Below are 288358 nucleotides of genomic sequence, written 5' to 3' on the forward strand. Positions count from 1 at the left end.
CTCATCCTGTTCCTAATATCCCAGTGAGATGTCTCTTTTTCTTAAAACTAGAGGGAATATGGTTTTGAAGCCAAGTAGTCCATTTCATAAAAAAGAGTTTCGAGAAATGGGGCACATTCTGGCCGAATGGCAAAAGCATTTACTTGCATTCCCATTTCTACTTGCTTCAGAGACTATTCTGGGTTAGTTAGCAGTCTCTGAATTTTTGGTGTTTTGATAGCATATGGTCTAATTTTCGTAATTTTGGGAATTATAGCTTGTTTTTTTTCCTCTGAAATAATCAGAGTTTGGATTGTTACAGCCCTCTCTGACACTGGTGGGGTTGTTTTGGCTTTCATTTTGTGAAACTCGATACAATATTGAGTAATGTTAAGATTAAACTCTTTTGATGCGCACCTTTTAATTTTAAGTCTATATTCAGGACACGTGGTCAAATATTTGTCGCAGGATTTAGGACCAACTTGGATGAGTTCCATGGGTGGATGGTAAGCCTCATGGAACCCATCTTGTACGAATGCATATTCGTATCCTCAAATATTCCTTTCTTCTCTCACATACTTGCATTCGTGACCCTTAACATTTTGCTTAAAGCCCTACAAGAGTAGGGATCGTAAGCTTTCCCTTGGCATTGATAAATCCCGGTTACATTGTACTGGTGTGGTGCTGCTTTGACTCTTATTATAGTCGTGGCAATGACCACAAGGGTCACAACCGTTCACATTATGTCCATGATAGCTATAAGTCCATTACTCACTGTTCTTGGTGAATTTCAGCTTCAGGTCTCCATCACCTGGTGCAATTTTCCTAATTTCTTCAGGAGCCTTTTTTACTCTGGACTGATGGATCCACGCCTTCTGTTCTTTGATTTTGACTGCTGTGAAGGTGGTGAGGAGTACCTGGAATGGTCCTTCCCACTGTGGCTCCAAAGTCTTCTCTGCAATAGACTTAACATATACATAATCCCCAGGTTGTGCATCATGTACTAGCCCATGTAATTTTCTGCTTTGGGCCCCAGCCACATATTTTCCAATTTCTCTAAGTTGTTTATTCAGGGCCACCATGTATTTGTGTAGAGTTTCTTCCTCTGCTTGAATGGGTGTTATTTTTTCTTGGACTGCATATAGTCTTCCATACAATATTTCCAAAGGGCTTAATTACCCTTTTGTTCTTGGTTTTGTTCTAATCCATACTAATGGCAGTGGAAGAGCCTGGGACCAAGGCAAATTTGCCTCTTGCCTCAGCCTAACAATTTGTTGTTCGATCAAATGGTTCATTTTCTCTACTTGGCCACTGGATTGAGGGTGATATGGAGTATGCAATTCCCAATCTATCCCGAGGAGGCGACTAATTTGCTGTACAATTTTTTAGATAAAATGTGGCCCTCTATCAGAAGATAGAGTGGCTAGGACTCCAAAACGTAGTATTATTTCTTGTAACAATGACTTGGTCACCTCTTGTGCCTTAGCTGTCCGGGTAGGGAAGGCTTCTGGCCATCCTGAAAAGGTATCTGTTAACACTAATAGATAACGTTACCCTCCTTTCCTGGGCAATTCTGTAAAATCAATTTGCCATTGCTGACTAGGTCCACAACTTTTCCTAATTTGTCCAACATTAGGCTTTGAAAAGTTTTTTGGATTAGTTCAGAGGCAATGACCACAGTGACGAGTTACTTGTATTACTGTGCCTTGTAGTTTTCTAGCCAGAATTCTACATTTGAAATAATTATACAGGGCATCTATTCCCCAATGTGGTTTTTCATGTTCTTTTTGAACTAATGACTACAACATGTAAGAATGTGCTACAATTTCTTTTTCTTACAGGTCACTGTTCTTGGTTATAAGTTGCTTTTTCTTCCTTAATAATTTTTTAAATCTTTTTTTGTAATATACTGGCTTACCTTCAATAGAGATCTTTTCATCTGGAATTAATGCTGCCTCGACAAGTTCATTGGGTAACTCACCTTTGGCTACGTCTTTTGCCTCTTTGTCCACCAGCATATTTCTTTCTTCCAATTCTATACTCACTTTTTGGTGTGCCTTGATGTTCATAATAGCTACCTTTTCAAGTAACTGAACTGCATCTAATAGTTTTATTATTTCTTGTGCGTGTTTAATATTTTTCCCTTGTGAGTTCAGCAGTCTTTTTTCTTTCTAAATAGCTCTGTGTGCATGAACCACCCACAATACATACCTTGAGTTTGTATAAATGTTGATTTCTCTTCCTTTTGCCAGCTCTAAGGCCCAGGGTAAGGCGATTATTTCAGCTTTTTGTGCAGAGGTGTTTGTTGGCAATGGTTTAGACTCTATTACCTCTCTGCTTGTGGTAACTGCATACTCAGCATGTCTTTTTCCACTGATGATATAGCTGCTCCCATTAGAGAACCAGCTCTCAGCGTCCTCGAGAGGGGTGTCCTTCAGATCCAGGTGACTGGAGTAGGTGGCTTCAATGGTCTCCAGGCAGTCATGGATCACTGGTTCTCCCATATTCCCACTGAGGAAAGAAGCTGGGTTCACAATGTTTGTTGCCACAATTTCAACATTATCTTGTTTTACCAGTATGGCCTGGTACTTTAGAAATCTTTGTGGGGAAAGCCAATGTCCCCCTTTTGCCTCCAGGACTGCAGACACTGTGTGGGACAGTAGCACGGTCATCTTCTGGCCTAGGGTGAATTTGTGTGCTTCTTAGATGTTCACTGCTACTGAGACACTCTGGCCACCCCTTGGCTGCCGTGTCCAGCTGTTTGGAGAGGTAGGCAACTGCCCTCTGGTACAGCCCCAGGTTGTGCGCTAGTACTCCCAGGGCAATCCCCTGCTTTTTGTGAGAAAATAGAAAAAATGGTTTACTCACATCTGGAAGTCCCAGGGCTGGAGCTGACATAAGAGCCTTCTTTAGTTGGTTGAAGGGTCGTGTTGCTTCTGTTGTCCACTGAAGATCCCTGCTCCCTTCCATGATTAAGGCATACAGGGGTTTAATGAACAATCCATAGTTATAAATCCAGAGTCTGCACCACCCCATCATGCCTAGAAAGGTTCTCAGTTCTTTTACTGTCTGGAGTTTCGGGGTTTGGTGTATTGCTTCCTTACAGTCTTGCCCCAAGGTCTTTTGCCCAGCACTTGCTTCATAGCCCAGCTAAATAACTGTTTGTTTCACCATCTGGGCTTTCTTTTGGGATAGCCGATACCGTTGCAGGCCCAAAAAGTTTGAGAGGCTTACTGTCCATTCCACACATGCCTCTAGGGTCTGGGTGGCTATTAAGAGGTCATCCACGTACTGAAGCAGTTGTCCTTCTCCTGGTGGGGGTTCCCAAGACTCCACATCCTTTGCCAACTGTTCTCAAAATATGATAGGGAAGTTCTTCAACCCCTGGGGTAGTACATACCACGTGAATTGATTTTTACATTCAGTTTTGTGATTCTCCCATTCAAATGTAAAAATTTTCTGGCTGGCTTCATGAAGAGGGAGGCAAAAGAAAGCATCCTTCAAATTTAAAACAGTAAACCAGGCTAGTTCAGGCATTAAACAAATTAACAAGGTGTAGGGGTTGGCAACCACTGGGTATAAATCTTCAGTTATCTTATTAACAGCTCTTAAATCTTGTACTAACCTGTATGATCCATAGGGTTTTTTTACAGGCAAAATGGGAGCATTAAAATCAGATTGACACTCTTTTAATAGTCCTATTTGCAAAAGTTTTCGATGATTTGGCTAATTCTATCTCTGTCTTCTTTTTTCAAGAGATATTGTTTGAACTTTACTGATTGTTTTCCTTTTTTAAGCCGGATTTGTACTGCTAAAGCATTCTTTGCTCTCCCTGGTATATTAGAGGCCCACACCCCAGGAAACACCTGTTCAGTTATTTTTTAAATAATTTTTTTTTTATTTTCAGCTTCAATTTCTTTGGTTATTAGCATTAAGCTTAACAGTTCCACATATTGTTGATATTTTACCTCCAAACTAATTTCCTCATTTTTAAATATTATTTTGCTTCCAGCTTCTCTAGCAGATCCCTGTCTAAAAGTGCAGATGGAGCTTTAGGCATATACAAAAATCGATGAATTCCCCACTGTTTTTCCAATTTATACTTTAATGTTTTGCAAAAATATGCTTTTTCTGGTGGGCCAGTCGTCCCCTTTACTGCAACATACTAATTTGTTATGGGTATCAGGGCCTTGTTTAACACTGAATATGTTGCCTTTGTGTCTACTAAAAATTTCACCTTTTTTTCATTGTTCCCTAGTTTGACTATAACCTGAGGGTCCTCTAGGGTAGGGCCCTCTGGTCCCCTTCAGTCCTCCTTTACGTGAGCCACCACTCCCTCCCCTTGTTGGTCACCTTTTCTCTGTTCGTCACCCCTTCTTAGTTCTGGACACTGGTTTTTCCAGTGTCCAAATTTCTTGCAAAATGCACATCGTTTTTTTTTCCAGTTGGGGTGGCCCTTGTTTTGTGGGACCTTGCTTACATTTTCCTTTTACATTTTCCTGTATCATTGCTACTACTTTCTTTGTCCCTGGTTTATACCCTTCTTCCTGGTTGCTGAAAACTCTCCATTCCTAATCCAGCAAAGTCTCCAAGTTCCGACTTGCTGGGCCCCGCATCTTCTGGAGCTTCCTCCTGATGTCACCTGTAGATTGCCCTAAAAACAAGTTTACCAATTGTATTTCCTCATCAAATTCAGGATCCATGGTGGTGTGTCGACGCATTGCCTCTTGCAACTGGTCTAGAAATTCAGAAGGAGTTTGAGAGGAATTCTGTTTAATAGCATAAAGGGCTGACCAGTTCATAGTTCTAGGAATTGCTGTTTCTAGTCCCTTTACTATCAGTTCCTGATATTTTGTTAGCCGTGCTCTTCCCTTTGGCCTATTAGCATTCCAACCCGTGTCCTGAAGGGGAAATGCATCCTTAACATTATCCTGTGCTATTCTACAATCATCCTCAACCAGATCTTTAGCTACCTTTGAAATCATCTGCCTCTCTGATTCTGTTAAAGAATCAAGTAGTATCTGAATGACAGTCCAATCAGGCCTATGTTGTTTAACCACAAATTTCATCCTTTTAGTAACACTTAATGGGTCAACCCAAGAATTTTTAGCAATCTTTTCCCAGGAATTTGAATCCGAGGGCTGTCTTCCCCTCAGAGGCGGCTGTTTCTCTTAAAGGGGCTTGTACGGCCTCTCATTTTTCTTCGGGTCCTTGGTGCTATAGGACCCTGTGGGGAGAGTTCTTCCTCCTCACTATCACTGGAGGGTAAGGGTGGATACAGTCAGTTGGATCCTGTGGTTTGGGTCCGGTTTTCCTTCTAACTTCTAACTTTTATTTATTTTCAGCAAGGTCTATGTATCCATTTTCTTTTTAATTAGTTCTAATAAATAACTTTTAACCAAAATCCTAATCTTTCTACAATTAGTGTTTCTTAAGGAACTACTGGAGACAGTCCAGTGGAGGCCACAAATATGATTAGGGGTCTGGAGCATCTCTGTTATTAGAAGAGACTGCAGGACCTGGGCCTGGTTAGTCTAGAGAAGAGAAGACTGAGGAGATCTTATTAATGCATATAAATATCTCAAAGGCAGGTTCCAAGAGGATGGTCCCAGACTCTTTTCATTGGTGCCCAGTGACAGGACAAGGAGTAATGGCCACAAACTCAAACACAATAAGTTCCACCTCGACATGAGGAATAACTTCTTTCTATTGAGGGTGACAGAGCCCTGGAGTAGCTGCCAAGGGAGGTGATGGAGTCTCCCTCTCCGGAGACATTCAAAACACACCTGGATGTGTTCCTGTAACACCTGCTCTAAGTGACTCTGCCATGGCAGGAGAGTTGGACTGGATAATCTCCAGAGGTCCCTTCTAACCATAAATATTCTGTGAATCTGGGAAGAGGATGTAAATCTAGTATAACACTAGGAAATGGGATGAAGAATGTGGGTAAGATAGCCTTTTCTTTTCCTAAAGTGGAAAAGCACCTATCAGGCATTAAAACTATTTTTTTGATGAAGAAGAGTGGCTTTGCTCTGGAAAAAAACCCCATATATTATATATTTGCTTAAATTTAAAATTCTAATTTATATGCACATACTTTAGGAGCAGACTACTTTAGGTAAAAATGAAAAATTCAGAAGAAATAATTTATTTTTTAAAATTCTTTATTGCAGTTATGAGGGGAATAATTTTTCAACATCTAAATTATTCTCTGCTAAAAGGAATTTTTTATTTGCACGCTGACAATATAACTATGGCTTTCAGGAAAGTTTGATAGGGTGCTTCAAATGAAGAAAAATGTCCTTAAGGAAAAACTAAGATTCCCTTCTGTGTGTAGTGGCAGTGGTTTCACAGATGTTTTCAAATGACACAGCAATTGCCATTTTTGGAACATTGAATTGGTGAAGGAGGAAACATACACAAGTAAAATGTAGCAAAAGTAAAGCGAAAAAGTGAGAAGCATAATTAAATGCCATTCAACATCTTGTCCAATTTTTCTTACTCCTATTTTTCCTCAAATATGATTTTCCACTCATGTATCATTCCTGTTTTAACATGCATTCTTTAGCATGAGGTAGCAAGCTTATAATAATTTAAAATTAATTTCACTGACCTTATGATTTATGTCATGCAGTACAGAAGGATTCAAAGAGTAAAATTAAAAACAAATGTCTAATCTATTTTAGAAGGTGTATCCATGCAACAAATGTTACACAAAACTAATCTTCCTATTCATCATAGACTATGACAGTAGCATTCAGAAATAATTGTATCATTCAACTGGACATACAAACTTCTTATTAAAATTGGAACTTAATGAAAAATAATTTTAACATACAAACTAGTAATGAACTTATATTGGTCATTTATCTAAATATCAACATTAGAGCATGAGTTGCTTTCCAAAAGTATTACAGACTAATTAATTTATTAGGATGGGGTTTTTTTTCTGAGAACAGAAATCTTTGTATATAGAGTTCTGATTTTTTTTTGAAATTTAAATGGGGTTTATAAATCCTTACATATTTTACCCTTGTATTATTCTTTTAAACTTATTAGTACTTTTAATGCAAACACTTGTATCTAAAATCAAAATTCTGTGCAATTTTATCTTGCTTAATAATAAGAGATGTATTTTTTGAATTTGGGAAATTATAGTTCAGGAACACTGATAAGGGATGGCAGGCCAATGCCAATTTATGTAAAAGTTAACATATGAAATCAGCAACCTGTTGAATTTTCCATTTTATCCTCAAAAAGAGTAGATATCATTACTACTGACTGACAGAAACTCTGGTTTTCTGTCACACTTGAAGAGTCTTTTTCAAAATAATGTACTTTTTTTTCAAAATTAAGATTTTCATATAAATTTTTCCTTAAGTGTCATGATTTAACCCCAGATGGCAGCTAAGTGCAACAACCATTGGCTCACTCACTCCTCCTCTCCCCCCAGTGAGAGAGAATTGGAAGGGTAAAAATGAGAAAGCTCATGGGCTGAGATAAAAACAGTTTAATAATTAAAAATTAATTATCATTAATTGTAAGGAAAAGAAGGGGAAAAAGACCCAAAGAGAGAGAAAAATAAAATCCAAGAAAGATGAGTGTTGCAAATAAAAACAATTGCTCACCACCAACCGACCAATACTCAGCAGTCTCCTGGCTAACCTTCTCCCTAGTTTTATTGCTGAGCATGACATCATATAGTATGGAATATCCCTTTCATCACTTGGGGTCAGGTGTCCCAGCTGTGTTCCCTCTCAATTTCTTGAGCACCTCCAGACTACTCCCCGTAGTTAACAAGGAAGTTTATAATCTTGTTTTGAAGTATATAAGTTAATGGTGGCAAAGGAGGGATAGGAATTTTAGAGAATATAGTGAGAATTATGAATGTGTTCTAAAATGCTATTAAAGAGCTCTTGTAGATCATAGAATCATAGAATCAAAGAATCAAAGAATAATTTAGGTTGCAAAGGACCTTTAAGATCATTGAATCTAACACTGCCAAGTCCATCACTAAACCATGTATCTGAGCTCTATATCTACACATCTTTTAAATACCTCCAGGGATGATGATTCAATAATTTACCTGGGTAGCCTGTTCCAGTGCTTGACAATGCTTTCAGTGAAGAATTTTTTTCTAATATCAAATTTCAACTTGCCCTGGCGCAACTTGAGGCCTTTTCCTCTTGTCCTGTCTCTTGTTACCTGAGAGAAGGGACCGACTCCCACCTTATCACAACCCCCTTTCAGGTAGTTGTAGATTGATAAGGTGTCCCCTGAGCCTTCTTTCTCCAGATTAAACAATCACAGCTCTCACAGCTGTTCTTCATAAAGACTTGTGCTTCAGACCCTTCACCAGCTTTTTTACCCTTCTTTGGACATGCTCCAGCACCTCAATGTCTTTCTTGTAGTGAGGGGCCCAAAACTGGACACATTATTTGAGGTGTGGCCTTGCCAGTGCCGAGTACAGAGAGACAATCACATCCCTGGTCCTGTTGGCCACACTATTCCTGATAAAGGCCAGGATGCCATTGGCCTTCTTGGCCATCTGGGCACACTGATGGCTTATGTTCAGCTGGCAGTTGACCAACACCTCCAGGTCCTTTTCTGACAGGCAGCTTTCCATTCCCTCTTCCTCAAGCCTGTAGTGTTGCATGGGGTTGTTGTGATCCAAGTGTATGACCTGGCGCTTGGCCTTATTAAACTTCATACAGTTGGCCTGAGGTCTTTGATCCTGCCTGTTCAGGTCCCTCTTCAGAGCCTTCCTACCCTCCAACAGATTGACACACTCACCCAATTTAGTGTCATCCAGGAATTTGGTAATGGTAGGCTCAATCCCCTTGTTTAGACCATCCGTAACGATATTAAACAGGACTCGGCCCTGCACTGATCCCTGGGGAACACCATTAGTGTCTGGTCACCAACTGGATGCAGAACCATTCACCACCACTCTCTGGGCCTGGCCATCCAGTCAGTTTTTAACCCAGCAAAGACTGCAGCTGTCTAAGCTGTGGGCTGCCAGCTTTTTCAGGAGAATATTGTGTGAGGCAGTGTCAAAGGCTTTACTGAATTCCAGGTAGACACATCCACAACCTTTCCCTCATCCACTAGGCTGGTCACCTGGTCATAAGATATCACATTGGTCAGGCAGGACCTGCCTTTCCTAAACATACTAATGATCACTAATTTGGCTTGCCTCTTGAGTTGGTAGGAGGGCTGTGTCCTCCCTGAATGCCCTTCTTGCCTGAACTGCTGTGTAAACTGCCACACCTGCCTTGGCTGATGCACCCTGCCTTGGCTGATGTGCTACTGTTCTGGGTTCATCCAGGACAGGGTTAATTTTTTGCAGTAGTCAGGAGGGGGGTGTGGACAGGACCATAATTTTATTCAATACCACTTCACATCACTGTCAGGGGTGGGAAAGGGACTCTCTCTTGCTTTGGGGATGAGGAAAAGGGTCTCTTTCATTTCTGAGGAGAAGGGTGTTTCTTCCAGTTGAGAAAATGTGGAAGGAGAACCTGTCCAGTATTTGTTTATTCTTGCAGGCTTTCTGTGTAAATAATTTCTTTCTTATACCTTTTGTTATTAATATTGTTGCTGTTACTGTTTGTTTTAATCTTATTGATGTTTCCAATAAATTGTTCTTATCTCAAAATGTGATCTTTGCCTTTTGTGCTTCCAATTGGGGGGGGTGGGGAAGCAGAAATGTGTGTTCAGCAGGAGTACTAAATTGGGGAATACCATTTCTAAGCCCCAACAGCCTTATTTGGAACCCAATGTGAGGTATGAAGGATTGAGATAGCAACAGGTCTGCCCAGAGCGGGTTGGAAGCAGATTTGATCTAAGCATTTGTTGTATTAGGTATGGAGCCACTGGTCACAATGTTGCTTGGTCTGTTCAAGTGGATGTCGTACCCAACCCTGTATATATTCCTGTTTGTGCGCTTAATGATGATCTTTTCAGAGCAGGGAGATATCAACATAGCTTTGTTGCTGTACTGTGGGATATCAGCTGATGACATAACATCAAGAGCAGTGAGGGTCATTTGGGATGTGTATTCAGTGTTGCTCTCCTACCCTTACCTCAGACGCTGCTTTTGGGAGTGCATTCATAATCATACCCAGCCTGTGGGGAGAACAGAAGAGGATGATTTTCCACACCTTTTCACCCCCTTTTCCTCCTTCAGGCCTGTTACAATAGCTTTTGAGAATTTAGAATTTTCCTTGGATGTTAAGGAAAGCATGTTCTTATTGCTAAGTCTGTCAGGTCTCCTCAGTGCGGCCCACACCATGTTTAGAGTCATGAGATTTTTAGGAAGGTCATTCAGATATCTGCCCCAAGGGGAAATAGTCATGCGTGGCATGGCATGTGGGATAAGGTGGGCCTGTTATTGGAGAAAATTTGCCATCCACGTTTTGGGAGTGGGAGTTGACCCCTGAACAACTACAGGACCCTGACAATATGACAGAATATTTGCAAGGAGAAAGCTGTGGCAAGTCCAGAGAAAAACAACTTATTGCAATGTGCTGGGCCCTGACTGCTATTTATCAGACACTGCTCATCACTAGACAGCACCCTCTGAGGGAGTAGGAGGAAAACAGAACAACAGGCACCATTGCCTATCAAACTGCAGTTGAGCCAGGGGAACATTCTGTGCTGGTAGCAGTCGCCTCTATACAGAAGAAAAATCTTAGACCAAATCAGTTTGCCTCATGAGGGTTGAAGAGGAAGCAGGGCCATCTCAAAAGAAGGAAGAGGTAGGGCCAGAGAGGATCACCTGATCCCTATCCCATGTGAGCTGCAAGATATGTGAAAAGATTTCAGCCGCCAATCGGGTGAGACCCTGGTGACCTGGCTGTTCCAGTGCTGGGATATCACAGCCCAAGATATGAAACTAGATGGTAGTGAAGCCAAGCAACTGGGATTCCTGTCCCGGGATGTGGGCATTGACAAGGGCATTGAGAAGAAGACAGAAACTCTCAGCCTCTGGAAGTAACTCCTGTCAAACATGAGGGAAAGGTATTTTCTCAAGGATGATTTAGTAGTGAGCCCAAGCAGGTGGAATGCCATGGAGAAGGGTATCCAGTACCTGAGAGAATTAGCTGTGCTGGAGGTACTTTGTAGGGATTCAAATAATGAACAGTCTCCTGCAGATCCAGATGAGGTCCAGTGTAACAGTGGTATACACAATCCATGTGGCGGAAGTTTGTACAGAGCACTTCATTGTCATACACCAACTCACTGACCTTGATGCCAATGACAAAAGAACAAACAGTGCTTCAGGTGACTACAGGACTCTGGCAATATGAAGATCATCATTTTTCCTCCCTACCACCCTGTGCCTTGGCTGTGGAAAAACTGTCCAAGACTATGGACAGATTTGAAAGACACAAGCAAGTTAGAGAGAAAATGCCCTATGCCCCACCAGTATGGACCAGAGTCTCTGCTGTTGGAAGCAAGCATCCTCCCACTTGAGAGAGGGTACAAACCATGAGGTAACCTGTGGTTTTACCTGCATGACCACGGAGAGGACGTGAGGAAGGGGGATGGAAAACCTACCTCTGCCCTGGGAGCCATGGCTATGTGATTTGAGTGGAAGAACAACCACCGCAGGGAATTCTTCAAGGATAAATGCTGCTCCAGTTTCCAGTGGGCAAGTCCTCAGGCAGAATAGAAGGGCTGATGTTACTTCTCATCATCTCAAAGGGACCTCCAGGTCATATTTACAAGAAGTGAACAATGAGTACTGACCAGGACTAGAGGGGTAATGCTCCCAGCCAGGTGAAGGAAAGGGACAGTAGAATCTATTGGACTGTGGGGATCCCATGGCCTGTTACATCAGACCCACAAGACTATAAGGCTTTAGTTAACACTGGTGCACAATGTACCCTGATGCCATCAAGATATGTAGGGGCAGAATCCATCTCTTTCTGAGGTGACAATGGGATCCCAACAGCTGACTGTACTGTAAGCTGAAGTTAGCCTGACTAGAAAAGAATGGTGAAAATACCCCATTGTGACTGGTCCAGAGCCCCTGTGCACCTTGGCATAGATTACCTCAGGAGAGGGTATTTCAAGGACCCAAAAGGGCATTGTTGGGCTTTTGCGATAACTGCTGTGGAGACAGAGGGAATTAGCTGAATACCTTGTCCGGTCTCTCAGAGGAACCTTCTATGGAACTGCTGTGGGTCAAAGAACAACAGATACCAATTGCTACCACAACTATGCACTGTCAGCAACACTGCACCAACCAGGACTCTGGGACTCCCATACATAGATGATTTATGGAGAACCTGGGAGTGGCCAGCAAGACTTGTTCACCTTTTAGTATCCCCATATGGCCAGTGTGTAAGTCCAATGGAGAGTGGAGGCTGACAGTGGACTATTATGACCTGAACAAATTCACACCACCACTGAATGCTGCTGAGTTGGACACACTGGAGCTTCAGTACTAACTGGAGTACCAGACAGCAAAATGGTGCTGCCATCCATATTGCTAATGCATTTTTCTCAATTCCTTTAGCTGCAGAATGCAGGCCACAGTTTTCTTTCACCTGAAGAGGCATCCAGTACACCTGGAGCCAACTGCCCTAGGGGTGGAAACACAGCCCTGCTATTTGCCATGGACTGATCCAGACTGCACTGCAAAAGGGTGAGGCTTCAGAACACAGTACATTGATGGCATCATCCTATGAGGCAACACAGCAGAGGAGGTTTTTGAGAAAGGGAAGAAGATAATCCAAATCCTCCTGAAAACTGGTTTTGCCATAAAGCAAAGGGAGCCCTAAATTGGGGAATATCATTTCTAAATCATGATAGTCACACCCTGTTTGCCTGCCCTATTTGCCCCATGCCTGGTTGCTTCTTGGACGCATCTTTTGTACCTGTGGGAGTTGGTCACCTTCAGTCCTGGCGCTGCCTACACTGAATTAGAGCTGCCACTTGTCTAGCTTTTAACAGCTCCTGCTCTGGCTGAGGGTGGTGCGCCTTCTCTCTCTCTGTGCTAGGTTCACAGTTTTGCTGGTTTTTGTAAAGCTCTCAGTACAATCCTCCACTCCAGAGCATGTCTGCCAGAGCAGTGCACCTTGGAGACATGATGATGCATCACGTGCATGAGAACCAGACTCTTCTAGGATTACACTGAATTTTTTAGGACCTACTCTCACAGGTCAAAATTTGCCTTTTAACATCACAGGTAAGTTGTGATTTAGAGGCTTGTATTGTATAGAGTTAAACTGTAGTAAAAAAATTACAAAAAATCAGCATACAGATGACCAAATAAAATTTACTACCTTCCAAAATATAGTTCCTAAGCTTGTTATAAATCATATAGTTCTTGATCTTTCTAGACAGTTCTTTCCTTGGTATTGAAAATATCCATACTCACAAGGGCCTCCATCTCCAGTATTAGTACTTGTTGTGGTTAGACACTGGCCAAACACCAGCTACCCATGAAAGTCATTTGCTTACCTTTTTCTGCTAAAGTTGAGCAGAGGAGAGGGGAAAAAAATTAATGAAGGGCTCATGAGTTAAGGACTGGGAAAAATCATTCTAAGGACAAAATATGTTCAAATTTAAAATAAAAAGTAAATTTATTATTAGCAGAGTCAGAGGAGGATAATGAGACATAAAATAAGCCTTTAAAACACCTTTTCCTCCTCTATCCCCTCCCTCTTTTCCATCAACAGTGCAGGGAGACAGGGCATGGGGGTCTTGGTCAGTTTTTCATTTGAGATCTTTTTCTGTTTGCTGGGGGAGAGGAGTCTTTTCTCTTCTATGCTGTGGTGTCCCTCCCACGGGCAGTTTTTCCAAAACTGTTATGGCATGGGTCATTTGTCCACGGGGTGCAGTCTTTTAAGGCTAGGCTGCTCTAGTTTGAAAGCAAGGGCCCTCTCTCTCTATTCGGGTCTCCCACTAGATTGCAGCTTTTTCTAGCATCCACCCGCTCCAGCGTGAACACTTTTCTCACAGGCTGTGAGTGAATCTCTGCATCCCCCATAGACTTCATACATTACAGGGGGACTGTTTGTTTCACTATAGTCCTCACTAAGGCTTGCAGAGGAATCTTGGTTCTTACACTTGGAGTACCTCCTCCTACTTTTTCTTTTCCACTGACCTTAGTGTGCCATGTTGTTTTCCCTCACATATTCTCACTTCCTCCTCTTCTCTGACTAGAAGAAAAACTGCTGCTTGTAGGTACCATTGTCAACAAGTTCCACTAATTCAAAGATTCTTTCAGGATCCTGCAGTGCCGGGAAGTTGCTTTCATCCAGGTTCCACATCAGGGAGTGGCCTGCCACATTTTCACTGTTAGCCATGCAGCAGCACCACCACCATGTGGGCAGTGATGACCGCTACAGCGCTGGCACTATTTAGCACCTCTCTTCATGCAGGGCTCTTCTGCCTGCAGCATGATTGGCTTGGGGCAGCCAGGCAGGCAAAGCTAGCTGCAATCTGTGCTGAGATGGTGGCAAGCCACAGTGGCAGCCACGGCGTCTCTCCACCTCTGGGGAAAAAACTGCTGTTTAGATTTTCTTCTTAAATATGTAATCACAGAAGCATTACCAACATCTCTAATTGGGCAAGCAGCATGTCCATCTTCAGAGCCATCAGAGATTGGCACTGTTGGACATGGTAGGAGCTTCTAGCAGCTTCTCGCAGAAGCTACCCCTGTGCCGCCCCCCCCCCCCCCCCCCACTACAAAAAATAAATAAATCAGGCTATGCCAAATCAACACCGCACTCCACTTAGCATGCTACAGATTTGCAACACAATATTGCATTTTGTGCCATTTAGTAATTGTGAGAAAAGGGACGTCCCAAAATTGAGAGTATTGTTTAGAAATCATTAGATGCACTGAAGCATTAATTCTTTTTATAAGGTAAACTATCCTATATTTCTGGTGTTCTTGTTTGCAGGTGCAACAAGTACAGACTGTGCAACAGGTACAACATGTCTATCCAGCCCAGGTTCAGTATGTGGAGGGAAGTGACACAGTCTACACAAATGGAACAATGTAAGTTGGTTATTCATCTAAATTAGAATGTTTACTAAAATATGAAGTTAAATGTGCATTCTATTTATGACATCATATGAGCTGCTATGTTTTAATTAGCAAAGAAATTGAACAAAAACTTTCTTTTTTGTCATATTAAATCATTATTTGAGTGAAAACAACTTGGATTCATACCACTTGAATTAATCTAAAATGAATTCAGGTAATTGTTATAGTTGGACAGTGTGAATCTGTATATGCAGAATTTTGTTGTTTGGGGAAAAAACTTGGGTTTATGGACAAGTTTGAAGTTATGCTGATAGGAAGTATGGTCTAAATTTGTCATGATATGATCATCTGTGTAATAAAGTAGTCTTCATGTGGGCCTCTATCCTTCTAGTTGAAATTATACTGGCAAGTTCCTAAATTGCTGAGGCAGTTGTAGTCATTACTTACAGAAAACAATTATATAATTTTGTTATTGTTTTAAGTGCAATGATATATGTATTTATTACTTTTTCCAAAGGAAAGAAGGTAGAGGAAGGAGAATATGTCCTTTTGCTTCTCTCTCATATTCTTCTATTTACTGTGCTTTTCTTGCTTCAATGAACAAGTTTTCTACCAACAAATTCCTTTCTCCCATGTTCAAACTTAAAATCATATAATAATTTAGGTCAAAAGAGACCTCTAGAGGTTATATGGTAAACCCCCCCCCCACACACAGTCAGAGTAGGGCTAACTTCAAAATTGCTCAGGGAGAACTTTCAACACTCATATAACATCATCATAGACAAGCTGACAAAGTGCAGCTTAGATAAGTGGACAGTGAGGTGGACTGAAAACTGGCTGAGCTGCTGGGCTCAGACAGTTGTGATCAGAAGCCTAAAGTCTATCTGGAGATCAATGTCTAGTGGTGTTTCCCTGGGCTGATCCTTGGGTCAATACTGTTTAGCAACTTCATTAATGACCTGAACAGTGTGACAGAGAGCACCCTCAGCAAGTTTTCAGATGGTACAAAGTTGGAAGGAGTGTTTGATAGACCAGATGGCTGCTGTGCCTTCAGAAGGATCTCAACAGACTAGAAAAATGGGCAGAAAGGAATGAAAACAAGGAATTAAGTCACCACTTCCCATGGGCAGGCATGTGTTCAGCCATTTCCAGGAGAGCAGGGCCCTATCATGCATAACAGTGACTTGGGAAGACAAACGCCATCACTCCAAACATTCCCCTCCTTTCTCCTTCTTCCCCTCACTTTATATACTGAGCATGATGCCATGTGGTCTGGAATATCCCTTTGGTCAGTTTGGGTCTCCTGTCCTGGCTGTGTCTCCTCCCAACTTCCCATGCACCCTCAGCCTCGTTGACAACTTGGCAGTATGAAAAGCAGAGAAGGCCTTGGCTTTGTGTAGCCCTGATCAGCAATAACAAAAATATCTCTGTATTATCAACCCTGTGTTCAGCACAAAAATAAAACATAGCCCTGTACCAGCCACTGGGAAGAAAATTAACTCTACCCTAGCTGAAACCAGCACAAAGAGGGAGGCATGCTAAATACTGTAACTTCTTCCTATGTATCCATAAGAAGGAGCTAGGCTTAGCATGGAGATAAACACAAGGCTCAAAAGAGGCTCCTTGCCTTTCTTTATTTCATGGTGGTCCCAGGGTAAAAGAGGAAGAGGATCTCAGATCTTGGCTTTTTCTAGGAAAGGGTCAGGGAGGGGATATTTGGCTCTCTGCCAATAGGATAGGGACAGGAGGGAAGAGGTAAGACCTTCCTTATACCTCTGGTATCGGATTACAACATCTCACCATTTTCTGTTTATTAAGTGAGGGCAAGATATTAAATTTATTTTGATTTGGATTATGATTTTGCCCACCATTTGTAATTGGTGGGAGAATTAGATTGTTCTATGCTTTTCATTTCTATGTGATTGAATACAGAGGTAGAAGGAATGATACCATTAATAGCTTTGAAAACTAAGTGACGTGGGATCCTGAATGCCATTATTACAAGGAAAATAATAACAAAGAATAACAAAATTGTTTTAACTAAAGAAGTCCACCACCCTGAGAACCCCCAGCCTTTGAACAGTTCATTGAACCAATCTTCAGATTCTTGCTTTACTTGTCCCATCAATCTGTCCATGTTTCGGAGGGCAGAGTGGACATTAGGAGCTTTTGAGGTCAGATTCATACAGCAAAGTCCTTCAAATTCCTGGCATTCATGTCCATGCAGTAGCAGAAGAAAATCTATAGCAGCACGATTTTGGAGTGTGGCCTGCCTGGTAATTTCCTCATCTTCTAGGAGGGAACTGATGGCAGTTGATGTTAAGTTTGCCTGTTTAACAAACCAACACTCTAGGTGGCCTAATTCACCTAGAGCTTTGGCTGCTGCGACCCACGGAAGAAACACGGACACAGCAATTCTTTATGATTTGGCCCAATGGAAAATATCAGCATTACAGTTTGGATCCAAATTGTCAGCATTTCTTTTTTGTATTTTTCCAGCCAATTTGTTCTTGTGAGTTCAATCACTAATTAGGGTTTTGTTGGGTGCTAACAGGGACAACCGCCCGAAGGTACATGGCCCTCCTAGAAGCCGAGAAGGAATCCCTGCCCATGCCCGGTCTCCACAAATCAAAAACAATCCCTTAGGGAGACTTTTGGGACTTGAATACATTGGAGTGCCCATTGCAATATGGTTTAAAATATTACACCAATGTTTGGCCATAAATTCTTTATGAAATTGTCGTATGAGATGGAACTCATTAGTGTTAGTAGGTTTTGGGATGATATTAAAATGAATGCAGTATTGTGCTGGATAGGAACTCAATAACTCTAATTCTTGGGGTTTCTGAGCTGCTTTGGGCAGCTTTGGCAGCAACTCCTCTATGGGGTTTTTACTCATTGCAGCTTGCTGCCTAGGATTTTTATCATTGGGCTTTTGTATTTCAAAGCTGGCTGAATATTCTCCAGCCTTCAATGGGGCTCCTACCAGGCAGGTGGACATAGGATCCTTTGCTGCTGCAGTGGACAGACATATGTTTTCCTGTTGGAGTGTCTGTGCCAGGGTCACCCAAATGTTTTGACGTGGCTGAGGGACGATCCATCCTGCTGCCAAACTGTTCAGTGTTAACAAGAAGACAACTTGGAAGGGGTTCTTCACGGGGTTGAGTGGAGGGTAGGTTTTCTCTAAAAGGAAAAACAAACATTTTAAAACACATTAAAAGTCTCTGTCTGCCAGAAGGTCCTTCTTTATGAAGATTTTTCCTCTTCTTTCCGGCGGCGTCTTCTTTTTGAAGCAATGACAACTTGCTTTTCATCTCCTTCTGCTAGAGTTGGATTTTTTGGAACAAAAGGTTTCACCCACTTTTGGGGAATCCACCGAGGGCCTGAGGGAGTGGATACACATGCATAACCACGTCCCCAGGTAACAAGTTCATAGGGACCTTTGGTTTCCCATGTTTCTGGGTCCCTAATCAAAACTGGTGGATGCTGAGACAACTTGAACTGTTTACTGCTGTTAAAGTGACGTACCACAGGAGGACTCATGTTTTCAAATGAACAATTCTAGAAACTGACAGTGAACAGGGCTTTACAGAGCTTTTGCTGTGGAGACATCCACACAGTGGAACTCCTCTGTCTAGCCAGGACCTGTTTGAGCGTCTGGTGGGCACGCTCGATCACAGCTTGACCTGTGGGGAAATGGGGGATGCCAGTTTTATGTTCCACTCCCTACTGCTGGATAAACTCCAGGAAATCCTTGGATATGTATGCTGGGCCATTATCTGTTTTGATTTCCCTAGGGATCCCCAACACTGAAAAGGCTTGCACTAGGTGTTGTTTAGCATGAACAGCCCTTTCTCCTGCATGAGCAGACGCATAAATTGCACCTGAATATGTGTCAATACTCACATGGACATATTTGAGGCAACCAAAACTGGGAATGTGTGTAATGTCTGTTTGCCACACTTCACAGCTGCCAAGGCCTCAGGGATTAACCCCCATACCCAGTGATGGCATGGCCTGGAGCTGGCAGCTGAGACAGGTGGCCACAATAGCTCAAGCCTGACTCCATGTTAGCTGGAACTGATGAACCACACCTGGAGCATTTTGGTGGTATTGCTGGTGGCTCAGCTTTGCCTGTTGGAAGATGTCAGGGAGGCGTGCTTTCTCAGCTGGGGCTGCAAGGGAGTCTGCCACTCTATTCCCTTCTGCGATTTCTCCTGGCAGCTCTGTATGTGACCTTACATGCATCACATAGAAGGAATGCTCTCTGTGTGAAACCAAATAGATTAGTTTTGAGAGCAGCCTGAAGAGATGCTTGTTATCAATATCTTTGAGAACTGCCTGCTCCGCTCTAGACACTACTCCAGCAACATAAGCTGAGTCAGTTACCAAGTTAAATGGTTCTGAAAACTTCTCAAAGGCTCTCACAACTGCAGCCAGCTCGGCTATTTGGGGTGAACCCTCCACAAACTCAAGATCAGCTTCCCAATGCTGAGTCTGTGGGTTTCTCCAAGTCATCACCGACTTGTGCGATGTCCCTGATGCATCTGTGAACACTGTGAGAGATCTGAGTGGTCTCCGACTCCTCTTTTCATGATGGATGAGGTGGAAATCCTCATTGAACAACTTATGAGCTTGGCTGTGGACCGATATTTGTTCACTGTAGCTGTCCAGAGATATTTGGAGGCTGGCATTGCTCTGGAGCAAGTGCTCAAACATCTCTTTGGTCAACCTTTCAGGAGAGTTCCTTCCTTCCTTCCTCAGAAAGTTTGACCGGGAGGGGAATGCATGCAAAGTCACAACCAGCCAGCTCACGCAGCCTCATTCTTGCCTTCTGAATCAGCTGAGCTATCAACTCCTGTGGCTGAGTTATGGTTTTGGATCTTTGATGGGAGAGGAAGACCCATTTTATGATTAAAAGTGAATCTTTCTGCCCCTCAATCCACTGGAATATTAGACCATGCAGGTGTTGCAGTTTCCCCAAAACAATGAATTTGAAAGGCAACTCAGGCTGATAGCGGTGAGCCTGCCTCTCTGCCAATGCTTTCTGTACCTTTACAATTGCAGATTTTGCCTCTGGGGTCAGTTCCCTGGGAGAAACCAACTCCCTCTCCCCCTTTAATAAATTAAAAAGGGATTGTAAGTCCTCATTTGTGAGACTTAGCCAGGGCTTTACCCAATTCAAAGACCCACACAGGGAGTGGACATCTGCTAGGGTTTTGGGATTACAATTGATTTCCAATTTCTGTGGAACAATGGTCGGTGCAGTAATTTCCAAGCCCAGATACTTCCAAGGTGGCATCCTTTGAACTTTGTCTTCCTGCAATTGAAATCCAGCAGAGGTTAAAACTTTAACCTCTGGGTCAAGTGTGTGTTGGAGTATTAAGTTATTGGGAGCACACACTAAGACATCATCTATATATTGTAATATGATAGCTTCCCTTCTCTGTGCACGCACCAGGGATAGCAATGAGGCTACATACCACTGGCAGATGGAAGGGCTGCACTTCATACCTTGTGGAATCATTTTCTAGTGGTACCGCTTCATTGGGGCTTCTCGATTCATCGAGGGAACTGAGAATGCAAACCTTGGGGCATCTTCAGGGTGTAGGGGGATTTGGAAAAAACAATCTTTGATGTCTTTTACAGCCAATTGCCAATCTTGGGGAAGCATTGTTGGAGATGGCATCCCAGGTTGAGGTTACCCCATGTCCTGAATCACTTTGTTTATTTCTTTGAGGTCATGTAACAATCTCCACTTGTCCTTCCCCGGTTTTTTTTATTACAAAGACCGGGGAATTCCAAGGGCTTGTTGTTTCTTCAATGTGGTTTTTTGCCAATTGCTCCTTTACGAGTTCTTCAAGCGCCTTAAGCTTTTCTTTTTTCATTGACCACTGTGCTACCCAGATTGGGGTGTCACTTAACCATGTTAATTTCTGGGCAGGGCGCTCCACAGTGGCCAGTTCTAAAAATCCTGAGGAGTTTTAGGGATAATCATTCTAATTCCCACTGGGACATGGTGTCTCTCCCCCATAAGGGACACTTGTAATCTATAACAAACGGACGGACACTTGCTAGTTTTCCATCCGGTCTCTCAATTTGCACGATGCTTTTTGGTATTTTTGCCAATTTAATTCCTCCTATACCTTGAATTTTTCCAGCCACAGGTTGCAGTTCCCAGTGTGAAGGCCATATCCTTTCCAGAATGATCGTCACATCTGCACCTGTGTTAAGCACTCCTTCCACATGGAGATGATCTGATCCATGTGTTAGGTTGCATGCCAAAGAAGGTTTTTCCTCACCCACCGTTTCTACCCAGTAGGCCTCAGGTGATTTTCCATCTGCTGTGACCTCTGCTGGAATGGGAAGGGCCAGGGCTAAGATTTGCCCTTCACCCAGGTAGAATGGTGGCTGAGAACAGCGTGCTAATATTATGAGGCAGGATATTTTTCCTTTCATAATCATAGGAGCTACTTCAATTTCTAAGGATGTTTGTGCTGTGTCTCCAGCAACAAAATAGTCACTCTCCATTTCCATGTGAAATATGGTCACGTCTAATAAGCTGCTTGACAGGTCCACTGTAATAATTGTCCAATCAGTAGACCTGAAATGAAAACCTTTGGTAGTCTCCAGCCTGACACGGCCACAAGGGTGCTGGACCTGGTTAATAGAACATTTGACATTTAATTTGTTTTGCATACCCACACTTTTTATCCCATTCTCCCCCTTTGTTTTTAAGAGAGAGGCTTTTCTCAGAGTAGTGCCTGCAGTATTTATATCTTTGCGTGTTATGTTAATAACGGGCTCGTGCTGCACACTCAGTTTTTTTGTTTGTTGGAATTCTTTTGTTTCTGGTTAAGAGGGCATTCCCTAGCAAAATGTCCTTGCTTTTTACCATGGAAGCAGGTGGTATGCTGCAGCTGTTCAGGTGGCACTGGTTACTTCTTTGCTTGTGGTGTTTCAGCTGCTGCAGGCTTGGATGGTGCTGGCCTTGGATTCCTTTCTGGTGCACTGAACAGTTCTGCTTTGCTGGTGCATGCCTCTATGATTTGTGCTAAAGTTGGTTCTGGATACATAGAAAGACTTAGAATAACTCTTGGACACGCTTCATTGGCATTTCTTTGTGCCAATTCTTTTATCAATTCTGTCTGGGTTGCTGAATCGTGCACTTGTCCTTCCACCTCTGTGCGCAGACGATCTACAAATCTTAAAAAATTCTCAGAATCATATTGTTTTGCATTAATATAACTACCAGTTACTTCAAATGTTGGTAATTGATTAAAAGCTTTTTCGGCTATATTGCAAATTTTATCTAAAACAAATTTAGATAACACTCGAGTTTGTTTTTCAGGGCAATGGAAATTCCCTTCACCACATAAATGATCCAGTGTAATATTATTATCCTCATAGTCTTTGGAATTGTCAGGGCTTTGGTTAAGCTCTGTTAAAAGAACCATTAAAGAATGTTTCCAAATATTAACCCATAAATCATATTCTAAAGGGAGTTAGCAAATACCTGAAAAGATCCTTCAAATCATGGGGTACCATCTCATTTGAAGTAAAAGTTGCTTTCATCATGCCTTTAAACATTTCACTGGTTCTCCCAAATTCTTTTTGTATTTTACAAATTTCTTTTTTATCTTGGCATGTTAAAGGTTGGTAATCTCTCTTGCCATTTCTCCTACCAACATAGACTACCGGAGCAGCTGATGGTATATAGTCTTCTAGGTTTTGAGCTTTAGGGCTAGGTGTCTCTTTATATATTAGCCTGGGAGATAGTGCAGTCTCCCCTGCTGCAGGGACAGCGTGTGTTCCTCAGCTGCTGTTAGCTGAACGTTTTCCTCCCCCATTGCCTGCAGTTCCTGGGTTATCACTGTCTCTCTGGCATTTGCTGTAATTAGGAGGATTGGGATCTGTAACCTGAGCCGGGAAGAGGTGACTAGGGGAGCCTGTGGGTGTAGGGTTACACGGGAGCAGAAACAGGTTATGACAGGGGAAAGGGAAGGGGGCAGGGAAGGGGACTGACGAGAAGAAAGGTTTGTGGGAAGAAGAAGCTGAGGCATGGTTGCTGTTATAGATCATGCAGTCTCCATTGTGAGAAAAAGGAAAGTTTCCTGTTGAACTATTATTACAGTGTCCCTAAGGTAAACTGGGTGAAAGAGACGGGTATATAGAGGATTCTCTAGCAGGCTGTTCAAAATTTTCAGAACTTGGGTATATGGGGGGGGGGAAGCTTAGTAGCTTCCTGAGGTATTTCTCGTTTTTCATTATTTTCCGGGACAGGGGAGTTTGGAGGAGATGGGGGGCGGGGGGGGGGGGGGGGGGGTTAAAGGATCTATCTGTGGCTGTTTTTTGTTCTCTGTTTCTAATAAGCATTTGCATACTTGTAAAAATATTGGAAGAAACAGAGCAGCTTGAGAGTCAAATTTCTCTACCTTAGATGTTAATAAATTTCCCACATTATTCCAAAATAAAACTGAATTTATATTTTGTAATTCGCAGTCTGGAATTTCAAAAAACAGCCAAGAGACAAAATGCTTTAACAGATTTTTAGAAACTGTAATTTTTTCAGCATGTAAAATTTTTTGAATTTGAGAAAACACTCTTTTGATGTGCAGATAACTCTGCACCCATTCTGATTTTTTAAAAGTGATCTGCACAATACCTTGTACTTCCACGCAACACCCACACAAACAAAAATGACTCTTTTCTGACCCGAAATTAAAAAACTCCGGGAGAAAAGGGAATGCGGGGGTTTCTGTGATCAGGAGGATCCAACCCGAACACGTGTCCTGCGTCCCGCCATCCGTGTCAAACCCGGGGAAGCCCTGCAGCCTTGCACTGCTTTTGGGGGGCTTCCCGGGCACTGCACAATGCCGGAGGAGTGAGCTGCGCCGCTGCAAGTGGGTTTAATGTTGCGGTTTCTGCGAGAACAGCGGGGAGCCGCTCTGCCCAAATCGCGGCTGCTGCTGCAGCATCGAAGGGTCCTAAAGCCTGCCCCTCCCCCTCACTAGGGGCAAATTTTGGGGTTCCCACCTCCCATGAGGGATTTTTTACCTGTCCTGCAGACCTGGGCTGTCGTGTGGTTGGTGGAAGCTGTTTATCTTCGAGCCGACTCACTCTGGCGCTAGAGAAGAGCTACTGGCTCAATCCTGCCTGCCTGAGGCTGTATAAAACAGCTGCCAAGCATGGAGGTACTTGATCGACCTAACGAGAGTAAAAATGCTCAAAATGGGATTTTAGCTGCCTGTGGGCTCTTAATTTCAAGCCCTACATCGGCCACCAACTGCAGTATGCTGTAACTCCTTCCTATCTATCTGTAATAAGGAGCTAGGCATTGCATGAGATAAACAAATGTTCAAAAGAGGCTCCTTGCCTTTCTCAAAGTTTGTAGTTTATTTCATGGTGGTCCCAGGGCAAAAGAGGAGGAGGATCTCAGATAACGGTCTTTTCTAGTGAAGGGTCAGGGAGGGGAATTTGGCTCTCTGCCAATAGGATAGGGACAGGAGGGAAGGGTTAAAGCATTCCTTATACCTCTGGTATTGGATTACAACACTAGCTGATCCTACTTTGAGCATGGGCTGGGAAGGCGTTTGGACTAGATAAGCTCCAGAGGTGACTTTCAACCTCAACTACTCTACTATTCTATGTTTCTGTGATTACACTTGAAGTCACCACAGAGAAAGTGCCATTGATATAGGATTGAAAAAAGCTACAATTGTATCTAAGGCTCTACATCTTAAAATATTAATCCAACTTCATAAAGATATTATTATTGGTTCCACAGAAAGGAATATAAAACTTGGTATTTACAAGAATTATACTGGACTGTAAACAGGAAATTTCTTTTTAATATTTAATACTGTCCAAGTTTAGGACAAATTTGGGGAAAAAGAGCTCCAAAGGGCCCCCCCCTCCTTTTCCTTTTTCACAATTCCTTCCTTCACTAAGCTCAGAAAGAATTGTTCTTCAGGTGAAAATGGAAAAAACTTTTTTATTAACAAAAATACAAAAGAAACACTCCCCAACCCAAACCCAGATGAGACGAACCCAGCCGGTCCTCGCCGGGGAGGGCGGCAGAGCCTCCCGAGCCGACCTCCAGCAGCGGCCCCCGAAGTCCAGATCCTTGTCCTCCGGAGTCGGTGCAAAACCCTGGAGCAGGAAGAAGGGAGAGAGGGGGAGGGGCAGCTGGGAGCAGGCCAAAGCAAGCCCAAGACAAGCAAAAGCAAACCCAAGACAAGCCAAAAGAGGAGCACAGGCAAAACAGCTGGGGGGGGGAAAGGGGAAAAAACGGCCAAAGCAGCCGGGGGAGGGGGTGCAGCTGAGCAGACGGCAGAGAGCAAGACACAGCCCAAGACCGAAGCGCAGCAAGAGCCAGCCGGAAAACACCAGACTAGATAAAACAGCCCGAGGGAGGGGCTGGCAGCTGCACGGGGGAAGCAAGGAGAGGAGCCAGTCCAAACATCAGCCCATAACAAATACAACACAGAAAACATAGAACAAATTATTTAGGAAGGAATCTAAACTACAGGTAGCACTTTCAGGAAGATCAACTTGGACTTTGCAATTGATAAGATGTTAAACCAGGGGGGATCCCAGACATCAAACTGTGATGGATGCAGGAATTGATAGAACTATACAAACTGATTAAGGGAATTACAAAGGAAAGAGGAAGCAGAGAGAGACAAAGAGGGGGGATAGACAGAAAGGAGGATAAATGTTTCCAGTCACAGGTAAAATGGAGCCAGTCAGTATGCTTGTTTGGCTGAGCCCTGTGCCTGATCACTGCAGCCTGTCCTATTTTCTTATATTTTCTTTTAAAATATTTTCTTAACTATCGCCCTGCCTAATCTCACTCTTTGTCCTCTGTGCATGTGTTGTGGCTTAACCCCAATTGGCAACTAAATACCACACACAGCTGCTTGCTCACTTCCCTTTGCCCCCATCCCCACTGTGCTGGGAAGGAGAATCAGAAAAGAAAATTAAACTCGTGGGTTGAGATAAGAACAGTATAATAATTGAAACAAAGTAAAATATAATAGTAATGATGGTAATATTGTAATACTAATACTACTGCTAATAGTTGTAATAAAAATGAGATGGAGAGAGGAAGGTAAAATCCAAGAAAAAGAAGTGATGCACAATACAAATGCTCACCACCCACTGACCGAGCAGCAATCGGCGCCTTCTGGCTAACTCCTCCCAGTTTATTCACTGAATATTATGTTCTATGGTACAGAATATCCCTTTGGGCAGTTCAGGTCAGCTGTCTGGAATATGCTTCTCCCAGCTTCTTGTGCAGCTCCTCCCTGGCAGAGCATGAGACACTGAAAAGCTCTTGACTCAGGGTAAGCACTGCTCAGCAACAACCAAAACATCCATGTGTTATCAGCATTATTCTCATACTGAATCCAAAACACAGCACTGTACCAGCTACTGAGAAGAAAATTAATTCTATCCCATCTGAGACTAGGACAATATGTGTGCTGCAAGGAACAGGTGTCATCTGCTGGTGAGACCCTTATGTGTGTGTGTGTGTGTGTGTGTGTGTGAAATTTGGTGCCCAGCTACTGGAGTCAGACTGGGGGTTGTAGGCACCCTGGGGCCTGTGGCTGTGGTGTCAACTGCAGGAGTGAGTGAGGATTCTGCCATCAGTAGTTAGACAGGTCATAGCTCTCTGAATCATCATCATATGGTTTGGGTTGGAAGGGACCTTTAAAGGTCCAACCCCGCTGTCACGAGCAAGGAATCCCTTTACAGTCAGGTTGTTCCTAATGCCCCCCAAGATGAGGTTTGTCTTCTTGGTTTCCAGGGCTCACTGCTGACACATATTGAGCTCCCTGTCAACCAGCACCCCCAGATCCCTTTCTGCAAGGCTGCTCTTCAGCCACTACTCTCCCAATCTATAATTGTGCCTGGCATTACTCTGTCACAGGTGTAGAACCTGGCATTTGGACTTGTTATTTTTCATGCCATTGATGATTGCTTCAGTTTATCCAGATCCCTCTACAAGGCCTCTTGTCCATCGAGAGATTCAGCAGCTCCCCCCAGTTTGGTATCATCAGCAAACTTGCTAATGGTGCATTCAACTACTGCATCCTTATCATTGATAAAGTTATTGAACAGAACTGGCCCTTAAATTAAACCCTGAGGAATACTGCTAGTGACCAGTTGGCAGCCAGATCTAGCCCCATTCACTACAACCATTTGAGCTCTGCTATCCAGGCACTTCTTTACCCGGCGCACCATGAACCTGCTCATTTCACAGTTGGACAACTAGTCCAGAAGGATACTGTGAAGGAGAGTATCAAAGTCCTTACTAAAATCCAGAAAAACTACACCCAGCTTATTATAGAATACCAAATTAAACAGGACTTTCCCTTGGCAAACTCTTGTTGATTGTCCCTGATGATTGCATTGTTTTTTAAATCTTTCAGTAGCACACAGTATTATCTTCTCCAGATTTTTTCCAGGTATTGAGGTTAGACTAACAGGTCTGTATTTCCCTGGGTCTTCCCTCACACCCTTCTTGTAACTAGGAATACCATTGGCCATTTTCCAGTTAGCAGGGACTTCCTCAGACTCCTAAAACATTTGGCAGATGATCAAGACGGATCCTACCATAACATCCTCTAGCTCCTTCGGAACTCTGCGATGAATCCCATCAGGCCCCATCATCTTGTGAACATTCAGCTGATACAACTGGTCCCTTACAATTTCAGTGCCCATAAATGGAAAACCACTGTTCCCTCAGTCATGATCCTCCATCTCAGAGGACTGGGCAGCCCAAGGTCTATCAGTATTGCTAATGATTGAGGCAAAACATGAATGTAATGCCTCTGTTCTTTCTTCATCCCTATTAGTCAGGTGACCATCTTCAACAAGTATCAGTTCAATGTTTTCTTTAGACATGCTCTTGCTATTAATGTATTTTATAAAGTCTTTCTTGTTATCTGACACAACCCTGGCCAGTTTCAACTCTAGTTGAACTTTGCTTTTTGTGTCTGCTCCCTGCAAATATGAGCCACATCTCTGTAATCTTCCTGCAAAGCCTAACCTTGCTTCCAGAGATTCTACAATTTATTTTTTCCTCTTGAGCTCCACGAGGACTTCCTTCTTCACCCAATTTGGTTTTCTGCCTCGCTTGACTTTTGACACAGTGAAATTGCCTGCTCTCCTGCTTCTGAAAGCTGGTTCTGAAAGACTGACCAGTACTCGTGGGCTCCGAAGTCCACAAAAGGAGATTCCCAGGGTAATCTTCTAATTAGCTCCATGAATACCTTAAAGATTGCTCTCTTGTAATCCAGGGCAGCAACTCTGCTGATTTTTTTTCTCATTACACTGAAAATTTTAAACTCAACCATTTTGTGGTCACTGTGGGCAAGACAGCCACCAACCATCACATCGCCCAAGAGTCCTTCGCTAGTCACAAACAAGTCTAGGAGGGCATCTTTCCTAGTTGGCTCACAGAGTACTTGTTACCTCCCACAAACTTCAGGGCTTCCCAAGGCCTGCTCATCACAGCAGGATGATATTCCCAGTCGATGTCTGGGAAGTTGGAATCCCTCATAAGGACGTGGGCTACTGATCCAGAGATTTCTCCTAATTGCTTACAGAATAACTCATTGCTGCTTGCATCCTGGCTGGGCGATCAGTAATAAACACCCACTATAATATCTCCTTTGTTTTCCATCCCCTTAAGCTTCACTCAGAGGCTCTCCACCACATCACTGGCAACTGTAAGGGCTGTACAATCAAACCTCTTCCTTACGTATAGTGCCGCATCTCCATCTCACCTGCCCTGCCTATCCCTCCTAAACAGCCTGTAGTCCTCCATCCCAACACTCCAGTTGTGGGACTCATTCCACCTAGCAAATATAACACTACCTGCTACATCAGTTAGACATATACAAGTCTATGGGACTTGATGGGATCCACCCAAGGTGGAATGCTTTGGAGCAGATCACCCCTACAAAGAGGGGCCTGGACAGGCTGAATTGATGGACTGAGGTGAATTTTATCAGGTTCATGAAGGCCAAGTGCCAGGTCCTGCACCTGGGTCGCAACAACTCCATGCAATGCTACAGGCTTGAGGAAGAGTGAATGGAAAGCTGCCTGTCAGAAAAGGACCTGGAGGTGTTGGTCAACTGCCAGCTGAACATAAGCCATCAGCGTGCCCAGATGGCCAAGAAGGCCAATGGCATCCTGGCCTGTATCAGGAATAGTGTGGCCAACCGGACCAGGGAAGTGATTGTCCCTCTGTACTCAGCACTGGCAAGGCCGCACCTCAAGTACTGTGTTCAGTTTTGGGTCCCTCACTACAGGAAGGACATGGAAGGACATCGAGATGTTGGAACATGTCCAAAGGAGGGCAACAAAGCTGGCGAAGAGTCTAAGGCATGAGTCTTATGAGGACCAGCTGAGGGAACTGGGGTTGTTTAGTCTGGAGAAAGGAGACTCAGGGTGCACCTTATTGATCTGTACCTGAAAGGAGCTTGTGGTGAGGTGAAAGTTGGCTCTTTCGCCCAGCCAACTAGTGACAATACAAAGGGAAATGGCCTCAGGTTGAACCAGGGGAGGTTCAGGTTCAATATTAGAAAAAATTCTTCACTGGAAGGGTGGCTGAGCATTGGAAAAGGCTCCCCAGGGGAAATGGTGGATTCACCATCCTTGGAAGTGTTCAAAAAATGAGCGGACATGCACTTTACAATATGGTTTTCTTGACATGGTGGTATTAGGTCAAAGGTTGGACTTGATGATCTTGGAGGTCTTTTTCAACTTTAATGATTCTATGATTCTGTGACTATGATTACCAGGTCATGTTCATCTTATCAGCTAACACCCCAAAGTCCTTGTCCTCATGGCTGCTCTTGATCCATTCTCTACCCGCTCTGTATATTTGCATGGTATTTGCTCACACAGGTGCAGGACCTTGCATGTGGCCTCATAGAAATTCAGGAGTTTCACACAGGCCCATCTCTCTAGCCTGTCAAGATTGTCTTTGATGGCATCCCTTCCCTCCAGCTTGTCAACTGCACCACTCAGCTTGGTATTATCTGCAAACTTGATGAGACTGAGCTCAGTCCCATTGTCTATGTCATTAATGAAGATATTAAATAACACTGGTCACAAAATGGACCCCTGAGGGACACCACTCGTTACTGACCTTCATGTGAATATTGAGCTGTTAACCACTACCCTCTGGATGAGACCATCCAACCAATTCCTCATCTACCTTACAGTCCATCCATTGAATCCATCTCTCTTCAATTTAGAGAGAAGGATGTTGTAGGGGATCATGTCAAAGGCTTTACGGAAGTCCAGATAAATGACATCTGTAGTCCTTCTCTTGTTCACTGGTGGCATCACTGCATCATAGAAGGCCACTAGGTTGGTCAGGCAGGACTTGCCCTTGGTGAAGCCATACTGGCTGTCCTGAATCACCTCCCTGTCCTCCATGTGCCTTAGTACAGCTTCTAGGAGCATCTATTTCATGATATTCCCTGGCACTGAAGTGAGGCTGATAGGCTAGTAGTTCCCAGGGTCTTCCTTTCTACCCTTTTTTAAATGGGTGCAATATTTTCCTGTTTCCAGTCACCTGGGACTTCACTTGACCTCCATGTCTTTTCAAATATCATGGAGAATGGCTTTGGAAATACATCAGCCAATTCCCTCTGTACTGTGATTCATCTCATCAAGTCCCGTAGACTCATGTCTGTTCAGTTTCTTCAAGTGTTCACAAACATGACCAGTGGGATGGACTTGGCTCCCCCAGTCCCCTGTCTGGCAGTCCATCTACTTAAGATGTGTGGGAGAGGTTGCCATCAAAGACTGTGGCAAAAAATTTGTTGAGTACCTCGTCTGTTCTTATCCATCTGCCAGCCTTGCTTATGGGGGATGGGGGGGGGCAGGGGGGAAGGTTCATCTTCGACCTTCCTTTTCTGTCTGACATACCTGAAGAATCCTTTCTTCTTGTTCTCTGGTCATTTTCAATTCTAGCTGAGCTTTAGCCTTCCTGACTGCATCTCTGCATGTCCTAGCAAGGTTCTTATAGTCCTCAATGGCTATTTGGATATCTTTCCATACCTGTCATGTTTCTTTTTTGCTTTTAAGCACACCTATAATCTCATTGTTAAGCCAGGGTGGCATCTTGTTCTGTCTTCCTTTCCCTTTTTAGGGGATGGACTGTTCTTGTGCTTCCAAGAGACTGCTCTTCAATAACTCCCAGCACTCATAAACTCCTTTTCCCTTCATGGATGATTTCCATTGAGTGCCTCACACCTGGGCTCTGAGCATCTTCTAGTTGGCTCTTCTAAAATCCAGAGTCTTTGTCCTACTACTGATCTTCAGTGTGCTTGGCAGGATATTAAATTGCACAATGTTGTGATTGTTGTATCCAAGGCTATCACTGGCAGTTATCTTGTCAATTAAGTCTCAGTTTGCAAGCAGCAAATCCAGCAATGAACTGCTCCTAGTCAGCATGTCTAGTATCTGTGGCAGGAAGCAGTCCTCAGTGCATTCTAAGAACCTAATGATTGACTTGTGCCCTGCTGTGTTGTGCCTCCCCAGGCTGCACTGTGATCTGAAAAATGCACATTAGACCTTGGCCTCGACTAACTGCACTTGGACTAAGCCCCTCTTGAGTTTATGAGAAGCACTGTCTGTTCCCAGGAATGAACAACTCAGCTTATTCTGTGATTTCTATTTTTTAACAAACTACTTATTTTTCTTGCCTGAATAACAACCCAAGTGGAATATTTTTATTGGACCTTCACAGAAAGTTACTGACTCTAATTGATGCCAGGATGGAAAATTACTATGACTAAAGCTCATTCTCCAGCAGCACTATAAACAGCTGTCCAACATGAGACCCTTTGAGCTCTTGATTCCCAGAAGACAAGGGGATAATGTGTATGCCTGGAACACTGATAGCAGATGGCTATGGAGTCAACCAAGGACTGTGCACCATGAGAAAAAACAAGGTTTGGCTTGAGAAGGAGTGCCATGCAGAGGTAGGGCGGCATTTTTCTGGGATAAACATCCTTGTAGTTCCTGGAGATAAGCACAACACAGTACAGTTCAACCATAGGAATGAGGCCAAAAAGTGGGCATGGATTATAGGGGGATATTAAGACCGCCAAAGACCCCTGAAGCTCTCCGGCGCATTTCCAGAAAGGTCTGAAAGAACAGACTGCACATGAGAATTAATTTGCATAGAAACCGAGAAACCTGTCTTCTGGGTAGAGAAACCTATCCATAAAAATGTACCCACCCCCCAAGCCCGGGCAGCACTCCCAGGACCCTGGACATCTCATCAGTTGGACCAACGCTGCTGGACTGATGCTGAAACCAGGACTGATGATCTATTTTTTCTTTTTCTCTCCCCCTCTTTAATCTCTTTCTTTTTGTCTTTCACCCTACCCCTTTATCCAAAACCTACTGCCATGTGCTTATATAATAGGACAGGGAATAACATACCAATTTCCATGCCAAGTGTGTAATTTACTAATAAAACTTTCTCATTGTTTGCAGACCCTCTGACTTTGGTCATTCCTTTTGAACATGAGCATTTATGAATCTTAGGTGCTCCCTTCCCCTTAAGGGTGGGTCTTCACGCCGCTCCCTAATACAGCATAAGCTGGTGACTTCTTCCTGCATCTCCTCCACCCAGGAGCATGAGGTGCAGTCTTTACAGCTCTCCACATGGATAACAGATTCCCTGATAGGAAGCTCTGTCGGGGTGACTGCCTCCATTCATTCCAGGCTAGCCTGGCTAGACAGCCAATTCCTGCCTGCTGCAGAGTGCAGCCCTCATCTGGTCTCTACCACCATGGTTTCAACAACCTCAAAACACTGCCTAATAAGGTCCTATAATTCCCTGGAGATCTCAAGCTACTGGATAGGCTTGCACAGCCAACAGCTATTTGGGGTGACCATTGGGTCTGCAGTGTAAGATTGTGTTAGAAGAGCAGGCAGCAGTCCAACAACTAGTAGGATGTGCTGCCTTCCTCATGCACCCTTCTGCTTGAACTGCTGCGCAATCTCTTGCACCATTCCTCTCAAGCACTGTTTCCTATAGCACCATACTGTGGTCACTGGCACTTCCTAGGGGCCAGTTATATGTGGATTCCTGTGGTTTGAACTGGCTGCACCAACAGTGGGGACCACCCAACTGTCTCATGCCCCTCTTATGAGACCTGTTGACTGTTGGCCAGTCCCTATACAGACACACAGCCCAAGGGTATTGGGGGCCCAGAAAGCTTCTCAAACACCCTCCAGGACTTCATAAGCATCACACTCTTCTCAGCACACAACAAATACTACTGCTGCCGCCACTGTACATTTTTTCTGCTGTCATTGGCTTCCCGTGGTTCAAACTAGATGGGGAATAGCCACCACCACCCAAGCAAATGGAGCTCCAAACTGAAATCAAACACAAAAAGGAAATGCACAGAATGTGGAAGCAGGGACAGACTACTTGGGACAAACACAAAGGTATTGCCCATACATATATCAAGAAAGCTCTGAATATTGTCTGGTGCACACCCCTGCACTCCCCCTGTCCAACTCAAAGGGGGTAGAAGAATATCTGCACTAGTTTTATACCTTTTTGGGCAATAGTGGATGCTCTGTGAATCTTAACGATTCCTTACTGAAAAGCACTGAAGGATCCATTTGCCATCCAGACCAAAAAAAAAAAACCAAAACAAAACAAAAAAACAAATAAACCAGAGGCCGATGATGTGTTAGAAATCAACAGAGACACCCCTGTGAAATGCCACAAAGGAATCAGGTTGTTTTCCTCTAAAAAGCTGATAAGGTCAATAGGCCCACTGAAGTGCCTCTGTAGCAATGCATGCAGCATGGGTAACAGACAGGAAAAGATGAAAGCCTCTGCACCTGGAAAGCTATGATTTAATTGCTACCACTGAGATTTGGTAGGACAAATCACATGACTGGAGCACTGCAATTGATGGCTATAAACTCTTCAGAAAGCACAAACAAGGAAGAAGGGGTGGAGGGGTTGTCTTCTATGTAAAAAAATTGATTAAGAAAGCTGTCTTTGAAAACAAGTGTTGAATGGGTTGAGACCATTTGGGTAAAAATAAGGGAAAAGACAACAAAGGAAACCTCATGGTTGGTGTTTGCTACAGGCTGCCTGATCAAGGTGAGGATGTCAATTAAGCATTTTTACTTAAACTGCAGGAAAAATCATGCTCACAGGCTCTGATCCTCCTTGAGGACTTCAACCACCCTGACACCAGCAATGTCTCTTCTCACAACCTGAACCTCAGGGTCTGTATCCAAAACGGGGGGAAGCAGTACCTCCCATCATAGGAGAACATCAGATTTGTGAGCACCTAAGAAACCTGACCATACATAAATCCATGGGACCACACAAGATGAATGCCAGGGTCCTTAGGGAATTTGCTGATGTGGTTGCTAAGTCATACTCCATTGTATTTGAGAAGTTATGGCAGTCAGACCACATCCCCGATGACTGGAACAAAGGAAACGTGTCCATTTTTAAAAATTTTTAAAAGGACCACCCTGAGAACTACCAACCAGTAGACCTCACCTCTGTGTCCAGTAAGATCATGGGACAGATCCTTCTGGAAGATATATTGAGGCATACAGATAAGAGGGAGGAGATTAGCACAGCTAGCATGGCTTCACTAAAGACAAATTGTGCATGATCATTTTAGTGGTCTTCTACAATGGAGTGACTGCATCAGTGAAAAAGAAAAGAGCTACAGATGTAATCTACCTGGACTTCTGTAAGGCCTTGTGTGTTTAGACACTTCCCAGAAAGCAGGTCTTCAGCAGATTAAGTGTTTCTCTGGAAGGCAAACATAAATAATGAATGCCCGCCATTCTTCTGCCCTCCTTTAGCTTTTATATTTAAGCTGACATTATATGGTTTGGAATATCCTTTTGGTTAATTTGGGTCAAGTGGCCTGGTTGTGTCTCCTCCCAGGATCTTGCTCACTCCCAGCCCCTTGATGGAGGGGCAAGGATGTTGGGGAGACAGCGCTGATGCTGTGCCAGCACTGGTCAGCAGCAGCCAAAACATTGGTGTGTTCTCAACACCTTTCTAGCTCCCAATACAAAGCTCAGCACTGTGAGCTCAGCCAGACCCAATACATGTTTGACCACCCTTAGAGTAAAAAAAAATAAATTATTTCTTAGAAGCTATGCTAAGGCACATGGAGGACAGGAAGGTGTTTCGGAACAGTCAGTATGGCTTCCCCAAGAGCAAGTACTGCCTGACCAACCTAGTGGCCTTCTACAATGGAGTGACTCTACCAGTGGACAAGGGAAGGGCTACAGATGTCATTTATTTGGACTTCTGTAATGATGCCTTTTCCCTGGCCCCAAAATCATGAGCCAGACACAGGGTGATAAAAAGGGGTTACCTTTAGAAGGATCCTTTGGTGCACAATTCACCAGGTGGAAAACAATGAAGATGCACACACAGCATAACGCGTACACAATTTTTATAGGTTTTGCATATTAGCATATCTGACAAGAATCCCCAATTAGAAGCATAATTGGTGAGACAATTCCCCCCCAGTTCAACCCTATTTCGAATACCCCCTCCTCTAGATAAGGACTAAACTCTGTTTATGAAAATGTGTCTTGAAGAGCTGGTTTCAACCTTGGTTCCCAGGAATTACCAAGATAGGAAAGGAACCTTGGACCCTATCTTGGGGTGAGTTTATGATGCTTGTATCCTCAAATTGTCTGTTGGTGCTGAATATTGAATTCTGCAGCTTTAAGACTGATTCCAGGAGTGAAGCAGGGAAAGAGAGAGGTGCAGGGTTTGTTATCAGAGACTGCACTTGCTTCCCCGCATTCTTCACACAGACTATGTTGTCTGCGGTGTACGGCGGAAGAGACATTCTTTTTGCATTTATTTAGTTTTTCTGGCTAGCTGAGGCAAAGGAGTCCCCTGGACTGTTTTTTTTCTTTTTTTCTTGGAATTGTTCGAACCTGCTCTGGACTGAAAACTCAGAAAAGCACCGAGAGTTCACACCTGTGGCCCACCAGGCCTGGCCTGGGCCGTAACATTTCCCAGCACTGGCGGGACTGAGAACACACTGAGTGAGCCGAGCTACAATCCACAGAAGGGACTCTTCTGAGTTTGTCAACTCCTTCATGTGGATAATATAACTATCCCTGAAAAGGGCCCCTGGGATTTCATACCCTGAGATAAGAAAACCTTTCCTTAGGATGACTCATGTTAGAGAAATGTTTATCCCCTACAGAAACCCCTGTTAACTTGTAGGATTGGTCTTTAACTTTACTAAATGATTGGTCTTTTCTCACCTAGAATCTTAAAGTAATTGGATAGTTTTCAACTTATAATTTTACTGGTTAGATTTCAATCCTCCTAAACCCTATAAAAACCCCTTGTTATGCTATGTATTCGAATTTTGCTAGTAGAACCCTTTGAAGAAATAAAGCTATCTTTGGAACCTCTAGTATAATCCCACGATCTCATTCCTATCTAGCTGAGAAGCTGAATTCTGCCGTGAGGCCCCCAGAGCTATCCGGACCCTGTAGCAGTCAGAAGCTAGAACCATCCTAGCCCTGGCATCTACACCTTCAGAGTGGCCAGACGTTTTGCTGTTTGGTATTTTTCAATTCTGTGCTGGGAAGTGCTTTGTCAGTTAAATAAACAGGTTTTTTCCCACTTCTCTCTGATGGTTTATTTTTTCCCCGAACCAGTTGAGGGCCCTCTTTCTGAGGTTTCCTCCCAAATTTGCCCTAAAGCAGGACAGATACCCAGCTTGGAGCCTTTGGAATGTTTTGTATTTCTGCCTATCAGGCTGGAGAAAAAATACTGGTGCTAACTACTAATACAATAATAGGCTACAGAGATACAAATATATGTGTAAAGAATGCAGAGAATATATTTAAAAAAAAGGCAAAGAATCAATTTGGCATTAGTAAAGCCTTTGACATGGTCCCCCATATCCTTCTCTCTAAATTGGAGAGATGGATTCAGTGAGTGGACTGTTAGGTGGATAAGGAATTGGTTGGACAGTTGCATCCAAAGGCTAGTGATCAATGGCTCAGAGTCCTGATGGACATCAGTGATAAGTGGTATCCCTCAGGGGTCCATATTGGGACCAGTGTTATTTTAGTATCTTCATCAAAAACACAGACAAAGGGATCAAGTATACCCTCAGCAGAATTGCAGACGACACCAAGATGAGTGGTGCAGTTGACACACCTGAAGAATGGGATGCCATCCAGAGGAACCTGGACAAGCTTGAGAACCAGGCCCATGAGAACCTCATAATATTTAACAAGACCAAGTGCTGATGCTGCACCTGAGTCCAGGCGAACCCTGGTGTTAATATAGACTGGGAGATGAACTGATCCAGAGAAGCCCTGCTGAGAAGGAGTTGAGGGTGCTGGTGGATGAGGGACTGGACATGAGCTAGCAATGTGTGTTTTGCAGCCCAGAAAGCCAACTCTGTCCTTGGGCTGCATCAAAAGCAGTGTGGCCAGAAAGTTGAGGGAGGTGATTCTGCCCCTTTACTCAGCTCTGGTGAGATTGTTTTGGATCGAGTGAGAGCTTTATACAAGCCCTGCCTTAGGTTCAGATTTTTGGCATCAGCTCTACTTAAGTGACCCTCACCTAAATCACTCTGGCTTGAAAGTTTTTAAGAATGGTCAATTAGGTCTATTGTAAAATGAGTTATTTATTGAATATATATGAAGCAATAGACAAAAGGCCTTAAACAGAGTGACTTACTACACAGCATAAACTAAAAGAACTACTAGTAGATTACATAAAACAGTGCGTGACATAAAGATACCTCTATTATATCTAGCAAAGAAATAGTATAGATTAGGAGTCAATGTAACTTACTACCGAATTGACAATGGCGTACACAGAGTCCGTTCACTCAGCTGCCAGAAGACTAACCCAAAACTCACGGTAGGAGAAAATAGTAGGAGATGGGACTGCAGTGGTGGCAAATTCTTCCCACAGCGGCAGCAGCCTGTGTCCCCTCTGATCCTGAGAGACAGAGAGATCCGAGCTGAACCCAGCCCCTCACCCTCAGCCAAAATCTCACGGTATCTCTGCCCTTCCCAAGAGAAAATCCCCTGGCTAAGGGGCTTCAGTCAGCTGCACCCCTACCCCCCACCTTGGACACTTATTTTGTCTCTCTTAAGTACCAATCATTAATATCTCTTAGCAACAAATGGGAGAAAATTCCCTGAGAGAAAAAAAAAAGCAAAAGTCCTAACCTCCCACAAAGATTAACTGTTTCATGAGGCACAAATGTTTAATAGTTGGAAAGAATTGTGTAAAATTGCTGTTATTCCTTTGACTTTTCTACTCCCTTCTGAAATCCTTTCACAAATTGTAGTTATAGTTTAGTTTTTCCTCCTTTTTCATAATAACACTGCACATATTGCTGTCCAATTTAAAATTACACTCAGCTGAAAAAACTGAATGTCTTAAAATACAGATGAGCTCAGAATTTCAAGCTTCACCCAGAGAATTTCAGTGAATTTGAAATCAAAGCAAAGCAATTATAGGACTCTTGTATATAAGACCCTTTTGGCTGACATTTTTTTGTCATGTTTACAGTTTTGCAATGTACACAGTTGTTGTGTTTTAACCCCAGCCAGCAACTAGGCACCACACAGCTGTTCATTCACTCCTCCCTCACTGCAGTGGGATGGGGAAAAGAATTGGGAAAAATGGTTTGACAGTTGGACTTGACAATTGTTGAGGTTGTCGGTTGGACTTGATGATCTTAAAGGTCTTTTTCAACCTTGATGGTTCTATAATTCAGTGATTTTATGAATAGCAAACCTCATGGGTTGAGATCAAGAAAGTTTACTAAGATAAAAAAAGAAGAGAAAAAAATAGAACATACAAAACAAATTATGCAAAATGCAATGCCTCACCACTTGCTGACTGATGCCCAGCCCATCCTTGAGCTGTGATTCCAGTCTCCTGGTGAACTTCTCCCAGTTTATATGCTGGGCATGACATCATAGAATGTTAAGAGTTGAGAGAGGTCTTAAAGATCATCTAGTCCCAAGTCCCCTGCCATTGGCAGGGACACCACCCACTAGATCAGGTTGCTCAAGGCCTTATCCAACCTGGTCTTGAACACTGCTGGGGTTGGGGCATCTACAACCTCTCTGAGCAACCTCTTCCAGTGCCTCACCACCTTCATAGTGAAGAATTTCTTTCTTATGCCTAACCTAAATTTTCCGTCATTCCATTTGTACCCATTTCTCCTTGTCCTATCACTACAGTTCCTGATGAAGAGTCCCTCTCCAGATTCCCTGTATGCCCCTTCAGATACTGGAAGGTTACTATGAGGTCTTCATGCAACTTTCTCTTCTCCAGGCCGAATAGCCCCAACTTTCTCAGCTGTGTTTGTAGGGGAGGTGCTCCAGTCCTCTTATCAACTTCATGACCTTCATCTGGACTTGCTCCAACAGTTGCATGTCTTTCTTATGTTGGGGGCACCAGAACTGTACTCAGTACTCCAGATGGGGTCTCACAAGAGATGAGTAGAGGGGGAGAATCACCTCCTTCAACCTGCTGCCAATTCTCCTTTTGATGCAGCCCAGGATGTGGTTGTCTTCCTGGGCTGTGAGCTCACATATGGAATATCCTTTTTGTTAGTTTGGGTCAGCTGTCCTGCCTGTGCCCCCTCCTAGCTTCTTGTGCACCCCCAGCCTTCTTGCTGGCTGGATATGAGAAGCTGAAAAGTCCTAGACTTAGTATAAGCACTACATAGAAACAACTAAATCATCAGTGTGTTATCAACATTATTCTCATCCTAAATGCAAAACACAGCACTGTACCAACTTCTAGGAAAAAAATTGCTTCTATTTCAGCTGAAAACAGCATACAAAATAAATGTCATATAAATAAAAATCCAACTTTGACTGGAGGATTTTAAAAATTGCAACAGCTTTTAAAATTACTGTATAATATATTAATACTTGAATGAGATCTTCCTCTCTTATCTTCAATTTTTGTAATACTTTTCTCTACCCATCTTCAGATGGGGCAAAACCCATTTTCTGTTAAGTTTAATGAATACTTATTTTAACAGTGAGTCTAAGTTAATTACTCAGTACTTTGACATATGAAATGTTATTTTCTGTAGATGCGGGGGTTTTTTGCCAATCCTGTTAAGTTTGGTTATAGCAACTGTACAATCTTTTCTACAATGATGTTTCCCTCACTTAAACAATTCAAATAAATAACTACTACTTATTTTATTTTCTTTTCCTGAAGTCGAGCGACTTATCCTTACACGGAAACCCAGATGTATAGCCAAAACACTGGGGGAAATTACTTCGAAGGAAGTTCTGCACAGGCAACTACACTGGTCTCCTCTCATAGTATGGTGGGCACCGGAGGGATTCAGATGGGTGTTGCAGGAGGACAGCTCATTAGCAACTCAGGAGGGACCTATCTGATTGGCAATTCAATGGAAAATTCTGGTCATTCAGTGACTCATACAACACGGGCCTCCCCAGCCACAGTAAGTACTTCAAAATTACGTCAAATCTTTGGGGATATTTCTTAATCACTATGATGTTCTGGCATGCTGACATGTTTCTATAGAAAAAAGCATATTATGTTGACAGAATCAATAATACATGGGTTTGTCTTGCAAATATTTGCATTTAGTTTAACTATGTACATGTAAATAGTATAGTGCTGTCATGGTTCAATCCCAGCTGGCAACTAAGCACCATACAGACACTCACTCTCACCCGGTGGGATCGGGGAGACAATGAGAAGAATAAAAAGGAGAAAACTTGTGGGTTGGCATAAAAACAGTTTACTAATTTTAAAATGGAAAAAATAGTGATAATACTGATAAGAATAAAAAATTATAAGGAAAAGAAAACCAAATAAAATCCAGCAAAGACAAGTGAAGCAAATGAAAACAATTGCTCACCAACTGACTGAGCCAGTCCAGCTGCCTAGTCAGTCCCCAAACAGTGGCCCCTCTGCTAATGTCTCCCCTAGTTTTATTGATGAGTGTGACATCATATGGTATGGAAATATCCCTTTGGTCAGTTAGGGTTAGCTGTCCCAGCTGTGTTCTCTCCTGACTCCTTGTCTAGCCCCAGCCTACTCACTGGTGGGGCAGCATGAGAAGGAGAAAAGGCCTTGACTGTGTAAGCCCTGCTCAGTAATAACTAAAACATCCCTGTGTTACTGTCATGATCCGCCCAACCCGAGCAGGAGTCGTGACTGGTTCTTTTATAGATCTCAGAGCGCAAAAGACACAGCAGGGGACAAAACCAGTTTGCTTCTACAGAAATGCACTTTATTTAGTGCCAACCAAAATGTGATAGTGGGACAGAGAGAGAGAGAAAAAGAGAGAGAAAGGGGGGTCGGGATTATAGCTACCAAGACGGGCAGACGAATCTTTGTGGAACCAGCCAATACATGTCTGTTGCTGTCTGGGGAGATCTCAGGGGGTCTTCTCTGAGAAAGTCACTTTTATAGTCCTTTCCCAAAGCGAGTGGCTTCTGGCCAAAAGGTGGAAATATTTATGGACTATTGTATGTGGAGCTTGCTACCCTGAGAAACAGGTGGAAACAGGATGTTTCAAGGAACACCAAACCATCTTTGTTGTTATGAACACACGCAGGGTAGCCCATACTGACCAGTCCATTGTTCTTCCACCTGTGGGAGCTTTGTTGAGTCAGCGCCCCGTGACTAGTTGTCATGAGAAACCAGTCCTGGTAGGCATCACCTGCGGAACAGTCACTTGGCGTTCCTCCCATCCCTGGCCAGCGCAGGCCTCAGGCGAGGGTCGTTGGGCAGAAACAGACGAGAGGCTCAGACGGACTCTCACATCACCCCGTGACCAACGAGCGTCACTGAGAAACTCCATCAGCATGATGTTGTGACGTTGCAGCATCTTCAGGACCCGTCATTGGTAGCATATCCCGAAAACAGGGACAGGGAAAACAAAAAATCAGGGATAAGGAGGAAAAGGAAAAAGGGAAAGAAAAAGGAAGGAAATAAACACAAAAACAATAAAGCAAAATAATCACAACAAAATTGATTAAAACAATTTTTCAAACAAATCACAATCATATTAGCTAAAATACCTTTCAAACAATCAAAATTGAAACAAATCAATAAAATAACATCCAAACAATTAAAATTAAGACAAATCAGTATCCATTATAATATGTTTTTATGATTAAAGTAATTATTTTCCAAAACCATTTTCAATCAAAAGCTTAACATTACTAAAACTAATCATACCAATTATAACAAGCAACAAACAATTCTAATCAGTTTGCTATTAAAGGCCTGACTTTTACTGCTCATGTAATTTGTCTGGTGTCAATACCTTTAGGGGTATCTTTAGCAGATGGAGTAGTGATCAAATTATGTGCTTCAATTGTTGATGCCAATTGTGTCAGCCGTTTTACCATTCTCCAATTCAGGATGTATAAAAAGACTGACAAAACAAAACTGATTAAAACCAAAATCAAAAGCACAACGATGGGATGACACAATTTGTTTAGGATGCCGGGAGCAGTAGGTGACCATCCAAAAAGAGTATCCCACCACCTGGGTTCAGCATCCCCTTTTAGCCTTTCTAAAACCCGATGTATTTCTTTCACATCGTGATGAACTGTCACCAGGGTCTTCTGTCCATTTTTCTTGATTTTTCCCAAGATCCCAATTAAGTCCTGGTGAAGCAACAATTGTTTAATCAAAGTGAGGTTCATCCCGATGGGAGCAGGCACTAACTGATGAATCAGTGTAAAATTGGATTGCAAAAGGTGATAAGACATAACCGGAGCAGTATAGGAAAAGTCACAGCCCATGATTGTGGTAAAATTACAAACACAAAAATTTAAATGAATTTTTAGATCCACTGTTACATTTTCTACAAACACTAAGTTGTAAGCAGTTCTTACACACACACATCCATTACCTATGTACAGCAGCACTGTTGCAGGACTCTCATCAAGGTGTATTTCAAAATGACAGATATTTTGCTCTGTGTCTAAACAGATGTCTTGGGCCACAATGGCATTGCTTTCACAAATGAAACCTTGTTGCTCCCGAACAACACAAGATTCCAAATTAACAGTTTGCCATTTCTTACCAATTTGACGGGCCCATTCTCTATGCTCGAAAGGATAGAGAATAGTTCCATCGTGATTCAATCCTAATGCAATGATGGGGTATATCAAATGCACTGAAGCATTGCGTGTTGTCAACACAAAGGCTGTGGCTGTGTTTGTGCTGGGGTTGCAGGTAAAGTTTGCCAAATTCCACCACGACTGAAACTTCCTTTCAAAATCATTAGCATTGTCCCAAATTATTGTCCGGATTTCAGTAGGGAAGATGCCTTCTTCCCCTTCCCTTATAATTGAGGCAACAACTGTTTGCATCCAAAGCTGTGCCTGGATACAGCTGAGGGCTAAGGAGATGCTGTTTTGAGCAGTACCAAGAGCATCAATTATCAATTTGTGATCATTTGCATTTGCCTTTTCCCAATCTGGTAAAATGTTTGATAATAACCACTGTTGCGTCCCCAAGGCTGTTAAAGAGGACTGCAGAGGTTGTTTCAATTTGGTCAGGTCTCTGGTGGTGGCAACCAATTTGTTCATTAATACCTCTGAATCAATGCTATTTAAAATTCCCAATCCTGTTCCCACAACACCGGTTATGTCTCTTGTTTGTTTCTTGAAAGATCCTGCTTTTTTTTTGCAATCTGTTTGTCCACCACTAGAAAAGGTGAACAAGCTGGCTGAATTACTGAGACATTGTTTTGCATTGGCAATTGACTTGTTTAAAAGACCATGCCAAATTAAACAATATTTGCTGTTGTCAGTTTTCCGAATTACCCAAGGTCCAATTTCAAAAATTTTCAGGCTCAGTATAACCGGTGGTTGGGTATTAGGTGTTGCAACATTAACATTGAGTTCCCCTTTATATTTTTTATTGTTTTTTCCACACATAATTTTTTTGGGAAAATTGTACAACAGTTCAATTTTGATTTTGAATTTTCACAAAATAAAACACAGCTGTGAGGTCCTGTGCCATAAATGTATACAGGTTTCATGAGGGATTCAGCAATTAATCTTCACGTTCCATGGCATTATTCTGTGAAAAGTAAACACAACAGAATCTGCCACAAAGAGGCAGGAGGTTAAAATGATGGAACTATGCAGACAGAAATTCTGTTAACTTCCCAATCATTTTGCTGCCAAGAAGGAAGCCACTCTGTACCTCCTTTAAACACAGCATAAGAGTCAATGTAGTTGCAAGCAAGAGAGGCACTCCGCACTTCAAGCTGGAAAACATCCCAAATAACCATCAGCACTCCAAGCCAAGAGTCACCCCGTCCCCCAGCAATAATTTGTTCATTAGAAGCATTTGTGAACGAAGAATTAGTGAACAAAGATTGTTTGGGGGAGAAAGCAGAGGTTGCTTTAATTACTGAGGCAGGTTTGTCATCGCTGTTGCCCAAGTTCTCAGTTTCTGTTATTGCCAAATTTTTTACAGTTCCTTCTGTTACTGAGGATTTCTGGGCCACCCCGAGAGAGGGGGGGGGGGCAGTCCCAGTAGTGGCTGTCTTCACAAACTTCCCTTCCTGAGAAGGTTTTTGAATTTTCTCTGAGGCAATTTGCAAGTTAGGGCTTTCTAGGTGGGAAATTATTTTCTGTTGCACATCCCTCACTTCTTCTTTTTCTTCTCCTCTTATCAATACATCATCTATGTATTGGTACACAGCTACAGTGTCAGGTTTGGGTTTTTGGATTGGCCATACAGGGGAGTTTTGCAAGTCCTGTATAACCAGTTTGATGTCTACTTTGGCACCATAGGGAAGAGGGTACTGTTTTACATTTACAGGTAATTGCATAGGTGATTTATGGCCAGCAGTGAATTTTATTTCATGTATAATTTGCAAGCAGGCAGCTTTTTGAATGTTTTCTAGAAGTTGGTCGAGGGTACCAACTAAAGCTACAAGGTCTCCCCTTTTTTCAAAGGGTTAAAAGCCTCCCTCCCCAAAAAAGAGCATGCTGAGTTAGGGACTATAAGTTAAATTTGTCACCCATTGTTAGGAGAGCTCCAAGGCTCCAGTACTCACTAGCTTCTTGTTCTGATAATTCAGTAGCAGTGTATGGTATTTCTTTGGAGGTTATGTGGGGGTCAAAATCCTCATCGTTCAAGTATCTATATTCCAATTTAACAAGAGGTCTCATTTTAGAGCAGCAATTTTCCCCACAATTTTGTATGTGTACTAATTCTCTCTGTGGGTGTATCTGCTTTATGTGATTTGTTTCCTTTTCTTCTGTTTCATTAGGTGTATCTGCATGTTGTGCGGCATGTGATAGTTGTAGCAAATAGTTGTGTTTTCTTTCCTGCTCTAGTTGGTTTTGCAGAGTTTTTACCTGATTTCTTTCCTCCTGTAATAGTTTTTGCAAAGCTTCCACCAAGTTTTGCAAGGAGTCTATCACTGCATTTTCCTTACTCACTCGTTTAAAATGAGATTCTACAGCAGCTGAAAGACAAGCGCCTAGAACTGTGCAAAGTATGGTTTTATTTTTCTTGAATTTTGTTTCATGTTGCAAAGAATGTATCCAATCAATCACATTTTCTAAATTAAGCCAATTACTGTGCGCCCAGTCTTCCCCCCCTTGGGAGGGTCTGGCATTATACTTAGCTAGTAAAGTGTAAAATGCAGCTTTATAATTTTCAGACATTTTTACGAAGGGACTAAAACCACTCTCAGGGAGACACACTTCAAGTTACACAAAAAGAACAGCTGAAACTGTGAATCCCTTCTCGTCCCTGGAGCGGGTGAAGAGACACACTACTTGGGAGGTACTAACTTAACTACAAAAATCACTTGTCTCTTCGCGATCCCAAGTAGTCAAATACAACAACTAAACAACAGCAATAACAATATTCTGCAAGTTACGATTATGTGCGAGGGGGGAAAATCCACTTCAGGGAGGTCAAGACTTAATACCCAGACTTTTGCTGGGGACAACCCCCTCTCTTCCCAGGGTGGCTGAGGGGACCAAAAACTGCCTGGGAGGTTCTCCTTAGTTACACAATGGGTGTCTCCTCGACTACACCAAGCAGCAAACAACAAAAAACACAAGTCCCATCTTTTGCTCAGTTGAGGTCCTTTCAAAAAATTCTCCGATAACTGAAATGGAGTTGATTATCCACCTGGGTCTGTGTGCAGATTGCGGGAAGAACCCAATACCACCTCCCTTGCTTGCTAACACTGTTCAGTCCTTACAGCACTGACAGGCCAGGTGCGGCTGAAATGGCACAGGTCTTCCCCTGGTACAAAGTGCACAGAAAACCCCAACTCCTCCAGTATTGGGAATCCAATTGCCGACTACGTCAAATAATGTCACGATCTTCCCAACCCGAGTGGGAGTCGTGACTGGTTCTTTTATGGATCTCATAGCGCAAAAGACACAGAAGGGGACAAAACCAGTTTGCTTCTACAGAAATGCACTTTATTTAGTGCCAACCAAAATGCGTTAGGGGGACAGAGAGAGAGAGAGAGAAAGAGAGAGAAAGGGGGGTCGGGATTATAGCTACCAAGACAGGCAGACGAATCCTCGTGGAGCCAGCCAATAGATGTCTGTTGCCGTCTGGGGAGATCTCAAGCGATCTCCTCTGAGAAAGTCACTTTTATAGTCCTTTCCCAAAGCGAGTGGCTTCTGGCCAAAAGGTGGGAAGATTTATGGACTATTGTATGTGGAGCTCATTACCCTGAGGAACAGGTGGAAACAGGACGTTTCAAGGAACACCAAACCATCTTTGTTGTCATGAACACACACAGGGCAGCCCATACCGGAGTAGTCCATTGTTCTTCCACCTGTGGGAGCTTTGTTGAGTAAGCGCCCCGTGACTAGTTGTCATGAGAAACCAGTCCTGGTAGGCATCACCTGCGGAACAGTCACTTGGCGTTCCTCCCATCCCTGGCCAGCGCAGGCCTCAGGAGAGGGTCGTTGGGCAGAAACAGACAAGAGGCTCAGACGGACTCTCACAGAAGGTTTTAGCAGATTCTCACAGAAGACAGTTCTGTGGTTCCCCCCACCCTCACTACAAAAAAAACAGGTTGTGATAAACCAGCACATCAGCACAGATCCAAAACACAGCCCCATATCAGCCCCTGGGAAGAAAATTACCATACCTCAGGCAAAACCAGCACAATGCCTAATTAAATAGACAGTTTGTTCTAAAAGTGCCAATTATTCTATTTCAAATTCTGTATTGCCATATTTTTTTATGAATTTTAAAAAATAATTATATAAAGTTTCTGCTTTGTTTATCAATCATGATTTCCTGATGGAACTAACTCTTGTGAAGGCATACAGCTCTTGCTATACGCTTTTCAGTTCATGGAATGCGCCTCTTTTAGAAATTGTATGTAAGCTTGTCAAGGTTTTGGGGAGATTTTTGAGTCTGTACCATAACTGGCAGATCAACTATAGGGCAGCTTAGGGGTTGTCTTGGCTTGCAAAGCAGGATGTAATGAAAAGTATGTATTCTATCACCATCTATTGAAATCAGGTGGGGCAGTGATCTTTATCTCCTGGGAAGATATATTCTGTTAATGGACTATCCGTTAAAACCAGGTGGGGCAGTGTTCTTTATCTTTTCCACTACCCATCCTTCCACTACAGAGATATTTTCTGTTAATAGGCCATTGAGTCCCACTGCATGACTGATAAAATTACATCATCCCATTGTGAGATGCTCCACCCAGGGGGAGGAGCCAAGCATTTCCTACCTAGATAAAAAATGAGATTTGAAGCATCAGGGCAGCCCTTTCCACTAGATCCCAGAGGAAAACCAAACCTTTCTACATCATCACTGGACCTTCAGAAGAAAACTGCACCCTTCTACTGAACCACTGCTTCAAGTGAACCACATCTGTTACTCCAGAAGGACTGCAGTCACCATTTAATTGGACTGCTACCAACACCCTGACTGATGGGATGTCAGGTTGTATTCTGACTCTGTCAGTGTTTTGGTTATTTTTCTTCTTTTGGATTTCTGTACTTTTAATTTTTCCTGATAAAGAACTGCTATTCCTATTCCCATATCTGTGTCTGAAAGCCCCTTAATTTCAAAATTATAATAATTTGGAGGGAGGGGGGTTTACATTTTCCATTTCAAGAGAGGCTCCTGCCTTTCTTAGAAGATACCTGTCTTTCAAACCAAGACAGATTTTGGTGCCCAGCGTGAGGCCCAAGGGCATCGAGAGAAAAAAGGAATTACACTTCTTGAGTAACCTAATTTTTGTGTGCTGAATATAGAAACCTCATTAGATGGCACCATGTGGTCAGGCTTATCCTGGTTTGGGTGGCACGTGGTTGTGGCTGTATTTGCAGGCCCTTATCTAAACATGGGCCCTATAACTAAAGCTAATGTGGCTGTTATCCAGTTTGCTTTATGGGTTAATAAGGTGAGGAATTAATGGATTTTTAACTTCCTTTGGAAGACGGATACATGGATTCAGGGCTATCACATACTAACTGTATGTATTTGGGGTTACATTAATAATGGTACCTACTGTGAGGAAATAACACCAGGGGAAATTTTCTCCCAACCTATCACCCAGTTTTTTGGGTCTACCCCACCAGTTTTCAAAGGGTTCCAGTCTTCTCTAAATGCTAATGTATCATACAGTGGCTGGTGTTGCTGATAGGCCTGTTCTATCTAGCATTCAGAGATAAGGGGAGATTGGCTAGGATAACTACTCTGATACCTACCCCAGGGAATAGGGGTACTACTTCAGAGCCTGACCCTGCCCCACAGCCCACCTCAGAAAAAAAACATCCGAATTAGGTAGGGGTTTTGGTGAAGAAGATCTGCAAGATGGGCCGGATGTTGAAGGAGTACATTTCCCTACCTGGTGAGAAACCCTCCCCCATCCTTAAAGAGGGAGAGTCTGATGGGGCTGCAGTGGAACTCACAGACATTACAACTGTCTTGGTTCCAGCTGAACCACAAGGGCAGTCACAGCCAGCATCAGTTGCCCCTGTGGAAACTAAGAAGTCCAAGATTAAATCAGAGCACCCAGTTAATAAGGATAAGAAAAGAGGGCCCAGATAACCAGCAAGGGAGCCAGAGGTTGAGATCATCACCAATTCCCAGTTGTATGAAAGTCTCCATAAACTGCAAAAAGACATTGTGCAACAGGGCCATGAGGCTTATACAACCTGGTTACTTCAGGTCTGGGACCTTATGGGTACAGGTGTGCAACTGAATGATACTGAGGCAAGGAATTTGGGATCCTTGACCCAGGACTCAGGTGTGGATCAGGTATCCGTAAGGTACCAGGGCCCCTTTCCCTCCCGGAGCAGCTTTTAATGAGTATAAGAGAGAGGTTTGTCCACAGAGAGAGAATGTAGGAGTACCATCATAAAATGCACAGGAAGACCCTTGAGGAAGGGATCCAATAGCTGAGAGAAGTGGCGGTAGTGGAGGTACTCTTTGAGGGGCAGACAGAATGATAATGACCCCAACAAGGTCAGGTGCAAAGGGCAGATGTTATGGAATCTGGCAAATCTAGGGCGATTTCAACACACAACCTTCATTGCAACAATTAATGCTGATAACAACCAAGAGACAATGGGTTCTGTTGCTAACAAGCTTAGAAATTATGAAAGTATGATCAATGGCCCGATGCAGACTCATGTCTCTGCTGAGATTAAGGAACCCAAAGAGGAAAGGAGGGAGATAAGAGAGGAGATGAGGAGGAGCAGTTCCCATATGGCACCTTTGCAAGTCACAGGCCCCAAAGTCAAAGCCCAACATCCTCCAGCTAGGGAGAGAGGGTACAGCCCATGAGCTAATCTGTGGTTCTTTCTGCGTGACCATGGGGAAGACATGGGAAAGTGAGATGGTGTTATGGGTTATGTTTTGACTAGCTCCTCTCCCTACCCCCCACCATGGAGCTGCCGGCCCCTCCCCCGGGCTGTTTTATCTAGGCGGGTGTTTTTCTGCTTTTGGGGCTTTTCGCTGCTGCTCCTAGCTGCTTTCGCTGCTGCTTGCTGCTTTAGCTGCGCTCCCCCCCCTCCGCTGCTTTAGCTGCTTTCCCCCCGGCTGCCTAAATTGCCCCTCTCCCTCTCCCCCCCCCCCCCCCCCCATCCCTAAGATTTGCACCCACTCCAGAGGAAATGGATCTGAACTTCGGAGACCACCTCTGGAAGTCTGCCAAAGAAGCTCTGGTGCCCTTCCCGGCGAAGATCTGCCGAGTTCATCTCATCTGGGTCTGTGCTGGGAAGTGTTTCTTTTGTATTTTGTTAATAAAAAGTTTTTTCCACTTTTTCTGGTTTCCCCGTACGGGCCACCAAAATAATTTGTCCAAGTTTGGGACAAATTTTGGGAAAAAAGACCTCCAAAGGGCCCCCTCCCCCCCCTTACAATTCCTTCCTTCACCAAGCTCGGAAAGAATTTTCTTCAGGGGAAAGTGGAAAAAACTTTTTATTAACAAAATACAAAAGAAACACTTCCCAGCACAGACCCAGATGAGATGAACTCGGCAGATCTTCGCCGGGAAGGGCAGCAGAGCTTCTTTGGCAGACTTCCAGAGGTGGTCTCCGAAGTTCAGATCCGTTTCCTCTGGAGCCGGTGCAAATCTTAGGGATGGGGGGGGGGGGGAGAGAGGGAGAGGGGCAGTTTAGGCAGCCGGGGGGAAAGCAGCTGAAGCAGCGGAGGGGGGGGGGGGGGGGGGCGCAGCTAAAGCAGCAAGTAGCAGCAAAAGCAGCTAGGAGCAGCAGCGAAAAGCCCCAAAAGCAGAAAAACACCCACCTAGATAAAACAGCCCGGGGGAGGGGCCGGCAGCTCCATGGTGGGGGGTAGGGAGAGGAGCTAGTCAAAACATAACCCATAACAGATGGGAAAGCATGGGTGCACCAACTCAAGGAGGGAAACACTCACCAAGGGAGCTCCATTAAAGTGAGAGTAGTTTCAACCTTTCAGGACAAGGATGCAGGGTATTACAGATGGGAGGATGATCTCCCCGATCCTCTGGAAGGAATCTCTGGCATGTATGACCAGGAAAGAAATGATAACCAGGGCTAGAGGGGCCCTGCCTCTAGCCAGAGAGAGGCATGGGAAAACTGAGTCTTTTGGACGATGTTGATCCAATGGCCTGGCACATCAGAGCCACAAAAATACGGGGCATTAGTTGGTACTGGTGCACAATGTACCCTAATGCCATCAGGACATGTGGGGGCAGAACCTTTTTCCATTGCCAGGGTGACACGGGGATTGCAGGAATTAACTCTGTTGGAAGCTGAGGTGAGCCTGACTGGGAAGGAGCAGCAGAAACATTCAGTTGTGACCAGCCCAGAGGCTCCAAATATTTTGGGCATAGACATCCTCCGAAAAAGTTATTTCAAAGACCCAGAGGGCCTCAGGTGGGCTTTTGGTATAGCTGCGGTAGAGGCAGAGGGCATTAAGCAATTGAATGTCTTTCCAGGAGTGTCAGAGAACCCATCTGCAGTAGGACTCCTGAAGGTGACAGAAAAACAGGTACCAAATGCCACCTCGACAGTGCACTGCAGGCAGTATTGGACAAATCAAGATGCTGTGATCCCCATCCACAAGATGATCCGTGAGCTGAAGAGCCAAGGGGTGGTCAGTAAGGCCCACTCACCCTTCAAAAGTCCCATCTGGCCTGTGCACAAGTCTGATGGATAATAGAGATTAACTGTAGGCTATCGTGCATTGAATGAAGTGACTCTACCACTGAGTGCTGCTGTGCCAGACATGCTGGAACTCTAGTACGAGCTGGAGTCCAAGGCAGCAAGGTGGTATGCCACCATTGACATTGCAAATGCATTTTTCATCATCCCTCTGGCAACAGAGTGCAGGCCTCAGTTTACTTACACCTGGGGGGGCGTGCAGTACACCTGGAACCGACTGCCCCAGGGATGAAAACACAACCCCACCATCTGCCATGGACTGATCCAGGCCGCACTGGAAGACGGTGAAGCTCCATAACATCTCTAATACATCGATGACATCATTGTGTTGGGGAACACAGCAATGGAGGTATTTGAGAAAGGAGAGAGGATTATCCAAATTCTGCTGGAAGCTGGCTTTGCCATCAAGAAGAGCAAAGTCAAAGGACCTGCCCGAGAGATCCAGTTCCTGAGAGTAAAGTGGCAAGACAGACGGTGTCAGATCCCCACTGAAGTCATCAGCAAGATCACTGCAATGTCTCCACTGACCAGCAAGAAGAAAACACAAGTTTTCCTAGGTGCCATATACTTTTGGAGAATTCACATTCCTAAGTACAGCCAGATTGTGGGCTCTCTCTACCTGGTTACCCACAAGAAGAACAATTTCCACTGGGGCCCTGAACAGCAGCAAGCCTTTGCCCAGATCAAACAGGAGATCACTCATGTGGTAACCCTTGGCCAAGTCAGGACGGGACCAGAGGTGAAGAATGTGCTTTACTCTGCAGCCAGGAACAAGGGCTTGTCTTGGAGTCTTTGGCAGAAGGTGTCTGGTGAGACTCGAGGCCAACCCCTGGGATTTCGAAGCAGAAGTTTGCAAAGATGATCTGAGCTTCCCTCTGGCTAGCTCAATACTAGAAGGAAACCCAGAGCCCTTCAGGAATGAGATAAAAGAACAAAAGAGGGTCCTTCTCCCGAAGGGGTTTCTCAGCTTTATTCCGGATGGCTTTCAGGGAGAAAGAGGAAGTAGGAATGCCTGGCTGTGATCTTTAAACCTCCCGCCAGGGGCGGAGTTAAACCAGACCTTAGCCAGTCAGCCTAGGGCAGAGGGGAAAGGGGAGGGGAAAGGACTGAACCACAAGACATGGTATGGGGGAAGTCAGGGAGATACCATTCTCAGTGCTACACAGACCAAGTATATGAAATATAACAGAAGTTACAGGTTGGAAGACAACTACACTCCCACAGAGAAGGAAATCTTGGCCGCCTATGAAGGAGTTCAAGCTGCCTCAGAAATGATTGGCACAGAAGCACAACTCATCTTGGCATCCTGAATACCAGTGCTGGGGTGGATGTTTAATTGAAAGGTTTCCTCTACCCACCACATGGAGCAAATGGATTTTTCTTAGTAAAGACCTGTTATTCATATTCCTATATCTTTTCCTTAATTTCAAAATTGTAGCAATTTGGAGGGAGGAGGTTTACATTTTCCATTTCAAGAGAAGCTCCTGCCTTTCTTAGCAGACACCTGTCTTTACAACCAAGACAGGGGTTTAGTATCTCAAGTGCATGAGAAAGGTGAGGTATACAGACTACTTTTTGATTTGTATAAGGGGATTTTATTGAAGAGAGAGTGGAAGTGATAATTTCTCCAGGCATTTGAAAAATCCAGTAAGGAACTAGATATGGACACTGAATTGTCTTTTGAGAACTTAGGGAGAAGAGAGTCATCTGGTATAAACACCAAAGATTTTGAATTTTTATCCAGTCATAGATGTTATATATGCTTCTGCTCAATATGTTGGCTCCATATGTTGATTTCTGATCATAAGAAATATTTATATTCCTCCGTCAATATGCATGCTCTGTGCACATACAGAGTACTGAAGATAACTGCATCTGAAATACCCTCACATCAACATCAGAAAAAACCAAAAATATTAATGCCCCTATTCATTTCTCCCAGCATTCCTATCTGATTAGGGACAGAAAAGAAATCCTCAGACTAATTAAACATTTAATCTGGGAAAGGTGTGAATTTTGGAGGCCATTATTTTCTTGAACTTGTCCGTCTTCCACTTATTTATCATAAATATATTAGTTACAGTATTCTGTTTTGGAAGGCAAACAGAAATAAAAAAAGGTGATACAGTAGTAGAGACCACAACTATATCTAAGTCTGTGTCCTGGTTTGAAAGACAGGTATTTGCCAAGAAATGCAGGAGCTCCTCCCTGAGATGGAGAATGCAGACTCTTCTCCCTCCTGATTATTATAATTTTGGAATCAGGGGCTCTCAGGCAGAGATATGGGAGTAGGAATAACAGTTCTTTATACACACACACACATATATATATATATATATATATATATATATATATATATATATATCAAGGCAAACAAAACACAACAGCTAGGAAATTAACAATAAAACAGAAAACAGAACAGGAACCCAGCAACAGTTCCAACAACACCTTTCCTCTGTGGTGCAGTTACCATCCTAGCTGGCAGGCAGCGCCGGCCAGCTCTTGGTAGCAGGGGGAGGTGCGGTGATCCCACGTGGCTGCAGGGGCGCTGGGGGTTATGACGGCTGTGTCCTGAATAGGAAGGGTGGAGGAGAGACGCTGCTCATGGATTTTGGGGACAGTGTCGGTCCCGGTGCTCCAACAGGATGAATGGAGGTAGAGGTGGGAGAGCGTCCAGACAGGGGGTTGCAGCCTCCCCTAGCCGAGGAAAGCAGCTCCCGCCATCGGTGTGGCACAGCAGGGTTTTTCCAGTGATCGTTCTCCTCCGAGCCAAACGAGCAGGAGCCCGAGAGAGAGCAGCTACCCTCACCTCCTTTACCCATCCATGCTAGGGTGTAACCAACAAGTTCTTAGCATCAGAATGGGAAAAATGCCACAAAGAGAAAAGGGAAACAAAACCCAACCCCCAACAGTCTGTCTGTGGATTACCATAAATTTCAATATTTTCATTATTTGACTGCTGTTCTTATTGAAGTGGACAACATTGTTCCAGTAATTCATTATTTTCTCTCATTCTCCTTTGAATATGAGCTTCCTCCTGCTGTTTGTGCATCTAGTCCAATATAAACACTTCTAAAGCTTTTTTGAGTTATTTTAAAGTTGGCATATATAAAATATCAGATGTATTTCATGATCTTTTTGTGTATATGTACAAAACTTTTTTTCACAAAAACCTAAAACAATTGCATTTTTTTCTTCTGTCTTTCAATTACTTTTTCATTTTCTTGAGCGAAATCCAATATAACCTTATAAAAGCTCTACTACAGTTGCTTAGTCTGTGAGAACTTTCAAGAGAATCTTTCACATTTATTGGGTGTTGGATCTGTGAGCTCTCTTTAGATGGTCACTGATGCTTAATTTTCAAGTCTTTGCATCTAGGCAAGTTTGTCTGCCCAATTCAAGGCTCTGGCATGAATACCTCTTCCGAGGACATTAGCATTTGTATGAATGCACTGTTTTGAAATATAAGTGGAAAGGATGTTGGAGTTCTCATCCATTTATCATATAACACTTCAATATAGTGATGTGCATGGACTCTGTTTTAGGATTGTCAATTAGAAAGTAAGAATTATTACCAAGAAAAGTTATAACAGCAAATACAGTTATTACTAGCATCCAATACTTAATTAGCTGTGCTGAATTTATTTTTATTAATGCACATTTGATGAATTAGTAATTTATTAACAACTTAATTTGCATTTCACTTAGCTTAAAGCTTACCATGGCAACATTTTTGAAACAGATAAAGTTAAAATTTGCTAAATATATAGCAGATAAAAATTAAAGGGAGCAGATAAAGTTAAAAATAGGTGCCTGTGTAGAGACATGGACTTCTTTTGGAAATGCAGCAGCAGATGTCTTAAACTTTAATATATCATCAAAAGTAGTCTGTTTTACTGTCAGTGAAGAGGGGTTTAGAAAGGCAAACCAATACAGATAATGAATTAGAGGATGTCCATGTTAATTTCAGTAACTTAGAGCTTAAATTTCTGAGAATTTTTTTTCCTTATGTCCTGACCTCCTCAGAACAACTTAAGTATTTTGTGTCAAATATTTGAATCATGAAGAAAATTAGTTTTCCTTGATATTGACTTTTAGGAAGGAAGTTTTTCAATGTGAATTGGGGATTTTTGAGTGTTTTTCTATGCATATACTATAGAAACATGAGATGTTAATGTATATGTTCATCTGATAAAATGTTAATGGACAAAAATACTTTAAAAATAACATTTAATAAGATTACATAAAGGCTGAACATTGTAGGATTTAGTTGACATATAATAATCACAGTTTTGAATTTATTATCCGCAGAAATGTTCTACCCTTCTTAACCATTAATGACTATGGAAAATAATAAACTAGCATTTTAGAAGGCAAACTGAGTGAACTGACATAGAAGTCTAAAATCACAATTCCCATTATTATCATGCTGTAATTTCCCCACCCATGTTTATATTGATATGTACACTCATGGTAATATGTATTAGTAATGCAGATATGTTTAACATGCTTTGATTGGGGCTGCTGTTGGAATAACTTTTTTCAGTTATCAGTTAAAACATTTTATTAAATGAATTTTCATATAGAAATGGCTCTTCAGTAAGAAGAATTGTATGACTGATCGCACATTCAAACTGATGGGTGTGTGATATTTTTGTCGATTAGCATTCCAGTTGTAAATAGGCCTTTAACTTGATTGATTATCATTATAAATGTAAGGAATGTAATTAATTAACCTCTATATTTGCATAATTTCTAATGTTCAACTTATTTTTGTAATTTTTCTAAAATGTCAAGGCTACAACCAAATAAAAAACACTATTTGGGATAACCATTATTTAAATTGAGATATATGATTAAAATTTATTGCTACTAAAGTTTCTGTTACTTCCCAACATGCAGGGGACTGTTTCATATAGAACATTTTGAAAGCCTGAGGACTCAAGCCTATCAGAAGCCTGGGATTTTTAAAAATAAAAAAAAAATTTGGATGAGAGAGAAGCCAGAATCAGCTGAAATTTTTCAAAATGAGCCAGACAAATGATTCATTGTCTAGAAAATCTGCCTTCAAGTTAAGCCATTAAATACATGTTAGAGAAGGTTAAGAGCTGCATTGTCTATGGTTAGGTCCCTGCATGGGAAAAAGTTTACCTGATGGTAAAGAGACATTTCAGTAGCAGGTTGTCCTGGTTTAAAAGACAGATGTCTGCCAATGAAGGCAGGAACCCACCTGGAATGGAAAGATGACCCTCTCCCTCCAAATTATTATGACTTTGAAATTACAGGACTTCCATACAAAGATATGGGAAAAGGAATAACAGTTCTTTGCAAGACTATACATATACAAAACAAGACAAAACAAACAACAGCATCAACAAAAAAACAAAGAAAACCCAATTACAGCCTTTTCCCACCTGTTAACCAGTTTCCCTTTGGTGTAGTTATGACCACAACCAGCAGGGGGCGATGTTGGCTCATGTCAAGGCAGAGAGGCTACAACAACTCCCCTGCGGCTTCAGAGAGCAGTGTTGGCTCAGGCGGCTTCAGAGGGTGGCCAATGCAATCCCTGAGCTCCCCCCAGGGTGTAATGGCAGCCTCGGAGAGAAAGAGAAGGGGGGGGGGGGGGGGGGAAGAGTTCAGTTTTCCCCATGTTCTCACCTGCACGATATGGTATCCTGGCAATGGCAGAAACCGAGGTTCCAGTTAAACCAGCAGCTCCAGAGAGAGAGAGGAGTTGTGTGTGGGGGGGTCGAGTTTCCCCTGAAGCTCCCACGCACATAGGCATGGGTCTTCCCGGCAATGGGGAGTGTGGAAAAGTCCCCATCGACTGGCAGCTCCTGCAAGCAGAGTGCTCACTCACGCGGGGGTGGGGGGGGGGGGGGGGGGGGGGGCGGCACCAAAAACCACCCGCACTGCCTGGAATGCAAGGGTCGTTGGCCAGTCTTTTGTACCTTAATTGCCCATCATTCATTCATTCTCCCTGGGTTTCAACTGCCCTTTCCTCTCAGTGTCCCCCTTTTCAGGAAACAAATGGCAGAAAATTCACTGAAAAAAAACAAATCCACAATACAGGTAAAGCTCAAAAGGCAATTCATCAAAATTTAGACAAGGAATACTGCACAAAATATTTAATGATGAAAATAATTTATATTGGAACAAGTTACGCTAGAATATCATGAATACTTATAATTTATAATATAGATCAAAAGTCTTTCTGGAAGACTTGCTGTAGTTCAGTAATATTTCATGAGATTAAAGAAAGGTGAATTAAAGGTAAATTTTAGAGGCAATGAACTCTTCTTGACCTACATTATGATGGCAATCAACAAAGAGATGGGACCCCCCACATGCATAAAAAAGAGATGAGACCCCCCCTTTGATGCAAGCACAAAGCTGATTTATTGATTTCACACATCAATTTATATACCTTTTCAACTGCAGCTAAAAATAGCACAACCACATGATTGGTGTTTCTAAGTAGCATTATTTAATCAGAGCTCTGCACAGACCCTCTGCATAGACCTGTACAGACCAGCATAGGCATGTACAGTCTTGCATGATTTATCTTAAACAAAGAACACCAAGCACATCTTCTGCTTCCCCATTCAGGGTTTTGCCTCAGCTTGCCAGGGCTTGTGGCATACCAAACCTAGTACATCCACTTCAGCCATGAGTTGAGCAGTGCTCTGAGTCCTGTTCTCTAGCTGTATTTCTACGCATTATTAAAAAAAAAAAAATAAGACAAGCTGATCATAGTAATCATTAAGATCTCTGGCTTTAAAATCTATGGAATGCCATCCTAGAGGGACCTGGACAAGCTCATATTCTGGGCCCATAAGAACCTTGTATGTTTTAAGATGGCCCAGTTCAAGGTGCTGCACCTGGGTAGGGGAAAACCACTGGGGGATGATCAAGAACAGCCCTGCTGAGAAGGACTTGGGGGTGCTCGTGGATGAGAGACTGGACATGAGCTGGCAATGTGTGCTTGCTGCCCAGAAAGCTGATGGTATCCTGGGCTTCAACAAAAGCAGCATGGTCAGCAGGGTAAGGGAGGTGATTCTGCCCTTTACTTTACTCTGGTGAGACCCACCCTGGAGGCCATCAAGATGATCAGAGGGCTGAAGCATCTCTCCTCTGAAGAAAGGCTGAGATAGTTGAGAGTTGTTCATCCTGGAGAAGAGAAGGCTTTGGGGAGACCTTACTGTGGCCTTTCAGTACCTCAAGGGAGCCAAGAAGAAAAACTGAGAGGGACTTTTTACAAGAGCATGTAGTGGCAGGACAAGGGGGAATGGCTTCAGACTGAAAGAGAATAGGTTTAGATTAGATATTAGGAAGAATTCTTTACTGTGAGAGTGGTGAGGCCCTGGCACAGGTTTCCCAGAGAAGTTGTGGATACCCCATCCCCAGAAGCATTCACGGCCAGGTTGAATGGGGGTCTCAGGCACTTTGTCTAATGAAATGTGTCCCTGCCCATGGTGGAGGGGTTGGAACTGGATGATTCTTAAGGTCCCTTCCAACCTAAACCATTCAATGATTATATATATATATATATTCATAATTTATTATTTTTAAAAGACTGTTTTTTTGAACAGGTCACAAAAATATCTCAATGAAGTGAGAGGGTAATGTAATAGCTTGAACGAGCAGCAGGAGGCAGGACTTCAGCCCTGTAGTATTGCTGTAGAGAAGATATTGTCAAAGAGTGGAGTGAGATTCAAAATTATGATTTAAATTATGCATCATGTTATACTACCATGTTAAAATGGGACAGTCTATGGTTGTACTATATAGTGAGTTGATCTTAGTATGATGAAATCTTAACCTCTTAATTTTTAATATACAGTATCCTTTTAAATTTGACCTTTTCTGTCTGATTGAATAATTTCACTTAATAGTATTTTCTACTGAAGCAAGAAAAAAAATGTCTTCAAACATTATTTTTGCAAAATTTCTTGCATACTCATCAGATCCTAGTATGTTTATATCAAAAGGCTTATATTCCTAATAGTAAACAGTTGTAAGAAAGACTTCCTTTTTCATTGAGAATTCCTACAATAAGAATACTATTTGCTTAGCTTATAAAAGGGGAAAGCACATTTTATTTATGCACTAAGTGAAATATAATCTGAAATATTTTTCAGTTTTGTGCTGTATATTGAGTGAACTCATTTTAATAATGCAATTTGCAAGTATAAACTTTGGATAATAGTGTAGTAGTTAAAGAAGTGTAGGGAAGATTTATTTTAAAACTGTCAACAGTGGACATAAATGGTTTTAAATGTACAGATGCTTTTCCATTGCTTTTCTGTTTTTTCCATTTAATGTGGATCATTATGTAGCTTCTTTTACTGTACATCCCATTGTCTCGATGACTTTCAATGTTTTTGCTATTCTAACTCTGCATCTAAACTACAGTTAGATTGTAATTTTATTTTTGTCATTATTGAATTAATAAGATGTATTCATATGGAAGGGAAGAATAGGAATGGATATGGTTGTCTTTACTCATTTGTATTAGGAGTAATGCTACTGTATAATTAGGGGTTTATAATACTTTTTCCTTTAAAAGTATTATTTTGAACCCATCTGATTTTTTATTTTCTTTTAAGGATGGATCTTGCTGTCTGTGTAAGCCTCCAATTTTCATTTACTTTGAGAGCTCTGGATAGTCAAAGAATGCTCTAACAGGCTGTAGGGGGTTATATCCTGTACAATGAAGCTAATGGCAGAAAACCTACTGAATGACTGAGATTTTACTCCATGGCTGTAGACAGCAGATATTTTGCTTCTTATTCACACTCAGTGTGCACAGTTATTTCTCAAATACTTAGAGGAAGAAACACTGAGGCATTTCTTAGGCTTTTATTCTGTTTTTTTTTTCTTTTATTCAAAACACTAATTGTTTAGTAATGTTTACTGTTTGTGATATAGTTTACTAGTAAATCCACTTCTCTTATTTCATGAGTAGGGAGGAAGGTAAATTGAACTTTGAAAGTGGAATCCTGCAGTATATATGCAAGCAAAATGCCACTCAGACTTCCCTCGGAGGTTTGCCTTCTTGAGGACTTCAGGATGAGGCCTTAAAGTAGAAAATATCCCTTAGCTGTGACCAAACTAGATATTTCTGTTGAACTTAAGGGAATCTACCAGAATTTTTCTGATTAGCCTTTTATACTGTCTTGAGTCATTTTCTAATGACATCTATTATCAGATTGAAATGGCGATTGAGACACTTCAAAAGTCTGATGGTCTTTCTACTCACAGAAGCTCTCTTCTCAACAGCCATGTAAGTTCTCTTCTTTCATGAAAGCTAATCTCTATCTTGTTCTGCATGCTTAGCCTGCCTCTAAATGTTTGTTTTAATTTAGTACTATTTTTTGCTTGCAATCTTTTCATTTTAGTTGCTTGTAATCTACATCTTATGTCACTATATTTTGTCAGGCTAAGTGTCATGACACTGTAAAGTGCATTTCTTTTCTAAGTCTGTACTGTGTTAATGCAGCTTAACATATTTGTCTATTTTGTGGGTCCCAATATAAATGTAAAAGCAATAAACAAATAACCCTTAGGTAGTCTGTGTTGACATTAAAAAATAATTTTCTATAATTTGTGTACCTGATATAATAATTTAAGAGCAGGTAAAGGGGGAAAGAAGCAGTGAACACAGTTTGAATAAAAATATACTTTGGATTTATTTTCAAATGTTTCTATTATTCTGAATGTTTATTATAACAATTCTGAAGATCCATCTCATTAGTTTAAAAATTAAAACAGTCTGTTAGTGTCTAATATGTTTTCTTCTTCTGCCTTTTGTTCTGTCTTTGCAAATCCTGTAGTTCAGAATTTTCCATAATAAAAGGCTGAAGATGTTTGCATAAAAAGATGGTTGCAAATATAGTGGTAAAGCCAGTAAATATAACTTTTATGTAAAGGAGTAAGGATCAAAATCGAATTCTCAGTTTGTTTTTAAATAGTGCTAGTCTTTCTTGAAATGTTGTGCAAAGTGTTTTTTCTTCAGCTGGTATAAATAGTTTTTTATTTTTTATTGCTGCTAAATTTCTATACATACTGCATCCTTTTTGCTTCTCAGCCTTGCTAACAAACATAAACTTATATATTTTTTCAGATTCTTGTATTTCTTTATCACAGAAAAGCAAATATTGATTGTAATATGAATGTATGAGTATATTGGGTAGAGTCTCTACACTTATTTTGATTTGTTGACATCCCCTCCCCCCACCAAGAATGTGGTAATATGGAGGTGAAAACCAAAATTGTTTTGTACAAGATTATCATCATGGTAGAAAAAGACATCAGGAGCCAGTACAATTTATTGGAAGATAATTTAGTTTTCTTTGAAAATGCTAAAAATTAGGTGAAGGAAATTGAATTCTGTAAAATGTGAAGAAAGATATTTAGATCATGTTAAGACAACCTAGAAACATGCTAAAATTATTTTAGCATCATAATTAAATAAGTGATAACTTTTTTTGCAAAATGCCAAAAATATGTATTAAAACTTAGATATACAAAGAATTGCTAAATCTGCCTTGAATCTGACAAGGAAATCCAGAATCTTCATAATGAAAACAATAACAATTAAATTACAAGCTTTTCTACATCAGAAAACTGCATTTCTCTATTTGCTGTGTAAAGTATTAGTTAAAAGATCACATAACAGATCCTCCTGGAAGAGGAGGAAACATGGAACACAGGAAGGTTATTAGAGACAGCCAACATGGCTTCAGCAAGGACAAATCATGCCTAACTAATCTAGTGGCCTTGCATGACTGATTTGGTGGGCAAAGAGAGAGGTATGGATGTCATTTATCTAGACATCTGTAAGGCCTTCAATACAGCCCCCTACACCATTCCTGCTGCTAAATTTGAGAGATATGGGTTTGATGGGTAGACTCTTAGATGGATAAGAAACTGGCTGGATGGATGCATCCAAAGCATTACAGCAAACAGCTCAATGTCCAAACAAGGATCAGTAATGAGTTGTGTCCCTCAAGGGCCTGTACTAGGACCACTGCCATTTAATATCTTCATCAATGGCTTAGATGGTGGGATAGAGTGGGTCTAAGTAGGGCCACTAAAATGATCAGAGGACTGGAATACCTCTCCTATGAAAAAAAGCAGAGAGAGTTCAGGTTTTTCAGCCTGGAGAAGGCTCCATGGAGACCTTATTGCAGCATTTCAGTACTTAAAGGGGGCATATGAGAAAGATGAAAAGAGACTTTTTACCAGGGCCTGTAGTGACAGCAAAAGGAGCAATAGTTTTAAACTGGAAGACGATAGATTAAAATTGAACATAAGGAAGGAAGTTCTTTACAATGAGGGTAATGAGACATTGGAACAATCAGGTTGCACAAAGAAGTTGTGGCTGCCCCGTCCCTGGAAGTCTTCACTGTCAGATTAATGGGGCTCTGTGTAACCTGTTCCAGTTAAAAATGTCTGTAATCACTGAAGGGGACTCAGACTAGATGGCCTGTAAAGGTCTCTTTCAACTCAAACTATTCTATGATTTTATGAAAATATCTTTCTAATAAGGAGATTTGCATCTGTCTGTTATGGTAGTCTTATTCTGATGTTTCTTAACTGTTTTGAGGTATTTTCAAAACTACTGAAAGACAAATAGAGGGATCTATTGAGGATTCTGAAGTCTGTAACCTACCAAATAATCATGTCAACCTTTTTTTTTATTGAAATATTTTCACCCTGGAACAAATATCCCTACGTTGGACTTATCTTGGGTTTTGCTTTCCCATTGTTGACTAATGCTGAGCTGTGTTTGAAAGAATATCTGTCAAATACAGATCATTAGTAAAATGCACTGAAATGAATCCTAATAAATTATAATTAATCTGGAGAAAATCTAATACTATATTTAGAAATTAAATTGTAAATAATTTGGAGATTTTGTCAATATTTTTTTTCTTTGTGAGGTAAAACAAATTGCTCATATTCCATAAACTAATTAGCATAGTTTAAATGGTAAGTTTGAAGGCTAAATGAAGATAAAGTGAAATGGTTTTGATAATGCACTCATGTAAAGGTAAAAGTTTATAATATTTTCCCAGGCTTTGTTTCAGAATGGTAAATGCTCAAGTTCATAAAAAATTGTAAATGTTGAGACTGCATTTATACCCAAAAGCTGATATAAGGATGATGAGCTGCACTTTTTAATGTTTATTTAAAGTGCAACGTTATCTACATCCATCTTGCAAACAGCTAGATCATGCTTCTCCTACATCTTTACACAGAGCTCTTATTAAGAAATATAAGCATGATAGTTCTGGTGATGATTTCTGTAAGAAAGTAAACATGAAGATGTTCTTTGAAAGGTCTTGAGCAAATGTTTTACTTTTTTTTTTGAATTTTCTTATATTGTGTTCAGTAAATTGCTCACAACTGACAAACAGAACTGTATGTCAAATATATTCATTATAATCTAATTTTTACTAATAGTTCTGCAATAAAGAAGGGTCAGAGTGGAAACTTATTTCAAGAGCAATGGTCACTAAAATGTTGATATTCTTGTTCTGCAAATTACATGTTATATGGAACATTACTAGAACAGAATTTGTTCAGTGATCTATTAGTAAGTAGCTCTGCAGAGTAGCATATTCAGAATCACATAATTTTACTCTAGTTTAAACACATATTTTGGTGATATTAATTACGTTGATGAACTAAAGTGAAATGGATTAAACAATTGTGTGAGGGTCCAGCATACTGGAATAAAACTTTGTTCCAAATGCCAAAACCAAATTCATGGTTTGGGGATTTATTGGATGCTCAAAGTAAGTCTAGACTTTATGTAAGATTTGTGAAACTGGAAAATTTGGATGTTCATTCTAATTCATTTTGGCATAATTACTTTCTTAAGTAATTAGTAAATACAAGATGAAAACAAAATTTGTAAATTCTTCAAGTGGAAATTAAAGGGAAATTCTGTGGAGGGAGCAGGGCCCCTTGCAAGGCCTCCCTGGAGAGCTATTCCCTAGATAAGAATTGCTTAGTCATGGTGACTAGGCTAAGAGACCCTTCTCCCCACTTTGGAACCCTGCTTTATCTCCTTGTAAAACTATTGGTCATGTTTCCTCAGCCTCAAATCATTGGTCCTTCTGCCAAGCCATGCCTTCCCTATAAAAAACCCTACTTCTACCCAGTTCAGTGGATTGCTGCTGTCACTGGACTCCCTTTGCAGAAGCAGACAATAAAGAACTCTGTGGAACCTCTACACAGTGCTTCCTGTCTCTCATCCCAGCATCGGCCGAGGTACCTTGCAAGCTAAGCTGAAATCACTCAGAGCTGAAATCACTAAAAGAGCGGATCACCTGAAATCCAGGCCTTGCTTGCATTTGGTACCTTGTGGCTGAGACTGCCTAAGACTCCGGGACCGGCTGTTCCTTGTGGGACTTTATCCGGGATGTTGGTGGCAGCCAGGGTCCAACTGACCCCCGGCACCAGCCTGAACAAAATTCCAAGGATAGGAAACCATGGGGGAGAAAGGGGCAAGCTAAGTAAAATGATAGTATCCTCAAAAATCTGAAACCCCATAAGTTAAATATAGAATCATAGGATTATTTAGGTTGGAAAATACCTCTAAGATCATTAAATCCAACTAGTAACACTGTCAAGTCCACCACTAAACCATGTCCCTAAGTGCCGCAGCTACATGTCTTTTAAATGCCTCCAGGGTTGGTGACTCAACCACTTCACTGGGCAGTCTGTTTCAATGCTTGACAACCCTTTAATTGAAGAAAATTTTCCTATATTTACATTTACTCTTGTCCTATTGCTTGTTACTTATGAGAAGAGACTGACACCTCCATCACTACCAGCTCCTTTCAGGTAGTTGTAGAAAGAGCGATAAGGTCCCCCTCTGAGCCTCCTTTTCTCTGGGCTAAACAACCCATTTCCTCAGCTGCTTCTCATCGGACTTGTGCTCCAGACCCTTCACCAGTTTCATTGCTCTTCTTTGGACTCACTCTAGCACCTCAGTGTCTTTTTTGTAATAAGTGGCCCAAAACTGAACATGGGATTTGAGGTTCAGCCTCAAAGATGCTGAGTGCAGGAGGGAAATCACTCCCCTAGCCCTGCTGGCCACACTATTGCTGATGCAAGCCATGATGCCATCAGCCTTTTTGGCTTCCTGAGCACACACTGACTCGTTCAGTCAGCTGTCAACCAGCACACGCAGATCCTTTTCTGACCATCAGTTTTCCAGCCACTCATACCCAAGCCTGTAGTGCTTCATGGGGTTGTTGTGACCAAAGGGCAGGACCGTGCACTTAACCTTGTTGAACCTCATACAAGCTCTGCAGAGCCTTCCTACCCTCCAGCAGATTAACACTCCCACACAACTTGGTGTCATCTGCAAACTAACTGAGGGTGCACTCAATCCCCTTGTCCAGATCATTGATAAAGATATTAGTTAGAACTGGCCCCAGTACTGAACCCTGGGAAGCATCACTTGTGACCAGCCACCAAATGGATGTAATTCCATTCACCACCACTCTTTTGGCTCATCCATCCATCCATCCATCCATCCATCCATCCATCCATCCATCCATCCATCCATCCATCCATCTTTTTACCCAGCAAACAGTATGCCTGTCCAAGCCATAAGCAGACAGCTTCTTCAGGAGAATGCACTGGGAAGCACTGTCAAAGGCCTTACTAAGTTTCAAGTAGACAACATCCGCAGCCTTTCCTTTATCCACTAAGTGTGTCACCTTGTCGTAGAAGGAGACCAAGTTAGTCAAGCAGGACCTGCCTTTCCTAAACCAATGCTGACAGGGCCTGATCCCCTGGGTGTCCTGTACATACCATGGGATCGCACTCAAGATGATCTGCTCTATAATGTGCCCTGGCACTGAAGTCATACTGACAGGCCTGTAGTTTCCTGGATCCCCCTTCTGGCCCTCCTTATAGGTTTGCTGACTTCTAGTCAAGTGAGACCTCCCCCATTAGTCAGGATTGCTGATAAATAAAAATATATGAATATTTCCATTTTATTTTTTTGTTCTCTTATACTGGTAAATGTTATTAAAATGACCATTTTACTTGAGTTTTGTGTGCATGAGCCTGAAATTAGCTCTGTTGGTTAGAGCATGGTGCCAATAACACCGAGGTTGTGGGTTCAATCCCTATATGGGTCATTTACTTAAGAGTTGGACTTGATCCTCGTGGGTCCCTTCCAATTCAGAATATTCTGTGAATCTATGTTAGTTACTATTTGTTCTATACAAAGGTACAGTCGTATTAGAAACTGTTTGCCTAAATGCTTCCAAAATTACTCACCAAAATTCTGCAATTACTTACACAGGAAAAAAAAGTTAATTCTGTTCCACTTAGAAGTCAAAAGCAAACAGGCTATAACAGAAAGGGATTGGGGTAATGATGCTTTATAGCTATTCAAGTTATTTTTCATGTAATCTAGATTGCTTTTTTACCTTATATTTGATAGTTTCTTCTTTGTAATTGGAAGACAATAAACCCTATTCAGTTAAATGTAGTACTGGGTTTTTAATTTGCATTTTTAAAATTCCATGTGAAGAGAAATAGTATATCATTCCAGAATTAAAAATGTATTAACTTAGTTCTACTGGAGTTTTTTCATGCAATTAATATAAATTACATTGATTATTTTATTTCTTTGGAGTTCCAGCAATTTTTCTTCAAAGCACAAATAACTTCATAGAATGTTAATGTATGGTACTGAATCTGAAATATTTTTAGAAGTGGAGCTATCTGAGCTCACAGGTGCCATAAGTCTTGTTATTTCCTTGTAAACCTAAAAAAAAAATAATTCCAAAACTAAGGCATCATGGCATATCTAGCATTGAAAGAGATTTAAAGAGATTATATTTGCTTCAAGAACAAAGTCACTGTATTAAACAGGCCTTGAGTGGTCTAAAAAATATCAGAGTTTTGTGTTGTACAATTAAGTGGGGGTTTTCAGTAGAGTAATACTGAATTTACATATGTTCACTCTTTCATATTTGACATAGCTCCAATGGCTTTTAGACAACTATGAAACGGCAGAAGGAGTGAGTCTCCCTAGAAGTACCCTTTACAACCATTACTTACGTCATTGTCAGGAGCACAAGTTAGATCCAGTCAACGCTGCCTCTTTTGGAAAACTCATACGGTCAATCTTCATGGGATTACGGACCAGAAGACTGGGAACCAGGTTTGTGTTAATAAAATCTTAAAGTTTAACAGAAAAATATCAATAAGAATTGTGAACATGAAGTTCATATGTTAAAAACAAGCAAGGAAATAAGCAAATAAAAATATTTAAAACCTTTCTGTTAAGGGAGTTGCCAAGTCCAGCAGTCTTCAGAACTCGGGACTCTTGGTCTGCTATAGCCAGATTCTGTGTACTCTTATGACCCAGATATCTTCCATCTCAGTCCAATGGATGCAGCTACTGCTGTTTCCATTTGCAGGTCCAGATAGTAGTGAGAATGAACATATGTTCCAAAGATAAAGACAAACACACACATGACACTAACAGAACTAACCACAAAAGTTAATACAGGGCAATGCCTTTACCGCCACCCATATAGACACTCTCATAAACATGAACACAGATAGCCCAATTCTTTTCTTTACAGTTGACCTGGACTGAAGCTGACTAGTGAAACATTCACAAACCCTCATTCACAAGCATACCCCATTTATGGAATTATTTTATTCACCATGACTGTATAAGTCATTTAGTTGGGTTTTTATTTACCTTATTCTATTTAAATTAAGCCCAACAGTAAAGTGGTGAAAAATATAGTTTAAGTGAACTGATTTTCAGAAGCTGGTGGAGTTACATCAGTTTTATACCAGAGTGAGAGGAAAGACAAGCCTAACTTTTATGTACTGGTTTCCAGTCAAGGCAAATATTAACGTGCAATGTATATACAAATAAACAATGTTATTTTTGTTCTTTCATGAAGGGGGAACTCTAAATACCATTATTATGGGATTCGCATCAAACCAGATTCTCCCCTTAATCAGCTGCAAGAGGACATGCAATATATGGCTATGAGACAGCAACCCACACAGCAGAAACAGAGGTATAGTGTTATATGAAACTACTTTTTCATATTTCTAGTTCTTGGAACCTTACCTGTCTGCATTTATGTGGCAAAGTTGAATCTCTAATGGAAATTGTTTGACTTCTCTTGGGAAAAATAAAGGTTTGTCAGTTCAGCAGTTGATATCACTGGAATCTGATATCAGTAGACATATCTAGAAACTCATAAATTTGAAAAATTTATTTAAAAAGTAAAATATTATTCAGTTCTTCAGAACAGACACTTCTTGGTGGGCTCGGGCTATTTTCTCACGAGATGGAAAAAAAATTAAAAAACAAAAAATTCAAATTCTGCTGTTCATTTTCATCTCTTTATTTAGCCCATATAAAAATGATAGAACTTGTGATTAGGTTCAGCTTTGTATTGATGTCCTCCTCCTGGCAAGAACTGATGCATGAAACCCCTGGACTTGAGCAGAGAAGACTTGGGCCTCTTTTGGGCTCTGCTTGGAATAATCCCATGGGAGACAGTCCTACAGGGCAAAGGGGTCCATAAGTGCTGGTTTATTTTTCAAGGATCACCTTCTGGAAGTTTAAGAATGGTCCATCCCAACATACAGGAAGTCAAGCAAAGGTGGAAGGAGGCCTGCGTGGATGAACAAGGAGCTCCTGACAAAGCTCAGACATACAAAGAAAGTATGCAAGAGGTGGAAGCAGGGTCAGGGAACCCAGGAGGAATAGTCTGTCTATAGACTCTCTCTATATATATAGACTGTCTGAGTGTGCAGGGAAAGGGTTAGGAAAGCCAAAGTCCACTTATGAAGGACAAGACAGTTATTGAGACCTGTCACCATGTATTTGCAAAAGGGAAATCATGTTTGACCAACCCAATAGTCTTCTAAAATGAGGTGAATGGCTCCATGGATGAAGAGAGAGCAGTGAATTATGTCTATATTAACTTTAGTAAGGCTTTCAAAACTGTATTCCTATCAGGGAGCAGCAAGGGCTGGCGTCTCCCTAAGGAATGGGGAGTTAGGAGTTGAGTACCATGGTATACACAGCAGAGACCTCACCAGTCTGGGCCTAATCTTGCAGTATCCAAACGAAGTGGGCAGGGCAGACCTGGAGACAGTAGTCAGATTCAACTGAGAGTCCAGATCATCAGACAAATTTGTGGTGATGACACAAGTGCAAGGTCTGTTGAGATTGTTATGGGTTTATATCTTCAAAGAGGCAGAGCAGTTGTTGGTTGCTGTAAAGTTGTTTATTACGGGAGCACATCAGTCTCAAAAGACAAAGAGTCCAAAGTGCTAAAGTGTGGCATTGACTGGTGCTGGGTCCGAGACAGAAACATAGCACTCTTGATTCATGTAACAAAGACTAAACCCTTTATTCTTGTGAACTCTCCTTATACAGAGTTTGAGTTTCCCGGGCACACACATGTGATTGGTTAAAATCTCAATCACTCATTTCCTTGGCCAATAGGCCACTTAGAGTCCAATTGCACTTAGGGTCCAATAGATTGGCTGGGATTCTCTGTATTTGTTCAAATCCATCCTACTATCCCTCACCCAGGTACCTGCTTGCTTACAGACTGGCTGGGTTTCAGACTACAGCTTTAAACCAGCTGCAGTATGCAATGCAACATTAAAGTCCATGCTAGAAGCTTTCTGGTATAGAGTCCTGATTAGAAGCAGAAGCTACGGCCTGGTACAGAGTCTTGAGAGGCAGATACTGCAGTCTGGTACAGAGTCCTGAACAAAGGCAGATGCCCCCTGGTCTTTCTTCTGTTCTTTACTTCTTGTTCTTCCTCTTCTTCTTTCATGTGGTAATGATGATGATGATGATGGAGGAAGAGAGAGCTCTCATTCCAGTACATGGATTCTTATTTACAAATTATCCAATGAGACAAAAACACAAATCTCAAGCATTTCTTCTAAACCTATTAGAATTCTAGTTTATAATAAAAAAGTTTATGCAAAACTTGTGCATATAGCCTATCTGTTCTACCTGAAGAATGAAAGCAATATTCTTACTATATTTTTATTATGTCTCGAACTATGTTTTTGAGCTCTCACTGAAACTTGCTTTTGGACCTTGTTTTTAAAGCTTGTTTTTGAAGTTTGTTTTTGTTTTTGAGCTCTCACTGAAGCCTATTTTTTACACTAAATTCTAAGACTTTTGCTCTTTAAGGCACTTAAAACATATTTGTACTTATTTAGAACTAAGATTTATACTTCTATTTAATATCTATACAACTTAATATTTCTACTTACTTAAAACTAAAGCTTACACCTCTATTTCATGTCTGTGTCACTTAATGTACTTTAAGTTCTCTAAATGTTTTTATTTTAACTCCTGCATTCTGTTCTCTCTCTGAGGGACTCAGAAAGGCCTCTGTTTTCACACTTCAACAAAGGTCCAGCCAGGAAGGCAGTCCAAAAATCAGACTCAGGTCTGGTGAGGACAACCAGGGTCAGACAGTCCATTAATTATTGGGTAGGTCCCTAGGGGCAAGACAGGTCCAAGGTCAAGACAGAAAGCAAATCCATAATTTGGGGTCTAGGTCAATGCTATTCTTACCAGTCACAGGTGTGGGTGTGGCTGAGCTAGAAATCAGTACTCCTGCAACACAGCTGTCTTATCAATGTGTATAAATACTTGATGGGGGGAAGTAAAGACAAAGTCAGACTCTTCTCAGCAGTGCCCAGTAACAGGAAAATGAGCAATGGGCACAAACTGAAAAAGAGAAAATGTCATTTAGTTGACAGGCACTTCTGGCAATTGTCTAGTCCACACACACACACCTGCAGCACAAAGCAGTGTCAGCTAGAGCAGGTTGCCCAAGCCCATGTACATTTGGGTGTTAAATTTCTCTAAAGTTGGAGACTCCATAAACTTACTGGGCATACTATTTCAGTGTTCAATCAGCCCAAAAGTAAAAAAAAAATAATTTTCTTATGTTTAAGGGGAATTCCTTTCAATTCAATTTCTGCCCATTACCTTTTGTCCTTTCACTGGCTACTAATGAAAATAGTGTGGATCTGCTTTATTTATTCCATCCCAACAGTATCTCTTTCAAGTAGTTTTGAAGATTTTTTTCATCCCCTAAATCAATTCAGGTGTGCAAAGATTTCAGTAAAACAAATTTTCGAATTCCAGGCATTCCGAATAGAAGAAATGCAGAGAGTAGGGAGCTAGAATGACTGTGTGATATTTACAAGGTGAAAAACTTAGAACCGTCTGTTTTCTGTGCAAAATCAGATATATTAATATATTTTTCAGAAAAGAGGTGTTTATCCAACAGAAAAATAAGAAATTTTCATTGTAAAAAATTGGGAATCCATGAACCAACTGTTTCCCACATGACATTTTGTGCAAAAACTGCCAACGTTAAAAGTTGTGATGTAAATTTTTTGATGGAAAAATAGACATTTAAAAAGCAAGATCAGATGTCTTCCTAATATTTTTATCACAATGGACTGTGGTTAACATAATAGTAACTAAAAAAAAAAGGTTCAATATATATAAAAAACACCAGCATTTCTTATTCTAATATATTTAATATAATTTTGCTGTTCTCTAGAATGCAGAAATCTTTAATTTTACTTTTTATTTCTGTTTATATCCTTATTTTGCAGGGTTTAGGATACAGTTTGGTCAGATTTTCTTCTGAAATGTGTATGGGGGGAAAGCTTGACCCATATAGTTGCTTGTTAATTTTAATGGATATAAAGATTCTCATGTATGTACTAGACCTCAGAGGTTAATGCTTGGGGGGTGGGGGAGAGCATAAAAGAGCTACATGTAAGAAAAACAAACAAACAAACAAACAAAAGCATGCATTAAGCTGCATTATATTTTTTAAACACTATTTCGGAACTAAAACTTTTGCCATAGTTATGAATCGTGCTTATATTTGAGAAGTTTGGTATATAACGGTATATTTGTATAAATTTTGCCTTATAGTATTAATAAATCTATCACATTTTAACATGAGATAAAGGGCTTAATACTATTGCTTGAGTCATTAGGAGCAATCTTTATTATTAACAGTTTTATTAATATTTCTAATTTTATTAAAAACTAAAAAAAATGTTTTAACTTGCATGCAATAATTTTCTTTTAAGAAGACAGAGCAATGAGAATCTAAGAATTAAGAATGTTTCATTCTTTCTGATCACTCAAGCTGGGAAATGTTATTTGTCTCCTTTAGAATCGTCTGACAAGTGTGTTTGCTTTTTCTGTTCAAATGTATCAATTTTACCCCCTCTTCATCAATCACATCTCATCAGATAGACACTTTGAGTTCTTGACTTCTTGACAAAGTATAGGCTGAATTTATGCTGCAGATCACTTTTTCCTCATTCTTTCTAAATTTGAAAGGTCATGCAACTTTCCTACTTGTGTGACATTGCATTCCCAGAATCACAGGATAGGATGAGTTGAACAGGACCGACAAGGATCATCGAGTCCAACTCCTGGCCCTGCACAGGACCATCCCCAAGAGTCATACCATGTGCCTGAGAGCATTGTCCAAATACTACTTGAACTCTGTAAGGCTTGGTGCTATGACCACTTCCTTGGGGAACCTGTTCCAATGCCCAACCGCTCTCTGGGTGAAGAACCTTTTTCTCATATCCAGCCTAAATCTCCCCTGACACAGATTCAGGCCATTCCCTTGAGTCCTGTCACTGGTCACATGCAGAAGAGTAGGGGGAAAAAAAGAGTGAAAACCAGCAGTGTGAACAGAGGTCAGAGAAGAAGGTGAGGGAGGAGGTGCTCCATGGTGTCAGAATCAGTATTCACATAGCAGCTTATTTAAGAGGCCATGATGGAGCACTTGGATATTTTGTGAAGGAACTGCAGCCTATGGAGAATCCATGCCAGAGAATTGAGAAGGAAAGAGTGGCAGAGAGATTTTCTTATGTGCTGACTATAACACCCTTACACCCTTGAGCTGTTCATTGCCTCACTGAAGGGGCTGCATGTAACCTGTGTCAATATCAAGGGGGGGTGAAAGATGAGTCTGGAATGAAGGCACGAGCCTGGAAAAGGAAGAAGTGTATTTTAATATTTGTCTTTTTGCTTTCTGTTACCTGAATTAATAATTACATTTTTATTTTAATTGGTATTAAGTTTACTTAATTTTACCTAAATTGAGTCTATTTTGCTGCAATGATGATTTGTAAGCAATCTCCTGTCATTATCTTGACCTACAATCTTTCTTGCTCCTGTTCTTCCTATTTTCTCCATCTGACCCACTGGGGCAGGGAGGCTGTGAGTGACTGAGTGGGAATTTCACTGTTAGCCAAGGCTAAACCACCACAAATGTGAATATATCCAAAGACCTGCTAGAGGCATGCTTCTGTGCAGTGTTTGACATGGCCCTGAATTCAGGGTCTGAGATTTCAGAAATGAATTTCAGTTGAGTGGCAACAACCATTGAGCTAATTCAAAGGTTTCTGAGTCACAGTTGTGGTCAACATGAGCTATGGGAGTACTACTACTGTAATCCAATAAGAAATTTAAAAAGAGTAAATGTAAGCTACAGATGATTGTTGCTAAAAGTCCCATCTCCCAGTTGAGACAGTAGCTTGGACACAACAGACGTATATCAAGCCATTGAAAGCACTTTTCTACTGGAATTGAAGAAATGCACAGGTAAGGACTTTCCTCACCTATATAGGTAATAGCCCTGACTTTCAACTGGAGCTGCTGTATGGCTCAGACTTCCAAAGGGAAGTCTGGTTTGTGTTTGACATACTGGTGCTAAATGGTTTATGGAAAGTGTCTTGATTTGAAAGACAGATGTCTGCTTAGGAAGGCAGGAGCCTCCCTTGGAATGGAAAATATGACCCCTGAGTTTCAGCCTTCTCCCTCTCACGTGGATGGGAGTGGAGTGGGGACAGCTGCCACCCTTGGGCACAAAACAAAACAGATCAAAAACCCCCAAAATGGGATGGGATAATAAACCATCCCCAAGATAGGAAGGAAATGCCAGGATATTTAAATAATTGAATCACAGAATGGTTGAGGTTGGAAGGGACCTCTGGAGGTCCTCTTGTCCAACCCCCCTGCTCAGGAAGGATCACCTAGACCAGTTGACCAGGACTGTGTTCAGATGGCTTTTAAATATCTCCATAAAGGGAGGCTCTACCACATCCCTTGGAAACTTATTCCAGTGCTCAATCACTGGATATTTCTTGATGTTTAGAGGGAATCTCCTATGTTTCGGCTTGTGCCCATGGACATTTTTGTTTTCACTGTGCACCACTGAAAAAACCTTGGCTCTATCTTCTTTGTATCTTTCCTTCTGGGATTCATATATATGACTAAGAGCCCTCTGAGCCTTCTCTTCTCCAGGCTAGAGTCACAGCTCTCTCAGTCTTTTCTCATAAAGGAGATGCTCCAGTTCCTTAATCATCTTGATGGCTCTTTGTTTGAGTATCTCCAGGATGTCCATGTCTGTCTTGTACTGGGGAGCTCAGAACTGGACACAGTACACCATGTGTGGCCTCACCAGTGCTGAGTAAAGGGAAAGGATCATGCCTTTCCACCTGTTAACAATGCTTTGCCAAATGCAGACAAGGGTACCATTTGCCTTCTTTGCAGCAAGCATTTACTTGCATTCCCATTTTAACTTGCTTCAGAGACCATTCTTGGTTAGTTAGCAATTTTAAAATTCTTGTTTTTTTCATAGCATATAGCCCAATTTTAGTAATTGTGGGAATTATAGGTCATTATTTTTCTTCTGAAATAACCAGTGTTTGGATTGTTACAGCCCTCTCTGACACTGGTGGGGTTGATTTGGCTTTGATTTTGTGAAACGCGATGCAATATTGAGTAACGTTAAAATCAAGATTAAACCCTTTTGCTGGGCACCCTTTAATCTTAAGTGTAAATTCAGGACACCTGGTGAAGCATTTGTCGCAGCATTTAGGACCAACTTGGACGAGTTCCATGGGTGGATGGTGAACCTCATGGAACTCATCTTGTACGAATGCTTATTCACATTCTCAAACATTTCTCCTTTCCCACATACTTGCATTGGAGACCCTTAACATTCTGCTCAAAGCCCTACGAGAGTAGGGATCATAAGCTTTCCCTTGGCATTGGTAAATCTTGGTTACATTGTACTGGTGTGGTGTTGCTTTGACTCTTATGACAGTCGTGGCAATGACCACAAGGGTCACAACCATTCGCATTATATCCATGATAAGTTCATTATTTGCTGTTCCTGGTGAATTTTAGCTCCAGGTCTCTGTTGCCTGGTGCAATTTTTAAAATTTCTTTAGGAGCTTTCTTTACTTGGGAGTGATGTGTTGCTTCTCTTTGTTGCTTGGGGTGACAGCAACTAAAGAAGCAGGAAAAGCCCTTGCTGGGGTTTCATAGAGATGTTTATTTCAGCCACGCATGTGCACCATTCATGATTCAGAGAACAAAGGCCAGGTAGTTTGTGAGGGTCCAGGTTTAAGTACATGGGATGAGCAGGGTGGGGAGAGCACCAGAGACCAATTACCAGGGGACATGGGGGTGTCACATTAATAGATAACGTTACCCCCCTTTCCTGGTAAAGTCCATAAAATCAATTTGCTATTGTTGCCTAGGTCCACAACTTTTTTTAATTTGTCCAGTTTTAGGCTTTGGAAAGTTTTTAGGATTAGTTCTGAGGCAAAGACCACACTGATGAGTTACTTGTGTTACTGTCCCTTGTAATTTTTTAGCCAGGATTCTATCTTTTAAATAACTGCATAGGGCATCTATTCCCCAATATGATTTTTCATGTTCTTTTATCACTAATGACCACAACAAGTAAGAAGGTACTACAACTTTTACTTCTTTGGTTACAGCCCATCCTTCCTGGTTATAAGTTGCTTTTTCTTTCTTAATAAGTTATTTTTTTATTTTTTTTGGTAATATACTGGCTTACCTTCAATAAAGATCTTTCTAAATGCTGCCTCGACTATTTCATTGGGTACCTCACTTTTGGCTGCATCTTTTGCCTCCCTGTCCACCAGCATATTTCCTTATTCCAATTCTGAGTGCACATTTTGGTGTGCCTTGATGTGCATAATAGCTACTTTTGTAGGTAACTGAACTGCATGTAATAGTTTTAGTATTACTTGTGCATGTTTAATATTTTTCCCTTGTGAGTTCAGCAGTCTTTTTTCTTTCTAAATAGCTCTGTGTGCATGAACCACCCCAAATGCATACCTTGAGTTTGTATAAATGTTGATTTCTTTTCTTTTTGCCAGCTCTAAGGCCACGGTTAAGGTGATTATTTCAGCTTTTTGTGCAGAGGTATTTGTTGGCAATGGTCCAGAGTCTATTACCTCTCTGCTTGTGGTAACTGCATACCCAGCATGTCTTTTTCCACTGATGATATAGCTGCTCCCATTAGTGAACCAGATCTCAGTGTCTTTGGGAGGGGTGTCCTTCAGATCCAGGTGACTGGAGTAGGTGGCTTCAATGGTCTCCAGGCAGTCATGGATCACTGGTTCTCCTATACTCCAGCTGAGGAAAGAAGCTGGGTTCACAATGCTAGTTACCACAATTTCAACATCATCTTGTTTTACCAGTATGGCCTGGTACTTTAGAAATTTTTGTGGGGAAAGCCAATGTCCCCCTTTTGCCTCCAGGACTGCAGACAGTGTGTGGGATACTAGCACGGTCATCTTCTGGCCTAGGGTGAATTTGCGTGCCTCTTGGATGTTCACTGCTACTGCTGCAACAGCTCTGAGACACCCTGGCCACCCCTTGGCTGCCGTGTCCAGCTGTTTGGAGAGGTAGGTAACTGCCCTCTGATATGGCCCCAGGTCTTGCACTAGTCTTCCCAGAGCAATCCCTTGTTTTCCATGAGAAAACAGAAAATGCAGTTTACTCACATCTGGAAGTCCCAGGGCTGGAGCTGACATAAGAGCCTTCTTTAGTTGGTTGAAGGGTCGTGTTGCTTCTGTTGTCCACTGAAGATCCCTGCTCCCTTCCATGATTAAGGCATACAGGGGTTTAATGAACAATCCATAGTTATAAATCCAGAGTCTGCACCACCCCATCATGCCTAGAAAGGTTCTCAGTTCTTTTACTGTCTGGAGTTTCGGGGTTTGGTGTATTGCTTCCTTACAGTCTTGCCCCAAGGTCTTTTGCCCAGCACTTGCTTCATAGCCCAGCTAAATAACTGTTTGTTTCACCATCTGGGCTTTCTTTTGGGATAGCCGATACCGTTGCAGGCCCAAAAAGTTTGAGAGGCTTACTGTCCATTCCACACATGCCTCTAGGGTCTGGGTGGCTATTAAGAGGTCATCCACGTACTGAAGCAGTTGTCCTTCTCCTGGTGGGGGTTCCCAAGACTCCACATCCTTTGCCAACTGTTCTCAAAATATGATAGGGAAGTTCTTCAACCCCTGGGGTAGTACACACTATGTGAGTTGAGTTTTGCCTCCAGTTTTGTGATTCTCCCATTCAAATGCAAAAATTTTACAGCTGGCTTCATGGAGACAAAGGCAAAAGAAAGCATCCTTCAAATTTAAAACAGTAAACCAGTCTACTTCAGGCATTAAATGAATTAACAAGGTGTAGGGGTTGGCAACCACTGGGTATAAATCTTCAGTTATTTTATTAACAGCTCTTAAATCTTGTACTAACCTGTGTGATCCATTCGGCTTTTTCATGGGCAAAATAGGAGTATTAAAATTAGATTGACACTTTTTTAATAATCCTATTTGCAAAAAGTCTTCAATGATTGGGCTAATTCCTTCTCAGTCTTCCCTTTTCAAGGGGTATTGTTTGACCCTTACCAATTGTTTTCCTTCTTTAAGCCAGATTTGTATTGGTAGAGCATTCATTGCTTTCCCTGGTATATTAGAGGCCCACACCTCAGGGAACACCCGATCTTTTATTTTTTTTCAATAATTTTTTTTTTATTTTTAACTTAACAATTCCACATATTGTTGATCTTTTACCTTCAAACTAATTTCCCCATTTTTAAATATTATTTTTGCTTCCAGCTGCTCTAGCAGATCCCTGTCTAAAAGTGCAGATGGAGCTTTAGGCATATACAAAAATCGATGAATTCCCCACTGTTTTCCCAATTTATACTTTTATGGTTTACAAAAATATGCTTTTTCAGGTCGGCCAGTAGCCCTTTTACATTTTCCTGTATTATTGCTACTAATTTCTTTGTCCCTGGTTTATACCTCTCTTTTCGATTGCTGAAAACTCTCCATGCCTCATCTAGCAAAGTCTCCAAGTTCCGACTTGCTGGGCCCTGCGTCTTCTGGAGCTTTCACTTGATATCACTTGTAGATTGCCCTAAAAACAAGTTTACCAATTGTTGTATTTTCTTATCAAATTCAGGATCCAGAGTGGTGTGTTGACGCATTGCTCCTTGCAACTGGTCTAGAAATTCAGAAGGAGTTTGAGCGAAATTTTGTTTAATAGCATAAACATAAAATAGCATAACATAAAATAGGGTGGATACTGTTGGGTTGGCTCCTGTGGCTCGGGAATTGTGAGTGGACTCACATATTAATTACTGTTCTCTCAAGTGAGGATGAAGCAGGGGATGAATCAGGGGTAAAACCTGAAGTTGATGGCAATTTCAAATCTACTTCCCCTACCACTTTCCCTCCCCCTTGTCTTTTAGGGGGTGGTTTGAGCAATTCCTCTGTCTTCTCTTCCTGAGTTTCCATACAATATACTTTGTCAGGATGTGTACACCTTTGATTTATTGAGCATGTGCTGCAACACCCCTTTGGTTTTTCCTTATTATCTTTATTATCTTTTTCAAGAGCCAGCACTAAAGGGTCAGAGGGTGATCTAATTCCACAAGCCTTTTGCCACTCAGGGTGATTCCTAACAGTGAAAACCATGTCAGCATAAATAACTTCATGCCACTTCTGCTCACGCTTAAGGAAAAGCATCAGCTGTACCAAAGTGTTATAGTCCAACGCCCCTGATGGGGGCCACTTTGCCCCCTCCTCGAGTTTATAAAGTGGCCACCACTGTGTGCACAATTTAATAAGCTCTCTTTTAGTTTCTGTATCCCTACGATCCACCAACTCTTTCCAATATGCCAAAACACATCCTAAAGCACTGTCTTTAGGAACCTCTTTGCTTTCACTTGCCCCCATACTGAAAATTCTTTTTCTTTCAATGCCTTGTAACCTTATCCCAGCTCGCTGCCTGAGCTCCGCTGATGCACTGCCGCATGTGCTCTACTCTTGGCGGCCACAACTGGCCTGCCACTACTCCCCCACTATGGGGCAAGAGTTCGTGGTGCTGTAACCAGTCTCATCTGGAACACAAACCACTACCAAATTCCGTGGAAACTTACAGACAAATCCACTTTAGGCCTTTTCACTGTGCACTCGAAATACAGTATTACAAAGAACAATCCCAAAACACTGACAGAGTCAGAATACCACTTGACACCCCATCAGTCAGGGTGTTGGTGGCAATCCGATTAAATGGTGGCCACAGTCCTCCTGCAGTGGCAGATGTGGTTCAGTTGAAGCAGTGGTCCTGTAGAAGGGTGCAGTTTTCCTCTGAAGGTCCAGGAACGATGTGGAAAGGTCCAGTATTCCTCTGGAATCCAGTGGAAAAAAGGCATCTTGTTGTTCAAAATCTCAGGTTTTATCTAGGTAGGAAAGGCTTGGCTCCTCCCCCTGGCTCAAGCATCTCCCAATGGGATGATGTAATTTTATCAGTCATACAGTGGGACTTAATGGCCCACCAGCAGATGATATCTTCCTGGAGAGAGGATGGGTTGTGGAAAAGATAAAGATGATTGCTCCACCTGGTTTTTAAGATGGCCCATTAGCAGATAATATGTGCAACGGAGATAAGGATCACTGCCCTACCCAGCTTCAACAGATGGTGATAGAATACACATTTCTGGTCACATCCTGTATTGCAACCCAAGACACCTCTTATACCAGCAATTCTAAAACCTCCCAAACAAATTACTATATTTTTCCACAGTTAAAACAAACAGACACAATTAAAACTTTTCAAGGTTGAGCAGAAACTGAGATGTTGTCTATGCAAAAACCTGGATCACTCTACTAATGCCCGTTGCCAGGACTACACTGGACTATGCCATACATAATTTTTAAACCGTCTCATACTGCTCACTTCTTTTAAACACAAAACAAACAGCCTAATCACACACAACTGCTGCTCTCACTCAGTAATACGCTGTTCACAATTCTGCTGCTTACACACACACAGTCAAAATACACACACACAGCCTAGCTCATGCAATTCACATAATGTAAGCGCTCCAAATTCCTCCGACTTCTCATGCGTAAACATCCTTTCTACTACTCAGGCGTAAATCTTAAAATTCTTTGTCAACTTACACAAATAAAATTTTTGCTAACACACTCCCAAAAGCACACAAACCAAAACACATACAGCGCGCCACTGACCCACAATTTAAGCACACAAAGCTCACAAAAACAAGCTGCACCTTCAAACACACACACACATTTGGAGCGCACAAACTGTGATCACTCTATTCTGCAAGCCAAAAATGCAGTCACCACACACCAACACCCACGGCTGGTGCCCTAAGCTGGAAATCACCACCACACTGCCTTTAAACTACAGATGAAACCACCACTGCTCCCATACTACAACAATACTGGCAACACTATTATTACCGCTGCCCGACCTCTGCTGACTTGCTGCCGCACAAGCTCTACTCCTGGCAGCCGCTACTGGCCTGTTGCTACTTCCCTACTACAGGGCAAGAGTTCCTGGTGCTGTTACCAGCCTCACCTGGAACACAATCCACTACCAAATTCCACGGAAACTTACAAACAACTCCACTTTATGCTTTTTCACTTTGTTCTCGATGTCTCACAGTGTCTTATCAGTTTGTCTTTCTTAAAATTACCTATCTTTAATTTTTAACCATACCTTTTTGTCCATATCTCTGGCAGTTGTAGTTCTGCTCTCGGAGAGCAAGGGAAGAAAAGGAGCCCTCTTCCTAGGAAGATCCCAGGTGGGGCCCTAGAGGGGTCCCTCGGCCAGCGAGAAGAGTCCCACCATAGTTGCCAACTGATTTACCAAAATATGAGTATTGGTCTAATACCGATACTCAACTGTGACAAAGAAAACACCCTCTGATAATTTAAAGTTAGAAAGTGTATGTTTATTCAGCGCTGGGTAGCAGCGTGAGGTAATCTTCTAATACGCACTGCAAAATTACAGGTGATCACAAAATTTATTGACAAAAGCCTCAAAAAAATACATATTCATAATAACAGCCCCTCCCAGTCCTCGCTTTCTATGGTAATTAGTTTGAATGACTATTAAGTATCCGTGGTTGGCTTTTTGAATTAAGTCTGGGGTCGTTTCTGTGGGGAGGGGTCTTAAAAAGAGGAAGTAAGGCGAGTCTTCCTTACTTTGAACTCTTGACCTTTTTTATCAATGACAATACAAATGGCTTTTGGGGAAACTCTAATTTTCAAAGAATAAGTTTCTGGTGGCAATTGCTTGTGTTTCTTTGGATTTACTAGTTTCATCTTTTTCCATTGCAAGCACAGCTGAGTAAACATAAAATGACAGGCAATTAATTATTTAAGTTTCAAATAACTATTTTAAGCTCAGTTTCTTTTAACTTTTAACTAAAATCTTAATTTCTCCAAGATTAGTGTTTCACATATTCAACTTGATGTCCACAAGGACTCCCAGGTGCTTTCCTGGAAGCAGCACAACCCTTTGTAATATTAGCTACTCTTCCTAGTTTGAGCTGTCTGCAAAGTTGCTGAGGGTGCCCTCTGTCTGATCATACAGATCATTAATGAAAATGTTAAACTGGACTGGACCCAGTATTGACCCTTGAGGTACACTGTTAGTCACTACACTTTTTCCTACTGATCATCATCCTCTGGGCCTGGCCATTGTGTTAGGTTGACTTTGACTGACTGCCAATTGCTCACCAAGTTGCTCAGTATGACAAGAAAGAAAAATACCACAGAATGCTCATGGGTCAAGATAAAGACAGGGACATCATTCTGCAATTGCCATCACAAGCAGAAGACACTAGATTTCGGGAAATTAATTCAATTTATTGTCAATTGTCTCTGTTTGAAAGATAAGTGACTACTAGGGAAGGCAGGATGCTCCCGCGGAATGGAGAATGTAAACCATTTCCCTCTGAATTAAAATAATTTTGAAATTAAGGGGCTCTTAGGCAAAGATATAAGGGTAGGAATAACAGTTTTTTACTAGTATGTATAATAACGCAAACAAAACAACAACAACTATGGAATTAATAACAAGCAGAACCGGGGACTCTGTGACAGCTTTCTCCGTTGAGATGGGAAGGATGGAGGAAAGGCTTTGCTTTACAAAGCCCTGGAGCAGTCGTTCCCAGTGCCGCTGCAGGACTCTGAAGAGCAATAAGCTGGAATGGCAGGAATGAGCAAAAGGTCCTGGGCTGGTAGGCAAGATGTATCAGAAATTTTGTGGCAGTAGTTGTAGTTATCCAAGCAGGGACTACAATGTAAAGAAATCTAGAGCAGTGTTGAAGAAAGTGGCGGGCAGCAACGGCTGAGCTCCCAGCAAGGCAGATGGTGGTAGGTCCCTCTTTTAGTGAGGTAGGGTGTTAATGAGGTCTCGGGTCAGTAGGTGCTCTCACGAGCAGAGGCTCATCCCACAGAAGAAGAAAAAGAAGAAGAAGAAGAAGAAGAAGAAGAAGAAGAAGAAGAAGAAGAAGAAGAAGAAGAAGAAGAAGAAGAAGAAGAAGAAGAAGAAGAAGAAGAAGAAGAAGAAGAAGAAGAAGAAGAAGAAGAAGAAGAAGAAGAAGAAGAAGAAGAAGAAGAAGAAGAAGAAGAAGAAGAAGAAGAAGAAGAAGAAGAAGAAGAAGAAGAAGAAGAAGAAGAAGAAGAAGAAGAAGAAGAAACTCCCGGCTGGGTTATTGCAAATTCTTTTTATCTAGCAACAATTGCTCTGAGTGTCATCCTCCTCTGAAGCTGCAGTGCAAGAGCTAGCAGCTGTCCCCCCCGCCCCCCGCCTTCCTTTTTCCTGGGCCCAGCCAATCTTTTGTTTTCTCGAGTACCCATAATTACTAGCAGTCAGCATTTCCCAGCAACTCATAGGAAAATTTCTATAGGTAAGAAGGAACAAAAGAAAAGAAACCTAACCCGCAATACAATCAAAATTGGATAATGAAAAATAAGTCTAAAAAATCATTCCTCTCCATTCTTGCTTCTTTGCAGGCTCAACTTCACTCCCAACTCTTCTAACTCCTCCCCCCCAGTAGCACAGAGGGATGGGGAATGAGGGTTGCAGTCAGTTCCTAATGCATTGCCTCAGGCTGAAGATGGGTCTCTGCATCCCCATGGATTTCCATGGGCTGCAAGGGGATAGCTGCTTCATCATGGTCTTCACTATGGGCTGCAGAGGAATCTCTGTTCTGGCACCAGGAGCACCTCATCCCCCTCCTTCTTTTCTGATTCTTGGTGTCTGCAGAATTTTGTCTCACATATTCTCATTCCTTTCTCCCAGCTACTGTTGTGCAGCATTTTTTACTCTTTTTAAAATATATTATCACAGATGTGTTGGTTTCACGTGCTTGGGGGGAGGAGTGGCGTCCCCTCACGGAAAGCTCCATGTGGCCCGGGAATGGAGGGGGCTGTCCCGTCTCCCGGGGCTTCTCAGGTGAGCTGCTGGAACCAATCAAAGAGCTGGTTTGGTGATGGACAGCTCGGGAAACCAATGAAAAGTTATTTTGCTTTCACAAATCACAGTGGATCAAGTGCTGGCAGGTCTTTTGGCTTCCGGCCTCCGGAGGAGCGGGGACTCCAGCCAGGGCCCCGCCCCGGCTCTAGGCTCGGTTTGTGGCCCGGCCTGGCACCCCAGCCCGGCTCTGGGATCGGTCTGGGGACCGGCCCAGCATCCTGGCCTGGCACCGGTTCTGCGGGGAACCCTTAGTCCGGCCCCGGCCGCACGGCCCCCAGCACCGGTCGCATGTTTTCTTCTTAACCATCTGGATACAATTTCAACTTCTTAATGCCTGGATAAGATTCTCGATCTCCTGAGCTCCCCTTAATGAGAAGGAATAAAGCATGGAGTCCAAAGAAGTCGGCGGAACGAAGATAAAGTTCCTGATGGGAAGAGATTGAAAAGATGCAACTGATAAGTAGCTGAAAACCTTTTTTTGTGGGGCTATGAGGGGATTGTGACTTCACTAAAATTCTTTTAAACTGTGAAATATACTTGGGGGGGATGGGTACTTGAGTTGAAGACTTTCCTTGCCTTGGGAAATTGAACTCTCTCTTTTGGGACTGGAATATGAATAGAGACATTTGATAGAGAAGGAGATGAACAGGATTTTGTTTTTCAGCAGCCTGCCTTTAAAAGTAGTACCCCATGTGTGCATTGTAACCCATAACACGGCTCTGGAAGGACTGTGTAAATGGGAGGAAAATTCATGGTTCTGTGAGTCCCCGGCGGATGCAGACTGTGAAGGTGAAGACACCTCCTAAGTCTAAATCCAAAATGGGACTTTTCTCTCTTAAGTGAACTGAAATGATTATTTGGGTGGATAACTGACTGAAGTGTTCTCTGTATGTGGTTGGTAAGAAATGTGGAATGAAGGGAGGAGGGAATAATCTAGGAATCTTATTCTGAATTCAATTATTTTTTGTGTTATTAATTAATTTCTTCTTGTACCTTTTTAAGTTTTAAGCCTGCCTTGTCTTTACTCCTAAATCCTATCTCTAAAGGAAATTAAATATTTAAAATTGGCAAACCCTCTAGTCACACCGTGACAACAGAGGTGTTACTAATGTCTCTGATTAGCTCAGGCTTTGACCAGTGGTGGGTCCATATTGGAGCTGGCTGAAACTGGCTCCTTCTGACATGGGCACAGCTTCTGCTGGCTCCTCTCAGAAGCTACCCATGCGGATCCCTACTACCAAAACTTTGCCACACAAACCCAATATAACCATTCAGCCAATTCTAAATCTATCTCCGTGTATGCTCATCTAGCCCATATTTCATCAACGTTTCCCCTCATCTCCTAGTACAGTCATTTCATTGTAGAAGTTTATCAATTTGGTCAAGTGCAAACTCCTTTTGGTGGGTCCATGCTGACTACTGCCAATTGTCATCTTCTCCTTCATGTGTTTTTAAATGGTTCCTAGGTTTAGCTGCTTCATCAACTTCTCAGGAACAAGGCGAGGCTAACCAGCCTATAAAAGCTGTTGAAACTGTTTGACTCCTATGTCACCTCTAATAATGCCAGAATTAAGACTTATCCTCAACATAAAGCACATTGGAGCAGGTGGTATGATAATCCTGGCTCCTAGCATCTAGATCTTTTTTTGGTGTGTGAAAGTTCTTTTTAAACCCTAGAAACTCAAAGGAGTGTTACTTTTATGCATTCAAGGCACTTTGGATTCTACTCGAAGAGCTGAAAAAATTGTGAAATAATAAATTTTGTAGAAACTAGTGGAACTATGTGAACATACTGTTTTTGATTTAAAAATAGAAATTGATCTTCTGCCAGACATTTTTAAAGTATAATGAGAATAAAGTAAAAAAATTCTTTAAAATTTAGGTTTTTGGATTGCAAATAGGTCTATCAAGTGATGAGAAGTTTATGTATGAGCTCAATGTTACTGTTGATGAGGGTAGGGAAAAGTACTGGAGCTAACTAAAAACACAATAATAGGCTACAGAGCTACAAATATATATGCAAAGAATACAGAGAATATATAAAAGAACAAAAGGCAAAAGTGAATTCAGCATCACAGTGATACTAGAGATTAAGCTTTAGTCTTCCTAAAGTTGATTACAGTTGTAAAATTTATTTCTGCAGGCCTGAGATTTTATCCTGGGCCTTTACAAGAACTAAACTTCATATAAAAGTCATAGAGATTTAGATGATGACAAAAGTTTTTGTTTTCAAGCACTCTCATTTGTAAAGTTATCATACTCTATGCTAATCAGGCCAAGAGGTGTCTTTTGGAAAAGTATACTTCTTGTCATTGTGGTTTGACACTGGCCAAATTCCAGGCACTCACAGAAGTTGTTTGCTTACTTTCTCATGCTACAGTTGGGTAGAGAGAGGGAAAAATATTAACAAACAGATCATGAGTTAAGGACTGGGAGAAAATAAGTCTTTAACGGCAAAACAGGTTCAAATTTAAAGGTGTAAAATAAATTTATTTTTAACAGAGTCAGAGGAGGATAATGAGAAGTAAAATAAGCCTTTAAAACACCTCTTTCCACTCCCCAAGCCCCTCTGTCCTTCCCACCAACAACACAGGAAGACAGGGCATGGGGGGCTTTGGTTAGTTCATAACTCGAAATCTTTTTCCATTCACTCAGGGAGAAGAGTCTTTTTTCTGCTATGCCATGGGATGCTCCCCACGGCCAAAACAGTTATCCCAAAACTGTTGTGGCATGGGTCATTTGTCCACAGGGTGCAGTCTTTTAAGTCTAGGCTGCTCGAGTTTGGAAGCAAGGGCTCTCTATCTGGAAACAGAGGCCCTCTCTCTCTATTTGGGTCTCCCACAAGACCACAGCTTTCTCTAACATCCACCCATTCTGGTGTGAGCACTTTTTCCACAGGCTGCAAGTGGATCTCTGCATCCCCCATGGACTTCATACATTACAAGGGGGACAGTTTGTTTTACTGTAATCCTCACCACGGCCTGCAGAGGAATCTTGGTTCTGAGGCTTGAAGCACCTCCTGCCCCTCTTTCTTTTCCACTGACCTTGGTGCCACCATGTTGTTTTTCCTGACATGTCCTCAATTCCTCCTCTTCTCTGACTGGAAGAAAAACTGATGCTTGTAGGTACCATTGTCAACAAGTTCCACCAATTCAAACTTTTTGCAAGATCCTGCAACACCGAGAAGTTTATCTTATCTAGGTTATGCATCAGGGAATCGCTCGTAATGCTTCTGCTGCCAGCCTGGCAGCCTTCCTGCCATCGTGCGGGCAGTGGAGCCTGCCACTATTTAATGCCTCTCTTCATGTGGAGTGCCGAGAAGGGGAAACCATCACCATTGCCCCTGCTCTTTTCGCCCACAGTGTGGTTGGTTAGGGCCAGGCAGGCAAGATTTCCCGTGGGCCGCACTAGGGATGGCAGCAGCCTCAGCAGCAGCCACGGTGCCTCCCCACTCCTGGGGGAAAACTGCACATGTGCTCTTTAGATTTTTTTCTTAAATATGCCATCACAGATTTCCTGAGAAAACAAGTCCTTTGAAAAAGGCAACATCATGTTTCTGTTTAGTGTAAATGAGCTTTAGATGTTAGTGGTATTGTTTTTTAACCAAATTTCACAAGAAATTGGTAGTTGTGCTATAATATCTCCTTTATGAATTTTATGTGCTGCCAATGTTCTACATTTCCTTGATACAATTATTCTGATGTTACTTTTTTATTTTGTGTGAACTAGCAAAACTGTATCTTGAGACTCAGAAATCAGGCAGTTAGAAAAAAGTGATCTTAAAGAATGATTTCGTATCTGATAATTTTGTAGGTACAAGCCTGTGCAGAAAGTGGATGGAGTTCCAGATGGTTTCACAGGAAGTGGTCAACAGACAGGCACATCTGCTGAACAAACTGTAATTGCCCAAAGTCAACATCATCAACAGTTTTTAGGTATGAAAAGATGTTACACTATCATCTCACTGATAATAGAACAAAAAGGTAATCGTAGGAGCTATGTGTTCTGTATTGCAAGACTTCTGTAGTATTTAATATTCATCATGTAGATATAAAACAAAAAAAATGCATAAAATCTATTTGCACTGTAGATTCAAAATATCTTGCAATGCAAGTGCGGTGAAGACTGAGGCAAACTGCTCTGGCAGACGTGCTCTGGAGTCAAGGATCAGCAAGGACTGTGGAGAGAGTTCCTGAAGTGGCAAGACCTCAAAATTAGCACCGAGAGTTGCCTCAGCACCCCATCTTCCCCTCCCATCAGGAAGCGCTGAAGCTCTGACCCAGAGGCAGCTCTGACTCAGCGTGGGTGAGGTCAGGAGTGATGAGGTCCATTCTCCACCCTGTAACACCCCGGACACTTAATTTACGAGGCTAAACTGAAGTTCCTTTGCTCTGGGTAGACGCAAGGGAGAAATACTGACCAGATATTCTCAAGAGGCAAAAATCCCAAAAAGGTTTACTGGCAAAAAATAGAAAATCAAGGAACTTTGGCAAAAGATTTAGTATAACATAAAATACTTATCACAGCATCGACTTAGCCTATTCAACTTAGAAATCTTTAAACCCATTTGATGCTACATTCCATGAAAAGAAAGTTAGAAGAAGAAGAAAGGGAGAAAGATATAGCAAAAAGTTATATAGTTTCCAACTCCTGGCTTCCAGCGATGTAACAGATAGAAAACTCCAAGATGAAGGTTGGGTTAAAGAACAACATGCTTGCCTTGTGGTCAGCCTTCTTAAACCCTTGACCCTTCGTGGGTCTTCCTCCCAGACGGGACTTCCAGTTGCTTGGTCAGTCAGGGACTGGGTTAGGCAAAATTGGAGGGCTGCCTCCAGTGTGCTATGATTGACAGAGACTGCAGGGCTGGGGGGTATGGGGGAGCAAGGCACCACCTCACCAGAGCAAGGCCGGACCCACCCCCAACTGCACACATTCCAAGCATCCCAAAATGTCTCCAGACACTGATCTTTCCAGTGTTTGACACACCCCTACAAAAGCAGCTCCTAGGGCACAGAGTAGGTAAACAGGGCAGGGTGTGGCAGTTCAGGAAGGTAGAATGCAGTCGCCCACCATCTCAAGAGGAGAGCTCAATTGGTGGTCATTGCCTTCTCGGAAGGAACTCAGCTATGGTATCCACTTGGTGGGGAGCTATGTCCTCTGGACTTGCCAGAAAGAATGTGGTGACACAGACAGAGTTGCCATAAAAACACGCAGCCATCTTGGTCTTGGGCTACAGGGAATCCCAGAGCCTGGCACTGGTCTTGGATGGCAGTAGAAACAACAGCTGTGTGAGGTGTAATGAAGTGGATGATCTGCTCAGCCCAGGGGCAAATCTAAGAGAGGAGGTAGAAAAGTTAAAAAGTATCAGGGATTCTGAATGGTTGAGCCACTCTCTACCATTCCTGAGGCAAATGCACCAGCTGGACACACCACAAGAAGAAAAGGATCCCTTACACTCTCACTGCCAGACAGAAGGAGAGGACCTAAGAGATGGGAGGGAATGGAAACAGGTCTCTACTCAAGGCAGCAGGCAAATCGCCTTCTGGACTACCTCACCTTCCCAGATGCAATACAATAAGTATGAGGCTCTAGAACTTGAAGACCAAGCACAGAATCATCAATGTTAGAAGATACCTCCAAGATCATCTAGTGCAACCATCAACCCAGCACCCCCATAATCACCTTTAAACCATATCCCCAAGTGCCACATCCAGATGCCTCTTGAACACAAATACAACATGGGCACACTACAATATGGACAAAGGTCCATCCAGGTTGGAGTAGTTGCCTAAGGTGAATAAGTCTACCCCCTGCATCACAACTGCCTCAGTCAAGAAAAAAAGAGCAATTGTCTTTGGTGACTCACTTTTGAGAGGAACAGAGGCCTGATATGCTGACTGGACCCAACCCATAGGGAAGTCTGCTGCCTCCCTGGGGCCTGGGTAAGAGACATTACCAAAAAACTCTGCATCCTGGAAGAGCCCTCCAATTATTATCCATTACCATTTTTTCAAGTGGTCAACAATGAAGTCCAAAAAAAGTCTGAGGACAATAGAGAGGGGCCCCAGGGCTTTGGGATGATTGGTTGAAGGATCTGGAGCACAAATAGTTTTCTCTATTCTGCCAGTTGCAGGGAATGATGGAGGTAGAAACAGGAAAATCATGCAGATGAATACCTGGTGCTGAGCCAGGTGTCACCAGTAGAATTTGGGGGTTTTTTGATCATGGCTTTTTTAATGTGACACTGAGCCTGCTGGCAACAGCTGGGGTACACCTGTCTTAAAGGGGGTGAAGGATCCTTATTAGTTAGCAGGGCTCACTGAGACATCGTTAAACTAGATTTGAAGGGAATAAAATCAGGAACACTGGAGATAAGCCTGGGGGTGGCATGCCACTGGCAGATGGTGTTCTAATGAGGTCCTTGAGTCTGTAGCCTCAATAGAGGTAAGAGATGGAGATCCATGCAGTAGCAAGGATGCATGGGTTACTGATATGCTAGAAACCACAGAAACAGCTGAGAATGGTCAAGCAGAAATTAGAGCTTCTCCCCCTGAAAAGACAGTGGATTAATAATACGACTTAAGTGTATTACATCAATGCACTCGTCATGGACAACAATCAGGAGGAATTGGAAGCCATAGTGCAGCAGGAAAACTATGACATAGTTGCCATCACAGAGACATGATGGAACAAGTCACAACTGATGCAGATGGTCTTTCAGGTCCCTTCCAACCCAAATCATTTTATGATTCTATAACCTGTTATCCTTCTATGACAAGGTGACCTGCCTAGTGGATGAAGGAAAGGCTGTGGATATTGTCTACCTAAACCTCAGCAAAACATTTGACACTGTGCTCCACAGCATTCCTGGAGGAACGGGCTGCTCATGGCTTGGATGGGTACACTGTTTGCTGGGTAAAACACTGGTTGAATGGCCAGGCCCCAAGAGTGGTGATGAATGAAGTTAAATCCAGTTGATAGCTGGTCACAAGTGGTGTTTCCCCAGGCTCAGTACTGGGACCAGTCCTGTTTAATATCTTTCTCAGTGATCTGGATGAGGGGATTGAATCTGCCTCTGTAAGTGTGCAGATGACCCCAAATTGGGCAGAAGTGTTGATCTGATGGAGAGTAAGAAGGGTCTGCAAAGGGATCTGGACAGGATGGATCGACTGGCTGAGGCCAATGGTATGAGATTCAACAAGATGAAGTGTTGGGTCCTGCATTTGGGTCACAACAACCCCACGCAATGCTACAGTCTGGGGGAAGAGTAGCTGGAAACTGTTGGAAAAGGATCTGGGAGTGCTGGTCAACAACCAGCTGAACTTTAGATGGCAGTGTGTCTGGGTGGCCAAGAAGGCCAATGGCATCCTGGCTTTTCCATTTGCTAATGTAACAATGCCTATTAAATGTGTTATTGCAGTAATTGTACGCTTTGTTTTGAATTCATATATTGGGATTTTGAAGCATCACATCTTTTGGCATAACCTTGCTGTTACGAAAGCACGTTTTTGAATTTTCCTTTCCACTGTCCCCCTAGCTGACAGTGCATTCCCCCCCCCCCCATACCAGTATATCTGTTGGAAACACTTATGAGACATAGTAAAAGCACGTTGGCTACAGTTGAAAGGCTCTTACATTTCAAGTAAATATATGCTGCTGAGTCTACTAAACCCTAACATGCATGTCAATGCAAAAACTCTTTGGTTATGAGTCATCTTTTTTTTTTTTTTATATATATAGATACAATATGTATGTGTAATCATTTTTATCTGCTACCTGTCAAGAATAATTTAACATCTCCTTTTGTTTTAAAAATAGCTAGCTGGTTTGTTCGCAATTTTATTGCAACATAATTCATAATAGCTTTCTTCTGTTACGTTGTCATGGAAACAGATGCATCTCGAGTACTTCCAGAGTTTGGAGAAGTTGAAATATCTTCTCTGCCAGATGGTACTACCCTTGAGGACATAAAATCACTGCAAAGTCTTTATCGAGAACACTGTGAGGTAAGAAAAGCATCTTTTCACAGAAATCATTCTTTGAAAATTCATGTCTTCTAGTGAGAATAAGTGACATGATGGACACAGGTGACTGACACAAAACAGATTACAGCCAGCCTACTTGTATCTTGTTATCCTCAAATATTTTGCTTATTCAGAAAGGACATTTGCAAAAAGACCCCTGAAATTTCTCTCTTAACAGGAAAATAAAAAAAACCATATATTAGAATACCAACACTAGAATATAATCATGTGTAGTTTTTGAGAATTTTAGTTAAAACAAACTTTAGATAATATATATACAGAATTTTGCTTTTTTTGATATGAGTTTAAATCAGATTAAACTATTATTTCTAATGTTTATGTTTAAAACAATCAATTTTTTTCTTCTAGTTTTAAAGAAGCAGGTTGCTTAAGAACTTAAGGCTGCATTTTATATTGAATAACATGTTTTAAAATTATTGTTGAAGGTGCTTTAAATCATGCAATGAAGTAACAAAATTAATTAAATAGGTTTTCTTTGTGCTTGCAGCAGTGTTAAAAGTTCTGTTTAAGTGAATTCACCTGATATATGTGCTTAGGCTCTTTTCTGGAGGGTTGATTTTAGTCACTTGGCCTGATCTTAGTCTCTGGTTACACTAGTCCAGACAGCTGGAAAAATTTTTGCTACAAAGTTATTAAAAAGGATATTATGTGTTTCTTTATAAACATAAATTTTAATATTTTTTTCTGCAACATAACCAGGGGCAGCTATACCCCTGGAAAGAATTGTGGGGGAGAATCACTTAGAAGACTACCTGCACTGATTTTATATTTCTTTAGGCAATAGTGGATGTTATTGTGAATCTTCAGTTTAGCCTAATAGAAAAATTGTGGCAAACTTTCTGGCGCTATTCTCCCTCTGCTCCAGCTGACGATGTGGCTATTATTGAACTGAGGTCAGTAAATGTATCTTTACTTACTGTGCACCATCATGATATAACAGCAGGAGTAAAAATCAATGAAATACTTAGTTTTACATATAGGCTAAGAATCTTTTCTGATATCAATAGTTTTTCAGATTAAATTTGTGTTGTTTGCTATTTAATATATAGGGTGTTAGTATATGTCAAGCTGCAGACTTGAAATGATTGTATACATCCTCTCTTTTTTCGTTTGGATTACTAAATTCAAAGTATCTTTTAACAATATATTGCTCTGTCTGTTTAAATTGCAAGGACCATTTTTATCATTCCTCTGTATTATTTATGGTCTGGAGCAGAACTTTAGGGGCCATTTTTTCCCCCAGTTTCATATGATGAAGTTTCAATTGGATGTAATAGAGACATCTATAAAGTTTTCATTAAATAATCTATTTCAAAATCCATTGTACTTATCTGTATGTAAATGCATTTCCATTTGTTACATTTATTCACAACAGCAATCTGAGTGAAATAGAAAGTCGACTTCCAAAAGGAAAACTAATTACTCTTTGCAAAAATGAGTCTGTCCTGAAATGGATGGGTAACTGTGACCATGTGATGTACCAGGCCTTGGTGGAGATTCTCATTCCTGACGTCCTTCGACCTATTCCTAGTAAGTAAAACACAGACAAAATTTCATAAGATTGTCTTTTGTTGTGTTTTATGTGATGAGATTTTTGTGTCTCGTGAAACTTGTGGGAATGATTTCAAAGGATCTAAATGTAGTGCGTGTGATCTTTCCTTAACTCTGTTGAGTAGAAAGGTGTTCTGGAGCTAATGCAAGCATTGTATTTAAAGAAAAGCAGAGCAGATGTTCCATTGTATTTAGGAAAGCCTATAGAATTTTAAAGAATTTTTTTTCTTATGAATTAGGCCTTTTTTAACTGCAAATTCTAAGTTTTTATTAAAGATAAAAATGGCTTTCTTTATATACTAGCTCTAGTCTGACAGGTGTGAATGCACTATGGCCCTGAGCTTGAGTCCAATAATGTCAAGACAATCTTTCTATTGACTTAAGTAGGCTTTAGTTTAAGTTTTTTATATAGAAGTTCTATTTGCTAAAAAAAGTAAAATGTATATGCTTTCTAATTTTATTTTTGGGTAATTAATGCATTATAAGTGGCTGCTAAACCCTTAGCATTTTTGATACCTATTAAACCAACATAACACTATCAAACATCTTAAGACTTGGTTATTGTTCTAGTCTATTACAGTTTATTTTCTATTTCCAGTATGAAGGACTCATCAATTGATTTAATATTATGGCAAACTGACCATTATTAGGAATAGAGCATTCTTTTAAAGCTGATTTTGTAGCATTCATAATTGCTCAAGCATGGTATTTTTTATGGCTGTTTTTGGTAGTAAATGATTTTTAAATTGTTTTCCAGGAAGCATAAATTCTTTTAAAAAACATTTTTTGCATGTTTTGCATGTTGTGTTAAATCTTGAAAAATAATTGTAATTGCATATATATATATAATATAATATTAAAAGAAATTATAAAAGAAATATTAGGAACCAACAGGGACACACCTGTAAAATGCCACAAAGCAATTAGGTTTTGTTCCTCTAAAAAGGTGACAAGATTGATAGGTCCACTGAAGTGCCTCTACAGCAATGCTTGCAGGATGGATAACAGACAGGAAAAGATGGAAGACTCTGTGCACCTGGAAAGCTATGATTTAATACCATCACTGAAACTTAATGGGACAAATCGCACAACTGAAATGCTGCAATCAATGGCTATAAACTGTTCAGAAAGCACAGACAAGGAAGAAGGGGTGGAGGGATTGCCTTCTATGGAAAAAAAAATTGATTGACTGGAGAGAGCTCTTGTTGAAAACAAGTGCTGAATGGGTTGAGACCTTTTGGGTAAAAATAAGGGAAAAGCCAACAAAGGAAACTTCATGGTTGGTGTTTGCTACAGACTGCTCAATCAAGGGGAGCCTGTTGATGAAGTGTTCTTACTTCAGCTACAGGAAACATCTCACTTGCAGGCTCTGATCCTCCTGAGGGACCACCCTGACACCGGCAATCTCTCTTCTCACATCTTTCAAAACCCTGAATTTCAAGGTAGGGACTGGGAGAAAGAAGTCCCTCCCATCATGGGAGAAGATCGGGTTTGGGACCACCTGAGAAACCTGAGCATACACCAGTCCATGGGATGACAGGAGGAGCTGGAAGCCATTTTGCAGCAGGAAAACTATAACATAGTTGCCATCACAGAAACATGGTGGGATGACTCACATGACTGGAGTGATGCAATGGATGGCTATAAACTCTTCAAAAGGGACAGGTGAGGAGGGAGAGATGGTAGGATAGCCCTGTCTGTTAGGAACTGTCTCAGTTGTCTGGAGCTTAATGATGGTGTCTACAGGGTTGAGTGTTTACTCAAGAATCAGGGGCAAGGCCAACAAGACAGATATGGTGGGAGTCTGTTATAGACCACTCAACCAGGATGAAGAGGTGGATGAAATATTTTATAAACAGCTGGGAGAATTCTTAATAATCACCAGCCCTTGTTCTCGTGGGAGACCAACTTATCAGATCTCTGCTGAAAATACAACAGAGCAGAGAGGAAACAGTCTAGCAGATTCCTGGAGTGTGTGCAAGACAACTTCCTGACACAGCTGGTGAACCAACTCAGGAAGGTGCCCTGCTGGACCTATGTGAACATTTATGGACTGCTGGGTGATGTCTTAGGCAAAGTGATCATGTAATGACAGTTTTTGATTCTCAGACAAGTAACAAGGGGTGACAACAGAACTGCTACCTTGGACTTTCAGAGAGCAGGCTGGCCTGTTTAGGAGACTGATTGAGACAGTCCTTTGGGAGGCAGTCTTGAAGGGCTAAGGAGTCCAGGAAGGCTGGACATTTGTCAAGAAGGAAATTCTAAAGGTGCAGCAGCAGGCTGTCCCCATGTGTTAAAAGATGAGCTGGCGGGGAAGATGACTGGCCTGGCTGAACAGAGAACTTTGGCTGGAACTCGGGGAACAAAAGGGAGAGTTTATGACCTTTGGAAGGAGGGACAGGAAAATCAGGAGGACTACAAAGATGTCATGAGTTTATACAGGAAGAATATGAGCCAGCAGTGTGCCCAGGTGACCAAGAAGGACAAAGATATCCTAGCTTGTGTCAGAAATAGTGGGGCCAGCAAGACCAGGGAAGTGATTGTTCCCCTGTATTTGGCACTGGTGATGCTGCACCTCATATTGTGTTCACTTCTGGGCCCCTCACTTCAAGGAAGATATTGAGATGCTGGAGCATGTTCAAAAATGGGCAACAAAGCTGGCGAAGGGTCTGGAGTACAAGTCTTATGAGGAGCAGCTGAGGGAACTGGAGTATGGGGAAAAGGAGGCTCAGGGGAGACCTTATATCTCTTTACAACTACCTGGAAAGGAGCTTGCAGCAACGTGGGGGTCTCTGTTCCCCAGTAACAAGTGATAGGACAAGAGAAAATGGCCTTGTGATGCACCAGGAGAGGTTTAGAGTGGATATTAGGAAAAATTTCTTCACTGAAAGGGTTGCCAAGCATTAGAGTGACCATATGTGTTTAAAAAAAGACTGGATGTGGCACTTGGTGCCATGGTCTAGTTGAGGTGTTAGGGCATGGGTTGGACTTGATGATCTTGAAGGTCTCTTACAACCTAGTCATTCTGTGAATTCTGTGAATCCCTGGAGTTATTTAAAAGACGTAGCTGTGGTACTTAGGAACATGGTTTGGTGGTAGACTTGGCAGTGTTAGGTTAATGGTTGGACTCAATGATCTTAGAGGTCTTTTGCAACCTAAATAGTTCTATGATTCTGTGACCCAACAAGATGCATGGAAGGGTCCTGAAGGAACTGATGTAGTTCAGAAGCCGTTCTCCATTACATTTAAGAAGTCATGGCAGTCAGACTGCATCACCACTGACTGGGAAAAGGGAAACATTACACACTTTTTAAAAAGTGTAAAAACAAGGACTCTGGGAACTACCAACCAGTTGGCCTCACCTGTTACCTGTAAGATCATGGAGCATGTGAAGGAAACTTCCCAGTCTTACCATTCAGGAGAATCTCTAGCAATCACACTTCAAACACCAGAGACTTTAACTGCTGGGACCAAAGCCTCTTCTCAGTGGCGGCTCCAGTGAGCCAAAGGGATCTCCTGCATACCCCACTCATATGCAGTCAGACCAGGTTTCCTTACCGGTTCGACCCCAGGTTTCCCATAGCAGAGTCTCAGATGTCTCATTCCTTAAAGGAATTTATTAACTGCGCAGCAACACAGAAACAGCCTGAGCTGGTGTCTCTGAAGAGTCTTGTGAACAGTCAGACTGGGTAGTTTCCTTAACAGAGCTGATCCTCCTGGAAGCTACATCGATGATAGGAGGGACATTAGACACAGCTAACATGGCTTCACCAAGGACAAATTGTGTCTGACTAATCTAGTGGCCTTGTACGACGGAGTGACTGCATCGGTGGAAAAGGGGAGAGCTACAGATGTCATCTACCTGGACTTGTGCAAGGCCATTGATACATTCCCTGAAATATTCTGGCCACTGTTAGATGGTGTTGTGGTTTAACCCCAGCTGGCAAGTAAGTACCACACAGATGCTCCCTCCCCCACTAGCTGCATGGGAAATCAGAAAAAAAAAGTAAAACTTGTGGGTTGAGATAAGAACAGTTTAAAAATTGAAACTAATTAAAATATAATAATACTAATATTGCTAATGATGATAATAACTGTAATGAAAAGGGGAGAGAGAGAGAAATAAAACCCAATAAATACAAGTGATGCACAATACAATTGCTCTCCACCTGCTGACGGATGCCCAGCCTGTCCCTGAGCAGTGATTGATCACTTCCAGCTAACTCCCCCCAGTTTATATCTTGGGCATGACATTCTATGGTGTGGAATATCCATTTGGCCAGTTCAGGTCTCCTGTACCAGTCATGCTTCCTGTCACAGTGTGACTTGGGTTTGCCAATTTTAATATATTTAATTTCTTTTAGAGATAGGATTTAGTAGTAAAGACAATGCAGGCTTAAAACTTAAAAAGGTACAAGAAGAAATTTATTAATAGCACAGAATCAGAGAATGATTTAGGTTGGAAAATACCTCTAAGATTGAGTCCAACCTTTAATCACCACCTTGTCAACTACACCTTGGCACTAAGTGTCATGTCCAGCTGTTCTTTGAAAACCTCCAGAGGCGGTGACTCCATCACATCCCTGGGCAGCCCATTCCACTGTTTAACAACCCTTTCTGTGAAGAAATTCCTCCTGATGTCCAGCCTGAACCTCCCCTGGTGCGGCTTGAAGCTATGTTCTTTCATCCTGTCACTAGTTGCCTGGGAGAAGACACCAAGCTCCACCTCAACACAACCTCCTTTCAGGTAGTTGTAGAGCATTACAACTTCACCCCTGAGCCTCCTTTTCTCCAGGCTAAACAACCCCTGCTCCCTCAGCTGGTCCTCATATGACTTACTGTCTAGACCCTTCACCAGCTTCCTTGTCCTTCTATGGACTTGCTCCAGCATGTCAATGTCCTTCCTGTAGTGAGGGATACAGAACTGGATATGGTACTCAGGGTGTGGCCTCACCAGTGCCGAGTACAGAGGGACAATCACTTTCCTGGTCTGGTTGGCCACACTATTCCTGATAAAGGCCAGGATGCCATTGGCCTTCTTGGCCATCTGGGCACGCTGATGGCTTATGTTCAGCTGGCAGTTGACCAACACCTCCAGGTCCTTTTCTGACAGGCAGCTTTCCATTCACTCTTCCTCAAGCCTGTAGCATTGCATGGAGTTGTTGTGACCCAGGTGCAGGACCTGGCACTTGGCCTTCATGAACCTCATAAAATTCACCTCAGTCCATCAATTCAGCCTGTCCAGGCCCCTCTTTGTAGGGGTGATCTGCTCCAAAGCATTCCACCTTGGGTGGATCCCATCAAGTCCCATAGACTTGTATATGTCTAACTGATGTAGCAGGTAGTGTTATATTTGCTAGGTGGAATGAGTCCCACAACTGGAGTGTTGGGATGGAGGACTACAGGCTGTTTAGGAGGGATAGGCAGGGCAGGTGAGATGGAGATGTGGCACTATATGTAAGGAAGAGGTTTGATTGTACAGCCCTTACAGTTGCCAGTGATGTGGTGGAGAGCCTCTGAGTGAAGCTTAAGGGGATGGAAAACAAAGGAGATATTATAGTGGGTGTTTATTACTGATCGCCCAGCCAGGATGCAAGCAGCAATGAGTTATTCTGTAAGCAATTAGGAGAAATCTCTGGATCAGTAGCCCACGTCCTTATGAGGGATTCCAACTTCCCAGACATCGACTGGGAATATCATCCTGCTGTGATGAGCAGGCCTTGGGAAGCCCTGAAATTTGTGGGAGGTAACTTCTCATCACAAGTACTCTGTGAGCCAACTAGGAAAGATGCCCTCCTAGACTTGTTTGTGACTAGAGAAGGACTCTTGGGCGATGTGATGGTTGGTGGCTGTCTTGCCCACAGTGATCGACAGTTAGACTTGATGATCTTAATGATGCTATGATCATGGAATATTTAAAATTTTCAGTGTAGTAAGAAAAAAATGTCAGCAGAGTTGCTACACTGGACTTTAAGAAAGCAAACTAAGCTATTAAGGGAGATATGTAGCAGAGTACCCTCAGAATGTGCTTTGAGGGCTTAGGGACTCACAAGTTCTGGTCAGTTTTAAAAGGTATTTAAAAGACATAGATGTAGTGCTTAGGGACATGGTTATTTGCTTTCTTCTAGTCCTCATGAACTTTCCCTCATCACCATGACTATTCAAAGATAATTGAGAGTGGCCTTGCAGTGAAATCATCCAGCTCCCTCAGTACTCATGGGTGCATCCGATCAGGTCCATGGACTTACGACTCTCCAGTTTTTTAAATGTTTCCCTAACTGGGTTGTCCTCTATTGAGGAGAATTCTTCCTTGCTGCAGAATTTTCCTCTGGTCTCAGAGGCTGCAGATTCCTGAAGGTAGACCTTACCGGTGTACAGTTGTCCTGGTTTGGGACAAAATTAGGGGAAAAAATCTCCCAAAGGAGCCCCCCAGGAAACAAATCCCCAGAACTCCTCCCCCCTCCCACTACTGGGTTTGGGAAGAACTTCCTCCGAGGGAAAAAGAGGAAAAAACTTGTTTATTTAGCAAACACACACAAAAAAAGAAACACTCCCCAACACAAGGAAAAAACAGCCACGGATGCCAAAGGAATTTGTTACCCGTCTGAGTGGGTGTACAGCCTCAGAGCGTCTCCGATGTCAGGGAGAGCAGAAACGCGTATTTCTTGTCATAAACAGAGTCCAGAATCTTCTTGATGTTTCAGATCAGGTGGAGTCCAAATCAGGTTTGGGTGGTATTCCTAGCTAATAAGGGAAAAAGATGCAAAAAAACTGCAGCAAAAAGTAGCTAAGCCAAGCAAAGGGTGGTGGGGGTAGCAGCCAAGCAGCAGCAGCTACCAAGCCAGCAAGCAGCTAGAGCGAGCGGGTCGGGGGGAGGGGAGGGGGGGACGGAGGGGGGGAGGGCGAGCGGGGAGAAGCGCAGCAGCCCCCAGCTATCGCTGGCGGCCAGCCGATGGAGGAGGCCGCCGGCAAGTTACTAGTGAAAACAAGCCTTCCAAGCATGAACAGCACACGATTTGGGGATACAAAGCGTTATAACATCAACCCAGGACAACAGTGTACACTCAAGTGTAGAAGGCATCCTGTACCTCAGCCTTTGTCATTAGGTTCCCTGCCCCTATTCACCACCAGGCTTACGTTTTCTCTGGTCTTCATTTCTTCTGCTGATGTGCCTGTAGAAATCCTTAATGTTGCTCTTCAGTTTCAACTCCAGGTATGCTTTGGTTTTCCTAACCCCATTTCTGCATGATTGGACAGCGTCTCTTCATTCCTCCTGGGTCACTTACCCCTTTTTGCAGCTCCTGTGTGCTGTGTTTGAGTTTAGTCGTGAGGTCGTTGTTCATCCACATAGACCTGTCACCTTTGCTTGATTTCCTGGTCATTGTGATGGACCATTCTTGAACTTGGAGCAGGTGAACCTTGAATATCAAACAGGTCTCCTAGATCCAGAGTGCTCTCAAGGACTGTCTCCCATGGGATTCTTCCAAGCAGATCTCTGCACAGGCCAAAGTCTGCTCTCCTGAAATTTGGACTTGTTATCCTGCCATTTTCCTTTTTCCATCCTCTCAGTATACTCAACTCCACCATCTCATGGTCAGTGCAGCTCAGACTCCCCCCAAACTCCACATCACCAACAGTTTGTAAGAACTCTAAGATAAGTTTCCTTGTTTGTAAGAATTTGGTCCAGCAGTGTCTGCTTTTCAGCCCTATTTTGCCAGTTACAAGCTCTCTCTTTTCCATAACACCGTGCTTATCAACTCATTCCAGTACTCCTTCACTTGACTGTGGGTCATTATGTCCCTCCCCCATTATTTCTAGTTTAAAGTTCTCCTCACCAGGTTGGCAAGTCTGTTGGTAAAGATGGTTTTGCCATACTTGGTCAGGTGGATCCCATCTCTAACAGTCTTCAGTCTTTAAAGAAGGGTCCCCATAGTCATAAAATACAAATGTCAATTGTCATTACCAGCTGGGCCACCAACTGTTAACCCACAGGATACTTCCATTCCCCCTTAAGCTCTTGCTTTTCACTGGAAAGACCAATGAGAAAACTATCTGGGCCCCCATACCCTTGACCATTGCACCTAGATGCATGTAGTCACACTTGATATGCTCCAGGTCTCCTCTGGCAGTATTGGTGTGCGGGAAAAAACTGGATTTCTGAACTTCAAATCAATATGATTTTGCAGAAGACGATTTATTGTTTATAATTCACTCTAATTATACATTTCTAGAACCATCACCCCTGTGGGGCCATACTCTACAATTGGTAATTTTAGGATATTGATCCACCCACTCAAACTCCTAAAAGTCCATAATTGGTGGTCTTCAGGATCTTCACCGCCTCCCATTATCTTGAATCTTCTTATCTTGGTATTTTGTTTTCAACTTCTTCTCTCCTGATTTAGTATAGTTTATGTTCCAGAAGCCTTGGGGGGTTTCAAACCAGTTATCGAAAAACTCCTAAAATTTTCTCATGCTGTGCACCTGTTATAAACACTGATCTAAACTAAGAAATACACAAAAACAGCTAGCCTGTGAAAGAGGCATGAGAAGGAACAGCAAAATATGCAGCAATAACTGAACAGCAAAACATAGCAACTAAATATAGTTTTTGGCTGGTACACACACACAAGACCCATATTAGTACAGACATGGCCACCGGGGTCTAAACCTTGTTCAGCATTACAGCATTGGTGCTCGCATGAAGATTTGCAAGGAGTAATAATCCAGGGGTTGGACAAACCTTGTCAGTATCACAGCAGCATCCCAGATCAAACCCCCCGCAAGCAGTAAATCTTCCAAAACAGCAGGTCAGGTTGGCAGATGTGGGCCCCAATCCCCATAGCATGGAGTCTCCCATTATTATCAGTTATCACTTCCTTCTGGTGCTGCTGCATGGCTCAGGCTTAACTAGCTCTTGGACAGAGTTCCCAGACCCTCACGTGCTGTGAGATTAATGCATCTGTTCTTTGTTGGAGATATGCAGGTGAAACAGAAACCTTCTTTCTGTTTCCAGAAGTCACAGGCTTCCAGCCTTTGCCATTTTCTAATCCGATCAGCACAGACCACGTGATCCTCCTTCAATACAGCTGAGACTTCAGGGTCTTGAAAAAGATCCAGTAGATCTCTTTCTCACCTTCTCTGATACTGCACAGTCTGCTGACCTCTTCCTGCACTTCCTTGGCAACACAGGTCCTGTTTCACTGCACACCTGCAGGCAAGGAAACTGTTCCACTCTGCCTCAGCAAGAGACTCCAAGCACTTGCTGTACTCTGAGCTGCATCTTCCCTCAGAAGTTTGGTCTGGATTGAGGCCTCTGACGTTATAGGGATAGTTTCTCCGATGACTGGAAGTGGTACTCTGTGATACATTAACACCATTGCTGAGGACACGAATGCTGTTGTCTCTTTTATCACAAGTACCACATCGGTTGTCTGCCTCTGTTAGCTATGCTGTAACAAGCAACTCAGGAAAATATTTGCAAGTACTGCTTTGTAGAAATATCCCATCATAGGCAGGTTTCTTTTCTTTTTTTTTTTTTCTTGATAATCAGAAAGGTACCAACAGCAGCTGGCTGGCAAAAAAAAAAAAAAAAAAAGGAAAAAAGGAAAAAAAAAGGAAAATGTTTAATTTTGTAAGGATGCACACTGATAAGTCTATTTTTGAGTTTCATCTTTTTTTTCTTTTCCTGATTTTCAGTATTTGGGGAAACCTACTCTTTCACATAACTTCCTAATAAATATTACCATAAAATAAATTAATATAGAAGAAAACTTTTTGAAAAACAAGCTCTAAGTAAAATTCGGTTAGTTTAAATTTTTGTGAAAACATTTCAGTGCCCACAAAATAAATTAAAAACTACTGTGTGGGAAAAAGGCATGTTTCTTTGTTTAAAAAGAAGCCAAACACTTTATACTTCAGTCAGGAATAAAATTTATTATCTCATGATTCTAACAAAAGACCAGAGCCACTGTGTATTAATGGCAATAGATCTTTTCCCCTGAGAATGGCCTTTTTATGTCTTCACAAGTGAAAGGATTGATAGCGCTAAACTTGTTTGGGGATTCCTTTTCCAGGCAGAGAAATTATGTTAAAGATATTTTTCATGTTGTATCTGTCAATTTCAGCAATTACAAATACCAGAAAGACTGCAAAATCTTGTTATTTATGTGGAAGAAATATTTGAGATGAGAAGCCCAGGCTTTCTGAAGGCTTATAGAAAATTACATGTTTTCCTTTTAAGTTTTTTTTTGCTGTATCATTTAATGTGTGTTTAGTAACAATTTGCAAACTATCTGAATGAGAGGGGTTTTTTTTATTCTGCAGGTAATAAATTAACATGAGCAAATGCTTTGTTAATTAGCAAGTGCATACAAAAATGCTAATGTAGAAATATGTGGGTTAAATGATTGACAGTGAAAAAATGTTTGTTCTTTGCCTGGAAACCTCAAGAAAGAAAAAAAAAACGCCCATTCCATAGAGCTAATTCAGAAGTTTTATAAGTCCAAATTAAATTTCAGATGAGCATTTACATTTGGGGACAGTTACATAAGCCACTTGTCACTACAAATTTGAAGAAAAAAATGCTTTAAAATATAAAATATTTCTTTCTTTTTAAGCAAATTGGCTAACTTTGCTAGCAGAAGTTCTTATTTACAGGATTCATCAATTACTCAAGCTGAAAAAGGGCATTTCTCATATTAGGTGACTTACATGAGCAATTAATTCTTACTCTACCAAACGTGCTGTTTTGCCTCATAAACAAAATGCATTGTTTACTTGCACTATTTCTTCTTAGATTTAGTAAAAAAAATCACTCATAGATCATAATATTTCCCTTTTCTGTTTTTTTATTCTTTATTACTGTAGCAACATTCATTCTCTACCACCAAATTTTCACACCAGTATGAGCAATCTTACCTTGTTTGTTTAATACATTCTTATATATTCCTTATTGATACTGTCATTGAACATTGCACATTGTATTATGTTCTTCGGAACTAAAAGAAAAACATCTTGGCAATGGTTCAGGGTACTTCAAGGTTACTTGAGGTAACTGAAGTATTGCAATAATTGCCATTTCCTGTGGGATTTTGCTCTTTAAAAGCAAAAGCACTTAGGTAAAAATTGATGGCAGAAAATTCATGATGGAAGGTTTCAGGAGATAGGAAACTATTGTTACAATTACTGATGCACCTCTAGGAATGCCAAAAAGAATTTTCACTGCTGATCATAAATTTTTTGAAGGGGTCTTAGGTGAAGTGATCAGTTCTGTTTTTTAAATCAGAAACTAAATAATTGTTACATAATATAGAATCAAAGAATAATTCTGGTTGGAAGGGACCTCAGGAGGTCTCTAGTCCAACCTCCTGCTCCAAGCATGGTCAATGCTGAATTCAGACTTGTTTGTTCAGGGTTTTACCCTGTCAGGTCTTGAAAGCATCTAAGGATGGAAACTAGACAAAGCTCTCTGAGTGACCAGTTGCACTGTTCAACTGTCTTCTTGGGTTGCTTTTGCTCTGCTTTGTTGTTCCTCTAGCAGATAGGGACAGCTCTGCTGTTCAAGTCCCTCAAAAACCGGAGCCTGTAAACCTGAAGCTTATTCCAGTTACCTGAAGGAGACCTGTATTGGCTTTACATGGGGAGTCTTTGGTAGAGGTGAGGGGTGCACAGCTGTCATCTATGAGAAGATACCAGAAGCGTTCCCCATGTCAGGAAGGGACACTTTCAGCTGTCTCCAAGATGGACCTGCCGCTGGCCAAAGTCTGAACCAATCAGAGACATTAGTAGCATCTCTGTGGTAACATATTTTTAAAAAGAGTAAAAAATGCTTCACAACAGCAGCCAGGAGAGAGGAGTGAGAATATGTGAGCGAAACAGCTTTGCAGACACTAAGGTCAGTGAAGGAGGGCAGAATGTGCTCCCATTGCTAGAGCAGAGATTTCTCTGAAGCCCATGGGGAAGACATTGTCACCCTGCAGCCCATGGAAGATCCCACACAAGAGCAGGTGGATATACACCAAAGGAAGCTGCAGCCCATGGAGAGTCCATGCTAAAGCAGGATCCTGTCAGGAACAGTGGTCCCGTAGAGAGGAGCCCGTGCTAGAGCAGATTTTCTGCTGAAACCTGTGACCTTGTGAGGAGACAAATGCTGGAACAGTCTGTTTTTGTAGGACTTCACCCCATGGAAAAGACCTATGCTGGAGCAGTTTGTTAAGAACTGCAGCCTATGGGAAGGATCCATGTTCGAGAAGGTCGGGAAGGACTGCCTCCCATGGGTGAGACCCCACGCTGGAGCAGGAGAAGAGCGTGAGGAGGAAGGAGGGGCAGAGACAAAGTGTTATGAACTGACTGCAACCTCTCTTGTTGCCCTGGGCCACCTGGGGGGAGAAGAGTTGGGAGTTAAATTGTTCCTGAAAAGAAGTAAGGGTTGGAGGAAGTTTTTTTAGATTTGTTCTTATCTCATTCTCCAACTCTGATTGGCAATAAATTCAATTAATTTCCCCAAGTTCAGTCTATTTTGCCTGTGACAGCAATCGCTGAGTTATCTCCCTTCCTTATCTTGACCTACGAGCATTTCTTCATAATTTTCTCTGCTGCTCTGTTGAAAAGGGAGAGTAATAGAACAGCTTGGTGAGCACCTGACAGTCACCCAAGGTCAAGCCACCACAAGATTTCATCTACTTTTTCCTTATGCGGTAGGCTGTATCAGATACCCACAACATCACCCATGTTGTGATGTCATCTAATCTGGACCCTTAAGCTCTCAAGTGGCTTATCATCCATCCCTAGGCAAAGCTTTATGCATATATAATATTTATATAGAGCACCTTCTTGTTTCCCCTAAAGATTCTGTATCTATCCATTTGTTGGGGGTTGAGTGTTTTTCTATTACTGTGTCAATTTAAAGAATTTTTTCCATTATCATGCCAATGGAGCTGGCCGGGTTACACCCAGGACCTTTGATAACTTTAGACAAAGGGGTAGGTGGGAGCAGTTTCCGGAGGGGCGGCTTGGGCTTCCGGCGAGCTCGGAGGAGGATGCCCCATCTGCATCCACGCGGCCGAACGCAGGAGAGCCAGACCCCTCTGCGATCACCTGCCCTGCATCTGCCCCGTTCCAGCCTCCTACCTTTGAGGACACAGCTGATCACCCGGACACAAACGGTGAGCGAGGAGCTTCCCGCTCCAGCCCGCTCTCCCCCTGAGACCGGTGTGGCCGCTGCCGCCCCCTCCCGCCTCTACTCCTGCCGCTTCTCTGCAGCTGCCGGGATTTGTTCCGCCTGGAGCACCGGCACCGAGCGCAGAGAGAGTGTGCCTGCAGCTAGAGAAAGGACTGGAATCAAGTTATCTGTTCTGTTTTCTTGGTAATTTTAACAAGTGCTGTTGTTTCTGCTTGTACGGTTAGATATATTAATAAAAGAACTGTTATTCCTACCTCCTTATCTCTGCCTCAGAGTCCTTGATTCAAACAATTATAATACTTGGGGGGAGTGGAATTAAAGTCTCTATTTCAAAGGAAAACTTCTGCCTTTATCAGCAGACATCTGTCTTTCAAACCAGGACACCATTGCAGCACTCCAGAGAATCCCATAGTTATAGTTGCACAAAGTCTAGTTGGAGGTCAGTAAATACCAGTGTAGCCCAGAGGTCAATACTGGGTCCAACACTGTTCAATGTCTTTATTGGTGATCTGGATGATGGGGCAGAGAATACCCTCAGCAAGTTTGCTGATGGTGCAAGAGTGGTTGATGCATCACAAAGTTGTGCTGCTATCCAGAGCCACCTCGACAGGATGGAGAAATGGGCTGACAGGAACCTCATACAGTTCAACAAGGGGAAGTGCCAAGTCCTGCCCCTGGGGAGGAACAATCCCATGTGCCACTACATGCCAAGGGGGCCAACCAACTGAAAAGCAGCTTTGCAGAAAAGGACCAGTGGTTCCTGGTGGACACCAAGTTGAACATGATCCAGGAGAGTGCCCTTGCTGCAAAGAGGGCTAATGGTAGCCTGAGCTGTATTAGATAAAGTGTTGCCAGTAGGTCCAGGTAGGTGATCCTTCCCCTTTGTTCAGCACCATTTGAGTGCTGTATACCTGGAGTCCTGTATCTAGTTCTGGTCTCCCCAGTATGAGTGACATGGAAAGAGTCCAATGAAGGGCCATGAATTGGCACTGTTTAACTGTCCTCAAGGTTAAATAATTTCTCCTATGAAGTCAGGATCTCTCTTTTTTCAGTTTATGCCGTGTTTATCACCCTCCTGCCATGCATCATTGTGAAGAGGCTGAGTCTGTTCTTGATACCTTGTAGGTATTGAAAGGCTTCTATTAGGTCCCCGCTAAACTTTCTCTTTTTCAGGCTGAAAAACCTAGTTCCCTCAGCCTCTCCTCATAAGGTATGTGCTCCAACTCCCTGACCATGTCAGTGGCCCTCTACTGAACTTGCTACAGTTTATCAACATCCTTGTTGTAATGATAGGGATGCAAACCTAAACTGGATAAGTCTCTGAGCCAATAAATGCAGTAGTTCTCAATGTGGAATATTTAAATGCTGAAGATGCAAAAAGTTTCAAGAGAGGCACCCTGCCATCCTTTTCATTTTATTTTTATTCTTTTATGTTTAGGTGCCTTGACTCAAGCCATTCGCAATTTTGCAAAAAGCCTTGAAGGTTGGCTTTCCAGTGCCATGAACGATATTCCACAGAGAATGATACAAAGCAAGGTAAACAAAGTTGAGTGCAGTTTTCTTCTCTTTCTGCAATTGTACACTAGATGTCATTCAAGATCTAAAAATGGCAGCATTTTAACTTTTATGCTAAATGTTATATTTAGGTTGAACTTCAAACATGAACCACGGTGTTGGAAATAACTTTGTTTTGCCAAAAAAAATTATAGGAAAAACTCTATTTGTTCCATTATATGTGAATTGCAATATCTGAGGGCTCATAAATTAATACAGTAATTTTAGAATTAAAATAGGTAAAACAGAAGATTGGTTGATAATATAATGTGTTATGATAAATGGATTTCTTCATAGGTTGCCACTGTAAGTGCCTTTGCCCAGACTTTGAGAAGATACACATCTCTCAATCACCTGGCTCAGGCAGCTCGGGCTGTGCTTCAGAACACTTCTCAGATCAACCAGATGCTCAATGATCTCAACCGTGTGGATTTTGCCAATGTACAGGTACCTTTAGCTTTAAAACCCAGATGTTACATCTATGATGTTGCTTGGGGTGAGGATAAATAAAGGAGCAAGGAGAGGCCTTTGCAGGGATTTTACAAAGATGTTTATTTCAGCCACGCTTGCACCGTCCAGCGTTAGGGGAACAAAGGCGAAGGGGCTTGAGGGTCCAGGCTGAAGTACTTGGGCTGAGCAGGGCGGGGAGAGCATTACAAACCAATTATCAAGGGACATGGGGGTGCCACAAGGGAAGAGCCAGGGCAGAGGACCAACAGGGAATTAGGGTAGGAGTGACCGAGAGGTTGACCGACAGGGAGAGAGCATGGGGTTGACTTAGGGAACAGAACAAGGGTTGCATTCCCTAGTTGGGAATTCCTTTGGTCTCCACACCCAGACTTTAAAAAAAATTATTTCCACACATTTTTAAAATTTTTATTGCTAGTTCTTATTCTATCAAGAAAGCAAAGTGGGAACATTTTTCTGATCTATAAATATACAGTAATTCAGTCAAAACTTTCCAGCTTCTGTTTTGGCCATAAGAAAAATAGAACCTCAGAAAGATTATCTATTTCCATGTTATCTGAAGGCTTCTTATCCTTCAGACCATGCATTCTGCCAGTTTTTATTTAATGCAGATGAAAGTGCAGGCTACATGTGTTCTTAGAATGAACAGCATGAACAGTACCTGAAGATGAAACTTGGATAGCATAGCTTCTGATCTTTCATTAAAAATATTGATCATAGAGCACTATTTCTAGTATAGTTGGTTTATTTATTTGTTTCATATTTTTATTTAAGATACAATATCATTAGTATACTTTCTTTAATTTTGTGTTTAAAATTCCAACCTTTCCTAAGCAAATGGTTAGAACTAGTTTCCAGTTATATGTAAAACATCGATTTATTATTTCTCATTTGGTTTAGAAAAAGGTTTCCCTTTTATCTCTTTCTTCTCCTTAGAAGAAACAAGTTTTTTTCTCCTGTTGCTCAACTAAGTTACATGGCCCAGATTACTGGTAGTCATACATTTGTCTTCTTTCACGAACAAACATTTTAAAACATTTTAACTTAAAAGAAGTTCAAAAGTTCACTAGCACAGTTGAATTCTTTTTGTTTGTTGCAAAGATCTTTTAATAAATAACATTTAACACAATATAGTTATATGTTGCAGTCCGGTTTGCTGTGACCCCGAGCCTGGTCCAGCTGGGGGGAGCATGGCAAAAATAGAGGGATGGGAATTATGGAATTGCCTGAAGAATAAAGAACTTTAATGGATAAAATAACAAACATAGAAACTGCACGATCTGAGGGGCGAGATCCAAAGATGAGGGGGTGTGGTGGACGTAACAATATGTAGGGATATTCTGAAGGCAGGGGTCCAATCATAAACGCAAACTAGGAACATGACCTTATATGTGACAGGTATCGAATGAACTGAGAACAAGAACCAGAAACATGACCTATCATAGAATAACTCCATTAACATACCATTAACATACCAACTCCCATGGCTACTCTCTTCTCACCATAACCTGACCAGATATCTTCCTCTCAGTATCCCGCTTCCCACAGTTCCAGGTTGATACCTCTTGCATAAGCTATTGAGTCTAAACCACTGTTTATCCCAGCCAGTTCTGTTCCCACAGTTATACTGCATAATAGTGTGTAAACTACCTAAGATTTAGTATGTAACCAAATATATGGTATATTAAAAATTGTTCTGTGGTAAGATATAGTGTCTATGAAAGTTGAGATGCTAACCTGATGTGATAGCTAGAGTTTATGCTCTTTGTTAAATCAATATTGTTTTTCTCAAATTCCATTCAACAGAAGTATCCATATTGGTCTTATTAAAACTTGAAAATTTAATATAATCATATTCCATGATAATACTGTGAATTGCTCTTTATTGTATATAGACTGTGTTTGTCCAATTGTGTGCTATTTATATTACTCATTAGGCAATGTGTAATATATCACAGACTGTGGATAAACACAACAATCCTTTTTTGCCTATAAAAGAAAGCTCTTTTAAAGTGAGGTGATTAAAAAATGTAACAGAAATTTTATTTGGTCTTAAGTCTTTTGTCATAGTTTAGGAATGGTATTCCCCAATTTAGTGTTCCCACTGAAAACACCCCAGACCATGTGCCACTCACTCACTCCTCCCCTCCCCATGTCAGGATGGAGAGAAGAACTAGAAGTACAAAAGGTAAAAAACATGGGTTGAGATAAGAAAAAATTACTAGAAACAGCAATGAGATAAGAAAACAAAAAGCAACAGCAACAATGTTATTACCAAAAGTGTATAAGAGAGGTGAGCATTTCACATTGAAATGTTCACCACTACACCAAATGGAGCCCAACAATACTCAAACTCTGACACACTATCCTGACCTGGAAGGGACCCCTTTCCCCATTCCTGGAAAATTACATGAGATAGTATAGAATAACCTCCTGGTCCTAGACATGCATTCTCTTGGCAACAGAAAAAAATTAACCCTGTCCTGGCCAGAACCAGGACATCATCCACCCCTACACCTTCCAACTATAGACATATATATATATATGCACGCATATATACAAAATCATAGGCATCATTGCCATACTCAATGGCCATCCCTCCAAGATGTCTGTTGAGTTCATTTAGTCCATGACTGTGGTTTCTATCCATCCTAGATGTCTTCCAGGGCTGGTGTGCTGATGGCTGGTTGCAAGCTGCATCAGGAGCTCATGACTGGTGTATCTGGACCACTTCATCCTCATTGTCCATGATAGTTATGACATACGGTGTCAATGTCATTCAGCAACCAGTATTATACAATTCAACATTGCAGACTGTTCTCACTCAAAAATCAAATCTCCTTGAGGTACAACTTGCCTTCAATAACATCTGCAAGTCGCCATGTAGGACTCCATTTGGCAGCTTTCTATTTTCAATGGATCCTTACAATACAGCAGGAACTGTCAGTGAATAGAGCGTATCGCTTTTCATTTTCTGCCAGCTGATTATATCATGGGGCCTCCTCAGCATGTCACCTCCTCCTCCAATACTCCAAAATTTTCACCTTCAGGCCAGTTCATGATGACTTTCAAGATCCCTGGGTGACTGGGGTTTCCTATTCAAGCTCGCTGTGTGATCAGTGCAACCCACTTACTCCATGTAGCATCAGTGGCCTGATGTGTAGAAGGGACTTTCCCTTTAAATATCCAGCCCAGCACTGGCAGTCAGGGTGCCAGGAGGAGCTGTGCTTCAGTGCCAATCACTTCTGAAGCAGCTCAAAGCCCCTCATAAGCTGCTACTATCTCTTTTTTAGTTGGGGTGTAACAGGCTGTAGATCATTTGTATCCCTGACTCCAAAAACCTAGAGGTCAACCTTGAGTCTGCCCTGGTGCTTTCTGACAGAGGCTCCAGGAAGGATCATTCTCCCTGGCTGCAGTGTAGAGCACATTTTTACATCCTGTCCTGTTCTGATTGGCCCAAGGGCTACTGCATGAACCATGTCCTGTTCAAAAGCTTGTTGTTCAAGACCCCACTTAAAATTGTTCCTCTTCCATGTCATTTGATAGAGAGGATTTACAATCTGACTATAATCTGGAATATGCATCCTCCAAAACCTCACAGCACATAGGAAAGCCTGTGTTTCCTTCTAGCTGGTCAGTGGGAACACAGCTGCTATTTTGTTGACCACATCCCTTGGAATCTGATGATATTCATCTTGCCATTTTATTCCTAAAAACTGAATTTCTTGGGCATGTCCCTTGACCTTACTTCGTTTTATGGCAAAACTGGCCTTCAGGAGGATTTGGATTATCTTCTCTCCTTTCTCAAAAACTTCCTCTGCTGTATTGCTCCACAGGATGATGTCATCAATGTACTGTTAGTGTTTTGGAGCCTCACTCTTTTCCAGTGCAGCCTAGATCAGTCCATGGCAAAGAGCGGAGCTGTGTTTCCACCCCTGGGGCAATGTTGTGAATTAGTGTTTTAAGTTCACTTAAAGAATCACCAGTAAAGGTTAATATAAAAAGCCACATCATGACAAAATTCATTGGCAAGGTTCACTTAGTTATTTACTACATGGTTAAAACACACAGAGAAAAACCAAACAAAAATCTAAAATCAGTCAATCAAAATAAACACAAAACTGTCTATGTGGAGGCTGGGACAGGAGGAGGGGAAGACAAGAGGCTAGGAAAGGGTAAGGATAAAAAAGGAATATGGTAGACACTCCTGTTGAGTCACAAGCTTCAGAGTAGATTCCCATGATAAACTGAGCCCTGGACTTGACCAACAGCACTTCACTTAAACTTAACAGCATTTAAACATAATAGTAGTTAACTTAAACTTGATCGATAAGTTAAGCAGTTTAGTAAAGGATTCATATAGAATTTGCTATACTACAACAGTAACTTACTTGCAGTCCTTAGTTACAAATCTAAAGTACTTGAGAGTCTAGGAGAACAACATTCCTGGTATATTTGCTACAGCATATGCACACTCGCATGTACAAAGATAGTACTTGTGAAAAAATCCCCTCGAATTCAGTGAGATACTTCAGATGCCATTGCATCTTCTCAGCAGGTAAAGTGTTGACTCCGGAGGAGTGAGGGTATCAGCCCAGAATCCATCATTGTCGTTTGATGATCCTCCAAGTATAGCAAATTTGACAGTTCGCTGGCTCTGAGAGGCCTTACTCAGAGGGACAGTTGCTGGTCGTAGCCTGCTGAAGTCCAGGAGAGCTCAAAGGATCTTACTTAGGACCACTGTTGGTATGGTCACAAGAGAGTGGACTTTAATCATAATAATTTTCTATCCTGGCTGCAACTCAGGTCAGTAACTTTCTTCAAAAGTTTGATTAAAAAAATATATTATACCACTTGGGTTGTTATTCAGGCAAGAAAAATAAGTTTCCAAGGCTGTTCATTAACAATCAGGAGCTCATTAGACAGCACAGATTAGTGGGAACAGACAGTGTTTTTGATAAGCTCAAGAGGAAGTGTTTCTGAAGGCTCCTTGCAAACATTTCTCAGATCATAATGCATCCTGGCAAGGGGTGTCCTGGTTTAGGACAAATTAGGACAAATTTGGGAGGAAACCTTCGAGTGGGGGCCCTCAACTGGTTCGGGGAAATAAAAACATTCCCTCAGAGAGAAGTGGGAAAAAAACTGTTTATTTAACTGACAAAGCACTTCCCAGCACAAAATTGAACGATGCTAAACAGCAAAACCTCTTGCCACTCTGAAGAGATGACAAACTCAGAGGAGTTGCAGCCTGGCTCCCTCAGGCTGTTCTCAGTCCCTCCAGGACTGGGAAATGTCACGGCCCAGGCCAGGACTGGTGGGCCACAGGCGTGAGCTTCCGGCGCTCTTCTGGGTTTTCAGTCCAGAGCAGGTTCAAACGATGCAAAGAAAAAGGGAAAAAAAAACAGTCCAGGGGACTCCTGTACCTCAGCTAACCAGAAAAACTAATTAAAAGCAAAAAGAAGCTCTCTCCTGCTGTCCACTGCAGACAACACAGTCTGTGTGAAGAATGCGGGGAAGCAAGTGCAGTCTCTGATAACAAACTCTGCACCTCTTTCTTTTCCCGCTTCACTCCTGGAACCAGTCTTAAAGCTGCAGAATTCAATATTCATCACCAACAGATGATTTGGGGATACAAACATCATAAAGTCACCCCAAGACAGGGGGGTTTGTACCACCACAGGCAGTTGGTTCCAGGTGTACTGGACGCCCCTCCAGGTGAAAGCAAACTCTGGCCTGCACTCTGCCACTTAAAGAATGGAGAAAAACGCATTAGCAATATCGATGGTGGCACCACTTTGCTGCCTTGGGACTCCAGTTTATACTGAAGTTCCAGCATGTCCAACACAGCAGCACTCGGTGGTGTGACTTTTTTCTGGTCATGATAGTCCACTGTCAGTCTCCAGTCTCCATTGGACTTACACACTGGCTGGATAGGACTATTATAGGATGAGCAAGTCTTGCTGAGCACTCCCTGGCTTTCCAGTTCACAAATCATCTAATGAATTTGGATCACAAAGTCCCAGTTGGTGCAGTGTTTTTGACAGTGCACTTTTGTGGTAGCAATGGGTGCCTGTTGTTCTTCAACCTGCTGGAGTCCCACAGAAGTGGCAGATGTGGTTTAGTTAAAGCAGTGGTCCTGTAGAAAGGTGCAGTTTTCCTCTGAAGGTCCAGAGATAATGTGGAAAGGTCCAGTGTTCCTCTGGAATCCAGTGGAAAGACGGATCACTTGCTCTTCAAAAGGTCAGTTTTTATTCTAGGTAGGAAAGTCTTGGCTCCTCCCTCTGGCTCGAGCATCTCCCAATGGGATGATGTAATTTTATCAGTCATACAGTGGGACTTAATGGCTCAGCAGAAGATGATATCTTCCTGGAGGGAGGATGGGTTGTGGAAAAGATAAAGATGATTGCCCCACCTGGTTTTTAAGATGGCCTATTAACAGATGGTATGTGCCATAGAGATAAGGAAATCACTACCCTACCTGGCTTCAACAATTGGTGATAGAATACACATTTCTGGCCACAGTAACCCCACACGTACAGCCAAGATGCAGGCCTGAATGGGGGAAGACAGAATTTCTTCATATTGCCAGAGTTGGGCTACCAAATTATTCACTTTTTGTTCATTACATCACTGCCAAGGAGTTGGCATATGACGATGGTGTGGTCTGTAGAAACTTCCACCACATGGAATGCGTACAGTGGACCTCATCTGGATCTAGACGGGATTGCTTGTTATTTAAATCCCTATAGAGTACCTCCAGCACAGCAAATTCTCTCAGGCACTGGATACCTTTCTCCGTGGTGTTCTACTTGACTTGGCGCACTGATAGATCATCCTTGAAAAGATACCTTTCCCTCATGCTTGACAGGAGTCACCTCCAGAGGCTGAGAGTTTCTGTCCTGTTCCCAATGCCCTTGTCAATGCCCACATTCCCTGACAGGGATCCAAGCTGCTTGGCTTCACTACCCTCTAGTTTCCAACTGTGGGCTGCTCTAGCCCAGCATTAGAACAGCCAGGTTACCAGGGGCTCACCTGATTGGTGGCTGAAATATTTTCGCATATCTTGCAGCTCACCCAGGGTCGGGTGATTATCTTCACTTCCGCCTCTTCCTCTTGTTATGAAGGCCCTGCTTGCTCGTCTTCCTCCCTTACTAAGTGAACTGATTTTGTATTGGATTTTTCTTCTGTTTAGGGGTGATGCAACCAGCGCGGGTTATTCCTCTGGCTCAGCTGCAGTTTGAGTGCCCATGATGCCTGTTGGTCTGCTTTCCTCCTCCTCCCCCTGAGAGTGCTGCCTAGTGATAAGCTGTGTCCAATAAATAGCAGCCAGGGCCCAGCACACTGGGCCCAGCACACCTCACTCCTCTCTGTGTCTGCCACAGTATTTTACTTTCAAATATTCTACGACTTTATCAGGGTCCTGTAGTTGTTCAAGAATTAACTTCCAAAACACTGGAGGAGAAAATTTCTCAAAAAACAGGCCCATTTTCTCCTACATTCCATGCCACTCATGACTATTCGCCCTTGGGGCAGATCTCTGAATGACCTTGCTAAAAATCTCTTTCTTGACTGTTGGGGGTTGAGTGTTTTTCTATTACTGTGTCCATTGAAAGAATTTTTCCCATTATCATGCCAATGGAGCTGGCCAGGTTACACCCAGGATCTCTAATGACTCTAGACAAAAGGAGTGGCAGCGGCTCCTGGAGAGGCGGAGGGGCCTCTCGGGCTTCCAGAGGGGGGGACTCATGTTTCCGGCGAGCTGAGAGGAGGACGCGCCATCTTCAGCCCACGCTGTGGAACACAGGAGAGCCAGACCCTCTGTGATCACCTGCCCTGCATCTGCCCCGTTCCAGCCTCCTGCCTCTGCGGACACAGCTGATCACCTGGACACAAACGGTGAGCGAGGATCTGCCCGCTCCAGCCCATTCCCACCCGAGACCGGCGTGGCTGTTGCTGCCGCCCCCTCTCGCCTGCGCTCCCGCCTGCCCTCTGCAGCACCAGGATTTTGTTCCAGCAGCAGGATTGGGACTAAGCACCAAGACAGCGTGCTTGCATCTAAAGGGACTGACACCGAGTTATCTATTCTGTTCTGTTAGCAATTTTAACAACTGCTATTGTTTTCTGCTTGTACAGTTAGATATATTAGTAAAAGAGCTGTTATTCCTACCCCCTTATCTCTGCCTCAGAGTCCTTGATTCAAACAATTATAATACTTGGGGGGAGTGGAACTAAAGTCTCTATTTCAAAGGGAAACTTCTTCCCTTACTGGCAGACACCTGTTTTTTCAAACCAGGACATTGACTCTAAACATGGTGTGGACCGCACTGAGGAGACTTGGCAGACTTAGCAACAAAAACATGCTTTCCTTAAGATCCAAGGGACATTCTAAATTCTCAAAAGCTCTCGTAACAGTCCTGAAGGAGGAAAAGGGTGTGAATAGGTACGGAATATCATTCTTTGTTGTTCCCCCAGAGACTGGGTACAATTATTAATGAATTCCCAGAGGCAGTGTCTGAGGTAAGGACAGGAGAGCAGCATTTAATACACATGCCAAATTACCCTCATTGCTCTTGATGTTATCCTGTCATAAAGTGATATCACACAGTACACCAATAAAGCTATGCTGATCCCTCTCCCTGCTCTGAAAAAGATCATCGTGAGGGGAACATACTGGAATATATACATGGTTAGTTACAACACCCACATTTACAGACAAAGCAATATTATGACAAGTGACTCTGTACCAGTACAGCAAATGATTAGATCAAATTTGTTTCCAACCTGCTCTGAGCAGGTTTGTTTTTATCTGAAGCTTTCGTGTTGTTGGCACCAAATAAGGCTGTTGTGGTTTAGGAATTGTATCCCCCAGTTTAGTGCTCCCACTGAAAGACCTCAGACCATGGTCCCACTCACACACACACCCCTTCCTCCTGCCCCACCCCTCAGGTTCATCGTAAAGCTACAGCACTCATTTTCTGGGCATAAAGCAGACAGTTAGGGATTAAAGCATCATCATAAAATCACCCCAAGACAGGTACATATGTTTGAATGTTCACACAGTGGTCAATTTTGGTTCAGGCTCCTCATAGGGCCTGCCACATCATTTGGTCCTTTGACCTCTGTGTGAACTTCAAGTTAATGAATAGGTTATCACATATAGATGCTATCAATCCATTTTAATTTATACTAAATGAAGCAATTAAGCATTGTCATTAGTACAATTATAATAAACATAATTAAGATAGGGTGTGCCAATACATCTAATGCCTTGGTGGCAGTGGCTGAATATCCAAGAAAAAAATGATGGGCAGTTTCACATTCCCACTCATTCCCAACAAGTTTAATAAACTTATAGTAAATTGTGTGCAGTCATCTCTAATTCTAGCTGCAATCCGGATGTAATCCACATATTGAAGAATAACTCCTTCTGGCTCCTGTCTTTTCCAGTGTCTCGGTTTAAAAGACAGGTGTCTGCTAAGAAAGGTAGGAGACTCTTTAAATGGAGAATGTAAACCCCCTCCCTTCAAATTATTATAATTTTGAAATTAAGGAGCTTTCAGGCAACTATATGGGAATAAGAATACCAGTTCTTTACTAGGAAAATTAAAATTAAAAAAAAATGCAGCAATGCAAAAAACAAAATACTGACAGAGTCAGAATACAACCTGACACCCTGTCAGTCAGGGTGTTGGTAGCAGTCCAATTAAATGGTGGTTGCAGTCCTCCTGGAGTGACAGATGTGGTTCATTTGAAGCAGTGGTCCTGTGGAAGGGTGCAGTTTTCCTCCAAAGGTCCAGTCATGATGAATGGTCTGGTTTTCCTCTGGGATCTAGTGGAAAAAGGCTGTTCTAATATCCCACATCTCAGATTTTATCTAGGTAGGAAATGCTTGGCTCCTCCCCCTGGGTGAAGCATCTCCCAATGGGGTGATGTAATTTCATCAGTCGTGCAGTGGGACTCAATGGCCCATTAACAGAAGATATCTCCCTGGAAGAAGGATGGGTTGTGGAAAAGATAAAGAACACTGCCTCACCTGGTTTCAACAGATGGTGATAGAATACATACTTTTGGTTGCATCCTACTTTGCAACCCAAGACATCCAGTCCTCCAATTAGCTGGTTTTTGAATATTGTTGGGCTATTCTTGAAACCTTGGAGTAAAACTGTTCAAGTAAGTTGACTTTTAGTCCCTGTCTTGGGATTTTCCCACTCAAAAGCAAAAAGCTCTTGTCTGTTTTTGCATACAGGAATTCAGAAAAAGGTATCCTTCAGGTCTACAACAGTAAACCACCCTAATTCATCTTTCAGTGTGGTCAAAAGGGTTTAGGGATTGGCTACCACTGGGTGTATGTCCTCTAGTTTTGTTAATTGCTTTTAAATCAGTAGACATGATGCAATGTCTTGCAGTTCCAGGCCCTGCCTGTGTTGGCTGGGTCTTCCAGCCTTTTGGGTGCTGGCTGCTGTGGCGTAGCACTCCGCTATCTTGAGCAAGTAGATCTTGTGCCACGTGGCGAAGACCATCTTGGGTGAGTGACTCTCTTGACATTTGCTGTCTCCTTTCTTGGGTGACCTGCATCCAAAGCACATGGCATTCACCATCTTGGGGTTTTTCAGCAGTCTGCATCCACAGTGTGCTACTGGCAGTATGGGGCATGGAGCCCAAAGATGGCTTTGTCAGCCGTGGCATGGGGGACCTCAGGCATTCTGAGGATGATCGCAGTATGGGTGAACTTGCATGCTATACAGACACTGCTGGTGCAGGCAGCTGCAGGGGAGCTCTGGTGAATAGCAGCCCCTCCCCACTTGGTTTTTCGCCCGTCCTCTCCACTTGCGTGCCTGAGATAGCATCTACTCTCTCTGGCACTTTGTCTGTGCTGGGAGATCTGGTGGCCTCTCTACTGCTATCTCTGTGTCCCATTCAGCTTCCAACCACACCAGCCAGTTTGAAATAAACATCAAGAGTTTTATAATATCTATAGTGGCTTTCAGATCTTGTTGCTCATACTTTGCTCCTGTTTGAAGTAAAGTTCATACCTTAATGACTGCTTGTTCCTCTACTGAGATAAATCCACCTATATCTGTGGTAGGGTTTCTCTTCTATTTATCAGTTTCTTCTGTTTCTCCAGCTCCTACACCGTTCTCTTTTTTAGCCTTTTTGGCTTCCTCGGCTCCTACGCAGCTTGGTGTTTTAGCCTTTCTGTCTTCTCTGGCTCCTATGCCATTTCATCTCCCCTGCTCTATGCAGAAAACGGCTGAGTCAGGCCACGTCAGGGTCACCACATATTATGATGGCGTTGTTGATCGGAGACAGAGACATTACTCTCAGAGATCCTTGTGACAAAAAGCCTTGTTTATTGTTCCGCGCCTCCTTTTACACGGGCTTCAAATTTCCCATGCTTACACATATGATTGGTTGAGGTCTTAACACCGTCCAGCTCTCTCGCCAATGATACATCTGTATTTCTGGCTGAATGAGATTGACTGAGAGTCCCTGTGTAGGTTTGAATCCAACCAATCATTCTTCACCCAGGGACATGTTTCTTGAACCAGGTTAACCAAACTGGGTTTCTTATTTAAGGCCAAATTATTTTCCCAGCTACAGACTAGCTGTGCTGTGACACTTTTGCAGCTTTCTTATATCATTTGTAGCTCGATCCATAAGCATAATAACTAGATGTGTTTTCCCATCAGATGATTCAGGATCTAGATCTGTATATTTGATGGCAGTTTCTCTTAACCTATTTAAAATACAGTGGGTGATTAATCATAATTTTGCTTTACTTTGTAAATTTACTTTGTAAATCAATTTAGAGTTTTAGGGACACCATGTTTTAACCCATATACCACAGAACTTTTGATATTGTTTTAACCTTGCCATATGTTCTGGCATGTTCATGTCCCATCCAGGATTTTCTAATGGAAATATCTTTGTAACTGTGCCTTGGATCAACCCATTTTCTATACTTGCCTCTACTGATGTTGTAATAGATTTATTAACAATTTGTCTGTCAGTGGGATCACATAATGTGTTTAACAGAGTTCAAATCTGCCCAGTCAGGGTTTTTTGTGTTAATCACCTTTTCTACTAATTTTGCCACATTATCTGGATTCTCTTTTCATTTCCCCACAGCAGTTTTCCACTGTTTCAACTCAATAAGGAAGTATGAAGCCTTTATATATATTGGCCCCTGGTTGCTGACTGCTTGCCATAATGGGACTTGCAGAACAGGTTCTTTTATTTTTTATGTTTTTGACCTAGTACATTTGGCTATGGCGCTGCATTCTTTTAAGGCCCTTCTAGCTATTTTTCCCTTCTTTTGCCTGCTCAAGGCAGCTGCGATCTCATCATCCTCTTCAGAAGAGCTACTTGAGCAAGAGCTATCTGACTCTGTTGAGTCTGCTGTGGTAGATCTGCTTCAACTAGTCCTGATATTAGAAATTGCCAGGCCTGACCTTCACCTCCGTGGGAGCCTGGCTGAGTGCCTGCTCACTTTAATGATGTCATCTCCTGAGGCAGCTCTGTGGCATGCAGTGTTGCTATGGAAATTCACGGGCCTGAGAGCGGGAGAGGCACCATTCCCTCCATGGAAGGGCCCCTCTCCGCCCTCTCAGTCGAAGGCTCTGCCCCCTGGCTCCTCCTCTAGGGGCGGTGCCTTTGGCTGTACACGCTAGCTGTCCCCTCGCCCCGTCCTCCCAGGACTGAGCGGAGGGGGGCCTAACTGGAGTGGATGTCCATGGTTGCAGCGGCAGTAGCTGCAGCAGTGTCCATGGCTGTCAAACACTGCCTCCCTCCTCCTACAGTGGCCAGGACCCTGCCAGAGCTGCGACCCCCCTGCCGCTGCCGCTTTCCCCCATTACTTTGATGGCAGCAGCTGCAGCAGCAGCTGCAGCAGCAGCGGTGGAGCGACCAGCGGCTGAGGTGGACAGGCTGGCATGACTGGTGGGTGTGGCAGGCCAATTCTCAAGGCAGGAGACATGAGATCTAACTCCACTTCCTCCTTGTTTTCACACCCACTGTTCAATAGTGGCTGTTCCTTTATATTTTTCCTCTCTTTTTTCCTTAAAATCAATATATGTTCTTTTTTTAAGTGCTGATGGGCTTTGTTGACATGATAAAACCATAAGAAGTCTAGCATACTCTAATTCTTCAAAATACTTGTCTTCGCGTACATGAGATATCAAGCTTGATATTAATTTCTTATCTATGCTCCCAAATTCAGTCCATGTCTCATAATTATCTAATTCATAAGTTGGCCGCATTTTTTACTGAGAGTCTGATAAGTGGATTTTAAAAGAGATTACTCTCCACCGGTTAGCTTGTGCCAGTTTTTCCAATACTAACCCTAAGGGAGTATTTCTTGGAATATTATTATTATTCTCACAGGAGAATACGCACCCCATTTCTTAACACTTATGAGTAAAAGTCTGCAGAAATCAGAATAACCGGGGAGAGAGAGCAAGAATGAGTAAGATACAGGTTTAGAACTCACGACCTTGGGGCAGCAGCGCAGAAGCTAACCCACTGAGCCACTGTTGGCCTCAGAGTAACACTGAGCACTGCAATGCTAAAACTCCACTTTTTCAGACAGCGTCCCCTCCTACACTAGTGGATGAGACAGACAAGATGGAGAGCAACAATCGTAAAATCAGCTCTGTCTGGATCCCCCGGAGTCCTTCCACTTCCACATTAAACAAAACTTTAAGAGATCTCTTAACACCTAACTCAGGTGCTAAAACAAACAAAATACCGCCTTTATTCAATTACTCAAGTGCCTCTGTGCCAGATCGGAGGATTCTTCAGCTCTGATACCTTCTGGACCGCAGCTGTGGCCCCCCTGGGAGTGTCAGCAGGAGTGGAAGGGGCAGGAGCTGAGTGTTCCTCTGGTCCAGGGGTTTTCCAGATGACTTGCCATCACGGTGGAGTCCACCAAAAACTGCTGCCTTGATAGGCTACCTGGAATAGAGGCTAGACAGTGTTAAAAGAATAAAGTAGGTATTTATTAAAATGCCTTCAAAGGATATACCTTGGGCAGAACAAGAGCCCAGCTGTCACGGTGTGACTAAAGGGTTTGCCAATTTTGAATATTCAATTTTCTTTAGAGATAGGATTTAGGAGTAAAGACAAGGCAGGCTCAAAACTTAAAAAGAAAGTACAAGAAGAAATTTATTAATAACACAAGAAAAAATTATTCAGAATAAGATTCCTAGATTATTCCCTCCTCCCTTCATTCCACATTTTTTACCAACCACATACAGAGAACACTTCAGTCAGTTATCCACTCAAAAAATCATTTCAGTTCACTTAATTGAGAAAAGTTCCTTTTTCTGCTTTAGACTTAGGAGGTGTCTTCACCTTCACAGTCTGCATCCGCCGGGGACTTACAGAACCATGAATTTTCCTCCCATTCCCACAGTCCTTCCAGAGCTGTGTTATGGGTTACAATGCACACATGGGGTACTACTTTTAAAGGCAGGCTGCTGGAAAACAAAATTCTCTTCATCTCCTTCTCTATCAAATGTCTCTGTTCATATTCCAGTCCCAAAAGAGAGAGCTCAATTTCCCAAGGCAAGGAAAGTCTTCAACTCAAGCACCCATCCTCCCCAAGTATATTTCACAGTTTAAAGGAATTTTAGTGAAGTCACAATCCCCTCATAGCCCCACAAAAAAAGGTTTTCAGCTACTTATCAGTTGCATCTTTTCAATCTCTTCCCATCAGGAACTTTATCTTCATTCCCCTGACTTCTGTGGACTCCATGCTTTATTCCTTCTCATTAAGGGGAGCTCAGGAGATCGAGAATCTTATCCAGGCATTAAGAAGTTGAAATTGTATCCAGACTGAGAAGAAGAAATTATGTGGCCGGTGCCAGGGGGCGCCATGCGGCCCCACCGAGCCAAGCCAGGGCCGGACTAAGGGCTCCCCGCAGAACTGGTGCCAGGCTGGGATGCCGGGCCGGTCCCCAGACCAAGCCTGGAGCTGGGCCAGGGCCCCAGCCGGGGACCCCACTCCTCCGGAGGCCGTAAGCCGAAAGACCCACCAGAACTTCAGCCACCGTGATTTGTGAAAGAGAAATAACTTTTCATTGTTTTTCCAAGCTGTCCATCACCAAATCAGCTCTCTGATTGGTGCCAGCAGCTCACAGGGGAAGCTCCCAGAGATGGGAGAGTCCCTCCCACTCCTCAGCCTCATGGTGCTTTCCCTGAGGGGAAATCCACCCTTCCCCCTGAGCACGTGAAACCAACACACTGGCCCACCCAAGATGGACCTCGAGTCACAAGTTTTCACATTTTTATAAATTTTAGTCCATTTACATATTGGCGCTAATTGTCCAATGACAGCTTCAGGTTATGAAGTCCCATCGTCCCAGACTGCTCTCTTCAATTCGCTGGTTTTTATACTTTTTGGACCTGAAGCTGCAAAAGTGACCTTGATTCTCAGGCTGGAAAAGGATTGTTTTGTCTAACTGAACTGTGAAGGAAACTTGTTAACATTTTAGATGAAGTTCAGAGTTAGATACTAATGCAGTACAGAATCTGGAAAACATGAAAGCTAAAACTTAAGGCATCAATACCAGTGCCAGCAATCTTAGTTTCCCCTTGATTAATTCATGTTAAAGATAATGCGTGTAAGTCTAGTCCTGCTGCCTCAGGAATAGCCCAGTAAGGTGCTAATACTCCTGGGGTAATTTCCCAGTTCATAATTGTTTCAGTAACTGTCAAGGGTTTAACTTGCAAATTAGGAGTAGTCAGTTGCATCAATGGTGTTTCAACTTCACCAATTGACCTATTATTTAATATATGCAATGCTTCAGTTAGATTTACTTTCCAATTTTTCAATTGTCCCTTTCCCAATTTCTGCAATTTTTCTTTCAAAAGCCCATTCATTTGTTCTACTAGTTCAGCTCCTTGCAGATAATAGGGAATATGGAAAATCCATTGTATATTTTGTTCTTCAGCAAATTGCTGCACTTGTTTATTTCTGAAATAGACCCATTATCAGTTCGAATATGTAAAGGAATCCTATAATATAGAATAAATAAGCCTAAAGTTTGAATAGTACTATGCTGGGTAGCTCTCTTACATGGGTAAGCTATTAAATACCCAGTGTGGGGCCCAAGGGCATCGTGAGACAAGAGGGATAAAAATTCTTGAATGACCTAATTTTTGTGTGCTGGATATAAAAATCTCATTAGGTGGCATCATGTGGTCTAGCCTACCCTGGTTTGGGGGGCACATAGTCGTGACTAGATTTCTCCCATTTGCAGGCCCTTATCTAAACATGGGCCTTGTAACTAAGGCTACTGTGCCTGTTATCCAGTTTGCTTCATGGGTTAATAAGGTGAGGAATTCGTGGATTTTTAACTTCCTTTGGAAGGCAGGTACATGGATTCAGGGCTATCACACACTAACTGTATGTTTTTGGGGTTACTTTAACAATGGCACGTACTGTGAGGAAATGACACCAGGGCAAATTTTCTCCCAACCCTTCACCCAGTTTTTTGGGTCTACTCCACCAGATTTTAGAAGGTTCAGATCTCCTCTGAATGCTAATGATATCATAGAGTACCTGGTGTTGCTGATAGGCCTTTTCTGTTTAGCAATCAGGGACAAGGGAATATTGGCTTGGATAACAACCCTGATACCTACCCCAGGAAATAGAGGTGCTGCCCCAGAGCCTGACTTTAACCTAGAGACCAGAGATGTTGCCCCAGAGCCTGATCTTGGCCCAAAGCACACTGCAGAAATGTACCATCCGGAGTGGGTGTGGGTTCTAGTGAAGGAGGTAAGTGAGATGGGCTAGATGTTGAAGGAGCACTTTTCCCCAGCTGGTTAGAAACCCTCCCTCTGCCCTACAGAGGGTGAGTCGGATGGTGCTGCTGTGGAATCCATAGATGTTACATCTGTCCGGGTTCCAGCTGAACCACAGGGGCAGTCACAGCCAGCAGCAGTCGACCCTGTGGAAACTAGAAAATCTAAGATGAAAACAAAGCACCTAGATAAGGATCAGCAAGGAGGGACCTCGCAAGCAGCAGGGGAGCCAGAGGTTGAGATCCTCACTGAGTCCCTCTTGTACTAATGTTTCTGTAAAATGCGAAAAGGGATTGTACCACGGGGCTTTGCGGATTTTACAACTTGGCTATTCCAGGTCTGGGACCTTATGGGAACAGGTGTACAACTGGATGGTACTGAGGCAAGAAATTTGGGACCCTGGAAACAGGACTCAGTTGCGGATCAGGTATTTGTAAGGAAGCCAGGCCCCCTTATGCACTGGGAACGGCTTTTGATGAGTGTGAGAGAGAGGTTTGTCAATAAAGAGAGATTGCAGAAGCAGCACCACAGAATGCGCTGGAAGACCCTTGAGGAAGTGATCCAGCAGCTGAGAGAAGTGGCGATATTAGAGGTACTGTTTGGGAGGGGCGGAGAGCATGACAATGACCCTGACAAGGTCAGGTGCACAGGGCAGATATTGTGGAATCTGGCAACCCTGAGGCCATCTCAATATGCCACTTTTATTGCAATGATTAATGCTGATAACAACCAAGAGACAGTGGGTTCTATTGCTAACAAGCTCAGAAATTTTGAAAGTATGATGAATGGCCCAATGCAGGTTCATGTCTCTGCTGTGGGCAAGAGCCTCCAAGAGGACATGAGGAAGGTGAGGGAGGAGGTGAGGAAGATCAGTGCAGCACCAGTACGAGTCACAGGCCCCAAAGTTAGAGTCCAATGCCCCCCAGCTAGGGAGAGAGTGTACATCCCACAAGCTGATCTGTGGTTCTTTCTGCGTGACCATGGGGAAGACATGGGAAAATGAAATGGGAAACCCACTTCTTTCCTGGCAGCACGGGTGCGTCAGCTCAGGGAGGGAAATGCTAACTGAGGGAGCCACACTAAAATGAAGGTAGCCTCAACCTCACATGATCAAGGTGCAGGGTATTACACAAGGGTAGATGATCTGTCGGATCCCCTGGAAGAAACCTTCACTATGTAAGCCCAGGAAAAGAATAATAACCAGGGCTAGAGGGGCCCTGCTTCTAGCCAGGGAGAGGCATGGGATGTCAGAGAGTTTTGGACGGTGTGGGTGTGATGGCTGGCACATCACAGCCATAGAACATTTAAGAGTGTTAGTTGATACTGGTTCACAATGCACCGTAATACCATTAGAACATGTGGGGGAAGAACCTGTCTCCATTGTTGGGGCAACTGGACGATCACAGGAAATGACTCGACTGGAAGCAGAGGTTAGCCTGACAGGGAAGGGGTGGCAGAAACATCCAATTGTAACTGGCCCAGGGGCACCGTGCATTCTAGGCATAGACTTCTTCAGGAACGGCTACTACAAAGACCCAAAGGGGTTCAGGTGGGCTTTTGGAATAGCTGCTGTAGCAACAGAGAGCATTAAGCAGTTGGAAAACTTGCCTGGATTGTCAGAAAACCCCTCTGCAGCAGGACTCCTGAAAGTGACAGAGCAACAGGTGCCAATTGCCACCTTGACAGTGCACCACCAGCATTACCGGACAAATTGAGATGCTGTGATCCCCAGCCACAAGAAGATCCGTGAGGTGGAGAGCCAGGGGGTGGCCAGCAAAACCCACTCACCCTTCAACAATCCCATCTGGCCTGTGCTCAAATCTGATGGAGAATGGAGACTGACTGTGGACTACCGTGCACTGAATGAAGTGACTCTACCACTGAGTGCTGCCGTGCCAGACATGCTGGAACTTCAGTACGAGCTGGAGTCCAAGGCAGCAAGGTGGTATGCCACCATTGACATTGCCAATGCATTCTTCTCCATTCCTTTGGCAGCAGAGTGCAGGCCTCAGTTTGCTTTTACCTGGAGGGGCGTGCAGTACACCTGGAACTGACTGCCCCAGGGGTGGAAGCACAGCCCCACCATCTGCCACAGACTGATCCTGGCTGTACTGGAAAAGGGTGAGGCTCCAGAACATTTGCAGTACATCAATGACATTATTGTGTGGGGCAAAACGGAAGTGGAGGTAGTTGAGAAAGGAAAGATCATCCATATTTTGCTAGGAGGCAGTTTTGCCATTAAAAAGAGCAAAGTCAAAGGGCCTGCCCGAGAGATCCAGTTCCTGGGAGTGAAGTGGCAGGATGGACAGCGCCAGGTCCCCACTGAGGTCATCAATAAGATCACTGTAATGTCTCCACCAAGAAGCAAGAAGGAAACACAAGCTTTCCTAGATGCCATAGGCTTTTGGAGGATGCACATCCCTGAGTACTGCCAGATTGTGAGCCCTCTCTACCAGGTCACTCGCAAGAAGAACGATTTCCACTGGGGCCCTGAACAACAGCAAGCCTTTGCCCAGATAAAACAAAAGATCACTCATGCGGTAGCCCTTGGCCCAATCAGGATGGGACTAGAGGTAAAGAATGCGCTTTACTCTGCAGCCAGGAACCATGTTCTGTCCTGGATCATTTGGCAGAAGGTGCCTGGTGAGACTTGAGGCCCACCTCTGGGATTCAAGAGCAGAAGTTAAAAAGGGTCTGAAGCCAATTACACTCCCACAGAGAAGGAAATCTTGGCTGCCTATGCAAGAGTTCAAGCTGCCTCAGAGGTGACTGGCATGAAAGCACAGTTTCCCCTGGCACCCCGACTGCCAGTGCTGGGGTGGATGTTCAAAGGAAAGGTTCCCTCTACCTACCATGCAACTGATACCACATGGAGCAAGTGGATTGCCCTCATCAAGCAGCGTTCCCGTATGAGCAACCTGAATCACCCTGGGATTTTGGAGATAATTACAAACTGGCCAGAAGGTGAAGATTTTCAACTCGCCGTCGAAGAGTAGCAGGACCATGTGACCCAGGCCGAAGAAGCTCCACCATACAACCAACTGCCAGCAGATGAAACATGCTACGCTCTTTTCGACAGTTCCTGCTGCATCGTGGGGATGAACCGAAAGTGGAAAGCTGCCGTATGGAGCCCCACATGACAGGCTGTACAAGCTACCGAAGGAGAAGGTGGATCCAGTCAACTGGCTGAACTCAAAGCTGCTCAGCTGGCCTTGGACATTGCTGAAAGAGAGAAGTAACCATAGCTCTACCTTTACACTGATTCTTGGATGGCAGCCAATGCTCTGTGGCGTTGGCTGGAAAGGTGGAAAAAGGCTGACTGGCAATGTAGAGGTGTTATGGGCTGATGTTTGGACTGGCTCCTCTCCTTGCTTCCCCCGTGCAGCTGCCGGTCCCTCCCTCGGATGGTTTTATCTAGGCTGGTGTTTTCCGGCTCTCTCTCTCTTGCTGCGCTTCGGTTGTGGGCTGTGTCTTGCTCTCTGCCGTCTGCTCAGCTGTGACCCCCTTCCCTGGCTGCTTTGGCCGTTTTTTCCCTTTTCCCCAGCTGTTTTGTCTGTGCCCCCGTGTTGGCTTGTCTTGGGTTTGTTTTTGCTTGTCTTGGGCTCGCTTTAGCTTGTCTTGGGCTTGCTTTGGGCCTGCTCCCGGCTGCCCCTTTCCCTCTCTCCCTTCTCCCTGCTCCAGGGATTTGCACCGACTCCGGAGGACAAGGATCTGGACTTCGGGGGCCGCTGCTGGAGGTCGGCTTGGGAGGCTCTGCCGCTCTCCCCGGCGAGGACCGGCTGGGTAAAGGGGCAGCCGGGAGCAGGCCCAAAGCAAGCCCAAGACAAGCTAAAGCGAGCCCAAGACAAGCAAAAACAAACCCAAGACAAGCCAACACGGGGGCACAGACAAAACAGCTGGGGAAAAGGGAAAAAACGGCCAAAGCAGCCAGGGGAGGGGGTCACAGCTGAGCAGACGGCAGAGAGCAAGACACAGCCCACAACCGAAGCGCAGCAAGAGAGAGAGAGCCGGAAAACACCAGCCTAGATAAAACCATCCGAGGGAGGGACCGGCAGCTGCACGGGGGAAGCAAGGAGAGGAGCCAGTCCAAACATCAGCCCATAACAAGAGGAAAATCAATCTGGGCTGCTGATGAGTGGAAAGACATTGCCACTCGGGTAGAGAAGCTACCTGTGAAAGTCCGTCATGTGGATGCCCATGTTCCCAAGAGTCGGGCTAATGAAGAACACCAGCAAAACAAGCAGGTAGATCAGGTCGCACAGATAGAGGTGTCAAAGACAGACTTAGACTGGCAACACAAGGGAGAATTTTTCCTGGGTCGATGAGCCCACGATTCCTTAGGTCATCAGGGCAGAGACACCACCTATAAGTTGGCACAAGAGTGAGGGCTGGATCTAACCATGGACAATATTTCTCAGGTTATTCATGACTGTGAGACATGTGCTGCCATTAAGCAAGCCAAGCGGGTAAAATCCTTCTGGTATGGGGGCGGGGGTTTAAATATAAGTATGGAGAGGCCTGGCAGATTGACTATATCACACTGCCTCAAACTCGCCAAGGCAAGCGCTACGTGCTGACCATGGTGGAAGCCACCACCGGATGGTTTGAGACCAACCAGGTGCCCTACGCTACTGCTCGGAACAGCCTCCTGGGCCTGGAAATACAAGTCCTCTGGAGGCATGGTACCCCGGAGAAAATCGAATCGGACAATGGCAACCATTTCAAGAACAGCCTTATCAACGCCTGGGACAGAGAACATGGCATTGAATGGATATATCATATTCTTTACCGTTCTCCAGCTTCTGGGAAAGTTGAACGGTTCAGAGTAGTCTGCTCAAGACTACTCTGAAGGCACATGGTGGGAGAACCTTCATGAATTGGGAGACAAAATTCACAAAGGTCACCTGGATGGTCATCACCCAAGGGTCTATCAATTAAGCTGGTCCTGCCCACTCTGAACCCTTGCACACAGTGGATGGAAATAAAGTCCCTGTAGTACACATGAAAGGTAATTTAGGAAAGACTGTTTGGATTAGCTTCACCTCGGGCAATGACAAACCCATCCATGGGACTGTCTTTGCTCCAGAACCTGGTTACTCTTGGTGGGTAATGCAGAAAGATGGGGAAACCCATTATGTACCTCAGGGAAACCTAATCTTAAGTGAGAACAGTGTGTAAAGTTTTCGTGATGCAGATGGTAATAGATGAAGGGGTGGATAATATGTTGGGTTGATGTGGCCAGAAATGTGTATTCTATCACCAGCTGTTGAAGCTGGGTAGGGTAGTGATTTCCTTATCTCCGTAGCAGACACTATCTGCTAATGGGCCATCTTTAAGGCAAGCTGAAGCAATCATCTTTATCTTTTCCACAACCCATCCTCCCTCCAGGAAGATATCATCTGCTGCTGAGCCATTAAGTCCCACTGTATGACTGATAAAATTACATCATCTCATTGGGAGATGCTCAAGCCAGAGGGAGGAGCCAAGAGTTTCCTACTTAGATAAAAAACTGACATTTTGAAGAGCAAGTGATCTGTCTTTCCACTGGATTCCAGAGGAACACTGGACCTTTCCACATTATCTCTGGACCTTCAGAGGAAAACTGCACCTTTCTACAGGACCACTGCTTTAACTAAACCACATCTGCCACTGCAGGAGGACTGTAGCCACCATTTAATTGGACGGCTTTCAATACCCATACTGACAGGGTGTCAGGTTGTATTCTGACTCTGTCAGGGTTGGGATTGTTCTTTGTAATACTGTATTTCTATTTTTATTTTCGTAGTAAAGAATTGTTATTCCTAATTCTTTTATCTTTGCCTGAGACCCCCTTAATTTCAAAATTATAATAATAATTTGGAGGAGGGGGTTTTATATTCTCCATTTCAAAAAGAAGCTTCTGCCTTTATTGGCAGACACCTGTCCTTCAAACCAGGACAACATGAAACACAGTGACTTGAGTTTATTAAACTAGCTCATCCATAATTCTTTTCCTCAAACTTCTTTTGCATAAATTTTCCAATCCTTGGATACCCAAGTGGGTACTCAGGTAGCTAATCCTTGAGCTACTGACCAATAGTCCGTATATATGTGACATGTCCCAAAGGCATTCTGTTGAATTGCCATATATGCTGCATATAATTCAGCATATTGGCTGCTTTTCCCTTCTCTAGGTGTTTCTAAAAATTTCTTGGGTACTGGATTGTATGCAACTGGTTTACAATACCTTTTTCTACCTATATACTTTGCTGCTCCATCTATAAGCCATGCACCTTTATTTTCCTCCTCAGATAATTGCCCAAAATGTTGTCCCCACCTATCAGGGGATTCATGTTCTGCTTTAAAACTTATGGGGTTATGATTTGTCCCTTCAATAGAGGCATTGGCTGTTGGTGATGAAACCAAATGCAAAGAAAAAATCTTAATTTAAAGAAAAAAATCCAAATGTTGGCAATGAAAACATACTGATACAGTATTGTAGTTTTTGATCTCTTCAGGTGGTGTTTTTTTCTTCTCTCCCCTTTTTTCTTGTATGAGTTCCCTTTTATTATTGTCTGTTACAGATAAACAACTGCCCTCTAATCGGACCCCAGAATCTCTGCTAATTTTGTAAAACAACACATGCCTCGAGCATTTCATTCCTGTGGCTGTCTTCAGCCACAGTAAATCATACACACATACAGTGGTTTTCCACTGAAGTGATTTCTCACAGCACCCTCAGCAAACACACAGATTAGCAGAGACCTTAGGGTTAACATTCTCTTGTTCTAATCCTGCTTAAGATGCCAGGTGTTAGGTGCCATTCCCACAATTGGCTACCTTTTAATGTAGAGTAGCTACTCCACTTGCTCCTACTTTAGCACCATCCTGTATATACCATTTCCATTTTATGATGATAGATTCATGTGCATGTCCAATTCAATGTGTTTTAGGAGAGCTCTTTACCCAATGCATAATTGAGATTTCTGAGGTAAAAATACTTCATGCCCTATTGTCATTTGTTCTGTTTCAATTAATGCCCAATAACATGCTAACAACTCTTTTTCAGAGTATAATTTTTCCCAGCCTCTGGGAGTTTTTGGTTCCAGAATCCTAAAGGAAACTTCCTTTTTCCTTGTTTCTGCCATAAGCTCCAATTAGCATATAGCTCATTTATTGATACATGCAGTTTTACTTCTCCCTCCTCCAGAGGCCACAAATCGAGTGCCTTTTGGATTGTTTCTTTAGCTAACTCAAATGCTTGTTGGTGTTTATTGCCCCACTCAAACTATTTTTTTTCCTGGTAACTTGATACAAAGGATATAGAATTTGTCCTATATGAGGAATATGTTGTCTCCAAAATCCAAGTAATCCAATAAATCTTTGTGCTTCATTCTTATTTTGACATATGGCAAAATCTATCTCTCAGGCCTTAGGAGGCATTTACCAATTGCCACAATGCCAATGAATTTATAAAAATGTGATAGTTTGTGTTGGTCCCTGAATTTTATTATGATTAATCTCCCATTCATTATTTCTCATATTTTCTACAAGTTTCTCCAAATTATCTTGTATATCTCTCCCACTTTTCCCTTGAATTAAAATATCATCAATATAACTAATTAATTGCATTTCTTCTGAAAGGGTAAACTCATCCAAATGTTTGGCTACTGGTCTGTGACATATAGTAGGGCTGTGTAACCACCCCTGTTGTAGCCCTGAGGAAGTATACTGCGTGCCAAGTAAATACAAATTTATCCCAATGCTCTTTAACTATGGGGATGGTGAAAAAAGCATTAGCTAAATCAATGCCAGCACACCAGGTGCCTTCATGTTTCTGAATTTTTCAATCAATATTATTGTATTGGGCACAGCTTCAGTCAAAGGTGGTGTATGCTTATTTAGTTCTCTCTAACCCTGTTGTGGTTTGACACTGGCCAAGCGCCAGGCACCCATGAAAGCCGCTCACTTACCCTCCCATTGCATCTGGGCAGAGGAGAGAAAATTTAATGAAGGTTTCATGAGTTAAGGACCAGGAGAAAACACTCCAAGGGCAAAACAGGCTCAACTTAGAGATACAAAGTTAATTTATTGCCAACAAAATCAGAGGAGGATAATGAGAAGTAAAAGAAGCCCTTAAAAACACCTTTGCCTCCCCCAACCCCTCCCTCCTTCCCACCAACAATGCAGGGAGACCTGGGAGGGGGTGGCATGGGGGTTTTGGCCAGTTCGCCACCCAAGGTTTTCTTCTGCCGTGAAGTGAGAAAAGTTGTTTCCCTGTGAGACCATGGAATCCCTTCCCACAGGAGACAGTTCTCCACTAACCTCTCGGACGTGGGTTTACTCTCATGAGCAGCAGTCCTCTCAAAACTGCTGTGGCATGGGTCACTCTTCCACAGGTTGCAGTCCTCCAAGAACAGACTACTCCAAGCCTGGGAGCAGGGGCCCCCCTCTCTTCACTAGGTCTCCCACTGAATCACAGCCTCTTCTATGTATCCACCCGCTCTGGATTGGGCACCTCCTGCACGGGCTGTGAGTGGATCTCTGCATTCTGTGGATGTGCAGGGGGACAGCCTGCTTCACCATGGTCTTCACCACGACCTGCAGAGGAATCTCGGCTCCAGTGCCTGGAGCATCTCTTCTGCCTCCTTCTTCACTGACCTTGGTGTCTCCATGTTGTTTTCCTCACATGTTCTCGCCTCCATCTCTTATCTAGCTGGAAATAAAACTGTGCAGTACTTTTGTTTTGATTTCTTCTTAAATATGTTATCACAGATGCATTACCATCATCTCTAATTGGCCCAGCCTTGGCCAGATGCATGTCCATCTTCAGAGCCATCAGGGATTGGCTTTGCCAGACATGGTAGAAGCTTCTAGCAGCTTCAAACAGAAGCAACCTCTGTGACCCCCACTACTAAAAAACAGGCCTTGCAAACCCACAGTCATTCACCATGACCTGTCATTTTTCTTAACAGGCCATACAGGATTATTCCAAGATGTGGTGATGGTTTTTAACACACCTGCCTCAAGCAAATCTTTAATTGTTAACATTATTTCTTTCTGCCCTCCAGGAATGCAATACTGCTTCAAAGAGACTAATTTTGTGTCTGGGGAATTTTTACTGGAGGCATTTTTGCCTCTCCTACCAGAATAGTTCTCATACTAGTATATGACTTGGTGCTAAATTGATACTGCCCATCTGGTAATTCTAGAGTTAAGTCCTTTAAGATATCAATTCCAATTATATACTTGGGGACTGGAACGGTCATCACTGATTATATTTGATGTTGTAAATTTCCTATTTTCATTTCAATTTGTATTTGCACATCTTCAATTTGTTTACCTCCAAATTCAGTTATTAGAACCATTTGGCCCTTAAATCTTTTTGGATTCCCATAAATTAGCGAGGCCTCTGCTCAAGTATACACAAGGATTTTAACTGTTTGAGTGGATTGGTTTTTCAAAAAAATGTGAAGGTCCACATGGGGATGCCAATCCTTTCTTGCCCATCCCCTTACTGGATCTTGACCTATTTCCTAATCTTGGTTATATGCTTCTATTTCCCACATTTCCTGTAAGGGGGTACAGCAAGTTAGTGTACAGATGCCAATCCTCCTTCCCCCTGGACCTTCTAACCCACCCATGGGGGACATTCCATGGGCAGGTGGCAGGTCCTGTCAAGGTTCCAAAGGTGGAGCCAATGGATGACTTGCATCTTTTGGGGCCCTAATTTTCAGTTGGGAGCTCTGTACTTTGTCATTTGGTTTATTCATCCCACGCTGTTTGTAAATCCTCCACATTTCATTAGTGGGAATTCCATGCATATTTTCATGCACCATTTTGTCTTTCAGAAGTGCATCAAACATTTCTTTTTTTGAAACTTTATTATCCCCTCCAGACAGGGAGTCTGATTTATTCCATCAAGATCCAAGTGGCTCTCATTCTTCCAAATCCCCTAACAGCTGTATTTTTTCTATCACATCTCCAGTCGGATTTCTTGTTTCATTAATTTACAGGGTCATGATGACATTTTTATATGCAGGAGGAGCAGCCTTAATTTAACAATTTCTCATGTGTACTGATAAAACATTTTGTATCATTGTGTCTGTGTCTCCAATAAAAACAGCTGTTTTCATTTCTCCTTAAGATGCTTCATGTAATCTCTTACTGTGTAGCAAGGCCTATCCCCCCCCCTCCCCAGCCAGTCACTTTCTACTTGGTACTTATTATTATACCCTTCTCAGCTACACCTAACATCAGTTTAGTATCTAGCTGTGTTCCCCCAAATACCTCTTGAATAAAAGAATTTGAGCTCAAAGTCATAAATTTCCTATTGTCTCCACAGTCTATACCTACACCAGTGGCTCCCAAGTTGTGGAGTTGCACCATCCATGTTAATAACAATTCTCCGGATTTTTGTTTGAATCTATCAAGCATATCAACAATCTTATGCTGTGTATAGTTGTCTATATAATGTTTTACAACCTGTTGTCCATTTGCATCATATTCAATTTTCCTATGCAATACAGGGACAATGTCAATGGTCTTATCTGACCCAGAATCATCTGGATCAGTAGAGTCCCAAATGTCTCTGTCTCATTGGTTGGGATCCCATTGTAATCCAGCTTCTGCAAATACTGTATGTACTTTGTTTTTATTCACTTACCCCCTGTATTTATGGTACTTATATTCAGCTACTCTAACAGCTGCTTTTTCAGTCAAGGTTTGGTAAGTATCCTGTTTATGGGCAAGCAGCTTATTGACTTTGTAGCCTCACAATTTTATTTTGTAAGTCACAAATTTGTTTCTCTAAAATATTTTGTTCACACAATAGAATTCGTTTGGTCTGATGTATATGATAAGCAGTCAAAAGAATTCATCTTCTTCCACCTAAGCTCATAACTTTTCCCTTTTGCAACAGGTAATTTTTGTAAATATTTAACCACATCAAGAGGTTCAGCCTCTTCCAATTTTGCCTTCCAAGGCTCGCATAGTCCTGCAGTAACAGTCCATTTCCTTGCTATTGAACTATAAGGACTATCTTCCTCTCCTGTAATGTCAAGTAGGGGTTTCTGGTCTTTCTTCTTTTTTGATTTAAACATTCTGTTCAGATCCTGTCTGTGACGTCGAATGATGCTGAGCTGAGACAGACACAAGCACTCTGTGACCATGTGACAAAAAAGCCTTTTATTGTTCAGAACTGCTGTTTAAATAACCTCTTTAATATCCCTCGGCAAGCACTTGTGATTGGCCCAAAGTTGAGGCTGTCCTAGCCCTCTGACCAATAGCCTCTGCAGCACAGGCAATAACCCATAGGTCTGAATCCCTGTCTGTTTCCAAATTTGTTCTATCAATGTTCTCTGGAGGACTGTCTGTCCCACCAGGCTGCTTTTCCTTATATGGAGAACCGATTTGCCCAATAACAAGGCCCGTTTGTACTGTGGAAATTCCCTGTTTCTTTTTATTAATTTGAAGAAAAATTTCAAAATGCAAATATGCAGCTTGTTCTCTGTTATCTTACCTGCAAGGATCCTTTTGCATGCAAGATGACATTGACAGCATAAATTTAATTTGAATGAGGCTTTACCAAGCTTAATAAATTTTTCTTTCTTAGATGGTGATGGGTTCCATGTACTTGAAGCTCCAGTGTTTATGTTCAGGAGTGGTTGGGTATTTAGTTACCTTCTGGTTTAACATATAACAATTTAACTGCTCAACAATAGAATTATAACTTAATAAAACATTTAGCTTCAGAACTGTGCAAAATTCCAGTTTAACAAAGCAATTTGTAAACAGAAAAAATATTTTGTAAACAAGCAACTCTTATTCCAATATCCTATACCCTGTGAGGTAGGTACAATTTCTGTTATTCATGTTACAGACTCAATTGCTTAGTAACTATAATGTTACAATTAACCATGAAGCATGAATTATACAGTTCAAAACCATTAACATTTTAAAAACAAAAGACCATTTAACTTAAAACCATTTAAAAAAAGAACATACATTTTTCTTTTATGCCTTACTACCCTTTCTTTGTTTTATTTTAAAACAAAAAAAAATTTAACTTAAGACTGTTTCAATTAAGAACACAAATGTTTCCATTTCTCCTTTCTCCCTCTTTGTTTTTAGAAATTAGAACAGGAACAATACATGCACTTTTGAATTAATCTTAATTAGGTGAGAATTGTAGTTGCTGATGTGTTACAATCCAATTTTAGTGTTTAATACTGTTATGGAGTTTTCCTTTAAATGATAACTTAGGAGAATCTTCTCTGGGTAAGATTCCTCATGCTTATCCTGAAGGAAAATTTTTTAGCTTTTGCAAGGCTCAATCAATTAGTCAAAATTACTTGTTTTCATTTTTAACTCAGAAATATCTGGATTTTGTAATTTTCTCTCCCTGTCAGTTAAATTTCAATCTGGCCACAATTGAAACAGACTGAGAAGGCTTTGAGGTAAGCATTTCCTTTTGCTTAGTCAAAATCTCAACCTGGCCAGGGTTGAGACTTTAAACTAGGCAAACTTTTCTACTGTATTTTAAAACAAGCCTTTACTAAATTTCTAACGCTGTAAACAAAAGTGATACGAGGTAGGTATTTTAGAAAACTGTGCAATTGTAATTAGTCAATGAAATATCTTTTGCTGATTGAGTGTGATGCTAGTGCAATGTATATGAGTAACATTAGCAAGCATTCTACTGTGAACTTCAACACACTTTTAAGAAATTTTTGACCATATCTGCAGCATTGATAAGACACCTTTTCAGCAACTGTAAGGACATGTTAAAAAAACTGCAACCCTTATTTGCAGTACCGCTGTGGTATCTTCACTGTAAGTGCATGTTATGAGTTGATGTTTTGACTGGCTTTTTTTTTTTGCTTCTTCAAAACATCAACCCATAACATTATAAACCAAGAGTCGCAAGTTCAATCCTCGCTAGGGCCTCCAAAATAATATGTTTAAGTTTAGGATAAATTTGGGGGAAAAAGAGCTTTAAAGGGTTTGTTTTGTTTTGGTTTTTTTTACAATTTTTTTTATTTACTGAGCTTGGAAAGAATTTTTTTTTAGGGGCAAGTGGAAAAAACTTTATTAACAAAAATACAAAAGAAACACTTTTTAGCACAGATTTAGAAGAGACGAACTTGGTTGGTTTTTGCTGGGAAGGGCGGCAGAGCTTTTTGGACTGACTTTTAGAGGTGGTTTTTGAAGTTTTAATACCTTTGTAGTCATTAAGTTTGTTTACTCATCCAAAAATAGCTCCAGCGTTGTCTTTAATACGCAGTTTTTGTATAAAAGGAATATTAACAAAAATACTCATTAGGCTAAGCTTAGTAGCAATAGCATGCAAAAAATTTATAAAAATGTTAAAATCTGCTTCAAAAATGTATAAATCATAGTTTGTGTTATTTATTAGAAGAAAAGCAAGCAAAAAAATTTCCTGCCTTTACTTCCTTTCCTCTCCTCTAAATCAATTACATCTTTATTAAAAAACATTCAAATCTCCCTAAATATTAAAGAAATCATCTTTCTAGCAGTTAATTTAGTAAGTCTTTGTTACACCATCTGCAGTTTATATAAAATAAAGGCCGAAATTTCTAAAAAAGCCAAAAAAACCCCTCCTAATTTAAAAGTCAAGCTAAGCAAAAAACATCTTAAGTAGAATGGCACATAAAAAAAAATGAGCCAAATTTTAAAAAAATTTTCTAACCCCATTATCTAAAAATTCCCGCCTAAAAAAAATTCAAAATCCAATCAAAGTTGCAAAATAGTTAAAAGGAAAGTGACAAAATAGTTACAAAAAAAAAAAAAATAAGCCAGTCAAAACATCAACCCATAACATTCCACTCCTTCTTCCAATTTTCAAGGAGAGGAGTCAGTCAAAACATCAACCCATAACATTCCACCCCTTATCTTATATTGTGATTATTGACACACGATTGGGATACACACTTACTAAACACAATATGAGATAAGGGGTGGAATGTTACGGGTTGATGTTTTGACTGGCTCCTCTCCTTGCCCATAACACTGCAAAAAAACAGGTTAACAAGGCAAATGTTAACTTAGTAAAGTTTGCAATACCTTGTAATGTAGCACTAGATCTTCCTAAAAGAAGGGCACTGAGTCCTTTCCCTATGGGCCCTCAGGCCTCAAGGGGGACCCTATACACCTTTGATGAGTCTATGGTCACTGTGGGTAAGGTGTAAACATCCAGACCAACTGATCCCCTTGTCCTTGCTTTGAGCTGGTCACAAAGGTTTGTGCTGGGGATTGAGGAAGTGCTTCTATCTTTGCACGTTCCTCCATCGCTCTCAGCTTCTGGTTTCCCTGATCCTTAAGAAGTTGGCCATTAATATGATAATTGGATTTGTATACCTTTGTCTCATGTCCAGGTTTCCCACATCAATCACAGGGTGAATTGACATTACCCTGCCCTTGAGCCTTCTTCTGTGAGGCAGATTTCTTGGGACAATTCACTTTCACATGGCCTGACTGTCCACAATTGAAGCACTGCACTCTCAGCCTTACTGCAGCTGCAAATGAATTGGCTAACATATCCATGTTATAAGATGCAGTCCCAACCTTAGCACATGCATTAATCATTTCCTCCAAGGATGGATTTTCTTTGGGCAGTGCATTTATAATTTTTCTACAGTCCTCATTGGCACTATCTCATGCTAGTTGTAGCAAAACATGATTCCTTGCATCCTTATTGGCTGTTTCTCCATGGCATACTGCAATCTCTCTATGAACTGCATGTATAGTTCACTAGGGCTTTGTCTTATGTTTGTATATCTCTGGGTTGGCACAGACATGTTTGTGACCTTATTTAGGGCTCACATCCCTAATTCTTTTGCTTGTTTTAATATTGCTGAATTTAAACGTTCCTGGGTTTTTTGGTCTTCTATGGGACACAGCCCCATGAGCTGCAGGACCCCTGCCCCAAAGCACGGATCATGCTGTGAAAGTCATGAGTTTTTTAGCTCTTGTTCCTCTGCATATGTTCTCCAGGCTGATTCAAACATAATATATTGCCCTGGAGCAAAGATTAATTCTGCAATCTGTTTTATATCATAGGGTGTAAGCTCATTAGCAGTCACGAATCTAAGCATATTTGTTACTGCAGGAGATCCTAACCCATCTTTAGCAGCTAGCTGGCATAATTCTGGGAGTATTTGCCAATTAAATGGCACATATTTATCCAGGGTAGTTCCATTTCCTCTTATTACTGGGAATGCCATTACAGTTTCCGGCCTGTTTTGCCAGTATTCTTCTGCTGGTGAAGACATAGGCACAGTTATTAGTTCAACCCCCTCCAAGTCACCTCTTTCCAGAGCCTTGTGCTTTACCTTTATCTGGAAGACAGCTGGGTCCCAGGAAGAGATGACCTCTGTTCGGAACATCGATGGGGCTGGAGCTTCAGTTTGAAGTGTAGTGTTCCTTTCCTGGGTTTCTTGAGTGTCCTTCAGTGCTGTGGGTGCAGCAGGTTCGGAGCTGAGGCTCGGAACAGGGGTGGTTTTTGGAGCATTGGTGCTGGCATTTCTTGGTACCAGGGCACTTCTGGGTTTGTGTCTTGTTGCTCCCAGTGTGACGTCATCATGGGGTGCTCCCTCTTGCCAGTTGTTGGCATTGGTTTCCATGGCGATTCGGGGCAGAGGCAGGCTTGCTTTCTCTGCCTACGACACGCCCTCCAGAGGCAGGGCCGGGGTTGGGACCCCTTCCCCTGGAGGCAGAGCTTCCTGGGGCGAAGGCACCCCCCCCCCCCCACCCGCCCAGGGGCTGGCCCGGAGCCGGGACCCCGCCTGCGTAAGGCAGGAGCATGACCGAGGGTACCGCCCACCAAGTCTGGGTCAGAGTAGGAGGCTGCGCCCCCCAAGGCTGAACCAGGGCTGGAACCATGCCCCATAAGGGAGGCAGGGTTTCCTTTTCCCTGCCTGCAACCACAGAGCTGGTGCCATCTTGGGGTTTTCCCTGGAGTCTACCTTCTCTCACCACACAGCCGCCACCATCTTTTGGGCTTTGTCATCTTCTCTCCCCAGGATGGTGTGGGGCACTCCCCTGGCTCTTTATTTCCAGCTGCTGAGGTTTTTCTGGTTTGTGGTCTCTCCAAAAACATCAGGCTGTTTACCAGTCGCCGGGATTGTCTCCAATGTTCTGCAGCCCTGGTATCTGGAACAATAAGGAAGGCATTTGGGGGTCCAACAATCTAAACCCAAAGATAAAGTCCAGTCACAAATACTTTTTCCCAAATATATTCTTCCTGTTCTATTTAGACAATAAGTGCCTCTTTCAGAAGAAAGAGGCCACCATGGACTTCCTTCACATCCCAAAATCCTGTTCCATTATGAACCTCACTCAGGGTGCTAACTCACCATTTAGGTTTGCCTGGGCTGGCCACTCATGGCCAGTTTTCAGATCCCTCTGGCCCCCCACAGACCCAGCAATTGCTAAGTTTAAAGTTTTTTGCTACTTCTTCTCCTAAGGTTAAAAACTTATTTTCCATTCTTGGCCTCACCCTAACTGACAGTATAAAGCTAAGATCATTAAGAGAAACATTCTAATGGTGTTATGTAATTCCCTAACCTAATTTTTACTTTCACGTTGTCTTCTGCACCTGTGGTGAGTGAAGGCACAGAAACAGCTTAATATTAAGAAAACAGTGACAGCAAAGGGCTGGCCCCCCAGGCAGACTGGAGATGTGAGAGAAGGGATGCCCAGACAAACTATTTCAGCAGGCAGTCCGTGGGTGGGCACACGAGGCTTCCCCCGATGTCGACGCACTGGCGACTGCTCCAGTCCACTCCAGCTGAGTGTCACTCATGGCTTCCCGTCCTTCTCCTTAGAGACCTTGACCCAAGTGTGATGGGTCCACCCGTGTTCAGCTGTCTTGACGGCTGTTTCTGTGGCCAAGAACACCTGGAAATGTCCACACCACTTCACCACCAGCAGTGCTTCTTTCCACTCCTTAACTAGGATCCAATTTCCTGGCTGGATGTTGTGAACAGCAAAGTCCAAAGGCAGGGTCTGTGCCAGCTGAGCCTCCTGCCAAAGAGATTTCACAACAGACAGTACCTGAGACACATAATGTTTCAAATACACATCACTTATCTCTATCCTCCCATTAGGCTGAGAGTTGCAAGGGTAAGGAATTCCAAACATCAATTCAAAGGGAGATAACTGAATATCTTCCCTTGGTCTGGCCCTTATTCTCGCCAAAGCCAGGGGCAGGAGCCATACCCACGGCATCTTGGTTTGTATCACCAACTTCAGAAGGTGTTTCTTTATTTCTCCATTCATTCTTTCAACCCCACCCGAACTCTGGGGGTGCCAGGGGGTATGGAGGTTCCATTGTATCCCTAAAGCAGCCATAACTCCTTGAAGAATTTTTCCTGTAAAATGAGTTCCCCTATCTGAGTCTATTGCTTCCACAATTCCATATCTTGGAATTATTTGTTCCGGAAATACTTTAACAACTGATCCTGTAGTTGCTGAAACAGTAGGGAATGCTTCTGGCCAGCCTGTTAATTGACATACTATTACCAGAAGATATTTAAACCTTGCCACTCAGGGCATTTCAGTAAAATCCACCTGACATCTCTGGAAGGGACGTACAGCCCAAGGCCTCCCTCCCCTGGCAAGTTTCTTTGTGACCTTGTTATTGGTTTTAGCACAAGTCAAACAACCCTCAATAGTTCGTTTTGCCAAGCTAAAAAGACCCACAGCAGCATACATTTTTAGGAAGGCTTCTGCCAGCCCTCGAGAGCCTCAGTGACTCCCTTCATGAAATTCTTTTAACAATTGTAAGGCCAGAGCTTTTGGGATCCACTGCCTCCCATTCCTTGTAAACCAATTATTTCTTCTGCCCCATTTTTTTTAATTATCTCAAGTTCCTCTGGTGGGAAAGGCAGTTTTTCTGGCAGTAGTGCAGTTACTGGGAGTAAGGGGAGGATCTTAGAGATTTCTGACAACAGTGCAGCTTTTCGATCTTCATCAGCCAGTTGGTTTCTTATTGCCTCCTCTGAGTACCCTGCCTGATGCCTCTTAATGTGGATTATTGCCACCCTTTTTGGTAAATTCACCACCTCCAATAGGTGAGAGACTAAGTTCTCATGGGCTAACGCCTTTCCCTACAATTTAATAAACCTCATCCTTTCCCAGTTTCCCAAATGCACGTATCACCCCATATGCATATTTAGAATCAGTAAAAACACTCACTGTCTTATCCCGGTATAACTCACAGGCTCTGATAAGTGCATACAGCTCAGCAGTCTGGGCTGACCAGGTGGGCGGTAACCTCCCCCTTTCTTTTAATTGTTCCCCATTCACGATAGAGTATCCTGTAAACAGCTTCCCTCTATTACCCTTGAAGGCCCATTAATGAACACATTCCCTCCCTCAGGCCAGGGAGTACCTCTCAAATCTTCCCCTGCTTTAGTCTGCAGATCTATAACCTGGATACAATCATGGCTTTGCTCCTGTCTCCCCCTTTCTTCGGGGCCATTTAAACAGGAGGCTGGATTAAAATTTTCCCCATTTTTAAATTCTAAATCCTTCTGTTCCATTAAACAAGATTCATATTGTAATAATTGAGCACTCATCATCTACATAGAGGCTCTCTCAGTTAACAAAGCTTTAATCTGATGCTAAACTTTTTACAATTAGATACCCTCCCCTTGTCAGCCCCTATCAGAGCTGTGGCCACAGTTTCTGCAGACAATGGGGCCAGCCTCTGGCCTCAAGGTTAACAACTCAGAAAAATAGGCGACAGGCTTCTGTGTTCCTCATTCTCTTACACCAAAATTCCTTTAGCATGACCCAGCTCAACACTCACATGTACTTGAAATTCCTTTTCTGTGTTCAGAAGAGCCAAGACCGAGGCACCAACCAATCCATCCCTTAATTTTCCAAAGCACTGCTCCACCTCTGGTGTCCACATCACAACACCAGGACCGCTCTAGGTTAAAAAGTTACACAAAGTCTAGCCACAACAGAAAAATCCGCGATCCAAGCTCCGCAGTACCCCACCAACCCCAAAAATTGCCACAACCCCTTGTCAGTCTGGGGCAAAAATCCCCTGCACTCCTTCTGGACCAACACACCGCAACCCCTAGTCAGAAGGTGTCCCAAATATCTGACTCTCTCCTCAACCACCTCTTTCTGCTCCCCCGATAACAGCAAATCATCTACATATTGCAACAGCTTAACTCCTGAGGGTGGAGTAAACTCTTAATATTTTCTGCAAAGCTTGCCTAAACAAACTTCGTATATCTCTGCAGCTGCATTTCAGCATAAACCCTACCAGACATTTTACACAAAGATATTACAGACAGTAACACAGACTCTGTTACTTTTTTTTTCTTTTTTTCTCGTTACTTTTCACAAAACTAATTCGCTTTCCCATTCTAGTCATAAAATCTCTTCCCGGTAAATTACAATCACAATTAGGAGCAATCAGAAACTCATGCTTTTCAAACCCCTGTCACACATTTAGCAAATTCCCATGGCTTTCCCTGTATTACTTGCATTTTCCAGCAAAACTCACAAAATCCTTAAAACAGAATCCTAATCTTTTCACGTACAATCTGCATTTCCCATATTTTCCTTTATTCTCGTTCTCCCTCTCTTTATCACACACCGTATACCAGAGTCAGTTTGTGTCCTGTCACAGTGCAAACACAGCTCCTCCCACACCAGTGCTCCCAGCGAGCATGGCCCGCAGCATCGCAGGCGGCTGGGCACCCCAAACCTTACGGGGCCGGGGCATCCTGCAGCCTCACGGGGCCAGCGGCCACTGCCGCTCCTGCCCGGGGGCGGCGGGGTCAGGCACAGGCCCGCGCTGAGCCCCAGCAGCCCCACAGCCCCCAGCCCGTGTTCCCAGTTCCGCAGCTTCGTGCCCGGACCTGCCACTCATTGCCTCACCCATATTTATTACACACTTCTTTTCAATTCTGTTCCAACGCACAAACACTCTCCATCCACCCGCCGCTGTCAAGACCCCTTCTCAACCCCCCCCTTTTTGCCTTTCAGGTCATGAACTATCAGACCCCTCTCAATTTCCCTTATTGCCCCCCCCCCCCCCCTTCCCAGGGCATGGATTATCAAGACCCCTTCTCGACTCCCCTTTTTGCCCCTCCAGGGCATCTATATAACATGGCCTTATAAACCCCTTTGACAACTTATACTCTGGCCACACAAAATAACAATATTTTATCATAAATTCCATAGTCACTTCTGGGTGAATATACAATCTGTCCCAACACCTCAGCATTCTCCCCAAGGGACTCTCTGGGGGCCCGACCCCAGCTTCACCCTTCCAACCCTCCATGTGTGTCCTGTTTCACCTGTGCAACCAACCCTCCATGTGTGCCCTCCCAGGTGTACCTGTGCTGCCCTCCATGGGCGCCCTCCCAGGTTTGCTCCCCGAGGATCCCACTTTACTCACCGGTGAGATTTTCACTGATCCTTCCCTGCGGACTCTTCACTGACCCCCCTGGTCCGCCACTCGTCTGTCTCCTGGACAGTCTCGGGAACCCAATTGATCGCCCGGTGCCAGCTGGCACCCAGGGGAGCTGATCACCAAACTGGGTGAGGCGCGCCTTCAGCTCCACCCGCTGCCTGCTGCCTCGGACAGTGGAAATATCCCAGAGGAGCCCCCAATTGTAAGGAAAATTAATCTACAAGGGCCAGAGGTTTATGTCCAAAAGGAGACAGAGGAGTCCTTTTTGCTTTATTCGAATAAAGGGAGAGGCCCTGGCCATTCCCCTGGGATCTCTCAGATTTTTGGAGGATGCAGCCTCCCTTTTTGTCCTATTTTCCCGGCTGCTTTTCCCTCTCTCTTTCCCCATTGGCTGAGGTACTTGAGAGGCACAGACTTCCCAGAACGTCTGACACCTGACATTCCCCTCTAATGTATAACCTTTCCTTTTAATTTTTAATTCTTGTAGAATTCATAGATTCCCCCCCTGTTGCTTCTTTCATCTTCTGTTACCCAATTTCATTTACCAGCAAACCTACTGTTTGTTTGCAAAAGCAAATCTCTTTTTCCATTTATCAATCAGTGTAATCCCTCCCATTGTTTCTTTTATCTCTAGGTGCTAACTTTTTCTACCAGCAGACCTACAACTTATTTGTAAAGACACATGTAACATTCCTCTCAGCTTTTTGTCCATGATATTAAATAAAAAAGTGGTTTTTTCTCATAATCTATCTCCCATTTTTAAAAAAAATCAGTCCATACCTGGATTATTGGGTGTTTTTCTGTGCAGATTTTTTCTTTCTGTTTTAAATTACTCCCTAAAATCGAGTAGGTCAATCAATAAGGCAATTTATTAGTTCGTTGATAAGGAACAGGCAACGCAGCACTGGGGACGTGGGGAGTCTGTGCTGTGCCAACACGTCCATCTTACTCCGGGTTACTGCCCCTTTTATAGGCAGTTTCTTGATGGGCTGTGACATGCCTACTGTGCTGGGATACAAGTCTGAGCAAGCTCGAACATGTTTAGCTAGGGCCCAAGCAGCAATGGCTAGAAGCCCCCACCAGGTCTGGACAAAGCTTTAACATGTTCTCAGGTTACACTCCTAGCAGTCAGGTAACAGCAAGGGACAAGCCTGCTCATGTCCAAACAAACTCACATTTTCCTTATACATAATAGTTGATACAATTCATGATTATAGTGAAAATAATAATGAAAACAAAAGAATTGACAATTTACAAAGTGATTAAATATTTTGATGTCTCATGTCCATGCTTTGGATTCAATATTCTTGTTTATATTGATCCCATGGTGTATTTTCATAATGACAGGAAACACTATGTAATATCTCACACTCCCATGTTTTTCCTACCTCTCGGCTAACATTTTCTTCCCATCTCTTTTCTGAATGTACATTCCTGGCACTGCGCCAATTGTTCCCCGCCTCTCTTTCTGGACTTTTTTCTGGCTTGTGGTCAATTTTTCCCTTCCCATTTCTCTTTCTGGACGAATTTTGTATCTCCTGCTTTTTGCAGGTGGCTAAGTCAAATCTCGTCAGCCAGATCACCATTTGTTATAGTTGTTACATCGGTTGGGCCACTGGGGGGGTGCTTGGTCCAAGACAGAGACACGGCACTCCTGATCCATGTCACAAGACTTAAGCACTTCATTGTTTGAGAGCATGCCTTAAATAGGGTGATTGAGTTTTCCCAGGAACACACAGGTGATTGGTTACTATTTCAGTCACCCATTTCCTCAACCAGTGATACATCAGCACTTAGGGTCCAATAGATAAGCTGTGATTCTCACCCAGGTAACTGCCTGCTTAACAGGCATGCTGGGTTTCAAATTTCATCTTTTAGAAAAGCTGCAATATACACTGCCACAATGTGTTTATGGATTTTCATTGTAATTTTGTGTGTGTGCTTTATTTGCTGTCCATTTTTATACTTTGGATTCCTCCTCTCATTTTCTTCCAACAAAACTGAGAGAGACATGAAGATAAAAATACATATTAGTTTGACTAATAAGCATATTTCAGCCTTTTAATTTAATTGTTCAGTCTTTAGGAATAATTTACATTTTGTGTTTTACTTTCATGTTTGCCATGTTTTATAACAGGAACAGGCTTCCTGGGTGTGTCAGTGTGATGATAATATGGTTCAAAGACTAGAAACAGATTTCAAGATGACTCTTCAGCAGCAGAGCACTCTGGAGCAGTGGGCGGCCTGGCTTGACAATGTAATGGTGCAAGCATTGAAACCATATGAAGGAAGACCCAGCTTTCCTAAAGCAGCACGGCAATTTCTTTTAAAATGGTCTTTCTACAGGTAGTCTTCAGATTTTTTTGGCTATTTTATTATTTGCTCAATAGTATGCCGTAATAATGTTGAAAAAAGTTATATGAAACAATAGTTCCCAAGAAATGTAGAGCTTTCTCCCCACCCCCCAAAAGATCAGTGTTCTTAACAGTAACCACATCACTATGTGCAACTCAGTAGCAGATGAAATTATTCTTGTATATTGTTTTAAAGGCCTTGTGCAAGGGTAATGTGGTTAGAATTTTATCCTGATTTGGAAACATGCTATGAATTATTTTGGGTTGAATAGCTATACAATTTTAAAGCCTATGTTTTAATATTAGCTATTAAAATACCATGGGTTCTATTTTTGTTATGTAGGGACAACAAAAAGTTATTGTGTAAAAAGAACAAGACAAATGTTCCATGTCATCTGCTACTGTATTAATTATCATAGTAAAGCTAATTTTTTCAAAATGGTACATGATAGCATTTATTTGTGAGAGAATCATATGGATGTTTTCACTCACAAACTGCATTTTTCTATTCTAAGGTATACACAAACTTATCTAAATTGTACAAGTTTAAAAATCATACCAATTAAAACCTTTGAACTAGGAATGGGAGCACAACAGAATATTTTGAAAGACCACTTTGTTTAAAATTAAATAATTTTAATACAATTTTGTTATTTAACATTTTAATAAAGAACTTCCTTTTGCTAAGTTCAGTTTTTACATGTGCTCACATATTGGTAATTGTGCATACACAAAAAAAACCCCTTCCTGCCTTTTTGAAAATTTAGCTTCTAGTTGTGTAACGTGGTCTCTAACCATGCTTTCAAACAAGAGGAGAGACAAAGACTTGTCTTTCCCAGACATTTCTTTCTGGAGACATCATAAATCAGATGGTTTTGAATTGCATTACTTTATTTTTCTTGAAGTGTATATTCCATATTAAAAAAATGAAATAATTGTGATATTTATTTCATATTTTCCCCCCATATTTAAATAGCTCAATGGTGATTCGAGATTTAACCTTACGCAGTGCTGCTAGCTTTGGCTCTTTTCATCTGATCCGCCTGCTTTATGATGAGTACATGTTTTACTTAGTCGAACATCGTGTTGCTCAGGCAACAGGAGAAACACCGATCGCAGTTATGGGAGAGGTAAGATAATACACAAGACAATGGATTGGTGAATTTAGCATTAATTTCAGATATGCATCTTCAGGGGTTTTTTAACCTATGGGATATTTTTTAATAATGTTTGTAATCTGTTGTAGATTGAGTTGCAAATACACTGGCATCTTCAAATTTGCGTTATATACCTTCATTCATGTTTCACACTAATGTAATGAAAGTAGCACTGAAGAACTTGCAGGATTGGGACATGGCATAATTACAGAATCACAGAATAATGAGGTTGGAAGAGACCTCTAAGATCATCAAGTCCAACCTATGTCCTAACACCTCAACTCAGAGTCTAGACTATAGCACCAAGTGCCATGTCCAGCCTTTTCTTAAACACATCCAGAGATGGTGATTCCACCATCTCTCTGGGAAGAGCGTTCCAGTACTTTATTATTGTTTCAGTGAAAATTTTTTTCCTAACATCCAACCTATACTTTCCCTGACGTAGATTGAGACTGTGTCCTCTGGTTCTGTCAGTTGCTACCCAGTGGAAGAGACTGACCCCCACCTGTCTAGAACCTCCCTTCAGGAAGCTGTAGAGAACAATAAGGTCACCTCTAAGCCTCCTCCAGGCTAAACAACCCCAGCTCCTTCAAACGTTCCTCATAAGGCTTGTGTTCCAAGCCCTTCACCAGCCTTGTTGCCCTCCTCTGGAAACATTCAAGCATCTCAACCTCCTTCCTAAACTGAGGGCCCCAGAACTGGACACGGTACTCAAGATGTGATCTCAGCAGTGCCGAGTACAGGGGAAGAATGACCTCCCTGCTCCTGCTGGCCACACAATTCCTAATGCAGGCCAGGATGCCGTTGGCCTTCTTGGCCACCAAGGCACATTGCTGTCTCATATTCAGCCGGTTGTCAACCAGCACCCCCAGGTCCCTTTCCGCCTGTACACTATCCAACCACAATGTCCCCAGCTTGTAACGTTGTAGGGGATTTTTATGGCCAAAATGTAGAACTCGGCACTTAGACTTATTAAACTTCATGCTGTTGGACTCTGCCCATCTATCTAACCGATCTAAGTCTCTCTGCAGAGCGCTTCTTCCTTCCAATAGATCAATACAAGCTCCCAGCTTAGTGTCGTCTGCAAATTTGCTAATGAAGGACTCGATGCCCTCATCCATATTGTTTATAAAAATATTAAACAGAACAGGCCCCAGCACAGAGCCCTGAGGAACACCACTGGTGACTGGCTGACAGCTGGATGCAGCACCGTTTACCACCACTCTCTGGGCACGGCCATCCAGCCAGTTCCTAACCCATCAAAGAGTGCTCTTTTCCAAGCCGTGCCCTGCCAGCTTCTCCAGGAGTATGCTGTGGGAGAAAGTATCAAAGGCCTTGCTGAAGTCTAAATAGACAACATCCACAGCCTTTCCTGCATCCACCAGGCGTGTCACCTGGTCATAGAAGGAGACCAGATTGGTCAGACATGACCTATTTTTTGTAAACCCATGCTGACTGGGTCTGATACCCTGGCCATCCTGTAAGTGCTGTGTGATAGCACGTATTATGAACTGCTCCATTATCTTACCTGGTACTGAGGTCTTGAGGACAAGCTGTCTTACCACTAAAGACTGAGGCGAAGAAGGCATTAAGCATTTCCGCCTTTTCCTCGTCTTTAGTTACTAGGTTGCCTGCCTCATCCAATAAGGAACAGAGGTTGGTTATACCCTTCCTTTTACCATTAATATATTTGTAAAAACTCTTTATTATTTTTAACAGAAGTTGCCAAGTTAAGTTCAAACTGAGCTTTGGCCTCCCTAATTTTTTTCTACATGCCCTTGCAGCTCCCTTAAATATTTCCTGAGAAATCAGTCCCTCCTTTAAAATATGATACATTTTTTTTTTATTTCTAAGTTCATTCAAAACCTCCTTGCTCATCCAGACTGGACGCTTGCCTCATTGACACGTCTTTTGGCACACAGGGACAGTCTGTTCCTGTGCCCTCAGGAACTCTGCTTTGAAGCACATCCATTTCTCTTGGACTCCTTTGTTTCCAAGGGCTGTTTCCCAAGGAACTCTTTGAATAAGTGTCTTAAATAAGCCAAAGTCTGCCCTGCGGAAGTCCAACATAGAGATCTTATTGATATTCCTCCTTATTTTACCAATTATTGAGAATTCTATAATTTCATGGTCACTATGCCCCAAGTGTCCTCCAAACTCCACATCACCCACCAGTCCATCTCTATTTGTGAACAACAGGTCTAACATAATCCCTGCCCTGGTGGGCTCTCCCACTAGTTGTGACAAAAAGTTATCTTACACACACTCCAAAAACTTTCTAGACTGCTGTTTTTCTGCTATATTAAGTTCCCAGCAGATGTCTGGTAGGTTGAAGTTGCCTACAACAAGGGTTGATGATCCTGAAACATTGTTCAGTTGCTTGTAGAATAAGTTGTCCACCTCTTCATCCTGGTTGGGTGGACGATAGCAGACTCCCAGTAGGATGTCAGCCTTGTTGGCCTTCCCCTTAATTCTTACCCATGGGGATTCAACTTCATCATCATTAGTTTCAATTCCTATGACATCCAAAACCTCCCTAAAATAAAGGGCCACCCCTGCACCTCTTCTCCCTTTTCTGTCTCTTCTGAAGAGTTTGTAGCCATCCAGTGCAGAACTCCAGCTATGTGAGTCATCTGACCATGTTTCTGTGATGGCAACCACATCATAGCTCTGCTGTTGCACCATGACCTCCAGCTCTCCTTGTTTGTTACCCATACTGCATGCATTGGTATACATGCACCTCAGCTGGGCCACTGATTTCTCCCCTAACACAGTCTTACCGCCCTTGGGCCTACTTCCAGACAGGCCAGATGCATCCCCTTCCCCCTTCAGACCTAGTTTAAAGCCCTCTCATCAAGGTCTGCCAGTTCATGAGCTAAAAACCTTCTGCCCTTAACAGAGAGATGTATCCCATCCGGTTCCAGCAGAGCAGGTGCCGTAAAAGTTGTCCCATGATCATAGAATCCAAAATTTTGCTGATGACACCAACCCTTGAGCCACTTGTTAATGATGTGAGTTATCCTATTTCTTTCATCATTTTTCTCTGCCACCAAAGGGACTGAGCAGAATACTACCTGTGCACCTGTCCTATCAACTACTTGACCCAGTGCCCTAAACTCCCTTTTAATTGCTTTGACACTCCTCTTTTCAGTCTCAACACTGCCAGCCTGGAGTATCAGCAGTGGGTAATAATCAGAGGGCTGAATCAGCCCAGGAAGTCTTTCAGTGATATTTCGTACCCAAGCCCCAGGGAGGTAGCAGACTTCCCTGTGGGATGGGTCCGGTCGACATATGGGGCCCTCAGTTCCTCTCAGAAGAGAGTCACCTACTACGATTACCTTTCTTTTCTTCTTGGTGTTAGAGGTGGTGATCCTTCCTACAGATGAATCATAATTGGGAGGCTCACTGGGCAGACAATTTTCTTCTAAATCATCTAAATCATCTGGCTGGCTCTCTAGATCCAGGGTCTCATTCTGAAGCCGCACCTGGCTGGGGGATGGGGAGGTGTTTTTATTATTACTTCCCTGAGTGGGGACCAATTTCCACTCCCCTTCATTTACTGGGTGCTCTTCTATTGCCTGAGAATGGGAGGCATATGAGTCCTCAGACTCTCAGTCAGAAGCCTCCCTTAAAGATGGAAGGGCTGAACTCCACCAGTCTATTTCCCTTTCACTTTCCCTGATACTTCTTAATCTTTCAACTTCCTCCCTAAGCTCAGCCACCAGCGAAAGGAGGTCATTCACCTGTTCACACCGCAGGTAAGCCTCCTCCACTACACCCCCTGATGCCACCGATAATCTCAAACACTCTGGGCAGGAATGGGTCTGTACAGATGCATCCTTTTTGGAGGGCTCCATTTGGTCATATACACCAACCACAGTTTTCGACCGTGTAGAAACCATTACTAACAGAAACCTCAAATACAAGCAGCCAGGAAAAAACACCATAAAACAATACAGAGGACACCTTACTAGCAAGAAAACTCGCAACCCTGCCTGCGCGAACTGCTGCACAAACTGCGGTGTCCACGCCCCAGCCCCTGTTTGCCCGCTCCTGTTTGCCGCACTTTGCAGATGCCTCTTATAATCAGCCACTCGGCAACAAAGGAAGTTCCACCCTTCGTTCCGGAATGGCTCACAAATGCAAGCAAACCACCTGCTCAGCAATCTTATAATCAGCCACTCAGCAACGAAGGAAGCTTCACCCCTCATTCCTCAATGACTCACAAAAGCAAATCACTCACCTGCTCAATGATCTAATAACCAGCCACTCAGCAGCAAGCAAAGGAAGTTCCACCCCTCGTTCCAGAATGGCTCACGAATTTCATGCCTGTATTTCAATGTATTTTGTTTGAAATAAACAGAGCAAAGTATAAATTCAGAAACACTGTGTCTTATATGTGTTCATGGTATTTGCAACCTTAAGTTTTCCCCAGACCTCTTTTTTTTTCAGTAGCTTCCCTAACCATTCATTTTGTGTAAGTTGCTTAAGAATTCACATTATCTTAGGAGTTATCATCAACAAATTGTACTTTTAAAGTTCTAGAAAATGGATGTGGACATAACAATAGATAGTTCACCAGACTGAAGCTTGATGTTTATACTTGATGATCATTATATCATGTTTAATCTTACTGATGAGTTGTAAGTCTCCTTCCATGACTTGATATATTATTTTTTCCTCAGGATATATTTAAAGTATAATTAAATATTATAAAAATATGTACATTTTCATAGAGATTGGAAGTCTTGGCTTAATTTGTAGTTTGATTGATCTGACGTAAAAAAAAAATACTTTCTGATTAGATACTTGAACTCTGCCATTACATTTATAACAAAGTATTGCATAAGTATAATATTGCTACATTCTTGTTTTCTTTTCAAAGTATATGTCAAATGTAATGCTTGTGGTGTACTGTGGGACTTCCTAGAATGTTTTGGTAAACTTAAGACATATTATCTTAGAGAGAAAATATGTAATATGAAGTTTTGAGAGGGGAACAGGGAAGTTGTAAACATTCATTAAATGCATGGCTTCTTGTTTCTCTGCATTTACTGACTAGTTGAAATAAAATGGGAAAGACTAAGGCTAGTTTGACAAACACTTGAAGCCATTATGAACTGTCTTTGCAGCTGAGAAAAAGTTTCCTCCTCTCCCATCCCCTTAGATTTGTAGATTGATGCTGGCACAAATACTCAGACAGTCCTATGGTTAACTGGATCAGAGAATTAATCCTGTCCAAAATAATCCCTTGGGCTATTTTTCTTGGGTTAGTTGTGTCATGTGGTTCTTTGCATGGCCATGTGGAAGACTTAAGGTGAAAGGATGGGTACGAGAAGGTGAGGAGGGAGTATATGTGAGGGAACCTGGAAGGATAGGGCTGCTGCTGCTTATGCTGGTTAAGTGTTCACTGAAGTTTTATCTTTCTGTATTTCTGAAAAGGACTGAATCAGATATGGTTAGAAGTATATTTATTTAAATATCATACTCCTTTTATTTGACATTAACTCTTTAAATTATACTCTACTGCTTTTCATTTAAGAGAAGGGTAAAGGACTCAGACAAGGAAAGGGAGGAAAGAAGTTTGATTTTTCACTTTCGAGCAACTTTTCACTTTATTTTTTGTAAGTAAACTAGTCAGTATAATATGCTGTAATAACCATTGACCCTAGTTTCAGTGGTTCCATTTATTCACCCTATGTATAGTTTTGCTACTCTATAACTGCCTTTAGTGATGCACCATTTCAGGAAAAAATTTAAGCAAGCTCTTGGTTAAAAAGGACACCGGTCATATTTTCCATCATTCTACATCAGAAATATCTCACTCAAAGCAACAAAGTCCTTGACATAAGTCACCCTAAAAAATACAAAAACATATGCTTAAGTTTATATTCTATTGTTTTAATTGTAGAGAATATTTTATTTTAATTTCCTTAATATGAACACAAATATAATGGAATGGAAAATGAACTGGTATACTATGGATGTGACTGCAGTCAAATGCATGCACTTTCATATTAGCCACAAGCCATTAGAGCATACTACTGGCTTTACCATAGATTATCTAAGGTCATGTTTGTATAGGACTATGTCCACACTTTTTATTGCTTATTTTGCAGTTTGGTGATTTAAATGCTATATCCCCTGGAAATATGGATAAAGGTAAGCACTCCAAAATGTGTAATTTTATATAGAACTAATGTGTCTCTTGGAGCAAAACAAGTTCTTTTTTTTTTTTTTTTTTTTTTGAAAATATAGTTAAGCAGAGTCAAAAGCTACATCATAATTTAAATTATGTGAATATTACTATTATATGGGTACAATATGCTATTCATGATATATCGTATATAATAACAACTAGAATACTCTAGGGCCTTAACAGTTCTTTTTTTTTTTTTTTTTAAATGCCTATTATTTACACACGAGATTTTCAAAATTTAATTGTATATTCTGGTGAGAGACCTGAAGGGGATGGACAGTTGGAAAAAGGAAGATATGATTGGTTGCTATACTTTCATGTGTTTTCATATTTCATGTTATTTGCAAAATAAAGGCCTTTGTATTCAGATTTTTTCCCTTTGTGCTATTTTTTCTTTTTTCTTTTTTTTTTTTTTTTTTTGTGTGTTTACAGATGAGGGCAGTGAAGTTGAAAGTGAAATAGAAGATGAAATGGATGAAAATGGAGAGCCACAAGCCAAGAGAGAGAAAACAGACTTAAACCAAGCATTTCAGGTAGGCTGCTTGCAGCAGCCAGTGCTTGAGAGTGGAATAGAGCAGAGTCTCCTGAACCCAATTCATAATGAGCACATTGTTACAAATACTCAGACTATCAGGCAATGCAGTGCTACTGGAAATACATATACTGCAGTCTAATACTGTAGTGCCCCCCAACTGCATTGGCCTTGTTCATGCTGGACTTAATGGGGGAGGTAGGACAATAGGTCTGAAAGTTGTCTTTTCATATTTTAGCTGTGCTGAACATTTCCTTTTATTGGAGTTGTGAAATAAAATGGGTGTATGCATTTTGCCAGATGTTTAGAAAAATTGTAAGCAAAATCATTTTACATTAGTTATTCAATATTGAGTTTTTGTAGTTTCAAGTGTCAATGAAGATTTTTGTCAAGCTTTTAATGTTATTTTTTTCATAGTTTAAATATATTTTAAGGTTAATTATTTGTCAATGATTTCATATACATAATTTTTAATTATATGCAAAATATCAAAAGAAATACTCTATTTGACATACTGGATGCATACTCATTTGGCAGTAGATGTATCAAATTTGTTATAAAAGGTGCTTTCCTTTATACAGAACTAGTAGACACTATTTTCATTAAATTCTGAGCATTCAGGGGGTATTTTTATCATAATGTTGGAGGGTTGGGAAGAGTTACTGTTTTCTTTCTGTAAGGAAGAAGTGTTTTCACTGCATTTACAAATGCAGAATAAGTGATAGAATTGTAACAATGTGGTAATGTGTACATTGTAGGCACACCTAATTATCTGATCACATGTAAACAATACAAGCTTCCTTTAAAATTAACAACTCTGGATTATATTTGCATGCCAATTCCTCTGGTTTTGGAGACTACTGATTCTATTTTGAGACCACTGCACAGATACATCTGGTTGTCAAATGGTACTGTAGTTAATAGAAACTAAACCCCAAACTAAGCAACTTGTTTTTTTTTATATTGAACTGGACATACAGGAAAACATTCCTTTTGGATGACTTTCTTCTCTTCCAGGCCTTTTCCTACTAGTTTAATTTGCTGCTTTCTTGAATGATAATTTATAGAATGTAAGAAATGTAGCAACCTGCATCATTTCTTTTACAGAATGTATTTCCTGATTAATAAAGTTAATTTAATTTTTTACAAAAACTTTTTAAGGTAGTGTAACTGGCACACCTCCCTTGTTCCCAATTGCATTAAATTTGAATAGGTGGCTAGATGGATCATTGCTATTTAAGAATGTGCATCAGGGATCATTGTACCTCGGCTATTACATGGTGCCTTAAACAGAACTGAAGCTAAGATTTAGTATTTTTTTGTTATTTTTAATAACTCTTAAAATTTATTCAACAAGGTGTGCCTGTCACTTTCAAATTTCCTAAGTATTAGGGACAGGTTAAATAGTCTTCAAAGAAATAAAGAGGGTTTTATTATTAAGTGATATTTATATCCCTCCTAAAATTGATACTAAAAATATTTTTTCTTGTTTCTAGCTGAATTTTACTTTATTACAAATAAAATTTGCTTGGTAATTTGAAAAGCAAAACTAGCTTTAATACCAACTTCAAATGTTGTTAAAGTAAATGGACTATAGTCATGAGCATGGTTATATATTTTAAACTCTTTTCAGGTTTTAATTTTAAAACGTCAGAATAAATAAATAAGCAGATACATAATGCAGAACATATTTTCAATTTGCATATGTGGTAGGGTGTCAGTCATGCTAGGTTTTAATGATTATATTTTATAGTGATAGTTTATACAGTCCATATTAAATTACATTAAACATCTCTGATTTTTTTTCTGATTATTTTAAGCATTTTTATTATTTTTAAAGCAGACATAAATTTGCTAGGCTAAAATATTGAAAATAAATAAAAGCAAAAAAGTGAAGGAAAATTGCGAAAGTAATTTTATAGACAGGACTGCATTAAAATGGAGTCTCTTGTTTTATCTAGTATGACTGTGAATTGATTTTTTTTTTTTTAAAGTTATATATACCAAATGGGTGAACAGCATGTGACATGAACAGTGTATTCTTAGCAAAGTAATTTGTTGCTAGAGTTTTCAGATGCTACAAGAATGGTTGTAGATCAACTAAGATGGCTAAACACTTTTTGGGGCACAAAATTATTTGTAAATTTCTTAACAGAATTTGGAGGCCAACCCATCCAGCTCCATTCTATGTTGGTGCAATTCCTACTTATGTCTGTAGATGTTTTTGTCTCAGCAAGAAGTGCAAATGGCATTTGTATTAATTTCTGTCTGACTTCACCTGTGCAATGAATCCTCATAGGTTGTGTTCTCCCAAATATCACTGCATCCTGGGTTTTTTCCATTAGAAATCTGCACTCTTCACCAAAAATCCTAAAAACTAACCTATGAAAAATATTTGCTTCCTTTTATTTTGCATTATAATATTTTTAAAAATAAAATATAGTTGAATACTCAGCATTTTTCATTCTTAACATAGGGTACCCGATGCTGTACTGATGGTCTGTATTGCCTGGTTTCAAATTTTAGGTTGACAAACTTTAAATATTTTTTATTGTTAGAATGTTGGATTCATTGTTGCTGAAAGAAAAGCGTGGTTGTAACATGTAAATTTAGATTACTAAGAAGAGGTGGGACCTGAACATCTTTTGAACAGTTAATCACTGTTCATGTAGTGCAAAAAGAAAACAAAATATATGCATACAAAGATAGAATGCATATAATGGATTCTAATAGCAGTTATCAAAACAAATTTGGATTATTCCTGATTCGGATAACTAAATTAAATTTGTATTTCTATGCTTATCAACTGATTATTCTCTCAAATTTTTAAGTCGTATTTTTCCCTCTAACAATTATTCCAAAGAATTAAGCTTCTGTGCTTTGCTTTTAAATTTACTGCAATTTAGATCAAACATACACACATGAAACTATTTAAACATTTTTGATATTTGTTTATAGATGGGTATTGTTAATGATTTGAGCACAAAAATATGGATACCTCAGTCCAAATTATGTAGTGTGTAGCATGTGGCTGAATTGGCACTCTGAAGCCTACTTAACTCTTTTAGAGCTCTAAAGAGATGTAGCAAACATCTACTGACTAGACACTACAAGATAAGGGCTCATATAATTAGTGGATTTAAAAAACTAAGAGTCGCTTCCCCCATTGACAAAAATTACTTAGCAAATACTGTGGCAGAATAAATATTGTTGAATTACTTTTTGAAAACATGGGGCCCAATTTTCACAAGTATTATATCTATGGAAAGCTTTTATTACATTTTCATATTTCTCATTGTAAATCAGTTTTTTTAAAAGCCCCCTCTTTTCAGTTATCTGCTTCTGTGTTTTATTATACTATAGCATGCTTTATGCATTTTTTTAAATCGTATTCTTTAAATTGTTTACTTGCAAGATTATGGTCTTCAACATTTCTGCCTTTAGTTCAGAAATGTATAAAATGTTATACTGGTGTACTGTCAATGCGGAATGTATAGCTTTATAAAACATTTCAGTTTAAACTGAAGCATTTTTAAATGTCTGAAGTACTGTTTCTGTTCAAAATGTTTTCCACAGGGGAAGACCTGACCTGATATATTTGTGGTTCTCACCAAATGATATCAGCATTGTTTAGAAAAACATTTATATTAGTTAGCACTACATTGCAATCTAGCTTACTTTATAAAGTGGTTTTAGAAAATAAAATAACCTTTTATAGTAATGAAAAAATGGTGGGAAAGTAACTTTTAAAATAATCTAAGTATTTTTGGTACTTTGTGACAGTTATTTCAAAGTTTAAAACATTCATTTGACAGATCAATATAGATTTCTGAAAATTAAATCCTTGTCTCTAAAAAGGAAAGCTATAATGTCTGTGGTTTAAAAATAGGACAAGGAATGGTATTCTAGTATCTTTGGTACTTTGGTGATAAAATAAAAAAAAAGGAATAAATACAAAGTACTTAGTTTTAACCTTAGAAAATTAATGTAATGCCTTGCATTAACCCTTTGAGCATTGTGAGGATTCACTTTAGGTAATTTAATTAGACCACTGAAAATATTCTATATATTTAAGTAACTGATTGTCCTGCAGAATTTTTTTTTTAATATCTAAATTTAATATTTGCATGCTATACAGAAATGTGGTTTTTTTTGAAAAGGCTTAATAGATTTAGGTGAAATTCTTCACTACCACCAATATGTGTTGTATGGTACAAAACTATTTCTGCTATTTTTTTTTCATAATTGCATAAATATCTGAAGAAATAAAATATTTGACTCTACAGTCATGGGTTGTTTACTTTAAGATGCCTTTACAGTATAGAGGTTTAAAAAAAATATTTGTACTTTTTTGGAAATATATTTAGGGTAATATTAAAATACTTTAATACTGTAAATTAAAATCTTCACAAATAAAACCAAAACTACTTAGTTAACAAGGCAATGAATTTTAAAGAATCCATGGTATGTTTGCAATCAAATTTTCTGCAGTCTATCTGATAAATAGACAAAAAGGACATATTCATATTACTTTTAACATTCAGTCACTGTGATATGAGCTAATGGAAAGATAGTGGTTTTAGGTTCAGCTTCCTCTACAGGGATGCAGTTTAGATGACTTATTGAATGTCAGAATTTAGAAAGAAATAAAAACCAAACTCTAGAAATTGCACCTGCCTTCTGCTGTGTTGAAAAGTTCTTTGTTCTTACAAGTAGTACTCACCCGAACAAGGGGACAAGTTCAGAAGTGAGTAGAGTTGTTAAAAATTAGATAGAAATGCCACCTTAAATAGCTTTTCTACTGGTTGATTGCAGAAGCAATCAACAACAGTAGGTGCAAATGTATTTTATTCAAATCTAAATGAGTGAAAAAAAGTCTCATTAGATTTAGAGGAATTACATCACTAATATAGTGCAAGTTGTAAAGATTTCTAGTAAGTTAATGCCAATTCATGCATAATTAGAATGCAATACTCAAAGGGGTTTAATTTAACAATATTTTATTCACAATTTATTGTAAATGCTCCCCAGTTTGCCTGCCTTGAACATTGCTGCTAGTGATTTTAAATGAGAGCCGACCTAACTTTAATTTACCCATTTTACTTAAATAGTAAAAGCCACTTACAATGTGACTGTCTAGTTTTTGTTTGAGGAAAATATGCCTCCGTTTGATAATTTAAACTTTCATGGTTTATTCTGATTTATTTTCTTTTAAAAAATAAACCAATCAATTAAAATGTTAGGACTGGAAGCCCTGAGTAATTAAAGTTTTTGTAAAAATTGTTCTTGCAAAATGATCTGTAAGCCTGAAATTCACTATAGAGAATAAAGTCCATAACAAGACTATGAGCATCAAAATGACCTTCAATTAAATCAGAATCAGGGAAATGCTCTTATGTTCTTAAGTGCTTCCTTGATCATGGTGCAAATGTCTTCAGGAATTTTCAGCACTGGGTGAACTTTAAAATAATAAACACTTGAAAAGGAGTAAGACTGTAGAGGGACAACCTCCCTTGATTTGGGTTCACCAGGGATATAATCCATTACCTTTTGACTTGTGATAACAAGAGGGTCTTATTCTTTTAGGGTTTTTTTTTTTTTTTTACACAAAGAATACTAAAGGGTTCCCAAATACATTGTTAAAGTGATTGTTTTGTATTTTAACATTAAATATAATATTGAAGTAACCCAATAAAGCAATTTAAATATAAAAAAATATATAATTATGTACCAAAGCAAGTTTCTCATCCTCACTGAAAATTTGGATTTACAGTAATAACCAATGAGGCTATTGAATAAACTTTGAGTGCCTTTCAAACTCTTGGGAAGTTTTGCCTCAGGCGGTAAACTGTAATTAGGTTAATTCTAGAGATTGCCAATCAATAATTCTGTCATCACTCAGGGCTTTCTTAGCTTCTAGAAAACTTACTTGTTTCCATTTATTTTCTGCTGTATTTTTCAAGGTGCCATCATTTAAATTTCACTTAGTAAGTGGCAGTTTACATTATTCAGTACCACAGGCGCAGAAATGTAATAACACTAGGAGAAAATGAACTTTTTTTTCCTATTTACTGCATACATTGTGTAAATTAAGAAAGCAACTTTTTTGTAGAACGTGCATGTGACATAATGTAGTTTTGCAGGTTTTTAATTTGTTGAACACACTTTTAAATTATTTAAGAAAAACCTATTTACAGAATAATTTGATAGGGTTTTTTGTATAATGTGTTTGATTTTGTAAATATGTATTTCCCGATGTGAATTTTTTTTTGGTGAGAAATGATAAATCTTTTGGTATATCATGTCCTCTCAAAATTGGAAGGAGCTAAATAGTTTGTGGGCAATTTGTATTGTGTACTGTACAATAACTAGGAAAGCTTTATAATTATAAAAATATATATTAACTTGTAGTGTGTTGTTTTTAAAAATAATGGCTGGAACATGCTAAAGACAGTAGAATTTTTCTGAATATTTCAGACATGAACTCAGGCTAGTTTTCTTGTGTTTTTCAAAAAAATCAAACTGTGTATTGTCTTCTGAAATAAATAAATTTGTTTTCCTGTTACAAATATTTGACATTTGAATTGTTTTGGAGTTTCTGTAATTAAATACTTTAGATTGCAATACTGATGAATTTGGGAAAAAAAATTATTTCAATTTTATTGAAATCATAAATGGAAGTTTAGTTCAAGCCCCCCGCAGTGCTATAATATAGTTGACATAGCATGCAATATGGCAGAAATGGTGGAAATTTAGGGATGCAAGTTAAGATGTAAGAATGCAACAGAATATGATAGGTTACACATCAAAATATCACTTTTATTAATTCTGCAAGGTGATTTTTCTGCACAATGTTGATATAACCAAGTAAGTCATATTCTATATCAAGTTATTTTAAATGTATTTAATTTGTCTCACCTCAGGCAATCACTTCTAATGTGTCCATATACATGAAGTCCACAACAATCTTAACTGTGCCAAAAGCTATGACAAATATAAAGCCAATTATTATCCCACAAAAGAACTAAGACAGTCAAACTTTCCCCTCTTTCTGGCACTGTTAATATTATGCCAAATAGAGTTGCTGTGTTGATGGTGTTATTCCTAATCTTGTTCCAGATTTCACTAAATACCATTGTATGTATTCTTCCTCAATAACTGGTTTAGCCTAATGATATTAAAAAACAAACAAAAAGAAATCTTGACTACAATGTGGTTCTCTTGACAGTGTTCTGAACAATTTTATTAATAGAAATGTTTTCCTAAGGAAATATTATGCACCCAAAATCTGAAGCTGTCTTCACTACTAGAGTTTAAGATATAGTCAGACATACTTTCACAGATTTATCTGGAGTGTTGTTTAACAAAATGTTGTCCCAAACTGTTCTCTCCAGCTGGAAGTTGCTGTTGCCCACGGTGGGTGTGATGTGAGTAGAGATGATCTGAGTAATATCTTTGTTCCATAGCTTGGGAAGTCCTTAAAGCTTCCTAAGGTGTTGTAGTAGTTCAGTTAGAGGAACAAGAAAACAAGTGGATAATGACAGGCATTTATTGAATGATTGAATGATATAGGTTGAAAGAGACATTTGGAGGACTTGTGTTGGTTTTGCATTGAAGCAAACTTACAGAAGTGATTTTTCTGAGAGGAGTTGTTGAGAGCTTCTTCTATGTTTGACAAAAACTAATAAGGGATTAGTTTTGAGAACTGACAACTTGTTAAACTATTGAGAAAGTTGAACACACCTCTGTGAACACACATGTTAAAAATGAACAAGCCCGGGAAAAAAACCTCTTGCTTTCCAGCCTTTGGAGAGAGTTCTTCCCCCTCCCAGCCTGGTGAGCCAGGCTGCAGCTGCTAATATCTTGCCAACATTGAGCCTTGCCCTGCTGCTGGCCCAGGCCAAGCTGGGGTCTGCCGGGCTCCGGGAGCTGCTACGGGCCAAGCCAAGCCCCCTGCACCATGGCCTGTGGCCCAGCAGGGGCAGGGTGAGACCTCAGTGGATGCCAGGCAGGGGGAGGGAAGACCATGAGCCTGCAGCTGGAATTGAATACAGCAAAAGCCAAAAAAGACCCATGCAGCCAGAGCAGCCACCACCGTTCTTGCTGCTCCCCTGCTATACTGGCCCAGCCCCCCAGCATGGCCTGAAATACTCTACCACAACTGCTCCAGCTGCTGCCCAGGCAACGTATTAACTCTTTCAGTGCACAGGTGAGACCTACAGACCTTCCATCCTCTTGAGTGAAAGAAAAGGATGAAGACACACAGAGAAACAACATGAAGACATCGAGGTCAGTAAAGAAGGAATAGTAAAATCCCAAATGGGAGGAGGATGAGGAGATGCCCTAACTTAGACTGAAATTCTTTTGTAAGGCTATGGTGAAGATATGATTGATACATCAGACTTTTTTCCCTATAACTCATTAAAAAGCATGGGGTGGTTGAAGCATTCACATTGTAGATTTGAGCAAAGGCATTTATGCTAAAGCAAACATTTTAAAGTAGCTATGGTCCAAGGAGAAGTTTAAAGAGAGAATTCTGTTTGATGAAGACCCTTTGCCCCCAGGGAAGAAGAAGACCTCTGTTCTCAAAGATGAAGATGATCTCAAAGATAAATAAAGAGAACCTTTGCTTTTAAACAGCTCATCCTTAAAATAGTTCCCCATAAATTGACATGACCCATAAAAGCAGCTGTGGGAAGGCTGTAAAATGAGAGGGACTTTATGATAGCAGATTTCTGGATGACTGCTATTCATGGAAATTAAAATCCATGAGACAACTGTTTTCTTGTAGTGAAGTCTCCATAGCATGTCAAGAGACACAGTTCTCTCTAAGTGAACTAGAGAAAGACTATTTTAGAAATGGTAAACTGCCTGATTTGTCTCTGTACATTGTCAGTAGGAAAGAAAAGAAAGTGTAGGAGGGAGGAGAAGTGTTCTGAAGGTTTTATTCTAATTCTTATTATTTTTTCTTTTAGTTCCTGTTAATAAAGTTTTTCTTTGTACCCTTTAAAGTTTGAACTTGCTTTACTCTTCTCCTAATCCTATCTCACAACAGGAAATGAATAAATAATTCGAATGAGTGCACTAGCAATTTAGCCAACACTAGACCCACCACAGGACTTGAATCACAGTATCACTAGATTGGAAGAGACTTTTAAGATCATCAAGTCCAACCCATGCCCTAACACCTCAACTAAACCATGGCACTGAGTGCCAAATCCAGGCTTTTTTTTTGAACACATCCATGGATGGTGACTCCACCACCTCCCCGGGCAGACAATTCCAGTACTTTATCACCCTCTCCATAAAAAACTTTTTCCCAATATCCAACCTATATTTCCCTTGGCTCAGTGTAGCTATTTTTAGGGTTGGGTGCTTTCCAACCCTGGGGTCTGCAGCCTTGAGTCCAGGTACTTCTGAACCCCAGATGCAGAGTCCCCAGCTACTCACTAGCGAAGAACAAAGCCTTGAGATCGTGCTGCAAAGTTCCAAGGATAACTTTATTGTCCTCGAAGGGAGATGCTAGCAATGGTGTAATTATATCAGATAACAAAAGACTTTATATAGGTTTCCAGAGGATTGAGTTTCTAACCAATAAAAACTACAACTTAGAAACTAACCAATTATCTTAAAACTCTAAGTAAGAAAAGAACCAATTAACTTGTGACTTTAAGAGCCAATAGAAATCCTAAGAGATAACAGGGTTTTCGATAAGGGAAGGGGGGTTTCGTTTGAAAAAATTTCTTTGTTTCATGGGATGGCATCCCAGGGGTATGCTTTAGGGAGTGTAACATCTACAATTCCTCTCTCTGTATTTACAAAGAGAGCGTTTTTAATAGTTTTCTTAAAACATTGAACTAAACATGAAAACATAACTAACACAACAAGAATAACAATAAAAATCCACACAATTCCTTTGACCAAGGACAAAGCCCATCCTGTCAGTTCCCATTGGCTAAAAAGGTTGTTGACCCAGTATGGAGTGGTTTCGGTTTTGAGGTCTTTTACGAGGCTTTTCAGCTTTTGGATGTTCTCTTGGATGGATGTGGAGCGGGAAGACAGGTTGAAACAGCACATTCCTTCAAAGTCTTGTCAGCCGAGTCCATGAGAAAGCAACAGAAAGTCAATTGCTGCTCGATTTTGCAGGGTTGCATGTCTTATGGTTTCTTCATCTTTCAAAAGGTCACTCAGAGCAGCAGATGTCGCGTTGGCCTGCTTATTGAGCAAGCACCCTAAATGGTCAATGTCACCAAGGTTTTTTGCTGCTGCTACCCATGGATAAAACAGGGAGGAAGCAATTCTTTTGGGTTTGTTCCAAATGTACATTTTAAGGTCACTATTTTCGTCAAATTCAGTGTAAGATCTTTTTTCACGTTTTGAATTGCTATCATTTTCACAATTGTGCAATAAGGTAATGTTGGGGGTGAGGGTAAAAAGCTTGCCAAGGCTACAAGGTCCCCCCTGGAGACGAGAGGGGATTCCGGCCCAAATTCGATCACCACAGATGAGAAACATTTCCTTGGGCAATTTCTTGGGATGAAGTGAGGACTCTGAAATAGTGGGAGTGGTGTAATTACACCTATCTGGATAATTGTATGCTTTATTGATGGGTGATATGTCTTTTTTGTATGTGGTTTTGTACAAATCCAATTCCTGTATATTTTGCTTTGGGCGGTTAAAGTAAAATTTAACACAGTATGTTGCTTTGGAGGACCCCAGCAAATCTAATTTTTGGGGTTTCTCAAGGGCATTTGGCAAAATTTTTGTCCAATCATCCCAAGTGTCCACGGGGTTAGGTCTCTTACCTGTGGTGCTGAGAAGTTCTGAGTTTTGAACGGGCCATTCATCTGCTGTAAATGGAATTCCCACTAAACATGTGGAAAGTGGATTGTCAAGGATGCCTAGGGATAAACACAAGTTATCTTGTTTTAATATCTTTGCTAAGGTCACCCAAATATTGTTGCTGGGTTGTGGGCTCATCCAGCCGAAGGCATGAGGTATGTTGAAGAACATCCGGGCAGCAGTGAAAACAACATCAACGAAGATAATTTTCATATTTGAGCAAGGATGAGGCTTGGGATAGGCAACACAAGTAAAATTTGTTATTTTGGAGAGAGGAGGGAGATGATTTTGTCCTTTCCCTTAAACCTCGCTTTTTCTTAACACTAAACACAAAAAGAAATTGGGTATAAGTTTAAACATTTTAACAAAAGTAATAGTAAAACAAACAAAAAAATTCTACAAAGGTTAATACTTTTTTAAACTAAAACTACAAAAAACTTAATTTCAGTTTAAGGCTTATCTGAGGCAGCTAGAGGCTGCTTGGTTTTCTGTTTCATCTGCTGTCGAGTGACAGGACGGTTTTTCCTTTGGTATGTGAGTGCTCTGCGACGCCTGCGTCTCCATGCAGAGCTGGTTTGGTCTTGAGGTTTTGTGTTTGATTCAGGAGATTTTTTTTTGGTGCCTGAAGAAGTTTGTTTTGCCGTGCCCAGATATGGTTTTATGTTTTTTCCTGGGTACCATCTTGGACCAGATGGCAGGGATATGCAACCATATCCCCTTCCCCAGGTGATTAATTGGAAGGGCCCAGAAATTTGGTGTGTTTCTGGGTCTTTTACCAGCACAGGTGGTTTTTCAGTGAGTTTGGCTTGTGTGGAGTTTGAAAAGTGACAAAGAATTGGGGGATCGGGTTCTGAAGCTGTGCAATTTAGATAATTGATAACATAGAGAGCTTTCCAAAGTCTTTCAACCAGAGATAAAATTTTTGTGTCTCTTTGTTGCTGGTTGAGAACTCTTTTGAGGGTTTGCTGAGTTTTTTCTATAATGGATTGTCCTGGAGGGTTTGCAGCAATGCCGGTGGTGTGTTCAATCCCCCATTTACTGAAAAACTTTTTTAAGTTTTGGGATTTGTAAGCGAGACCATTGTCAGTTTTAATTTTTTGTGGAACTCCCAGAGTGGAAAAAGCTAGGAGAAAATGTTTAATAGCATGAGTGGCTTTTTCTCCTGCATGTGCTGATGCAAAAACTGCTACAGAAAACATGTCAACTGACACATGCACGTATTTGGACTTCCCAAATGATGGGAAGTGGGTCACGTCAGTTTGCCACAGCTGGCAGCTGTTCAGACCTCTGGGATTGACACCTGTACCCATAGAGGGTATTTGGGAAGTTTGACAGCTTGGGCACATTGCTACAATGGCTTTTGCTTGGTCTTTTGCAAGTTTAAACATTTGCATGAGAGCAGGCACATTTTGATGAAAAAATGCATGTGACAGCTTTGCTTGAGAAAAGATGTCATGGACATTTGCAGTTTGTATAGGCATTGCTAGAGCATCTGCTCGTCTGTTTCCTTCTGTAATGAAACCTGGGAGATCAGTGTGTGACCTTACATGAACAATGTGGTATGGCTCTTTTCTGTGAGAAATTAATTATTTTAGTGTAGAAATTAATTGGTGCAATTATGGATTGGAAACATCTTTCAAAAAGGCATGTTCTGCTCTTATAGCTATACCGGCTACATAAGCTGAGTCTGTGACTAAATTAAAAGGTTCATCTTTGAATTTTTCAAAGGCTCTAACAAAGGCTGCTAGCTCTGCAATTTGTGAAGATCCCTCCACTGTTTGAATATCTGATCCCCAATTTTGGGTTTTGGGGTTTTTCCAAGTCATAACTGACTTGTGAGAGGAGCCTGAGCCATCTGTGAAAACAGTTAGAGCCTTGAGGAAGGTTCTGCTTTGGACTAATTTTGGAATTAAATGAAAAATTGCATTTTTATTTAAAAGCTTGTGTTGTGGTAATTGAATTGAAATTTGGCCAGTATAGCTATCTAGAGCAATTAGGAGGCTTTCATTGGTTTGGAGCAAATGCTCTAGGTTTCCAGTGGTAAGTGGCAGGTATATGCATGTGAATTCACACCCTGCGAGGGAGCGGAGGCAAGTTCTGGCTTTTTTTATAAGGAGTGCCATGATTTCTTGAAAAGTGGTAATTGTTTTTGTAGGTTGATTGCTTGTAAAAACCCATTCAAGGACTAACAAAGGGTTTGTGAGTTTGGGGTCCCATTGGAAAATCAGTCCATGAAAGTGAGGGGCCTTTCCCAGGACGGCAAATTTGAAAGGCAGGTCAGGTTCAAACCGATGAGCTTGGCATGAGGAGAGAGCTTCTTGGACATTGACAATGACTTGTTGAGCTTCTGGTGTGATGGTGCATGGTGAGTCGAGGCTTTCTTTTCCACGGAGGAGGTTGAACAGGGGGCGAGTTGATTTGTTGGGATTCCCAGGAGGGGGAGTATCCAGTTGATGGATCTGCACAGACTGTGTAGGTCTCTTAGAGTTTTTGGATTGTCTTTGATGTGAAGTTGCTGAGGTACGATAGTTCTTTCTCGAATTTGAAGTCCAAGATAGTTCCACAGGCTGGTGTACTGTACTTTATCTTCATGGATTTAATATCCGGCTTTTTTGATGGTTTCTATGGTTGCTTTTATTGCTTTGTCTAAGTAAGTTTTTTCTGAGGCACAAATAAGGAAATCATCCATGTAGTGATAGAACATGGCATTTGGGAATGAGCTTCGAAGAGGGGAGAGAACGTGAGCGACATACCATTGGCATATGGTGGGAGAGTTTTTGAGTCCTTGAGGAAGGAAAAGCCAGTGGTACCTTTTGAGGGGAGCTTCTTTGTTGAGAGAGGGAATGGAAAAAGCAACGCGTGGGGCATTTTGGGGGTGCAGTGGAATGCTGAAAAACCCATCTTTGATGTCAATGACAGCAAGTGTCCAGTTTCGAGGCAGCATTGATGGAGAAGGCATGCCAGGCTGGAGGGGTCCCATATCTTCAATGATTTCGTTGATTTTGCGAAGGTCTTGGAGAAGCCTCCATCTGTTTGTTCCAGGTTTTTGCAGGACAAAACCAGGAGTGTTCCAGGGGCTTGTGGTTTCAGTGATGTGGCCTTTGGCAAGTTGCTCTTCCACCAGGGCATGCAGTGCGCGCAGTTTGACTTTTGACAGGGACCACTGCTCGACCCATACAGGGTTGTCACTTTTCCATGTGAGCCGTGGGGTCAGTGGGAGGGCACGCTTTTCAGTGGCCCCAATCAGAAGTCCCGACATTGGACTCGAAGGGAGACTCCCCATTGGGATAGAACATCTCTGCCCCACAGGGTGATGGGGGCTCTGACCACGAACGGGCGGACAGTTGCCAACTTGCCTTCAGGTCCTTCGATGACAACGTTGTTTGTGCCTCGCATGGACACGGTGACACCACCAATTCCAGAAATCATGCCAGCTACTGGTTGTAGGTCCCATTTGGATGGCTATTTTGAGCGAGCGATGATGGTGACATCTGCCCCAGTGTCGATCATTCCTGGTCTGAGGATTCTCTCACCTTTGCAGAGAATGTTGCATTCAAGGATGGGCTTTTGGGATCCCATAATTTGTACCCACAACACGGTAGGTTTGAGAGGGATTTGTTCGTTGTAGTGTTTTGGAAGCAGGAAGGCTTGTGCGATAGGTGTGCCCTGTGAAAGGAAAAAAGGCGTGTCTGTGCATTGAAGTTGGACAAGGATTTCTTGTCCAGGTTGAACAGTCTGAATTTCTGGCAAAACAAACATTTGCTTTGGGCTGTGTACAGTATCACCAAATATGAGAATGTCCCATGGGCCATCTGGTGGCCCACATTTTCCTGTAGGAACACGGCAAAAATCGCCGTTTGGGAAGTTGTAAGGCAAGGAATTTACCAGTCGGCGTTGGGTTCCCAATGATACCTGGGTGTGTGTTGGACCATTTTGATGCGTTTCGGGATTTGACTTATTTTCATAGGTGGGACAGGGGTTAGAATGGCTTTAGATTTGTTTTCCTGGCGCAGGGCCATTATACCCGCGCTGCATTTTCCGTTTTTTTTTTATTTTGTGGGTGCTTTTGTTGTTTTTGGGGCTTAGGATGGTGGCTGGGGGGGGTGTTGGATTTGTGGCTTGTCTGGGCAATTTTTTAAAAAATGTCCAAGATCCCCACAGTAGAAGCATCGGGCATTTTCTTTGGATGTCACTGCTGCAAAGGCTCCTGTGACTCCTTCAGCAATGCCTTTGGCCACTGCTTGGGCTACTGTGTTTTCAGTGGACATGTAGCGTGTGCAGGTTTCCACCTCTTATTCAGTGGTGGGCTCTGTGTCAAGAGGCAAGGAGCTTAAAATATTTTTATTGTTCATTTGCATTGGTCATAGAAAGTTTGTATAACAGTTCTTTTCTTGCCTCTGCGCTCTCAATTTGTTTTTCCAAAGCATCTTTCAGTCTGTCTACAAATTTAATAAAGGTTTCATCTATTTTTTGTTTGATGTTAGAAAAATGCATGATAGGGGTGGAATCATCAGGTGTGAGAAATATGGATGTTTTTGCTGCATTGGTATGTCTTGCAATGTGTCGCTGTGCAAAGTGTTTGCTTGGTTGAAGGCTTTGATAAATTGCCTTCTCCAGCTAATTGTTTTACTGTGAAATTTGGGCGATTTGCATCTTTTGCATAATTTTCAGATAATATTTTTAGGGTTTTTTTCCAATGTCTTTCAAATAACATATATTCAGCAGGCGATAAAAGGCATTGTGCTAAATTTTTTAAATCATGTGGTACCAAAAAGCGAGAGGGGGGGGGGTAGGGAGGGAGCACAGGGGTTGGGAGCTACTGGAATGTTGGAGTAATGCGGTGTCTGTGGCAACTGTAGGGAGTGAGGGATTATAGAGGGCCCCTGAGGGGACTAATAGTGGGGGATGGGGGGAGTTGTAAAATGCAGGTGGAGGCGAGGTAGGAGAAGGGTGAGACTGGTACTGAGACAGGGGGGTTGTAGCGGGAAAAAGGCAGTGGGAGGGGGAGACCGCGCCTAGCATGGTATGTGAACCTGGGGGGCCATGAACGGTTGTGGAGGGCTGGGTTGCGTTTGGCGGCAGCGTTGCTCGACTGGGGGTTTGATTTTTCTGTGTGGGCGGCTGTGGTCCCGGCGTGGGCGGCAGCGCGGGCTCTGCGGCTTGCCCCGGCTGTGCGCGTGGGGGGATGGGCGACTGTCTCGCGGCGGAATTGAGCAGTTCTTCGGGGCAAGGCAGGGTGTCGTCGGCGTGCGCGGAGTCGAAAGGAGGGGGGCGCAGGGGAACCAGCGCTTTGGGAGAAAACAATGTTTCGTTGGGCCGCGTGGATTCGGGGGGCGGGGGGGAGGAACCGGCGGTTCGGTGGGACACAAAGTTTTGGCCCAAGCGGGCTCGGGGCACGGGGCTAACGGGGGAAGCGGGGCTTTGGTTTTTCGCGATGGCGTTGGGGGAGGACATAGTGAGGTGGAGCCACCGGGATTGGGGGATAAAGTGGGGCTGGGAAAAAACACAGATGGCTGGGGGGGGGGCGCAGAGTGTGTTGCTCTTATTTCTTGAAATAAAGGAACAAATTGCGCAGCTGCAAGTTTTTGCTGTGTTTGTAAAAAGTAAATTTGAGTCCCCACAGCCCGCCAAAACTTTTCTGATGCGACAGATTGAGAATTAGTATCAGGAAAATGAAGGAATATAAATTTACCAAAGGATTTTAAGGTAGACTTAAAAAGGGAGTTTTTATAAAATTTAAAATTGTTAGCATATAAGAGAATAATAATTTGGGAATAAAAGTCTTTTTCCATGGGGGTTAGGGAAGGCTTGGTGAGCAAACCACCCATGGAGCTTCGTGGCTAACCAGCAAAAAAACGAGAAAAAAAGAAAAGAAATAAACCAACTTGTTTTTGACCTTATAAGAAATGTGCGCTTTAAAAAGCTAAGTGCTCACCAGATCTTAGCAGAGAACGTCAGGTTTCATGGCTGCTGCAAGTGACGTCCAGTTCCAGTCCGGTGTCTGGGGTTGCTGGACGAGTCTTGGATTTTTGGTGTGAGTTCTTATAAAACAAGAACTTACACCTCCAGACGGCTTGGCGATTCGAAGGCAGATAGGAGAACTGCTCACAGGGTCTTGCTAGGGTGCAAAGAACTGTTTGGGCTCCAAATATAGCTATTTTTAGGGTTGGGTGCTTTCCAACCCCGGGGTCTGCAGCCTTGAGTCCAGATACTTCTGAACCCCGGATGCAGAGTCCCCAGCTACTCACTAGCGAAGAACAAAGCCTTGAGATCGTGCTGCAAATTTCCAAGGATAACTTTATTGCCCTTGAGGGGAGATGCTAGCAACGGTGTAATTATATCAGATAACAAAAGACTTTATATAGGTTTCCAGAGGATTGAGTTTCTAACCAATAAAAACTACAACTTAGAAACTAATCAATTATCTTAAAACTCTAAGTAAGAAAAGAACTAATTAACTTGTGACTTTAAGAGCCAATAGAAATCCTAAGAGATAACAGGGTTTTCGATAAGCGAGGGGGGGGGTTTCGTTTGAAGGAATTTCTTTGTTTCATGGGATGGCATCCCAGGGGTATGCTTTAGGGAGTGTAACATCTTCTACAGCTCAGCTTAAGACTGTGTCCTCTCCTTCTGTCAGTTGCTGCCTGGAAAAAGAGACAAACTCCCAGCTGTCTACAAATACCTTTCAGGTAATCCAATCCACCTCACTCCCTGAGCATGGCCTCTATTTGTGTTTGACATCTTTATGGGAAAAAAGCTTCCCAATATCTAAGTGGAATTTCCCATGTTTCAGCTTTAGGCCCATTGCCTCTTGTCCTTCCTTCTCTTTTGAAGGCTAAATGATCCCACCTTTCAGCCACTTATTTTATGCCATATGCTTCAGCCTCCTGACCATCTCAGTGGCCCTCTGTTGGGCTCACTCCATTATGTCACGTCTTTCTTGTACAGGGGAGCCCAAAAGTAGACGCAGGACTCCAGTTGTAGTCTCATCAGTATTGAATAGAGGGGGAAAAATAGCACTTCTCTCAACCTTCTGGTTACATTGCTGCTAATACATCCCAGGATGCAGTTGACCTTGACCACAAAGACACACTGTTGACTCATATACTAATTGTCCACCAGGATCCCAGTGTTACCTAAGAAGTTCTATTTCTTTAAAAAGGAGTCTATGCATCAGGGGAAAAAGATGTTGGAAAATTCTTTTAACTTTAGCACAATTGTGTATGATACCTATATCCATCATTAATGCTTAATTTTGCACCGTACAGTGCTTAGTACAAATGCCAGAGATTAGTGTGGATTTGTGTTAAAAGTCTTGTGCCAGATAGTGATTCCCTATTTACTAATATCATTCATTAATATGTACTAGCAGATGTCTTAGTTCTGAGAACAGAGACACAGTGCCGGAGCAAAGAATGATAAGATAAGTGCATCATAACTTGACCACATATTTGAGATACACCCAAGGAGAAAAGACTCATTAGAAGATCCAGAACCATAAATGAAAAATTTGGGGAATGTAATCTTCCCAAACAACCTTCAAAGACCCTCAAAAGACCCCTACTGATATCCAAATAAGTCCATGGAATAAGTTAGCATATATGCATGTATTCAGGAAATGTAATGAATATGTAATAAAAATCTAGTGAATTTGTACTAGTTTCATGAATATAACCTCGTCTGTTAGGCTGCTGTATGTGCATATTAGGTGAAATGATCCCTATTCAGCACCCAGGGCGCTGAATAACATCGGCTTTCTAACCTAACAAGAGCCCAGCCCCGGCTCTGCAGGGAGCCCCTGGCCCGGCCCCGGCTTGGCTTGGCTCCGCTTTCCATGTGGCATGGCTGAGCGGGGGGATTAGGGAGCCACCAAAGGCTCTCCCTTCCTTCCCCCCCCCCCCCCCCCCATTCTGCGAGAAAAGGTCTCCAGCTGTCCACGTGGCTTCTTCACGATCTGAATACAATTTTAACTCTTTTCAATGCCTGGATAAGATTCTTCATCTCCTGAGCTCCCCAGAATGAGAAGAAATAAAGCATGGAGTCTACAAAGGTCAGTGGAATGAAGATAAATTTCCTGATGGGAAGAGATTGAAAAGATGCAACTGATAAGTAGCTGAAAACCTTTTTTTTTTTGTGGGCTAGGGGGACTGTGACTACACTAAAATTCCTTTAAACTGTGAAATATACTTGGGGAGGTTTGGGTGCTTGAGAAGAAGACTTTTTGCCTCGGGGAAATGGAGCTCTCTGTTTTGGGACTGGAATATGAATAGAGACATTTGATAGAGAAGATGATAAAGAGAATTTTGTTTTTCAGCAGCCTGTCTTTAAAAGTAGTACCCCATGTGTGCATCATAACCCATAGCACAGCTCTGGAAGGACTGTGGCAATGGGAGGAAATCATAGTTTTGTAGGTCTGGGTGGATGCAGACTGTGAAGGTGAAGACACCCCCTAAGCCTAAACTAAAAAAGGAACTTTTCTCTCTAAAGTGAACTGAAATGATTATTTAAGTAGATAACTGACTGAAGTGTTCTCTGTATGTTGTTGTTAAGGAATGTGGGATGAAGGAAGGGGGAGGAGGGGACAATCTAGGAATCTTATTCTGAATTCTTTTTTTTTTTTTTGTGTTATTAATTAATTTCTTCTTATACCCTTTTAAGTTTTGAGCCTGCCTTGTCTCTACTCCTAAATCCTATCTCTAAAATAAATTAAATATATTAAAATTGGCAAACCCAAGTCACACCATGAGAATTGTTAACCTATCTTGTTTATTATTCTTTTTTAATCAATCTTATCCTATCTTATTCTTTTTCTTTCTATCTTATTCTATCACATCCTATTCTATCTTATTCTGTCTTATTCTATCTTATTCTGTCTTATTCTTATCTAAATAATCATTAACTTTATTTATGGAAGAAACAATGTGCTAACAACCAACAAAAATATTAAAACCCCTTTGATTATATATTTCAACCATCCCAGTATTCCCCATTCTTCTAACCATTAATCCAAACCTCAATTGTCCACAGATAACTTCCTCATATTATCTTGCAATTGTTTAATTTTGTTGTGAATGGATACAGAATGTTTAGAAAGATTCATACAACACATCCCATCAAAATCCTCACATCCATGCCCATATGCTGAAAACAAGAAATCTATGGCAGCTCTATTTTGCAATGTCGCATGTCTAATACTATCTATATCAGTGAGCATTTGTTTCAAAACAGTGGAAGTAATATTCAGTTGTTCAGTCACTCAACATCCCAGCTTGTTAAGTGCAGTCAATGCCTTAGCAGCAGCAACACATCAGAAAAGAATTGATGCTATTATTTGAGCTGGAGCTCTCCAGAATTCTACAGTATTGTAACAATTAGGCTCTAAACCTCCAACTTCTCTTCTGACTCTTTTGTTGTGCCCTGCTCTCTAAAGGGTCTAATTCAACATCTCACACACACCAGGAAAAAACATAGTTAGCTTTCCCAAATAACAAGATCCTCCAAAAGGATTACTTGGAATTGCAGGCCATGCTCTATCTCCACACATTAGAAAGACACCTGAGGGAAGCAATCTTGCAACTACACTTTCTCCAGCACTCTCTGGGTAAATCCATTTATGACAATACTTAGTTACATTCCTGTACCAGGGAGAATTAGGATTAAAACAACACTATTGTTTTAGGGATGGGGGACTAAAACATTACTCATGTTAACTAATTTGAAATTCAGAGGATAATTGAAAAACAAGCAATAATTTCCAGAAATTGACCCTAACAAATTTAGTTCCTTGGTGTCCTGGTTTGAAGGACAGGTGTCTACTAGTAAAGGCAGAAGTTTTCCTTTGAAATAGAGACTTTAATTCCACTCCCCCCAAGTATTATAATTGTTTGAATCAAGGACTCTGAGGCAGAGATAAGGGGATAGGAATAACAGCTCTTTTACTAATATATCTAACTGTACAAGCAGAAACAACAGCACTTGTTAAAATTACCAACAAAACAGAACAGAACAGATAACTCGGTTCCAGACCCTTCTTTAGATGCAAGCACGCTCTCTCTGCGCTCGGTGCCGGTGCTGCACAGAGCAAAGCCTGGCAGCCGCAGAGAGCAGGCAGGAGCGCAGGCGGGAGGGGACGGCAGCGACCACGCCGGTCTCAGGTGGGAACGGGCTGGAGCGGCGACTCCTCGCTCACCGTTGGTGTCTGGGTGATCAGCTGTGTCCGCAGAGGCAGGAGGCGGGAACAGGGCAGATGCAGGGCAGGTGATCACAGAGGGTCTGGCTCTCCTGTGTTCGACCGCGTGGGCTGCAGACGGGGCGTCCTCCTCTGAGCTCGCTAGAAAACACGAGTCCCCTCCGGAAGCAGGAGAGGCCCCTCCGGAATCCGCTGCCACCTACCCCCTTTGTCTAGAGTCATCAAAGATCCTGTGTGTAACCCAGCCAGCTCCATTGGCAACCATAATGGGAAAAATTCTTTCAATTGACACAGTAACAGAAAAACACTCAACCCCCAACACTTGGGCTCCAATCTATTCTCCTTTAGCGATCGATCATGTTATCATACGTGCTTGAAAACTCTCTCCATTCGGCTCAATCTTTAATCTTTTGCATACGTCCACTTTTGTACCACCCTTAGTTATGCTGCACCAACGATCCTCTGTCTTCAATCCTTCTGCTGTGACATATAGCTTTCCTCCAGGTCCTACCCATTCTACAAAATCAGTAAAGTTGGTAATTGGAACACCAACTAAACATGTACGAAAAGGATCTCCTGACTTGGCTAAAGATAAACAAAGAGAATCCACCTCAGCTGCGTCAGCCCAAGTGAGCCACATTTTCTGATGATACCATTCTGGTGGGTTAGTTTGTTCTGCACTCTCGATGCTACCAACTGTCAAAATGGACAGAAGAAAAATCCCAAAAGCCCAGATCTCTAATTTAAATCTGTTCCTCATCCTTATTTGACTCCTTGTGCTTTTCTGCTCTCTTGTGCTTTTTTGCTTCTTGTGCTTTTTTGTTTTGCTGAGCTTCCTCAATTTCCACAACCGCCTTGTTCGCCTCCAATACTCAGGTCTAACTTCCCAATTCTCAGGGATCCAGAGCCTTTTCCCACACTCAATACTTTTGAGCCTTTTCTCCCTTTCTTTCGCCTGAATTCTTCAGACTAGCCTACAATACCACAAAACAGCCTGTGCAAATTGCTCCCGATCTTTAAACAGGCCTATAGCTTCCCTACCTGTCTTGTCAGAATTAACTTTTATACCTGTTACTCGTGCCAAAACTGCCCTAGTGTAAAAATCCTGAAAGTGCTCCCAGCACCTTCTGTGTGTAATTTTAACCCTTCTAATGCTCGGATAAGACTTGCAGACTTCCTATCTGCCCTTGAATGAGAGGAATAAAGCAGAAAGTATACTAAAGTCAGTAAAGTAGGAGCCAAGTTTCTAGATGGGAGGAGATTAGGGGATGCTGTGGAAGTTGTCTAAAAAATCTTTTTGTAAGCTATGGGGTGGACTGTACTACACTAAAGATTCCTATAAATTGTGGAAAAAACATAGAGAGGTTAAAGTGTTTGAGAAAAAAGATCCTTTGCCCCGAGGGAAAGGGGCATCTCTGTTCTAGAGAATGAGGTATGAACAGAGACATTTAAGAAAAAAAGAGATGAAAAGAACTTTTGCTTTTCAACAGCTTGCCCTTAAAAGTAATACTCCATGAGTTTGACATGGCCCACAAACACAGCTCTGGGAAGGCTGTGAAGATGGGAGGAGTTTCACGAATTGCAGATTTTCTCGGGCGGATGCAAATTGTGAAAGTAAAAACGCAAGAGAACTCTTTTTTCTCTTGAGAAAAATTTCCTGTAGCTGAACAAGAAGAAATTCTTCTCCCTGAAGTGAACTGAAATGATTATTTAAGTGAAGGACTGACTGAAGTGTCTCTGCATGTTGTTAAGAAATGTAAGAGGTGGGGGGGAGGGAGTGATCCCAAGAATCTTATTCCAAATTTCTTATTTTCTCTGTGTTGTTAATAAATTTCTTCTTTATACCCTTCTAAGTTTTTGACTGCCTTATTTTTACTCCTAATTCTATCTCACAACAGAAATTGACTATATTAGAATTAGCAAACCTAAACTAAACCAAGACAAATGTGAAACAATTCTCTTGGTTCCTATGTCTGCTGACTGACCTCTCCAAGTGATAACAGTGACACAAACCAGAGCACTGGAAAAAAATTGGAGATTTTGTTAACCACGTGTTATCACAGAATGTCAAGCAACAGGATGAAACCACAAGGAATAAAATATACTGACCTAATCTACAGGATGTCCTGCAGATAAGTCAGAGTATAAAGCCAAACAAAAGAATTCCTGCAACATCAAAAGCTCAAAAGTATGTTTGAATAATGTATAAACTCATTGAATATGCATGTACCCCAGCAATGTAACAGTATATAGAGAACATGGTTTCAGACTTGATGGTGTGTTCTTTGGCTAATCACCAAAAGCACCTCAGCACTGGATATATTTTTTGTCCCTGACTTTATCCCTTATTAAACTTTTAAAATTCTAAAGCATGAACTTTGTTTTTCACAATCAGGTAAAGAAATCGTAGGGGGAGGAAGATAAGAATTAGGTAACACCTGAGCCATGGTGGGAAACACAACAGCCAAATTTTTTACAGGAGTTAAAGGAGGATAAAGATCAGACTTTTTTCTCAGGTAGACAAGACCAAGATCAAAAGGATTGCTAGGCTCCTGAGAGTAATCGTCTACCCATTCAGCAGGGACTTCTGCATAAACATTGCTAACAGTCAAAGCAGTCTCCAAATTTAAAATATCTGTGACAGGGTGCTCACAAACTTGCTCAGCAGGCTGCAAAGTTTTTAAAGCAGTATGCACAGTTTTCCATGTAACTAACATATCAGCAATGATTGGTTGCCCTTGTTTTTTCTGTGCATCTAACACAGCTCCTACTTTTTCCCATACTTAAGTGTTGTAGGAACCATGGGGGAGAATGCATTAGACTTACTATTCAGCCATATTAATAAATCATCAAATTTAACTATCAGGATTTTGAATCCCTGTTGTTTTAAAATTCTATGTAAAATTTCTAAATAAAGTTTATGGTCATGAGTGTCCTGGGGTGACTTTGTGATGCTGAATTGCATCTTCATTTGTCTGTTTAGCCCAGAAATATGTTTTGGGCTTTTAAGACTAGTTCCAAGAGAGAAGGGGGGCAGAAGAAGCACACGGTTCATCTGCAAAAACTGCACTTGCTCCCTTGCATTTTTTCTCTCACAGACTGTGTTGTCTGCAGCTCGGACAGCGAGAGACAAAGCTCTCAGTGCTCTCTCAGAGTTCTCAGCTTTTTGCAGAGAGAGATACAGGGAGTTTTTCTTTGCTTTTTTGCTGGTTTTCCCTGGAGTGTGTCGCCTTTTTCTGAGACTGTTCAGCTTCTCTTTGGTTCAGGACATCAGGAAAATCACCTGGAAACCCCCAAGCTGCACCCCAGGCCTGGCACACTGGGCCCAAGCCTCAGAGAGACTGAGAGATGGGGCCACACCAACAGAAGTACTTGCTGAATTTGCCCTCTCTTCAGAACAAGAGGTTCCATTGTTTAATATTATTCATTTTTCCATGTTTCTGAGTACTTTGCTTGTTAATTAAACAGTTTTTTCTACTTTTCTCCAAAGAAATCTTTCCTGAACCAGTAGGGGGGAAGGACCCCTTAAATTTGCTTTCTAAAGGGACCCCATTTGAAAGTTTCCTCCCAAATTTGCCCTAAACCAATACACTGCGACAGTCTCACCCATAGTTCCATGTTCACAGTCTCATCTCTCCAGCAGGTAGAGATGAAAATCGGGGATCCCCTGCCACACAACTTGTTTTGAATACTGCATTGCTAGCAGAGATTCACTGTTTGTGTCCCTTCACTATTTATGTCCCTTGTTTGGGGACCATTTTGTAGTGATTGGAAAAAACACGGACCCTGTTCTAAGTCAACAGAATCCCTTAATTAAGTACACATGAGTAAGTATAGGATTCTTGTTTACAGATTACAGAATAAAATCTATGCAGCCAGTAAATAGGAAACTAACCAATCATGCAAAGAAATGGCAGAGCAAATGTTTCTTGCTCCTTTAAATCGGACACTCTCACACATCCCACACAGCCTCCACGACCCAGTGTCTGGGCTGCTTAATTGAAACATTCTCACATAGGTATTGTTAAGGTATTGATCTTGTTAAGATCATCCAGGAAGAGCCACTTCAGTGATTCATTAGTTTCCCTATTTGCTGAGATGAAAACCTTTTGTTTGGCTCTCTTGCTTCTTACCTCTGATCTCTAACCTGTCTCTAAGCTCTCTCCCTTATACCCACGCCTTATAATAAAATACAGACCTGAAGAACAGAAAATAATAAGCTCCTCAGTCTGTCCAGCTTGACCCACCCCTTCCCCCCTGTGATGAGTAAAAAACCTTTTGTTCACCTGTGTCCTGGTTTGAAAGGACAGGTGTCTGCCAGTAAGGGCAGAAGTTTCCCTTTGGAATAGAGACTTTGGTTCGACTCCCCCCCCAAGTATTATAATTGTTTGAATCAAGGACTGTGAGACAGAGTTAAGGGGGTAGGAATAACAGATCTTTTACTAATATATTTAACTGAACAAACAGAAAACAATGACAGTTAATATTGCTAACAGAACGAAATAGATAACTCGGTGTCAGTCCCTTTAGATGCAAGCACGCTGTTTCTGTGCTTAGTCCACAGCCCGGATTTGCCGAAGGGCAAGCGGAAACGGAGGCAGGAGGGAGGGGGGTGGGGCGGCAGCGGCCACGCCGGTCCCGGGCGGGAACAGGCTGGAGCGGCGGCTCCTCGCTCACCGTGTGTGTCCGGGTGATCAGCTGTGTCCGCAGAGGCAGGAGGCTGGAACAGGCAGATGCAGGGCAGGTGATCGCAGAGGGTCTGGCTCTCCTGTGCTCCGAACGCGTGGCTGGAGATCCCCGGGCGTCCTCCTCCCAGCTCGCCGGAAACACGAGTGCCCTCCCGGAAGCCTCAGTGGCCCCTCCGGGAGCCGTTCCCACCCACCCCTTTGTCTGGACTCATCAGATATCCTGGGTGTAGCCCAGCCATCTCCATTGGCATGATAATGGGAAAAATTCTTTCAACTGACACAGTAACAGAAAAACACTCAACCCCCAACAGCCTGACAGACCTTGAGAGGATATTGCAAGGACTTGGAGGCTGGGATATCATTTTGCTGTTTTGCTTTACTTGCAAGGATGCTGTTAATTATTTTGCTTTGCTTGTCTGAAAGACCTTGAGAGTGAGCCAAGATGTCTCTAATTGTTTTGCTTTGCTTGCCAAGATGCTGATAGTTATTTTCACTTTGCTTGCGTTAATTATCTATCGCCTTAAGTGTTAGTAAGGGTCAGTAAAACAAGGATGAGGAAGACTACTCACCTTCATCCCTCGACCACCAGAAGGCAGAAGAAGACCCACTAGCAACTAAAGGAGCGTAAGCAGAACTACTGGGGGGGGGGGGGGGGGGCATGAAACCCGAGGAGCATGCGTAGAGCTACTAGAGGAGGGGCATGGAACCCCGGAAACTGAACAACTTAAAAGGAGTGAGCGGAGAGGGGGGGCCGCGGCACTTTCGGAGCAGGAGCTCCTCTGTCACCCAGCGCTGTGGATTTTGCTTTTGCCTTCTGTAACTAATAAATCTTTTTAATTTTAATTCGATCCTTTATGGCCCATTGCATTCATTTATAACAATTTGGTGCCGTGACTCGGATCGAGAATTCGGAGTGGGTTCCCCGCCTGAGGGGAAGAGCACTCCACTGATTCATTTCAGTGGCCCCAGGACGGGGGCCCCATCCCAACCTCGACCGACGAACCCAAATTAAGAAGGCAAAAGCAAAGGTAAGAGGGCCCGGCTGACCCCTTAAATTTTGTGCACAAAGTCCGGACGAAGACGCAGGACGCGTGAGTATAAAAGGGAAATCCTTTTGGACGGGGTCGGGATCCCGGAGTACGACGAGTGGTGTGTGCGTGAGAGGGGGGCAGCCAGACTCCCCAAGTGAGTGCGGACCCTGAAGTAGTGCGATTCCCATTGACCCGCGAGGGCGTGGGCCATGAAACAGGGGAAGCAAAAGTGATTTGTAGTGTGAGTGAAGGTACTCCGGAGGAATGGGACAGGGGAAGAGTAAACCCCCTGCAGAAGGTAAGCTCCCACCCATACCCAGAGATAGTCCCCTGGGATTTATATTAGAAAACTGGCACTATTTCCCTGGAACAGAGAATAAGGATAAGGCCAAGATGATACATTACTGTGTAGAGGTTTGGGGTGGGAAGGAAATTTTTAAAAATGTGTTCTGGCCAATTTTTGGAACAACAGAAAAATGGGTAAAACAAAAATTAAATTTTTGGGTCAACATGAAGAAGCCCCCTAACATAGAGGAGAGTGAATATGCAAGAATTTGGGTGGCCCGTCCTAAAGCTTTTATTTATAAACTAACTGAAAAACCAGAGGGCAGAAGGAAAAAGAAGAAGGCAAATAAAAGGGAGGAAAGCTTGATTGTCCCACCACCGTTTGTGCCGGTTCCGAGTGCACCACCCCAAACAGAAGACTCGGACTCAGACTCACCTAGTTATCAGGGGCCAGCCACAAGAAGTAAAACAAGGAAAGAACAGGAAGACCAGGAAAATCTGTTCCCACTGAGAGAAATGCCCATGGGGGGACCTCAGGCTGGAATAGGATTTATATCTGTGCCCCTTAGTTCAGGGGATGTTAGGGAATTTAAGAAGGAAATGGGACATTTATTAGAGGACCCACTGGGAGTTGCTGAAAGAGTGGACCAATTTTTGGGCCCCAATATGTACACCTGGGAGGAATTACAGTCCATTCTGAACATTTTGTTCACTGCTGAAGAGAAAAATATGATTAGGAGAGAGGGGATGAGTATCTGGGATGCCCAACATGCTCAGGGTCCTGCAGCTAATATCAAATGGCCCCTTCAAAATCCTCAGTGGGATCATCAGAATCCTGTGCATCAAGCACACATGCAGGACTTAAGGACAATCATAGTTCAGGGAATTAGGGAAGCAGTCCCGAGAGGCCAGAACATCAATAAAGCATTTAATGAGAGACAAAAGAGGGACGAAACTCCTACAGAGTGGTTAGAAAGGTTAGGAAAGAATTTCCAGCTTTACTCAGGGATGGATCCAGACGGCCAAATGGGACAGGCAGTGTTAAAGGTACATTTTGTGTCTAAATCTTGGGAGGATATAAGAAAGAAGATACAAAAAATAGAAGATTGGCAGGATACAGGCTTAGATGAGTTATTAGGAGAGGCCCAAAAGGTGTATGTTCGGAGGGAAGAGGAGAGCCACAAATGACAGGTTAAAATGATGGTTGCTGCGGTATGAGAAAGTAGGGAACAAGATTGGAGGGAGACACAGAAGCGGCCAGTAAGGGAGCCTAGGGAGCCTAGGGAGCCTAGGGAGAGACGTGACACCAAGGTGTGTTTTTATTGTGGAAAAAAGGGACATTTCAGGAAAGAGTGCAGGGTAAGGATTCGGGATGAGAAGGAGTTTGAGACAGATTAGAGGGGTCAGGGGCTCTATCTTTTGGGGACCCGGAAACATCATAAGGAGCCCTGGATAAAACTAAAGGTGGGTCCCCATGGCCAGGAGATAATTTTTCTGGTTGACACAGGAGCTGAAAGATCGATTATTCAGTTTTTGCCAAAAGGATGTAGTTTATCTAAAGAAATTGCCACGGTGGTAGGAGCAAAAGGAGAACCTTTTGAAGTGGGGGTTATTAAAAGGGTGACAGTTGAATCAGAATCAAAAATTGGATTGGGAGACTTTTTGTTAGTATCGGAATCTGAATATAATTTATTAGGAAGAGATATGATTATAGAACTAGGAATTAGGATAGAAGTAGCAGAGAATGAACTACAAATTAAACTCTGTTCTCTTAGGGTGGAAGATGAAGAAAAGATAAACCCCGAAGTATGGTATAACCCAGAAAATGTGGGACAGCTAAAAATAACCCAATTTTCAGTGATTATTTGAAAACCCGAGGTCCCGGTAAAAATAAAGCAATATCCCATATCCCCTGAGGGTCGACGGGGATTGAAACCTGAGGTAGATAGATTATTAAGCAAGGGGCTGCTAGAACCATGTATGCCACCCTTTAATATACCGATACTCCCTGAGCGCACATCAGATGGCACTTATCGGTTAGTACGATTTAAGAGAAATCAATAAACGCACAATGGCTTGATTCCCTGTGGTGGCAAATCCATATACACTCTTAAGTAAATTGGGGCCTAATAATTTATGGTATAGTGTTATAGATTTAAAAGATGCCTTTTGGGCCTGCCCTCTCGATGAAGCGAGCCGGGATTACTTTGCATTTGAATGGGAAGATCCCGATACAGGGAGAAGGCAACAACTGAGGTGGACAGTGTTTCCCCAGGGGTTCACAGAATCTCCAAATCTGTTTGGACAAGCATTGGAACAAATTTTACAGGATTACCAAACAAGACCGGGAGTCAATTTGATCCAATATGTAGATGATTTACTCTTAGCAGGGGAACATGAAGAGGATGTGAGAAAAAAAAGTATAAAGCTATTGAACTTTTTGGGGCTTAAGGGATTAAAGGTTTCTAAGGCTAAACTTCAGTTTGTAGAAGAGGAGGTAAAATACTTGGAGCACTATTTAAAGAAGGGGGAGAAAAGAATAGACCCTGAAAGAATCCAAGCAATTATGTCACTACCTATTCCAAAGAACAAGGGGAAAGTTCGTCAAATCTTAGGACTTACCGTGTATTGTAGACAGTGGATTGAGAATTATAGCAGTAAAGCTAGATTTCTTTACCAAAAATTAACACAGGAAGGAATAATGAAATGGAAACAGGAGGACACTGAGAAACTTCAGGAATTAAAAGAAAGTCTGGTCCATGCCCCGGTCTTAAGCCTCCCAGATTTAAGAAGACCTTTTTTCTTGTTTGTGAACATAGAAGAGGGTGTTGCGTTTGGGGTACTTACCCACGACTGGGCAGGCAAAAAGAAGCCTGTTGCTTACTTGTCAAAAATTTTAGATCCTGTGAGTAGGGACTGGCCAACCTGTTTACAAATAGTAGCCGGATGTGCCTTACTGATGGAAGAAGCTAGAAAAATTACTTTTAATGGGAATCTTAAAGTAATGTCCCCTCATAATATCCGGGGTGTATTACAGCAAAAAGCAGAAAAATGGATATCAGATGCTAGGCTTTTAAAGTATCAAGGGATTCTGATAGAGGCACCCAATTTGACGTTAGAAACTACTACACTACAGAACCCAGCCGCATTTTTATATGGGAAGCCAGAGCATGAATTTTTAGCCCATGACTGTATAGCTACAATAGAAGAACAGACTAAGATTAGACGGGATTTGGAGGAAGAAGAGTTGGAAAGTGGCGAAAAACTTTTTGTGGATGGATCCTCCAGGGTAATAGAAGGAAAGAGAAGATCAGGGTATGCAATAGTGCAGGGTCCGAACTTACAGGTGGTATAATCGGGCACATTAGACAGATCATGGTGCCCAAGCATGTGAATTATATGCAATATTAAGAGCCTTAAAACTTCTTGAAGGGAAGGAGGAGACAATATTTACTAACTCTAGATATGGATTCGGAGTAGTCCATACATTTGGAAAGTTATGGGAAGAAAGGGGTCTTATTAACTGACAGGGGAAGGATCTGATACACCAAAAACTTATAGTTGAAATATTAAAAGCTCTGAGAGGGCCAAAGAAGTTAGCAGTAGTTCATTTAAAGGGACACCAACGAGGAATAGATTTAAAAAGCAGGGGAAACAACGCTGCGGACCAGGAGGCAAAATGGGCAGCCCTGAAAGAGATGGTCTGTTAGGGGTTGAGTGTTTTTCTGTTACTGTGTCAATTGTAAGAATTTTTCCCATTATCATGCCAATGGAGCTGGCCGGGCTACACCCAGGGTCCCTGATGGGTCCAGACAAAGGGGTGGGTGGGGACGGCCCCCGGAGGGGCCTCTGAGGCTTCTGGGACGGTACTCGCGTTTCCGGCTAGCTGGGAGGAGGACGCCTGGGATCGTTCAGCCACGAGGCCGAGCGCAGCAGAGCCAGACCCTCTGCGATCACCTGCCCTGCATCTGCCCCGTTTCCAGCCTCCTGCCTCTGCGGACACAGCTGACCACCCGGACACACACGGTGAGCGAGGAGCCGCCGCCCTCGGTGAGGGTGAGCCCGTTCCCGCCCGAGACCGGCGTGGCCGCTGCTGCCCCTCCTGCCTCCCTCCTGCGTTCGTTCCCGTCTGCCCTCTGGCAAATCCGGGCTCTGGACTAAGTACAGAGACAGCGTGCTTGCATCTAAAGGGACTGACACCGAGTTATCTATTTCGTTCTGTTAGCAATTTTGACTGTTATTGTTTTCTGTTTGTATAGTTAGATATATTAGTAAAAGAGCTGTTATTCCCACCCCCCTTATCTCTGCCTCAGAGTCCTTGATTCAAACAATCGTAATACTTGGGGGAGGGGAGTGGAACCAAAGTCTCTATTCCAAAAAGGGAAACTTCTGCCCCTACTGGCAGACACCTGTCCTTTAAACCAGGACAGATTTTGGAGCCCAGACGTGGGGCAGAGGACACTGAGTTGAGAGTTAACACAGGAATAACAGCTCTCTTAACTGGCAATATGTTGGCTGGTTTAATCTGGTTTGTGTTCCTTGTGGCCACAGCCATCTCCCTCCCATTTGTAAGCCCTTTTTTGAATTTGGGCCCCCTCACCACGGTTGCTGTGGCTATTGTCCGATTGGTTTGGTGGATTGATTATGTCAGGAATTCATGGGTTTTTAATTTTTTCTGGGAAGCAGTTGCATGGATCCGGAGCTATCGTACTCTAACTGCGTGTTTCTGGGGCTATTTCAGTAATGGTACTTACTGTGAGATAACGAGTGCAAGGGAAAATTTTCCCAACCCATCACCCAGTTTTTTGAGGCTACCCCACTGGTTCTCAAGGATTTCAGATCTGTTTTAATTGCCAGTGTTATTATACAGTGGCTAGTGTTGCTGATTGGCCTGTTTTACTTAGCATTCAGAAACAAGGGAATATTGGCTTGGACAACAACTCTGATACCTGCCCCAGGGACTAGGGATGATGCCCCACAGCCCACTGCAGAAATGAGCCATCCAGAGTGGGTGGGGGCTCTAGTGAAGGATATAGGCCAAATGCTGAAAGAGCATAGCCAGATGATTAAGGAGTATTTTTCTCCAGCTGGTGAGAAACCCTCCCTCTGCCCTAAAGAGGGAGAGTCAGATGGTGCTGCAGTGGAACCCATAGATGTCGTATCTGTCCAGGTTCCAGCTGGATCACAGGAGCAGCCACAGCCAGCAGCAGTTGCTCCTGTGGAAACTAGGAAATCTAAGATTAAAACGAGGCACTTAGATAATGGGGATAAGCAAGGAGGGTCCTCACAACCAGCAAGGGAGCCAGAGGTTGAGATTGTCACCGAGTCCCTCTCATACAATAGTCTCCGTAACCTGCGTAAAGACATTGCTCGGCGAGGCCGTGAGCCTTTTACAACTTGGTTACTCCGGGTCTGGGACCTTACGGGAACAGGTGTTCAACTGGATGGAACTGAGGCCAGGAATTTGGGATCCTTGGCCCAGGATTCAGGTGTGGACCAAATATTTGTAAGGGAGCAAGATCTCCTTTCCCTCTGGGACCAGCTTTTAATGAGTGTGAGAGAGAAGTTTGTCCACAGAGAGAGAATGCAGGAGCACCACCGTAGGATGCGCTGGCAGACCCTTGAGGAAGGGATCCAGCAGCTGAGAGAGATAGCAGTATTAGAGGTACTCTTTGGGAGGGATGGACAGAATGACAATGACCCTGACAAGGTCAAGTGCACAGGGCAGATGTTATGGAATCTGGCAACCTTGGGTCCATCTCAATATACCACCTACATAGCAATGATTAATGCCGATAACAGTTCCGAGAGAGTGTGTTCTGTTGCCAACAAACTCAGAAATTTTGAGAGCATGATGAATGGCCCAATGCAGGCTAATGTCTCTGCTGTGGCCAGGGACCTCCAACAAGTCGAAGATAGGATGAGGGATATGAGGGAGGAGATGATGGAGAGAATTGAGGAGGTGAGGAAGATCAGCGTAGCACCAGTACGAGTCACAGGCCCCCAAGTCAGAGCTTCATGTCCCCCAGCTAGGGAGAGAGGGTACACCTCACGAGCTGACCTGTGGTTTTTCCTGCGAGACCATGGGGAAGACATGGGAAAATGGGATGGGAAACCCACTTCTGTCCTGGCAGCACGGGTGCGTCAGCTCAGGGAGGGAAATGCTAACCGAGGGAGCCGCACTAAAATGAAGGTAGCCTCAAACTCCCACAAGCAAGGTGCAGGGTATTACAGCAAGGAGGATGTTCTGTCAGATCCCCTGGAAGGAACCTCCACTATGTATGCCCAGGAAAGAAATAATAACCAGGGCTAGAGGGGCCCTGCCTCTAGCCAGGGAGAGGCATGGGATGACAGGATCTATTGGATAGTGTGGGTGCGATGGCCTGGCACGTCAAAGCCACAGAAACATAAAGTGCTAGTTGATACTGGTTCACAATGCACCCTGATACCATCAGAACATGTGGGGAAGGTACCTGTTTCCATTGTTGGGGTGACGGGGGGATCACAGGAATTCACTTTGCTGGAAGCTGAGATTAGCCTGACAGGGAAGGGGTGGCAGAAACATCCAATTGTAACTGGCCCAGGGGCACCGTGCATTCTAGGCATAGACTTCCTCAGGAACGGCTACTACAAAGACCCAAAGGGGTTCAAGTGGGCTTTTGGAATAGCTGCTGAAGAGACAGAAAGCATTAAGCAGTTGAACACCTTGCCTGGACTGTCAGAAAACCCCTCTGCAGTAGGACTCCTGAAAGTGAATGAGCAACAGGTGCCAATTGCCACCATGACCGTGCACCGCCTGCAGTACCAGACAAAGCGAGATGCTGTGATCCCCATCCACAAAATGATCCGTGATCTAGAGAGACAAGGGGTGGTCAGCAAGAGCCACTCACCCTTCAACAGTCCTATCTGGCCTGTGCAGAAATCTGATGGAGAATGGAGACTGACTGTGGACTATCGGGCATTGAATGAAGTGACTCCACCGCTGAGCGCTGCCGTGCCGAACATGCTGGAACTCCAGTACGAGCTGGAGTCCAAGGCAGCAAGGTGGTATGCCACCATTGACATAGCAAATGCATTCTTCTCCATTCCTTTGGCAGCAGAGTGCAGACCTCAGTTTGCTTTCACCTGGAGGGGCATGCAGTACACCTGGAACCGACTGCCCCAGGGGTGGAAGCACAGCCCCACCATCTGCCACGGACTGATCCAGGCTGCACTGGAAAGGGGTGAGGCTCCAGAACATTTGCAGTACATCGATGACATCATTGTGTGGGGGAACACAGCAATGGAGGTGTTTGAGAAAGGAGAGAAGATCATCCAGATTTTGCTGGGAGCCGGTTTCGCCATTAAAAAGTGCAAAGTCAAAAGACCTGCCCAAGAGATCCAGTTCCTGGGAGTGAAGTGGCAGGATGGACGGTGCCAGATCCCCACTGAAGTCATCAATAAGATCACTGCAATGTCCCCACCAACAAGCAAGAAGGAGACACAAGCTTTTCTAGGTGCTATCGGCTTTTGGAGAATGCACGTCCCTGAGTACAGCCAGATTGTCAGCCCTCTCTACCAGGTCACTCGCAAGAAGAACGATTTCCATTGGGGCCCTGAACAACAGCAAGCTTTTGCCCAGATCAAACAGGAAATCGCTCAAGCAGTGGCCCTTGGCCCAGTCAGGACAGGACCAGAGGTAAAGAATGTGCTCTACTCTGCAGCTGGGAACCATGGTCTGTTCTGGAGCCTTTGGCAGAAGGTGCCTGGTGAGACCCGAGGCCAACCCCTGGGATTCTGGAGCAGAAGCTACAAAGGATCTGAAGCCAACTACACTCCCACAGAGAAGGAAATCTTGGCTGCCTATGAGGGAGTTCAAGCTGCCTCGGAGGTGATTGGCACAGAAGCAAAACTTCTCCTGGCACCCCGACTGCCAGTGCTGGGGTGGATGTTCAAAGGAAAGGTTCCCTCTACTCACCATGCCACCGACGCCACATGGAGCAAGTGGATTGCCCTCATCACGCAGCGCGCCCATATTGGTAACCCAAATCGCCCTGGGATTTTGGAGATAATTACGAACTGGTCCGAAGGTGAAGATTTTGGTCTCGCTGATGAAGAGGAGCAGAAGCAAGTGACCTGGGCTGAAGAAGCTCCACCGTACAACCAGCTGCCAGCAGATGAAACACGCTACGCCCTTTTCACCGACGGTTCCTGCCGCATTGTGGGGATGAACCGGAAGTGGAAAGCTGACGTATGGAGCCCCACACGACAGGTTGCACAAGCTACCGAAGGAGAAGGTGGATCGAGTCAACTTGCTGAACTCAAAGCTGTTCAGCTGGCCTTGGACATTGCTGAGAGAGAGAAATGGCCAAAGCTCTACCTTTACACTGATTTGTGGATGGTAGCCAATGCTCTGTGGGGTTGGCTGGAAAGGTGGAAAAAGGCTGACTGGCAACGTAGAGGAAAACCAATCTGGGCTGCTGATGAGTGGAAAGACATTGCCACTCGGGTAGAGAAGCTGCCTGTGAAAGTCCGTCATGTGGATGCCCATGTTCCCAAGAGTCGGGCTAATGAAGAACACAGGCACAACAAGCAGGTAGATCAGGCTGCATAGATAGAGGTCTCAAAGATAGACTTAGATTGGGAACACAAGGGAGAACTGTTCCTGGCTCGATGGGCCCACGATGCCTCAGGCCATCAGGGCAGAGACGCCACCTATAAGTGGGCACGAGACCAAGGGGTGGATCTAACCATGGACAGCATCTCTCAGGTTATTCATGACTGTAACACGTGCGCTGCCATCAAACAGGCCAAGCGGGTGAAGCCTCTCTGGTATGGGGGCGGGGGTTTAAATATAAGTACGGAGAGGCCTGGCAGATTGACTATATCACACTGCCTCAGACCCGCCAGGGCAAGCGCTACTTGCTGACCATGGTAGAAGCCACCACTGGATGGTTGGAGACCTATGCTGTGCCCCACGCCACTGCTCGAAGCACCATCCTGGGCCTGGAAAAACAAGTCCTCTGGAGACATGGTACCCCTGAAAGAATTGAGTCAGACAATGGGACTCATTTCAAAAATAGCCTTATAAACACCTGGGCTAAAGAACATGGCATCGAGTGGGTGTACCATATTCCCTACCATGCACCAGCGGCTGGGAAAGTCGAACGGTGCAATGGTCTGCTTAAAACCACCTTAAAGGCACTTGGTGGGGGGACTTTCAAGAACTGGGAGATCAATCTACCAAAGGCCACATGGTTAGTGAATACCCGAGGTTCCACTAACCGAGCAGGCCCTGCCCAGTCAGAGCCCTTGGGAGCAGCAGATGGAGATAAGGTTCCAGTGGTACACCTGAGAGGCATGTTAGGGAAAACTGTCTGGGTGAACTCTGCTTCCAGCAAAGACAATCCTGTTCGTGGGGTGATTTTCGCTCAAGGACCAGGTTGCACTTGGTGGGTGATGCAAAAGGATGGAGAGACCCGATGCATACCCCAAGGGGACCTTGTTGTAGGGTGAACTATATATGATACTGTGCCTGTAACTACATGTATATATATAATTTAAAGATTTCAATATGATGTAGCATGTTTGCATGGAAAAAAATTCGGGGTGGATAATGTTGGGGTTTGAGTGCTTTTCTGTTACTGTGTCAATTGAAAGAATTTTTCCCATTATCATGCCAATGGAGCTGGCCGGGCTACACCCAGGGTCCCTGATGGGTCCAGACAAAGGGGGTGGGTGGGGGCGGCCCCCGGAGGGGCCTCTGAGGCTTCCGGGAGGGTACTCGCGTTTCCGGCTAGCTGGGAGGAGGACGCCTGGGATCTTTCAGCCACGCGGCCGAGCACAGCAGAGCCAGACCCTCTGCGATCACCTGCCCTGCATCTGCCCCGTTTCCAGCCTCCTGCCTCTGCGGACACAGCTGATCCCCCGGACACACACACGGTGAGTCGAGGAGCCGCCGCCCTCGGTGAGGGTGAGCCCGTTCCCGCCCGAGACCGGCGTGGCCGCTGCTGCCCCTCCTGCCTCCCTCCTGCGTTCGTTCCCGTCTGCCCTCTGGCAAATCCGGGCTCTGGACTAAGTACAGAGACAGCGTGCTTGCATCTAAAGGGACTGACACCGAGTTATCTATTTCGTTCTGTTAGCAATTTTAACTGTTATTGTTTTCTGTTTGTATAGTTAGATATATTAGTAAAAGAGCTGTTATTCCCACCCCCCCTTATCTCTGCCTCAGAGTCCTTGATTCAAACAATCGTAATACTTGAGGGAGGGGAGTGGAACCAAAGTCTCTATTCCAAAAAGGGAAACTTCTGCCCCTACTGGCAGACACCTGTCCTTTCGAACCAGGACAAGAAGGCAAAAGCAAAATCCACAGCGCTGGGCGACAGAGGAGCCTCCAGCTCCGAAACTGCCGCGCCCTCCCCTCCCCGCTCACTCCTTTAAGTTGTTCAGTTTCCGGGGTTTCATGCCCCTCCTCTAGTAGTTCTTCGCATGCTCCTCGGGTTTCATGCCCCCCCTTCTAGTAGTTCCGCGCACGCTCCTTCAGTTTCTAGGGGGTCTTCTTCTGCCTTCTGTTGGTCGAGGGATGAAGGTGAGTAGTCTTCCTCATCCTTGTTTTACTGACCCTTACTAACACTTAAGGTGATAGATGATTAACGCAAGCAAAGTGAAAATAACTATCAGCATCTTGGCAAGCAAAGCAAAACAATTAGAGACATCTTGGCTCACTCTCAAGGTCTTTCAGACAAGCAAAGCAAAATAATTAACAGCATCCTTGCAAGTAAAGCAAAACAGCAAAATGATATCCCAGCCTCCAAGTCCTTGCAATATTCTCTCAAGGTCTATCAGGCGAACAAAAGGTTTTTTTGCTCATCACGGGGGGAGAGGGGTGGGGGGTCAAACTGGACAGACTGAGGAGCTTATTATTTTCTGTTCTTCAGGTCTGTATTTTATTATAAGGCGTGGGTATTAGAGAGAGAGCTTAGAGACAGGTTAGAGATCAGAGGTAAGAAGCAAGAGAGCCAAGAGAGAAGAGAGAGACAAGACAAGAAGCAAGAAGCAAGAGCGAGGATTTTCCATTTGCAATGCAATAATTATTTTTCCATGATGAATATTCTAATTCCCAATAACCAATCTAATACAATATACTAATTTCCTAATATTTGCATGCAACCTATAGGAACAACTAAATTACCATGTTTTATGGATTTAACCCTTATCTTCAGACCTTTCCTGCCAGGTTTAGGACAGGATGTCTGTTGGTTCTTTGGTATGTGTGGTATTTGGTATTATCTAAACAAAGGAAGAGGCCTCAAACCTTAACATAACTATTTTCAGCATCTATGTCAAATACTGACAACATCTCTATTTCATCTATTGTTTCAGAACTACTTGCTAGGCATTCATAAGTCTTTGCTATTCCTTCACCAACAACTACTCTCACTGCTGTCAAAGGTGCTGGCAGAGAACCCTGACTTCAGTGCTCCAAACTTAAGAAGATGTCTACTTCTAGAACAACTAGAAAACAGACACTGATACAAATCAGGATGATGTGATTTAAATTGCTCTTTTGTGCCTGTTATCTGCACAGTTGGTAACCATGGTTAATATTTGGCCCAAAATTTGCACATAACTTCAGTCCAAAATGTATCCAAAAGCTCTTCATAAGAACAACTTGTTAATGTGGTATTGAATATGTGAAAATGAGTTCTGGTAAGCTCTACTCCTAGATAAAGATCAGGCCTGTGCCCATGGGGCTGTAATTCTAAACATAGTATTAAATCTCATTAAGGATTATTGAACCTATTGACAAGCAAACTTCAGATGCAATTTCGGCCTTACAAGAAGTCCATGATTTGTCTGGTATAGTTTTACAAAATAGAATGGGTCTCAATTTCCTACTAACCACAAAATCATTAACACTGGTTGTTGTTTGTGGGAGCCCAGGGCATATCCCTGGCCTCCTTGGGGGTCTCAAAACTCCCCTGGCAAGAGTCTCAAAGACCTCTGAGTGAGACCCTGGTGTCACAGGTGCTGAATTCTAACCCCTGGGGGAAGTTGTCAGCACAAAGAGAGTGGAAACAAGCCATCAAAATTAGTGAAGTGTAAATTAGATTGTTAGAGCGTAGATAAATACACTTTTGGGAATGTTTATGATAAGGGACACGTGGCCAAGATGGAGAATTTGGGGGGTGGGCACCTTTTCCTCCTTCTTCTCCCTGTCATCCATGTTGGGTGACACGTTGGCACTTTTAGATTGGATGGAGTCAGGGCTGGACCATTTAATAAAATTGCATTGTATTGGGAAAATTTTGTAAATATGTAATACGTAATACAAACTATATAAGATAAGCCATGCCTTCACCAGGCAGATTCCACCATGGATGCCAGGCTGAGCAGACTGCTGCTGTCCAGGCAAAAAGTCCCTGAGATATCAAACAATAAACAATCCTTGGAACAAGAGAAAACCGTCTCCGGCAATCTCTCTTCGGCTGCTTCAGAGAAAACCAGGGTTTGAACCACCTTCATGTTCCTCTGGTGTGATCTCAGGGCAAAGGAGAAACCTCAGACTGGGACAGTTGTTCTTAAGTATATCAGAGTGAAAGAATCAGTGAGGATTCGGTTGAAATTTGGAATCAAACTCAAATTCTACATCATCTCGCTTTCAAAAGGCTCATTGAACTTTTAATATACCTTCAGTACACTCCTTTCATGGTTACCAAACTGGGCCTAGAAAAAATGAACTATTCATATTAATTATATCTGTTAGTCTTAGTCTTTGCATAATAGTTGGCTGTATGATACGATGGTATGGTTAAATATGGAGTAGAGACCAGACAAGGTAGAGTCTTGTTAGTCTCTAAAAAAGGAGGGAAATTATGCAGAATTATTTTTTGCCTTTTTCTTTTTTATATTATCTTTATTCTTTGCACATATATTTGTAGTTCTGTAGCCTATTGTATCTGTGGCTAGTTTTCCCAGTACTTTTTCCTACCTTTTCTCTAGGCAGAAAGACAAAACATATTCCAAAGCCCCTATCCTCTCTTGTTTTTTTCTGGGAATCAAAGCAAAAAAACCAGTTCTTTGAGACACATTTTCATCAACAAAATTTAGTCTTGAGGTGGAAGGATTTAGAAGAGGCTTGAACTGGAGGGGAATTGCATCACCACTTGTGCTTCTAATTGGTGATTTTTATAAATTATGATAGTTTTTTAAACTTATAAAACTGTATTCACCCGGGGGGGGGAGGGCGGGGGGGGGAGGGGAAGAGGGAGGCATTTTGCAGAAATTTTCCATATCTGGCCCTGGAGGCCTCCAAGAAAGACCAGCCTTCATATTACCTCCTTTACTAATATTATCTGGAAAGTGTGTTGTTTTATTTTTAGGTTCATAAAGGTGTCAAAGCTACCTGTGGTTCTTCCTGCATGAGCATGGGGAAGATGTGAGAAGATGGGATGGTGTTACGTGGGGCATGGGTCAGAGACAGACGGCACACACCCCAGAGCTTTCATGCAACAACAACATGTTTTATTGTTCAGATGCTCCTTATATAGGAGATTCAAAAGTCCCTGGTCCAGACAACTGATTGGTCTGGCCTTAACACCACCCAGCTCCCTGACCAGTGAAATGTCTGCAGCCCAGGGTGGAATGTCATTGGGTGAAGTCCCTGTTTGGGTTGAGTATAATATATCATTGTCCACTCAGGGGCCAGCCCATGGAACCAGATCAGGTCTCGTTTATAGCCAAATTAATTGACCAGTACAACCTAGCTTGTTCTGCGACAGGATGGAAAACTCACTTCTGTCCTAGCAGTATGGATGCATAAAATAAAAGAGGAAACTACTAACAGAGGGAGTTCTGCAAGAATGAATGCAGCTCCACTTTCCCGTGACTAAGCTGCTAGGCATAACAGAAGGGAGGATGACATGTTTGATCTCCTTGAAGGGACCTCCAGAATGCATGCCCAATAGCCAGGACAAGAGGGGCCCTGCCTCTAGCTAAGTAGAGAACAGGGAAAATGGGATCTATTGGATGGTATGGATCTGATGGCCTGGCACATCAGTCTCACAAAAATACGAAGCTTTGGTTGACACTGGCACGCAGTGTACTTTGATATCATGGGGACATATGAGGGTAGAACCTCTTAATATTGTTGGGGTGACAGGGAGGTCTCAGAAGTTGAATCTGTTGGAAGCTGAAATGAGCTTGACTGGGAAGGAGTGGAGGAAACACCTGATTGTGACTAGTCCAGAGGCCCTGTGTATTCTTGGCATAGATTACATCAGAAGTGGGTATTTCAAAGACCCAAAAAGACTCAGGTGGCCTTTTGGGATAGCTGCTGTGGAGACAGAAGACAGTAGACAATTGAACACCTTGCCTGGTCTCTAAGAGGACTCTTCTGCAGCAGGACTCCTGAGGGTTGAAGAACAACAGGTACCAATAGCCACCTCAACAGTGCATTGTCAGCAATATAGCACAAACTGAGACTGTGATTCCCATACATAAGATGATCCACGAGCTGGAGACCCATAGAGTGGTCAGCAAGACTATCAACCTTCATTAGTGCTATATGGCCTCTCTGTATGACTAATGGAAATGGGATTATTGTGACCTGAATGAAGTCACATCACCACTGAGTGCTGCTGTGCCGATCATGCTGGAACTTCAGTACAAACTGCAGTCCAAGGCAACAAAGTGGTATGCCACCATAGACATTGCTAATGCGTTTTTCTCCATTCCTCTAGCAACAGAGTGCAGGCCACAGTTTGCTTTCATCTGGAGGGGCGTGCAGTACACTTCAAACTGACTGACAACTATGGAAGCACAGTCCCACTATTTGCTGCAGACTGATCCAGACTGCACAGGAAAAGGGTAAGGCTCCAGAACACTTGCAATACATCAACTACACCATCATGTGGGGCAACACAGCAGAGGAAGCTTTTGAGACTGGGGAGAAGATAGTCCAAATATTCCTGAAGACTGATTTTGCCATAAAGCAAAGGTCATGGGACATGCCAGGAAACCCAGTTCCTGGGGGTGAAGTGGCAAGATGGATGCAGACAGATTCCAACAGAGGCAATTAATAAGATACCTGCTATGTCCCTACCACCCAGCAAGAAACACAGGCTTTCCTAGGAGCCATGGGTTTTAAAGGATGCAGATCCTGGAATATAGACAGTTGTAAGTCCTCTGTTGCGTTTCACATATGTGGTCTATGTAGCATTGAAGAATGTTTTTTCCCTGAACCCCCTGTAGCCTGTCTTGTAGTTTGGTCCTTTCCCCTCCCCCTTCCCCTCCACCCTAAGCTGACTGGCTAAGGTCTGGGTTCCCTCTGCCCCTGGCGGGGGGTTTGAAAACCCCAGGCATCCAGTGCAACTTCCTCTTTCCCCCTGGAAGCCTTCTGGAATAAAGCTTGGAACCCCTTTGGGGGAAGGAGCCTCTTTTGGTCTTTTATCTCGTTCCTGCAGGGCTCTAGGTTTCCTCCTAGTACTGAGCTAGCCAGGAGGAGATCCCAGATAGACAGTGCAGTTGGCATTCAACGTGGCACTTTCACAACAGTTAGAGAGCCCACGCATAACTAGAGTCCCATTTTAGGGATTCAATTAAGCTTTTTGGACTGTCCAGCTACCTCTGCCACTCATGAGCTGCTTTCTGCACAGCCTTGGGAGCTGAAAAATGGGCCAGGAGCTTGCTCCAGCGTTAGAGTGATTCGGCTCGGGAACGAGGACTTTTCCCGCAGCTACACAGACAGCCGAAGTCTGCGAGACAGGTAAGTCCCTCTTGTGTGGCAGCGGCCCCGAAATTAGCCCGTAGCAGCAAGGGGGAAAGGTTCCCCAATTGGACCAGAAGCCTCATGGCAGCTGTGCAGCATTAGGACGCTGTGTTGCCGTGGCAGTGGTGGCGGTGTGGGCAGAGTGGCCCCTACCAGTGCAGGCGGTGATTGCAAAATTCCACTTGGACTGGCAAGGCTCGGGCTCCCGTGGCTTGCATTCCCATGGCTCACGTTCCTGCTGCTAGCCCAGCACCTGGGGGGCCCCCAGAGACAGCAGCAGAGTGTCAGGGCCACCCCAGGGCCGGCGTGGACAGCGGGAGGCGGCACACATGGAAGGGGTTGAGCAATCCCAGCTGCATGGCTCCCACACCCGCGTCCTCCCGGTTTTTGGGGTCGGGTGAGAAAGAAACCACTTTTGTTTGTGTTGTTATTGCATGAAGAGGTAGATAAACTGTGCAGATTGCTTTTAAAACATCAAAATGGGTGTGCAGCTTTCTGCTCAGCAAAAGAGAATATTTTCCCAGCTTAGGGAAATTCTAAATGCTGGAGATGTTGTAGTCTCTAAAAAATGATTAGAACACTTTGTCTGCTGGCTGTCTTTTGAAATTGCAGATTTTGATTTGCAAAATATAAATTCGTTTTTATTTTGGGATAAAATAGAATTATTAACATTAAAAGTGGAAAATGGGGATGAGACAGTCCCTCTGTTTCTCCCAATCTTTATACAAATTTCTCAAACAATTGCTTCGAACAGAGAATAACAGACAGCCACAGAAAAATCCCCCAAGTTCCCCTCTCCTTCCTCAAAATCCCTCTGCCCCTGAACTGGAGGAGACACGCGGGCCATCTCAGGAGATGCAGAGCACTCAAAATGCTGGCATATGTTCTGGGCCTCCGAGTTCCCCCAGGTAACCTGGCTCTGACAATTTTGCGCAGGTTGTCAGAGAATCTTCCCTGTACCCTTCTCTCCCACCTGTTTTCCCTCAAGAACACTGTTCTGACAGTTCTAAAAGTGACTTTCCTTCCCCTCAGAGCACCTGCCGCATGGCCAACCACGTCGTGGGGGGCTTTCAATACGGCAGCTGCCATGTATTGGCTTCTTCATCGCATAATCCCTTTTACCCTCCCATCCCAGGCCCCAATCCCTTCCCCTCCCACAACCCATTCCTGTCCTTGGCCACTGGGCCTCCCTCCTCCTCAAAGTGCCCACCCCATATGATATAACGTTGTAACCCTGCCCCCTCCCTTGCTCTGGTTTCACAGGCCTGGCCCCAGGGTTGCCACGGGAATGGGGGGCTGGAAGAAGAAGCCCGTCCTCCAAGTTGCCACAGGAACAGGGAGGTGGGTGGACCCCCTGCAGCCTCCGGCACAGGTGTGGGATGGGAAGGGCCCACCTCACGGCCCCTGCAAGGGAGATAATATCTCTGGGGCAGGGTGGGGTGAGCAGCCTCTACTAGTGCCCCGAGAGGGGGAGGGGAGTCAGCTTCTTCATGGACCCCAAAGGGTGAGGTGTGGAATGCCTCCAAGCTCCCAGGGGAACAGAATAAAAGGGAAATTTCCTGAAAGTCAGAACCATGAAGAGGAAAATATACCCTTAGCTGATCCTGCAATTTATCTTGGTAGGAGAAATGGCAAGAGAAGTTATCAGCCTTTGTCCTATCAAGATAAAAAGGAAATTTGTAAAGTACAAAGAGAATTTGGTAGAAGCAGTGAAATTTTTAGAGGCATGATGAGAGCCACTTTTACTTCAAATGACATGGTACTCAATGATATAAAAGACCTTTTCCGGTGTCTGTTGACCCCTCAGAGTATGATTTATGGCAGAACATGTGGACAAGGTCTCTAAGGGTGCTTCGATAGGAGCTCCAGCAAAGCTCTGATGATGCACACAGTAGTAATGGGAATGACATTACTTATGAACATTTATGTGGTGAAGGGAATTGGCACTGTCCTGAAAAACAAACTCGAGTGTTATCCGAGTCTGTTTTGGATAAAATCTGCAATGTTGCAGAAAAGGCTATTAACCAACTGCAAACGGTTGAAGTAAAGGGCAGTTATGTTAACATTAAACAGTTTGCCTCAGAGATTTTCTTGCAGTTTGTGGATTGCCTTCAGACACAGATGGACACGCAAGTGCACGACCCAGCGGTACAGGCAGAATTGATTAAAGAGATGGCTCAGAGGAATGCTAATGAAACTTGTCACAGGGTTATTCTTAGCCTTCCCCTCAAACTACCACCTAGTCTCGCACAGATGATAGAAGCCTGCGCCAGAAAAGCAGAACTGTTTGGTGCACACGAGAGGAATATGGGAATGGCACACTCAAAGACTACTGCAGCTGTAACACCAGGAGCAAGGAGGCAACAAATGTGACCACAGCAGCTGCAACAGGTCATCTGCTTCCTTCCAAAAAGTCAGGACACTTCACCAGAGACTGTCCACAAAGCCAGAAAGAGAAAATCAATATGCAAAAAATCTGAGTCTAGAGCATGTGCCCGCCATTAACACAATCACATGCAAAGACATAAATACAGTGGGCTCCACGCGGGCTAAATCCGCCCTCTTAATGAAAAAGGAGGAGGAATGGATACAGGGTGTTTTCATTTCAGGTCTACTGACAGGACAGTCATTACAGTGGACCTGTCAAAAAGCTTACTGGATGTGATGATATAACACATGGAACTGGACAGTGAGTATTTTGTTACTGGGGACACAGCATACACACCCTTAGAGACTGAGGTGACTCCCACAACCATCAAGGGAAAAATAACTTGCCTCATTCTCTTGGCACGCTGCCCTCAACCACCATTCTACCTGGTCGAAGGGCAAATCCTTGCCCAGCCCATCCCCATTCCAGCAGAGGTCACAGTAGATGGAAAATCTTCTGGAGTCTACTGAGTAGAAACAGTGGGTGAGGAAAAACCCTCTCTGGCATGCAACCTAACCCACAGATCAGACCATCTCCATGTGGAAGGGGTGCTTGACACAGGGGCAGATGTGGCAATCATGCCTGAGATGATTTTGCTGTCACATTGGGAATTGCAACCCAAGGTATAGGAGGGATCAAATTGGCAAAGATATCGAAAAGCATCCTGCAAATTGAGGGGCCAGATGGAATATTGGCTAGTGTCCATCCTTTTCTTACAGACTATAAGTGCCCCCTATGGGGGAGAGACACCATGTCCCAGTGGCGAGTCAGAATGATTATCCCTAATACTCCCCAGGATTTTTAGAAGTGGCCACTGTAGAGCACCCTACCCACAAGTTAACGTGGCTGGATGACACCCCTAAATGGGGAGCACAGTGGCCGTTAAGTAAAGAGAAGCTTAAGGCACGCAAGGAACTTGTAGAGGAGCAATTAGCAAAAAAACACATAGAAGAGACAACAAGCCCTTGGAACTCCCCGGTCTTTGTAAAAAAACCAGGGAAGGACAAGTGGAGATTACTACGTGACCTCAGAGAAATAAACAAAGTAATTCAGGACATGGGGTCACCCCAACCTGGGATGCCTTCCCCAACGATGCTTCCTCAAAATTGGCAATTGGCTGTCCTAGACATCAAAGATTGTTTTTTCCAAATTCTCCTGCACCCTAAGGATGCCCCACGGTTTGCCTTCTCATTTCCTTCGATAAATCGAGAAGCCCCAATGTAGCGATACAACTGGAAAGTACTCCCACAGGGAATGAAGTGCAGTCCTTCCATCTGCCAATGGTATGTGGCCTCATTGCTGTCCCCTGTGCACACGCAAAGAAGGGATGCCATCATCTTACACTACATGGATGATGTGCTTGTGTGTGCCCTCGATGACTCTATACTCCAAGACACACTTGACCTAGTGGTTAAAGTTTTAACCTCTGCTGGATTTCAATTGCAGGAAGACAAAGTTCAAAGGATGCCACCTTGGAAGTATCTTAGGTTAGGAAATTACTGCATGGACCATAGTCCCACAGAAATTTGAAAGTGATAGAAATCCCAAGACCCTAGCATATCTCCATTCCTTGTGTGGGTCTTTGAATTGGGTCAAGCCCTGACTAGGCCTCACCTATGAGGACCTAGATCCCCTCTTCAAATTATTTAAGGGGGAGAGAGAGCTGGTCTCTCCCAGGGAACTGACCCCAGAGGCAAAAGGTGCAATTGAAAAAGTACAGAAGGCTTTGGTCGAGAGGCAAGTTCACTGTTATCAGCCCGAGTTGCCTTTCAAATTCGTTGTATTGGGAAAGTTGCCACACCTGCACAGTCAAATATTCCAGTGGATCGAGGGGCAGAGAGATTCACTCGTAATCATAGAGTGGGTCTTTCTCTCCCACCAAGGATCGAAGACCATCACTCAGCCTCAAGAGCTGATGGCTCAGGTGATTCAGAAGACAGGGATGAGACTGTGTGAGCTGGCTGGTTGTGACTTGCATGCATTCACCTCCAGGTCAAACTTTCTGAGGAGGGAAGGAACTCTCCTAAAAGGTTGACCAAAGAGATGTTTGAGCACTTACTGCAGAGCAATGCCAGCCTCCAAATATCTCGACAGCTACAGTGGACAAATATCAGTCCACAGCCCGGCTCACAAGTTGTTTAATGAGGAATTGCACCTCATTCCTCGTGAGAGGAGGAGGCAGAGACCACTCGAGTCTCTCACAGCGTTCACGGACGCATCTGGGGCATCACTCAAGTCAGTGATGCCTTGGAGAAATCCCCAGACTCAGCATTGGGAAGCTGATGTTGAGTTTGTGGAAGGATCGCCCCAGGTAGCTGAATTGGCTGCAGCTGTGAGAGCCTTTGAGAAGTTCTCAGAGCCAATTAATTTGGTAACCGGCTCAGCTTATGTTATTGGGGTTGTGTCCATCTCTTCAGGTTGCTTTCAAAACTAATTTATTTAATTTCACATAGAGAGCATCCTTTCTCTGTGATGCATGTAAGGTCACACACTGATTTGCCAGGTGAAATCGCAGAAGGAAATCGTAAGGCAGACTCCCTTGCAGCCCCAGCTGAGAAAGCACGCCTCCCTGACATCTTCCAACAGGCAAAGTTGAGCCACCAGCAATACCACCAAAATGCTCAGGGTCTGGTTTGTCAGTTCCAGGTAATATGGAGTTAGGCTCGAGCCATTGTGGCCACCTGTCTCAGCTGCCAGCTCCAGGCCATGCCATCACTGGATATGGGGGTTAATCCCCAGGGCCTTGGCAGCTGTGAAGTGTGGCAGACAGACATCACACATTCCCAGTTTCAGTCGCCTCAAATATGTACATGTAAGTATTGACACATATTTGGGTGCAGTTTATGCCTCTGCCCATGCAGGAGAAAGGGCTGTGCATGCCAAACAACACCTAGTGCAAGCCTTTTCAGTGTTGGGGATCCCTAGGGATATCAAAACTGATAATGACCCCGCATATATGTCCAAGGAATTCCTGGAATTTGTCGAGCAGTGGGGAGTGGAACATAAAACTGGCATCCTTAACTCCCCCACAGGCCAAGCTGTGATCGAGCGTGCCCACCAGATGCTCAAGCAGGTCCTGGCAAGACAGAGCAGTTCAACTGTGTGGATGTCTCCACAGCAGAAACTCTGCAAAGCCGTGTTTACTATCAGTTTTCTGAATTGTTCATTTGAAAACATAAGTCCACCTGTGGTACGTCACTTTAACAGTGGTAATCGGTTCAAATTGTCCCAACTTTCACCAGTTTTCATTAGGGACCCAGAAACCTGGGAAACCAAAGGTCTTTATGAACTTGTTACCTGGGGCAGTGGCCATGCATGTGTAGTCACCCCCTCAGGCCCTTGGTGCATTTCCCAGAAGTGGATGAAACCTTTTGTCCCCAAACATCCAGCTCCAGCAGAAGGGGATGAGAAGCAAGTAGCCATTGCTTCAAAAAGAAGACATCACCAGAAAGAGGAGAGAAAATCTTCCTAGATGTGGCTACATTCAGGCAGAAACACAGAATTTTAAAATGGATTAAAAATATTTGATTTTCCCTTTTAGAGAAAACCTACCAGCCCGCTCAACCCCGTGATGAACCCCATCCAACTTGTCATCCTATTAATGCTGAATAGTCTGGCAGCTGCGTGGATCGTCCCTCAACCATGGCAAAACATCTGGGTGACCCTGGCAGAAATGCTTCAACAGGAAAACATATGCATTTACACTGCAGCAGCAAAAGACCCTATGTCCACCAGCCTGGTAGGGATCCCATTGAAAGCTGAAGAATATCCAGCCAGCTTTAGCACATATATGTCCTACGAAGTTATTGAGTTACACAGCATCCAACTGTTGCTGTATCAAGGGCTACGGAATGGTTAAAGAACACAGCAACAAGGCACTCCCTTACTTGGTGCAAGAAAGAGCAGTTTATTCAAGGAAGCCATGGCTTTAAATAAGAGAGTCGTGAAAAACAAAATACAGACAGTTCATTGGTCAGAGAAAGAGACCTCGTCCCTGGCTTTCCCACAGATCCAGCAGGTGTTTACCATTGTTATAATTCTTTCTCTTGTGTTTACAGTAGAGAAAGGCCTCTAGTTATGCAAAAATCCTGGCTGGAGGTGAGAAAGTTTCACGGCCTGAGAAAAAGACTCAGAACCTGAGAAAAAGGCCTGGCTGAAATGTGCCTAGGCCTTCAGCAGTGTCCACAAGTCTCCCTTTTATCAAAAAAGAAAGAAAAGATAAGTGTTTGTAATCCTCCACAGAGCCCTTGCAAAGGAGAACAAACACCACTCAGGAGATCTGTGGACACCGGAAGTGCCCAAGGAAATCTTCACACCTGGCGCTTTTTCCCTGCAAAACCAATTGTAATACAATAACAAAAACCCGCCACCATTCACCAGACTTATCATTTCTAATACATTTCGGAAAATCCATCTAACAATGTTCAATGGATTAAAACAGTTCCAAGAGAAACAGATGAATGCTCATCCTCTGCTTGTAGAGGAACTGTCTGGCTGGTGATCGGCATGTTGGTCAGCATTCGAAGGCTGTGCCTCAACTGCATTCTGTCTCTGATGTCGCAGGCCAGGGTGGACACACCTTGCAGGCAGCCAGCGTACCCCCATATCCATTGAGATGCAAGCGTACTCGCGTCCCCAAACAATGAGGCAGGCATGTCTCATCTGCAGCCTGTAAGGAAGTGAAATGATTCACAATAACAGGATTATTGGAATCTTGTGGCACAGTAAAGTGATTGAAGGAGTACAAAGCTTTTCCCAATCGGCTGTGTGGTACTTCACCAGCCACTCCCATTTTCTGTTTATGAAAAAAACACGCACTGACCAAATTCAAAGGTACCTGAGAAAACTGTTGAAATGCCATTGTGACTGCTTTCAACTCAATTATCTGAGCAGAACCGGTCTCATAGCCTTCCAGCATTTACCAACCAGACTCATCCTCCCAGGTAACTGGCCAATGATACCTGTAGGATGCAAATCCGGAGTACTGATAAACACAGAGATATCAATGGAAGGATCCGCTTGGTATACCTGATAATTAAAAAGCTTGTTGCAGCCTGCTGCACTGTGTTAGGCTAATTGGCAATTCTGTGGCAAGACTTTCAATTGATATCTCTGTCTTACCTCAGAATTGTTCACTGCAGGCACCATAAAAACAAATTTTGGTCTGTCATCAGGACAGAAGGGGATTGTAAAAAAGCAATCCTTCAAATCAATGACCAAAATGATCACTGCATTCGAACCAATTGACGAAGGGCTATGTCCTGGTTTGAAAGGACAAGTGTCTGCCAGTAAGGGCAGAAGTTTCCCTTTGAAACATGGACTTTGGTTCCACTCCCCCCCCAGTATTATAATTGTTTGAATCAAGGACTCTGAGGCAGAGATAAGGGGGGTGGGAATAACAGCTCTTTTACTAATATATCTAACTGTAAAAGCAGAAAACAACAGCAGTTGTTAAAATTGCTCACAGAACAGAATAGATAACTCAGTGTCAGTCCCTTTAGATGCAAGCACGCTGTTTCTGTGCTTAGTCCACAGCCTGGAGCTGCCAAGGGCAGGCGGGAACAGAGGCGGGGGGGGGGGGGGGGGCGGCAGCGGCCACGCCGGTCTCGGGCGGGAACGGGCTCACCCTCACCGAGGGCGGCGGCTCCTCGCTCACCGTGTGTGTCCGGGTGATCAGCTGTGTCCGCAGAGGCAGGAGGCTGGAATGGGGCAGATGCAGAGCAGGTGATCACAGAGGGTCTGGCTCTCCTGTGCTCAGTCAGCGTGGGCTGAAGATCCGGGCGTCCTCCTCCGAGCTCGCCGGAAGCACGAGTCCCTTCCCGGAAGCCTCAGAGGCCCCTCCAGGAGCCGTTCCCACCCACCCCTTTTGTCTGGACTCATCAGAGACCCTGGGTGTAACCCGGCCAGCTCCATTGGCATGATAATAGGAAAAATTCTTTCAATTGACACAGTAATAAAAAAAAAACCACTCAAACCCCAACATTATCAACCCCGAATTTTTTCCATGCCAACATGCTACATCATATTAAAACCTTTAAATCATATACATACATGCAGTTACAGGCACAGTATCATAGATAGTTCACCCTACAACAAGGTCCCCTTGGGGTATGCATCGGGTCTCTCCATCCTTTTGCATCACCCACCAAGTGCAACCTGGTCCTTGAGCGAAAACCACCCCACAAACAGGATTGTCTTTGCTGGAAGCAGAGTTCACCCAGACAGTTTTCCCTAACATTCCTCTCACATGTACTGCTGGAACCTTATCTCCATCTGGTGCTCCCAAAGGCTCTGACTGGGCAGGGCCTGCTCGGTTAGTGGAACCTCGGGTATTCACTAAACATGTGGCCTTTGGTAGATTGATCTCCCAGTTCTTGAAAGTCCCCCCACCAAGTGCCTTTAAGGTGGTTTTAAGCAGACCATTGCACCGTTCGACTTTCCCAGCCGCTGGTGCATGGTAGGGAATATGCTACACCCACGCGATGCCATGTTCTTTAGCCCAGGTGTTTATAAGGCTATTTTTGAAATGAGTCCCATTGTCTGACTCAATTCTTTCAGGGGTACCATGCCTCCAGAAGACTTGCTTTTCCAGGCCCAGGATGGTGTTGCGAGCAGTGGCGTGGGTCACAGGGTAGGTCTCCAACCATCCAGTGGTGGCTTCCACCATGGTCAGCACGTAGCGCTTGCCTTGGCGGGTCTGAGGCAGTGTGATATAGTCAATCTGCCAGGCCTCTCCCTACTTATATTTGGACCATCGCCCCCCATACCAGAGGGGCTTCACCCACTTGGCCTGTTTGATGGCAGCGCACGTGTTACAGTCAGGAATAACTTGAGAGATGCTGTCCATGGTAAGATCCAGCTCTCACTCTCGTGCCAACTTATAGGTGGTGTCTCTGCCCTGATTACCTAAGGAATCGTGGGCTCATCGACCCAGGAAAAATTCTCCCTTGTGTTGCCAATCTAAGTCTATCTTTGAGACCTCTATCTGTGCAGCCTGATCTACCTGCTTGTTGTGCCTGTGTTCTTCATTAGCCCGACTCTTGGGAACATGGGCATCCACATGACGGACTTTCACGGGTAGCTTCTCTACCCGAGTGGCAATGTCTTTCCACTCATCAGCAGCCCAGATTGGTTTTCCTCTACGTTGCCAGTCAGCCTTTTTCCACCTTTCCAGCCAATCCCACAAAGCATTGGCTGCCATCCACGAATCAGTGTAAAGGTAGAGCTTTGGCCATTTCTCACTCTCAGCAATGTCCAAGGCCAGCTGAACAGCTTTGAGTTCAGCAAGTTGACTGGATCCACCTTCTCCTTCGGTAGCTTTTGCAACCTGTCGTGTGGGGCTCCATACGTCAGCTTTCCACTTCCGGGTCATCCCCACAATGCGGCAGGAACCGTCGATGAAAAGTGCATAGCGTGTTTCATCTGCTGGCAGCTGGTTGTACGGTGGAGCTTCTTCAGCCCAGGTCACTTGCTTCTGCTCCTCTTCATCAGCGAGACCAAAATCTTCACCTTCTGGCCAGTTTGTAATTATCTCCAAAATCCCAGGGCGATTTGGGTTACCAATATGGGCGTGCTGCGTAATGAGGGCAATCCACTTGCTGCATGTGGCGTCGGTGGCGTGGTGAGTAGAGGGAACCTTTCCTTTGAACATCCACCCCAGCACTGGCAGTCGGGGTGCCAGGAGAAGCTGTGCTTCCGTGCCAATCACCTCTGAAGCAGCTTGAACTCCCTCATAGGCAGCCAAGATTTCCTTCTCTGTGGGAGTGTAATTGGCTTCAGATCCTTTGTAGCTTCTGCTCCAGTATCCCAGGGGTCGGCCTCAGGTCTTACCAGGCACCTTCTGCCAAAGGCTCCAGAACAGACCATGGTTCCCAGCTGCAGAGTAGAGAACATTCTTTACCTCTGGTCCTGTCCTGACTGGGCTAAGGGCCACTGCTTGAGCGATTTCCTGTTTGATCTGGGCAAAGGCTTGCGGTTGTTCGGGGCCCCAGTGGAAATCGTTCTTCTTGCGAGTGACCTGGTAGAGAGGGCTGACAATCTGGCTGTACTCAGGGGTGTGCATTATCCAAAAGCCTATGGCACCTAGGAAAGCTTGTGTTTTCTTCTTGCTTGTTGGTGGAGACATTGCAGTGATCATATTGATGACTTCAGTGGGGACCTTGTGCCATCCGTCTTGTCACTTCACTCCCAGGAACTGGATCTCTTGGGCAGGTCCTTTGACTTTGCTCTTTTTAATGGCGAAACCGGCTGCCAGCAAAATCTGGATGATCTTCTCTCCTTTCTCAAATATCTCCATTGCTGTGTTCCCCCACACAATGATGTCATCGATGTACTGCAAATGTTCTGGAGCCTCACCCTTCTCCAGTGCAGCCTGGATCAGTCTGTGGCAGATGGTGGGGCTGTGCTTCCACCCCTGGGGCAGTCGGTTCCAGGTGTACTGCACGCCCCTCCAGGTGAAAGCAAACTGAGGCCTGCACTCTGCTGCAAAAGGAATGGAGAAGAATGAATTTGCAATGTCAATGGTGGAATACCGCCTTGCTGCCTTGGATTCCAGCTCGTACTGGAGTTCCATCATGTTTGGCACGGCAGCGCTCAGCGATGGAGTCACTTCATTCAATGTCTGATAGTCCACAGTCAGTCTCCCTTCTCCATGAGATTTCTGCACAGGCCAAATAGGACTGTTGAAGGGTGAGTGGCTCTTGCTGACCACCCCTTGGCTCTCTAGATCACGGATCATTTTGTGGATGGGGATCACAGCATCTCGATTTGTCCGGTACTGCCGGCGGTGCACTGTCATGGTGGCAATTGGTACCTGTTGCTCTGTCACTTTCAGGAGTCCTACTGCAGAGGGGTTTTCTGACAGTCCAGGCAAGGTGTACAACTGCTTAATGCTTTCTGTTGCTACAGCAGCTATTCCACAAGCCCACCTGAACCCCTTTGTGTCTTTGTAGTAGCCATTCCTGAGGAAGTCTATGCCTAGAATGCACGGTGCCCCTGGGCCAGTTGTTGTAATGAGGCAGAGGGAATGATTCAGCATACCTCTGTCCGTCTCTTCCGGTTGGTCCCTGGCTCCCTGCCCCTCTTCCTGTCCTGTGACCTTCCCCTGTGACCTTGTAGCCCACCTGGAGTTCCTGTATTACCCCCTGTGTCCTTACCCCATTGGCTGCCATCCAAGGCCACTCCTATTACCCTCTCCTGAATACCCCGCTCCCGGAGAGAATCTGCCTCTTTCCTGCCACACCATCGCTATGGAATAAACCTGGGACCTGAAAGAGCCTCTTTTGTATCCTTCTAACTCATGCAAAGATACTTTGTCTGATCCTAAGTAATTAGGAAAAAGACACAGTAATCTTAGCAGGTGGCGCCTGACGAGGGCTTACTTTTAAGACCCTACTAGCCTAGAAGTCCCAGGTTTTTTTGGAATTTAAAAGGCCGTCTGTGCTGGTTATCTACCTCCGTGACTTCGGAGCTGCTTTTACCAGCCCCGAGCACACGAGGACGGGACGGAGAACTCCTCTGAGGAACCAGGGGAGCCGTTTCTGGGTTAGAACTTTCGCTGAGTTACTGGTGGGACCGCACCTCATCTGAGAGAGGTAAGTGGACCTCAATTTAGCCCCGAGGTACAGGGGGGGGTTTAGACGGGGTGGCTTCAGGCCCGTGGGCGGGGGTGTACCCCGCAGGGTGGTAGCAGCGGAGGCAGTTGCAGTGCGGAGCAGGGAGCACGTGCGCGGTGTTGCGCAACCCGCCGGCATTACACGTGCTCGTCCGGCTCTGCCTGGCGTGTCCTGCCTTATTGCTGTAAGCACAGGCACGGGGCATTCCCTGAGGAGGGTTTCCCTGGAAACGGCTGTGTTGCCATAACGGCAGCCACGTGTTTTAACAAAGCCCAGCACCCCCATGCAGAAACACCACCTGGGTTTGCAACTAACTGGTATTGTGTAACTTTTTGCGAGAGTACGGGACTTGTGCATTTTGTTTTTATAACATCGGAATGGGGGGGAAATTCTCTGCAAAGCAAAAGAGTATTATTTCTCAGCTTAAAGAAATGTTAGATGCACAGGATGTTGTAATTTCTAAGAAACAGATTGGAAAGTTTGTTAGCTGGTTGTCTGGAGAAGTCAAAGAATTTGAAAATCAAAATATCCATTCGGTTTTATTTTGGGACACTTGGAAATTTATTAACTTCTAAAATACAGAAAGGTGATACCACTGCTGCTTTATTTTTGCCTATATTTTTAAATGTTCACAAACAATTATCACAATTAGAAAACAATGATCAACCACAGGAAAATTCTTTAAAGCCCTCTTTACCTAATTCGGAACCTTCTGTCCCTGAATTAAAAGACAAATTAGAAATAGCTCAAGAAACTACTAATTCTAAAGATCCCCCGAAATATACAGACTTAAAAACTTCTGAACAGCCTGCTACAAACTTGCCACTGTATCCATCTCGGTCAGCCTTGCCTTCTGAGCATACTAATTTAGAAAATCACCCTTCTCTAGTGCAAACAGAGAAACTAGTAGTACCTTCTTACAATATGCCTTTTTCTCCAAATAATCCGTTCCTGCATCCAGCACCTATACCTCAGTATTTTTCTGGCTGTTTTAACCCATTCTTCCAACCTTGTAACCTTACACCATCTCCTAACTCTTCTATTCACACTGGGAGGGAGGAGCCACACCCCCACCCCGGAGCAGGAGCGGGAGGGGAAGCGGAAGCATGTGTCTCAGTTACACAGCCACAGACTGCAGAGGCACAGAATCAATTAACCCCTAACTTACCAGTTAACCCTGAACCTGACCGTATTTTGGATTCAGTCCCGGTTCATTATGTAGGTAGAAATAATGGTAGAAGAAGCTACCAACCATTATCATACCAAGACCGGAAAGAGATTTGTAAGTTACAGCACCAGTTTGGGAGGCAAAGTGAAATATTTAAAGGCATTATGAGAGCAACTTTTACATGAAATGAACTTGTTCCGCATGATTTAAAGGATCTTTTCAGGTGTTTGCTAACCCCAGCTGAATATGAATTATGGTCTAATATTTGGAAACATTCCTTAAGCAGTCTTTTAATAGAGCTTCACCAAAATCCTGAACATTCTAAGGATTCTGATAATAATGAACTTACATTAAATCATTTATGTGGGGAGGGGGATATACACTGCCCGGAAAAGCAAACTAAATTATTGTCTAAATTTATTTTGGATAAGGTTTGTAATGCTGCTGAAAACGCCTTTATCAAATTGCCAACAGTTGAAGTAACCAGTAGTTATGTTAATATTACACAATATTCTTCTGAGACTTTTTTAAGCTTTGTAGATCGCTTAAAGGCACAGGTGGAACGACAGGTGCATAATCCAGCCATGCAGGCAGAACTGATTAGAGATTTAGCAGAGAAAAACGCCAATCAAGCTTGTCGGAGAGTCATCCTCAGTCTGCCACTATACCCAGAACCAACCCTAGCACAGATGATAGAAGCCTGCACACACAGAGCGGAGATGTTCAGTACTCCAGAGAGGACCCCGAGTCCAGCACCACCTGAGCCTTCAGCACCTGAACCACCACAGATGAAAAAGCCGCAGATGTCATCAGAGCAGCTGGAAAACATCACCTGTTTCCAGTGTCAGCAGCAAGGACATATGGCTAGAGACTGTCCTCAGAACAGGAAACAGAAGAAATTCAACAAACAAAAAAACTAGAATTGAGGCACGGGCCTGCTATAAACACCATAACGCGCCAGGATATAAATTCTGCAGGCTATACTCTAGCAAAAGACTCTCCTATAAAAATAAAGGGGGAGGAGGGGATGGACAATGTGGGTATAACAGATAATGTAAATGTTAAATGTTCTCTTGACCAAGTCAGGCTTTCTTGTGGCTGTGTTAGGCTCCAGACTACCAAAGGTTTTCATTTCAGATCTGCTGAGTGGACTATCATCCTGGTGGACGTTTCAAGCCCCCTAATTGATATGATGGTTTGCCACACAGAGCGTGAGTATTTTGTTGTGGGAGACAGCACACACACCATTAGAACTTGAGATAGCACCTATGATCATAAAGGGAAAAATATCCAGTGTTATCATATTAGCACGATGCTCTCAGCCACCTTTCTATTTGCGTGAGGGGTAAGTTCTGGCCGAAGCTTTTCCTATTCCAGCAGATATCACAGCAGATGATAAGTCACCAGAGGTTTACTGGGCAGAGACGGTACTTGAAGAAAAGCCTTCCCTAGCATGCAACCTGACACATAAATCAGACCATCTACATGTGATAGGTGTTCTGGACACAGGCTCAGATGTAACCATTACACCTGAAAGGATGTGGCCTTCACAGTGGGAATTGCAGCCTGTGGCTGGGCAAATTCAGGGTATAGGAGGAGTTAAATTGGCTAAAATAGCAAAAAGCATTGTGCAGATTGAGGGACCGGATGGCAAATTGGCCAGTGTTTGTCCGTTTGTCATTGATTACAAGTGTCCCTTTTGGGGAAGAGATGCCATGTCACAATGGGGAATTAAAATGATAATTCCAAAGACTCCTCAGGATTTTTAGAAGCAGCCACTGTGCATTGCCGGGTCCAGAAGCTAACATGGCTAAATGATACACCTGTCAGGACCACTCTGTGGCCATTAAGAAAAGAAAGGTTACAGGCACTGGAAAAACTTGTAGAGGAGCAATTAGCAAAAAATCACATAGAAGAAACAACAAGCCCCTGGAATTCTCCAGTCTTTGTAATAAAAAAACCAGGGAAAGACAAATGGAGATTATTACATGACCTTAGGGAAATAAATAAAGTAATTCAAGACATGGGATCTCCCCAACCTGGGATGCCTTCTCCAACTATGTTACCTAGAGATTGGCAATTGGCAGTATTAGATATTAAAGATTGTTTTTTCCAAATCCCATTACACCCAGAAGATGCTCCCAGGTTTGCATTCTCAGTACCATCATTGAACAGAGAGGCTCCAATGAAGAGATACCACTGGAAAGTGCTTCCACAGGGTATGAAGTGCAGTCCTGCTATTTGTCAGTGGTATGTAGCTTCATTGTTGTCTCCTGTGCGTGCACAGAGAAAAGAAGCAATCATATTACATCATAGGGATGATGTTCTGGTGTGTGCTCCTGATAACTTCATACTCCAAAACACGCTTGACCTAGTAGTTAAAGTTTTAACCTCTGCTGGATTTCAATTACAGGACGACAAGGTTCAAAGGATGCCGCCTTGGAAGTATCTGACCTAGAGATCACTGCCAGGACCATTGTTCCACAGAAATTAGAAATTAATTGTAATCCCAAAACTGTAGCAGATCTCCACTCTTTGTGTGGTTCATTGAACTGGGTAAGACCTTGGTTAGGCCTCACTACTGAGGACTTACAACCCCTTTTTAATTTATTGAAAGGGGAGAGAGAGCTGGTTTCTCCCAGGGAACTGACACCTGAGGCAAAAGCTGCAATTGAAAAGGTACAGAAAGCTCTGTCTGAGAGGCAGGCTCACCGCTATCAGCCTGAACTGCCTTTCAATTTCATTGTTCTGGGGAAACTGCCACACTTACATGGGTTAATATTTCAGTGGGTTGAGGGGCAGAGGGACTCACTCCTAATCATAGAATAGGTCTTCCTCGCCCACCAAAGATCCAAAACTATTACACAACCACAGGAGCTTATGGCTCAGTTGATTCAAAAAGCAAGAATGAGGCTGCGTGAATTGTCCGGTTGTGATTTCACATGCATACACCTGCCAGTTAAACTTTCTGGGGAGGCAAAGAATTCTCCTGAAAGGCTGACAAAAGAGATGTTTGAACATCTGCTACAAAGCAATGCCAGCCTCCAGATATCTCTGGATAGCTACATTGGACAGATATCTGTTCACAGCCCAGGACATAAGTTGTTTAATGAGGAATTCCACCTCATCCCTCGTGAGGAGCAGGAGACCGCTTGAGGCACTCACAGTGTTCACAGATGCATCGGGGGCCTCTCATAAGTCGGTGATGACTTGGAGAAATCCCCAGACTCAGCATTGGGAAGCTGATGCTGAGTTTGTGGAGGGGTCACCCTAAATTGCAGAACTGGCTGCAGCTGTGAGAGCCTTTGAGATGTTCTCAGAGCCTCAATCTGGTAACAGATTCAGCTTATGTTGCTGGGGTAGTGTCTAGAGCAGAGCAGGCAGTGCTTAAAGACATTGATAATGAGCAGCTCTTTAGGCTGCTGTCAAAACTAATCTATTTGGTTTCACACAGAGAACATCCCTTCTATGTGATGCATGTGAGGTCACACATGGACTTGCCAGGTGAGATCACAGAAGGGAGCCGTATGGCAGACACTCTTGCAGCTCCAGCTGAAAAGGCATGCCTTCCTGACATCTTCCAACAGTCAAAGCTAAGCCACCAGCAATATCACCAGAATGTACCAGGTTTGGTCCGTCAGTTCCAGCTAACACGGAGTCAGGCTAGAGCCATTGTGGCCACCTGTCCCAGCTGCCAGCTTCAGGCCATGCCATCGCTGGGTGCAGGGGTTAACCCTCGGGGCCTTGGCAGCTGTGAGGTGTGGCAAACAGACATCACACACATTCCTAGCTTTGGACTTCTCAAATATGTCCATGTGAGTATTGACACATATTCAGGTGCAGTTTATGCCTCAGCTCACGCAGGGGAAAAGGCAGCACATGCAAAACAACACCTAGTACAAGCCTTCTCAGTTCTGGGGATCCCTAGAGCAATAAAAACAGATAATGGCCCAGCATACACATCTAAGGAGTTCCTGAAATTCACCCAGCAGTGGGGAGTAAATCATAAGACAGGCATCCCATACTCCCCTACAGGCCAAGCTGTGATTGAGCGCACACACCAGACACTCAAACAAGTTCTAGCTAGGCAAAGCAGTTCAACTGTGTGGATGTCTCCCCAGCAAAAGCTCTGTAAAGCTCTGTACACAATCAATTTCTTGAATTGTTCATTTGAAAATATGAGTCCTCCTGTGGTCCGTCATTTTAACAGCAGTAAACAGTTTAAATTGTCTCAGCACCCACCAGTGTTGATTAGGGATCCAGAAACATGGAAAACCAAGGGTCCCTATGAGCTAATAACCTGGGGAAGGGGTTATGCATGTGTATCCACTCCCTCAGGCCCTCGGTGGATTTCCCAAAAGTGGGTTAAACCTTTTGTTCCCAAAACTCCAGCTACAGCAGAAGAGGATGAGAAGCAAGTAACAGTTGCTTCGAAAAGAAGACGCCGCAGAGGAAAAGAAAACAAAAATTTCATGAAGGAATACCCTCCAACAGAAAGGGACTTATAACATGTTTTAAAATGTTTGTTTTTTTTTTTTTTTTAGAAAAAAGCTTCCCTCCAGTTAACCCTGTGAAGAACCTTATCAAAGTTGTCTTCTTGTTAACAAAAAATCAGAAAATTGATTCAATGAACTGTTTAGAAGCTGGGGGTTCTCAGGGTGGTGGACTTCTATTGTAAAACAATTTTGTTATTCTTTGTTGTTATTTTCCTTGTAATAATGGCATTTGGGATCTTATGTCATTTAATTTTTAAGGCCATTAATGGTATCATTCCTTCTACCTCAGTAGACAATCATATAGAGATGACAAATATAGAACCATCTAACCCTCCTTCTTATTACAAATGGTGGGCAAAAAAATAATTTGGATTAGAATTAGTTTACTATCACCCCCTACTTAAAAAAACGGGGAGATGTTGTAATGAGGCAGAGGGAATGATTCAGCATACCTCTGTCCGTCTCTTCCGGTTGGTCCCTGGCTCCCTGCCCCTCTTCCTGTCCTGTGACCTTCCCCTGTGACCTTGTAGCCCACCTGGAGTTCCTCTATTACCCCCTGTGTCCTTACCCCATTGGCTGCCATCCAAGGCCACTCCCATTACCCTCTCCTGAATACCCCTCTTCCGAAGAGAATCTGCCTCTTTCCTGCCACACCATCGCTATGGAATAAACCTGGGACCTGAAAGAGCCTCTTTTGTATCCTTATAACTCATGCAAAGACACTTTGTCTGATCCTAAGTAATTAGGAAAAAGACACAGTAATCTTCGCAGCCAGTTACAATTGGATGTTTCTGCCACCCCTTCCCTGTCAGGCTAATCTCAGCTTCCAGCAAAGTGAATTCCTGTGATCCCCCCATCACCCCAACAATGGAAACAGGTACCTTCCCCACATGTTCTCATGGTATCAGGGTGCATTGTGAACCAGTATCAACTAGCACTTTATGTTTCTGTGGCTTTGATGTGCCAGGCCGTCACACCCACACTATCCAATAAATCCTGCCATCCCATGCCTCTCCCTGGCTGGAGGCAGGGCCCCTGTAGCCCTGGTTATTATTTCTTTCCTGGGCATACATAGTGGAGGTTCCTTCCAGGGGATCTGACAGAACATCCTCCTTGCTGTAATACCCTGCACCTTGCTTGTGGGAGGTTGAGGCTACCTTCATTTTAGTGCGGTTCCCTCGATTAGCATTTCCCTCCCTGAGCTGACGCACCCGTGCTGCCAGGACAGAAGTGGGTTTCCCATCCCATTTTCCCATGTCTTCCCCATGGTCTCGCAGGAAAAACCACAGGTCAGCTCGTGAGGTGTACCCTCTCTCCCTAGCTGGGGGACATGAAGCTCTGACTTGGGGGCCTGTGACTCGTACTGGTGCTACGCTGATCTTCCTCACTTCCTCAATTCTCTCCATCATCTCCTCCCTCATATCCCTCATCCTATCTTCGACCTGTTGGAGGTCCCTGGCCACGGCAGAGACATTGGCCTGCATTGGGCCATTCATCATGCTCTCGAAATTTCTGAGTTTGTTGGCAACAGAACACACTCTCTCTGGGTGGTTATCAGCATTAATCATTGCTATGTAGGTGGTATATTGAGATGGACCCAAGGTTGCCAAATTCCATAACATCTGCCCTGAGCACTTGACCTTGTCAGGGTCATTGTCATGCTGTCCATCCCTCCCAAAGAGTACCTCTAATACTGCTGTTTCTCTCAGCGGCTGGATCCCTTCCTCAAGGGTCTTCCAGCGCTTCCTACGGTGGTGCTCCTGCATTCTGTCTCTGAGGACAAACTTCTCTCTCACACTCATTAAAAGCCGGTCCCAGAGGGAAAGGAGGCCTTGCTCCCTTACGAATATCTGGTCCACACCTGAATCCTGGGACAAGGATCCCAAATTCCTGGCCTCAGTTCCATCCAGTTATACACCTGTTCCCGTAAGGTCCCAGAGCCGGAGTAACAAGGTTGTAAAGGGCTTACCCTCCTTGCTGATCCCCATTATCTAGGTGCCTTATTTTAATCTTAGATTTCCTAGTTTCCACAAGAGCAACTGCTGCTGGCTGTGGCTGTTCCTGTGATCCAGCTGGAACCTGTACAGATACAACATATACGGGTTCCACTGCAGCACCATCTGACTCTCCCTCTTTAGGGCAGGGGGAGGGTTTCTCACCAGCTGGAGAAAAATGCTCCTTCATAATCTGGCTGTGCTCCTTCAACATCTGGCTATGCTCCTTCAACATCTGGCTTTGCTCCTTCAACACTTGGCCTATATCCTTCACTAGAGCCCCCACCCACTCTGAGTGGCTCATTCCTGCAGTGGGCTGTGGGGCAGGGTTAGGCTCTGGGGCAGCATCCCTAGTCCCTGGGGCAGAGGCAGGTTCTGGGGCAACATCCCTAGTCCCTGGGGCAGAGGAAGGTTCTGGGTTAGCATTCCTAGTCCCTGGGGCAGAGGCAGGTTCTGGGGCAACATCCCTAGTCTCTGGGGCAGGTATCAGAGTTGTTGTCCAAGCCAATATTCCCTTGTTTCTGAATGCTAAGTAGAACAGGCCTATCAGCAACACCAGCCACTGTATAATAACACTAGCAATTAAAACAGATCTAAAATCCTTGAGAACCAATGGGGTAGCCTCAGAAAACTGGGTGATGGGTTGGGAGAAAATTTCCCTTGCACTCGTTACCTCACAGTAAGTACCATTACTGAAATAACCCCAGGGAGACGTAGTTAAAGTACGATAGCTCCGGATCCATGCAACCGCTTCCCAGAAAAAATTAAAAACCCATGAATTCCTGACATAATCAATCCACCAAACGAATTGGATAATAGCTACAGTAACTTTGGTGTGGGGGCCCAAATTCAAATAAGGGCTTGCGAATGGGAGGGAGATGGCTGTGACCACATGGAACACAAACCAGATTAAACCACACAACATATTGCCATTTAAGAGAACTGTTATTCCTGTCTTAACTTTCAACTCTGTGCCCTCTCTCCCATGTTGGGCTCCAAAATCTGTCCTGGTTTGAAAGGACAGGTGTCTGCCAGTAAAGGCAGAAGTTTCCCTTTGAAACAGTGACTTTGGTTCCACTCCCCCCAAGTATTATAATTGTTTGAATCAAGGACTCTGAGGCAGAGATAAGGGGGTGGGAATAACATCTCTTTTACTAATATATCTAACTGTACAAGCAGAAAACAACAGCAGTTGTTAAAATTGCTCACAGAACAGAATAGATAACTCGGTGTCAGTCCCTTTAGATGCAAGCACGCTGTTTCTGTGCTTAGTCCCAGTCCGAATCTGCCGAGGGCAGACGGGAACAGAGGCAGGAGAGGGGGGGCGGCAGCGGCAGGAGGCTGGAATGGGGCAGATGCAGGGCAGGTGATCACAGAGGGTCTGGCTCTGCTGTGCTCTGGCCACGTGGGCTGAAGATCCCGGGTGTCCTCCTCCGAGCTCGCCGGAAACACGAGTCCCCTCCCGGAAGCCTCAGAGGCCCCTCCGGGAGCCATTCCGCCTACCCCTTTTGTCTGGACTCATCAGAGACCCTGGGTGTAACCCGACCAGCTCCATTGGCATGATAATGGGAAAAATTCTTTCAATTGACACAGTAATAAAAAAAACCCACTCAATCCCCAACAGGCTATCAACTCAATTTTTGGTAGGGGCCACTATTTCTGCCAAACAGGGGTATCAGTCAACCACTGTAAAGGCATCATAGGATAATTTCTGCCCCTCACCTCAGCGAACCTGATCAGAAATTTGTCTCAATGCACACTCCCCTGGCTGTCAAAACTCAAAACTCTGAGTTGAATTTTGGTGGTGTCTGGTATCATCAGAGTGCACAACATCTGTGGGTGCTGATCGGAGATATTAATTGTCCAAAAGACTTGTGGCGGTTCTGTAGATCCAAACCCACTGTCTTGGGAACTCGTTGATCAGCCCTGAGAACAGATGAATGAAAAAACACAAGTTAGGCAATACATGTTCCTGCTGGGATACAGACAAGGGACATAGCGTAGAAACCATAGCACAAATTTGATCTGCAAAATCAGCAGCAGTGGCACCTGGGTGAACAAAGAGTAACTAAAGGGTGACATTAGATCTTCCTATAAGCAGTTCACTCAACCTCTTACCCAAAGGCGTTCAGAGGAACCTTGTGCACCCTGACAGAGTCTAGAATGACTGTGGCTGCAGTGTGTACATCCACACCAGTGGAGTACTGGGTGCTGGCTGCATTCTGGCTGGGGAAACCTGTGTCAGCACTGGGTTCTGAGGCACTGCTTGCATCCGTGAGCTGCACCCCAGAGAACTCTTCTGGCTGTTTTCCTGGCCAGCAACAGGCTCTTCTGACTTGCAATGGTTTAAAAAGTGACCTGGTTTTGCGCACTTAGCACACAAGAAATTAGGCATATCAGCCTTTCTGCTGCTGTGGCTTCTTCTTATTTCTGCCTTTATTCTTCCCCTGTTTCTGTTGACCAACCCCCGACACTATCTGATTGTAGCAGTTTTTAGGGTTGGGTGCTTTCCAACCCCGGGATCTGCAGCTTTGAGTCCAGATACCTCTGAACCCCGGATGCAGAGCCCCCAGCTACTCGCTAGCGAAGGACAAAATCTTGAGACCGCCCAGCAAAAGTTCTGAGGATAACTTTATTGTACTCAAAGGGATATGCTAACAAAGATCTAATTATATCAGATAACAAAAGACTTTATATAGGTTTCCAGAGGATTGAGTTTCTAACCAATAAAAACTACAACTTAGAAACTAACCAATTATCTTAAAACTCTAAGTAAGAAAAGAACCAATTAACTTGTGACTTTAAGAGGCAACAGAAATCCTAAGAGATAACAGGGTTTTGATAAGGGGGGGGGGGGTTGTTTGAAGGAATTTCTTTGTTTCATGCAGACAAAAGGTAGCAAATCCACTGTATGATCATCTTCATGCACATGAAAAAAAGTAAATAGGAAGATCTAAGCTGCTCCTGTCTGCAGGTTTTTTGACATCTACAGGAAAAATGATGTTGTAAACAGCTAAGGACCAAAAGAGAACCAAGTGATAGTACATGTATTACATTGTGGGGATCAGCAAGAACAACTGCCTGTTGAGCAGTGCATCCAAGGCCCACTTTTAGAACTCTGGCAGGCTTGGGGAACCACTTCCCTTGGAAGTCCGTTCCAGTGGCCAATGTCCTAGGGTGACTTTATAATGCTGTACTGTATCCCCTTCGTCTGCTTATGCCAGATATTGAGTTCTGTGCCTTTAAGACTGGTTCTGAGAGCGAAGGGTGGGGGAGAGAAGAAGTGTGCAGTTTGTCTGCAGAAGCTTCATTTTTACTCCCCCAGAATTCCTTTCTCATGGACTGTGTTGTCTGCAGCATGGACAGCAGGATAGAGCTCTCCTTTGCTTTTAGTTAGTTTTTTCTAATTAGCTGAGGCCAGAGGTTATGCTTTTTGAACTGTTCAGCTATTGTTCAGTCCGGAAACACCAGGACTATCGTTCAGGGGCCTCCCAAGCTGTACTGGGGCCCGGACACTGGACCCAAGCCCCGGAGAGGGAGACCCGAGCTCCAGAGAGACTGGGAGGGAGCTGAGCCAAGACACACCCACAAAAAGGACTATCTGTGAACTACAGGAATGTTGGATCCCAGAAACCTGGGGTTTTCAAGCTTTCTGTTCTGTCAGGCACTGAGCCCCTGGAGAACACTGCTTTTGACCTGAGGCTTTGGAGACGGCTTCTAAATTTGAGTGATTAAGTTAGAATCACGGGTGTGCAGTTAATTAGAAGTGTGTGCTTTCACATGGTAAAGGGTTTTAAATGTGAAGCTTTTGTAGTAAAGTAATAGGTATGGGACCAGATGGAGGATTTTGGGTGGTGTCTTTTTCGGTGTTCATTTTCCTTCTTCCTTCTTCTTCATGGGTTTCAGGTAGAAGTTTCTGGTTGGTCAGTCAGTGTCACACTAAGGGTCATGGGAATTTAGTTATTGGGTTAAAAGTATAAATAATATAGGTGTTGATTCTCTATTGGACTGTTTAGCTTTAAGAGACATTGTAGCAGCTGGATCTTCCTCCATTTTCCTTGCTTCTAGCAGGTAGCTAGAAGTGCTGTTGAATGCTCTGTAGTTTCTGATAAGATTTAATAAACAACCAAGCCCGAACACGAAAAAATCTGTTTCCATCATGCATTTGTTTATCCTGGCTCCAAATGAAGGTGGAAGAGACTGAGACAAACCACTAATTAAGTGGTGCAAAACTCCCTCCACTGTTGCACAGGAGGACTCTTTCTGAATTTGCCATTTCTTCAGAGCAACAAGAGGTTTTATGGTTTAATACTATTCATTGCTTCATGTTTGTGACTACTCTGTTTGCTAAATAAAGGTTTTTCCATTTTTCTCCAAGGAGAATTTCCTTCTGAACCGGTTGGGGGAGGAGCTGCTGAAATCTACTTTCTAGAGGAAACACTTTCACATGTTTCCTCCAAAAATCTGTCCCAAACCTAGACACCCAATTACCCTCTGGGTGAAAAATCTTTTCCTAATATCCAACCTAAACCTCCCCTGACACAACTTCAGGCAGATTCCAAGGGTCCTGTCACTGGTCACACAGAGAGAAGATATTGGTACCTCCCCCTCTGCTTCCCCTTGTGAGGAAGTTGTAGACTGATGAGGTTCCCCCTCAGTCTCCTCCTCTCCAGGCTGAACAAGCCAAATGACCTCAAGCTGTTCTTCATAGAGCTTCTCCTCAAGGCCTTTCACCATCCTGGTTGCCATCCTTTGGACACACTCTAATAGTTTAATCTCTCTCTTATATTGTGGTGTTCAAAACTGCCCCCAGGACTCAAGGGGAGGATGCACCCGTGCAGAGCAGAGCAGGACAATCACATCCCCTGACCAGCTGGTGATGCTGTGCCTGATGCCCTCCAGGACACAGTTGGCCCTCCTAGCTACCAGGGCATATCTGGCTCATATTACACTTTCCATGAACCAGGACTTCTGGGTTCCTTTGATGCCTTGGAGTGCCTCCCTAGAACAGAGGCTAGACAAGATTAAGAGAATAAAAGGTATTTATTAAAGGCCTTCAATAGGTGTACCTTGGGGAGTCAGAAGCCTCCCAGAGGCTACACCCAAGATGGATGATGGTCATGAGTTTTTTAGACAAAAGTTTGGCCCATTTACATATCAGGGGTTAATCTTCCAATTACAGCTTCAGGTAATGAAGTCATACATACGAAGCAGAATGACACAGAGTCCCCAGGCAGGTGCAAAGGAGAGCCACTTTATTGCAAAAAACAGGACTTTTTAAGCAGTTAGGCTGTTATCAGTTACATAGTTTTAAATCATAACAAACATAATTTAACCAGTCAGCATACACCACTATGTGAGCATGTAATGGTTATATAACTTTTCTACCTCTAATTCAGCTGAGTCACTTTCCCATAGTCGTCTTCTATTCAGCTGAAGTAGCAGGCCTGAACCATGATTTTACAAGGATAACAAGTCCCATATTTAATACGGTTTTACCTATATGCAACAATTACCCCTTTCTTTGTTTTTTGTGCAAAGTATTGATGTACCCTGATGCCAAAACAGTCTGTACCTGTAAGGCCATTTTCTTATTAAGACTATTACTGGTCATCTGCGGGACACAGGATAAGATACATGTAATACAGATCACAATCAATAAAACCCCATCAAATACAACCATAACACTGACAAAGAGACCTGCAGCATCAGAAAACAAAAAGATAATGTCCAATGTCCCCAGGAAGTGGAAATAAATGGTTACTGTTCCAAAGTTAGTTCATATGGCTGGAGCTCAGGGACTGTGCTGTTTAGGCAGGAGGAAGTCCATTAGCTGGAAATGTTGACTTAGGCATTATTGAATGTCTTTTTGGAAGCATGGAACAGGGAATAACTGAAGAAGGCACCAGGAACAAAATAACATGATGGTGGGTGCAGTGGGACACAAGGCCTCTGTTGGCAGACTGCCTCTGTAAGTCTCCAGACATAGCCATGTTCCTGGCAGTCCTATCCCTGCTTCTGCATTGAGTAGAAGGGCTGGATGACAACTAGGCCATTACTCCTCTCACTGGGCCTCATCACCTCGGAGTCCATCAATGTTTGTCCAGATGAGCAGGTAACCACTTTAGACCTGTTGGCAATAGAACACATGCATACCTTTTCTGAAAGGTTAGGAAATTAACTAGGCCTTGCCATTGCACACCCAATTGAGGATCCTTATGTAAAACTTTTAGAAATTGGTGCTGCACACGCAAATCTTCAGAGCAGTATTGCTCGGCAGGGAATCAAAATTGATGATCTGCTTTCAAATTTCTAGTGTAAATACTGAATTATCTAAATGTTCTTGAGGAGCCATATTCCCTCTTGGGGTTTGTTCCCTTACTTTTCCACTTCTTTTGGGAGAATTTTTTTGCATTATCATGCTAAGAGAAACTGCCGGGCACTGCAAGCTTCTTATTGCTAAAGAAAAAGGAATGGGGCGGGGGCTGTCCCTCTCTCTCTCGCCAGCAGGATTTGAAGGAGTCCAGACTGCTCTATTTGAGCCCACGCCATCAGAACGCCGGGAAGCAAGGTTTTCTTTGGTCGGACACTGCCCGACCATCTACTCCGCAGCCAGCCTCCCACCTCTGAGAATACAGCTGACCACCAGGACCCAAACGGTGAGCAGGCAGCCTTTCCTCCACTCTGCTCCCACCTGGGACACAGTGCAGCCACTGCCACCTCTGCCCCACTCCCGTCTGCTCTCCACAGTTGTGTGGCCCCTTCCCCACCTTTCACCATTAGGACCGAAAGCAGGCACAGTGTGTCTGTGGCTGAAAGAAAGGACTGAAAATTAGTTATTTGTTCTGTTTGTTGTTAATTTCATAGCTGCTGTTGTTTCTGTTTGTCCGGTTAGATATATTAGTAAAGAGCTGTTATTCCTGCCCCCTTATCTCTGCCTGAGAATTCCTGATTCAAAAATTATAGTAATCGGGAGGGAGAGGGCTTACATTCTCCATTTCAAAGAGACTCTTCTGCCTTTATTGGCAGACACCTGTCCTTCAAACCAGGACAGATTTTCGCGACCCAGATGTGGGGCAGAGGGCATTGAGAAGAGGGTTAAGACGGGAATAACAGTTCTTGAGTTACCTAAGGTTTCGTGTGTTAGGTGGCAATATGTTGTCCACTTTAATCTGGCTTGGCCATCCATGTTGAATGCCAAGCTGGCATTCTTGGATTGGACTGAGACAGAGTTGGACACTGTAATAAAATTGCCATGTATTGGAAAGTAATTGTAAATATTAGGTATGTAATTTATAGGATAAAAGTCCTGCCCAAGGGCAGGACAGTCTGCCCTTGATCTCAAGCCAAACAGACTGCTGTAAGCTAGAGAAATAATTTCTTAGATAAGAAACAATAAACAACCTTGAAAACCTTAGAGAACAGCTTCCTGAATCTTCTTCGGCGACCAGCTGGGAAAACCTGAATTTGAAACCACATATATGTCCTCTTGAGGGGATCTCAAGCTCAGAAGACCCCTCAGGGTCAGAGCATTAGGCAGTTGAGCATCTTGCCTGGACTGCCAGAAAACCCATCTGCAGTGGGATTCCTGAAAGTGACAAATCAACAAGTGCCAATTGACAACTCAACAGTGCACCGCCGGCAGTACCAGAAAAATCAAGATGCTATGATCCCCATCCACAAGATGATCTGAGAACTGGAGAGCCGAGGGGTGGTTAGCAAAACCCATTCACCCTTCAACAGTCCTATCTGGCCTGTACGCAAGTCTGATGGAGAATGGAGATTGACTGTAGGCTATCGTGCACTGAATGAAGTGACTCTACAACTGAGTGCTGCTGTGCCAGTCATGCTGGAACTCCAGTACTAGCTGGAGTCTAAGGCAGCAAGGTGGTATGCCATCAGTGACATTGCAAATGCATTTTTCTCCATTCCTCTGGCAGCAGAGTGCAGGCCTCAGTTTGTTTTCACCTGGAGGGGTGTGCAGTACACCTGGAACTGACTGCCCCATGGGTGGAAACACAGCCCCACCATCTGCCACGGACTGATCCATGCTGCACTGGAAAAGGGTGAGGCTCCAGAACATTTGCAGTACATCGATGACATCATTGTGTGGAGGAACACAGCAATGGAGGTATTTGAGAAAGGAGAGAAGATCATCCAGATTTTGCTGGGAGCTGGTTTCGCCATTAAAAAGAGCAAAGTCAAAGGACCTGCCCAAGAGATCCAGTTCCTGGGAGTGAAGTGACAAGACGGATGGCACAAGGTCCCCACTAAGGTCATCAATATGATCACTGCAATGTCTCCACCAACAAGCAAGAAGAAAACACAAGCTTTCCTAGGTGCCATAAGTCTTTGGAGAATGCACATTCCTGAGTACAACCAGATTGTGAGTCCTCTCTACCTGGTGACCCGCAAGAAGATTTCCACTGGGGCCCTGAAATACAGCAAGCCTTTGCCCAGATCAAACAGGAGTTTGCCCATGCAGTAACCCTCGGCCCAGTCAGGAGAGGACCAGAGGTAAAGACTGCTTTACTCTGCAGCTGGGAACCATGGTCTGTCCTGGAGTCTTTGGCAGAAGGTGCCTGGTGAGACCCGAGGCCAACCCCTGGGATTCTGGAGCAGAAGCTACAAAGGATCTGAAGCCAACTACACTCCCACAGAGAAAGAAATCTTGGCTCCCTATGAAGAAGTTCAGGCTGCCTCAGAGGTGACTGGCGCAGAAGCGCGACTCCTCCTGGCACCCCGACTGCCAGTACTGGGGTGAATGTTTAAAGGAAAGATTCCCTCTACCCACCACACCACCGATGCCACATGGGGCAAGTGGATTTCTCTTATCACGCAGCCCGTCTGTCTTGGAAACCCAAATTGCCCTGGAATTTTGGACATAATTGCAAACCGGCCAGAATGTGAAGATTTTGGTCTTGCTGGCAAAGAGGAGCAAGAACAAGTGACCTGGGCAAAAGGATGGAGAGACTCAATGCATACCCCAAGGAGACCTTGTTCTAGGGTGTGTCCCAGTCTGTGGATTCTCCTTTGCCCCGAGATCACCCCAGAGGGACACGAAGGTGGTTCAAACCCTGGTTTTCTCTGAAGCAGCTGAAGAGAGATTGCTGGAGACGGTTTTCTCTTTTTCCAAGGATTGTTTATTATTTCTTATCTCAGGGACTTTTTGCCTGGCCAGCAGTGGTCTGCTCAGCCTGGCATCCATGGTGGAATCTGCCTGGTGAAGGCAGGGCTTATCTTATATAGTTTGTACTACATATTACATGTTTACAAATTTTTCCCAATACAATACAATTTTATTAAATGGTCCAGCCCTGACTCATCCAATCCAAGAGTGCCAACGTGTCACCCAGCATGGATGACATGGAGAAGAAGGAGGAAAAGGTGTCCACCCCCCAAATTCTCCATCTTGGCCACGTGTCCCTTATCATAAACATTCCCAAAAGTCTATTTATCTATGTTCAAACAATCTAATTTATACTTTACTAATTTTGGTAGCTTGTTTCCATTCTCTTTGTGCTGACAACTTCCCCCAGGGGTTAGAATTCAACACCTGTGACACCAGGGTCTCACTCAGAGGTCTTTGAGACCCTTGCCAGGGGGGTTTTGAGACCCCCCCAAGGAGGCCAGGGATACGCCCTGGGCTCCCACATCTCCCCCCAATGCTTGCACCAAAAACACTTTTTTCACAGCTTTGTTCAAGGCACGCCGAGTGCATGGGATGATGCATGGCAAAGCAATGAGAATAGCATCAAGCCCCACTAATATATAAAAACCTACTTTCAAAATTTCTTTTTACAAAGGTAAAAAATTAAAAAGGTCGAACAGACCATCCAGGCACAATAACTGTGCTAGAACTCGGAAGGATGGTTTGTTTGAGACTACAATATAATTGCTATATAAATTCTAATTCGGAGTAACATCCATTGTTTGGTTCTTTTTCACCCCTAAAACATCACATACAATTCCAAAATCCATTGTTGAACCAAAAATTTCTAATTCTTTTGGTTTGAAAACAGCCACAGGGAGAAATTGAACCCACACATGCCATCCATTCACAGGAGTTGTCACAACTCACATCACCCATGAAGGGATGCCCTCTGGAATGGGCCATTCTTTCACTGGCAATCCCACCAGACATGTTGAAAATGGCTTTTTGCCTGGAATGCCTCAAACAAATTGTGTCCAACCCCACTGTCCATGCTAAATTTTCTCAAACATTCTCCCTTGGCTGCATCACTGGTAAATCCTCTTTGTTACCTAACATAGTTGACAAAAGATAAAATACAACAGCATATAAACAAACATGTTTCACTGTCAGTCCTTAAGTCTTTTATATCTTGTTTGAAGAGAAGTTCACATCCTTTTTCCTTGATGTCTGCCAACACTCCCCTTGGAATCCTGGCGGCTTGTTGTGCTTGATCATTGTGAGGAAGGTCTCCTGTTAATTCTGCCACGGTAAGGTTAGCATGAGCAACACCTTGGTATTTCTTTTGCAGCTCCTCCAAAGTTCTTCTCCATCTGCTCTCCCACATAAGTCCTTGTGTGTCAGTAAGTATCAATGACACAAGAGATCTCATGTCATATGGAGTCAAGTCATATTCATTGAGAATACCTTTTAAAAGCTGTTTAAAATATGAAGATCCCACTCCATAATCTCTAATTGCCTTAATTAATCTTTAACTAAATCATGATTTAATTTTTGCCATCTTGGGTTTTGTCCTTTCGGGTCATAATTCACTGACATGGCTATTTCACCAGTCCCAATTGCACGACATTCTCTGTTTCTTGTCAAGTTCATTCTAATATTTGCTCAATCAACTAAAGGATCTTGAGCTGCTGTTGCAGGTCTCTATAGGAATTTGTCTGCTCAAAGGTGTTAGTTGTTGAGATTGAGGCCAAGCTGCTGCCTCATTCATTTTTTGATTCATTGGTATTGTAGAAATCTGTAGTCCTTGCTGCATTGTTCATTGAAAAGTCCCTGCCCATCATTGTCATCAACCTTGTTCTTCCCTTCATTATCACTTGTGCTGTCATTTCTAAGTCTGTAAGAATTGTCCTTGGAGATCTGTAAGATAGGAAAACCCATTCTATAATTAAAAGAGGGTCTTTTTTGTGTTCGTCCCACTGAAAAATCAAACCATATAGCTGTGTTTCTTCTCCCAACACTGCTAAATGGAATGGTAAAGAGTCCACATATCGGTGTGCTTGTCTGTCTTGTATCATTTCTGCAACTTTTTGCAAGCTTGCTTGTGCTTCTGGCATCAGAGTCCTGGGGGATTTGATGTTGTCGTCTCCTTTCAGAAGATCGAACAAAGATGAAAGGTCTTCATTCGTGATTCCCAAAACTGATCTCATCCAGTTGATCTCTCCAAGGAGTTGCTGCAGGTCTTGGAGATTGTTGACTTTTGAGCTGATCTTTAATTTTTGAGGTTTGATTGTCTGTTCGGTGATTTTCCATCCTAGATATTTTCAGGGTGCGATTTCTTGAATCTTTGAAGTGCTGACTTCGAGTCCTGCTTTTTGTATTTCTTCAATCACACAAGCATGGACTTCTTGTAGTTCTTGGTCTGTTGACGCAGCAATCAGCAAATCGTCTATATAGTGTACAATTCTTGCTTTGGGATATTTGTGTCTTGCTGGAGCCAAAGTTTGTGCCACATACCATTGACAAATTGTTGGAGCGTTCTTGAGGCCTTGGGGTAAAACAACCCAATGATACCTCTTCATCGGCTCTTCTCTGTTCAAACTTGGAATAGAAAATGCCATCCGGTAAACATTGTCTTCATGAAGTGGAATATTGAAAAAGCAATCTTTGAGGTCAATAATAACAAGGGGCCAGCCTCTGGGAATCATTGTGAGTGATGGAAGTCCTTGCTGAAGAGGTCCCATCTCCTCTACTATTTCACTCAGTTTTCTGAGGTCATAAAGCAATCTCCACGATCCAGAAGACTTTTTTTGCATGACAAACACTGGAAAATTCCAAGGGCTTTTTGTTGGTTTTATGTGTCCTTTTTCTAGTTGTTCTTTCACCAAAGTTTTCAATGCACTCAACTTCTTCTTCTCCAAGGCCCACTGATCCACCCAACAAGGCATATCAATTTTCCATATCAGTTTTGGAGTGGTGAGTGCCGCAGTGAGCCCTACTAAAAATCCATTGTCAGGTACATGTTCCACTGTGAAAGGAGATCTCTTCCCCATACAGTGAATGGCTTTTGCACTATAAATGGACGAGTGATAGCTGTCTTCTGTCAGGGTCCTGTGAATGTTATTGAATTTTCACTTTGGAGGCATACACAACTTCCTCCAATGCCTGTGATTTGGTCCAAAGGTACAATCAACTTCCATTCTCGAGGTCAGAAAATATATTAAATATATGAAACCAGTGTCACGTCCGGTGTCCACCATCCCTGTGATGGTTATTTTCCTGTTATTGTATATCAAGTCACAAGTAATAGTTGGCTGGTCACGGGTTATGTACTTCAACCATAACGCATGTACTTCGACTTGGTCATTGTAGTGTGGATGCCCTTCGCCCATCGCCGGCATTACTTGATGCTCCAATGGATGCGATGGCAGAGCTATCGCGTTTGCCAGTTGAGTATTTTGTGGAATTGTCAATGGGGGTTGAAGAGCCCTTGCTAAAATTGTCAGCTCTTCGAAGCAGTCTGCTGAAACAACAGTAGGATATATTGTCAGTCCAAAAATGCTGCACTGGTCTCTGCCTATTATCAAAAAATCTTGTCTCTTTTGGCATGGTGCTTTGAATCCTGTAGGTATAGATGAAGATTCTTCATTCAAAAAACAAACCACTTTTGAAGCTGACAGGATGTACTGCGTTCCTGGTGGCAGCAAATCCCTGTCACAGGGGATGTCCCCTAACGTCCTGCTGAGGGAGTCAGATTGATGTTCCCTGACAACTGTATTTTCTGTGCCGGTGTTGTTGCTATTCCTTGTTGCACCGCCATCATTTCTGTCGTAGCACAAGGTGATCCTGCACTTTTCTTCGTGTTCTTTGGCAGTGGCAATGGTTTTCCGTCCACATCCGTCAGAGAATAACATTCAGTTGCCAGATGTCTTCCTCTGCGACATCTAGGGCAAAGTTCTGGTAGCTTGGAAGTCTTTGTGGATTGAGGACAATTTTTCCTAAAATGTCCAAAAACCCCACAGTTGTAACATTGTGTTTCAGATAGATTCTTTTTCTTCTTGAAATTTGCAAAAATCTTTTCATGTTGCTCTTGAAGAACTTCTGTCATTTGCTCCTTGACAACTGAAGCTATATGTTGTGGTGTTCCAATCTTGCTGCAGGCTCAACCATCTCCGTCAAGGATGGCTCACCTGGCAAAGCACTGATGACTCTTTTGCCTTCTGGATTTGCATTGGCAAATGCAAGGGTCTTCAGCAGATATGGTCTGGCTGTTTCTTCTGTAATTTGTCTATCAATAGCTTGTGTAAGTTTGTCAACAAATGAAGAAAAAGATTCAGTTGGTCCTTGTTTGATTTCTGTGTAAATAATATCATGCTTCCGTGCCGGTGAAACTTGAAGAATTGCCCTGCGAGCTGCTTCCTTCTCTTCCAGGATTGGCTTCTGCTTGCATTTTGTCCGAACATTGTCTCATGTATCTCACTGCCTTCCATTTCTGTCCTCTCTCTGTGGAGACACAAACAGAACCCTTCCCCCAAATGCTTATTTTGAAAGCTTTCCAACTTTCTCTGTCTCTAAATATTTGATCAAAACTGGAGAATTTTCCTTTCTACTATTATTTCAACTGTCATCTAACAGAAAAACAAACCCAAAGTTTACAATCTTCTGCAAGTAAACACAATACAATAATTAACAATGCTTTAAACAACGGACATACATTTACAAGATTAGATAATCATCAATTTTAAAAAAACTGTGTCATCACCTCAGGGTCTGCAGACAGCTGACAAACCTTGATTCAATGAGGAATTAGATGGTCATCTCTGGAAAATGAACACCAAATTCACTTCAAAGTCAGCTTTAGCTGTTCTATTGATATATCAATTTGCCAATCCAAACGACTGGAATATTATTTTGATGCAGAAAACACCTGGGTTTACACAATTTCTCTTTTAGTTAGAATCAAGGCTTGGCCAGAGCCTAAACTCTAATTGGAAGAGAACTCCCTGACATCTTCTTATTAAAGAAAAAAACCCACAACTCTTAACAACAAAGCTACAATTAAACATTTCAAAAAGAAATCAAACTCCTCTAGCAACTCATTTTCTCTAAAATTCATCTTTAGGGTAAGGTACTTTGAACATGGAAGACACTGCAGTGCTTCTGTGATAGGAACTCAGGAAAACCATGACACTAGGAATTTGTTCTGAGAATGAAGCTCAAATAATTTTCTGGAATTCTGCAAAATATTCAAAACCATAAGATAGCACAGTGCCAGGTCACAAAAGACCTGTCAAAATAAAAGAGAGAATTAATAAAAGAAAAACAAAGAAACCTTAAGTTCACAACTTAGCTGATTATCTTCATACATTTGATTCAAGGACATGTCTGGAGGCTTTCCAAAACTTACTTAAAATGTTGAAAGTTTTCAGATTAAACAATGAAACAGAAAACAAAATCATTCTGTGGTATAGAATTCATACAATCTTATTACAGTGTTTTTAAAATTAAATACAGAAACTAAATTTAAATTTTAAAATCCAACTCAAAATCTATCAATTTATTTTGACAATATTGCAAATACGTATAAACTGGCTTCTCTAAAACAATTAACTATAGAAAAATTAAAACTCAATGTTGACATTTAGATAAATGTCCACTCATATCTGAGCATTACCAAATCACTAAATATAGATGACATGTATTGAAATAAAATACAAAATACCTTATTATACCTTCAATTATTAAAATACCTAATGCTATTAAAATACCTTCACCATTCTTAAAGTTTCAGCTTTTTTTTTTTTTTTTTTTACAACAATGCAAAACCAACACCTTTAGTTTAACATACAAGAACTGAAAATAAAACTGAGTCTCTTATCCTGTTCCCTTGCTCTGTTTGTTCACCACAATATAGATAAAAAGCAGCTCTTGGCATCTCTTCATCCCCCAATTCCCCCTCCCGTCTGCAGCACTGGACCCGTGCAGGCACAGGGGGAGCAGTGGGGGTGCTGCCGGAGCCTCTGGGAGCAGGGCGGCTGTGCCCCCCTCTCGGTGAGCCCCGGGCTGTTACCTCATACTGCTGTGTCCGGGTTTGCTCTATTCGGCTCTGTCCGGGCAGCTGCCTGCAATTGCTTAAAAGTTGTTAATTTTTTCTCCTTTGACTTTAAAAAGCATAAATTTCTCTCCCCATTAGAATCTGCCAGTTCTAATGTGGACAACTCAGGTTTCCCTGAAACAGGGCATTCATCTCCTCCCCCAGCATTTCTGACAGCTGGAGACAGGTCTGTCTGTGTCTTTTCGCACTTCTCACTTTTCTGCATCCCGGCCGCTGCTGCAGGTTGCCTCTCCCTGGACATCCCTTGCAGCTGAACGCACAGAACCCGCGCTTTTCCCTGTTTTTTTCCCGGTCAATGTGAAGGCTGCCGCTCCCTCCACCTTTGGGCTGAGAGCCGTCCACACGGTCCTGTCTTTCTGCGTCCCAGTGGCCGCCGCAGGTTACCCCTCCCTGGACATCCCTGCAGCTAAACGCACCGAGCCCGCACTTTTCGTGGTCCCGTCCCCCTCCCCTCTGTCCCCCACGGCCCGAGGAGTCTCCTGTAGCGCCCTCCCGCCTTCTGGAGTCAGGGTTTCTGAAGGGGTGAAATAGCAAAAATCTATGTCCTGTAACTCACTTGGAAATATTTCTAACTTAATTTTTCCCCGACCTTGCTGCTGGCAAAGCCTTTGCTGAACCACCTGCTGCTGGCAAGGCAGTAATAAACTTCCCTCCCCCAGCTCATGGCTAGGTGAGAATCCCATGATGTGTCTCTTCCCCCAGTCTCTGAGGGACTTTAATTGGTTTCTCCACCTGCTGATAGCAAGGCAGCCATAAACCTCCCTCCCCCTGCTCATGGCTAGGTGGGAATCCTATGATGTGTCTGATTCTGAACCATCTTACCCAAAAGCAATTAGTCCAAAATCGATTCGGAGCTTCCTGAAACCAACCAGCAGTGCACAGGAGTGAGGCTTCCTGGGATACCTTCTCTCCGATTTGCGTCTCTAACTCGGCTTTTCTTGGCAGAGGGCCAGAAATCTTCTCCGCAATCCTCCTCAACAGTTTGCCTCTTCTGAAGCACAGTCTTCTGGGGGTCTGTACCTGCCTTTGCAGGCTACAAGGATCCACCAGGGTCCGTGCCAGATGTCTCTGCCTGGGGGGGTCTCCTCCATCTCTGTGCGTCTTCTTGAGCTTGCTCTTCTGGGGGTCCGCACCCACCTTTGTGGGCTGTGGAGCATTGTCCTGGTTTGAAAGGACAGGTGTGTGCCAGTAAGGGCAGAAGTTTCCCTTTGGAATAGAGACTTTGGTTCCACTCCCCCCCCCCCCAAGTATTATAATTGTTTGAATCAAGGACTCTGAGGCAGAGATAAGGGGGGTGGGAATAACAGCTCTTTTACTAATATATCTAACTGTACAAACAGAAAACAATAACAGTTAAAATTGCTAACAGAACGGAAGAGATAACTCGGTGTCAGTCCCTTTAGATGCAAGCACGCTGTCTCTGTGCTTAGTCCACAGCCTGGATTTGCCGAAGGGCAGATGGGAACGGAGGCAGGAGGGAGGGGGGAGGGGCGGCAGTGGCCACGCCGGTCCCGGGCGGGAACGGGCTGGAGCGGCGGCTCCTCGCTCATCGTGTGTGTCCGGGGGATCAGCTGTGTCCGCAGAGGCAGGAGGCTGGAACAGGGCAGATGCAGGGCAGGTGATCGCAGAGGGTCTGGCTCTGCTGTGCTCGGCCGCGTGGATGAAAATCCCGGGCGTCCTGCTCCCAGCTCGCTGGAAACACGAGTGCCCTCCTGGAAGCCTCAGAGGCCCCTCCGGGAGCCGTTCCCACCCACCCCCCTTTGTCTGGACTCATCAGATATCCTGGGTGTAGCCCGGCCAGCTCCATTGGCATGATAATGGGAAAAATTCTTTCAATTGACACAGTAACAGAAAAACACTCAACCCCCAACACGCATCCAGGGACGTCAGATGTCAATGCCCACACAGGGACGCCAGGTGTCCCAGTCTGCGGTTTCTGCTTTGCCCCGAGATCACCCCAGAGGGACATGAAGGTGGTTCAAACCTTGGTTTTCTCTGAAGCAGCCGAAGAGAGATTGCTGGAGACGGTTTTCTCTTTTTCCAAGGATTGTTTATTATTTCTTATCTCAGGGACTTTTTGCCTGGCCAGCAGCGGTCTGCTCAGCCTGGCATTCATGGTGGAATCTGCCTGGTGAAGGCAGGGCTTATCTTATATAGTTTGTACTACGCATTACGTTTACAAAATTTTCCCAATATAATACGATTTTATTAAATGGTCCAGCCCTGACCCCATCCAATCCAAGAGTGCCAACGTGTCACCCAGCATGGATGACAGGGAGAAGAAGGAGGAAAAGGTGCCCACCCCCCAAATTCTCCATCTTGGCCATGTGTCCCTTATCATAAACATTCCCAAAAGTCTATTTATCTACGTTCTAAAAGTCTAATTTATACTTTACTAATTTTGGTAGCTTGTTTCCATTCTCTTTGTGCTGACAACTTCCCCCAGGGGTTAGAATTCAGCACCTGTGACACCAGGGTCTCACTCAGAGGTCTTTGAGACCCTTGCCAGGGGGGTTTTGAGACCCTCAAGGAGGCCAGGGATACACCCTGGGCTCCCACAGGGGAGGATGGGTGCTTGAGATTAAGACTTTTTTTACCTCGGGAAATTGAGCTCTCTCTTTTGGGACTATAATATGAACAGAGACATTTGATAGAGAAGGAGATAAAGAGAATTTTGTTTTTCAGCAGCCTGCCTTTAAAAGTAGTACCTCACGTGTGCATCCTAACCCATAACACGGCTCTGGAAGGACTGTGGGGAATGGGAGGAAAATTCATTGTTCTGTAGTTCCCCGGCGGATGCAGACTGTGAAGGTGAAGACACCCCCTAGGTCTAAAGCAGAAAAAGGAACTTTTCTCTCTTAAGTGAACTGAAATGATTATTTGGGTGGATAACTGACTGAAGTGTTCTCTTTATGTTGTTGGTAAGGAATATGGAATGAAGGGAGGAAGGAATAATCTAGGAATCTCATTCTGATTTTTTTAATGTATTAATAAATTTCTTCTTGAACCTTTTAAAGTTTTAAGCCTGCGTTGTCTTTACTTCTAAATCCTATCTCTAAAGGAAATTCAATATTTAAAATTGGCAAACCCTCTAGTCACACTGTGACAGTGTTGCTTCAGAAAAAATCCAACGTCAACCCCCTTGGACATATCTTGGCTGGTGCATTAGGACCCAATCTATTTCTCCTCAACCTTTACAAATTCAAACAGACATTCACACTTTACATGATGCTCAAAAATTTTTGGGGACAATTAATTGGATTAGTTCCTTAGTGGGAATTTCAAATGCAGATCTGAGTCCTCTGTTTTGCTACAAGGGGAACCAGATCTCCTGTTCCCTCGGCAACTCACATCAGAAGCTTGCCAAGCACTGCAAAAGGTAGCTGATGCTATCTCAAACAGGCAAGCAGCCTGATGGGCCCCTGAGCTGCCCTTTCCCTTAATAATTCTGAATTCAGCAAGGGAAACCCACGCTTTAATACATCAATGGGATCCTAAGGTGCCAGACCCACTGTTGATCATAGAGTGGGGGTTTTTTTGCCACACCAAATGTCTAAAACTATTAGCACTCAACATGAATTGATTGCTTTGCTCATTGTGAAAGCCAGACAAAGACTATGTACACTCACAGGTATAGATTTTTATTTAATTTGTTTACAGTTGGGGGCTGTTTTTTTCTTTTTTTCTCCCTTCTCCTCTCTGTCTGGAATTTTTTCCCCATTGTCATGCTAAAAATGGCTAGGGACAGGGGGAGGGGAGGACTCCCTGTCCCTTTCTTGGAGTTTCTCTCGCAGGGTGGGCGGGGAGGGGGTGGGGGGATGGGGAGGGAGAACACCACGAGACCAGGGGGCAGGTAAAGGAGGTGTGGGCAGCTGCTTGCTCTTTCACTTATTTGGCTCAGAGAAGAACGGTTGCGGGAAAACCTCACTCTGCCACACCGACCTGGGAAGCTGCTCTTCCTCGGCTGTAGGATCCCACAACTTTCCAGAATTTAAATGTAACAGAACTTCAAACAGAACTTCAACCGAACATCACTTAGACTTAACAGAACTGAACTTTAATACCACTTAAATTATACAGAATTGAAACATAACAGAAGTGAAAATTATCATCACTTAAATTAAAAAAAAACTGAAGTGAGCTGAGTGTTCCTTTAAAAGTTTCAGATGCAACATAATTTAACTCATTTTGACTCCATCGTTACAAGAAAGCTACTAAAAATTTGTCATACGACAGTTAAACACCAATGAACAATATGCAGGCAAATAACTAACTAGTAACTGAAATAGCAGCAACATTGATTTACTGGAGAGATTATAATGGTCTGACCAATATGTTTTGATTTTATATAATTTAGATTTAATAATAGCTCATGGTAACTGCAAACAGTGTTGAAAATACCCATTCATAGTCAGGACTTTTCTGGTGTAAGCATAACTTCACCAGGGTAGTTTAAAGTGCAGCTTTACTCAGAGAAATGACAACAGTGTATATCTTGGCAAATTGCTCTTCAAACCTGCTCAGTTTGCAGATGGTAAGAACAGCTTTCCAAGATTGCCTGTATAATACATTTGAGCTTGGACTATTAAAGGTAATGGGATATAAATATTTAAGGCTAAAACATCAAGGACCTAGCTATACGATACTGCCATGAGTTTTGCACATGTAACTCAGTTAGGTCAATGGGTGTGTAAGACACACTTGTATATAAACAGCTACAAAGCCATGGTTTCAGATTATTATTATGAAGCGAGCTACTGTTTACTGCATTTGTGGTCCATCAATGTACTTGCACTGTTTTGATATCAAGTCCAATTTGAATTTACATGTGGCAAAGAAGAATAACTACACTTGAATCACTAAATAGGTGTACCTATCCAAAATGCTGTCACATCTTCATGGTGAAAGATTCCCAATAAAATTACCTTATCAAAGCTGTGGGGTAAAAAGCAAGCACACTAGTAAAGCTGGCACAATTCTTTCTTCCTTTGCAGTGGAGTTTCGTGTACTAATTATATCATTCTCAAATTGATGCAGATAAAGCTCAAGGTTTGCCTTCAAATGAGCAAAGGACTGCCTGATTTATGAGTGGCACAGGCCTCCCCTAGCTAATTGCTCCCAGGAACTGTCATGAATTATGCAATGTGTTGACACTAGGCTTGAAAGTTAATTTGTGTTAATATCCACCTGAAATATTTCCAAGGAGGGATCTCCCGAATTTTCTAAGGGAGTACCATATCTTACAAATATGAACCCTCCTTTTCACAAACTAAAACATTAACCACATAGTGATAAATGGTGCTCTCAGGGTAGTGACTTGCAAATATTCTACCAGGTATACAAGTTTCTAATTTTCATAATAACAGCTAACATTATTATAACTAAGCAAAGAACTGGCATTAGTTCAGTGCAATCAGACTTTTAAATCAAAATTACTGAAAAGGAATTATACATCCCACATGACAAGCTTTACCAATCATGCAATATATCAGGCTTTCTGTTAAAGGATTAAGACCTTGCTATGCTACCGGTATGCAGGAAGACAATACATTCACACAGACACCTATGAATCTCTCCAGTAAACAATCCTGTCAAAATCCACAGCTCACTGAAAATTCGAGGTTAGTTTTGATGGTGTTCCAGTAAGGATGTCTGAAATATTGCGAGGATAGCCCATCTGCATTCTGGGATTTGAGTACGCGGCGTCAGCTGTTAACTGAACAACAAACTGTCCAGTATCAACTTCTGCTATTTTCTGATAATACAACAGCCTAAGATCTCCTTGTTTCAATGCATTTTCTTGGCATTCTGACAGCCATGTGCCATAGCATCAGCACTCCATGTAGGCCATAAATCCACTGTGATTTATGGTTTCGGGATGAGAAGGGTAGGCCAAGCTAGGATATTTAGCAAAGGCCAACCTCTCTTGGAGTTGGCCGGTATGCCATGTGCTCTGATTTATGATTCTGAGCTACCAAGGGCCAACTGTCTGTGGGTGAACAAAGGCCACGTAGTCCAGAGTGACTGAGGAAAGCCATGGTTGGAGGGGTGGGCATTGGAGGTGCCACAGCAGGGGATGCACTCTAGAGAGCAGCCACTGTGGGGGAGGCAGAATAATAAGATGTCTCCCTGTGGGAAACCAGCACTGGCGGAGCAAGGAAGACTGAGGGGTCTGAAAAAGGCCGAGGAGGCACTACAAGGGCTGGGGGTGCATCCATGTGGGGGGCTGACATTGGGGGGGAGCAGGCAGCGAAGGAGCCACTGCAGGGAGAGATGGCAGCCGAGAAGCTGCTTGCGTGGGAGGCATTGCACAAAGTAGCCTGTAGAGTGGCAGTGCCCAGGGGGGTAGCCTGCTCTGGGGATGTTATAGATGGGTGAGATGGGTGATATGATGATTAGCCCTCACAATTAAGAGATTAATATTATGTGTATGTCAAGAGAAGTTTTGTAGATGTATAGGTATATGTCCTCCCATAGTCCTCTTTCCTCTCCCCCTTGTAATAGCCTTGGTAATTGAGGCAATTGGGGAAAACCAGCTTGTTACTAGGAGGCACAGCATAACAACACCTGACCTCCCTCCAATCAAGATATAAGAAAGTAATATCGACCAATGGACAGCAGAAAAAGAATTGACTGACAAGACTTTGGGCAGGGGGGGAGGGAGGGGGGGGGCTAAGGGTATAAAAAGCAGCGCATCCATTTTGTAAAGGAGCATGTGGCTGCCAGCTGTGGGGACTCCCAGTGCTGCTTTTTCTCCTTATTCAGTCTTTTTTTGTAGTTTTTGTTAAGGTGTTGTTGGATGCTGCTGGGAACCAGGGAAAAAGTAGTCTTGAAGCCTTGCCTTTCTCAGGCTTTACAAGGTCAAGAAATTATAACAATGATTATACACCTGCAGGGTGTGTGAGAGCCGTGTGAGTGTCTTGTGATATTTTAGAAAAAGTATGTTTTCAAAGAGGTGTTTCCTTCTTGGACCAATAAGTATTTTCTATTTTGTTTTTCACGCACTATCCTATGTAAAGTGTAGTGTTTCTTTAAATAAAGTTCTCTCTCTCTTTTGCTTCTCCATTGCATGAGGAACTATGCTGCATTATCCTTTTTACTGCTGTCCTATAGCGTAAAATGCAACATTAACTTTTAATAAAACTTTGAAATTTTCATTTCTCGCCCCGGGGAAAGTATTATGCTCCTGGGGGTAGCTCCAGGGGGCCTTCATTAGTGTCTGTAACATCTCGCACTAAGTTGAGGATCAATCTGTTCCCTGGATCCGTTCCATGGATCAGTTCCCTGGATCTGTGCCCTGGATCCATGTCCAGGTTCATTATCAGTATCTGTTCTAGCACTCCCTGCTGCAGCTGCACACAGGAGTTTTTAACATCAAGGCCTCTCTCATTTAGGAAAGAGTTACAGGGTTCTTTAACCCGTAATTAAAATTTCTCCAATGTGGAGAAACTGCTGCAACATCTTTAAGCTGCATCGACTTTACTGGGACACCTCCCCAGTCTCAGGATACTTACAGTGGTTCTTCATCCAGCGAAAACCACTGACCTAACCTTATCAGCTGTGCTGACATCTTGCTCTCTGTTGGATTGTGGTTCGCACAGAAAGCCCCCTGTCGCTGAAGCAGGGTCTGAGCTCTGCTCTCTACTCACAGTCTGAGGGTCATAAGGGTCTGCCTTCCCAAGTTACAGTCTGTCTTTTCATTACAATATGGTATCCCAGTGTTCTGGGTCAGTGGGTTTTGTTGTCAACTGCAGTCCTCCTCCTCAGTGTAATCTTATCTCCCATTGTTCAGGCGCCAGATGTATGAAGAAGAACGACACAGAGCCCCCCGGCAGATGCAAAGGAGAGCTGGTTTATTGCAAAAAACAGGCCTTTTAAAACAGTTAGGCCTTTATCAGTTGCATAGTTTGAAATAACAAACATAATTCAACCAACCACCATACACCATCAGGTGAACACATAATGGTTATATAACTTATTTTTCTGCCTCTAAGTCAGATGAGTCACTTTCCCATAGTCTTCTTCCACTTAGGCAAAGTAGCAGGCCTGAGCCATGATTTCACTAGGGTAAGAAGGCTCTTATTTTATAAGGCTTTACCTGTATGCAACAGTCATATACCTCCAGTTTGCTCCCCCGCAGTTCACTTTTGTTTATACTTTTTCTGGGCCTGAAGCAGTAGAGTGTCCTTGAATTGCAGGCCTAGAGGGATTGTTTTGTCTGACCAAAATGTGAAGACAGTTAACTAACACTCTATATGGAGTTTAGAGTTATATGATAATGCAGTACAGGATTTGAAAAATATAAAAGCTAAAATCCTAAGGCATCACCTTTCTGCAGCTTGTCTCCAGCCTCTCATTCCCCAGTCTGCCTGTACATCCAGAGTTGCCTCATCCCAAGTGCAGAATCCAGCACTTTCCCTTATTGAACTTGATATGGTTGGTGATTGCCTAGCCCTCTAATTTATTTGGGTGTCTCTGGAGGACCTCTCTGCCTTCAACGGTGTCAACAGTTTTTCCCAATTTAGTGTCATCGGCAAACTTATTTAGTATGCTTTCGAGTCCTCCATCCAAATTATTTATGAAGACATTGAAGATATCCAGCCATAAGGTAAGTGATGTGTTTGGGAATCACCATGGAAAGCAGGCGGTAGGAGGACAATGGGAGATTCAAAGGGAAGACATAGCTTCATTTTGAGAGCTTGCAATCTTGAGTAGCTCATTTTGCTATAAAAAAGCATCAATGAAATCCTAAATTAAACACTTCCATAAAATTTATGGCTATTTCACACTGGAGGTCTTATTTGCCTGACTTTCATCTAAAAAGTTTTTCCCTCATCTATGCTAGGAGATGCTGCAGACAGATTATCTAGTAGGATGATGCAAGTCTGAAGTAAAGCAAACAGTTTCTGATTTTGTTTCATTGAGGGCAGAACATACAAGTTATGTAAAAACAAAGTCACGATCGACCAAGTTTCCTTATTCCCATACACATTTTCCACAGTGCTAATTTTAGCCTTCTAAAAGAATGAGAGTAAAAATGTACATGGCAAAGTATTGAACATGAGTCAGTAGAGAGGCTTTTACACCCTTCCCAGATTCTGAGTCACAAATGGGATGTCCAAATTTACCGTCCTTCAGAATCCCCTTCCTTGTTTGAGTACAACTTCCCTGTCAGTGCCTGACCCTGCAATTTTACTCTTTCCTACAACTGAGTGTGATGGTTTTGCATGAAAGCCAATCCAGGGAAATTATTTTTGAGAGTTTCCTCTGTGTGTAACAAAAAACCAATCAGGGATTAGTTCTGAGAATGGACAACCTGTTAAACCACTGAGAAAGTTGAACATGCCTCTGTGGACACACATATTATAAACAAACAAGCCTGGGAAAAAAACTCTCTTTTCCTTCCAGCCTCAGTATAGGTAACAGGCCAGTCCGGCCCCTCCAAATGGCCAGGTCGGGCCAGGCAGGCCCCATCCCTTTCGGACTGGACCCCAGTGGTTTCTAGGCTGGGCCCCAGTGGTTGCTAGGCAGGGGGAGGGGAGGTCATTGGATGCTGAGATCCTGGCTGCTTCTCCGTGCCCCCAGCACAGCCAGACCAGTCCGCAGTTTGGCTGGAATGCTGTTGCTGCTGAGTTTCACCATAAAAACCACTGGGCAGAGGGAGAGGGAGCCATTGACCCATGAATGCTGCCACTGTGCTCTAGCCTGGCTGCTAAGTTCCTGGCTGTCTCCCCAGTGCAGCCACCGAAAATTCTCCATAGTAAACAGCTCTGGGCAGCCAACAGGGAGGGATCACATGACCATCGGCAAGCCTCGGGCAAAATATTAACTCTTTCACTGCATGGATGAGACTTGCAGACCTTCAATCCTCCCTCAAGTGAAAGAAAAGGACAGAGTGAAGACATGTAGAGAAACAATATGAAGGCATTAAAGTCAGTAAGGACAGAGTCAGGTCCCAGATGGGAGAGGATGGCATGCCCTACCTTGGACTGAAATTCTCTTGTAAAGCTATGGTGAAGATATGACTGATACATCAGACTTTTTTTCACTGTAACTCATTAAAAATCATGGAGTGGTTGAAGCATTCAAACTGTAGATATGAGCAAAGGCATCTATAGTAAAGCAAGCAGATGTTGAAGTAGATGTGATCCCATGAAAAGTTGGAACAGAGAGAGAAAAAAGAGTGATGAAGACCCTTTGCCCCAGGGAAGAATAAGAAGACCTCAGTTCCCAGAGATGAGGATGATCTCAGAGACAGATGAAGAGAACCCTTGCTTCTGAACAGCTCATCCTTAAAATAGTACTTCATAAATTGACATGGCCCATAAAGGCAGCTGTGGGAAGGCTGTAAAAATGGGAGGGACTTCAAGATAGCAAATTTCTGGGCAGCTGCTATTCATGAAAATTAAAAGCCAGGAGAGAACTGCTTTCTTGTGGAGAAGTCTCCATAGCATGATGAGAGAGACTCCTCTCCCTAAGTGAACTGAAGAAAGACTATTCTAGAGGTGATAAACTGACTGATTTGTTTCTGTATGTTGTCAGTGTGAAAGAAAAGAAGGTGTGGGGGGAGGACAAGTGTTCTGAAGGTTTTATTCTGATTCTTATTATTCTTTTAGCTTCTATTAATAAAGTTTTCTTTATAACCTTTAAATTTTGAGCCTGCTTTGCCTTCCTCCAAATCCTATCTCACAGCAGGAAATGAGTAAATAATTCTAGTGGGTGCACTGGCGATTTGACCAGCACTAAGCCCACCACATAAATTGGTGAATTGACTGGGAAATCTCAAATCAGCAAATGAAAATCACTACACTGAGTTATTACTACCACATAATAAATCCTCACAGCTTAATATACTTGTCTTATGATGTCTTGGGGTGACTTTATGATGTTTGTATCCCCAAATTGTCTGTTCTATTCTGCTGGTGTTGAATATTGAATTCTGCAACTTTAAGACTGGTTCCAAGAGTGAAAGGAAGAGAGAAGAAATGCAGAGTTTGTTATCAGAGACGGCACTTGCTGCCACGCATTCCTCACACAGACTGTGTTGTCTGCAGTGTACAGCAGGAAGGAAGTCTCATATGCTTTTTGGTTAGTTTTTCTGGCTAGTCGAGGCAAAAGGGGTCCCCTGGACTCTGTTTTTTCCCTTATTCTTGGAATTGTTTGAACCTGCTCTGGACTGAAAACCCAGAGTAGCACTGGGAGCTCATACCTGTGGCCCACCAGGCCTGGCCTGGACCACGGCATTTCCCAGCACCAGAGGGACTGAAAACAGACTGAGTAAGCTGGGCTGCAACTCATGGAAGGGACTCTTCTGAATTTGTCATCTCTTCAGAGCAGTGAGAGGTTTTGTTTTTGGTATTGTTAATTTTCGTGCTGGGGAGTGCTTTGTCTGTTAAATTAACTTTTTTTTTTTTCCACTTCTCTCTCAGGAAATATTTTTTCCCGGAACCAGTTGGAGGAGGGATCCCATTCAGAGGTTTCCTCACAAATTTGCCCTAAACCAGGACATATGCCCTTCCACTTGAAGGAATGATGTAGCAAGAAACAGGAAAATCCTGCAGATGAATACCTGACTTCAAGAGTGGTGTTGCCAGCAGAATTTTGAGGGTCTTGAACATGAGTTACTTTATATGACACTGAGCCTTCTTTGCCTGTCTGGTTGCAGAGGGGAGTGATAGAGCAGCTTCGGAGGGTACCTGGCATCCAGCCAGGACCAACCCACTACACTGCCTCATCTCAACCTTTGAACTATTTTCCATCTTATTTTGTCTCCCCATCACAGAGTGGCTTGGTGGGCACCTGGCATCCAGCCAAGGTCAAACTGCCACAGTGAGAAAAGAAGTGGAATATATCGAGCTCTGTCTTGGGGTAGATAACAAGCACTTTGAGAGCTTACGGGTTAGGATAAAATGACAGGCTAGTAAGGGAGACACTGTTGTGGGTGTGTGTTGGTTTTGCATGGCCTGGTTTTTGGTAGCAGGGAAGCCACAGACGTGGCTTCTGTGAGAAGCTGCTAGAAGCTTCTACCATGTCCAGCAGAGACAATCCCTGATGGCTCTGAAGTTGGACATGCTGCTGGCCAAGGCTGGGCTAATTAGAGATAATGGCAATGCCTCTGTGATAACATATTTAATCACCTTCTTCTCATTTAAATCTGTTATGTCACCTTTTGAGAATGTTCAATTGTCCTTGCATGTTAGACACCACTTTACTGGTATTTTATCTGTCAGGCTTCCTCTATATGGTTTGCAGCTTGTCTAGAACGAGGGCTGAGATGTCCAGGGGAGCTGAGCAGACACCTGACCCAGGAGTGGACCCACGCATGGAAAATCCTGAGTGGTGTGGGGAATGGGAGAATATGGGTCATGCTCTGAAGGAATTTTCTGACCCAAAAGCCTAGTATTTCCCCTGTGAACAAATTCAGAACTCAGCTGACGTGGGGAAATATCTGAAAGAGAAGTGCAGTGATGACTCTAGAGAGAAAATTATCATTTCAATAAGCTGGTACCTGGCATATGCTTATCATATGCTGGTGGATACTGTAGGGCAGCAGATAAAGGTAGAGGGGCAGGAAGATAAATCAGCAGACACCTCAGTCACTCAGGCTGCAGCAGACAACAACCCAGTCAGGTTGCAGCTAAACCAGACAGTGAGCCTAAGCCAGTAGCCAACCCAGTGAGCCTAAGCCACTGGCAGTCACTCCTACCACGAAAAAGAAACACAAAACAAAAACAAATCACCCAGTGGATGATTATGATGATGCAGGGGAAGGACCCTCAAAGCCAGTAATTGGCTCAGAATCAAAGTCATTACTTAGTCCTTGTCCCTGAAGGACTTATGTGGCCTAAGAAAGGATTGCACTAGAAGACCTGATGAATCTATAATTAGTTGGTTAGTCCATCTTTGGGAACACTGCAGGGGAGGCTATAATTCTGGATGGTACTGAAGCAAGGCATTTGGGATCCCTGTCACATGATCCAGTAATCGACCAAGAAATGGTAAGGGAGCCTGACCCTCTTAGTGTCTGGGTACGGATCTTGAGAAGACGTTGACAGTGAGAGACATGCTAGGCTGCAGAATAGAGCTGCTATTGATTTTTTGCTTTTGGCACATGGGCATGGTTGTGAGGACTTTGAGGACTTGTGCTGCATCTGTGTGCAGATGATGTCTATAGGCAGCAAACCCAATGGAAGACCATAGAACAAGGGATTCAATGCTTGAGAGAAATGGGGGTGACAGAGATTGTCTTCACAGGTGACCCAGAATTGTCTAGTAATCCAGATGTGGCAAGATGTACACCAGTGTTGTGGTGAAAACTCATATGACTTCGGCCACAAGAATATGCTTCTGCTTTACCAATGATGAAGTGGGATGAGACCATGCTTTATATGGCAAAGAAACTCTGAGCATATGCAGATTTGTGCATGGCCCAACATATGCAAGAATTGCAGCTATGGAAACACGTCTACAAAAACTGGAAGATAAGAGAGAGGAGAATCACAAGAAACGCAGGGAGGAGATTAAAGAGGGCTTTCTCCAAATCTCAGCAGTATAGACCAGAGGTTCTTTTACGAGATGCAGACACCCCCCAGACAGGGAGAGAAGGTACACTCCACAAGGTGAGTTATGGTTCTTTCTGTGTGATTGTGAGGAAAACATGAGAAAGTGGGATGGAAAACCCTCTTCTGTCCTGATGCAACAGGTGCATGAATTGAAGTAGGGCAAGACTCAGAGAGGAAGTTCCACCAGAAAGGAAGCAACTCCAGTTGCCCGTAGCCAAAATTCCAGGTATGATGATGATGATGACATGTCCAATCCCCTTGAAGGAACCTCTAAAACGTATGCCTAGAGAAAGAAGGATAACCAGGATTAGAGAGGTTCTACCTCTAGCCAGGGAGAGGTTGGGTGTGGATGATACAACTATCCCTGAAAAGGCCCCTGGGACATCATCCCCTGAGATAAGAAAACCTTTCCTTAGGATGACTCATGTTAGAGAAATGTTCACCTCCCTACAGAAACCCCTGTTATCTTTTAGAATTTCTATTGGTCTTTAACTTTACTAAATGATTGATCTTTTCTCACCTAGAATCTTAAAGTAATTGGATAGTTTTCTGCAAAAATACTTTGTATATTTTTCCTAATTACTTAAGATCAGACAAAGTATCTGCATGGATTAGAACGGATACAAAAGAGGCTCTTTCAGGTCTCAGGTTTATTCCATGGCGATGGTGTGGCTGGAAAGAGGGAGATTCTCTCTGGGAAAAGAGAATTCAGGAGAGGGGAATGGGAGTGGCTTTGGCCGGCAGCCAATGGGGTAAGGACACGGGGGGTCTAGGTTCAGAATACCGGAACTCTAGGTGGGCTACAAGGTCACAGGGGAAGGTCACAGGACAGGAAGGAGGACAGAGAACCAGGGACCAGCCGGAAGAGATGGACAGAGGTATGCTGACTCATTCCCTTTACCTCATTACAACATCTGTCCAGTTTTTTCCTTTTTAAGTAGGGGGATGATATTAAACTAATTCTAATCCGAATTATTTTTTGCCCACCATTTGTAATAAGCGGGAGGGTTAGATTGCTTTATATTTGTCATCTCTATACGATTGTCTACTGAGGTAGAAGGAATTATACCATTAATGGCCTTAAAAATTAAATGAAGTAAGATTCCAAATGCCATTACTACAAGGAAAAGAATAATAATGAACAACATAATGGTTTTGACTATAGAAGTCCACCACCCAGAAAACCCCCAGCCCTTGAACAGTTCATTAAACCAATCTTCTGATTCCTGCTTCACTTGTCCAATTAGGTGGTTCATATCTCAAAACACAGCATGGACATTAGGAGCTTTTGAAGTCAGGTTCATGCAGCAGAGTCCTTCAAATTCCTGGCATTCATGTCCATGTGGTAATTGGAGGAAATTTATAGCAGCACGATTTTGGAGTGTTGCCTGCCTGGTTACTTCTTCATCTTCTAGGAGGGAGCTAATGGCAGTTGAAGTTAAATTTGCCTGTTTAACAACCCAACATTCCAGGTGACCTAATTCACCCAGAGCCTTAGCTGCTGCAACCCATGGAAGGAATACAGACACAGCTATTCTTTTTGATTTAGCCCAATGGAAAATTTCTGCATCACAATTTGGGTCCAGATTTTCAGCACTTTTGTATTTTATTACCTGATTTACTTTTGTGTGTCCAATCACTAATTAAGGTTTTGTTGGGTGCTAACAAGGACAACCGCCCTATAGAACATGGTCCCCCTAGGAGATTAGAAGGAATCCCAGACCATGCCCGGTCCCCACAAATGAAAAACAATCCCTTAGGTAGAATTTTGGGACTTGAGTGAACCGGATCTTTAGCCGGAATATGGCTTAAACTAGTACACCACTTGGTGGCCATAAATTCCATACAAAATTGTCGGATGAGATGAAAACCTTTAGTGTCAGTGAGTGTTGGATAATTGCTAAAATGAATGCAGTATGTTGCTGGGTAGGAACCAAGCAGCTCTAACTCTTGGGGTTCCTGGGCTGCTTTGGGTAATTTTGGCAGCAGCTCCTTTAAAGGATTACCTTTGATCTGTGCTGACTGCTTAGGTGATATAGTGAATAATTCAGGTGTTTTATTAGGTATGTGTATGTCAAAGCTGCCTGAATACTCACTTTTAGTGGGACTCCTACCAGGCAGGTAGACATAGGGTCAGTTGCTGCTGCTGTGGACAGGCATATGTTTTCCTGTTTGAGTGTCTGTGCCAGGGTTACCCAGATGTTTTGACGTGGCTGAGGGACGATCCATGCAGCTGCCAGACTGTTTAGTATTAACAAGAAGACAACTTGGATGAGGTTCTTCACAGGGTTAACTGGAGGGTATCTTTTTCTTAAAAGGAAAGCCAAACATTTTTAAACATGTTATAAGTCCCTTTCTGTTGGAGGGTATTCCTTTATGAAGTTTTTGTTTTCTTTTCCTCTGCGGCGTCTTCTTTTCGAAGCAACGGTTACTTGCTTCTCATCCCCTTCTGCTGTAGCTGGAGTTTTGGGAACAAAAGGTTTAACCCACTTTTGGGGAATCCACCGAGGGCCTGAGGGAGTGGATACACATGCATAACCCCTTCCCCAGGTTATTAGCTCATAGGGACCCTTGGTTTTCCATGTTTCTGGATCCCTAATCAACACTGGTGGGTGCTGAGACAATTTAAACTGTTTACTGCTGTTAAAATGACGGACCACAGGAGGACTCATATTTTCAAATGAACAATTCAAGAAATTGATTGTGTACAGAGCTTTACAGAGCTTTTGCTGGGGAGACATCCACACAGTTGAACTGCTTTGCCTAGCTAGAACTTGTTTGAGTGTCTGGTGTGTGCGCTCAATCACAGCTTGGCCTGTAGGGGAGTATGGGATGCCTGTCTTATGATTTACTCCCCACTGCTGGGTGAATTTCAGGAACTCCTTAGATGTGTATGCTGGGCCATTATCTGTTTTTATTGCTCTAGGGATCCCCAGAACTGAGAAGGCTTGTACTAGGTGTTGTTTTGCATGTGCTGCCTTTTCCCCTGCGTGAGCGGAGGCATAAACTGCACCTGAATATGTGTCAATACTCACATGGACATATTTGAGAAGTCCAAAGCTAGGAATGTGTGTGATGTCTGTTTGCCACACCTCACAGCTGCCAAGGCCCCGAGGGTTAACCCCTGTACCCAGCGATGGCATGGCCTGAAGCTGGCAGCTGGGACAGGTGGCCACAATGGCTCTAGCCTGACTCCGTGTTAGCTGGAACTGACGGACCAAACCTGGTACATTCTGGTGATATTGCTGGTGGCTCAGCTTTGCCTGTTGGAAGATGTCAGGAAAGCGTGCCTTTTCAGCTGGAGCTGCAAGAGTGTCTGCCATACGGTTCCCTTCTGTGATCTCACCTGGCAAGTCCATGTGTGACCTCACATGCATCACATAGAAGGGATGTTCTCTGTGTGAAACCAGATAGATTAGTTTTGACAGCAGCCTAAAGAGCTGCTCATTATCAATGTCTTTAAGCACTGCCTGCTCCACCCTGGATATTACCCCAGCAACATAAGCTGAATCTGTTACCAGATTAAGAGGCTCTGAGAACTTCTCAAAGGCTCTCACAGCTGCAGCCAGTTCTGCAATTTGGGGTGACCCCTCCACAAATTCAACATCAGCTTCCCAGTTCTGAGTCTGGGGATTTCTCCAAGTTATCACTGACTTATGAGAGGCCCCTGATGCATCCGTGAACACTGTGAGTGCCTCGAGCGGTCTCCTGCTCCTCTTCTCGCGAGGGATGAGGTGGAATTCCTCATTAAACAACTTATGTGCTGGGCTGTGAACAGATATCTGTCCACTGTAGCTATCCAGAGATATCTGGAGGCTGGCATTGCTTTGTAGCAGATGTTCAAACATCTCTTTTGTCAGCCTTTCAGGAGAATTCTTTGCCTCCCCAGAAAGTTTAACTGGCAGGTGTATGCATGTGAAATCACAACCGGACAGTTCACGCAGCCTCATTCTTGCTTTTTGAATCAACTGAGCCATAAGCTCCTGTGGTTGTGTAATAGTTTTGGATCTTTGGTGGGAGAGGAACACCCATTCTATGATTAAGAGTGAGTCCCTCTGCCCCTCAACCCACTGAAATATTAAACCATATTAGTGTGGCAGTTTCCCCAAAACAATTAATTTGAAAGGCAGTTCAGACTGATAATGGTGAGCCTGCCTCTTAGACAGAGCTTTCTGTACCTTTTCAATTGCAGCTTTTGCCTCAGGTGTCAGTTCCCTGGGAGAAACCAGCTCTCTCTCCCCTTTCAATAAATTAAAAAGGGGTTGTAAGTCCTCAGTAGTGAGGCCTAACCAAGGTCTTACCCAGTTCAATGAACCACACAAAGAGTGGAGATCTGCTAGAGTTTTGGGATTACAATTAATTTCTAATTTCTGTGAAACAATGGTCCTGGCAGTGATCTCTAGGCTCAGATACTTCCAAGGCAGCATCCTTTGAACCTTGTCGTCCTGTAATTGAAATCCAGCAGAGGTTAAAACTTTAACTACTAGGTCAAGTGTGTGTTGCAGTATGAGGTTATCAGGAGCACACACCAGGACATCATCGATATAATGTAATATTATTGCTTCTTTTCTCTGTGCATGCACAGGAGACAACAGTGAAGCTACATACCACTGACAAATAGCAGGACTGCACTTCATACCCTGTGGACGCACTTTCCAGTGGTATCTCTTCATTGGAGCCTCTCTGTTCAATGATGGTACTGAGAATGCAAACCTGGGAGCATCTTCTGGGTGTAATGGGATTTGGAAAAAACAATCTTTAATATCTAATACTGCCAATTGCCAATCTCTAGGTAACATAGTTGGAGAAGGCATCCCAGGTTGGGGAGATCCCATGTCTGGAATTACTTTATTTATTTCCCTAAGGTCATGTAATAATCTCCATTTGTCTTTCCCTGTTTTTTTTATTACAAAGACTGGAGAATTCCAGGGGCTTGTTGTTTCTTCTATGTGATTTTTTGCTAATTGCTCCTCTACAAGTTTTTCCAGTGCCTGTAACTCTTCTTTTCTTAATGGCCACTGTGTTGTCCAGATAGGTGTATCATTTAGCCATGTTAGCTTCTGGAACTGGCACTGCACAGTGGCCGCTTCTAAAAATTCTGAGGAGTTTTTGGAATTATCATTTTAATTCCTCATTGTGACATGGCATCTCTTCCCCACAAGGGACACTTGTAATCAATTACAAACGGACAAACACTGGCCAATTTGCCGTCTGGTCCCTCAATTTGTACAATGCTTTTTGCTATTTTAGCCAATTTAACTCCTTCTATACCCTGAATTTGCCCAGCCACAGGCTGCAATTCCCAGTGTGAAGGCCACATCTTTTCAGGTATAATGGTTACATCTGAGCCTGTGTCCAGAACACCCTGCACATGTAGATGGTCTGATCCATGTGTCAGGTTGCATGCTAGGGAAGACTTTTCTTCAAGTACTGTCTCTGCCCAGTAAACCTCTGGTGACTTCTCATCTGCTGTGATATCTGCTGGAAGAGGAAGAGCTTGGGCCAGAACTTGCCCCTCACGAAAATAGAAAGGTGGCTGAGAGCATCGTGCTAATATGATAACACTGGATATTTTTCCCTTTATGATCATAGGAGCTATCTCAAGTTCTAAAGGTGTGTGTGCTGTGTCTCCCACAACAAAATACTCACGCTTAGTGTGGCAAACCATCATATCAATTAGGGGGCTTGAAACGTCCACTAGGATGATAGTCCACTCAGCAGATCTGAAATGAAAACCTTTGGTAGTCTGGAGCCTAACACAGCCACAAGAAAGCCTGACTTGGTCAAGAGAACATTTAACATTTACATTATCTGTTATACCCACATTGTCCATCCCCTCCTCCCCCTTTATTTTTATAGGAGAGTCTTTTGCTAGAGTATAGCCTGCAGAATTTATATCCTGGCGCGTTATGGTGTTTATAGCAGGCCCGCGCCTCAATTCTAGTTTTTTTGTTTGTTGAATTTCTTCTATTTCCTGTTCTGAGGACAGTCTCTAGCAATATGTCCTTGCTGCTGACACTGGAAACAGGTGATGTTTTCCAGCTGCTCTGATGACATCTGCGGCTTTTTCATCTGTGGTGGTTCAGGTGCTGAAGGCTCAGGTGGTGCTGGACTCGGGGTCCTCTCTGGAGTACTGAACATCTCCGCTCTGTGAGTACAGGCTTCTATCATCTGTGCCAGGGTTGGTTCTGGGTATAGTGGCAGACTCAGGATAACTCTCTGACAAGCTTGATTGGCGTTTTTCTCTGCTAAATCTCTAATCAGTTCTGCCTGCATGGCTGGATTATGCACCTGTCGTTCCACCTGTGCCTTTAAGCGATCTACAAAGCTTAAAAAAGTCTCAGAAGAATATTGTTTAATATTAACATAACTACTAGTTACTTCAACTGTTTGCAGTTTGATAAAGGCCTTTTCAGCTACATCACAAACTTTATCCAAAATAAATTTAGACAATAATCGAGCTTGCTTTTCAGGGCAGTGTATTTTCCCCTCCCCACATAAATGATTTAATGTAAGTTCATTATTATCAGAATCTTTGGAATGTTCAGGATTTTGGTGAAGCTCTATTAAAAGACTGCTTAAGGAACGTTTCCAAATATTAGACCATAATTTATATTCAGCTGGGGTTAGCAAACACCTGAAAAGGTCCTTTAAATCATGCAGAACTAGTTCATTTGATGTAAAAGTTGCTCTCATAATGCCCTTAAATATTTCACTTTGCCTTCCAAACTCACGTTGTAATTTACAAATTTCCTTTCTGTCTTGGTATGATAATGGTTGGTAGCTTCTTTTACCATTATTTTTACCTACATAATGAACTGGGGCTGAATCCAAAATACCGTCAGGTTCAGGGTTAACTGGTAAGTTAGGGGTTAATTGGTTCTGCGCCTTTGCAGTCTGTGGCTGTGTAACTGAGACACATGCTTTCCCTCCCTCTTCCCCTCCCCCTGCTCCTGCTCCTTCGGGGTGTGGCTCCTCCCTCCCGGTGTGAATAGAAGGATTAGGAGACGGTGTAGGGTTACAAGGTTGGAATAATGGGTTAAAACAGCCAGGAAAATACTGAGCAGGTATAGATGCTGGATGCAGGAATGGATTATTTGGAGAAAAAGGCATATTGTTAGAAGGTACTACAGGTTTCTTTGCCTTCACTATAGAAGGGTGATATTCTAAATTAGTATGCTCAGAAGGCAAGGCTGACAGAGATGGATACAGTGGCAAGTTTGTAGCAGGTTGTTCAGAAGTTTTTAAGTGTGTATATTTTGGGGGATCTTTAGAATTAGTAGTTTCTTGAGCTATTTCTAATTTGTCTTTTAATTCAGGGACAGAAGGTTCCGAATTAGGTAAAGAGGGCTTTAAAGAATTTTCCTGTGGTTGATCTTTGTTTTCTAGTTGTGATAATTGTTTGTGAATATTTTAAAATATAGGCAAAAATAAAGCAGCAGTGGTATAACCTTTCTGTATTTTAGAAGTTAATAAATTTCCAACAGTGTCCCAAAATAAAACCGAATTGATATTTTGCTTTTCAAATTTTATAACTTCTCGAGACAACCAGCTAACAAACTTTCCAATCTGTTTCTTAGAAATTACAACATCCTGTGCATCTAACATTTCTTTAAGCTGAGAAATAATACTCTTTTGTTGTGCAGAGAAATTCCCCCCCATTCCGATGTTATAAAAACAAAATGCACAAGTCCCTTACTTTCGCAGAAAAGTTGCACAATAGCAGTTAGTTGCAAACCCAGGTGGTGTTTCTGAGTGGGGGTGCTGGGCTTTGTTACAACACGTGGCTGCCGTTATGGCCACACAGCCGTTCCCGGGAAAATCCTCCTCAGGGAATTCCCCGCGCCTGTGCTTACGCCAATAACGTAGCACACGCCAGGCAGAGCTTGGCTGAGCACGTGTAATGCCAGGCAGGTTGCACAACACCGCCCACGTGCTCCCTGCTTTGCACTGCAAGTGCTGCCGCTGCTACCACCCCGCGGGGTACAAACCTCCCCCCACGGTCCTGGAGCCACCCCGTCTAAACCCCCCCCCGTACCTCGGGGCTAAATTGGGGTTCACGTCTCCCCGAAGGGATGTTTTACTTTTCTCAGATGAAGTGCGGTTCCATTGTACTGTGCGAAAGCTCTAACCCAGAAACGGCTCCTCCAATTCCCTGGAGGAGTTCTCCGTCCCGTTCTCCTGTGCTCGGGGCTGGTAAAAGCAGCTCCGCAGCCACAGAGGTAGTTGAACAGCCCAAACGGCTTTTTAAAGTCCAAATACTGGGACTCAAGGCAAGGTAGGGTCTAAAAAGCAAGCCCCACGTTGGGCGCCACCTGCAAAAATACTTTGCATCTTTTTCCTAATTACTTAAGATCAGACAAAGTATCTGCATGGATTAGAACGGATACAAAAGAGGCTCTTTCAGGTCTCAGGTTTATTCCATGGCGATGGTGTGGCAGGAAAGAGGGAGATTCTCTCTGGGAGAGGGGAATTCAGGAGAGGGGAATGGGAGTGGCTTTGGCTGGCAGCCAATGGGGTAAGGACACGAGGGGTCTAGGTTCAGAATACCGGAACTCTAGGTGGGCTACAAGGTCACAGGGGAAGGTCACAGGACAGGAAGAAGGACAGGGAACCAGGGACCCTCCGGAAGAGATGGACAGAGGTATGCTGACTCATTCCCTTTACCTCATTACAACAGTTTTCAACTTATAATTTTGCTGGTTAGATTTCAATCCTCCTAAACCTTATAAAAACCCCTTGTTATGCTATGTATTGGGATTTTGCTAGTGGAACCCTTTGAAGAAATAAAGCTATATTCCGAACCTCTGCTACGATCCCAAGATCTCGTTCCTACCTACCTAAGGTCTGCAAGAGAAGATGAATCTCACAAAAGATCTGTTTGCCTAATTGTTGGGCATTGCTTGCACTAAGACCTTGTATCTGAATTCTGCCTCAAGGCCCCCAGGAGTTATCCGGACCCCGTGGCAGCCAGGAGCCAGAACCATTCTAGCTCCGGCATCTAATATTAGGGAAAACCATGTCTTTTGGACTGTGGGGATTCGTTGGTCTGGCACATCAGAACCACAAGTATATGAGGCCTTGATTGACACTGGTGTGCAGTGCACACTAATCCCATCAAGAGATGGGGGCAGAATCTGTTTCTATTGCTGGTGTGACAGGGGGATCACAGGATTTGACTTTTGTGGAAGCTGATGTGAGCCTGACTGGAAATGAGTGGAAGAAACATCTTATTGTGACTGGCCCAGAGGCCCCATGCATTTTAGGCATAGACTTCCTCCAAAGTGGGCATTTCAAAGACCCAAAGGGACTCAGGTTTGGGATAGCTGCTGTGGAGGCAGAGGGTGTAAAGCAATTGAACACCTTGTCTGGACTGTTGCAGTGCAAGTTTAGCTTGTGCTGTGGTTTTCTAGGAAACCCAGCTTGATTCCATGGACCAGCCCCTGAGTGGAAATTCATCCAATCAGGTTCCCCCTAGGCTGCAGGCCTTTAAACACCTCGGATATGTGGGAAGACAGAGCAATAGCCAAGAATCAGCCAGTGAGACGACAGAAGGTGGAGGATTTGTAGCAGTCGGCAGGAATAGCCAAGAATCTGCTGGTGGAAAAGCAACGGAATTTGCTGCAGACAGCGGATTTGCTGCAAAATCCTGGTGGTAGATGACAGAGCTGCCTTGTGATTCCAGAAACCCCTCTAGAGGATTGGAACCGCCATCAGGACCATGGGAGCATGGGTTTCTGCACTGGAATACCCCATCCTGAAGGTATGGACTTTTTTTATTTAAAAAATAAAGATTAATTACAACAAGTGGGCTTTACTTCATTAAACTTACTAACTTGGGAGAGGGCTGGCAAAAACATACTTGCAGCAGCCTGTGATGGTGATGAAACAGTCATCAATGTTATAAAACCATGGAAGATTGTCCTGAACTTACTAAAACAATTAAATACTAAAAGGGGGAGGAGGAGGGGCAGGGTGGACACAAACGGCTGTGAAACCCCCACACAGAAACACAAGACAGTTGTGCAAAGATATGGGGGCAGCCCGACCTTCTCTCTATACCCCCCTGCGCCAGCTTTGGCTGGCCATGGCCACTGCAGGACCATGCCCTGTTGCTGTGAGACTGTGCTAGCCAGCACAGCCCATACTGCCACTTTGGCTGAGCACGCCATGCCACCCCGCTCAGTAGGAAAGGACCATGCAACAATCCCTCCAGCACCCCAAGATGGGGGCTGTCACATTTTTTGCACTCACGATGGCAGAAACTGCATGGTCACCACTGGGAAAAGAGAAGCTGCGCCTCCTCTGTGGGGTGTGGCTCTGCCCCCAACTCAGCCTCCGTGGGGTGTGGCTCTGCCCCTGGCCCAACCTCTGGGGGATGCGCCTTCGCCTCCAGTCCAGCCTCTGGGAGGCATGCCTTTGCCCCCAATCCAGCCTCCAGAGGGCGTGCCTCCATCCCTGACCCAGTCTTCGTGGGTGGGTCTTGAAAATGAATCATCAGGAACTCCTGCAGATGTAACACATGAGAGGAACACTCCTTTACCAAGATCACCATACCTGCCAGAACTGGAGTCTGATATACCAACAAGGGAGTCAAAGGACATCAGTAGAGAAAGCCAAAGCCATCATCCTCCTGCAGAGCAACACGATATCACCGCAGCTGATCCTGTGAATATCTGGCAAAGGGTGAAAGAATCAGATCCACCTCCTTCAGAGACAGAGCAGGCAAACTCCGAAGCCTAGCCTTTGACCACACCTCCGAGCCTTTCTACACCTCCAGCTGAAAACTGCAAGTTTATTAGAGCAGTGGGAGAAGATCTTCAGGTCCCTAATTCAATTACAATAAAGCCCATACAGCCCCATGCCATGCAATGAAAGTGGGAGCCAGGAAAATTTCCCCCAGCCACCGATCCCCTCTCCACATACCTTTCACAAAGCAGTGTCTGGGGAGGGATGCATAGATCTGAAGGAGAACGTCTTCAACTGTGTGGCACTCTAAAGCAGCCCTAAACACAGAAAAGGCTGCCATCCCGGGCAGAGGGGGAACCCAAACACCTATACTCGCACCGGGATCAAGAATCCGAGAGTGGGAAAAACCTCTGCAGGGTGCCCGCTGAGTGAAGAGCAGCAGGAAGAGGTTTATAGGGGCATGACTCCGTAAGAGCAGCAGCAAACAAGCCACCCTGAAAAGGTGGCACCAGGCACATAGAAAAGCTGAAATACAGCAACAAAAGGCAGGCTACCCTCTCAGCAAGTGCTTCAGAACATTGGCATCTCCTAGCATGTGGGCAGTGAAGAGGCAAACAAAAGAACTTAGCAGCGTTTGCCTCCAGCAGAGCCCTACAGCTGCCCCTCCTGCCTCTACTTAAATTCTACCAAAGCTTTAATACTTTGCAGACTTTACTAAGCTAATATTGTCTTTTTTAACCAGGTTTTTTTTTGTAGTTGCAGTAGAGATATCATGCCAATATTACAAATATGGATTGCAGTTTGCTGAATGTGTCCTAAAGTTTGTAGTGCAATGCTTGCTATTGCTATTTACCTATGCTAAAACCAAAATTTTGTTAACCAATTCTTTTTCAGTTACTGTGAAGGTATTATACCAATGTTGCAGATATGGACTACAGTTTGTTGGATATGTCCTAAGATTTATGGTAGAATGTTTATTAAGTTTAATCATATGCACTTTACTAGCATCATACTCAACCATCCTGAAAAATTCAATGATCTTGCTTATTCTAACATTATAGGTTCAGCAAAGCAAATGTATAAGGATTAATTTAGTAAAAAGATATTTCATTAACAAATGTCAGTTGCAAAGTTTTCTAAACACTTATCTCTTATCACTTTTGTTTAAAATTAATTTTCATGCTGACTATCCCTAACAACTACCTTTCATATTTCTATATAGCTAAAACATTCATGCTAACTGCTGTTAAAATTAATAGCAAGTTTGTCAGTTTCCTTAGATATCAAAATGATTCACTTTTGTTTTCACTGTTCTGTAATGTTAACAGAAACATATGTCATTTCTAATTATATACCAGAATGTAACTTGTGAAACCTAATACATATCATAAAAAAAAAAAAAAAAAAAAAAAAAAAAAAAAAAAGACATTTCCTACAGCTTTGGGGCGTGTCACACCACACTAGTATCCTCAAATTACCTGGGGACAGGGATATGCATGTGTTTCCAAGGACACGGGTATGCATCGGGTACCTGCTAGATGTGTCTGTCCTGCCCTATGTCCTGCCCGGGACCACAAGCAGCATTCGCCTGATAGCTCCTCAATGGACATGGTGGACCCACGTGTGGAACAATGATTGAAACAACCTGTTTACCTACTTCATAGAAATCTAGGATTCCTGAAGTGAAAGTTCTTATAAGGACTTTATTTGTTTACAAATTGTTGTTCTATTTACAAACTGTTTCTATTTATAGAGTCAAGTTATATTCTCAGTTTAAAAGGTTGAATGTTCTCTTGTTCATAGATTTAGGTTAAGGACAGAAAACCTTTCTCAGCCAAGTTCTTGGCCCTGATCGAGCCAGGAGCATGAATGAAAAAGGAGATATACCACAAACCCCAGGCATTACTATTCAAAAATAACAGCAGTTCATTTTGACCAGTTAATTTGGCTTTGCAAAACCAAAACCTTTTCCTTTGAGATAAACAGTGAGGCCTTGTCCAGAATTATCCCAAACCTCATAGGAAAAAAAAATTCTTAGGAGATCCTGGGAGATGGTAAAGCATAAGTTTACCTTACAAATGGTTTTGAGTTAATTTTTTTCTTGTTTTTAAAGTTGTAACTTGTAAACACTGAGCCTGAGATTAATAGTTCTCGCCTAACAGCTCCTCAATCATTAATGCTGCAGCTCCAGTGAAAAACCTCATCTCAAAATTAGGCCTATGCTGTCTTCATGCACCCTGTTTGCAATGGGGCCTTGCAGATAGGTGACAGAAAGCATTTTTACAATTTTAATAAAAAAGGGCAGTTGTTGCAGTGCAAATTTAGCTTGTGCTGTGGTTGCCTTGAAAACCTGGCTCGGTTCCATGGGCCGGCCCCTGAGTGGTTAATCATCCAATCAGGTTCCACCTACGCTGCAATCATATGATTGGGCAAAAGAGCTGGGCAGCGCCAAGACCTTGACCAGTGATATGGTCAGGTATGTGAACTTTGAACCTCCTATAAAAGATAGACTCCATGAATAACCTGACACTGTTGTCCTTGAACGAGCTGAGGAGTGTGTTATGTATGTATCTGACCCCTCCCCCACCACACAGCGGCCACGAGCACCATAAAGTAATGTGTGTGGTTACATGAACTCTCAGAGAACCCATCTGCAGTAGGACTTCTGAAGGAGGAAGAGCAATAAGCACCATTTGCAACTTTGACAGTGCATCACCGAGAGTACTGGACAACTTGAGACTCTGTGATTCCCATCCACAAGATGATCCATGAGTTGGAGAGCCAAGGGGTGGTGAGGAAAACCCACTCACCATTCAAAAGTCCCATTTGGTCTCTGCATATATATGAAGGAGAAGGGAGATTGACTGTGGACTGTCATACCTTGAATGAAGTGACTCCACCATTCAGTGCTGCTGTGCCAGACATGCTAGAGCTCCAGTACTAGCCCAAGGCAGCAAAGTGATAGGACACTATTGACATTGCCAATGCATTTTTCTCTATTCCTCTGGCAACAGAATGCAGGCCTCAATTTGCCTTCACTTGGAGGGGCATGAAGTACACCTGGAATCAATTGCTCCAGGGGTGTAAGCACAGTCTGACAGTTTGCCATGGACTGATCCAGAATGCGATAGAAAAGGGTGAGGCTCCAGAACATCTTCAGTAAAACAATGACATCATTGTGTGTAAGAATGTAACTGTATGGGGCTTGATGTGGTTTTCTAGTCTTCAGCTACAAGTCTGGATGGGTCCGAAAAGTCCTTGTTGCAATACAGTTACCAAGCCAGCTAAAGTCTCAGAGATCTTGCTGCAGAAGTTCCAAAGACAATTTATTTCTTCGAAGGGGTCCGCATACAAAAATCCCATTGCATAATACAACAAGGGGTTTTTATAGCTTTTCAGAGGATTGAGTTCCTCACCAATAAAAACTACAAATTACAAACTATCCAATTACCTTAAAATCCTAAGTAAGAAAAAACCAATCACTTAACAACTTTAAGAACCAATAGAAATCCTAAGAGATAACAGAAGTTTTGATAACGAGAAGGGGGGCATGCTCTGAGGGGTTTCTTTGTCTTCAGGGAACCAGATCCGAGGGGCGCTGCTCAGGGGGACTAACATCATCCACAGGGTAACACGGCAGAATAGGAAGTGTTTGAAAAAGGGGAGAAAATGTTCCAGATTCTCCAGAAAGCTGGTTTTGCCATTAAGAAGAGCAAAGTTAAGGGACCTTTTCTGACCCACTTGCAGTCCATAACAGTGTAAAGCAGCAAGCAGCTGAGGCTCTATCCTCAGCAACTCATCCTGAGTAGGAGCTGCAACTAAGACGTCATATATGTAATGATAACAATACACATCAGGAAACTGCTGACGGACTCCAGACAAGGCCTGAGCCACATACCACTGACAAATAGTCAGGCTATTATGACAACCTTGTGGCAAGACTTTCCATTGATATCTCTGCCCTGGCTCAGAATTGCTAACTGCAGGCACTGTAAAAGCAAATTTTGGCCTATCTTCAGGATACAAGGAGATTGTGAAAAAGCAAACCTTCAAATCAATGACCAAAGCCTCCCCTTCAATGGCGTGGTTTTGCTTCGGACAGTAGATGCTGCAGTGACCTCATGGCTTCTCCCTGGAACAATCTGTGGACGCTTCCCCAGTGTTCGGTGACAGTGAGACCTAGGAATCACCACAGTTTTTGGGAGGCAGTTAAAATGCAGGCATTGCATCAGGGTGATTTGGATCTGCTGGAACAGTTGGGGTTGCTGAAAGGGAGGCTGCTGTACATCAGCATCGGCAGTACAGGGTTGAAGCAATGAAGACGCCCCCTGCCCAGCGGAAGATTACACAGCAAACACAGGCATCGATGAAAAGGGCTCACTCACAGACACAGGAACGGTGGCACCATCCATTGTCAGTGAGGCAGGATGCGGCCCTGGAGACGGCAAAGGATTCAGAGGTGTCCCCGGTGAACTGGAGAGAGAAACCGGCGCTTCTGGGTGAGTAGGGCATGACACTGAGGGCTGCTTACAAGGCGGCACCACCTCTGCCCCTGCAGCCGGTGGTGTTTGTTGTCCCACCCCTGCAGACGGGCCTGCAGGATGCGAGGGACCTGCCCCCACCGGTGGACCACCCACAATCTGCAGCTGCCTTGTGTGGGCGGTTGCGAAAGGCGCCAGCATGGCATGCAGAGTAGCTGTTTGGTATGCCATGGTGGCTAAAATCTGCACAACAATATCAACAGGAAAAGCTGGCATTTGCGCTGCCTTCGCAGGTAGTGGGGGGGCGGTGGGTGTGATGACGTCAGCGGGTGACTGTCCTGGCCCCACCACCCGGGCGATGAGTGCTCCTGCGGGGCGAACGGGGGAGAGTGGTCCGCACCGCTATCTGCAGCTGCGATCGGTCGCTCCAACGCCGCCGGCAAAGGATATACCAGCTGAAAAAAATTTTTTGGAGAAGGATAAACAGGCAACGCATAATCTTTGGGTGATGGATATTTCACCCAAGGAGGTTTTGGGCGAGGAAGCTTTGGGTGGGGATTCTCTGGGTTCAGCAGATTCTCAGGAGGGGCTACAGAGCGAGAGACTGCCTTGAATTCCTGTGCACTCCCAGATTGACAGGCAGAGCCCTCCTCACTCTGTTCAGAGCCTATCTCATCCTGTTCAGAGCACATCTAACTCCCCTCTTCCTCCTCGTCTTCCGCCATGTTTCGATTAATAATTGCCCAAGTACCTAACAGAGAAGAAAGTGAAATGTCCCCTCCCCAAAGGGCATCATACAATCAGTCTCCTAGCTCTCCCCATGCTGTCGGAGAAAAGGCTACTTCTGGATCATCAGAAAATCCATGCTCGGTGGCCCAAGCCAACAAGGCAACTACGACCTTGTCTGGGATCGGGGTGTCCAAGCCTTCCAAAATATCCCTCAAACTGAGGGTATGGTTTCCTCTTGTTTGGTTAAATGACTCCCCATCATTGCAAAGTTTCCCGCCTAGCTGCTAAGCAGGGAGGGGGAAACAAAAAACAGTACCTCTCTCTGATGAGCGAGAAGACAGTCCGACACTGATCGTGGCTCCCAGACCACTATTGGCTCCAGTGGCTCTGCTGTCCAGGCTCCCGGCACGCCGACAAGAACGCTCAGCTCCGTGCTGCTCTGTGCTGCTGGACTCTGCGCCGCTCTGCTGCTGTGTGCTGCTGGACTTCACACTGTGGCTCCGCTGCTCAGCTTCCCGAGGATGAGTCCCAGTCAAGCACTGTTTCGGTCAAGTGCTATCTCGGTGGAAACCGCCAGATGTCGCTATTGAGCTAGGAGTGGCAAATAACAGCAACACTTCTTGAGCGAAAGAAGCACTTTATTGAAAAACTGACACATATTTATAGGACGGTTCGTGAATCTAAAACGGGACAGCAGTTCATTGGGCAATAGGAGAAAATATCTCATGTCATGTACATCACACACTGTCCCCCAGTCAACACCAGGTGCTAATCTATGTTTATTAATTCCTTTCTATTTGTAAGAAAGCTATCACCCTGGGAAAAAATACTGGCCAGAGCTGAGAAAGTCTCACGGTCTGTGAAAGAAGCTCAGAACCTGAGAAAAGGCCTGGTTGAAATTTGCCTAGGCCCTCAGCAGTGTCCACAATTACCTGCAACAAGAACACTTTCCAGTTGGGTCCTGAATAGCAACAAGCTTTTGCCCAGATCAAGCAAGAGATAGCTCATGCGGTAGCCCTTGGCCCAGTCAGGACAGGACCAGACAAGAACAATGTGCTGCACTCTGCAGCCGCAACCCATCATCTGTCCTGGAGCCTTTGGCTGAAGGTTCCTGGTGAGAATCAAGGTTGACCTCTATGATGCTGGAGTCGAAGCTACAGAGGATCCAAAGCCAACTATACTCCCACTGAGAAGGAAATCTTAGCAGGCTATGAAGGAGCACAAGCTGTCTCAGGTAATCAGTGCTGAAGTGTAACTCCTCCTAGCACCTCGACTACCTTTTCTAGGGTGGATGCTCAAAGCAAAGGTTGCCTCTACCCACCATGCCACCAATGCCACATGGAGCAAATGGATTGCTCTCATCACATGGCACCTCCATACTGAAAAATTGAATTGTCCTAGGATCTTGGAGGTAATTACAAACCAGTCTGAAGGTGAAAACTTTGGTCTCACTTACAAAGAAAAACAAGAGCAAGTGACACGTACTGAGGAAGATCCATCATACAAAAAACTGACAGCAGAAGAAACATGCTATGCTCTTTTTACTGATGGTTCTTGTTGCATGGTAGGGATGAAACAAAAGTGGAAAGCAACTGTATGGAGCCCAATATGACAGGGTGCAGAAGCTACTAATGCAGATGGTGGATCAAGTCAGCCCTCTGAACTCAAAGCCATTCAACTTGCCTTGGACATTGCTGAGAAAGAGAAGTGGCCAAACCTCTACCTCTACACTGATTCATGGATGATAGTCAATGCTTGGTGGGAATGGCTGAAAAAGTGGAAAAAGGTTAATTTGCAGTGTGGAGGAAAACCAATCTGGGCTGCTGAAGAGAGGAAAGACATCGCTGTCTGGGTAGAGAAACTATCTGTGAAAGTCCGCCACGTAGATGCCCATATCCCCAAGAGTAGAGCTGATGAGGAGCACTGAAATAACAAACAGGTAGATGAGGCTGCAAAGATAGAGGTGTCAAAGATAGACTTAGACTGGCAACACAAGGGAGCATAGTTCCTAGCTCGATAAGCCCATGATACTTCAGGGCATCAAGGAAGAGATACCAGCTATAAAAGGCTATGAGACTAAAGGGTGGATGTAACCATGAACAGTATTTCTCAGGTTATCCATGACTGTGCCACATGTGCTGTGATCAAGCAGGTCAAGTGGATGAAGTCCCTATGGTATGGGGGGCAGTGGTCCATATATAAGTACGAAGAGGCCTGGCAGATTGAGTACATCACACTGTCTCAAACCCGCCAAGGCAAGTGCTATGTACTGACCATGGTGGAAGCCACCACTGGATGGCTGAAGACCTACCCTGTGCCACATGCCACTGCTCATGATGCCTTACGTTCCAAGTCTTCTGTTCTGCTTGGGTATGCTTTTCCATTGTGCTTTAAAGTGATAAAGACAAAATAGTCCAATTCCAGCTATAGATTCAAGGACAGTCTCTTCAGACTCCAGACCCTAAGCATAAACAACGTGAGAAGAGGATAGCAGGCCAGCCAGGAGAAGAGGAGGAGGACACCTTACAATGTGAGACTGTCAATTGGATGGTTGACTCCTGTATGCAAATGGACTGAAAAAAAAAGTGAAATCATGTGACCAAGCCCTCTTTTACTTTCACCTTGGAGCCACTCAGGCAGGGCAGGGGCCACACTGAGGCACTGTACTGCCAGGGTGTGGCCTTTGAAGGCCTTTCAATAAATACCCATTTTATTCCCCTTAACTCTGTGTGATCTCTGTTCCAGCTCCTAAAGGCAACACTCAGAACACCATTTTGGGCCTTGAGAAACAGGTCCTTTGAAGGCATGGTACCCCTGAGAGAACTGAGTCAGACAACGGGACTCATTTCAAGAATAGCATTATAAGCATCTGGGCTAGAGAACATGACATTGAGTGAGTGTACCATATTCCTTACCATGCACAAGCTGCAGGCAAACTGGAGAGGTATAATGGACTTTTAAAAGTCACCTTGAAAGCATTGGTGGGGGGATCTTTCAAAAATTGGGAGCAGCATCTAGCAAAGGCCACCTGGTTAGTCAACACCTGAGGTTTCACCAACCAAGCAGGCCATGCCCAGTCTGAGCCCTTGCATCCTACTGTAACTGGATTCTCAGATAGTCCAGGCAAGGTGTTCAATTGCTGGATGCACTCTGCCATCACAGTTGCTATTCCAAATGCCCATCTAAGTCCTTTTGGGTCCTTTAAATTCCCGCTGCGAAAGTAATCTATGCCCAAAATACATGGGGCCTCCGGACCAGTCACAATAAAATGTTTCTTCCAATCCTTTCCAGTTAAACTCACTTGCGCTTCCACCAGGGTGAAGTCCTGTGATCCACCTGTCATACCAGCAATTGAAACAGATTCTGCTCCCACGTGTCTTGATGGAAGTATCGTACACTGTGCACCTGTGTCCACTAAAGTTTTATATTTCCATGGTTTCGAAGTGCCAGGCCATCGAATCCACACGGTCCAAAAAACACGGTTCTCCTTGCCTCACCCTGGCTAGAGGCAGGGCCCCTCTAAGCCTGTTTCTCCTTCTTTCCTGGGGCATACGTCTTAGAGGATCCCTCAAGAGGGTCAGACATGTCATTATCAGTATCATGTTTGGCACTTTGGCTACGAGAAACAGGAGCAGCTCTCCTTTTGGTGGAACTTCCTCTTTCAATTATCCCTTCCTTCAAATCCCACACTCCTTGTGCCAGAGCAGCCGTGGGCTTCCCATCCCATCTCCTCATGTTCTCTCCAGAATGCCGCAAGAAAAACCACAACTCAGCTCAGGGAGTGTACCTCCTCTCCCCCTCAGGCGAACGTCTACGTTGGGTACCAGGGTTTCTAATCTGTACAGCCGAAATTTAGAGGAGGTCCTTCTTAATTTCCTCCAAGGCTCCAATCATTTTCCTGTATTTTATCTTCTAAGTTTTGCAAGCGTGTTTCCACAGCTGCAATTCTAGCATGAGTTGGGCCATGTACTGCATATGCTCGAAGCTTCTTTGCCATATCAAGTACTGTCTCATACACATCATCTCGCTTCATTATTGCTAGGGCAGATGCATATTCAGGTGGCCCAAGCCGCACGAGTTTCCTCCGCATCACTGGGGTACAAGGTACTAAATCTGGATTCTTAGTTGTTATATCATCTGAGAAAATGATCTCTGCCACTGCCATCTCTCTCAGACGTTGGATCCCTTGCTCTATGGTCTTCCATCGGGTCTGCTGCATATACAAATCATCTGCACATAAGTATCTCTGTGCCACACTATCCAAGACCCGTGCCCAGAGGCTATGAGGGTTAGTCCCCCTCATCATCCCTTGATCGATGATGGGATCATGTCACAGTGATCCCAGAGGTCTCGCTTCAGTGCCATCCAGGATGGTAGCCTCGCCTGCCACATCCCAAAGCCGAACCAGACAACTAATTATGGACTCATCAGGTCCTCTCGTATAATCATTCCTTAGACCCCGAAGGTCCTTCAAGGTAAAGGACTCAAGATTAGTCTCCGATCTTGCATCTGCAGCTTTGACTCCGGGTTTCATTTCAGGAGGCATTGAAGGTCCTTCTCCTGCATCATCATCATCATCCTCCTCCACTGGTCGATCAGTCTTGGCCATGTGCTTCCCACTTCTTGTGCTGGTAGCAACAGCCATTGGTTGAAGCTTACTGTCTAATTTTGCCCCAGTCCTCGAGCCTGGGGTGTTAACTGCAGCCTGAGTAACTGGGATAGTAACTAATTTATATCTCTGTTCCCTTTCCTCTATCTGTGGCCCTACAGTATCTAACAGGGTACGATAAGCACACGCCAGGGCCCAACTCACTGCAGTAATCCTTTTTTCCTTAGAGTTATCATGGCATTTCTCTTTCAAATATTTTACCACCTCAGCTGGGTTCTGAATTTGCTCACGTGGGAAGTCCCAAACTACAGGATCAGAAAATTCTTTTAAAATTTGGCCCAGGTCCTGCCATTTCCCACACCATTCAGAACTCCTCACATTTTGCTTTAAATCAAGAGTCACACCAGCACTTCTAGACATCTCAGCCCTTATTTTATATAAACTGCAAACCATGTAAAGGAAACTTACTAAATTAAATATCAGAAAGATGATCTCTTTAGTATTCAGGGAAAACTGCACATTTCCTAATAAAGATGTAAAAAATTCAGAGGAGAGAAAGGAAAACAAAGGCTGAAAAGCCTCCTCCCCTGCTTCTCCTCTAACAAACTGAATGCATAACCATAACCAGGATCCAGAAGATATCCCTGGAACCAATTCCAGCATCTTCATAAACCTCTTACAAGCCATCGCAAAGAAGCCCAGCACGATAAATATTTTGGTCAGTATCCCTCTAATACAAAAGCTACAGATAAGGGCCAGTATTGGAGCTATTTCTGAATAGGAAAATAACCCCAGAGACCAGAGAGGTATTAAAACCTCAAAAACCCCTACTAACCAAAACCACATTCCAGCCTCCATCCCAAACATTATAAATCTATACCAATACACAGTTACAAAGTAATAAAGTTTTTTCCACTTTCTCGTGCCCTTAACCTTGGGAAGCCAATGAATATTTGTCCTGGTTTGGGACAAAATTAGGGGAAAAACTCTCCCAAAGGAGAGCCTCCCAGAAAACAAACCCCCAGAACTCCTCCCAGTCCCCCTACCGGGTTCGGGAAAGAACTTCCTCCCAGGGAAAAGTGGAAAAAACTTGTTTATTTTATCAAACACACAAAATAACCCACTCCCCAACACCAAATAAAAAAAACAGCCACGGATGGCAAAGAAATTTGTCACCCGTCTGAGTAGGTGCAACTCTCAGAGCGGCTCCGATGTCTGGGAGGGCAGGAACGCGTACGTCTTTTTCACGACCGAGTCCGGGATCTTCTTGATGTTTTCAGATTGGGTGATGTTTCCTAGCTAATAAGGAAAGAAAAATGCAAAAAAGCAGCAAAAAAGCCAAGCGAAAGCAGGGAGGAAAGGGGGGTGGGGGGGAAGGGGAAAGCAGCCGAGCGAGCAGCAGCAGCTACAAGCAGCAAAGCAGCAAAAGCCGGCGGGATGGGGGGGGGGGGGGGGGGTGAGATCCAGAAGGGAGGAGCGCAGCAGCCGCCAGTCAGCGGCGGCGGCCGATGGGAGAGGGCGCCGGTGAGCCACTAGCCAAAACAAACCTTCTACACAATTTGGGGATAACATCAACCCAGGACACCCCACCATATGCTTATGCTGGATATTGACTTCTGTGCCTTTAATATTAAAGCCGAGAGCAAAGGGAAGGGGATGCTGTGGCACACAGTTTGTGTGCACAGCTTACTTCCTTCTCTGGATTCTTTCCTCTTGGGGTGTGTCCTAGTTTAGGGCAAATTTGGGAGGAAACCTCCGAATGGGGGTCCTCAGCTGGTTCAGGGGAAAAAAATTCCCTCAGTGAGAAGTGGGAAAAAAATTGTTTATTTAACTGACAAAGCACTTAGCAGCACAAAATTGAACGATACCAAACAGCAAAACCTCTCTCTGCTCTGAAGAGATGACAAATGCTGAAAAGTCCCCTCCATGGGTCACAGCTTGGCTCACTCAGTCTGTTCTCAGACCTCTGGCGCTGGGAAATGCTGCAGCCCAGGCCAGACCCAGGTGGGCCACAGGTGTGAGCTCCCTGTGCTCTTCTGTGTTTTCAGTCCAGAGAAGGTTTGAACAATTCTAAGAAAAAGGAAAAAAAAAACCCCACAGTCCAGGGAACTTCTTTGCTTCAGCTAGCCAGAAAAACTAACCAAAAGCAAAGGAGAGCTCTCTTCTGCTGTCCCCTGCAGACAACACCGTCTGTGTGAAGGATGCAGGGGAGCAAGTGCAGTCTCTGATAACCAACTTTTTTCACCTCTTTCTCTTCCTGTTTGCTCCTGGAAGCAGTCTTAAAGCTCCAGAACTCAATATTCAACATTAACAGACAATTTGGGTATACAAGAATCATAAAGTCACCCCAAGACAGCCTGTTGTCTGCAGCATGGATAGAGGAAGGACAGCTTTTCTTTGCTTTTAAACTAGTTTCTCATCTGTGAAGTGAGTTAAAAGGTTTTCCCTGGACTGTGCCTTCTTCTGGGACTGTTCAGCTTCTCTCTGGTCCAAGACATCAGGACAATCGCCCAGAGGCCCCCCAAGCTGCACTCCATTCCTGGACATCATGCCGGAGGCCTGGAGAAACTGAGAGTCTGAGCCACACCCAGAGAAGGACGCTGAATTTTGCTAGCTCTTCAAAACAGCAAGAGGTTCCATTGTTTAATATTATTCATTTTTTCATGCTTATAGGTACTTTACTTGTGAAATAAACACTTCTTTCTACTTTTCTCCAAGGAGATTTTCTCCCCAACTGGTTGGGGGAGGGGCTTATGTAAGCTTTTTTTAGAGGAGACCCCTTTGCGAAGTTTCCTTCCAAATTTTGTATCAAACTAGTAGTTTAAAAAAATACAGCGCAAGAGTGAGGTGCCTATATTACTGCTAGTGAAGAAATAGTATAGATTAGGATTCAATGTATCTTACCATCCAGTTGCTGATGGGGCATACATAGGATCCTTTATTATCAATTCTCAGAAAATTGTCCATGAAGATGCATCCAAACTTCATGGGAGTGATGCCTTAATTTTAGCTTTCATATTTTCCAGATTCTGTACTGCATTAGTATATAAAAAAAGTATAAACAACGGCAAAGCAATCTAGGAGGATGAGACTTCATAACCTGAAGCTGTAATTGGACAATTAACTCCAGTATGTAAATGGACCAAAACTTATAAAAATGTGAAAACTTGTCCTGGCTTGGGTTATCTCATCCATATGCACCAACTGTCTGTGGTAGAGAGGGAGGAGACATCCTGCCACAAAGGTCCAGAACTTGTGGAGACTTCACCTTCGTCTCAGCAGGATACAGAAGGGCAGCTGTCTGGGGCTTCCTTGCTTCAGCAGAGTGCTGCTGGTGGGCTGGGGCAGATCAGATTGGAATGGAGCTGCTCCAATCCACTTGGCACAGTGCCATGCCTGCAGGCAGGCACTCATGGAATTTGCCCTGAAGCAATCCAAGACCATGAAAGAAATGCACCTTCTCAGAAAAAAATACCTAAAAGAAACCCAAAGGAAAAGCCTCTGCTCTCCCAACAAGACAAACAGGGAAAAGCAAAAGCCAAAGAGGCGAGAGAGAAACAAGAGAAAAAAAATGAAGCAGAGCCTCTGCCATGAGCAAAAGCTACTAGGTGAGAGAGCTCTACTTTTGCGACAAGGCTTAAAAAATAAAAAAGTTAACTTTTCATGTGAGACTCAAATACCAAGACTTTAGAAAATTACTATTAGAAAACTGACAAGAACTGATTGGCAAACATCCACTCCTTACAAAACCTAAATTGATTAGTCTGTTGTCCAAGTTTAGGACAAATTTGAGGAAAAAGACTTCTAAAGGGCTCCCCCCCGCCCCCTTACAATTCTTTCCTTCACCAGGCTCGGAAAGAATTTTATTTAGGGGAAAGTGGAAAAAACTTTTGTATTAACAAAAATACAAAAGAAACACTTTCCAGCACAGACCCAGATGAGATGAACTTGGCTGATCTTTGCCGGGAAGGGCGGCAGAGCTTTTTGGGCAGACTTCCAGAGGTGGTCTCCAAAGTTCAGATCTGTGTCCTTTGGAGCCGGTGCAAATGTTAGGGATGAGGAGGAGGGAGAGAGGGAGAGGGGCAGCTGGGAGCAAGCTTAAGCAAGCCCAGGGCAAGTAAAAGCGAGCCTAGGGCAAGCAAAAGCAAGCAGGGGGCAGCTAAAGCAGCGGGGGGGGGGGGGGGGGGGGGGGCAGCAGAAGCAACAGCCAGTGGAAACACCAGACTAGATAAAACAACCCGGGGGAGGGGTCGGCAGCTCCATGGCGGGGGCAGGGAGAGAAGCTAGTCAAAACATCAACCCATAACATTCCACCCCTTATTAGATTTTAGATAATTAGATTTTTTTTTAGGTATACATCAGGTTGTTTTATTTTTTTGCATTATTTATTAAGTACATTTTGGTTTTTGAGCAAAGGTAATTTTATGAATGGGTTTGCTTGTACTTGAGGCAGGATGAATTTATACTGTTTTTTTTAGCAACTTTTTGATATGGGTTACTGGGACTTTGTTTTTATATATTATATTAAGGTTTTTAGACTGGGCGGGACTTGCTTGGTTGGTGGAACTTTGAGTGTTAACTAAGTGGTTTTTGCTAGGTACTGCTTTTAGTTTTTGAGAGATTTTTTACTTAATGCTTTTAAGGTGGTTTTTTAACAATTTATTGTACTTTTTTATTTTGCTTGCAGCTGGTGCATGGTAAGGGATATGGTACGTTTATTTAATATTACGTTTTTTAGCTTAGGTGTTGATAAGGTTATTTTTGAAATGAGTTTTATTGTTTGACTTGATTTTTTTAGGGGTATTATGCTTTTAAAGGATTTTTTTTTTTTAGGCTTAGGATGGTGTTGTGGGCAGTAGCATGGAACACAGGGTAGGTTTCTAACTATTTGGTGGTGGCTTTTACCATGGTTAGCACGTAACGTTTTCCCTGGTGGGTTTGAGGCAGTGTGATATAGTCAATATGCCAGGCCTCCCTATACTTGTACTTGGACTACTGTTTACTATACTAGAGGGGCTTTACTCACTTGGCTTGGTTAATGGCAGCACAAGTGTCACATTCATGGATAATTTGGGTAATGCTGTCTATGGTAAGATTTACTCTTTGGTTTTGTGCTTACTTATAGGTGGCATTTTTATTTTGATGGCCTGAGGCATTATGGGCTTATTGAGTAGGAACAATTTTTTTTTATATTTTCAATTTAAATATATTTTTAACCTTTTTATTTTTTGCAGCTTGATTTACTTGCTGGTTGTTTTGCTGTTTTTTATTAGCTTTGCTTTTGGGGACACGGGCATTTACATGGCAAACTTTGACAAGTAGTTTTTTTACTTGAGTGGCAATGTCTTTCTACTCGTCAGCACCCTAAATTGGTCTTCCTCTACGCTGCTAGTTTGCTTTTTTCTATTTTTTAGCTACTCTTACAGAGCGTTGGCTACTATTTAGGAATTAGTATGCAAATAGAGCTTTGGCTACTTTTTTCTTTTGGCGATATTTAAGGCTAGTTGGACAGCTTTAAGTTTAGCAAATTGACTAGATTTTTCTTTTTCTTTAGTAGCTTCTGCAACTCGTTGTGTAGGGCTTTATACAGCTGCTTTTTATCTTTGATTTGTCTCTACGACGCGACAGGAGCTATTAGTGAATAAAGCATAGCGTGCCTTTTTTGCTGGCAACTGGTTGTAGGGTGGAGCTTTTTTAGCTTGTATTACTGGTTTTAGTTGTTTATTTGCGACACTAAAACTTTTACTTTTTGGCTAGTTTGTAATTATTTTTAAAATTTTAGGGCGATTTAGTTTTTTAATTTGGGCATGCTAAGTGATAAGGGCAATTTACTTGCTTTACGTGGCACTGGTGGCATGATGGGTGGAGGGAACTTTTTCGCTGAACATCTACTCCAGCACTGGCAGTCGGGGTGCCAGAAGAAGCTGTGCTTTTGTACCAATTACTTTTGAAGCAGCTTGGACTCCCTCATAGGCAGCCAGGATTTCTTTTTTTGTGGGAGTGTAATTACTTTTGGACTTTTTGTAACTTTTGCTTTAAAATTTTAGGGGTTGGCCTCGGGTTTTGCTAGGCACTTCTTGCTACAGGCTTTAAGACAAACTATGGCTTTTAGCTGCTGAGTAAAGTACGTTTTTTACATCTGGCCCCCTCCTGACTGGGCTAAGGGCTACTGCATGGGCAATTTTTTGTTTAATTTGGGCGAAGGCTTGCTGCTGTTTAAGGCTTTAGTGGAAATCGTTCTTCTTGCGAGTGACTAGATAGAGAGGGCTTACAATTTGGCTATACTCAGGGATATGCATTTTTTAAAAGTCGATGGCACTTAGGAAAGCTTGTGTTTCCTTCTTGTTAGTAGGTGGGGACATAGCTGTAATTTTGTTAATAACATTAGTAGGAATTTGACGCTGTCTATTTTGCCACTTTACTTTTAGGAACTGAATTTCTTGAGCAGGTTTTTTAACTTTACTTTTTTTGATGGCGAAGCCGGCTTTTAGAAGAATTTGGAATTTTTTTTTCTTTTTTTAAACACTTTTGCTGCTGTGTTTTTTTATACGATGATATTATTAATATATTGTAGATGTTTCGGGGCTTTACTTTTTTTTTAGTGCATCCTGGATCAGTCCATGACAGATAGTAGGACTGTGCTTCCACCCCTGAGGTAGTCGGTTTTAGGTGTACTGCATGCCCTTTAGGTGAAAGCAAACTGAGGCCTGTACTTTGCTGCTAAAGGAATGGAGAAGAATGCATTTGCTATGTCAATGGTGGCATACCACCTTGCTGCCTTGGACTCTAACTTTTACTGGAGTTTTAGCACGTTCGGCACAGCAGTGCTCAGCAGTGGAGTTTCTTTATTTAATGCCTGATAGTTTACAGTTAGTTTCTATTTTTATTAGATTTACTGCACAGGCCAAATGGGGCTGTGTTGGGGGTTGAGTGCTTTTCTGTTACTGTGTCAATTGAAAGAATTTTTCCCATTATCATGCCAATGGAGCTGGCCGGGCTACACCCAGGGTCCCTGATGGGTCCAAACAAAGGGGTGGGTGGGGACGGCTCCCGGAGGGGCCTCTGAGGCTTCCGGGAGGGCACTCGCGTTTCCGGCGAGCTGAGAGGAGGACGTGCGGGATCGTTCAGCCACGCGGCCGAGCACAGCAGAGCCAGACCCTCTGCGACCACCTGCCCTGCATCTGCCCCGTTCCAGCCTCCTGCCTATGCGGACACAGCTGATCACCCGGACACACACGGTGAGCGAGGAGCCGCCGCTCCAGCCCGTTCCCACCCGAGACCGGCGTGGCCGCTGCTGCCCCTCCCCCCTCCTTCCTGCCTTTGTTCCCGCTTGCCTTTTTGGCAGATCTGGGCTGTGGACTAAGCACAGAGACAGCGTGCTTGCATCTAAAGGGACTGACACCGAGTTACCTATTTCGTTCTGTTAGCAATTTTAACTGTTATTGTTTTCTGTTTGTATAGTTAGATATATTAGTAAAAGAGCTGTTATTCCCACCCCCCTTATCTCTGCCTCAGAGTCCTTGATTCAAACAATCGTAATACTTGGGGGAGGGGAGTGGAACCAAAGTCTCTATTCCAAAAAAGGGAAACTTCTGCCCTTACTGGCAGACACCTGTCCTTTCAAACCAGGACAGGCTGTTAAAGGATGAGTAGGTTTTGCTGACTACCTTTTGGCTTTTTAGCTTTCGGATTATTTTATGAATAGGAATTACAGCATTTCGCATTGTTCTATACTGCCAGTGGTGCACTATTGAAGTGGCAATTGGTACTCGTTGTTCTTCTCCCTGCAGAAGTCTTACTGTAATTGGATTTTCAGATAGTTCAGGCAAGGTGTTTAATTGCTGGATGCGCTCTGCCATCACAGTTGCGATTCCAAATGCCCATCTTAGTTTTTTTGGGTCCTTAAAATACCCGCTCTGAAGGTAATTTATGACCAAAATACATGGGACTTTGGACCAGTCACAATAAGATGCTTCTTCCAATCCTTTCCAGTTAAACTCACTTTGGTTTTACTAGGGTGAAGTCCTGCGATCCACTTGTTACATTAGCAATTGAAACAGATTTTGCTCCCACGTGTTTTGATGGAAGTATCGTACACTGTGCACTTGTATTTAATAAAGCTTTATATTTTTGTGGTTTTGAAGTGCCAGGCCATCAAATGTACATGGTTTAAAAAACACGGTTCTCCTTCGCCTTACCATGGCTAGAGGCAGGGCTCCTCTAAGCTTGTTTTTTTTCTTTTTTGAGGCATACATTTTAGAAGTTCCCTTAAGAGGGTTAGACATGTTATTATTAGTATTACGTTTGGCACTTTGGCTGCGAGAAACAGGAGCGGCTCTTTTTTTGGTGGAACTTTTTCTTTTAATATTTCTTTCCTTTAAATCCCGCACTTGTTTTGCTAGAGAAGCTGTAGGCTTTCCATCCCATCTTCTCATGATCTCTTTAGAATTTTGCAAGAAAAACCACAACTCAGCTCGGGGAGTGTACCTCCTCTCCCAACTGGGGGAACGTTTGCGTTGGGTACCAGGGTTTCTAATCTGTACAGCTGAAATTTGGAGGAGGTATTTTTTTTTTTTTTTTTTTAGTTTCTGATGATTTTTTTAAATTTTATTTTTTGAGTCTTGCAAGCATGTTTCTACAGCTGCAATTTTAGCATGAGTTGGGTCATGTACTGCATCTGCATATGCACGAAGCTTCTTTGCCATATCAAGTATTGTTTTATACACCTTATCTTTTTTTATTATCGCTAGGGCAGACCCATATTTAGGTAGCCCAAGCCGCACGAGTTTTTTTACATTACCAGTATGCATGGTACCAGGTCTGGATTTTTAGTTGTTATGTCATTTGAAAAAATAATTTTTTGCTACTGCCATTTTTTTGAGGCATTGGACTTTTTGCTTTATGTTTTTTTTATCGGGTTTGCTGCATATACGGGTTATTTGCACACAGATATTTTTGGGTCACGCTATCCAGGACCCGTGCCCAGAGGCTTTGAGGGTTAGCTCCCCTTATCACGCCTTGGTTGATAACAGGATCGTGGGACAGAGACCCCAAATGTCTTGCTTTTGTGCCATCTAAAACTGCGGCCTCACCTGCCGCATCCTAGAGACGAACTAGCCAGCTAATTATAGGTTTATTAGATTGCCGGGTGTAAATTTTTTTTAAACCACGAAGATTTTTTAGGGAAAGGGATTTCTTATTGGTCTTTGCTTTTTTACAAGTTGTTTTGACTCCTGATTTTACATCAGGAGGTGTTGAGGGTCCCTTCCCAGCATTATCATTATCATCATTATTTACCGGCCGATCGGTTTTTTTGGTGCACTTCCCACTTCTTGTACTGGTAGCCACAGCCATTGGTTGGGGCTTATTATTTAGTTTAGCTGCTGGGTTTTGGCCTAGGGGGTTGGCAGCAACCTGAGTAATTGGGATAGTAAAGAATTTATCTTCCTGTTCCCTTTCCTCTGTCTTTTGCTTTATAGTGCTTAGCAGGGTGCGATATGCATGTGCCAGGGCCCAGCTCACTGTAATAATTCTTTTATTTTTGGAACTATTTTGGCACTTCCCCTTTAAGTATCTTGCAACCTTAATTGGATTTTGAATTTGTTTAGGTGGGAATTCCTAAATTATGGGGTCAGAAAATTTCTTTAAAATTTGGCCCATTTTCTCCCATTTGCCATTTACTCAAGATTTTTCTTGCTTAGCTTGACTCTTATATTAGGAGTCTTCCCAGCCCCTTTAGAAATTTCAGCCTTTATTCTATTTAAACTGCAGACAGTGTAACAAACACTTACTAAATTAATTGCCAGAAAGATGATTTCTTTAATATTTAGGGAGATTTGAATGTTTTGAATAAATATGTAACTGATTTAGAGGAGAGGAAAGGAAATAAAGGCAGGAAATCCTCTTTGCCTGCTTCTTCTCTAATAAATAACACAAACTGTGATTTATACATTCTTGAAGCAGATTCTAACATTTTTATAAATTTCCTGTATGCCATTACCTCCAAGCCTAGCTCGATGAGTATTTTTGTTAATACTCCTTTAGTACAAAAACTACGTATTAAAGACAACACCGGAGCTATCTCTGGATAAGTAAACAAGCCCAAGGACCACAACGGTATTAACACTTCAAAGAAACTTAACGACCAGAAATACAGGCAGGCTCCCACAACAAAAGACATTATGGATTTAATAGACATACCAATACCAACAGTTGAAAACAAAATATTATTAGAATAAAGTTTTTTTTCACTTTTTTTTGTTTCCCCGTACGGGCCACCAAAAGAATTTGTCCAAGTTTAGGACAAATTTGGAGAAAAAGACCCCCAAAGCCCCCCCCCCCCCTTCCCCCTTACAATTCCTTCCTTCACCAAGCTCGGAAAGAATTTTTTTCAGGGGAAAGTGGAAAAAACTTTTTTATTAACAAAAATACAAAAGAAACACTTTCCAGCACAGACCCAGATGAGATGAACTTGGCTGACCTTCGCCGGGAAGGGCGGCAGAGCTTTTTGGGCAGACTTCCAGAGGTGGTTTCCGAAGTTCAGATCTGTGTCCTTTGGAGCCGGTGCAAATGTTAGGGATGAGGAGGAGGGAGAGAGGGAGAGGGGCAGCTGGGAGCAAGCTAAAGCAAGCCCAGGGCAAGTAAAAGCGAGCCTAGGTCAAGCAAAAGCAAGCGGGGGGCAGCTAAAGCAGCGGGGGGCAGCTAAAGCAACGGGGGGGCAGCAAAAGCAGTGGGGGGGGGGGGGGGGGCAGCAGCAGCAGTGGCAGCAGCAGCCAGCAGCAACACCAGCCTAGATAAAACAGCCCGGGGGAGGGGCCGGCAGCTCCATGGCGGGGGCAGGGAGAGGAGCTAGTGAAAACATCAACCCATAACATCTGTCTAGACTAATTTGACCAACTTATAAATTAGACAACAATCAGAGGTCAACTAGTGTGAAAAACGAGATTTGTGATTTGGATTTTTTAAAAAGTTTAATAAGGGATAAAACAAGGGCAAAAAATTTAAAAATATTAACTAACACTGGGGTTCCCTTGGCATTTGGCCAAGAAGCACACCAGTAAATTCGGATAGTGTGATTTATATACTGTTACATTACTGAGGTACATACATATTCATGTGTTTCATACATTATTCAGACATTCCTGTGAGCTTTTGATGTTTCAGAAGCTCTTTTGTTTGTTTTCTTTGCACTGTAACTTATCTGCATGACATCCTGTGAATCAGGTTGTTATATTTTATTTCTTCTTGTGTCTCCATTCTGTTGTTCCACATCCTCTGATAAGGAGTTAACAAATTCTACGATTCATCTCTGACGCTCTGGTTTTTGTCACTGTTATCTCTTGGAGAGGTCAATCAGCAGATATGGGAACCAACATAATTGTTTCACAGCATTCTCTTAGTTACATAGAAGCATTTTAATATTTCGTGTTTTGCTAAAGCCTATGATATAATACATTCATCACACCACTATTTCTATAAGCTATACAGTACATACTTAAACTAATAGATTATGTTATACTAAGGAACAGTTGAATGGAGTTATACATTGTACTATATCCAAATATTTATGGTCAATATCAGCATGCAAAAGCTAATACATAAATGTGAAAGACAATATCACATTGTACTTTTTAACACCTAGGTTTGGTAGCTTAGATGAAGAATTAATATCGAATTTGGTATCTCACATTCATCAAGATCGGTGTTTGTTAAAACTTGACTATGCAAGGCTTTTTATGGTTATATCAAAGAATGAACAGATACAGGGATCTAGGAAGCATATACCACTTTTAAGAAAGAAAGGCAAAAAAGATGGGAAGAAACAGCCCATGCTAGATCCACAGTGGGGTGGGGAGGAATTGGAGGTGAACCTAGTGGCCCCTGCTCTGAGGCTTGGGCCACTCACTGCTCCGGCCCCTCCCCTGCTGCCTGTGCCTGCTGCTCCAGCCGCCAGTCTGTCCACCCCTCCCCCGTGGTTGCTGGCTGCCGCCCTGGCTCCTCCACTGCCACCATAACCATTGGCAGAGGTGGCTGGGTGGGAGGAGGAGGGGTTGGTAAAGGCCCTGACCATAAGAGAAGAGGGGGCAGATGGGGGGGGGATGACACAGCTTCAGCAAAGTCCCTGCCGATAAAAGAAGAGGGAGGATGGCCCTGACAGCCAGGGATGATGGAGGCATCCCCATCGACTTCCAGTTGGACACATTTCCCATTTCTACCTCCCCCCCCCCTTCTCCGGTCACCCCCGGGTGGGGGGAGGCGAGGGGAGGAGACAGCCAGCATGTACAGTCAATGGCACCACCTCTAGAGGTGGAGCTCAAAGGCAGAACCTCCCACCAAGGGAGTGGTGCCTCTTCCACTCTCGGGCCCTTGAGTCTCCATGGCAACACTGTACACCAGGGGGCTGGCTCAGGAGATTCGGGACACCGAAGCAAACAGGGCCAGGGCTGCCAGCTGGTTCCTATGGTGAAGCAAGTTATGGTCAGTGATTCCTAGTACCAGGACTGGACGAGGCAGATCTAACAAAGTTGATTCAACAAAATTGGACAGCTTTAGTTCCGATAGCTCTTCTGAGGAGGAGGATAAGAAAACAGCTGATTTGAGCAGGCAAAGGAGGGGAAAGATAATGAGAGAAACCATAAGAGAATGTACTCCAGTAGCCAAATGTGCTAGGTCAAAAAGGGAAGAATCAGTTCTACAAACCCCTTTAAGACAGGCAGTCGGTAACCAGGGACCTCTATATATAAAATTCCCGTACTCTCTTGTAGAGTTAAAACAGTGGAAAAACACCATTGGAAAATATAAAGAAACTCCAGATAAAGTAGCTAATTTGGTAGAAAGAGCAATTAACACACAAAACCCTGACTGGAGTAATTTGAAATCTATGATGGATACATTGCTCGATCCCACTGAGAGAGAGACGGTTACTAAAGCTATTATAACTTCTGTAGAAGCACAAATACCAAGTTGGTTGCTCTAGGGCACAGTTACTGAGGTTTTCCCTTTGACTAGTCCGGGATGTGACCCCAACGTGCCAGAACAGTTGGCAAGATTAAAACAATACAAGAATCCCATGGTGTATGGGTTAAAACATGATGTTCCCAAAGCTCTTAATTGGTCAAAGCTTCACAAAGTAGAGCAAAATCATGATGAATCTCCCACTGATTTTTAAAGTGGCATTCAAATATACAAACCTAGATCCTGATTCAGCTGATGGGAAAGCACATCTAGTTCTCTTGTTTATGGGTCAAGCTGCAAACAATATAAGAAGAAAGCTGCAAAAGTTAGACTGAGTTCAGGACATGAGTAAGTTGTTAGAGGCAGCCTGAAAGGTGTATTGGAACAGAGACCCAAGTGACAAAGTTAGACACCATCCAAATAAGAGGGTTACACAGAAGTCACGCAAGAGAACTTATTCCCCTATGGACAAAGATCAGTGTGCCTATTGTAAGAAAAAGGGACATTGGAAAAGTGACTGTCTAATTTTGAAGAAGAAACCACCAGTTCTGCAACTCACAGTGAGACAAGGCTCATGCTTGCCTTAGGTTGCAATGCAAGATGTAACCAGAAGTATGTATTCTATCACTATCTGTTAAAACCAGGTGGAGCAGTGTTCCTTATCTCTTCCATGACCCATCCCTCATAACTCCAGGGGGATAGCCTCTGTTAATGGGCCAGCTGTTAAAACCAGGTGGGGGTGTTGCCCGATGCCCCAAACAGAACACAAACTAACAGAGTTAGTTTATGCGGTGCTTTATTCAGGGCCCGAGGAACCTGCGGACTAGCGTCCAAAGTCAGGATCCTACAGTTCCCTTTTTCCATCAGGTTTTTATACCTTTTTACAAAGTGGTCTACGTGCAGAAATACACATTCTTCAAAACAATACAGATACATAAATCTTGCAGGTATCATTCCTAAAAGTTATAAATTCTGCATGCTTGTCTACTCAGAACTATAGGCTACCCCCCTTAATCCCCCTTGTATGTTTGCCCATCACCAGAACCCTTTATTTATTATTATTATACTTTAGCCTTATCTTGAAAGTTTCTAGATGTCCTATATGCTCTACTAAATCCTTTGATTATTGTTTTCACAGTTCTAAATGTTCTATATGCTCTACTAATTCTTTTCACTATTGTTTCACAAGGTAGGTTCTCAGGGCCTGTCCGAAAACTGCAGTTTTCTAAGCCTTAGCATGACTACTACTATATCTACATTAGTCCTTTTTCTCATTATTTCGGTATCAACTCCCCCCTTTTGAGCATTCTTCAGATTTTCTGCAAGGATGCTCAATTCTTCAAGTAATGGTTTCTAAGTAGGATGGTGGGTCTTCTCTTTGAATTGGCAGGATTACTTCCTTCCGGATCAGTGCTCTCATGACACGTCGAGTATAAGTTCCTTCTCTGGCAATCATTCCTAAAAGACATCTATACATAATCATGCATACTACAATAATTAATACAATCATTATTACATATTGTACAATTGATGATATCCAACCAGAGACTTGGATTCCTAGGGAGCTAAACAGTGCTCCTACCCAGTTATGTTCAGCTTCCTCCTGGACTTCATGCACTTTTGTTTCAATTTGTTCCAATTGACTTATGTCCTTTTCTACTTCTTCTGTGACATTTGGGATATGTATGCAGCAATGATCAACCTTTCCTTGGAGGTATCCGCAGACTCCATGTTCTTTTAATAAAAGCAAATCTAATGTCATTCTATTTTGGATTGTCATTCTTGTTGTTGCCTGCAATTGTAAATTTAGATCCTTAAATCCTTTCTTTGTAACTGTAGCTAGCCTCTCAGTTTGTCCTAATAATTTGTACAGCATCTCCCGGTTTCTATATGTAGAAATTGGTGCAAACAAGGATTCCAGTACCCATCCAAATTTAACTCCTGATGAGGGTTCATGCCATTCATCTTCATCTCCCTGTGCTAGTTCTTCTGCTACTTCATTTGTTTCTCTCTTTGCTCGTGACTGCATCTCTTTCTGCGTTAATTTAGACTGTTTCCAAAATGGACATAATTTGGGAACCCCTAAGGTAATTTGTGTTACAGGCCCGTCTAATGGTAAATGTGTTGTCCATTGTCCATGTCCCATAATCCATACTAAATTTCCTGGACTCCTGATAGTTGTATCCTTACAGCTCAAAGTTTTACCCTTCTGGTCCTGTGGGAAAGCTCTTCCTGGAATTGTATGGTTAAGTTTTCTACACTCACAACCCCATTTTATAAGCATTCTGACCGGTGCCAAACTAATTTGATTCTCTGGAGTGTCACAGGTGAGAATTTGAGTGCAGTTCCAATTTTCTTTTGTGGCGCTCAAAGTTTTTGTAGAAGTGCTGGTTTGAGATACTTCTGTGTGAGTGGCATTTCTGCTTCCCGTCCATTGGACACACCAATTAACTTGTCCAATGTAACTATAATGTTCTAATATGCTGGGGCCCCATACCGTTTTTCAACTGTCCCACGAGGATTCCTGCCGGGACGAGTTCTGGCATATCATTTCATAATAGCTTTCATTTTCAGGTATTCTTTTCTTTTGCCAATGTGGTATAAAACATTCCCACTTAGCAGCATCTTCAGGTTTTACTTTCCCCCTGCCGCTAATTGAATTCCCCAATCCCTAATTTGTCCTAACCTTCCATGGCTAATTAGACAATCCTTATAGGTTAATATTCTTAATGTTTCTCCAACCTTTTCCCATATTTCTTCAATTTTGATTTTATTTTGTAATTTTAATTCACAACTTCCATTCTTACCTCTTTTTATTAGGGGTAAATTTCCTACTGGAATCACTCCCCAAGGGATTGGTTCCCCTGCAGCTTGTGGCAGAGGTAAACATGCCGTTATTTTTGATACGTTTTGTATTTGTCCAAAATCTCGAATTAACCCTACTACTAAATTTTGTTGTTCCTGGTTTCTCTGTAATGCCAGGCTTGTATCTCTCAATCCATTCCACATATCTACCTGTGCACTGACTGGTATTACCTGCACCGAGTACCCCCTTCGGGTTTTATTTTCCTTTAAAATACCTACATTTATGTCCCCATAATCAAAGTTTTCTCTAATCCACACAATGCATGAGAATTGTCCTACCTGATCAGCTTGCATATGAGATATTGTCAATGTGGTGTGTCCTGGTTTGAAAGGACAGGTGTCTGCCAGTAAGGGCAGAAGTTTCCCTTTTTTGGAATAGAGACTTTGGTTCCACTCCCCTCCCCCAAGTATTACGATTGTTTGAATCAAGGACTCTGAGGCAGAGATAAGGGGGGTGGGAATAACAGCTCTTTTACTAATATATCTAACTATACAAACAGAAAACAATAACAGTTAAAATTGCTAACAGAACGAAATAGATAACTCGGTGTCAGTCCCTTTAGATGCAAGCACGCTGTCTCTGTGCTCAGTCCAGAGCCCGGATTTACCAGAGGGCAGACGGGAACGAAGGCAGGAGGGAGGGGGGAGGGGCAGCAGTGGCCACGCCAGTCCCAAGCGGGAACGGGCTGGAGCGGCGGCTCCTCGCTCACCGTGTGTGTCCGGGTGATCAGCTGTGTCCGCAGAGGCAGGAGGCTGGAACGGGGCAGATGCAGGGCAGGTGGTCGCAGAGGGTCTGGCTCTGCTGTGCTCGGCCCCGTGGCTGAACGATCCCAGGCGTCCTCCTCCGAGCTCGCCGGAAACGCGAGTGCCCTCCCGGAAGCCTCAGAGGCCCCTCCGGGGCCGTCCCCACTCACCCCCTTTCATCTGGACCCATCAGGGACCCTGGGTGTAGCCCGGCCAGCTCCATTGGCATGATAATGGGAAAAATTCTTTCAATTGACACAGTAACAGAAAAACACTCAACCCCGAACATTATCCACCCCGAATTTTTCCATGCCATCATGCTACATCATATTGAAACCTTTAAATTATATACATACATGTAGTTACGGGCACAGTATCATATATAGTTCACCCTACAACAAGGTCCCCTTGGGGTATGCATCGGGTCTCTCCATCCTTTTGCATCACCGACCAAGTGCAACGTGGTCCTTGAGCGAAAACCACCCCACGAACAGGATTGTCTTTGCTGGAAGCAGAGTTCACCCAGACAGTTTTCCCTAACATGCCTCTCAGGTGTACCACTGGAACCTTATCTCCATCTGCTGCTCCCAAGGGCTCTGACTGGGCAGGGCCTGCTCGGTTAGTGGAACCTCGGGTATTCACTAACCATGTGGCCTTTGGTAGATTGATCTCCCAGTTCTTGAAAGTCCCCCCACCAAGTGCCATTAAGGTGGTTTTAAGCAGACCATTGCACCGTTCGACTTTCCCAGCCGCTGGTGCATGGTAGGGAATATGGTACACTCACTCAATGCCATATTCTTTAGCCCAGGTGTTTATAAGGCTATTTTTGAAATGAGTCCCATTGTCTGACTCAATTCTTTCAGGGGTACCATGTCTCCAGAGGACTTGTTTTTCCAGGCCCAGGATGGTGTTCCGAGCAGTGGCGTGAGGCACAGCGTAGGTCTCCAACCATCCAGTGGTGGCTTCCACCATGGTCAGCACCATCTGACTCTCCCTCTTTAGGGCAGAGGGAGGGTTTCTCACCAGCTGGAGAAAAATACTCCTTCATCATCTGGCTATGCTCTTTCAGCATTTGGCCTATATCCTTCACTAGAGCCCCCACCCACTCTGGGTGGCTCATTTCTGCGGTGGGCTGTGGGGCATCATCCCTAGTCCCTGGGGCAGGTATCAGAGTTGTTGTCCAAGCCAATATTCCCTTGTTTCTGAATGCTAAGTAAAACAGGCCAATCAGCAACACCAGCCACTGTATAATAACACTGGCAATTAAAACAGATCTGAAATCCTTGAGAACCAGTGGGGTTGCCTCAAAAAACTGGGTGATGGGTTGGGAAAAAATTTCCCTTGCACTCGTTATCTCACAGTAAGTACCATTACTGAAATAGCCCCAGAAAAACGCAGTTAGAGTACGATAGCTCCGGATCCATGCAACCGCTTCCCAGAAAAAATTAAAAACCCATGAATTCCTGACATAATCAATCCACCAAACCAATCGGACAATAGCCACAGCAACCTTGGTGAGGGGGCCCAAATTCAAAAAAGGGCTTACAAATGGGAGGGAGATGGCTGTGACCACATGGAACACAAACCAGATTAAACCAGCCAACATATTGCCAGTTAAGAGAGCTGTTATTCCTGTGTTAACTCTCAACTCAGTGTCCTCTGCTCCACGTCTGGGCGCCAATATCTGTCCTGGTTTGAAAGGACAGGTGTCTGCCAGTAAGGGCAGAAGTTTCCCTTTTTTGGAATAGAGACTTTGGTTCCACTCCCCTCCCCCAAGTATTACGATTGTTTGAATCAAGGACTCTGAGGCAGAGATAAGGGGGGTGGGAATAACAGCTCTTTTACTAATATATCTAACTATACAAACAGAAAACAATAACAGTTAAAATTGCTAACAGAACGAAATAGATAACTCGGTGTCAGTCCCTTTAGATGCAAGCACGCTGTCTCTGTGCTCAGTCCAGAGCCCGGATTTGCCAGCGGGCAGACGGGAACGAAGGCAGGAGTGAGGGGGGAGGGGCAGCAGCGGCCACGCCGGTCCCAAGCGGGAACGGGCTGGAGCGGCGGCTCCTTGCTCACCGTGTGTGTCCGGGTGATCAGCTGTGTCCGCAGAGGCAGGAGGCTGGAACGGGGCAGATGCAGGGCAGGTGGTCGCAGAGGGTCTGGCTCTGCTGTGCTCGGCCGCGTGGCTGAACGATCCCAGGCGTCCTCCTCCGAGCTCGCCGAAAATGCGAGTGCCCTCCCGGAAGCTTCAGAGGCCCCTCCGGGGCCGTCCCCACCCACCCCTTTCATCTGGACCCATCAGGGACCCTGGGTGTAGCCCGGCCAGCTCCATTGGCATGATAATGGGAAAAATTCTTTCAATTGACACAGTAACAGAAAAACACTCAACCCCGAACATGGTGTTACCTCTTTGCTGTTCCATATCCCAAAATGTCACGATTCCTTTTGTAAATACTTCGTCTGTGGTGATTTGTCTCCAGGCTACCTTTACTTCTTTTAATCCAGCTCTCTGGTTGTCAGAAAACAGACAGGTTAAATTTATTCCCGCACCTTCTGGCACCATTACATCTGTCTCCGGAACTGTAATTTTAACAAATGCTTCTCCCACCTGCATTATACAGACTAATGTTAAAAGAACTAAGTCCTTGCCCTGAACACCAGCTTTGTTGCTGACAGAGGCTGTACTTCCCATCTTGACGGGACCTTCTTGATTCGAGTGTAGTGAATCCAGTTGTCGATCCCTTGGACTTTCACTGCCGTGTAGGTAGTCATGATCACTTGGTGAGGACCGCCCCATACTTCTTTCAAGGGTTCTGTATTCCAGTTCTTCACATATACTTGATCTCCTGGCTGGATGTCATGGACAGGATTTTCCAAGGGCAGAGGCTGGTTCCACTGCAATGCTCCCCGCAGCGCTATAAGGACTTTATTTAAAGACAAAATATAACTCAACAATACTTGATCTCCTACTAAGTGAGGGTCCCCTTTGTAAGTTGCAGCATGATATGGCTTGCCATACAAAATTTCGTATGGACTTACTCCTATCTTTTCTATGGGTTTAATCTTGATTCTTAGCAAGGCTAGAGGTAGTGCCTGAGGCCACTGTATCTTTGCTTCCTGACAAATTTTCTTAATCTGCCCTTTTAATGTCTGATTCATCCCTTCTACCTGGCCACTAGATTGTGGTCTCCAGGGCGTATGGAGATCCCAAGCTATCCCTAAT

The 288358-nt window shown here is 43.3% G+C and overlaps 1 protein-coding gene across 2 annotated transcripts; it reads left to right on the plus strand.

Annotated features, from left to right (window-relative positions):
• The first annotated feature begins 12525 nt into the window (after positions 1–12525).
• On the plus strand, positions 12526–157119 carry LOC306814096 (transcription factor RFX3-like). Of its 2 annotated transcripts, XM_079329820.1 has the most exons (16): positions 12526–12631; positions 14898–14995; positions 40275–40524; positions 60936–61010; positions 67747–67928; positions 68689–68808; positions 88275–88396; positions 92355–92467; positions 93284–93399; positions 93882–94036; positions 108679–108776; positions 109092–109241; positions 148646–148854; positions 149839–149992; positions 156139–156181; positions 156651–157119. In XM_079329820.1, the coding sequence occupies exons 3-16, from the start codon at positions 40306–40308 to the stop codon at positions 156890–156892; spliced, it is 1998 nt and encodes a 665-aa protein (XP_079185946.1). In that variant the 5' UTR covers positions 12526–12631; positions 14898–14995; positions 40275–40305; the 3' UTR covers positions 156893–157119. The 2 variants fall into 2 exon arrangements, with proteins under 2 accessions (XP_079185946.1, XP_079185947.1); XM_079329821.1 differs by lacking the exons at positions 12526–12631; positions 14898–14995 and adding an exon at positions 34209–34279.
• Positions 157120–288358: the final 131239 nt, after the last annotated feature.

The sequence above is a fragment of the Erithacus rubecula genome (assembly GCF_903797595.1).
Source record: "Erithacus rubecula genome assembly, contig: SUPER_W_unloc_4, whole genome shotgun sequence".
Taxonomy (NCBI): domain Eukaryota; kingdom Metazoa; phylum Chordata; class Aves; order Passeriformes; family Muscicapidae; genus Erithacus; species Erithacus rubecula.

Excerpts from the sequence above, each read along its gene's own strand:
- LOC306814096 (XM_079329820.1), top strand. The coding sequence starts at position 40,306 with ATGTATAGCCAAAACACTGGGGGAAATTACTTCGAAGGAAGTTCTGCA. Across the intron at positions 61,011-67,746 it reads GCTCTCTTCTCAACAGCCAT|CTCCAATGGCTTTTAGACAA; the intron begins GTAAGTTCTCTT and ends TATTTGACATAG. Across the intron at positions 92,468-93,283 it reads TTTATCGAGAACACTGTGAG|GCAATAGTGGATGTTATTGT; the intron begins GTAAGAAAAGCA and ends ATATTTCTTTAG.